The sequence below is a fragment of the Carassius carassius genome, chromosome 3, assembly GCF_963082965.1.
Source record: "Carassius carassius chromosome 3, fCarCar2.1, whole genome shotgun sequence".
Taxonomy (NCBI): domain Eukaryota; kingdom Metazoa; phylum Chordata; class Actinopteri; order Cypriniformes; family Cyprinidae; genus Carassius; species Carassius carassius.
The window spans coordinates 3,925,630-4,210,674 of record NC_081757.1 but is presented as its reverse complement, the minus strand read 5'-3'; the positions used below and the strand labels follow the sequence as shown (position 1 = coordinate 4,210,674).

At 37.8% G+C, this 285,045-nt stretch overlaps 20 protein-coding genes and 1 non-coding gene across 29 annotated transcripts; 12 read left to right on the top strand and 9 right to left on the bottom strand.

The window, feature by feature from the left end:
- Positions 1 to 28,774: 28,774 nt before the first annotated feature.
- LOC132113731 (cornifelin-like) lies at positions 28,775 to 36,773 on the top strand. The gene is made up of 3 exons (XM_059521684.1): positions 28,775 to 28,874; positions 29,437 to 29,582; positions 36,455 to 36,773. The coding sequence occupies exons 1-3, from the start codon at positions 28,775 to 28,777 to the stop codon at positions 36,581 to 36,583; spliced, it is 375 nt and encodes a 124-aa protein (XP_059377667.1). The 3' UTR covers positions 36,584 to 36,773.
- Positions 36,774 to 44,545: 7,772 nt separating this feature from the next.
- On the top strand, positions 44,546 to 56,026 carry LOC132116540 (active breakpoint cluster region-related protein-like). 2 transcript variants are annotated; one of them, XM_059525422.1, is made up of 22 exons: positions 44,546 to 44,697; positions 44,864 to 44,976; positions 45,222 to 45,326; positions 46,073 to 46,330; positions 47,081 to 47,188; positions 47,276 to 47,330; positions 47,422 to 47,474; positions 47,571 to 47,708; positions 49,081 to 49,196; positions 50,264 to 50,420; positions 50,588 to 50,713; positions 51,356 to 51,431; positions 51,540 to 51,635; positions 51,741 to 51,812; positions 52,102 to 52,199; positions 52,309 to 52,413; positions 52,681 to 52,847; positions 53,928 to 54,067; positions 54,176 to 54,310; positions 54,446 to 54,551; positions 54,722 to 54,842; positions 55,862 to 56,026. In XM_059525422.1, exons 1-22 carry the CDS (start codon positions 44,643 to 44,645, stop codon positions 55,949 to 55,951), a joined length of 2,490 nt encoding a protein of 829 aa, XP_059381405.1. In that variant the 5' UTR covers positions 44,546 to 44,642; the 3' UTR covers positions 55,952 to 56,026. The 2 variants fall into 2 exon arrangements, with proteins under 2 accessions (XP_059381405.1, XP_059381412.1); XM_059525429.1 differs by having other exon boundaries at positions 44,558 to 44,697; positions 44,833 to 44,976.
- Positions 56,027 to 61,028: 5,002 nt separating this feature from the next.
- Positions 61,029 to 76,313, bottom strand: ntn5 (netrin 5). The gene is made up of 7 exons (XM_059525414.1): positions 75,903 to 76,313; positions 67,712 to 69,042; positions 66,771 to 66,959; positions 65,734 to 65,883; positions 63,912 to 63,965; positions 62,374 to 62,454; positions 61,029 to 61,738 (listed from the first exon to the last, which is right to left on the bottom strand). The coding sequence occupies exons 2-7, from the start codon at positions 69,027 to 69,029 to the stop codon at positions 61,041 to 61,043; spliced, it is 2,490 nt and encodes an 829-aa protein (XP_059381397.1). The 5' UTR covers positions 69,030 to 69,042; positions 75,903 to 76,313; the 3' UTR covers positions 61,029 to 61,040.
- Positions 76,314 to 78,473: 2,160 nt separating this feature from the next.
- On the bottom strand, positions 78,474 to 78,567 carry trnai-uau (transfer RNA isoleucine (anticodon UAU)). The gene is made up of 2 exons: positions 78,530 to 78,567; positions 78,474 to 78,509 (listed from the first exon to the last, which is right to left on the bottom strand). It is a non-coding gene; the product is annotated as a tRNA-Ile (tRNA).
- A 1,302-nt stretch (positions 78,568 to 79,869) lies between these two features.
- Positions 79,870 to 81,710, bottom strand: cnpy4 (canopy FGF signaling regulator 4). Its single transcript, XM_059521670.1, has 6 exons — positions 81,538 to 81,710; positions 81,200 to 81,326; positions 80,965 to 81,061; positions 80,718 to 80,840; positions 80,373 to 80,490; positions 79,870 to 80,263 (listed from the first exon to the last, which is right to left on the bottom strand). The coding sequence occupies exons 1-6, from the start codon at positions 81,620 to 81,622 to the stop codon at positions 80,160 to 80,162; spliced, it is 654 nt and encodes a 217-aa protein (XP_059377653.1). The 5' UTR covers positions 81,623 to 81,710; the 3' UTR covers positions 79,870 to 80,159.
- A 1,639-nt stretch (positions 81,711 to 83,349) lies between these two features.
- Positions 83,350 to 95,963, top strand: LOC132116510 (calpain-5-like). 2 transcript variants are annotated; one of them, XM_059525399.1, is made up of 14 exons: positions 83,350 to 83,608; positions 84,085 to 84,510; positions 86,863 to 87,054; positions 88,169 to 88,300; positions 88,640 to 88,851; positions 88,948 to 89,140; positions 89,330 to 89,523; positions 92,351 to 92,428; positions 92,535 to 92,988; positions 93,145 to 93,267; positions 93,809 to 94,005; positions 94,202 to 94,320; positions 94,983 to 95,119; positions 95,266 to 95,963. In XM_059525399.1, the coding sequence occupies exons 3-14, from the start codon at positions 86,890 to 86,892 to the stop codon at positions 95,428 to 95,430; spliced, it is 2,169 nt and encodes a 722-aa protein (XP_059381382.1). In that variant the 5' UTR covers positions 83,350 to 83,608; positions 84,085 to 84,510; positions 86,863 to 86,889; the 3' UTR covers positions 95,431 to 95,963. The 2 variants fall into 2 exon arrangements, with proteins under 2 accessions (XP_059381382.1, XP_059381389.1); XM_059525406.1 differs by lacking the exon at positions 83,350 to 83,608 and having other exon boundaries at positions 83,623 to 84,510.
- A 1,348-nt stretch (positions 95,964 to 97,311) lies between these two features.
- On the top strand, positions 97,312 to 100,384 carry LOC132116497 (transmembrane protein 272-like). The gene is made up of 5 exons (XM_059525394.1): positions 97,312 to 97,361; positions 97,518 to 97,586; positions 97,685 to 97,735; positions 97,829 to 98,035; positions 100,050 to 100,384. Exons 2-5 carry the CDS (start codon positions 97,523 to 97,525, stop codon positions 100,241 to 100,243), a joined length of 516 nt encoding a protein of 171 aa, XP_059381377.1. The 5' UTR covers positions 97,312 to 97,361; positions 97,518 to 97,522; the 3' UTR covers positions 100,244 to 100,384.
- Positions 100,385 to 102,652: 2,268 nt separating this feature from the next.
- LOC132116494 (cytidine deaminase-like) lies at positions 102,653 to 104,087 on the top strand. The gene is made up of 5 exons (XM_059525380.1): positions 102,653 to 102,903; positions 103,212 to 103,322; positions 103,452 to 103,563; positions 103,659 to 103,716; positions 103,807 to 104,087. The coding sequence occupies exons 1-5, from the start codon at positions 102,897 to 102,899 to the stop codon at positions 103,918 to 103,920; spliced, it is 402 nt and encodes a 133-aa protein (XP_059381363.1). The 5' UTR covers positions 102,653 to 102,896; the 3' UTR covers positions 103,921 to 104,087.
- Positions 104,088 to 112,133: 8,046 nt separating this feature from the next.
- On the top strand, positions 112,134 to 116,007 carry LOC132116489 (4F2 cell-surface antigen heavy chain-like). The gene is made up of 8 exons (XM_059525366.1): positions 112,134 to 112,359; positions 112,439 to 112,626; positions 113,179 to 113,352; positions 113,913 to 114,001; positions 114,149 to 114,279; positions 114,417 to 114,729; positions 114,802 to 114,864; positions 115,411 to 116,007. The coding sequence occupies exons 1-8, from the start codon at positions 112,169 to 112,171 to the stop codon at positions 115,747 to 115,749; spliced, it is 1,488 nt and encodes a 495-aa protein (XP_059381349.1). The 5' UTR covers positions 112,134 to 112,168; the 3' UTR covers positions 115,750 to 116,007.
- Positions 116,008 to 121,077: 5,070 nt separating this feature from the next.
- On the top strand, positions 121,078 to 125,518 carry zgc:158423 (uncharacterized protein LOC790938 homolog). Of its 2 annotated transcripts, XM_059525352.1 has the most exons (9): positions 121,078 to 121,217; positions 121,528 to 121,720; positions 121,812 to 121,999; positions 122,325 to 122,498; positions 122,979 to 123,067; positions 123,278 to 123,408; positions 123,610 to 123,880; positions 124,856 to 124,918; positions 125,039 to 125,518. In XM_059525352.1, exons 2-9 carry the CDS (start codon positions 121,560 to 121,562, stop codon positions 125,384 to 125,386), a joined length of 1,425 nt encoding a protein of 474 aa, XP_059381335.1. In that variant the 5' UTR covers positions 121,078 to 121,217; positions 121,528 to 121,559; the 3' UTR covers positions 125,387 to 125,518. The 2 variants fall into 2 exon arrangements, with proteins under 2 accessions (XP_059381335.1, XP_059381325.1); XM_059525342.1 differs by lacking the exon at positions 121,078 to 121,217 and having other exon boundaries at positions 121,323 to 121,720.
- Positions 125,519 to 129,137: 3,619 nt separating this feature from the next.
- On the top strand, positions 129,138 to 143,220 carry si:dkey-19b23.10 (uncharacterized). Of its 3 annotated transcripts, none has more exons than XM_059521639.1 (12): positions 129,138 to 129,381; positions 135,214 to 136,049; positions 136,150 to 136,271; positions 136,409 to 136,561; positions 137,167 to 137,390; positions 138,510 to 138,661; positions 138,739 to 138,842; positions 138,964 to 139,024; positions 139,110 to 139,198; positions 139,276 to 139,410; positions 142,420 to 142,520; positions 142,646 to 143,220. In XM_059521639.1, exons 2-12 carry the CDS (start codon positions 135,272 to 135,274, stop codon positions 143,121 to 143,123), a joined length of 2,397 nt encoding a protein of 798 aa, XP_059377622.1. In that variant the 5' UTR covers positions 129,138 to 129,381; positions 135,214 to 135,271; the 3' UTR covers positions 143,124 to 143,220. The 3 variants fall into 3 exon arrangements, with proteins under 3 accessions (XP_059377622.1, XP_059377640.1, XP_059377631.1); XM_059521657.1 differs by lacking the exon at positions 129,138 to 129,381 and adding an exon at positions 134,101 to 134,462; XM_059521648.1 differs by lacking the exon at positions 129,138 to 129,381 and adding an exon at positions 134,470 to 134,895.
- A 64-nt stretch (positions 143,221 to 143,284) lies between these two features.
- Positions 143,285 to 150,526, bottom strand: LOC132128488 (uncharacterized). Its single transcript, XM_059540180.1, has 24 exons — positions 150,370 to 150,526; positions 150,204 to 150,286; positions 150,002 to 150,116; positions 149,191 to 149,293; positions 148,685 to 148,825; positions 148,541 to 148,612; positions 148,298 to 148,468; positions 148,090 to 148,186; positions 147,908 to 148,015; positions 147,354 to 147,556; positions 147,175 to 147,259; positions 146,890 to 147,092; positions 146,244 to 146,328; positions 145,951 to 146,159; positions 145,792 to 145,855; positions 145,488 to 145,696; positions 144,973 to 145,078; positions 144,684 to 144,889; positions 144,446 to 144,577; positions 144,155 to 144,310; positions 143,967 to 144,066; positions 143,753 to 143,860; positions 143,526 to 143,675; positions 143,285 to 143,352 (listed from the first exon to the last, which is right to left on the bottom strand). Exons 1-24 carry the CDS (start codon positions 150,390 to 150,392, stop codon positions 143,345 to 143,347), a joined length of 2,937 nt encoding a protein of 978 aa, XP_059396163.1. The 5' UTR covers positions 150,393 to 150,526; the 3' UTR covers positions 143,285 to 143,344.
- Positions 150,527 to 153,203: 2,677 nt separating this feature from the next.
- LOC132116465 (uncharacterized) lies at positions 153,204 to 156,685 on the top strand. Its single transcript, XM_059525318.1, has 8 exons — positions 153,204 to 153,502; positions 153,868 to 153,939; positions 154,056 to 154,127; positions 154,351 to 154,526; positions 154,611 to 154,668; positions 155,026 to 155,197; positions 155,793 to 155,990; positions 156,301 to 156,685. The coding sequence occupies exons 1-8, from the start codon at positions 153,452 to 153,454 to the stop codon at positions 156,405 to 156,407; spliced, it is 906 nt and encodes a 301-aa protein (XP_059381301.1). The 5' UTR covers positions 153,204 to 153,451; the 3' UTR covers positions 156,408 to 156,685.
- Positions 156,686 to 156,841: 156 nt separating this feature from the next.
- Positions 156,842 to 162,040, bottom strand: LOC132116470 (uncharacterized). Its single transcript, XM_059525331.1, has 3 exons — positions 161,728 to 162,040; positions 158,840 to 159,532; positions 156,842 to 158,597 (listed from the first exon to the last, which is right to left on the bottom strand). Exons 1-3 carry the CDS (start codon positions 161,768 to 161,770, stop codon positions 158,512 to 158,514), a joined length of 822 nt encoding a protein of 273 aa, XP_059381314.1. The 5' UTR covers positions 161,771 to 162,040; the 3' UTR covers positions 156,842 to 158,511.
- A 12,261-nt stretch (positions 162,041 to 174,301) lies between these two features.
- On the top strand, positions 174,302 to 178,354 carry LOC132116461 (thialysine N-epsilon-acetyltransferase-like). The gene is made up of 6 exons (XM_059525303.1): positions 174,302 to 174,510; positions 175,383 to 175,434; positions 176,850 to 176,933; positions 177,723 to 177,824; positions 177,896 to 177,936; positions 178,085 to 178,354. The coding sequence occupies exons 1-6, from the start codon at positions 174,448 to 174,450 to the stop codon at positions 178,256 to 178,258; spliced, it is 516 nt and encodes a 171-aa protein (XP_059381286.1). The 5' UTR covers positions 174,302 to 174,447; the 3' UTR covers positions 178,259 to 178,354.
- Positions 178,355 to 189,911: 11,557 nt separating this feature from the next.
- LOC132116451 (thialysine N-epsilon-acetyltransferase-like) lies at positions 189,912 to 200,301 on the top strand. Of its 2 annotated transcripts, none has more exons than XM_059525281.1 (6): positions 189,912 to 190,012; positions 192,792 to 192,843; positions 192,957 to 193,040; positions 199,703 to 199,804; positions 199,876 to 199,916; positions 200,065 to 200,301. In XM_059525281.1, exons 1-6 carry the CDS (start codon positions 189,950 to 189,952, stop codon positions 200,242 to 200,244), a joined length of 522 nt encoding a protein of 173 aa, XP_059381264.1. In that variant the 5' UTR covers positions 189,912 to 189,949; the 3' UTR covers positions 200,245 to 200,301. The 2 variants fall into 2 exon arrangements, with proteins under 2 accessions (XP_059381264.1, XP_059381272.1); XM_059525289.1 differs by lacking the exons at positions 199,703 to 199,804; positions 199,876 to 199,916; positions 200,065 to 200,301 and adding exons at positions 194,107 to 194,208; positions 194,300 to 194,340; positions 194,490 to 194,726.
- Positions 200,302 to 202,895: 2,594 nt separating this feature from the next.
- On the top strand, positions 202,896 to 212,405 carry LOC132116443 (tumor necrosis factor ligand superfamily member 12-like). The gene is made up of 6 exons (XM_059525270.1): positions 202,896 to 203,658; positions 208,170 to 208,251; positions 209,777 to 209,824; positions 209,928 to 209,951; positions 210,081 to 210,208; positions 211,051 to 212,405. The coding sequence occupies exons 1-6, from the start codon at positions 203,443 to 203,445 to the stop codon at positions 211,303 to 211,305; spliced, it is 753 nt and encodes a 250-aa protein (XP_059381253.1). The 5' UTR covers positions 202,896 to 203,442; the 3' UTR covers positions 211,306 to 212,405.
- A 3,628-nt stretch (positions 212,406 to 216,033) lies between these two features.
- On the bottom strand, positions 216,034 to 263,988 carry LOC132116437 (chromodomain-helicase-DNA-binding protein 3-like). 2 transcript variants are annotated; one of them, XM_059525256.1, is made up of 40 exons: positions 263,659 to 263,988; positions 261,477 to 261,607; positions 260,966 to 261,133; positions 260,095 to 260,219; positions 259,786 to 260,024; positions 258,858 to 258,985; positions 258,650 to 258,779; positions 257,745 to 257,920; positions 257,289 to 257,543; positions 254,154 to 254,357; positions 253,852 to 254,069; positions 253,650 to 253,781; positions 253,437 to 253,527; positions 251,531 to 251,722; positions 251,246 to 251,446; positions 250,887 to 251,024; positions 249,951 to 250,072; positions 249,593 to 249,766; positions 249,298 to 249,439; positions 248,979 to 249,110; positions 248,520 to 248,637; positions 247,403 to 247,527; positions 247,038 to 247,269; positions 246,734 to 246,903; positions 245,644 to 245,821; positions 244,260 to 244,346; positions 243,230 to 243,315; positions 242,692 to 242,825; positions 242,422 to 242,566; positions 241,408 to 241,573; positions 241,174 to 241,328; positions 239,735 to 239,969; positions 239,506 to 239,640; positions 239,153 to 239,281; positions 232,125 to 232,233; positions 231,719 to 231,851; positions 229,615 to 229,810; positions 227,127 to 227,290; positions 226,264 to 226,390; positions 216,034 to 217,660 (listed from the first exon to the last, which is right to left on the bottom strand). In XM_059525256.1, exons 1-40 carry the CDS (start codon positions 263,819 to 263,821, stop codon positions 217,557 to 217,559), a joined length of 6,189 nt encoding a protein of 2,062 aa, XP_059381239.1. In that variant the 5' UTR covers positions 263,822 to 263,988; the 3' UTR covers positions 216,034 to 217,556. The 2 variants fall into 2 exon arrangements, with proteins under 2 accessions (XP_059381239.1, XP_059381229.1); XM_059525246.1 differs by lacking the exon at positions 216,034 to 217,660 and adding an exon at positions 222,681 to 222,913.
- Positions 263,989 to 265,469: 1,481 nt separating this feature from the next.
- LOC132113694 (cytochrome b5 domain-containing protein 1) lies at positions 265,470 to 268,539 on the bottom strand. Of its 2 annotated transcripts, none has more exons than XM_059521620.1 (4): positions 268,314 to 268,539; positions 268,111 to 268,187; positions 266,556 to 266,774; positions 265,470 to 266,209 (listed from the first exon to the last, which is right to left on the bottom strand). In XM_059521620.1, exons 1-4 carry the CDS (start codon positions 268,432 to 268,434, stop codon positions 265,982 to 265,984), a joined length of 645 nt encoding a protein of 214 aa, XP_059377603.1. In that variant the 5' UTR covers positions 268,435 to 268,539; the 3' UTR covers positions 265,470 to 265,981. The 2 variants fall into 2 exon arrangements, with proteins under 2 accessions (XP_059377603.1, XP_059377611.1); XM_059521628.1 differs by having other exon boundaries at positions 266,631 to 266,774.
- A 329-nt stretch (positions 268,540 to 268,868) lies between these two features.
- On the bottom strand, positions 268,869 to 276,765 carry LOC132116425 (dnaJ homolog subfamily C member 3-like). The gene is made up of 13 exons (XM_059525238.1): positions 276,658 to 276,765; positions 276,275 to 276,424; positions 275,152 to 275,262; positions 274,440 to 274,564; positions 274,267 to 274,341; positions 274,001 to 274,144; positions 272,512 to 272,693; positions 272,141 to 272,260; positions 271,519 to 271,624; positions 271,205 to 271,325; positions 270,998 to 271,130; positions 270,697 to 270,845; positions 268,869 to 270,100 (listed from the first exon to the last, which is right to left on the bottom strand). The coding sequence occupies exons 2-13, from the start codon at positions 276,369 to 276,371 to the stop codon at positions 269,964 to 269,966; spliced, it is 1,500 nt and encodes a 499-aa protein (XP_059381221.1). The 5' UTR covers positions 276,372 to 276,424; positions 276,658 to 276,765; the 3' UTR covers positions 268,869 to 269,963.
- Positions 276,766 to 281,855: 5,090 nt separating this feature from the next.
- On the bottom strand, positions 281,856 to 284,195 carry LOC132113689 (claudin-15-like). Its single transcript, XM_059521606.1, has 5 exons — positions 283,887 to 284,195; positions 282,883 to 283,047; positions 282,644 to 282,725; positions 282,239 to 282,346; positions 281,856 to 282,071 (listed from the first exon to the last, which is right to left on the bottom strand). The coding sequence occupies exons 1-5, from the start codon at positions 284,125 to 284,127 to the stop codon at positions 281,981 to 281,983; spliced, it is 687 nt and encodes a 228-aa protein (XP_059377589.1). The 5' UTR covers positions 284,128 to 284,195; the 3' UTR covers positions 281,856 to 281,980.
- Positions 284,196 to 285,045: the final 850 nt, after the last annotated feature.

The following is a 285,045-nucleotide window of genomic DNA, read 5'->3' as shown; positions in this document are numbered from 1 at the left end:
CAAAGTCAAGAAATCTCGCAATTTTAGGGCGAAAGAGTTAGAACAAACATTTGTCTATGCGGTGTTAGGCTATACTAAACTCGCGGTCATTATAAAGTTTTGTATGTTTATTTTCATTTCAACATATTAATGAACGCTGTTACAGATTTTGTCTTAGTAACGCGCAATACAATAGTTTGTTAAAAGATAACGCTATGGGCTGTTTGAGTAACACCGTCGTCGACGATGCTTGAAGTTTTCACCGCTTACAGGCGCCACACTAACTTAAACCTGTAACTCTATCATAATTATTTAAAATAACTATAAACTTCATGCGTGACGCCTATGTAACTGACTAAAACTAATATGTATGCTAAACAAAACATTTGCGGTTGTGAAAAAATGAAGTGAATTAATAGATGTCAGAAACTGCTCGCCTCGTGTTTTCTTAAAGAACAACGGGTTATTTAGACGTGACAGAGCGCAGTTCCAGTCGTAGCGCAGTTTCCGGATCAGACCTTAAACACGATGAATGACTGAAACAGTCAAAATCATCCCGTCTCTCACTTAAATGAACGACTTATCAACAGTGGTTTATTGATTGAAATACCGTACAAAGACAACCAAACAATAATGTATACAGTAGTAGAAAAAAAAAAAGCTATTTACAGAGTTGCATTAAAACTTTCACAATAGTTTAGAATACTGGATTTCACTATTAGGTATTTGTTATTCTGATTCGCGTTTCCTGTATAAAAGAGTAAGTCTATAACCTTTTCAGGTGAATGTAGTGCAATCTTATGGATCTTAAACGTAATCACGTTACAACGAGGTGACATAGTCCCTCTAGCAAATCCGTCAAAAGTGGACAAAGCAGAAAAATCTCAGCACGCGGTAGATGATAATGCTTACGACCGAAGGGGCATAGGCCTACTCTTTAATGTCAAGCGGAAATGTTGAAACGAGTACGACGAGTAAAATGTGAACGTCGTCATCGGCTATATGAACAAGAGCTCTAGATGTAGGGGTGATATTTTTATGCTGTAAAATTCCTATGAACAGGCAGTGTATGTTTGACCGCGGTCAGAGAAAACTCTTCATCAGAAAACTGCAAAACAACGTGTCAACAGATCGGTCGACTATCTCTGGTAAAAATAAATAAATAAATAAAATTATTCATGTTTACGAGTCACACATTGACAATTTTTGTCTCATGTGCTCATTACAGCTAAAATCACTGAATTATGAAATGCAAAAGTGTGTATGGCATTTTTCTATAACCGTTACAAAAGTGAGAACATCGTAGTTCTCAAATGTGTTTGTATTACAACGGTAGCCCATCTAACAAATCTGTCAGAAGTGGAAAAGCAAAGATGTTTAGCACATACACACGTACACCAGAGATGTTGCTTTATTTGAATCAAAGAAGATGGCCGTAGGAACTGATAACAATCTTTAATGTCGTCGTGTTGTGTTTTGTCAAAATAATAAAAAAGTTTGGGCAAATGTTTAATAATTGTTCTTAAATGAATAGAATGCGCTCACCCCGCTCTCTTTCCCACGCGAGAGTTAGCATGAACTTACAGGAGTCTTAAAACAGAATGTGAATTGTGTCATCGGCTATCCGAACACGATGACTAAATCTAACGGAGTAATAAAAATATCATTTACAAATCAAAAAAAAAATAAATAAATTCTATATGCGTTGTAAACGTTAGTTTTCTTGCTATACTGTCTTTCTTAGTGATTTGGCCGCTCGAATACACGAAAGGTTATGGATAAAAAAATGTATCTCAACAAGAGTGTGGAAACTTAAACGAGTGTAACGTTTGATGTTGTAATAGTTTTAAGTGTAAAACAGCTAGACTTCATTTTTGCGTCGATGCTTCATGCGATCACACTTTTTGGACAGACACGAAGTTGCGCTAAAAGAAATACCTCGAAGAGAAAAACTGTAACTTAATTTCTTAATTTTCATTTATTCCTATTACGATGACGAAATGATGAAATTGCGAACGGTCGCCCAAAATCTTGATACGGTTAAATCTCGAGGTGTAAGAAAAATGTCATTTACAAAACATTGTGATTCTTAGATGTGAAACACCCTTGACATGATCTGCTGGCCTGCAAAAATAGTCATAAATGTTTTAGCACGGCTATTTACACCAATAGTATGAGAACTGTATATTGTGTCACTCGCATAGAAAATTAATTACCGTATTATCCGGGTCAAAAGGAAATGACGATAATAGTTGACACATCCTTAGCTCGTACATGTCTTTCATTTTGAAAATCACAGCTGCCGGTGCTTTAATTTTTTTAGTAAACCATTTAACATTACACGATGCCTACAAAATAATCAAAGCGTATGTTTTCTGTTCTAGGTAAGAACATTTACACCGAGTGTCATAGGCCGGGTAAATAATTTGAAAATAGTATTTCTGTCGAATGAGAAAAGTTCAGTCGTACATTTAAAAAATTTTCTGATGTAGAAATTATGTTTCTGCCAAACACATCCAAAGAGAAAGAGTTTTCTACTCGTGTGAGAAAAGCACTCGGGGGCATAAATTATATGAAGAAACAATGCTGGTCATCAGGTTATTTAAAAAAAAATAAGACGATAGACGGCGTGCCTTGCTTTAGTGACACACAATGTGTTTAAACACGTTTCAAATTGTAGGTGTAATTATTTTGCTGACTTTAAGCAAAATGTAAATTTGTTATTTTACAGTACGCATACAATCTACAGGATAGAAGGATGCGGATACAGTAAAATACAACTATAAACTTTAAGAAAAGTTAACTTTCATTACACTAGTGTAAAGCGATCTTACAGTAACTGAAAAGCACTACGTAAAAAGCCCGAAGGCCAAACAACTGATGGAAAACACTTTGGGGGGATACTGCCGGTTAAATATATCGTTTTAAATAAAGAATATAATATGGATAGTAAGGATACTTTTAATATAAAATAGAACTACAGCTGTACAGGCGGTCATTTTTCTATTTTAATTTTGCTTTTAAATGGAGGTATTTTGGAACGGTTAAACAGAGGCCCTGCAAATGTCTTTCCTGCTCTGTGTCTGAAAGTACCGTAGATATGTGAAAGGTTTACGACCGTAGCAACGCACATAAATTACATCTCTAGGATGCGTGGGTCCAGAAACCGATCTCTCCTGAACCATCTTTAATGGGTGAATACGATCGAGGGTCTTTCTCTGAAAGAATTCTTCTAAAAGATCAATCAACTTCATCTAAACTTCACAGTCTATGCTGCGACAAACAAATGTAGCATACATTTAAAGCAAAATCAATATTTTTAGCTTTATTTTTAAAACATACAGAAAGACTTTGGCATCATGTTTCATTGTCTGTGTGTGTGTGTGTGTGTGTGTCAGTGTGTCCGTGTGAGAGAGGGAGAGGGAGACAGAAAGATGGTATTAAAAACTTTGAAGATCGTGCAAAAAATAAGAACTTTAAAGAATCTAAAGTGATTAATGCATAACGCATCTAATATAATATAATTATATATATGATATGATATAAATAATTATTATATAATATTATATAAAAATCTAAATATTTTAGGTAATATATATCATCATTTTGTTGAATTAAGAAACATTTAAACAGATGTAATGAATTACATCAGATGTAGTGAGGGTACTGATTATTCAAACATTACATTAATGTTAACTTTGAAATAATGTACCCCTCTGGCTTAGATCATGCGGTCTGGAACTCCACCCTCGCCACGCGCGGGGTGTGTGAAGCACCCCCCTCAGGTCTCACATACAGGAGAATACCCCAACTTGGACCTGTGAGATTCTGTTTATGATTTAAACATTTTACTTTTATTTTTTTAAGTCGTATTATTTTATTTTGGGATATTTCATTCATGTTTGGACATCTCTCCCCGGTCTAAAAAAATGTAAGGGATATTTTTTTTATATGTATCATCAGAAATGTTTATTTTATATACTATGCTATCACATTTAAAATAAGTGATCTTTTTTTTTTAAGTTATACTTTTTTTTTGTTTAATGAATTGCTTTAGGATGATGATGTCATTATATAATTATTTATTTCCATATTCTTTAACCCCTGGAGTCTGAGTGGGTTTTGGGGTGACAGGAGGTATTTTGGCCTCCCCCAGACATTGGTGTTATAAGTATATGTTGAATACATGATTAAAAATGTATGATAAATGATTTGGTTTGGTTTAGTAACATGTCTGTTACTGCGATGTGTTTTATAAACATGATGAATACTTGTTTAAAACGTGTGTTCTGGTTTAGTAACACGTTGTCATATATAATTGTATTTATTTATTTTTTCATATTTTTTAAAATAGAGATAAGTCTCTTTTTAACTTGATATGTTCATGCGTATGTCCGCTTGTTTATTTGGTTTATCAGAATACATATATATAGTGGAATGGATATTATAGTGATATAACAGGGTACGTGTGGTTTATGATTAAATGTATAGGGTAGTCATAATTCAGATCGCTTAAAAACGAAATTTAATTAAAAAAATGCACCTGCATGCAGCATTTTAGTGTGTGGTGCTACTGTAGGTGTACGGTTAAAATAAATAATTAAACAGCTTTTTGAAAAAGATATGATATAAAGATGGATATAAAAGGTTTTAAATATAATATAGAAAATATTTTGCAACGATTAATGTGAAATGAATTTAACTGAATTGTGTCAACGACACATCCGGGTTCCTCAATAGACCATATTCTTCATTGTGTTCAATTATATATTTTTTCCCCGATCCTGGTAAAATGTATATTTTTAGTGATGACTAAAACGAATGTAAATGTTTTGTTTTATATTGTTTGCGAATGTATAATGTGTTTATATTCATTAAAAGAAGAAAATAAGACTTGGAGACGAATGAATGTATGAGAGGGAGAGAGAGAGGGGTACAAGAGATGCTAGCAGCGCACCAACCGTAATTCATAGGTGAACCGTCAGAAAACTGTCAAAACACGGTACTCCTGCGTGAGATACGTTAGTTTTAATTAGCAATGGCTTTGAAGATATTGTGATTTTGTAGTAAATTCGGACGAGTGTGCACTGTAGCGTGCAGACGTAGACAGTGGGACACAGAGGGTCAGGATCAAAGCTGATGTGAAAACAGCTTCTTCTGCCCCCTAAAAAAATGGATCTTGTTTTATTTGAAACAGTCGGTTTCGGTATATTTTTTAGAAACGTTTCATTTATAACCTTTTTAAAAGTACACAATGTTTTTCAACCTTAGTTAAATTGCTTTTAGATTATGTATATTATATAAAAGATAGAATATAAAGAACGGCATGTTTTTCAACTTTAGCATGATAATTATATTATATAAATTATATAAATATTATATAAATTATAGAATGTTTTATATATAAATGTGAAATAACTAAAATGTTTTCAACTTTAGCATGATAATTATTATATTATATAAATTATAGGCTGTTTTATATATAAATGTGAAATAACTGAAATGTTTTTCAACCTTAGCATAATTAATTATATCATATAAATTATATAATGTTTTATATATATATATGTGAAATAACAATGTCACATATATGAAATAACTAAAATGTTTTCAACTTTAGCATGATAATTATTATATTATATAAATTATAGAATGTTTTATATATAAATGTGAAATAACTTAAATGTTTTTCTTTTTCAACTTTAGCATGATAATTCTAATATATAAATTATAGAATGTTTTATATATAAATGTGAGATAACTGAATGTCACATATATGAAATAACTAAAATGTTTTTTAAACCTTTAATTAATTATATTATATAAATTATAGAATGTTATATATATAAATGTGAAATAACTGAATGTCTCATATATGAAATAACTAAAATGTGTTTTAAACCTTTAATTGTTTTAGTAATTTATATAATGTTTTATATATAAATTATATAATGTTTTATATATATATATATATATATATATATATATATATATATATATATATATATATATATAAATGTGAAATAACTAAAATGTTTTCAACTTTAGCATGATAATTATTATATTATATAAATTATATAAATATTATATAAATTATAGAATGTTTTATATATAAATGTGAAATAACTGAATGTCACATATATGAAATAACTAAAATGTTTCCAACTTTAGCATAATTATTATATTATATAAATTATATAATGTTTTATATATAAACGTAGAACACACCGATCCCATTTATACACTGCTCAGGAATGTGATGGGAGGGTGGAGAAGCCATAATAACTGGGATAAAGTTCAAACAAGTTAGCTGGCACAAACTTCAAACAAGCTAACTGACACAAACTTCAAACAGCTTCTGTCAAAACCACATGATCGATGCATCGGGAGGGTTTCCTAAAACCATGATTTAGAACTAACTAGGTCAATAGGGTAAAACTTTCTGTCAAAACCACTTGATCGATGCGTGGGGAGTGTTTCCTTTACCGTTTAAACTAGCCGTCAAAAACTATAATTTAGTACTAACTAGGTCAATAGGGTAAAACTTTCTGTCAAAACCGCATGATCGATGCGTGGGAAACGGTCATAGGTTAGCCCCTGAACTCATTTCGGAAGTTCAACCCATCCATCATAAGGTCACCGGAAGTTCAACCTGTCAAAAGGTCAAAGGTCAAAGTCATAAATCATCATGACATAAGCAGCATCATAATTACTACTTACATCAAAACTATTTTCTGTGATCATTTCATTTACAATAACTGCTTTGGGTGTGAGTGATCTAATATTTATGAGCCCAAACTTTAAAAATGGTTTTTGTTCATTTACTTTACATTTTTCTGGTTTAATTACGATAAGATTTTTTCTAGATCCTACATTATATTTTGACCTCACTATTCGGGGAACATCCCCCCAACATACACACATGATACGTAGGTAGTAGAGCGCGGTTAAGTTGGTTTTGTTTTCGATATTCGTGACACATTCAGCGGTAAACGCCAATAACTCCAAAACGAATTGCCCTAAAAAAATCTAAACAGTGTGACCGCCAAAAGGGCAAAGCTGATCATGTTTCACAGCCTTCTTTTTCTATATTTTCCCTCGATATAATAAGCACGGCCCCGTGCAAGCCGTCGCAATGTGCAGAAAGCCGGCAGAGAACGCTCTCAGCAGAGCCCTCAGTTAGGGACCGTGGGGAAAGTGCAAACTTTCTTCGTTTTTTGCTATAGCTCAGTAGGCGGTGTTTTTGTAATAGTTTTTTTAGTTAAAGGGCATATAGACATGATAACAGTGTCAATCAATAGTGGGGAACCGTGGACGTTTTTCACAACCTCTTTTTTGCCCCTACTGGTAGAAAAGGGAATTGCATGTCCAAATTTAACCTTCTTTTTGTAATAACTTTCTACAGCAGGGAGACAGAGATATGAAACTACTGTCAATCAATAGAGGGAGAGAGTGGAAATTTTTCACAACCTTTAATTTTACCCCAAGTGGCTGATTAGGGAACTGCATGTCCAAAATTAACCTTCTTTTTGTAATAACTTTCTACAGCAGTGAGACAGAGACATGAAACCAGTGTCAATCAATAGAGGGGGACAGTGGACATTTTTCACAACCTTTCTTTTTACCCCTACTGGTAGAAAATGGAATTGCATGTCCAAATTTAACCTTCTTTTTGTAATATCTTTCTACAGCAGGGAGACAGAGACATGAAACCACTGTCAATCAATACAGGGAGAGAGTGGACATTTTTCACAACCTTTCATTTTACCCCAAGTGGCTGATTAGGGAACTGCATGTCCAAAATTAACCTTCTTTTTGTAATAACTTTCTACAGCAGCGAGACAGAGACATGAAACCAGTGTCAATCAATAGTGAGGGACAGTGGACATTTTTCAGAACCTTTCCTTTTACCCCTACTGGTAGAATACGGAATTCCATGTCCAAAATTAACCTTATTTTTGTAATAACGTTCTACAGCAGGGACACAGAGACATGAAACCAGTTCAAATCAATAAAGGGAGAGAGTGGACATTTTTAACAACCTTTAATTTTACCCCTAGTGGCTGATTAGGGAATTGCATGTCCAAAATTAACTGCCTTTTTGTAATAACTTTCTTAAGCAGGGAGACAGAGACATGAAACCAGTGCGAATCAGTAGAGAGAGAGAGTGGAAATTTTTCACTTCATTTCATTTTACCCCAAGTGGCTGATTAGGGAATTGCATGTCCAAAATATCCTTTTTGTAATAACTTTCTACAGCAGGGAGACAGAGACATGAATCCAGAGTCAAATCAGTGGAGAGAGAGAGTGGACATTTTTCACAACCTTTTTACCCCTACTGGTAGAAAAGGGAATTGAGTGTCCAAAATTAACCTTATTTTTGTAATAACATTCTCCAGCAGGGACACAGAGACATGAAACCAGTTCAAATCAATAGAGGGAGAGAGTGGACCCTTTTCACAACCTTTCTTTTTACCCCTACTGGCAGAAAAGGGAATTGCATGTCCAAAATTAACCTTCTTTTTGTAATAACGTTCTACAGCAAGGACACAGAGACATGAAACCAGTTCAAATCAATAGAGGGAGAGAGAGGACATTTTTCACAACCTTTCTTTTTACCCCTACTGTTAGAAGAGGGAATTGCATGTCCAAAATTAACCTTCTTTTTGTAATAACTTTCTACAGCAGGGAGACAGAGACATGAAACCAGTGTCAATCAATAGAGGGGGACAGTGGACATTTTTCACACCCTTTCTTTTTACCCCTACTGGTAGAAAAGGGAATTGCATGTTCAAATTTAACCTTCTTTTTGTAATAACTTTCTACAGCAGTGAGACAGAGACATGAAATCTGTGTCAATCAATAAAGGGGGACAGTGGACATTTTTCACAAGCTTGCTTTTTGCCCCTACTGGTAGAAAAGGGAATTGCATGTCCAAAATTAACTTCCTTTTTGTAATAAATTTCTATAGCAGTGAGACAGAGACATGAAATAAGTGAAGTGACATTCAGCCAAGTATGGTGACCCATACTCAGAATTTGTGCTCTGCATTTAACCCATCCGAAATGCACACACACAGAGCAGTGAACACACACACACACACTGTGAGCACACACCCGGAGCAGTGGGCTGCCATTTATGCTGCGGCGCCCGGGGAGCAGTTGGGGGTTCAATGCCTTGCTCAAGGGCACCTAAGTCGTGGTATTGAAGGTGTAGAGAGAACTGTACATGCACTCCCCCCACCCACAATTCCTGCCGGCCTGGGACTCGAACTCACAACCTTTCGATTGGGAGTCCGACTCTTTAACCATTAGGCCACGACTTCCCAAAAACCAGTGTGAATCAATAGAGGGGGACAGTGGACATTTTTCACAACCTTTTTTTTACACCTACCGGTTGAAAAGGGAATTGCACGTCCAACTGTAACTTTCTTTTTGTAATAACTTTCTACAGCAGGGAGACAGAGACATGAAACCACTGTCAATCAATAAAAGGAGAGAGTGGACATTTTTCACAACCTTTCTTTTTACCCCTACTGGTAGAAAAGGGAATTGGATGTCCAAAATTAACCTTCTTTTTGTAATAACTTTCTACAGCAGGGAGACAGAGACATGAAACCTGTGTCAATCAATAGAGGGAGAGAGTGGACATTTTTCACAACCTTTTTTTTACCCTTACTGGTAGAAAATAGAATTGCATGTCCAAATTTAACTTTCTTTTTGTAATAACTTCCTACAGCAGGGAGACAGAGACATGAAACCACTGTCAATCAATAGAAGGAGAGAGTGGACATTTTTCACAACCTTTCTTTTTACACCTACTGGTAGAAAAGAGAATTGGATGTCCAAAATTTACCTTCTTTTTGTAATAACTTTCTACAACAGGGAGACAGAGACATGAAACCAGTGTCTATTAATATAGGGAGACAGTGGACATTTTTCACAACCTTTCATTTTACCCCAAGTGGCTGAATAGGGAACTGCATGTACAAAATTAACCTTCTTTTTGTAATAACTTTCTACAGCAGTGAGTCAGAGACATGAAACCAGTGTCAATCAATAGAGGGGGACAGTGGACATTTTTCACAACCTTTCTTTATACCCCTACTGGTAGAAAAGGGAATTACATGTCCAAATTTAACCTTCTTTTTGTAATAACTTTCTACAGCAGGGAGACAGATACATGAAACCAGTGTCAATCAATAGACGGGGACAGTGGACATTTTTCACAACCTTTCTTTTTACCCCTGCTGGTAGAAAAGGGAACTGCATGTCCAAAATTAACCTTCTTTTTGTAATAACTTTCTATAGCAGGGAGACAGAGACATGAAACCACTGTCAATCAATAAAAGGAGAGAGTGGACATTTTTCACAACCTTTCTTTTTACACCTACTGGTAGAAAAGGGAATTGCATGTACAAATTTAACCTTCTTTTTGTAATAACTTTCTACAGCAGTAAGACAGATACATGAAACCAGTGTCAATCAATAGACGGGGACAGTGGGCATTTTTCACAACCTTTCTTTTTACCCCTGCTGGTACAAAAGGGAACTGCATGTCCAAAATTAACCTTCTTTTTGTAATAACTTTCTACAGCAGGGAGACAGAGACATGAAACCACTGTCAATCAATAGAACGAGAGAGTGGACATTTTTCACAACCTTTCTTTTTACCCCTACTGGTAGAAAGGGGAATTGGATGTCCAAAATTAACTTTCTTTTTGTAATAACTTTCTACAGCAGGGAGACAGAGACATGAAACCAGTGTCAATCAATAGAGGGGGACTGTGGACATTTTTCACAACCTTTCTTTTTACTCCTACTGGTAAAAAAGGGAATCGCATGTCCAATTTAACCTTCTTTTTGTAATAACTTTCTACAGCAGTGAGACAGAGACATGAAACCTGTGTCAATCTATAAAGGGGACCAGTGGACATTTTTCACAACCTTGCTTTTTGCCCCTACTGGTAGAAAAGGGAATTGCATGTCCAAAATTAACTTCCTTTTTGTAATAAATTTCTATAGCAGTGAGACAGAGACATGAAACCAGTGTCAATCAATAGAACGAGAGAGTGGACATTTTTCACAACCTTTTTTTTACCCTTACTGGTAGAAAATAGAATTGCATGTCCAAATTTAACCTTCTTTTTGTAATAACTTTCTACAGCAGGGTGACAGAGACATGAAACCACTGTCAATCAATAGAAGGAGAGAGTGGACATTTTTCATAACCTTTCTTTTTACCCCTACTGGTAGAAAAGGGAATTGGATGTCCAAAATTAACCTTCTTTTTGTAATAACGTTCTACAGCAGGGAGACAGAGACATGAAACCAGTGTCTATCAATAGAGGGAGACAGTGGACATTTTTCAAAACCTTTCATTATTCCCCAAGTGGCTGATTAGGGAACTGCATGTCCAAAATTAACCTTCTTTTTGTAATAACTTTCTACAGCAGTGAGTCAGAGGCATGAAACCAGTGTCAATCAATAGAGGGGGACAGTGGACATTTTTCACAACCTTTCTTTTTACCCCTACTGGTAGAAAAGGGAACTGCATGTCCAAAATTAACCTTCTTTTTGTAATAACTTTCTACAGCAGGGAGACAGAGACATGAAACCACTGTCAATCAATAGAACGAGAGAGTGGACATTTTTCACAACCTTTCTTTTTACACCTACTGGTAGAAAAGGGAATTGGATGTCCAAAATTAACCTTCTTTTTGTAATAACTTTCTACAACAGGGAGACAGAGACATGAAACCAGTGTCTATCAATAGAGGGAGACAGTGGACATTTTTCACAACCTTTCATTTTACCCCAAGTGGCTGATTAGGGAACTGCATGTCCAAAATTAACCTTCTTTCTGTAATAACTTTCTACAGCAGGGAGACAGAGACATGGAACCAGTGCCAATCAATAGAGGGGGACAGTGGACATTTTTCACAACCTTTCTTTTTACCCCTACTGGTAGGAAAGAAAAATGACTTTTCTTCAACAGTTTTGTTTCAACATACCGGTTGATCAAAACATACTTTAACATTACGACAGAAATTTTTATTTAGTTTTATTCATTTACTTTTAGTAGTTTTTTTTTTTGCAACACAACATTATTTGTATTTATTTATTTATTATCTATAATAAATTTATTTTATTAATTAGATAATTTATTATTATTTATTATATATATATATATATATATATATATATATATATATATATATATATATATATATATATATATATATATACATTACTCTTTTTTCTATTTTATTAAAAGGTTTTTAGAAGTAAATCAATAACTATTAACATTTTACAATATTTAAAGTCTAACACATATAAAAGCTAAAAACTATTGAATAAAAACCAAAAAAGAACTTAATTGGAGAAAAACAGGTGTTTGGCAGTAACATTAAAGTTACACACAGATTTTAAGATTTTGAAATCATGTGCCTCAAACTTATGGGACATATCTAATCAAAATGTAGCTATGTAAGAGAGAGGGACACATTAATATTTCCTGTTCATAAATGTAGGGGTGTAGTTAAAATCAATCTCGGCCAATACAGCAAAACATTTGCAAATTTACAAATAAAATATAAAAGATAAACACACACACACACACACACACACACACACACACACACATATATATATATATATATATATATATATATATATAAATATATATATATATATATATATATATATATATATATATATATTCGAACATCACTATTTAAAAAAAAAATCCAAAATTTGTTTTTAAATTAAAAAATTATTTAACATTTAAAAATTATTTTATAACATGAAATTTAGAGGTTACGGTTCGGGGCAGCCACCAGCCATTGGAAAGTACCCAAAAAATTATAATTATGATACAGTTTTAAGTTTACTGATATTTTACATTTTATGGGGGGTTTAAATAAATAACACAAGGATCTTGGTAAATATCTAATGTTTGAATACTTAAATGCATTTTTCAATTGTTTTTTGGTTTTGGGACATTACTTGGCACCAATTCTGTGCTGCTCATATTCATATCAGACATTTAAGTTGACAGATGAAGGCTGTGATACTGTAGTTGTTCACTAGATGGATTCTAGAAGATACAATGACCAACAAAGACATAAATTATGTTAGTATGTACTGTAAGTATAGTATTATTACTGCACTACTAGATCATTAAAATAATTTAAATAATGTTTTTACAAAATTACTAAGTTTTGGTAGTATTTTAAAAATAGGTCTAATTTGTTAACACTATTTAATGCATTACTATACATTAACTGAATATGAACAATATATATTTTTGGAGCATTTATCAATCTTTTAATGTTTTAATGTTACTTGATTTATTTTTCTTCATGTTGATCCACGGTACATTAACTGATGTTAACAGATACACAACTGAAAGTTAATAATGTATTTTTAGTATGTAATTATAGAATTAATACTATAAAACATATTGTTCAAGTTAACATGCACAGTTAAGTACTGTTAACATATTAAAGGAACATTCCACTTTTTTGGAAATGGGCTCATTCTCAAACTCCCAGTTTATACCATTTTTGAATCCATTCAGCCGATCTCAGGTTTTTGAGACCAGCAGCATGGCATTCAGAAATGACCAAAGAGTATGGATATTTTTCCTATTTAAAACTTTCCTCTTTTGTAGTTATATTGTGTACTAAGACCGGTGGAAAATGTCAAGTTGTGATTTTCTAGGCCGATATGATTAAAAACTATACTCATTCCAGTGTAATAATCAGGGAACGGTGCAGCCATAACATGAGCGCAGCAGTCGCAGTGATATCACTGCAGTAAAACTCAACTTATTAACTCTGGGGGAGTTGGAGAATGAGCATATTTCCAAAAACGGGGAGTGTTCCTTTAAACCTTATTGTAAACCATTATTAAAGGTTTATATTTTGTTGTCTGTGTGCATGGTGTTTAACCATTTCATTGCTGTAACCCTGTAACCTGCTGTAAACCAGACTGCCAAACGGTTAATATTAATGCATGCACACCTCTTTCCCAATGACACTAGAGGATGGTGGTTGCACTAGTGACTTGGGCTCGTCATTGCAGCTTGAAACATTTTGTACTTTAATTTAGTAATGGCATTTTCCACCAGGGAGATGTAAAAGCAGTGTCAGTTAATAGAGGCGGACAGTGATCAACTTACACAACCTCACATTTAATCCTTACTGTTGCACAAGGTAGTTGCATTTACAAATTGTACCTTATTTACATCCTGACAATTACGAAATTTATGTAATGCAGAATGATCCTGTTAATACTGTAAACTAATTTAAAATGACAACAGCCAACAGTACAATAGCCTTTTTGACTGAACTGGTATTTATACACTGATCAAAAATTTATACTGATTTTAAAATTTACTGATTTTAACATTTATATGGAGCTGATCAAAACAAAAACAACAACAAAAAAACATTCAAGAGTAAACAATATATTTTAACACCTACACTTGTAAAGTACTTTTTACTTATAGAAAACACACAATCACTTTCTCGTCTTCCATTTTTGTACCTCTTTTTAATTCATTCCGAGACAGACAGAGTGGTACCATTTTTTACAGTTGCTGCACTGAATCTAGTGGAAATAAAAATTGTCACAAGTAAACTTAATTTTTAATTATATTGAACATATGTTACGTTCGGGAACCCAGGGAAACACAGGAGACGAGAGATCCAAACGCACTGTGAGTTTAATGGGTAATCCAAATTCAGAATCCAAAAAGCAGGGGTCAAAACCAAAAATCCATCCAAACAAACAAACAGGAATAGGAATAGGAACAGGAATAGAACTTGAAACTCGGAAGGCGAGGAAACTGGGTGACGGAAAGAAAGGACTCCATGAAAAACAAACAGAAACAGACCGGTTAATATAGGCAGGGTAATGACTATCAAGTGAAGACACCTGAGTGCAATTAACAGGAGTGCAATTACTGTGATGAAGGGACAAGGCTTTGTGGGAATTGTAGTGCCTGCGGTGAGGTGCCTATGGGGAAGTGAGACCACTAGCGGAGACTCAGGGAAACAGAGACCAGACAGCGTGACAACATATTAAGTTAAATATAAACTGTAATTCATTCTTTTATTACTCCATTATTAAGATATTAATTGTAATTTCAGCTTAAAATCATCAAATTGAAATATAGACAATTGAACAAACAGTAAAAATAATAAAACCTTTTGATCTGTATTGACCTAATACAAAATACTACTTAATATTTGATGTAAAGTCATTTCTGTATTAACTGCATACCAATTATCGGCATAATAATTATCTATTTAGTTGAAATAATTTAACATTTCAGCTCTACAGATTGTATAATACCTCATCTTCATGGGGAAGTTGTGGCCTAGTCCCAACTGCTCCCCGGGCGCTGCAGCATAAATGGCTGCCCACTGCTCCGGTGTGTGTTCATGGTGTGTGTGTGTGCACTTTGGATGGGTTAAATGCAGAGCACAAATTCTGAGTATGGGCTGAATGTCATGTCACTTCACTAATTACTAATTTCTCAATGAAGGAGCCATGCTTCCAACTGGACACTATTTTCCACACAGGGAGCAATGCTGTTTGGGGTTAAATACTGAAAATACAATATCACAAATCAAAGTTTTATTTTAACCATTTTGTCAGACAGACAGACAGACCGACCAGTGTATCGACAAACAGATAGACAGACAGACATACACTAACCTGAAGCATTATTAGGAACACCATACTAATACTGTGTTTGACCCCCTTTCGCCTTCAGAACTGCCTTAATTCTATGTTGCATTGATTCAATAAGGTGCTGAAAGCATTCTTTAGAAATGTTGGCCCATATTGATAGGATAGCATCTTAGAGATTTGTGGGATGCACATACAGGGCACGAAGCTCCCGTTCCACCACATCCCAAAGATGCTCTATTGGGTTAAGATCTGGTGACTTTGGGGCCATTTTAGTACAGTGAACTCATTGTCATGTTCAAGAAACCAATTTGAAATGATTCGAGCTTTGTGACATGGTGCATTATCCTGCTGGAAGTAACCAGCAGAGGATGGGTACATGGTGGTCATAAAGGGATGGACATGGTCAGAAACAATGCTCAGGTAGGTCGTGGCATTTAAACGATGCCCAATTGGCACTAAGGGGCCTAAAGTGTGCAAAGAAAACATCCCCCACACCATTACACCAACACCACCAGCCTGCACAGTGGTAACAAGGCATGATGGATCCATGTTCTCATTCTGTTTATGCCAAATTCTGACTCTACCATCTAAATACCATCATAAATATAAAATAGGTACATATAACAGTGTTCTTTATAAGTGGATAGCATGTTCTATCCACTGAATCAGAAAGATGTATTTTAATGTTGTCTCATAACATTTTTTTTCAGGTTCCTTTATTTGTAATTGAATAGACATAAAACCATACATTGTTGACAAGGATTGTGTTATATGTAGTGAAGTGAAGTAAAGCAACATGATGGTGAAGTATAATAATAACAAACACTTGGAATTTGTGGAGTTTATCCCATCCACATGCACCTGGCATATACTTTGTATATTTACACAAAACTCCTGTCATTGTGTCAACAGTGTATGGTTTATGTCTATCCTTTATGTTTTCGTAAACATAATGAACTCTTAACTCTACTTATCACAATTTGTTAGTTTGGACTTAGTCTGTCTTTCATACTTTGTCATTTGACCTATATTTTGTCTCACATTTTGATTACATAAGTTCACCTGTGGTGTTGCTAATTATTTCATTTGTTCTGTCTAGTTACGTTCTTGTCCTTTTAGTTTGACTTTGTCGGGTAATTTTTTTGACCTCATGACTGCTATCTGTGGATACCCTTTTCCTATGTCATGTGGAATAAATACCTTCTGAATCTTCTCCTATGTGCACCTTTTTCTACAACCTAGCTTCAGTGTGAAACTACAAAATATAAGGTTCTTTAAAAGTTTAAGATCTTAAGAACTACCATCACCATGTTTCAAGTGAAAACACTTTATTAGTAATATGTAGTAACCAAACCACAATAAAATAAAATAACTATTCAGTCGTGCAAATTAAATACATGAAATTAATTAAAATAATTAGTAACACTATATTTCAGGGTCTATTAACCAGTTGCTTATAAGTATGCATATTTATAGAATATTAGCCATTTATTAGTAGTAAGCACATATTAACAGAGGTGTAAAATACTTGAGTCATTTTACTTGATTACTGTACTTAAGGATTATTTTGGGGGATTTGTACTTTACTCAAATACATTTTAAACTGACTACTTGTACTTTTTCTTGTTTACATTTCTGTGGAAAAAAAACAGTGCTTTTTACTCCTTACAATTTTATTTAATCTTGAAAAGTACATTATATTTTTATTTTATCTTATGCACATTAAATATGGTAAACAGAAAGTCAAACGTGTGTGCCTGACGTGGGAACTAATAATCATTGTTTTCATGCATCAAACACACACATTTCTACATTAATTATTACTTTTGTCAGGTAAATGTCTGGATTCAAAAGTTCACCATCAAATCTGAGGGAGCATATTGAGGTAGCAAAGTTGCGTTTCCCCCACAAAAAAAGTTTATTCCTTATTTGTTCTGTTTTGATAGAGCCATTAGCTATGATAAACTGAATGCACAAAATAGTGCAAATAAAATCTGTGATGAGAATTTAAATACTATTAATATTTTTGTGGGATTTTTTTCTCATTAATCTAGTCACAAATAACAATTTATCAATATTTGCTAGGAAAAACTACTGTATAAATGCCCTAAATAAAAATTGTAAAGATTAATTGTTCTTTTAGACAGTGACGCTGAATAGACAACACAAATAAAGTGGACTTTAAACATTTTGTATGTATTAATTCTATGACTCTCCTCATTAATTGAACACATTCTTGTTTTCTGTTTGGAATATATTTCTAGCCTCTCTATCACATCTTGCTCTTCTGTCACAGTCTTGTGTCTTTCTGTCACTGTTTTCTGTGAGTGTTGTGTTTGTTTGGTGCCATGTGCTCTCTCCTGTCTTTTTTTGACCCCATCCATCTTGTTACCTCATTATTGTTTAGTTGCTCCACCTGTGTTTCTCAATTGCTCCCGGACTCATTACCTTCACTCTGCACAGCTGTTTCATCCACTCACACACTTACACACACACCTGGTGCCCATTGTCAATGAGTATATATTCTCCACTCTCACACCACTCTGTCAGGCAGTATTAATTGTGTAATGTAAATTGTGATTTGTAAGTGTTCCTGGATACTCGTGTTTTTGCATCTTGGCTGCGTCTGCTCTTGTCTTCATGATTTGTTTCTGTTTTGTTTTGCCTTGTTGGCCTTTTAGTTCTCATTTATTAAAAAGTAATTTCTTCCCTGCACTTGGACCCAGACCCTGTTCTTTCCACTGCTCCGTTTCTACCACGCCCTGACATCTTCAAAGGGATAGTTCACCCATAAATGAAAATTCTATCACCATTTACTGACCTCTGTCATCCCAGATATTTATGACTTTCTTTCTTCACATGAACACAAGCAAATAATTTTTATTTTTATTTTGAACATGCAATTCTCTAATCAGCCACTGAAAGGTTAAAATGAAAGGTTGTGAAAAATGTCCACTCTCTCCCTCTATTGATTGACACTGGTTTCATGTCTCTATCTTCCTGCTGTAGAAAGTTACTACAAAAATAATTCTTCAGGACATCTGAACTCCATTGTGAAGCCTCAGAATATAACGCACGAGTCATATGAAAAAATATCCATTCTCTCTCTATATAGATTGACAGTGGTTTCATGTCTCTGTGTCCCTGCTGTAGAAAGTTATTACAAAGAGAATGTTAATTTTGGACATACAATTCCCTTTTATACCAGTAGGGTTAAAAAGAAAGGTTGTGAAAAATGTCCACTGTCCCCCTCTATAGATTGACACTGGTTTCATGTCTCTGTCTCCCTGCTTAAGAAAGTTATTACAAAAAGAAGGTTAATTTTGGACATGCAATTCCCTTTCCTACCAGTAGGGGTAAAATGAAAGGTTGTGAAAAATGTCCACTCTCTCCCTCTATTGATTGACAGTGGTTTCATGTCTCTGTCTCCCTGCTGTAGAAAGTTATTACAAAAAGAAGGTTAAATTTGGACATGCAATTCCCTTATCTACCAGTAGGGGTCAAAAGAAAGGTTGTGAAAAATGTCTACTCTCTCCTTCTATAGATTGACACTGGTTTCATGTCTCTGTCTCCCTGGTTAAAAAAAGTTATTACAAAAAGAAGGTTAATTTTTGTACATGCAATTCCCTTTCCTACCAGTGGGGGTAAAAAGAAAGGTTATGAAAAATGTCCACTCTCTCCCTCTATTGATTGACAGTGGTTTCATGTCTCTGTCTCCCTGCTGTAGAAAGTTATTACAAAAAGAAGGTTAAATTTGGACATGCAATTCCCTTATCTACCAGTAGGGGTCAAAAGAAAGGTTGTGAAAAATGTCTACTCTCTCCTTCTATTGATTGACAGTGGTTTCATGTCTCTGTCTCCCTGCTGTAGAAGGTTATTACAAAAAAAAAGTTAAATTTGGACATGCAATTCCCTTTTCTACCAGTAGGGGTACAAAAAAGGTTGTGAAAAATGTCCACTGTCCCCCTCTATTGATTGACAGTGGTTTCATGTCTCTGTCTCCCTGCTGTAGAAAGTTATTACAAAAAGAAGGTTAATTTTGGACATGCAATTCCCTAATCAGCCACTTGGGGTAAAATGAAAGGATGTGAAAAATATCCACTCTCTCCTTCTATTGATTGACACTGGTTTAATGTGCCTATCTTCCTGTTGTAGAAAGTTATTACAAAAAGGGGGTTAATTTTGGACATGCAATTCCCTTTCCTAGCAGAAGGGGTAAAAAGAAAGGTTGTGAAAAATGTCCACTTTCCCCCTCTATAGATTGACACTGGTTTCATGTCTCTGTCTCCCTGCTGTAGAAAGTTATTACAAAAAGAAGGTTAATTTTGGACATCCAATTCCCTTTTCTACCAGTAGGGGTAAAAAGAAAGGTTGTGAAAAATGTCCACTGTCCCCGTCTATTGATTGACACTGGTTTCATGTATCTGTCTCACTGCTGTAGAAAGTTATTACAAAAAGAAGGTTAAATTGGACATGCGATTCCCTTTTTTACCAGTAGGAGTAAAAAGAAAGGTTGTGAAAAATGTCCACTGTCCCCCTCTATTGATTGACACTGGTTTCATGTCTCTGTCTACCTGCTGTAGAAAGTTATTACAAAAAGAAGGTTAATTTTGGACATCCAATTCCCTTTTCTACCAGTAGGGGTAAAAAGAAAGGTTGTGAAAAATGTCCACTGTCCCCCTCTATTGATTGACACTGGTTTCATGTCTCTGACTCACTGCTGTAGAAAGTTATTACAAAAAGAAGGTTAATTTTGGACATGCAGTTCCCTAATCAGCCACTTGGGGAAAAATGAAAGGTTGTGAAAAATATCCACTGTCTCCCTCTATTGATAGACACTGGTTTCATGTCTCTGTCTCCCTGCTGTAGAAAGTTATTACAAAAAGAAGGTTAATTTTGGACATCCAATTCCCTTTTCTACCAGTAGGGGTAAAAAGAAAGGTTGTGAAAAATGTCCACTCTCTCCTTCTATTGATTGTCAGTGGTTTCATGTCTCTGTCTCCCTGCTGTAGAAAGTTATTACAAAAAGAAAGTTTTTGAAAAATGTCCACTGGTCCCCTTTATTGATTGACACAGGTTTCATGTCTCTGTCTCACTGCTGTAGAAAGTTATTACAAAAAGAAGGTTAAATTGGACATCCAATTCCCTTTTCTACCAGTAGGGGTAAAAAGAAAGGTTGTGAAAAATGTCCACTGTCCCCGTCTATTGATTGACACTGGTTTCATGTATCGGTCTCACTGCTGTAGAAAGTTATTACAAAAAGAAGGTTAAATTTGGACATGTAATTCCCTTTTCTACCAGTAGGGGTAAAAAGAAAGGTTGTGAAAAATGTCCACTGTCCCCCTCTATTGATTGACACTGGTTTCATGTCTCTGACTCACTGCTGTAGAAAGTTATTACAAAAAGAATGTTAATTTTGGACATGCAGTTCCCTAATCAGCCACTTGGGGAAAAATGAAAGGTTGTGAAAAATATCCACTGTCTCCCTCTATTGATAGACACTGGTTTCATGTCTCTGTCTCCCTGCTGTAGAAAGTTATTACAAAAAGAAGGTTAATTTTGGACATCCAATTCCCTTTTCTACCAGTAGGGGTAAAAAGAAAGGTTGTGAAAAATGTCCACTCTCTCCTTCTATTGATTGTCAGTGGTTTCATGTCTCTGTCTCCCTGCTGTAGAAAGTTATTACAAAAAGAAAGTTAAATTTGGACATGCAATTCTATGTTCTACCAGTAAGGGTAAAAAAAAGGTTGTGAAAAATGTCCACTGCCCCCCTCTATTGATTCACACTGGTTTCATGTCTCTGTCTCACTGCTATAGAAAGTTATTACAAAAAGGAAGTTAATTTTGGACATGCAATTCCCTTTTCTACCAGTAGGGGCAAAAAGCAAGGTTGTGAAAAATGTCCACTGGTCCCCTTTATTGATTGACACAGGTTTCATGTCTCTGTCTCACTGCTGTAGAAAGTTATTACAAAAAGAATGTTAAATTGGACATGCAATTCCCTTTTCTACCAGTAGGGGTAAAAAGAAAGGTTGTGAAAAATGTCCACTGTCCCCCACTATTGATTGACACTGGTTTAATGTATCTGTCTCTTTGCTATAGAAAGTTATTACAAAAAGAAGGTTAATTTTGGACATGCAATTCCCTTATAAGCCACTTGGGGTAAAATGAAAGGATGTGAAAAATATCCACTCTCTCCTTCTATTGATTGACACTGGTTTCATGTGTCTGTCTTCCTGCTGTAGAAAGTTATTACAAAAAGAAGGTTAATTTTGGACATGCAATTCCTTTTCCTAGCAGTAGAGGTAAAAAGAAAGGTTGTGAAAAATGTCCACTCTCTCCCTCTATTGATTGAAACTGGTTTCATGTCTCTGTCTCACTGCTGCAGAAAGTTATTACAAAAAGAAGGTTAATTTTGGACATGCAATTCCCTAATCAGCCACTTGGGGTAAAATGAAAGGATGTGAAAAATATCCACTCTCTCCTTCTATTGATTGACACTGGTTTAATGTGCCTATCTTCCTGCTGTAGAAAGTTATTACAAAAAGGGGGTTAATTTTGGACATGCAATTCCCTTTCCTAGCAGTAGGGGTAAAAAGAAAGGTTGTGAAAAATGTCCACTGTCCCCCTCTATAGATTGACACTGGTTTCATGTCTCTGTCTCCCTGCTGTAGAAAGTTATTACAAAAAGGAGGTTAATTTTGGACATGCAATTTCCTTTCCCAGCAGTAGGGGTAAAAAGAAAGGTTGTGAAAAATGTCCACTGTCCCCCTCTATTGATTGACACTGGTTTCATGTCTCTGTCTCCCTGCTGTAGAAAGTTATTACAAAAAGGAGGTTAATTTTGGACATGCAATTCTTTTTTCTACCAGTAGGGGTAAAAAGAAAGGTTGTGAAAAATGTCCACTGTCCCCCACTATTGATTGACACTGGTTTCATTTATCTGTCTCTTTGCTGTAGAAAGTTATTACAAAACGAAAGTTAATTTTGGACATGCAATTCCCTTATCAGCCACTTGGGGTAAAATCAAAGGATGTGAAAAATATCCACTCTCTCCTTCTATTGATTGACACTGGTTTCATGTGTCCGTCTTCCTGCTGTAGAAAGTTATTACAAAAAGAAGTTTAATTTTGGACATGCAATTCCTTTTCCTAGCAGTAGGGGTAAAAAGAAAGGTTGTGAAAAATGTCCACTCTCTCCCTCTATTGATTGAACTGGTTTCATGTCTCTGTCTCACTGCTGCAGAAAATTATTACAAAAAGAAGGTTAATTTTGGACATGCAATTCCCCAATCAGACACTTGGGGTAAAATGAAAGGATGTGAAAAATATCCACTCTCTCCTTCTATTGATTGACACTGGTTTAATGTGTCTATCTTCCTGCTGTAGAAAGTTATTGTAAAAAGGGGGTTAATTTTGGACATGCAATTCCCTTTCCTAGCAGTAGGGATAAAAAGAAAGGTTGTGAAAAATGTCCACTGTCCCCCTCTATAGATTGACACTGGTTTCATGTCTCTGTCTCCCTGCTGTAGAAAGTTATTACAAAAAGGAGGATAATTTTGGACATGCAATTCCCTTATCAGCCACTTGGGGTAAAATGAAAGGTTAGGAAAACTGTCAACTCTCCCCCTCTACTGATTGACACTTGTTTCATGTCTCTGTCTCCCTGCTGTAGAAAGTTATTACAAAAAGGATATTTTTAACATGCAATTCCCTAATCAGCTACTAGGGGTAAAATGAAAGGTTGTGAAAATGTCCACTCTTTCCCTCTATTGATTGACACTGGTTTCATGTCTCTGTCTCCCTGCTGTAGAAAATTATTACAAAAAGAAGGTTAATTTAGGACATGCAATTCCCTTTTCTACCAGTAGGGGTAAAAATAAAGGTTGTGAAAAACGTCCACTGTCCCACTCTATTGATTGACACTGGTTTCAGGTCTCTGTCTCACTGCTGTAGAAAGTTATTACAAAAAGAAGCTTCATTTTGGACATGTAATTCCCTAATCAGCCACTTGGGGTAAAATGAAAGGATGTGAAAAATGTCCACTCTCTCCTTCTATTGATTCACACTGGTTTCATGTCTTTATCTTCCTGCTGTAGAAAGTTATTACAAAAAGAATGTTAATTTTGGACATGCAATTCCCTTTTCTACCAGTAGGAGTAAAAAGAAAGGTTGTGAAAAATGTCCACTGTCCCCTTTATTGATTGCCACGGGTCTCATGTCTCTATCTTCCTGCTGAAGAAAGTTACTACAAAAAGAAGGTTTTTCTACCAGTAGGGGTAAAAAGAAAGGTTTTGAAAAATGTCCACTCTCTCCCTCTATTGATTTGAACTGGTTTCATGTCTTTGTGTCACTGCTGTAGAAAGTAATTACAAAAAGAAGCATCATTTTGGACATGCAATTCCCTTTTCTACCAATAGGAGTAAAAAGAAAGGTTGTGCAAAATGTCCACCGTCCCCCACTATTGATTGACGCTGGTTTCATGTATCTGTCTCACTGCCGTAGAAAGTTATTACAAAAAAGGTTAATTTTGGACATGCAATTCACTAATCAGCCACTTGGGGTAAAATGAAAGGATGTGAAAAATTTCCACTCTCTCACTCTATTGAGTGATACTGGTTTCATCTCTATATCTTCCTGCCGAAGAAAGTTATTACAAAAAAGGTTAATTTTGGACATGCAATTCCCTAATCAGCCACTTGGGGTAAAATGAAAGTATGTGAAAAATATTCACTCTCTCCCTCTATTGATTGACACTGGTTTCATGTCTCTATCTTCCTGCTGTAGAAAGTTATTACAAAAAGAAGGTTAATTTTGGACATGCAATTCCCTTTTCCACCAGTAGTGGTAAAAAGAAAGGTTGTTAAAAATGTCCACTGTCCCCCACTATTGATTGACACTGGTTTCATGTCTAAATGCCCTTTAACTAAAAAGCTATTACAAAAACACCGCCTACTGAGCTATAGCAAAAAACGAAGAAAGTTTGCACTTTCCCCACGGTCCCTAACTGAAGGCTCTGCTGAGAGCGTTCTCTCCCGGCTTTCTGCACATTGCGACGGCTTGTACGGGGCCGTGTTTATTATATCGAGGGAAAATATAGTAAAAGAAGGATGTGAAACATGATCAACTTTGCCCTTTTGGCGGTCACACTGCTCAGATTTTTTTAGGGCAATTCGTTTTGGAGTTATTGGCGTTTACCGCTGAATGTGTCACGAATATCGAAAACAAAACCAACTTGACCCCGCTGGTAGTAGCCTACTGCAAAGTGGTTGTGGTTAAACTCTGAGCAAAGTGTTGAGAACCTAAAAAAAAACAAGGAAACCAAAAGTTATTTTGCTTTTGTGGACTTTCTTGTGAAAAAAGAATAAAAGCAACTAATCCCATTCACCTCAGTATCTTGATTATCAGAATATCATTGTCCCACTGATGAAATGGTTTATGAGCTTCAACAAGTAATTCAAGAATAAGGACCGCCTTCTCTTGGCTGACCAGAAATCAAATCAGGCAAAGAAAAAAGAAAAGAAAAGGGGGAAAAAGCGTTTCCCTTTGAGAAAGGTTTCATTTTCCACCGAAGACCGCCGCTGCATCACTTCTCACTTTTCAGTCCAGCCTGAAAGCAAGGTACATCATTTGTTTATTTACTAATTTCGAAATGTTTCATTATGGTTTAGCCTGTATTTGTCTTTAGAAAGAAGAAAAAATTATTTAACTAAATAGGATAATTGCAGAATAAGGATTTATTTCTTTAAATGATCGAGTGCTAAATGAGAAACGCTCACATAACAGTTTCGGTTGTTTAAATATCACAATTTACGTTCACAATAACCACACAATCCGAAATATAATCGCATTATACTTGTAATATAAGACTAGCCTGCATTTTCATGAAATTTTATGTTATCTCTTAATCTGTCCAACCAACTATTTTCCACTTCATTAATCTCATAATGTAAACAAGCACTGTAAAGTTAACGTTCACGATCCAAACTGTATAACGTTTTAAGGGAGTTTATAACACGCTCTGAATTTAGTACATTTCATCGGGATATTGAATGTGTGGAAGAAATGAGTTAAAAACTTTAGCAAAGATGTGTCTCTTACTAAGCTGGCAAGTTCTTTATTCTAATAAATAAAGCGTGAGTTTTATCATTATAAGCGTGATATTTTTCAACACCAGTCCACGGGATGCTTTTCAGAGAGCAAAAAATAAAAATAAATAAATAATATTAATTTAAAAAAGTTAACAATACTACTAATAATACATAATAGTAACAATGTTAACAATAAAAGTAATAATAACGGTACTAATAAATCTGAAAGAAAAAAATACATATAGGCATACCATAAAATACAAATGAAATAAAAAATAAAATAAAAAAAGATTTGACAATATATTCAGAATTATTTACATAATAAGCTCTAAAGCAAAGACAACATAATCAGACAAAATAGCAATAGTAATTTGATATGAAGAACTATTCATGTGAGCACTGTTTTTATCCATTGTTTAAGTCCTCTTTTAGAAGCATTGTTGGTGTCTGTTTTCAATTAGTGGGTAAAGCATTCCAGAGTTTTGGCTCCTTTTCCGAGAAAGCAGATTGGCCAAAAGAGGTCTTTTACTTTGAAACAAGACAGTCATCACTAGAGGTGAGACAAGAGAATGAGAGTTCTGACGCTTACTGACCAATTCAGAAAACAGTGGTGAAACATGATTCTTTAGACATTTATAAAACAATATGAGATCATTAAAATCAACAAAACTATTGAGGCTAAGAAGGTAATGCTTAAACAACATAAATCTTTATTTTTTTAATTCCATTGTCATTTGCATTCAATTTTATTATATTAAATGAAATTACAACATGTTAACTTAAACCATTGAAGTTAAGTTGGGCCTACATTAATCATTTATGTTGCATTGACTGAAACTGGGCAGTGGGATAGACCAGGAGAATACCTTTTGAAATTAAATGTATTTTTGGTAAAGGGAAAGACATATTAAAGTTTGTTTTTATTAATTTTTTACATTTAAAAGAATTTATGTTTATGTTGATTTTTGAAGTCACCATCATGGTGAAGTAGACACTATGGTTAGGCTGTAAGGCTACATGAGCTGAAATTGTGCTAATGTCATGAGAACATTTTTACTTGATCATTACTTACATGCTATACAGAAATTGTACGTAGCATGTGAAAAAGTGTTATGTTTACTGTTATGTTTCCATAATGATAAATATTAGTGATGGGTCGTTCTTGAACAATTTGTTCATTTGGAATGAATCTTTAATTTGACTCGGGAAGAACTAGTCATCTCGGGATTGATTCGTTCAGAATCAGAATTAGATAAAGCTTTATTGCCAAGTATGCTTGCGCATACAAGGAATTTGTTTTAGTGACATAAGCTTCCAGTGCACAGAGACAACAACACACAGACAAAAAAAAACAATAAAAAATTAGACAAATAAATAAGTGTATAAACAATTGTGTTATAAATGATAATGGAATAGGATTGAGTAAGATGCAGGGATGTACTATGATGGAGGGGTAACAAATAAATATAAGGATATTGTACGTTTTTATTGCGTAAGTGGGGAACTTTTAACCGTTTATGAGGTAGATTGCCTGGGGGTTCTGACCTGCTATTAGTATTAGTCACCTGTTTCAGTCAATGCATTCTGAGCCGGAAAGAGATTTGATTAGTTCATCTCATGAGTCTTTTGGGTTTTCGAGTCGTTCCTTCATCACGCAAGCGTAACCAATGCATTCTGAGCTGGAAAGAGAATTGATTAATTCTGTGTTTAATTATTTTATTAATGCCAAGGTACCAAAGATAAAAGTACAGAGAATGTTAATATTGCATACAAAGAAGTGGCATTACATGCAAAGCACCGTTTACAAACGTATGCAAACATAAAAATAAATAATACTTAACTAAAGCTTTAACAAAATAAATTAAAAAGATTAAAAAGTTTTACCAGCCTTAAGATTTTTTGGAATATGAAATAGTTTGGATATACTGTTGATGAACCTCTTTTTTAAAAACAATATATAAAGGGTTTTGATGATTGAATATGAAATTTCGCAAGAAGTCATAGTAGGTTAATTATTAAATATTCATAAATTTTGTCTTTTTGAATATTAAAGAAGCCAAACAGTACATCCTTAAAAAGCAGAGAGAAACCCTGTAGCACACTGCGACTGATAACATTAGAGAATTCAATCCAAAATAACTGTGTATGATGACAATCCCAAACGATATGTATATCAGTTTCATTAGAGTCACCACAAAAAGAACTATGTCTGATTTAAACCTTTTAAAAAAACTTTTTAGTTGGGTAAAATCTGTGTAACAATTTGAATGAGATTTCTCTCACCTTGTTAGTTATAATGTATTCCGAAGACAGAGTCCATACTTTTTTTCCAATCAATATGATCAACCACATCCCTCCAATAAGACACCACATGGAGTTGATACAAGCTCCTTTTGAAAAAGATAAAGATAAAGTGCTGGATGATCTAATGAGTCCCTTAAAAGCATAACAGCTCCATTAGCAAGAGTGTCCATGACAATGAAGGAAACTCTTTGTAACTTAACCTTCTGAGTTAAATAACTGGGAAACAACCAAAAAAAATTCTCAAACTTGTTATTAAAAAAATATTTTCTCTAATATAAAATGTCTTGATTGTTGCAAATAAAGTACCGGTGAGGGGTGCTTAAAAATTAATGACCATGCAAGTAATGCCTGTTTATGAAATTTAGATAAATTGTAAGGTATTCTAGTAATATTATAATTACAGATCAATAGGAAAGGGAGACCACCTAATTTGGAAAAGTAGTAATTGGGGATAAAATTCCAGAGTGAGTTGGAATTTAGACCAAAAATGGTCTAATCCAATTAATTTTGAAAGAGCTGTTCAAAGAAGAGAAATCAAGGAAATTAAACCCACCATAATCATATGTGTCCATTAATAAATACTCTTTATTACCTTTGTGACAACATTCAGTGTATATAAAATACACACCATAATGACAGAAATTCACATATTTATAAACTGTAAGAAGTAAAAAGATACAATTTCTTTCTTGCAGTCATGGCAGTGCATACACAAAGTACAATTGTGACAACCCAGCATGTCTCCTCTGGAACCTGGACTACAGGCGTCTGTGACTGCTGTTCTGATATGAACACTTGTAAGTAACCCACTGACCTATGACCTCACAGTCCTCTTTTCTATGTTCCAACTTGTTTGAATGAGAAATCCTACTGGATCCTAAACCTGTTTTGATGTTGTGAAATCAGAGCTCCAGAGAAACGCTGGAAATTACAGCAAAAGGACACAGCCTTCCTGTTAAAGTACAATATGAGATCATCTAGTTGATTTTATTGCAGCTTTTATTTCTCAACCACAGTTTTTATGGATTTATAATGGTTTAAACTATGGGACCATTGATTGCTTGAATCTGATTGGCTGACGAACGTTCTGAGGTGTGCAATTATTTTAAGGGAAACATCGTCAATTATTAATTACATAATGCTTAAAAGGCAAATGTAGAACATCATGACATCAAACATGTATCCTAGATAGATACACAGACAGACAGACGGATATCATTGGTAATACTTTAGTTAGTACTAAAATGCAGCACCTAAATTTTGATATCTGTTCAACCTCAATTTTGGACAAAGGTGTAGAAGGACTCCTCTTTAAATTTACTGCATGCTCAGAGCTAAAACATGCCTCATGTGTTTCAGGTTGCTGTGCCTTTTGGTGCTTCCCCTGTATGCAGTGTCAGACTGTGTCTCAGTTTGGCTGGTGTTTCTGTATGCCACTGCTGGACTGCTGTGGGGTGGTGTCTTGCTGTCTCCGCCAGAAGATGAGAGAGCAATATAACATTCATGTGAGTTCACACACACACACACACACACACACACACACACACACACACACACACACACACACACACACACACACACACACACACACACACACACACACACACACACAGACACACACACACATACACACACACACACACACACACACACACACACACACATGCAATTAGGAAAATGGTGATGTATTAGACTGATAATGAAAGACTAATAACTAGAAAACTAATAGCTAATGGGCTAAAGTGCACACAGAAAGGATTAAATTATAGGTTAACCGCTTATAGCTTCCTGTTTTTCTTGTCTTTGATGTTTCGACAATCACCATAGAAACAACAAATATTTCATTACTAGCAGTAGGTGCTCATAAAAAATGTAAGTGTAGAGCCCTGCCTTCATGGATCTGCAGCATTGCCACATTAAAGCCTGAGTACATACAATAAACCACTAAAGCATCTCATCTCTGTCAGAGGCACTATAAACCTTCAGTAATGACTGAAGTGTAGTATGACTTCAGACTTTAGGCATGTGTAGCCATTAGCCTCCATCTGAAGACAATTCATCAGAACTTTAACATATTTCACAATGCATGGCAACTTTGAATGTCGCTTCATATGAATGCTTTACATAATGAATCTGAATAACTTGAATAACTCTTAAATACGTTATAGGTTAAGGAAATTTTCAGTAATCAAAGACCCAGATAATCCCCTCACATTAGCCAATAACTGACACTTCTTCTTTTTTTCCTCTATATACTCCTTAAGTTAAAGCTAGATGTTGAATAGTTCATCTTTAGCAGGAACATTTAAAATTTTCATTCTCTCTGGGACAATGGACCAGAAATAATGAGACATCCTGTATTGCATTTTTGTCACTTGTATCTAAATAGGGTTGGGATGTAAATAAATACTATTGGTTCATTAAAAAAGGGACACTCCAATTGTTAAGCCTCACCCTAACATTATGATTTAATAGGAAATACAGGAAACTAAACTTTTTTCAGTACCCATTTGGTCTTGGCCACTTGACAGCACAGATAAATGACAGGAAGGAAGTTCATAATCTCTCCCAAGTAAGAAAAATGCCTCAGTGCACATAATGGAGTCTAAAGGCCAGTGGCCTTTAAAATAATCTTCAAAAAATGTTTACTCTAAAATAATCTTACATTTAGCATGAGAGCGTGTACTTGAGAGGCTAGAAATGGACAAGATGAAACACGATGCACAAACACCAGAAGCGTCATGTCATTTAGCTGAGGCTAAATTAAATGCTCCTTTCAGTATAATTAAGAATTATTACATTTGGGGATGGCACCAGGGTTGACCAATCAGATGTCAGAGGTCACCCCTCTGGCTCCGCCACTGCTGGAGGCCCGTACACAACAAGGGCAATAACTATTACTGTAACAAAGTATTATACTAAATGTGAAAATCTATAACCATAATGGCACAAAGTACTGATATAATTGGAATTACTTTCAAAAAATCTTTTTTAAGCTGGCAAAAAAAAAACATTTATAGCCAATCAGAACCTTTCGTGCTTTAAAGGGTTGATTACAGCAACCCGAGCATCATACTTATCATTCTAGAAACATGCTTGCAATTTGTTAAACATGCTAAAGAAATCATTTTAGAAATGAAATCATTTTAGCAATATGCTAGTAATATCTAGCGTGTCTAAATTTTCAAGCTTGCTTCAAACTTTAACGCTAGGCTTTCTTGAGCTAACCTCAAAGTTTGTTAACAAAATTTATTCAGTTATATTTTAAAGTTATAGTTAATGGTGTGAACAGGCCTTAAATCATATTTCCATCTCTATTCTCTATCTATATTTCAATTTCAATGCATACTAAGTGTATGCAATCTTCCATCATGTCCACAAACGAAAATTATGCAATATTAAATTAAACTGTCAGTGTATGTTAAATTATTAGATATTTCCAAATTATTTGGTTTTTAAACATAACGTGCTGTGTATTTTATTGGTGTAGAAGTGAGTATGTGTATTTTCTCACTTAATTAGAGGAATGTTTATAAAAAATAAAAATAATAAATAGGCACGCCACATGTTATGTGAAAACATCTCAGGTTACTTATGTATGAGTAGGGAACAAGACACTGCGTCCTCTAGGGGTTGCTATGGGGAAACATCTTGTCATGACCCGTGTCTGAAACCTACATTCAAAAAACACCAACAACATGTTGGCCGGCAACAGCTCATGACGTCACAACCTGTGCGACTAGAGTATAAATAGGCACAGAGAGAAGACGTCATCACTTCACTTCTTCATCTGAAGCTTTCATCAGAAGCATGGCAAGAAAATTAGAGGACACAGTGTCTTGTTCCCTACTCAGGGATCTATGGTTACATAAGTAACCTAAGAAGTGTCCCTTCAAGGGAACTTCAAACAGTATCCTCTAGGAGTCGCTATGAGGAACAGTATACCCACGCCACCATGCTGAGGGGGGTGCATGCCAGAAAATGATGGCGAGCACTATGTACCAACTTTAGCAAAGCTTTAACGGAGTTGCCCCTGGGACGTTAGATGGCTGTCCGTGACATTATCCCCTACAGCCAAACACCTAGGCTACATAACCCAGAAATTACCTAAGGCCAGACTCCTGGGCCTGGGGTAGAGCCAAGTCTTGGAATCAGGAATAGATTCCTCTAAGGGGATATGACCAAGAGCCTAGCATCATACTAAGTCTTGGCCTGTCACACAGGGGCTACTGCTTGCTCTGCATGAACTTGCTGTAGGAACTGTCTCAACAGATCCCTAGTAGCAACACCCTGTTAAAGTAAGTATCCAGAAGATACGTTGGTGGAGTGGTGCCCAAGGTGGAACCAGGGCTTTAACCAACTCAAGAAAGGGCATGAAGCTGCCATGTGTAGCTCTCACCATACATGATTTTAGAAAGACCGCAAAGTACTAGCATGCAAACTCACCACTGTGTAGATTTTAGAAAGTTTACAAAGAGCACAAGTGCACAGTTACCATAACATTGATTTTATGAGATACCGCTCTAAGGGGCTCTCATGGCACTCTGAGAGAGCAACCGATAGATGGAAATTGTGTATACCAAGAACAATATATTTGAGAAGTCATCAACTCAATCTATGGTATAATGCTGGAATGGCTAGCTGTAAAATACCTAGCTGAGGGTACAACACACCCAGCTCTCAGTAAAGGGGGGGGGGGTGGCTACTACAGCATGTTGAAATGCTGGAATGGCTAGTAGTAAGTTACCTAGCTGAGGGAGCATAACACCCAACTCTCAAATGAGAGGGTGTGGCTCCACCTACAGTATGATAGTTAGAAAACAGAAGGTAAACGTACTGCAAGCTTAGTCAAAAAACTCAGCACATTAGGGAGGCAGAGGAAGGACCTAGTTCACCTAATGCTGCTGGTTCCAGGTGCTCTGTGAAAACAGAGAATGTAAATCTTATGTGAAAAGAGAACACCAAATTTAGAAAATGAGTAGTGTGCTCATAGGCAACCATTTGATGAAGGGGACCTCTGCTAAACACTACCACGAGAACAGCTCATGGAGCAAGGAATCCAACTTCTCAGAAAGGGAGTGAATTCAAACGCTCGAAAGAAGCACCATGCTCACCATAACCCTCAATTGTGAGGGGAGTGATGCTTCAAAAGTGTGTTAACCTAGACACACTAGTTAAGTGGAGCCCAAGGTGAATACCAGGATATGAGTCCACTCAGAGAAAGGAAACAAGGCTAATAACATGTAACCCTTATCATACAGGATTTCAGGAAGTGCGCAGATTCAGAAGCCTGTGATCTGGCCACGTGATCCAGGAAGCATGAAGCCAAAACCAGGGCTATCATACCGACTGGATACAACATCAACAAGTGAGGTAATCACTGCAAGTCGAGCATCTGGTTTCTGAATCCAGCAGAGGGGAGTGCTCACCAAGGACCTACCCTACAAAATAACAGAAACACACAGGTCCTGGAAAACACTGCAAAGAAACCCACCATGGTTCCCGCGCAGAAGCACCATTCAAGAAGCGACCTGAAGAAGCCTCTTGTCTGGACCATCAGTAAGGTGGTTACTATGAAGTCATAGAACCAACCAAACATCATAGGTCCAGTACAGGAGACTAATGTAGAAAGTTCCTTCCTAACCTCAGTCAGGTGGAGAGATGGTGGTTACAGGGGAATTAGGAAGGGGAAGATAAGGCAGATGTTCACCCAGACAAATGAGTAGATACACATGTATCACTCTAAACCGGACGAAAATGCTGATGCCTCATCTGGATCACATCTCTTATGTCTCCTACCTCCCTTTGACCCTGCGATTCCTCCTAACCCTAACTGCAGGCAGGGGAGGAGTGTGAGCAATGACACTAGCCTTCTATTCCTGTTTCTGATCCTCAGAATGAGACAGGCTAGGACCCCTGGGTTATTTTACGGGCTCAGAACTGGACCTTCATGGAACAAAGAATTTGAAGGCTGCTGAGTGCGCATTCGCCTCCCTGAACTTCTCAGCCACCATCTTGACAGAGGTATCTAAAAGTTTGAAAGGCAACACCGGAGCATCAAGAAAAAGCCCTTCTCTTTGGCAAGAAGGAAGTCTTAAGAGAAGATGCCTCCCCCATTGAGAGATAGCAGGCCAGCGTCTCTTCAACAGGTGGCATCTTCTCATAACCATTCTCATGCATCCCTCGATGTTGGCATAACAAATATGCTGGAATCTGTGGATGCTGGACGAGAATGGATTTTTCTTTTCAAGACAGAGTGCAGCATAATATCCAAGAAGGAAAGGATATAAACCATCTGTCAAAAAAAATAAAATTGCAGACAGATCCACCCTATTAATTTCCTATATAAACAAAAGGAATTTACTGATAGGGATACATTTCCCATCAGGTCCTTTCCATGTTTTCATCATGACATGGCATGCATTCAGCTCCAACGGAAGCTAAACACGCTCCACCCAATCGCAAGATTATCTCAGAAATCAAGTGCGAATGAAACTTCTGCCGCGAATGCATCGCTATTCCCGCTAGAGGCAAACGCACTAATGCAAAAGCTATCTACAAACTCGGGTAAATGGTGATAAACTCACATCCCCCTCAGTAGTCCCGCGAATGCATTACAATGAGCATAGCAGAGTGCATCCAACTCCCTTGAGAGCTGAACGTGCTTGCTCTTCACCACACACACATACACAGCATGCGAGCCATGTGCAAAAGAGCAAACCCTCTGGCGAGAAACATGCACTCCTAAAGGCTGAATGCTTCCAACAAAACAGCAAACAATAGTCGCACTGGTAGTGATGTCATGAACTGTTGCTGGCCAGCATGTTGTTGGTGTTTTTTGAATGTATGCTTCAGACACGGGTCACGACAAGGCGTTACCCCATAGCGACCCCTAGAGGACACAGTTCGAAGTTCCCTTGAAAGGGAAACGGAGAGCGTAAAACAACATCCTTATTGCTTCACTATGTTATGGTAAATTCTATGGGTCTGGCTTCCGGTCTTATCCGCGTCCACTCTATCCAACTATTTTTAGCTGAACAAAACAGTTAGATTTGCTGCTTGATATTGAAATGTTTCTTATCATATTGTTTTGATGTTTTATCTTAATTAAGAGCACATTGACCGTTTTACCATTTACTGCACGTTGTTATTCTCCTCGTTACTTACCTATAGCGGCTAATGAACAAGAAGTCTCACCCATAGGCTTACTTTCATGTTGAAGAAAAAGGTGGATAGAAAACCTGTTCTGGCATGTTTATATATTTTTTTTGTATTGGTGCATTTGCTTACTACATGCTTTATCTCGGGTGTGAAAACAAGACACAACTTTTTTCCCCCTCCACTACCCACAGAACAACTTTTGAAATGCTTAGATGGTGTTTGTGACAAATGTCTTAAAATGTATTTCTTTTCCTAAAATTTAAACTTACACCATATTATTAGATTACCTTTTTACATTATGAATACATATAACTTAACTTAAGGCAACTAAATTATTTTTCTTTTTAGCTTTTTAGTCCAATTATTTCAAGACCACATGTACCATTTTTTATCAACATCAACAATAAATATCTGTGATTTCAACTAAAAGTTTAATATGAAATTGTGAGTTAAATAACACAATTTCTGACAACTGAAAAGAAACATTGGACTTAACATGGTTCTTTTTTTAGATCTTTAGAAAACAGGAAGGAGGAAGTCAAGTGATGTCATTAGTGTTATTTTTTTAATTCAAAATAACAGATTTTTGTTAAACAGTAACACCAGTGACAAAACTCCAGGGGACCACTGTTTTCATTATATATTTGATAATATTTATTTAGCATTTTGTTTTATTATGCCATTTATATCATATATTTGATGGTTATAAATACATTATTGTATTTTAAATGATACAAAAACCTGTATTTGACTGCAAAATAAAGCAATTTCTCTCTGTACATTGCTGTGGGGACAAGCAGTTTTGTGGTGCTTGGAATTCTTTATAATTAATTAAAAACAGATATTGTCACATTTATGGTGCAAGAAGGTTTAATTGTTCCAATAACACATTGTTTTATTTGAAAATATATAAATTTTTTAACCCTAATGTGTTTTTCAATTGTAATATTTCTGTAAATGCTAGAGACAGAAAAATAGAGGTTTCTGTAGAATGATCCCATATTCCTTTGTAAAAAGAAAATTATTTTAAAGTGCAAAGTCTTCACCCCCCTCTTGAACACGTCATGCAATTAGACAAGTGGTCAAAATCAAGAACAAGAACCTGTTTTGTCTGTTTTTAATTAAACTAATAAGTAATAATACTTATAAACGAATTATTATTATATATTTTACAAATATAATTTCAGTGGTATTATTGAAACTCTTTCTTCCTCAGGGTTCCTGCTGCGATGATGTCTGCACTGTCTGCTTCTGTTATCCTTGTACCTGGTGTCAGATGTCTCGTGAAATCAAGATTCGTGCTCGTTCTGGGACTGTGGTCACCCAACAAATTACCCGTAGTTAGAAATCGGTTTTGCTGTGAGTTATGGTAGTTCATGCAGGTGATGAAAACTGATGCCTTTTACCTAGTGGTGATTCGTAAATATCAAAGTGCTTTATATAGCATGCTCACTGTGTTTTTCGCAAAGTTTACCTGTTATTGTGCTGTTTACATAATGCACAAATATATGTAAATTTTCCTACTTTCACAAGTTTTTCCACAAAAAAATTATAATAAGATACCCGCCCATATGTTATGTGAAAAACAGATAGCGTAAAAAAAACATCCTTATTGCTTCACTATGCTATGGTAAAAATACATTATACAAAATTACATTTATTACATTTTGTATTAGTTGAAAATCATTCCTGTAATAAAATTATGAGTTAATAGAAAACCTGTTCTGGTATGTTAATATTTTTTGTATTGCTGGATTTGCTTACTACATGCTTTATCTCAGGTGTAAAAACAAGATCACAACTTCTTTCCCCCTCCACTTCCCACAGAACAACTTTTGAAATGCATAGATGGTGTTTTTGACAACATCCGTATATAAAAATGTTATCATATTCCTTTGTAAAAAGTGTTATTTTAATATAGAGGTGATGTTCACAAAATGCAAATAAAAGACTCCGAATTTTGAATAAGGTTTTTCACCGAGGCAAAATACTTTGCATATTTGTAAAACTTGTGGAATATAGTTACAAACATTAATCCTTGTTTGTACTGAGGATTACATGCGTTATGCTGCCTAGCAACAGTTCTCCGATTGTGCACATCTTGTTTGACTAACTAATGGAAATGTTGCTCTATAATTGCAAAATTCATAAAATGTTCATAAATATGTAATGAGGTCCAATAGTGATGCTTTGCCCCAGAGGCCTACAGTACTTTTACTAGTACTATGAAAATGTTTACATTCTCTTGGTGATGTTTGGTTTTGGATTATTCTCAAGTTTCAAGCTCAGTTTTTTTCTCTGTTTTCTGTTTATGAGGACTGCGGTTCTCCCAGTGTGTTTCACAAGGTCTTTGGTCAAGCTCTCGTTGATTTTGGCTGCAGACAAACCTTTGTTTTTAATGTCTTTAAAGTCCCTCTTTTTCTGAACTTTTCAGGACATTGTTAAGACTGAAAAGGACTTTAAAAAATGCACACACGAGTACATTTTCAAAATGCTCTGTAAAGAGTACCGCCACTCCCTATATGCACAGTTTGTGTTAGAGGGTGACACATGAGTGGATTTTCATACCTCTCCCAACCCACTCCCACATAAAAAATAAAAAATCCCGACCCATCCCAATCCCAGAAGAATGACTCCCATTCCCTCCCCACTCCCGTGTTGTGTTTTTTTGGGCTAGAATCTGACAGTTACAGTAAAAATACAGTACAGATTGCAGCATGCACTCCTTAGTTGAATAAAAATCCAAAATGTACAGGTAGTTTTTATTTTTCATTTTATTGAACTGAAAGCCAGCTTAAACAATGCACAGTGCACTCACATTAAATTTCACGTAAATCATCCATGCAAACACACACACACAAGTTTTCTGTTTGAATTGGTTCATTTGAAAGCAGCCATTTCACTCTTTATAGATATAGAGTTTTGAAGTTTCTCGCTCAAGTTCACAGAGACCTGGACGGCAGAAAGCACATCCTGTTTGCTTTAATTGTTTTACAGAACCGCAACATTTCGTTGTTATTCTGAGTGCACACAAATAAATGTAGAGTCTTTACAGATTCTAAAGATGTATTACTTTTATCTGTATGACCACTCCACACAGACACTTCAATAGCGCACATTTTCTAGGTTAGCATTAGATTGAGCTGCCATGTAAAGTTGCTACTATATACATCTTTCAGATGAAAAGACATAATTGATGTTGATGAATGATAGATGATGTGCTCAACACAACCGATTGTCATATGAGCAGAAATATGGGTATGCTTTATACACCCATATGTTTTAAAAGCAGGGTAGGTGAAAGATTTTTTTGTTATGCGGGTTGAAAGTCTCTTCACATCTTGACAGCAATCACCAAGTTTTGTGGTATAAATTATTATATGTATTTTTCATCTATGGAAGTCATAGGACCGTAACATGTGTGTCCAATCATATCCCTCGTCCGAGGAATTCCTGCCTGCCTGTCAACGTATGTATTTGCATACCTCCATGCACCCTGTGTGCACAGACATTAAACGTCATCAGCATTATTGTGGAGAATATTGAGAATACTAAATATTCACGCTATTGAGCGAGAATAGATGCCATTATTATTGTAATATTATTCGCTTCGTACAGTAATCATTTCTTATGAGACATGAGGTAATCTGAGAGGATTACATTCATGTTTCTAGTTAGCCTCTGGTCTGCCTGCGCACATTCCTGTGTTTTAGAGGAAGTGGCTTTGGAGACTGATTTGCAGGGAGGGTGGGGTCTTGCTTTCAAAGACCCGATTGGATTACTTGGAAAAGATCAAACACTACAACACTCAGATTGCATTTTGCACCCTGAACAAAACAAGTAAATCTAAACTCTAAAGATTTAAAATGGCTCAGTATATGCTAAATTCATTTAAAATACTAAAATGGCTTTTGCAGATGGACAGAGGCAAACTAGTAAGAACAATCACTTTCCTACATTTTAATCTTTTATGCAGTTTGAACAGTTAAACCACTTATACAGAAAATAGTTTCATTTCTTGTGAAACAGAAGTTATTCTTCTGCATTCTGAATTGCTGGACAGCGTCCTATCTGTTAGCTGACCTTGAGGCAGTGCGTGGGGGAAGTTCCTGTTACCCAACTGTAGTTTAATATCTTCTTTGACCTAGAATTTTTTTTATTTTTTTATCTGATTACTTTTCAAATTAGCACTGGCATAGCACCATCATTGTGCAATACATTTAACCTCTGAACACACACACACACACACACACATGAACAGTTGGTGTTCACAGGCTAATAATGGACTTTGTGGCTCTTCTTTTCTCTTTTTCGTTTTGGGTATGTGCCATCAAATCATCCATTATTCTCAGGAACTGAGCAATCATAGACGGTCACTCCCACGGCTTCTTACACAAGCTCTGCAACGACCGCCTGGGAGAGAGAAACAGGAGGATAAGCACGAAATGTGCTTGTTTTTCAAAAAACCAAGTAGGCTTTCAAGCATGGGAAAAAACAGATGAAACAAGAGAAACAAGCAGAGAAGTTTTCTAAATGTGCTCTCCTAAAACACATTTAGAAACTGAATCCACTATGTAGTACAGTAATTTTCCATAGTTTAAAATCAAATTACTTCCAGTGTTACTTTCACTTAAAGGGATAGTTTACACAAAATGAAACATCTGGCATCTACTCACCCTAGAATGTCGTTTCAAACCTGTATTACTTCCTCACCCTCATATCATTTCAAACCTGTATGACCATTTTTTTCTGCATAACATAAAATAGAAAAATAAACTTATTTTTACACATTTTTCTAAATATCCTCAAAATCACACAGACTGTTATTGACATGAAGGTGAGTAACTTTCAATTGTGCGTGAACACTCATTATACATAAAAGCATTCTAGCTTTATGTACACAATATGGTTACTTTGAAGCATGCCCACAGGACACTGCATGATTCAGATTGTTTGAAATAGATGATAGATTAACTGTTTATGTGCTCTGTTATTTGTAAGTGATTAGTTGAAACTCTTTGGTGCATTGTTCCAGGTATGTCAACAATTAGTATGTTAGCTGGCTGCCTTAGAGACTTGGCTGACACTGTTTGTGGTTAGGTATTCATGTCATAACATCTTGTAAAACATTAGCTTTCAGTTCTGCTTTTGCTTAATTTGTCAGCGTAGGTCTCACATAAACATCACAACAATGAAACAATGAAATCTTATGTAATTTACACATAGTACCTGTGACTTGCTTGAAACTTGAGATTAATCATGTACGGTCTGTGGCCACAACAAAATGAAGTGATCAGCTTTTAAAAAAAGAATATATATATATATATATATATATATATATATAGTATACATTGCATTCTGTTTTTAATCACAATTTGTACAGTGTCCCAACTTTTTTGGAATCGGGTTTGTATATGCAAGTCGAAGTTTTGCTTCAGACAGGATATTTTGAAGTATTTTAATGATTTATTCAGATAAAATGCTAAAGAATCGAATAGTTGAATGGTGCACTGATGGTGTTTAAAGCAGGTACAGTGTGCCGGATGTGCATGCTCATCGCAGGTTTCAGAGGCCCAGCAGCAAAGCATACGTGGCTGAGGCTACTGGTAATGTGGAAGGGGTGGGTTTGTGGACTAGTGAGAAGAGGTGTGTGCTATTGAGGTATATATGTGTGAGAGGTCACAGCATTTGTCTTGCTGTTTGGATAGACAAGGCAGAATAAAAGCATTCTTATGGGTCTCCGTAGGGTAAAAATACAAATATAAGCACCAAAAGTATATAAGATGTGTTTGTTTAGCTGATGAAGATGACAAATAAAACCCTCTTGATCAGTATATTGACCAGTATAAGGCATGTTTTGTGTACTTTCATGCTAGATGGTCATGTGTCCACAGAGTTGTACTAGTCTTTAAATAAATAAATAGCACTTTCATGCACAATATACATTTTAAAGTGCTCCACAGATCAAAACATAAAATAGAAAAATATTATAAATACACATATACATACAACGCTAGCACTTTTCATACATAAGAAGCATGTTCATATAAATTTTTTTTTAAAAAGAATAACAAAATGAGGAAATAATAATAATAATAATGACTTGATAATGGCTTTACATTTCCTCTATCAACTCTCATCATTTATTTCTCCATCATCATTCTCATCATAATGCCATCATTCAAATCTCTATATTTTTATTGCACATTATTGCTCTCCCTCTCCATTCCTTTAAAAAACTAAACATAGTCATCAGTCCCTTCCCTCACAATTCTCCATGCATTTTGCCTTGTCCTTCGTTCTTATGGCTATTAGATGTAACTTACTGAATATTATTGAATTTGGTGGTTTCAGTGGTACTTAGAAGGCTGCTCCCTTGTTAGTAATGGAAATGGGCAGCATCCTCCATTTGAAAAGGAAGCCGGAAAACCAGACAGTCACCGCAGTTATATGATGTTGGAAACTCTGTTTTGAATTTGATCCTATCTGACATCATGCCGGAGAGAAAATCAAATCTATATTCCACATACAAAGGCATTCAATTACTTTTGGTACAAGCTACAAACCACAGCTAGATTCAGGTGAACATGAAGCATCAGTGGGTACATTCCCCAATGCACTCTTTGAATTGCAAATAAATATAGAGGAAAAACTGCATCATAGTTTAGTGCATGTCTTTTCCGTGTGAGGTAAAAATAAACATGAAAATAATATGAACACTTGGCAAAAGGCATAAAAGTTAAATACTGGAGTCTTCTGGATCTTACACTGAAATGAATTAAAACAGGTACTTAAAGTCAGATCAGTTCTATTGCAAGACTGAAACAGCAAGGCCAGTGGTTTGAGGAAGTACAGTATCTTAAACATCAACATTCCTGGGTCTGATCCCAAAAAACAAACAACAAATAGTGATAATATGCTAACTATGTGCTGGAGTACTGCTGATAAAATCATGATCATTATCAAATCATGATCCTAACCTCCATATCCATACTGAAATCTCATTTGGCCATACAGGACACTATACTATAAGCCCAGAGATTAAAGTTTAGCTTAAATATATACTCTAATATTCTCAATTGAAATAGAGAAGGGCCCAGAAATAGTATTCGATACACCAAAAATCAGGACTTTTTTTTTAATGTGATGTTTTATTATATTCTGTATTATCACTGTATGCTCATGCTCATGTTCTCTGCAATATCATACCAGTATACTAATCTTATATTATTACTGCAGGCCTAGTAGCTATCTTAAAGCTGTAAACCATTAGAACTTCCTCTATAAACTGAATACCTGTGTGTACTAGAATAATGACTTGTAATAATTATTTTTTTAAACATATTTGAGATGTTGCTATATTTATTTATAAGTAAGTATTTTAATGTTAATGTGTGACAAACCAAACAATTTTTAAAAAACTTTATCAGAAGAAGTATTGTCGATCATATTGACCTTTCAGCCCTGAGTGGGATGTCAGCGCCCTCCACAGGACTTTACTGAGAAACACAGCTGAGGGGAAGCTGTTACAACAAACCCTTTCAGTGCTACAACATTCAACCAAGAATTTTCTTGTTACAGCTGGTCACAGAAGGTTTACGCTGTTAATTATGCAAACACGAACATTTCAATATATAGGGCCTTCTGGTTCCCGATTTACTGATTTCTTAAAGTGGCTTCAAATTGGCGTTTTGTGGGATGGTCCTTTCAGTATTTCTCGATCTGTAGGTGGCAGTATTAAACTGTGAGTGAACTGGACGTGTTATGGACGTGTAGCCTACATAATTAGTGAGACTAGTGAGATTGAAATGTAAACATTCCTCTTTGTCTTTTTATAATAATTGACATAATATATTTGGTTTACATAGTTGCTTTCGTTGTCAACATTGCTAATAATAAGAAATGTTTATTGAGCACCAACTCAGCATATTAAAATGTTTTCTGAAGGATCATGTGACACTGAAGACTGGAGATGTACATTATGCCACTTATTACACATCTAAAAATATTTATTTTTACCATATGTTGAAATTAATGCTGAAGTCTTCCATTGTAACACGCGGTGGCTAGGTGTTTTCAGTCACAAGATGGCGCCAGACAGTTAACCATAGCATAGTGACTCGTAATGCATATATTATCGGTCAAGATAAATCGTTGTACCCGGATGAGCGGTGTGTTATTCAATTTGGCGGTTGTTATCCGGGAATAACATACCGCTTGGTGGCGCGAATGACCAATCGAATCAAGTATTCCACAGAGCCATGTAATATAAGGTTGTTATCTCAGAATAAACCCTGACAGGGTTCACAGAGGGGTCTTCTATCAGCCTGAAGGGGTTTATTCTGACATAATAACTGGCTGGATATACATTATCCCGCTTATTACACGGCTACTTGTCAAATACGTAAATAATTAGACAAAAAATTTTAATCGTTTTTTTTTTTATATTAATTTGAGTTGAAATATTTTAACGCAAAGACTTCGTGAACACAGCAGTTGCAAGCAAGAGGCAAGTTCAAACTAGACAGACATGGTGTAGTCAAACCAATTATTACTCAACATTTCACCACATAAATAATTAAGGCAATAAAAGATTTAAGACAAAATTTGTTCTTATCTTTTAATCCATTACAGCATACAAAACAATCATAGTAAAATGGAAGCAGCAGCGTTTGTATGAAAGGAGAGAGTGATAGAGCAATACCAGGATGAAATAATTAATTAACTGTACACCGTTTTTGAATCGAATTTTAATATTTTATTAGCTAAACAAATGCAAAGCTTCCACCAAGAAGAACTGTTCCTATCAAGAGTACGGCGCTGACTGCTGTTACCCGGATGAGCCTATGTTATTATCTTTTACCGGTTGTTATCTAGGGATAACTCACAACGGAATATTGCGACTGATCAGAATCAAGTATTCCACAGAGCCACGTAATAATAATAATTATTATTATAATAATTATATATATATATATATATATATATAATCTTACCCCAAACCTGTACTGTAGTGTATATATAAACTAGCCCTTTGACTAATAAATATATTTACATTTATCATGTTTATATTATAATATATTTAAATTGTGATGAATATATAACAGTTTCATCATTTGCCCAGGGTGCTTGGATATTAGATGACCATTGTTCCCTTTTTTAAAGCAGGTGAGCAGACATTACCTCTTCCTGTCTTAACTGTCATTGTAAATTTGAGTACTTTTGCTTTTTCAATGAACATCTTACTTCCCCCGCCTATATCTTATTGCACTGAGAAGCAGGAAGAACATGAGCATGGTAACCACATACAAGAGTCAGTGTGAAAGCGAGAGGATTCACTTCACAGACACTTCACAGCTGTAGAGCTGCTCGCCGTGACTCTGGACATCTTTCTGCTGCTGCTGATGGAGCTCTACACAGAAGCAGTGGACTATCTTACGTCCTATGGTATCTCGCCCGGTGAGACCATTCAACCCACATTTTCTTAAAATATTCATCTGGTTTGTTAACTTCAACATAGTAATTCATTTAAAAACTATATTAGTCATTAGTTTTGAACTGCCATTGGTCATTTACTAATACTCTCTTATATAGCGCTATATATTGTGCTATGTTTTTCTGACAGTGACTGAAGATGAGATTATGGATTCTGAATTACTACAGGATGTGTTCACTGATGAGACAGAGTGGGTTTCTCACAGCCCTTTGCAAACTGAGCCATGTTTGCCATCCACTCTAGTAAGACTGCAGTGCACAGAATGTTTACATAAAATTAATTTTAATACAAATCTGATCTGAATGATCTATTAGTGAGTTCTTGCCTGTATGCTGTTATTACTACTGTCGCTGGAGTATATCAGCATTATAAGATTAATAATAAATAACATGTTATCTCCAAGTTAGTTGCTATTATTTGTGTGGTGTGAATCTTCAGCATGGTCTTCATTCAGTTATATTCAGACAATGTTGTAATGTTTTTCCAGACACTCGAGAGCCCAGATGACCTGCTTCAGAAGAGAACAGTGGTTCTGAAAGGGGTTCTGATCAGTGAGGAGATCTACCTGACAGAGCTCGAGACGCTTCTCATGGTAATATGACTTTCAAACAGGACTTTCTCAGTAGACATGTATTAATTTTATTTCCTGATTTGAGCACTTATCCAACACAGTATCAGTAGGTTCTTGCTTTTACAGACTTTCTAAATTGCGAGTTATAAAGTAAAAATCACTGTGGTTAAAAATCATATCAGTGAAAGATAAATGTTATGACTGAGCCTGCATAAAACGGCTTCCTTTATTAAAAGCGAAAAGCTTCACTATGATGCCATTTATGCCGTTGGTTGCAATTTAATACTTTGTTTGGAAACACCTGTTTTTCAGGTCCATACCTATTTAGGGTTTCTTCTCAATCTCAAAACTTCCTTCAGCACTTCTTTTTTTTATGGTTCTCTACCCGTTTCTGAGACACTTTATTTAAATCATACCTTCATCGCATCTGCCACTTCCTGTAGGTCAACTTCTGTTTCTCTTAGTCGAGTATTGCTTCCCTTTCTGGTCAGACCATTAGTGGTTATCATTAAACTAGAGAGTTCCCAAAAAGTCCAGAATGACATGCAACACAATGTTGAAGTACAGAATGCATTAAAAGTGTTATGTTTCTCAACCACTTCCTCACAGGAATTGTGTCCGGCATTTACCCATGAAGATGCTTTGTGTTCATTCTGTGATGTACTTATAAAGTGTTTTTCAGTTACATCAGCTATTTTTCATTTCAGTTCCCAATCTTACTTCCATTCTTTGTTCATTTTCTCTCTATAATGTCTCCTTCTCTGCAGCCTATGAAAGCTTTGAAGGCAGCAGCGGGAACCTCTCAACCTCTGTTGTCCACTGAGCAGGTTCAGACTGTGTTTTATCAAATCCCTGAGCTCAGAGATCTGCACAAGGACTTTTACACAAGCCTTCGGGCCAAACTGCAACCTGATGAAATGATGGACCCAGGGTCACAACAAGGTCTGGAGATGGAGGAGGCCCCAGTGATGCAGCTTTGCCACAGGGAGCATCATTTATGTGTGGGAGACCTGTTTCATAAGTTTGTAAGTTGTTTTATATGCAAACATGTGGCTGGTAATGCCATTAAGCTGATCATCAGCAGACACCAGTGATTAAATATTAAAGATTCAATATTTTTTATTTGTCACATACATGATTATATAGAAAATAAAAAAACAGCAGTGAAATGTGAGTCAGGTCCACTCCATGGACAGTGCAGTTATCAAAGAATACAACACAGAGGAAATATGCATAAATATAGGTATTAGAATACTAGAATACTAGAATAGAAAATAAACTGTGCATGAAAGAATACTGTAGTCTTAAATATTAAGATACAAAGGAAAGTACAAGAGGCGAATGTGCAAACAGGAAGTGACACTGTCAATATGAGGTAAAGAATGATGAATATCTTACTGATTAAGTGATTATTAGAGGCTAGTTTTGAGTTTAGGAGCCTGATGGCCTGGGGAAAGAATCCCCTCCTAAGTCTCTCAGTTTTTGCCATCAGGCTACAGAAGTGCTTACCAGATGGCAGCAAAGTGAAAAGACAGTTACCAGGGTGGTTTGTGTCCTCAATGCTTTTAATAGCACTGCTTTTGCAGCATTTGAGGTAGATGATAAAATATGGCTTATTCCTTCTTGACCCTAATATTTGGTGTAATATAAAGCAATTGACACAGTGTTGCATCAGTTCATTGAAATGTTCACATTCACAAAAAAATTAAATAATAATATAGCACATATATATTAAATTGTAGTATATTTTAGAATGGCTTGATGTCCTTTTGCAGGTCAACCAGTTAGGAGTGTACCGGGGCTTCATTGACAACTATGAGAATGCAGTGGACATCGTGCAGAAGTGTATGCAGTCAGACCAGCGTTTCAGGACGCTTGCAGAGGTCTTATATTCTTCCCGTTTTTGTTATCTTTATTATCTTTATTAGGTGGGAAACTACACAAAAACCTTTTTCTTGTTATCTTTAAAGAGTATGATGTCCTCCAAAGGGTCAGACAATGTAAAAAATAAGTACACCTTTGAAGGTAAACAACTCCTTTTTTGCTTCCATGTTTGGTTTTGAATTATTTTTTAAACACTGGGAACATTCAATAATTCATACATTGGACGCCACAGCTCTCCTGTATAAGCCGTTAGACAGAGTGATGAAAACCACACTTGTGTTGCACGTGAGATTCTGTTTAAGATCACATCTTACATTTATTTATAAATATTCATTCATTCATGCATGTGGATTTATTAACATTCTTCTCTGTCCTCCTCAGGATCTGTGTAAGCACACGCCATCCAATCACCCCGACAGCAGCACGTTACAGGAAGCACTTCGTCTCTCCAGCAGCTTCCTGTCTGGGGTCAATGAACGGTCGCAGTGCAAACGTTCTGTCAAACTCAGCAGAGGAGAGGTACTCCCCACCTCACGTGCCATGGTTCCTTCCTCATATGCAGATTTTTGTTAAACTTTAAAGGGGTCATTGGATGCTAAATTCACTTTTACATGATGTTTGAACATAAATGTGTGTTGGCAGTGAGTGTAAAGATCCACCCAGTGTTTTTTTTTATTTATCTACTAGAATCTTTACCTCTTTCTCAAATCGAGCCAATCTCAGATGCCTGTCTTTGTGATATCACACAGACAGGCCCCTCCCACGATAGTTTGATTGACACTAGTGTTTTAGCACAGACTGGACTGGTGTCTTACCTTAGACCCGCCCTGAGTGAGCTATTGTCAGTCGACCATTGTTTCACCGCTGGAGCGGATGTAGACATGAATGACTCCTAACTGATTGAGGTGTTCCGTTTGTTGCATGTAATAATGAACATAGCAGGCATCATTTACTCCCGACATCTGAGCCACTGAAAACGCAGTGGATTACATTTGTTTCTGAAAGGAATGCACCCACAATCTACTTAAATGTGTCTATCTTAGCTGGAATAATTTGTGATCCAGCTTCCCCCACAGAAAAAAAGAGGAACAGAAAGGTTTTTTTAATGAATCTTTTGCCTTTTCTAATAATGTGCTAATTAGCCAGATTCATGATGAATGCGGCTTAAAGGGATACTCCACCCCAAAATGAAAATTTTGTCATTAATCACTTAACCCCATATCATTCCAAACCCACAAAAGCTTCATTCATCTTCGGGAACACAATTTAAGATATTTAGGATGAAAACCGGGAGGCTTTTTCTGTCCTATAGACTGCCAAGTAAGTTACACTGACAAACTCCAGAAAAGTATGAAAGATGTTGTCAGAACATGTTCTTCGTGTACAAAAAGTTTTTTTGTCACTTCATAATGTGACGGTTGAACCACTGATTGCAGATGGACTATTCTGACGATGTCTTTCATACATTTCTGGACTTCGACAGTGTAACCTACTTGGCAGTCTATGGGACAGTTAAAAGTTTTCATCATAAATATCTTAAATTGTGTTACCGAAGACGATTTTTATGGGTTAGGAACGACATAGGGGTAAGTGATTAATGACAAAAATTTCATTTTGGTGTGGAGTATCCCTTTAAGTAAACAGTCTCTCAGAGGGAAGAGAGGGGCGGGGTCATCAGAGCACTTTAACATTTAAAGGAAAAAGCTACCAAACGGCCTACTCTGAAAAGAGGTTTGTTACACTACCATTGAGAAATTTTAACCAAAGTATGTTATAGACTTTTCATTAACATCCTAAATAATCATATCAACTTGTGGAAGATGGGCATCCAATGACCCCTTTAAAATGTAATGTTCATCATAATAATATATACATGTGTGCATGTCCACAGAGACGTCAGCTGATGCGAGATGGATTCGTGGTAGATGTGTATGAGAATGGGCATAACCTGAGACACCTCTTCCTGTACACAGACATGCTGCTATGTGCCAGACTGACAAGTGCTGGGTGAGTCTCCACCAATCACAGGTCTCTGTGTTACCTTCCCAGCGGAGGTCTGGACAACACTTTATTTGGGATAGTTATACATTTCCATCTGGGCAGCAGAAGGACTAAAAATCTAAATAAAACTAAAAGAAAGGTGCAAAATAATAATCGAAGATGAAAATATTGGACCTAAGCATTTGTGTCTGATAATTTTTCCACAAAGAAATTAATGCTAAATGTAGATGGAAACAAATTTTTTTGTCACAAACCTGGTTTATTTGAATGGATGGAGTCTGTGACAGTTTAAAATAATTATATTGGCTGCATTCTTGTTTTTTGCAGTGTTTTAGAGAAAGTATCTAGTATGCTGCTACTGTTGTTAAAATAACACTGTCATCTGTAGATCTTAAAGTGACACTTGGAGATGAGAAGCAACATACAAAGGGCAGAAAGGGCTGCAATAAAGCACATTTGGCTCTAGATAAAGTGATAAGAGGATATAGCGCTGAAAGATCATTAACATAAATTACCCTGAGCACTTGTGGTTTTGACAGCTTCGTTGTCTTGAAGCACTGGTCATTTTTAAACTGTAGAAATGTAAAATGGTTCTACCATTGTCGTCGTGTCTTGCGGTCCAGTTTGAGGTCTGCTATCTGAGGTCCCCTGTTATATAGTTTATATACTTTTCAGAAAGAAAAAGGTCACTGTCACTGAGGCAAAAATTGTATATAATAATACCCTTTCACTCTCAGAAATAAAGGTACAAAAGCTGTCACTGGGGCAGTACCTTTTCAAAAGGTACACTTTTATACCTATTGGGTTCTAATATGTACACTTTAAGTACTAATACGTACCTCAAAGGAGCCAAAATGTTCCAAAACACATACAAATATGTACCTTTTGAAAAGGTACCGCCCCAGTGACAGCTTTTGTACCTTTATTTCTGAGAGTGAAGGGGTACTGACACAGTTTTGTATCTTTTTTCAGAGAGTATGCACTATAATTAGTATTTTATTTATTAATTGAAAATATTAGCATGATATGGATGTGTATATGCTGTATAGGCTTATATGTGTTTTCATATAAAGGAGGCAGGCACAGTACAGGTTTTGCTGGTACTTGCCATTGGTTGGCCTGAAGCTGCACTGGGCAGCTGAACATCTGCCCTCATCAGAATACCAGGTGAAAATCAGTAAAACCAGAGCCAAAATGTACCAGCTCAAACAAGCACTCCAGCAACACACGGTAAGGCAATTTACATGTGACTGAGTGAGATTTTCACTCCTTAACCTAATATTCCTGACAGTTAGCTAATCCTAAAGAGGAATAATCTTCCAAAAAAAAAAAAAAAGAAAAGAACTCAGTAGTAAGTCCCCTTTCAGATAGCAACGTGTTTGTTTGTGTTTTTACAGAAAGGAGGCAAGGTGTCAGTTTCTCGTGCTATTGATCGCTTGAGGCGCAAACTTGAAGAGTGTGAGATCTGGCTCTTAACAAACACGCCATCTTTTACTTTAGACCTACATAGCACCAGTGGAAAGGTAAGACCACAAAAGTGTCGCATGTGAACACACGAGCACGTTCTTTCTATCCAACAAGCATTCATTTTTTCTATTCAGTTTATATATATAACACTTTTAAAGCATTTTTCACAATATATTGTTCCAAAGCAGTTCATACCGGTTAACACAATAAGCTTTAATACCCCGAATTAGTTGAAATTGATTTAAAGGTTACAGTGGCAAGTAAAAAAACTCCCTAAGTTGTTTAGTTATGTGAGGAAGAAGTCTTGAGAGGAACCAATGTCTTGTGAACAAAAGACCTACAGTAAGTACAACTACATAACAAGCCCTTTCACAACAAATGTGAATATACAGAATGCTAATTAAATTCAAATTCATGTCTGTTTCTGATTTGAAATTAGGTTGCAAACATGATGAAGTAGTCAATTAAATATTAATTCATTTAAAACTAAATAATATAAAATTGTGTAACTGTCATTTTTAACTAGAAAATATGAACATAGACAAAGCACTGTGTGAATGTTTAAAAAAAGTACAAATTGTTGAGGTTTAAAGGTATGGGCTTGATAGATAGATGTAAATAAGATGTTTGCAGTTCATGAAGCCCTTAAACTACACATTTCTCTGGTTATTGGTCAATAATGATTTTTCCTTCCACAGAGTCACACTATCCGACTGTTTTCTTTGAATGACCTGATTGAGTGGAAAGAAGCCATTGAGAAACAGAGTGGAAACTGTGAGTGCATCTTCATCCCGCTGTGTACTTTGTCCTGATGATTGATTGCATGATCATAACCCCATGCATTTGTGTGTGTGTGTGTGTGTGTGTGTGTGTGTTTCACAGGTATCGAGACGGTTCCTCCAGACCTGCTGTCTGTTACCAGTTCCTGTATCAAACTCAGAATGACTCAACAACCTCCCCTTCACCGCGTTCAGTCCAGTAAAGCTCCCTCTGTATCCTTCTTTCAGTAAATAGTGCTCTCACAATCATCTCAATCACACTTGTGCACAATGAACACTCTCTCTTCTATTGTGTCTTTCACAGATGAAAGTTCACATATGTGTGGGAGCTTATACGTGATGGTTCAGTCGGCGTGTGGTCTGCAAAACCCGTGCAGTAAGTGACAAAACACACGTGGTGTGTACAAGAATGAAAGTTTCCGAGACACACATCAAACCCACAAACTCATCACATACATTCTACCCTAAATATGAAGCACGTATTGCTTTCATCAAGCATCGCTGCCAAAATAACACCACAAAAATAAAAAAAATATATACAAAAGGTTTATTAAATAAACTTAATATACTATCTATTTTCAATTAAAATACTGTAGTATGTATGCATTGAACAATATCTTCCAATAAGCTTCTTGTTATAAGCTCTATTTCATTTGACCTTTCAGGTGCATATGTTTGTGTGGAGATAGATGGCTTTGAGTTTTATGACAGACGAAAACAAACCTGCCTTTCAGCCTTCTGTGTTGCACCACAATGGGATGAGGTGAGTGTGTAAAAGCCATTAGGAATTTTTAGAAATTAGATTATGCATTCTGTGATTTGCCTTATATTTAATATACTGAATCGCTTTGAATGTGTTGTTGTGCATATAGGAGCTTGTGTTTCAAGTGGAGGGAGCACGAAAGCTGTTACTGGTATTTGTGTCTCAGTATGACAACGGCACACAGGATGACATTGTGGGCAGGGCTGTGTTAAATGTGAGCTCATATACTTTTTGCTTCATGTTGTGTCCTTTTAAATGAGTTGTTTATCCAAACATAAACATTTTGTCATCATCTCTCCATCTTCATTTTAAACCGGTATTATTCGTGTGGAAATAAACCTGATTTTTAAAGTAACTGACTGGATTCTCATCAAACCAACTTTAGATTAAATTGCACAAATGTATACAGTTTTAGATCAGTCTGTACATTTAGTTATTAATGCCAAGCATTAAAAAAAGCCATATATGTTTGTGTTTACAGCTGGACACTGACAACATGTTTAAGAAGTGGAAGAAAGTCACTTGTTCTTTGGGCCAAGTTGATGTGACCTTGTCAATCAAGTACATGCCCCACCCTCTCGATCCTCCTAGCACCACCCCTCTAGTACAGGAACCAGTGTTCTGTGTGCCGATTGGACAGGTGGCAATGTGAGTTCACAATTGACTATTAAGATGTTGCAATAATATTTTGTTAAGACTATAATGATGTTGCAATATTATGAATGAATGAATGAATGAATGAATGACTGAATGAATGAATGATGCATTTATATAGCACTTTATTGTGTATTCTTCTACACCCAAAGTGCTTTACAATCATATGAGAGGGGTCTCTCCTCACCACCACCAGTGTGCAGCATCCACAGAACAAGAGCGCCAGTGCACTCACAACACACCAGTTACAGATGGAGAGAGGAGGAGAGAGAGTCATAGAGCCAGTAGAGAAGATGGGGATTGTTAGGAGGCCATGATTGACAAGGGCCAGTGGCTGCAATTTGGCTAGGACACCAGGGTTACACCCCTACTCATTACAATATGTGCCATAGGATTTTTAATGACCACAGAGAGTCAGGACCTCAGTTATTATTGGTTACCAATATGTTGATAATAATAAAAAAATATTAAATTTAGTTATTTAAATTGAGTCGTTTCATACAGTTGCTCCAAAAAGTAAGCATGCCACAATTAAAAATGTATGGTCGGTGCCATTAGCCTCATTGGCAGCATGCTCACATGTAGCGTTGCTGTGCTTTAGGCATCCCGAATTTGATTCCTGCTCATGGACCTTTCCCGATCCCACCCCCCTCTCTCATAAATGCATAAAAATTGCAAAAATAAATCTTTAAAAAAAAGTATGAATATCAAGTATTTATTTATTTTTTGAAAATCTTACTAACCCTAAGCTTTTTAACAGTATTGTGTGTGTGTGTGTGTGTGTGTGTGTGTGTGTGTGTGTCTGTGTATTAAATGTCCATAATATGATGAACTGAACTCCATGTGATTTATCTGCTAAGCACCTGTGTGAAGTGTCCAAATAATCTGTAAATTAGGAGAAAAAACTGTGTGTTACAGTTCTGATAAACTTTCCTTCGTCGTGACGTTGTAATGTGCTGGTGTGCACATTTGTGAATCTTGTTTTAAGATGTGTAGGAATAGAGGTGTTTTGCCATCAAGAAAGGAAGAGGAAAATGAAAAGGCTTAATTGTGTCTATGTTTTTGTGTTTACAGGCAAGAGAGTGTGCTGGTCCCACACATTGTCCGTTCCTGTGTGGAGGAGATTGAGAGGAGGGGTCTGAATGAAGAGGGGATCTACAGAATCTCAGGAGCCAGCACCGAGATACAAGCACTAAAGCATGCATTTAACACTAGTGAGTGTGTGTGTGTGTGTGTGTATGTGTGTGTGTGTGCGTGCGTGTGTGACAAACTATTGAAAGACTCTCACAGCACTTATCTCAAAAGTGTCTCTCTCTCTGTAGGTTACCGTGAGGCTGTGAGTAAACTGAGGAGTGTAGATGTGAATGCTGTATCAGGAACTCTGAAACTGTACTTTAGAGAACTTCCTTTACCTCTTATTCCCTCGGAGCGGTTCAAGGAGCTTGCAGATGCACTAGGTGAGGCCTTCACACACCTTCACACACAGCTGCACAGGTCTGTGCATACACATGCAACGTGAGAACAGTATACATGATGATGATAAAGCATTTAAAATGATAATACTTATCTCTTTCTCTATCCGGTTATGGCAGATATTGCTGATCCATATCTCAGGGCTGACAGCATGCTGACTCTGTTACAGGCTCTACCAGATGTAAACCGCAACACTCTCCTCTTCCTCTTACATCACCTGAGACGGTACACAACATCCTTTCAACTCGTGACTGTCAAAACACTGATTTAATTTTACCCCAGGCTGACCTGAATCACTTTGCCATTGATGGATGCAAATGAGAAAAATATGTTTCTGTTTTATTTTTTTTTCTCATTCTCATGCCTCTTCTTTCTTTTTTTTTTGTGTTTCTCAGCGTTGCTGAGCGGAAGGAAGAGAATAAAATGTCTCTGAGTAATTTGGCCACAGTGTTTGGCCCCAGCCTCTTGCGCCCTCCAGTGGCTCGTGTCGACATTTCTCAAGAAGTGGAGGTTCAGGTCAGTTGTTTCTTTTTATTTTTACAAAATAAATATTTGATGTGTCCAGTGTGGTACTGTTTTATTATAAATAGTCCAGTTATAACATTTCCTTGGAGCCTGGCCACTAAGGCAGAGTTTTCACTATTCTGGGGTTTGTTTTAGAAGAAGTGAAACAACAATTTTCTGCACTCAATGGATACTACTTCTCTAGAATGGTGTGGACTTATGAAATGTGTGTTTTTTTGTTTGTTTGTTTGTTTGTTTGTTTAATCCAATGTATGTTGGTGTTACAATTCCATTTGTTCTGGGGTAATGGACTAATTAGTCTTATCTTAAATCAACAAGAGAATAAAATAATACAATACTTTTATGTTCATATGACTTCATGTTTATCTTTATCTTTTTCACAAAAAATTTGTGATCATATATATGTTAATTTAACCTGACAGTATTTTTACTATTATTATTATTATAACTTAATAAAAATAAAGTAAGAAATATTATTATTGTAATATTCCACTGTAAAATAAAAATGTAATATTTAAGAAAAGTTATATATTAATTATTATTCATTATTGACTATTGAATATTCCACTGTAAAATAAAAATTTTATATTTAAGAAAAAGTTATATATTAATAATTATTAAATTATTGGCAATTTAGTAAATTTACAATGATCATATTTATGACTGTCTTCATTTCTTCATTTTCAGATGTTAAAGCATCGAGCTTTAATTTATAATCACTTCTCTTTACATTCACTCTGAAACACTCAGCGCATTTATTTTATTAAATCTACACTAGATCTACATTAAATCTATGCACTAAACTATATCCTGATTTCAGTTTAATAGATGTAGACCAGTTGTGAGCATCAAAGGTGAGCATTAACAAGTTGCCAGATTAATCAGCCAATCAAAGTGAAGAAAAGAATATGAAAGATGGGTATTATTGCACTGACAGGGTAATGAACCAGTCATAGCCTGAAGGAGAAACTGCGTCCTCTCAAATTATATTATGTTTTTATGTTTCTCAGGTTCAGGTGATTTTTCTCTATCTGCAGTGTCAGAACCTTCCAGAAGCTCTTCTCACAAAACATCTGGACATTGATGATCTAGAGACATGACTCCTTTTCTGTCTGTATATCCATGGTCATCTGTAAATTTGTAAACAAATAAAAAAATAAAATCTGTTTAACTCACTTTATTTTAAAGAGTGTTTAATACTTTCAGATTTTTAATTTCATAACACATGACTCAACCACGAGTTGATTATGTTTTAGAGCTTAAGTTTCAAGGTGCTGTCAATTTTTTCTGCAAAATTTTGCATGCAAAATCCAGTCAGTCCAATAGATTTTTTGCACTTAAAAATGTGGACACTTAAAAAGTACCACTAACTAGTTACTACTATGAGAGAGAACCTGTCACTCCAAGTATTTTCTTATATGTAAAAACTCATTGAAACAGAGTCTCTGGGTGGGCCGAGAGGGCAATAGGGGAGAAAGGTGAAGTGAGACACTTGTAATATCCTACCACAGATGGCCAACTCTCACACACACACACTGACACACACACACACACACTTGTGGGGGTCACCAATAACTCTGCCTCTCTCCCGCCCCCTCGCCCCACCTCCAAGCAAATCAATCCGCTGCGGTTCAGCTCCAACAAGACTGAGTTCACCATGACATGCACCAGCACTTCAAAGAGATCCATGCTTCCTAACTTCTCCCCCACCGTCGCTGGGTGTTGCTTTTCACCTCAGCTTATTCCCCACCTGGCTTGGGTGGGATTCACTCTCCTTCCCTCTGCCTGAGTTTGACTTTGATCCATAATCCAAACTTGGGAAAAGCGTTCCTGTTCCCAGCGTTCCAGGCAGGAAAAGTGCAGCAATGTCAGATGTGTGCCATAACGCCATCCAGACATGCCCTGTTTACAACACAGCATCAAATGGGCTCTGAAGGAGTCGGTGCTCCCGCGCCAAAATGGACACAGATAAAACAGGTTCCTTAAGTGCTAATGCAGAAGGGACGATCAGAAAAGATCTCGCCATTAGAATAAAATAACTGAATGATGGATTGAATGGGAAAAGCACAATGAAAGACAGATGTTATTAGTAACGGCTGTATCTCTGTATCGGGTCAAACTGAAACTGCGAACTGAAAGGGCATAGTTTGAAATGTACATCAGATGCTAACAGATTAAATATAGATCACTCTAGTAAGGGTTTTCAAACTTTTTGATCCCAAGCACCCCTAAATATGATCCCCTTGCAAGCGAACACCATCTTAAAATATAAGAGCTCTGTACTTTCACATAGATCAGCTCTATATATTTATGACTCGTTTATACTAAGTGATAAATAGTGAAGACAAGTTGTTTTCATCTTTATATTGTCAGCTTTATATTATATTTCTATATATATATAAAAAACTATTAGAACAAATTCTCTACTTTAATAAGCAGAGGGTAAAGAAAAGTTCTGGTAATGCAAGATAAAATATATTATATTTCTAATATAATAATTCAGTATAAAAATATTTATAGCACTTTTAACAATAAATATTGCTGTAAAACAGAGGTGCCCAAACTTTTTAATACAAAGGGCAATAATCAAATTAGATTGAGAGCTGTGAACAAATGTAAATGTTGCATTATATTCTACTATCCTACATTATATTAAAATGTTTTTTTTTACATTTAAAAAAAATCAACAAATATGTGATGTTTAAATATGTTTTCAAATTATTTTTCAAATTGACTATTCAAATTTTTACATTTCAGTAAGAGATATAAACACAAACACAAATTTAAGTTTAATTGCTTAAAAGTTGTACATGGGGTTTAACCGATGTGTTCCTGTTTGCTAATACAGAAAAAGCAAGGTCTGCCTCTGGGAAAGCCAGGTGTTTTCATTCTTTAACAATTTAACCCCTCATTTAGCTTAATCAAGCTTAATCAGGAAGGTTGAAGTTCATTTTAATTTCAGCAACTAGAAGAGCACCATGATGACATACAGTCCACTATAAACCTAAAGGTGATTTTATTGATTGAGGTCACACCTGCCATTGTATCATTGTTTGGATGTATATTTTACACATATATATTGAGGTTCATCAGTGTGGTACAGTGAACCATACTGTATATATGTAACACAGATGGCACCAGTTTTATTAGAGCTAACAGTGAGGAAGGAATCTTGTTGCCATGGACTCAATGTGTTCGTATGAAAGGCATGCATGCAAGGGATCAACTGGATTGACCTCCACTCTCGGGTTAACAGAAGCCGCGTGTGTATCTGGTTCCCCGCGCTCGTCTGTGTATGTGTGCGTGATCTCAACGGTGTTAGCAACATGTTCAGGAAGGCTTATTAAACACTGAGGTTCAATCAGCAGTATCATTACTCACAGACTGTGAGAAAGAACAGAAGAAAGAGAGCAGGTGAGCGTGAATGTGGTTGAGCTTGTTGAACTTTGCCTCTGTAACGTACTGTAGGCCTCATGTCTCGTAAAAATTCCTCTTGCCAGCCAGTAAACACAGAGGGTCCAGAACTCAGTGTTTATCCCACATGTATTCAGTCTGTCTGTAGTCAGGTTAGAAACCACTAGTGAATTTTACATGAAGGTAAAGGCTGGGAGGGTTAGACTTACAGTATTTACAAGGAGACAAGGTGCCAGATAACACAATTTTAATAACAATTGATATGTTGTTTTGATCCATTGAACTTTACTTCTATCCCTCACAGAATCCTTTTAATTCCTGTCAAAAAGAAGGGGGAAAAAGGCGTCACTCAAAATAAATTAATTAATCAAAAATGTATAATAATAATAATGCAAAAAATATATAATCGAAACTGATGAGGCACAAAAAACCTTATACAAAAAAAGGTAAGTAAATGATTTCTACAGTGGGATATAACCTTACACAGAAAAGATAAGTGTGTACACTGAAACCAAGTTAACCACCTATGGTGTTAACATTGTTTACATCTTGATCGACTTCCGAAACAGTGTTTTTTTACTTTTATGGTCTGCTTCACTTCCATTTTAAAAATTTGAATATTTTTTTCTTAAGAAAAGGAGGGATGAGAGGAAGTGCTATCGATTATTAAACTTATACTGAACCCAGAACTTCATGATTAAATGTAGGCTACAGGTGAGTTTGGAATATTTTTTATGTGACTAAAATGTCACACATTCCATGTATTTAGATGTATTTAGACATCTCACAACTGTGTGTCCACGGGGCTTCTGTTAGTGTTAGGAGTGTGTTATCTGATACACGTACTTGGCTGCTAGACAAAATAGAGGGCATGTGGACAGTAGGGCACGAGAGTTAGCGAGTAAGACTTCCTGAGATATTGTTCTCAAAACAAGGCAAGCGTGGGGCAGTTTGGCCCTTCAAGCTGTGGGAGATTTTTCGCACTAAATTAACTGTCGTCAGTCAGCCAGGCAGGAAGTCTGGGAACAGGTGTTTCCTGTGCAAACAAAGCAGGTGCATCATTGGCCGTCTCGCTTTACGGTCTCTCTCCATTTGTCTTTCCCCTTTCAGTCTCACGTGCGTGAACTTTCCTTCATTAGGACTTTTTTTTTCTGTCAATGAATCACATTTGTATGAATTTACTTCACCTTTTCGTACACTTTTTTTTATCACTGATCTATTTTTACATTTTATTCTTTGAAATGGAGACATTTATTAAATGCATTAACTGAATAAACCACTTTACCAGGCTTGTTAACTATTTATTATGAGGTAGAGCGTTAGGTTAAACAGAAGAAAAGAAGGTTTGTCACATTTTGATACGCAAATATTTATATCATTTACATATTATATGATAGCTTAAAATATTCACAAGCAATAAGACTTAAAAAGGCACCATATAAGATCTGTTGTATACAGTATGAATTCACTGTCAATGTAATTCATGATTCATATATATATATATATATAGCCACAAAAATGTACAAAAACAATAAAGACAAATTATTACTTACTGATTTCCTGTGGGCACAAATCTTTAGCAACACTTAACATGTCTGTCAGTGATGGAGACCAGAATGGATAAGACTTGTCAGCTGCTGATCTGAAAACAATGTGCCTTTTACAATCCAGCAATAAGAGTTTTACATGTCTGACTGTCAGACTAAATACTGTGGACTGGACAGGAGGCCATTTATGTTGAGTAAAATCTGATGATTTTGAGTCTTTTAATATTTGGATTTGACTCATCTCTTCCTGGAGGGAAGGTGAAGAAAAAACAAACAAACAAAAAAAAACTCAGAGCACGTGACATGAAAAATACCTGCATGTTTCAATAATAATAATAATAATACAAATGGCTCTGTAATCTGGTGATGAATATATAGCACAAAATACAGCAAAGTGTGTGAATATTCAGTGGATTGAGTGGCTCTTTATAGGAAACATCCTACATTAGAGACAACCAAAATATCCCTGGCCTTGACATTTCTTAAGCCAACTGTAGGCATTTCTTAAAGGAATTGTTCACAAAAATAAAAATTTGATAAAAATGTATTGACCCTCAGGCCATCCAAGATGTAGATGAGTTTGTTTCTTCATCAGAACAGTTTGGAATAATTTAGCATTACATCTCCTGCTCGCCAGTGGATCCTCTGCAGTGAATGGGTGCCGTCAGAATGAGAGTCCAAACAGCTGATAAAATCACCTCAATAATCCATAAGTTGATCATTTAACATATTGTGAAGTAAAATGATGCGTGTTAGTAAGAAATCCATTATTAAGGTGTTGTAGCCAAATCCAAGTCCATAATCCATAATAATGCTTCCCCCAGTGTACAGTTCTCTCCTATCAGACGAGATGACTCTTTCACTGTAAAAGGAATATGGCTTTATTTTAGCCAGAAGCAATGGTTATAAACATCTCAATGATGAATTTGTTTATTACAAACATGCAGGTTTACACTTCACAGGACATTAATTGATGGACTGGAGTTGTGTGGGTTATATATGGATTATTATGATGTTTTTATCAGCTGTTTGGACTCTCATTCTGATGGCACCCATTCACTGCAGAGGACCCATTGGTGAGCAAGTAATAGTAATGCTAAATTTCTCCAAAAATGTTCTAATACAGAAACAAACTCATCCACATCTTGCATTTTTTTTAGCAAATGTGTATTTCTTGGTAAACTACTCTATCAAATTCCTTTTTTATTGCTGATAAAATTGGATTTTGTTAGACAGGTGGCCCAGGTGTCCATGTTGGACATGCTGTTGGGTGGATCTGCTCATGCTCTTTGGCGTGACCCGTCTTTGAAGTACCTGAGAGAGGATCCTGGGTGTGCTGCAACACATGCTGTGTTTCCTGAGTGATGTTTTCAGCCTTATGGTCCTCCTCAAGGTGCATTTCTGTGTCTTTTCCATGTACGCCCTGAGTTCTGAGGTCTGATCCTCCAGATTGTGTGGTTAAATGATGCTGCTTATGCGCTGTGTGTGTATGTTTATGTGGTCTGTGTGGCTCAGACTGCAGTTTAAGATGTGGGGGGGTGTATTCTTCATACAAGTTTGGGTGAGAGTGTTTCTGCATAGTGATATTTCCCTGTAGGCACTTTCCCCGGGTGTCCTGCCCGCGGAAGCCTCGTAATTTGGGGCTCCAGTGCTCCCTCCACTGCAAAGCCATTGTGGTGCGGTCTGCGACTAATCGCCTCTCCTCGGGGACCCAACTCCGGCTGCTTTCCTCCGCTCCAATCAGGAGGAATGTCCGGCCCATCTGAAGCGCAGGGCAACCACAGCTCAGATCCCGATCTGGAACCCAGAGGGCCTGAATTCCTCGCTTTACGTGCGAAGAGCCCATACGAAAAACTGACTGCACCAATATGGAAAACTGCCACCAGGGACCGGAACGTTCCTTACTTTTGACCTGCACCTTCAGCACTGGGACAGAAGTATGACAGAAAACAGACAAGGATGTTAGACAATACGACTAAAGACGGAAATACATTACATGACTTTCGTCTCACTTTGTAAGTCAACCATAGCTGCCAAAAGTCAAAGCATGTCTGTGGATGTCAGTTGACAGATTTCACAGTAGTGTGTTACGGGCTCAGACTCTGACTTTTTTTAGCTGCGGACTATGACTCTATCCAGTCAGAGGATATCAAACATGTTTGATACGTTTGTCTGATTCAAAGGGGAGTCAGAAGGCCGAATCCTGTCTTGATGTAAGGAGGAGTTGGGGATGGAGGAGGGTAATTAGCTATTGAGCAACGCGAAAGCTGCTGATAATAGTGAAGAACTTTATTTATAGGTGCTGTGAAAGGAAAACGTGGATCAGCTGAGAGTCAGCTGACACGAGCGTGACTAAAGTGACCTGCTAAAACTAACCCTACAATTGATTTTCACTTCAGCAAAAAAAAAAGGTAATTGGGACTTTTTATGTCTACGTGTGATTTACATATCCCACAATTGCAACCTTGTTTCTCATAATTATGACTTTACTTCTTAATTTAACTTTTGCACAATTGCCTTTTTATTCCGGCATAAACAAAATTCCTTAGTTCAGGACCTACCATAGTCCTTGAGACAATATGTCTCTAAATTCATTTTGACTCTTGCTTGGGAAGGTGGACAGTAAGACAGACATTCCTCACCTGGAGTGTGAGAGAGAGAGAAACACTTACTGTAATTACACAAGTTAAAAAAACAAAAAACATTTCTATGTAAACAGTTTTTTCCATTACTAAAAGCAACAATGGGAAGCTTAATCACACACATTCTGTAATCTATTTTAAATGACACTTTGTATAAACTAGACCACCAGTATCAATCTCTCCAAGAAAGGAAAGTGAATGGTTGTTCTATATCTCTATTCAAGTATTTAATAGAGCACAGGGGTCCAGGAGTGTTTTTTCTATAAGTAAAAGGCAGTTCTTTAGTCTCCAGAGATCTAGAGTTGGCCTGTCTACCCAGTGCAGATCACAGTAATGTGTGTGAAAGCAATCAGCAGTAATGGACTGCACTGCACTTTTTTAGATATTAGCGAAGCAGCTGTGGCAGGTATATATTACTATAATCATGGCAGACTGCACAATATGCTGTTGCTGTCAATGGTACAACATGTTTTATTCAGAAAGAAAATATCTGCTCTGGGTTTTTTACTGTCTGCTGGTCACCAGGCCAGATTTCAAGATAGTATCCCCCTGGAAATCCTCCATTTAGTCAACCTGAGACTCATAGGTGAGTCTCTTAAGAAAGGGCTATACATTTTTCGGTCTTATCTCTGTTTGGTATCAAAACTTGGTTTTTGTAGGGAGTCAGAAGAGGCTACTATAAATTCAGATTTATTTATATTTAAAATAAAATAGGAAAGCCCTACATTTTTATAATTATATTTGTCTACCAGTCAAGTCACATTACTTTATTTATATTGCACTTTATACAATACAGATAGTTTCAAAGCAGCTTCACAGTAATAAACAGGAAAATAACAAAATCATTGCTGCAAACTTCATCACATTTAAGTTCTGCCGCAAACATCTAAACTATAATGATACATTATATATAGGTTAATAATATGTCAAATCTGGTGCATTACATATCCCACATTATAAATTATAGGAACATGAGTAATTACAATTGTGCAGTTTGTTAAAATACATACTTTTATCTTTCTACATTATATAAAGCAGAATACTTTTATGCGAAATTAATGTGATGAGTTACACGCCAAATGTGAAAGCACAGAGTTGATCCACTAGGGGGCAGTAAATCACATTTAATTGCTTAATTATGTAGAATATACGTCTTACTTTAATATAATTTCATTATTATTGTCTTGGTTTTTGTCATTGCTCATGTTTTGTGTATAAAGCTTTAGCAATGTTATATGTCAACAAAACATAACATTAACAAAAATAACTATTTTACATCGAAAAAAAGATGACAATTCACAAATGAACAGTGTATCTAAGCAGAAAGCTCAAAATAAAATTATTGTGTGTGTTTATGTGTGTGTGTGTGTGTGTGTGTGTGTGTGTGTGTGTGTGTGTGTGTGTGTGTGTGTGTGTGTGTGTGTGTGTGTGTGTGTAAGGAAGAACCAATTGCTTACCAATGCTGTACTGAGGCTGGAAAACTGGGGTGGGTGGTGCAACCTCCTGAATACCTGAACAAACAACAGACAGAGAGAAAGGGGGACGAGGGTCTCTTTAAATTACAGCAAGCAGTGACAAGTTTATTTGTGTGCCTTTCATTTTGTCCTTCCTCTTTTTCACACCTCCGCTGTGGGTGACTCGTTCTAATCCCTGCGGTGGCTCATTAGGGCATACTTGCCATTTGTGAGTGTGCGAGGGAGAAAGGGGATGTGTGTTGTGTTTAGTGCATGTGGAATGCTTGTGTTAAAAACAAGCGTACTTTTGTCACTGTGAGTGAGCCCAGACAATTTGGTGCATGTGTGTGGTCTTAAAGGTCAATAGGACGGCCTATCAGTACGCCCTCTGTCAAACACGCATACATACGGCCTATGATAGGTCTGCAACGCTGGGTCAACCATATATTACCCATGAGTTCTGTACTTCTGCCCATATCTCTGACACAACTGGGACACTGACACCTTATCCTCCTTCTCCAACCCCCCAAACTCGAAAGTCCCTCAGCAATAACTCATATCAAACGTCAAAGAGCTTCAAATTCATTTTAGTGCTTTTAGCCCCGGAGGCATTTAGTAGGAGCTGAAGGAAAATGTAGACCTGAAGGAATCCATTTGCTTTAAAGGATGTAGCATATAGATAGTGTTTAACATGGATAACCTGAGACTTCCTGGTCCCTGTTATCCAAAATATAAACCCCACAAATCTTCAAGTGCTAATAATAACTTTCCCTGTGATAAACGATGGCTGCGTTTCCTGCTCCATGAGAGGTGGCAAACGGTTAGCTGGTGCCGGTCATGTTTTTAGCTGCGGCTCGCCTTTGGTGGAGGGAAGACGGGAGCTCAAGCTATTAATATCCATGTTGAGACGATCCATGTAGAACAACAAACAAGCTCTTCTATCACTGAGCCGTAACCCGTGAAGAATTATGCGTCTGTCGTGCTGGGAGGGAAACGGGTCTGGTTGTGCTCCACGACAGGTGCTGTTCGCCACACCATGTCATCCTTCTCCCTGAGGCTTGCGCTGATATGTGAACTTTGAGAAATAAAAACGCAGCAATATTCATTGGATTATCACATAATGAAAATGAAGCACCCAGAAATCGGGGAAAGCTGATTGTAATGTTGATGAAAGCCAAGTGGCACCACCTGAGGAGTTTCAGGACTTTGTGTGGAAGCAGTTATTCACAGGAATGAGGGGAAGGCGTTAGAATTTCAGAGAGCGGCTTCTACTAAATCCTTCATAAACAAACAGTAGTTTGCCAAGGGACAATAATACTGCCATTTAATGGGGTCAAGGGCAGTTGAGGTGAAAAATAAAACAGGAAAATACACAACAGCAGGTCCCCAGAAATGACTACACATGATAATGCGAAAGACAGAGGCCTTATGTGCAGAATGTATTTTATCCATCAAATATTAAACACTTGTCAAACACATTAGGAATGTAGAATGCCTATGCAGAAACAAACTGTAGGTTAATTTGCATTTATGCATTTAGCAGATGCTTTTATCCTTACAGTGCATTCAGGCTAAAATTGTTAAAAAAAATTTTTTTACCTAACATGTGTTCCCTGGGAATCGAACCCACAACCTTGCACTGCTCTACCACTTGAGCCACAGGAACACAAATTAAAACTGCACATGTGATGACTAAAATTTGAAACTGATTAGGTGGTGAGATGAACATGTCTGTCCATCAAGAGAAGCATTGCTTCTTATGGCCAGCAACTTTAATTATTATACAGAATCCAATTAAATTTGTAATGCGAGGTGTGATACTTACGGATGCATGGCCGGAGGGGGGAATGCCCTTGCTTGTACCCAGGGGCACAACGGTTACACCTCTGTCCTGTGACTCCTTCTCTACACAAACACTGCCCTGTGGACTGGTTACACCAACGTCCCACTGCACCCATGGGATGGCACTGGCACGCTGAGGGAAACAAAACAGAAAATGAAAGGATGAAAGTGAAGAAAAAAGTTAGGAACAAGAGCAATGTAGAAAGTAGAAACAGGGAAAAAATAGAAGGAAGAGAGCAGAGAATTATCATGAGAATAAGGGTATTAGTGTGAGACTAGCAGGTTTAGACACATGAAGGGAAAGGACGAGTAATCCTACACAGAACAAGGCAGCTGTAGTTCATGCCTTCAGTTGTGATACAAGTCTCATTGACCCCTGAGCAAGATTTTCCCCATAAAACATATGTGTGATGGCTGGGAGACCACTGAGAGCAAAGATCTGCTTCTCTGCTTCTGCTCAACATTTCTACATCCAAACAAAACTCCAACCGTCCTACAAAGATTTATACACGCAAAAGTCAGGTCTGTTTTAACACGAACAAACTTTAAATCTTTCAGTTTCCAAATTTCTAAGATAATTCTATCATCTAATTCAAATATTTAGGTGTTAGCAGAGCTTTTGTGGTATTTTCAAGACATCATTCAGCTTTTGTATAGATTTTACAAACTAAATTACAAATAAACATTGATGTATGAAATGCATGCACAAGTACGCAGTGTAAACTGATGTTATATTGGGACATTGACTAAAATGCTCCGTGAGCATGCCATAGATATGAGAGCAGTCAAAGGGCAAGTGTCAGTGCACATTCCATTACTCATAGTGTAGCCATAACATAGACACAGACTATGCTGCCTTTCACACACCTCAGACCCCACAGATGGCAAAGCCAAAAAAAAAGTTGGTTGGAAAAATGTTTTTCTTTTCACTTGTTGAGCGGCAAGAATGATTCACTCATGTATCTACCAGCTTAAACATGATTTCCACATAAAACACACAGATAATCAATTGTTACTGACGCTGGCAGGCCTTGCGGTGGCTGAGCGGTTTGCTGTGGTCTCGCGTATATCCGTTCTGGCAGAACTGGCAGTGGCGTCCCGTTGTGTGGTGCCGGCACTTCAAACAAATGCCTCCACTGACTCGACCAGACTGCTGATACACGGCCATACTGAACCTACACTTAGTAGAGTGACCATTACATTCACATGCTGGGAAAGAGAGAAACAGACAGAGATGAGCGCAGATAGAGGATTATAAAATAGCAGTGAAAGAAGTGAAAAACATTTTAGTTTCAGTAGAGAAATTGAACTTCGTAATGAATTTTTCTGTTCTAGAAAAGATATTAAATAATGCTCAAATTCATTTGTGAAGCAACACTGCATAAGATTAAGATTACATTATCTGACGGTAGTATGTATAGTATGCGGGAGGAAAAAACAGTATGCTAAAAGAATAGTATATCCAAAATCCTATATACTACCCATACTCGTATAGAACATGCATTTTTAACAGTGAAGTAAGTTCAAAATTTAAATATAGCACCTCCTCAGACAGTACGCTATTTCTTATTATGTGGCACTACTGATTACCCAGCATGCTTTGCGGCTTTTGTCAATTGAGAGTGCATTTGATTGCTCAAATAAAATCATAAAACCAATTTAATAATCCAATACAAAATAAAAGGTGTTGGAGTCACAAAGATTTATTTTAAGTATTGCTTATTGTGTAATTTTAATTTTCAGGATTTCAGTGCTTTAAATTGGTACATGAAACAAAAACACTCATTAAGAGTAAGGTTTTTTACAGTGGATTGTAAATTATGTAATGAAGATGTTTTTTATGTTTATATGATATTTTGTGAAAAATATTTTTTTTCTGCAAGTAAGTAGCAGTCAATCCTATTTAAAAATAGACATTTGAGCATAGACAGACCACCAGACACACACAGGCTTAAACTCACGGACGCACGGGTGTGGTTGGCTTGGTGTGGCCCGTTGCCACGGCCGATCAAAGAAAAATTGCTCACACACGTCACAGTCCGGCCCGGATGTGTGATGCTCACACTGACACATGGCACGCCCCTGGTTGTCACGACGACAGCGAGAGGCGTGGCCATTGCACTTGCACCTGCCGCCGACCTGCAGGTCGGAAAGGGCGAGCGAGGGTTTCAGTGGGGTGTAAAGAGATGATGGAACGAGGTTGCGTGAGGCGTTTTTTCTCGATTTAGAATGGGACTTCACCCTCCCTGCATTGTTTCTTCTTCTCCTCAACTCTCGCCCTTTGGAGCCCTGCTGCGGGATATTTAGGGACCAATCACATGTGCCGTCCTGACATGGCTTGTAACTGTCTTTCTTTCGGCCCCTTCCCACTCTACCTCGAGATCCCATCTCCTTTCGAGTAACATTGAGGCCACTTTGGTGCACAGTGCTTTTGTTTCTAGTTCTTTGTGTTGAAGTCTGTTTTTCTTGACTGTTTTTCTCGCCAAACCTCAGAGCTTTGTCTCCCCTTTCCCTCCATCTAAATGTGCCTCCCACTTCATTTAGTTTGTCTTCTTGCTTTTTCATTTTATCCAGTGATTGATTAAACACTATCTTTATGTCTGTTGCAGTCACCCAATCTTGCAGCCCTGGACTGTAGTCAAAATCTGGGGAGGAAGGACGTCCATCTAAAGTCGAGAAGGCCAGCATGACATTCCCACGATGCTTCTGCAGTGGTCTGGGATCTGAACACAGCGGCTCTGTCTCCTGGTGCTTTGTCAGAGCGATGGACTGCGCAGGAAGACCGAATGTGCCCATGCAGTTGCTTGAATAAAACTGTAGGGGGCGCCAGCTCCGGCCAAAGTCCATTGACTTCAAGATGGAGATGGAGTATGATTCTACAGACTCCATCTGTTGACAGAACTGAAGACTAATGTAAGTGATTTCAAAGCGTCTGCCTAGGGGAACTGTTAAAGTCCAGTCCCCACCGCCTGAGCCTTCGGCAGCCGTCCAGCATGTCAGATTGTGAGGGTTATGAAGGTCTGTTAAAGTGCTGATGTTTGTCTTGGGTCCTTGCTGGAGGTCCTCCATCGTCACAGGAACTCCATAGGCCGTATTGATAAATTCAGATAGACAGTGGCGTGGACGTCCATCCAGGTGGTAGCAGGGGTCATGAGGAGAGGTCCAGCTGAGAGGAGATTGAGAAAGAAGAGGAGAAAGAAGGGAGAGAGGGAAGAGGGTGAAAAGGAAAAGAGGGAGGAAGGAGAGTGTCTGGAAAGGAGGGGAGTGATATCTGGACATGATGTCATCAAGCCTGTAACAGTAGGGAAAATGGTAAAATTTATAAGAGGTCATATGACAAAAAGTCAGGATACTGATGGATTTACAGGACGGTTGAGTGAAGCTCAAACAGGCGAGAGCATTGCGGTATGGTTTTTCTCAGAACACACCACCTGTGCCACAATTAAAAACATCCCAACTCACAACACTCATTCTAGCTTCTAAGTCGACCATTTAACACACATAATGTGGCCAATCAGAGGCCTATTTGTCAGTAGGAGGCCTTTCTTTATCTGGTCTGTGTCAAAGTGTCTGAGTTAATGCGGTATATTCATTTTTTGACATTTTCAACTCTGTAAAGAAGGAGCAGGGGCAATTGAGTGTAAACATGGAGAGACTTCAAGAGATGACATAGAGCATGTGAAGCAGCTGGTCCAATATTCTAAGCCCCTTCTCATTTATCATATTTATGGCTTTCCACTCTTTTAATCTAAACCTGTCCATTGCAGATGGGGAATTGTGAGGGGAGACGGAAAGAAGCAGTGTTGAATAAGGTGACTTGATTATTGAGAGGAAAAAGTGGGATGAAATGATTCATAATGTAAACACATGTCCCAAATAAACAATATATATATATTTATATATATATATATATATATATATAGAGAGAGAGAGAGAGAGAGAGAGAGAGAGAGTTTAAACTATATGTAGCTTTGTATAAGGGTCAAAATTAATTGTATCATAACATGTTTATAACTATAAATTGTCTGTAAGAATTTTAATTGCTGGTAGCTTTTGCAGATTATTTGGCCATGATTGCAGACAAGTCCAGCACATCACACAAAAACATTTTCAGTTTTTTACACTGCTTCCTTTTAAGGAAATGAGACCAGCACCTTTCAAATTTTTAGAACGTGAGAAACATAAATGTTGGTGTGGCTAAACTTTGGCTGGTAGTACATGAATGAAATCACAGTGATTTTGATTAAAAAGGGACAAAATTCTGTGGTGCTTTGACCCTTACATACATTGAAATATAGAACTGTCATAAAACTCAAAATATGAAATCAACATCATTACAAACAAAAATGTAGAAAACAAATATTTTTATTTGCAACAATAGTATATCGCTATTTTATACTGAAAAAAGTATAATATAAAATTAAAGTAAATATAATAAATATTATTTCTACAAAATAAAATAGGAAATACATATACCCTTAATCTTAAAAGTTGTAATATTTTCTGTCTAAAAACTAATATGCAAATTGAATTTATGAGGTTCATTTACAAAAGAGGTTCACATAAGCTAGATTAAGAATGCATTGATTATTACAAAGTATTAAATATATATATATATTTCTTTTGAAAACCAAGATTCCATAAATCATGCCCTTTATGCATTCCAAGGTTAATATGGGGCCCGACTGTTCCAGGAACTAGTGCAACATTTGGTTGTTCCCCAGTCTGTACCCTTGAGCCCTGATCCTAAGTTCCATAGAGAAAGATAGTCAGATTTTGAGAGAATGGAAGTAAAAACAAGAAGGACAGGGAAATGTGGGGAACTAAGATTACAAAATAAAATAGAGTGGCAGATTTATAGATCGAATGTGAGAAATACATGCTCATGTTGAGCCACTTCCTTTGGCAAGACAGTTTAAGCCTGTACCCGCCTGTCTGCAGGCCCCCAGAAATGAATCTCTGTCTTCCACTTCTAAGCCTGATAGTCTGTTTATTTATCTGATGATAATCTACACCAGAGAAAGTTGCAAAATCTCGCCTGGAGACAAGAGAAACAATACACTCACTCTTCCTTAGACAGAGTGATATAGAGCAGTATAGAGCCCTGACAACTTGTGGTTTTAAAAAAGGCAGGCAGATGGGTTGCATCTCAGAGCTAACACTCTTCGCTTCTAATGAAACACGCTGTAAAATCCTCAATGCCTCAAATGATTCGTTGCTGACTGTTGGAAGTGCATCCTAAACTAACAGATGAACACTTACGAACATTTGCTGTTCCCCCAGCTCTTCTCACCCTCTCTTTTCTCAGTGTATCGCCTGCCTTCAAAGTTCTGAGAATATTCCTAAGTGTTGATGATTGATGATGTCCTAACAAGCGTTTGACATTGACAGCAAAGTCAGCAGGGATGCATAAACGGCCCGTTAGGAGAGAGGAGCACTGAGAGATTCACTAGAGGAGTCACTGGCTCAATTATCTCATATAGACTGAAATATGAGGAACCCTGAGGGACATGAAGGTCAAAGAAAGCGCACTGAGAGGTAAACCCACCCACTGTCTTACACTGTCTTTGTGTTTCTATACGGTTTAATATTTATTTAAAACTTTTTTTTTCGAAAACATAGCCAGGTGTCTGCTTCTACAAAAGGAGGTGATGAGCGGCCAACGGCAGGACAGAGCAGGGCTGCTTCTCACTGTGGCACATTCCCAGGGTCCGGTGAGCGGCTCGCGATCATTCCACACATGTTGCGACGTGCCCCAGGGGAAAACTGAGAACACCGTGAAAAACCCTTCCACATTAATTGATCGCCTGATTAATTGAATCTCAGGTTTCGGACAGGGGGAGTGTATTTGAGGGCGATGCGTAAGACTGTAACTTGGGAAAGTGATGAGAGAGTGTAGATATTCACGGCTGTCGTTGAAGCAGAGAGGCACGGGTCTCAGGGAGGGTTTGATCCACTCTCAGCATGATTTGCGATTGTCCCTGGCTTCATTGCAGCGCTAGCTAATTTGAACATAGCTCATTACACATGCTTGATGGATTGAAGCTTATTAAACTCGTAAGCCCCTTTCTAAAAAACGACCCTTACAGAAATTAACCATGGTTGTATTATAGTACAAGTGTACGGTTTTGGCGCACTAATGACCAGTTGTATAACTACCGATTTACTATAAATACCATGGTTAAACTATGGTTAGTGTTGCAAGACCACGGATAAGTTGTGCTTACCATGGTTTATCTATGGCTGAGTTTACATGGTATTAACATGCAATCTGTTTCCGGATAAACGCAGCCTATGGTAACCATGTTTTTTGGTTAATTTTCGTAAGGGAAATTCAAGTTTAGTTGCTGGGCCTCTGCACGTAGAACCTTGGATACAGTTTCCACAATTTGTCTAGCTCTTTCCATAAATTCACACCCGTGGCATATGAAAGCTACTGTTCACCAGAAGTTAGCTTTGAAAACGATCGGGGGTTCTTCTTCATTAGTTTTCACAAATTAAAAAAAAGAAATGATCGGATCAGCGTTGTTTCTGCTCGAGTCAACACGATGAGTCTCGATAAACCATTATATGTTTAAAATGTTATCATATAGCTTTTTATTATTATTCTTAAGCTTGTTAACTTAATTACATATTACACCACATCTCGAATATTTTGTCAGTGTATGCTAGCCTGTATCTACTGTGTTCCAATCTAAATGGGAATTTGTTTAATCCATTTGTTTTAGGAACACATTGGTTGAATAAATGGTTGCGTTGAAGTATGTAATTTATGCGCAAAAAAACATCCAGTCAATCATCTAGCAGGCTACAACCCCGCACCTCCTTGTTGTACATTATTGCCTACGATTTTTTTTCCTTTTTGAGAAAAGGATAAAGTGAGAGTTTCACACGTCTATTTCAATTCTTTCGGGGGGGGGGGGGGTTCAGGCAGAGATCAAAGCAAGCTGCCCTAGATAGAGGGAAAAATAGGCAATACAAATCCATTTTATTTTATTTTATTTTTTACAAATATATACAACCATATGATTGTAAAAATGGAAGTGATTTAGAATGTGATCGAACGTTTCCTCGTTTCTCTCTGAAATATGATTTTGCACATATTTGGCACATAACTCAGGTCTATGGAGAGCTCGATACCTGTCAGTTTCCGCGTACACAGTGCTGCTCTTCACGTCCTAAATCTTAACCCTGGGGTATGTTGTCGGACAGATGAGAAAGATTTGGCCTGCTTAACACATTTGAACACTCTTCGTCGTGGACGACAGCCAGCAAAGGTTGTACTGAATCTTTGACAAGCGATCCCCGTGATAGGCCTGCACGTGGGATCCATGTTCTTGAAATGAACTGGTTTAAAATTGCGTGATTTATTGTGGTTATGTCCCTGTCCATCATAAATTAATAAATCACTAACTGTCTGTCCGTTGTCCTCGGATGAATAGAAACAAGAACTTTTTCTCTTACGCTTTCAAAAACCTGTCGATGTCCCACAAGCGTCGTATACGTGTCCTGTAGGACATGCTCGCTCTCTCTCTCTCTCTCTCTCTCTCTCTCTCTCTCTCACACACACACACACACACACACACACACACCTGTTTAACCATGTAGCAGCTGCCAATAACACCTCTCGTATCTTCCGGAAGCCTACTTTCAAATGGTCTTAAAATTAAAAGCGAATGGATATATTGGTCTTGAATTTACATTATAGCCTATTGTTGTCATGCACTGCAGAGACTAGTAATACATGTGTAAACTGCCATCCTACAGAAGAAGCATAATAGCTATTAGGCTAATAACCTTTTGACTGACACAAATTTGTCAAACACACCTTTGTAAACCTGATGCACAACATAGGTACAAAACACGAAACGGAATGAAAGAAAATGCAGTATTGGACATATTCCCCTTTGTTTAATATATTTGGCACAGTTCGTTCAGACAGTTGTGACATTGCAAACTAGACAAGGCTGTTTTTTTTTTAAGATAACTGACTTTGAATCATGCTCTATTCGCGTTTTGTGAAATCTTATTCAAGAAGCCAAGCCAGATGTAACCTTGTGTGCTTTGAAGTTTATACAAGAATATTCATAGTGCTCCCTGTCAGCTTTAACATATGCCTAATAGGTCCAAGCAAGAATACATGTTTGAATAGGAAAACACATGTACAGTAGACAGAGGGAGAGAAAGAAGGAAAAAAAGAGAGGCCGATCATTCTCTCTCTCTCTCTCTCTCTCTCTCTCTCTCTCTCTCTCTCTCTCTCTCTCTCTCTCTCTCTCTCTCTCTCTCTCTCTCTCTCTCTCTCTCCCACGCTATGTGCCCTGGCAGTGAAATCATGAAATTTCCCTGCAGGTTTCGTCTTAATGTTGAAAAACAGATGCACATGAAATCGCCGTCCGTGATTCCGTGCTCCAGTTATGCCAAGCACAACATTCCACGATGAACCTAGGGTGGAACAATTAGCAAGGGGGGGGGGGGGGTTTCATCCCATTCATCGATAATTAAACGTTTAAAATGAAGATTAACCATGTGTTTTAGAAGATAGGCTACAGCGAGAGAATGTATCATCCTGTCAAGTATGCTGGCAGCTTGGTGATAGCTGGTCTTTCCATTCAAGTACAGGTCAGAAGATAACTGATCATTGCAGGCCTGTCGAGATCCCCTCTCAATTCTATATTTCCGATGTAATCTGAGTTTATATTGTGCAATGAGATTTAAATCACATGGGATGTGAACTAAGGCGAACCCTATAATGATCATTTAATGAAAATTTCTGTTTTATGGAGCTATAATTACAACCATTCGTGTTTATCAGTTGACCCGACATATGTCACAGAATAACGAGGCACGAAGTGCGCCCGCAGAACGGGGAACGGAAATTGCGTTTTTCACTAAAATAATGGTTTCGCAGCTGGCCACCTACATGGCCTTAAGCTGTTATTTTTCGGGTCTTTGTGTACCCCGTTGTTGTATTGCATGGCCTAACTGATTGTGTCCATTTAATCCGATGGAAATTATTCAAAATTAATTATAGACTTTCTAATTTAGTTTGCATCATGGCATTTGATAATTATGCCCCTATTAAGACATAAAACACCATAACATATGAACTGGTGTATTATATAAAATGCCAGATTTGAAGCATCTTCAACAGCGCGCGCTGTTCTGGAAAATATGTAATCTGCCCTGCATCTTTATAATTCACTTATGGTTATAATGAAAATAACATTATTCTTAAAATGCGGTGGATTTGGACTATTATATTCCTTAACTTAAATAATTCTTCAGGATTTTTTGACAAGATTTGCGGTGTGTGCGTAGACGAATGATCTCATTATACTTAAATTACCCGTATAGCCTTCCGGCAGAACAATTTTGTACAATTCACAAATCACCCAGCCCATCCGCCATTGACAGGTACAGGTTCCTGATTATCACAATCAATCACGTATTTTTCTTAAGGCTATGTTTACATCAGTTTGTTTATTTATTATTATTTTTTAGTCATAGTCTTGTCTCTGATGCAAACCTGATAAGCACAATACAATAATAATAATATGCATTAATTTACAATTGCTTTATTAAATGTTTCTAGTTGCTTTATTAAATGTTAAAATGTGCATTTCAATTAAGTGGAAGTATTTTATCCCTTTGGCATTTATATTGTATTTACACTTACGAAGATACTTGCTACACGGATTATAGCGTTTGGGAAAAAAATATTCTTGGTAAGCGGCAGACAATTCTATTTTAAATAAATAACGGTTTGTATTTGACAGTAAAAACAAATGAAAACATAAAATACATTAATGATGTAAAATAAATGATCTGGTTGCAAAATATACTTTGATCTAAAACTAAAAACCCGACTCATGCTGCAATAAAAAGTGCTATGTTCATGCAAGTGCATGGCTATACAAAAAATATATAATAATCCTACAAAAAAATAGCTTACACTTTGACCAAATCACATCTCCATGTGATTTGTTCAAAGAACAACTAGTGCGCAGGCTACTTTAGCACCATCACCGGTTTAATCAACAGGTTATTCTAAATTTAAATCCCTTGTCAGCAAGTCCTGATCAAGCCTCTTCTGATCTAACGACAGAAGCGAGGACTGAAAAGGTGAAAAAGAGCAAAACCGAGTTTACCTACCATGTGCGCTTCAGTGCGGGTTGCCAGTGTAGCCGCGTCCTGGTTGATCAATAACAGCACGACAAGTGGACAGATATTCTCAGGCTAAGCAGCGCAAGTTCCCAAGTTCCTGCTGCATTCAGTGCGCCGCGGCAGGGTTACGTATCACCCTGACGTCAACTCCTTCACTGGCAATGGACGCACACACACACACACACTAAATGCCTGTACATGCATTAAGTAAATTAGGAATGCATGCGCCAAAAAAGACGGGCAAACTTTTTTTCGGGTTTCTGACTCTTCAGCTGAGAAAATATCTCCTAAGGCAATTTTGGTTACGCACCGTGATCTTGAACTTGTACCCTTGCATCAATTCAAAGTTCAGTGTGCAATTGAAACAACACTTTGGGCAACCCCAGGAACGAGGCGCTCCCTCTCTGGAGAGGATCTAAAGCTGACACATATGGAAATAGTGAGTAAGGGTGAGGCAAGGGGAGCGAGTGAAAAAAGAACAACTGAATTGAAACGAACACAAAAGAAACTCTCCCAGAGTAGTCCCATAAAACTGATTGATGACTTCCCTGGAGGACTGTTTCCCAGGTGTATGCTTGTGTATACCCATGCTATAGAGCATGCCACTTTAAGGTTTGATGTTTTTGGATGGCTGTCAAGAACAACAAACTTAATTGAGGGATGAACTGGTACAATTGAGCATTTTCTTGTTCAATTCATCACATATTCTTGGCACTCTTTCACCACACAGATCAGTTTGACTTGGGTGCTACAACACAGGAAAGTGTCTGCTGGATCTATTACACCATGTGATATTGAAAGCAGGCTGGAGAAAGTCCAGACATTGAATCAGACAAGGAGTGTGTTAGAGAGAAGTGAGCGGCAAGAGTGAATGTCACCAAATGGAGGTGAGAGCTACCGGTCAGACTGCAAATAATTTAGAAAATACACATATAAATTTTAAAGTGGCACTTCATTTGTCAGTATTATCAAGTTATGGATTCCATTCATTGTTTAAAAGGAAAAAACTGCTGGAGTATTAGCTTTTGATTGCAATTATATTTTGTAACCACTTAAATATTAAAACCAGCTTTAGTTATTTAAAACACAGTTTTTTTTTCTCCTGCAATTCTTTTGTTGTCTGAACGCATCTCATTTCTACTCATTTCATCCTTAATTAGGTTTCAAGTATTTGATAATGCAAACAGTGCAAAACTGTGTTTGATTTTGAAACAGCTGCTCGTGAGAGCAGGAGAAAGGAAGACAGAATCCTTGGCATAGTTTCTGTTTTGATTTCAAATGAAACACGTCATTATTAATTCCATGGATACACATTTCATAACTGTTTGGATCAATTATCACATAGAATAACATTCAACATTTGAGGGGTAATCATGCCAGACAATGACATAGTTTGATATAAGATAGCAGAAATTCAGGCTTAGGCAAGGACAAAGTTATCTTTATTTTTTATTTATTTTTATTTTTTTATTTAAGTAGAAGTTACCTCCGAAACCGGTCAGTTTTCATGTTATATAGTTATAAAAAGAGAACACAAGAATGGTAAATAATAAAAAATACAAAATAAAGAATTGTTCAGATGAATGTTTTCTCCAAATGTCATAACTCATATTTTTGCTGAAGTCAGATATGCTTTAATCCTGTTTAAAAAGTAACATTTTGAGGCCTTAATATCCAGTATCAAAATCCTGCAGCGTATCTTGGTCTAGATTTCCCACTTTATGGTTCTTCTCAGTTAAAATGCATAAGCAGACTATAGCGATGTCTGCAGATCTTACAAACACATGTTGCCCAGATTATAAGATTCTAAATACTGTGGTCTACAGAAATATTTTTTTTCAAAACTATACTGTAGGATTGAGTGATGCACTGGTTTGGTATTCAAAGCATGAATTAAAAACAAATGTTCACACTGACAATTCTGTGATGTAGATACTGATCAAGAAAAACAAGGGAAAGCATGATCTGTGCTACATACAGGTAGTGCACAAATGACACATACAAACAATAATTAATGACCAAGAATAAAAGCACTGCACTAGGAAGTCATACATGTGTGATTAATAAGGTTCAAAAGAATGTGTAGTACAGTTAATGACTGTGATTGGTCATAGAAGTCATTAGCAGCTGGCCCTGCATATTTTTTCATTTTAAATGTTTGTAAATTGGAATTTAAGAAGTTTTTAAACAAACACACATTAAGAAAAGAGAGAGTGAGAAATGAATGAAAAAGCGCAAGATGAAAGATTTAAATAAACAATCAGTTTGCGTATAGTTTCAGATGTAATAAAAACATGATTCTATAAAAAAAAAGAAGAAAAAAAAAAAAGAAATTCTAAACTCCCGTATAGTGAATTGTAACACTTCTCTATAAATGCAAATCAGACATATTATTCATTATTAGACTAGCTTAATGTGTATGACAAGAAATCAGCATAACTAACTGAAATAGTGCTGTCTTTTTGGTGTGCCTCCCACAAGTACAACAATGAACCCCCGCTAGTGACATATATAGAGAATGTCTTGTATGATTTACCTTGATGCGGAAAGGCTTAAAACTACTCCAGGTGAGGATCGAACTCACAACCTCGGCATTGCCCTGCTTTGTACTGCTGTATAAGTACCGCGCGCTAACCGATTGCGCCACTGGAGCTTAGGCTGCGCTACAGAACAACCACAATCTGTCCATCTTATAATATTCATAGGATGAGAGTCTCATGCTTCCTAAAACTTGAAAGGGGAAACGTAAGACGGGTCTCTCGGTTCCTCTGGTGATAATGTCACACATGTATCTTTCAGCTTAAGTTATCGGTTTATTATCCACGAGGACCGCTTGTCACCCTATCAGTGAACCAGTTTATGAATGGACACAGTTGGTTTTTAGTTTATGTTTTTAGGACTGTACTGCCCCCTAGGGGTGTCTCCAATGTTCTCTTTTGGGCGCGGTTGATGCATTTTTTCTTAAAACCCCTGGTTGGTAATTAGTATCCTCTACTTAAGTTTCTGTGTTACAGTGAGCTCTGTGAGCGTTATTATAAGTGTGTTATAGATACTGTTACTGATCTTTGACAAGCATGAATTCACTTGTCATTCACTTGTTATGACTCATGTTTTTAACCACTAGGTGACAGTTCATGCACATCATTAAGCTCCAGCCAGCTGGGATCAAAAGGAGATTATCTTTCATATAAAACCTTTTTAATAACTGTAATCTTTTTTTTTGTTGGAATGTCAAGGTTACAATTTACTAAAACATCCGAAAATACCCTTATGTACATTAAGCAAAAACAAAGACACAAAGGGCGTCCTGCAACTTAATTGCTTACACGTAATGCCACCATAATCACTTAATATCACTTCATTCGGGTGTGTGTTCACAGTGTGTGTGTGTGTGTGTGTGTTCACTGCTCTGTGTGTGTGTGCACTTTGGATGGGTTAAAAGCAGAGCACAAATTCTGAGTTTAAATTGCACCCGGAAAACTCCATATTTTGGACATGAGCAATTGCATACGCAGTGTGGAGAATTTCACGTCGAGCTCATGTTGACCAGAAGACAATATGCATGTTAAAATTGCTCCAGAGGCTCGAACTCACAACCTCGGCATCGCTTTGCATAGTACTGCCTTATAAGGTTCGTCAGCTGACCTTAAATAGTTAATTGGATAGGATCGGCTCTCTTCTCAGACTGGCGAATGATGAGCCAGACCTTAAGAGCTCCTACTGGCACTTTGGTCACCCACTCAGCCAAAAAGACGCCAGACATATGATTTATAGAAAGAATCCATTGTTCAAAAACATTACTGTACATGTTACATCAGGAGAAAATATATTTGAAGTACCTCACAATACAAAATCCTAAAAGCATCTGTTTGGTCTGTGCATGGTTGTGCTACAATTCCCTATCAAGTCGATCAGAAAAAAACTGTTAGTGTTTGTAATTGCTCTAACACATCCCTATAAGATAATACACAATAAAAGGCACATTTCAGTGTCATTCTTCATTATTGGTAACACTGAGAAATATCAGCATGGAAAAAGAGGTAAAACACCAAGGACCGTTCACGTTACATGATCTGGCAAAAGTAACAGATTAGGACAATTTTGAACACTTACAGTTAGTGTTCGTTGCTGTAAAGTCATGTTCGTGTAGATTTGTGGAAAAAACGTATTTTTCTTGGTTCCTGTAGTTTTGTGCAAAGATTTCCTACAGGTCTCATGCATTCATCAACCATTATAGCTCTGCTTTCACAGTTCTCCTGCGTCATGGGTCTGTCTTCCGTTCTCTCCCTCGCTCTCCTCTTTGGATCCCTTAACACCCATGTCACCTTTCCATACCTCATTCAGGCATTCTGAAAGAGATACAATAAGGCCTGAAAATAGTGGTTTATGTGTAAAGGAAGGATTATATTATGATTCAGACTATGCTCGTGAATGCCAAGTGACACAGTGTACTTCTACCTTGGTCCGAGTCTCTGAGGACATGGGCTGCACAGAAAAATCCGTCAAGTCTCTCATCTTGATGATGAAAGTACCAGCTCTCCACAATCTCCTCATACTCTTCCAACATGGTCTCACACTGTAATATAAATTATATAAATATATACATTTGACCATATTGTCCCAAAAGGTATATTTTTCATTTAGAAGACAGTATATTGATCCTCTTTTTAACATTCTACAAACCGACAGTCTAGTTCATAAACACTATAAACCGTTATCAGTAATCTCAAACAATAACTATATCTAATTTATGAATATGCAATTCCACAACTCTTTCTTTGTTTGTTAGTGCATGAGTATTACCTGTCTCTTCAAGTCTGCCACCTCCACTGATGGTTCATCCCACAGTTCAAACGGGATCCCCAGCTCCACCTTCACTCCCTTATCCACCAGGTTTTTCAGTGTGTTCATGGTTTGACTTGTGCCCTGAGAAACACAGCAGTCTAAAATCATTTATCATTTTGCAAAGAAAATCCACACGTTTAAATGATCTCTGTAAATAAGAATTGACTGAATTTCATTTGAAAGAGTGCTAAGGTGAGCTCAGTACCTTGGCATAGCGAAGACTCCCCGGTCTCTCAGCATGGACTTTATACTGCAGAATTCTTTCACAGATGTTGTCCATGGCCTCAGTAAGGCGAGTCTCTCTGGAAACAAATAAATCGTAATAGCAAGAAGTGGGAGAACATTAGTACATTTAGTTTTCTTCCTAACCTTGAGGGTTTTGTTTTTTAAGCTTTCTCATAGGGACAGAACTGACATAACAGTAAGTCATCACTACTTACGAAGTGTTGTATTTGATTTTGCGCCTGCGCTTGCCAGTTTCCAAAACTTCTCCGAGCTCTAGAACTTCCTTCGAGCGGCCAGTTTTTTCCAAGGCGTCCTGCAACTCCACCGTCAGTAATTTACAAACTATTAAAAGAAAGAAAAAAACTTCAGAACCCGACTGAAGTTTGGTTTTGACTGAATAACTTACACATGAAGTAGCCTACAGAGGAAAACTTTGTATATATATTTTAATTGCATTATATAATAGTTTGTAATAATTAAAAAACAAAAAAAGTATGCTTGCATTCAACACCTTAGGGGCAAACGAAAGAAGGACTAGGTAGGTGTTTCTTACCCTCGCATTTATTTGGTAATCGCTCCTCTTGGTTTGCCAGGACGGGGCTGAACATGCAAATAAAGAGAATGGCAAACATGTCCATAGTGACCTCTGTTTACAAACTTGGAATCAACAGGAGTTCGTTCACATTAAAGCCACATCGACATTTTTGAGAGTGGTTCAGACTAGTGGAACGGAGCATGCGCACTGACAAAGCTAAACAGAAAACGCGTTATCGATTTAGGCATAGCTAATCGATGGCACACATCATTGAGTTTCGTTCCAGGATCATCGCAAATATTAAAGAAGGCTACAATAAACGCTTACTGGTCAAAGTGGAAAAAAAGGTGCATTTATTAACAAATTCTTAGGATACGCGGAGACTATGAAACAAGCGCTTCAGGCTTCGTATTACAGACACATCCTTAGCTTCTTAAGCCTCATGTGGCAGGTTCAGTGATGTGAATGTGCACAATTCAACTGAGCAATATTAAATGATTCTACTGCTTACACACACACACACACACTACTGGTCAAAAGTTTGGGATCAATAAGACTTGTAATGTTTTTTTTTAAAGAAGACTCTTATGCTCATCAAGGCTGTATTTACATGATCAAAAATACAGAAAAAAACAGTAATCTTGCAAAATGTTATTACAATATAAAATAATGGTTTCCATTTAAATATCCTTTAAAATATAATTTATTTATTCTAATATGCTGATTTATTATTCAAATGATCAATGTTGGCAACAGTAGTGCTGCCAAACATTTTTGGGGAAACGGCAATACTTTTTTCGGGATTCTTTGATCGATGAAAAAGTTGAAAAGAACAGCATTTGTTCAATATATTGTCACGTTGTCTGGTCACTGTTTCCCTGAGTCTCCACTAGTGGTCTCACTTCCCCATAGGCACCTCACCATAGGCACTACAATTCCCACAAAGCCTTGTCCCTTCATCACAGTAATTGCACTCCTGTTAATTGCACTCAGGTGTCTTCACTTGATAGTCATTACCCTGCCTATATTAACCGGTCTTTTCTGTTTGTCTTGATTTTCTGTTTGTCCTTTCTTTCCGTCACCCAGTATCCTCGTCTTCCGAGTTCCTGTTCCCGTTCCTTTCCTGTTTGTTTATTTGTTGGATGGATTTATGGTTTTGACCCCTGCTTGTTGATTGCTCTTTGGATTACCCATTAAAACCCATACTGCGATTGGATCTCTCGTCTCCTGCGTTTCACTGGGTCTCCGATCGTAACATGTATATAAAAATGTCCTACCAATATAAATCTTTTCTATCACTTATTACACACACCCTTGCTGAATAAAAGTTTTAATTTCTTAAAAAAAAAAATAGAATGAATAAACATGATTTATGATTTCTAAAGAATCATGTGACACTGAAGACTGGGGTAATTATGCTAAAATTCAGCTTTGTATCACAGGAATAAATGAGATTTTAGTTAAAATAGAAAAACATTATTTTACACCATAATATTTAATTATAACCCACACCAATGCTCTAACTAAAGGCTATTGATAACTAAAGTATTAATCATTTTACCTTTTGGCTGTCGAGAAGACAGAAGTAGTATCTGTTTAATATATTGTCCCATCTGACTCTTTGTGTCCTTGAGTGAGTTGAACAAGTATAAAATTGAGTTGATGTGTATTTATAACAGAGACATGTAGATTGCATTAACTCAGCTGGCTGGCACTCAGTTTACAAGTCATCTGCAAAAACCATTTGAAAAAAAGATACGAAACAGTGTTTCTTGGCAATAGTTTATTTGCATTAATATGTCTGTAGTAAGAAGTTAGCTGTTGATATTGAAGTTAGTGTCTTCAGAGGGGTGTCTGGGTGCATTACCCGGCTCCGGGCCCTCTTGAGGATTCAAGTGTCAGCGCCATGCGTTATTGACAGCCGATATGGTATGATGAACCTTCTGGTGGGTGCCTAAGGGAGGGGGTTGAAAAGCGAAGGAGAGAGGATGAGAAGGATAACAAATCTGAACAGACAACTGAGATAAGTACTACGTGAGAACCTGGGAATACCCAGAGTGAGCAAGAAGGCCAGATCGTGAGTGAGACTGTGGATGATTATGCACGTGAATGCTGGGGGAGCTGCATGCCTAATTAAGGGATTTGGGAAGGAGGGAGCCCATGTGTTAATATAAGAGTGAGAGAACACAAGACAGCGATGAGGGAGACAGGTGGCAGTGGGAGAGCAGTTGAGCTCGCCACAGGGACAGAGATAGGGTATGACCAAATACACATTTTATATAGAAAAAGAGTGAGAAAGGAGAAACCTTTAAAGAAGAAATGTGCATGAAATTAGATGGATGGAACAAAAGCAAATAAGATACATGCACTTAATTGCCTTTGTTTTTTTTGCATTTATGGTAAACATTTTATGCACACAAGTAGACAAGTGGCAATTCCTGGCTGTGGTGTGTCTTAATAGTAACCTTTTGTTTCATTGCAAGCTGATAGCGTGTTTTGTTTGTGTATGTGTGCACACACTCGTCTCAGTATCAGTAATTGTTTGTTATGTCACTGTGTTTTCAGCTAGACTGGCTGGACGGATGGAGTTACAGTACATCCCCAAACAAATGATAGTCCTTCAAACAGATGTAAAATTCATAATATTACACGTTATGAGGATTAATTAAACTTTATTGAAAATTCCAATGAATGCCAGAGTATTTATCTATTTAGAAGACCCAAGGATACTTATACCTGGTCTACTGCACAAAACCTGGTTGTCACAGCGACGTCAAACAGAAAGAGAACACCTGCTACACTGATCCTGTTATATTAGACACATGGACACTACTGCTGTAAAATGACTGATGACTGAAGTCTTATATGCCTCATCTTGTGTAAAAACACTGCAAATAACAGCCTTCCCTGACAAAAACTGAATTACCGGATACATTGCCACGAGGAACATTTTAAACCAAGGCAAAGCAAAAAAACTAAAGTGAGCTACAGGTAAGATCTGCATCTATTTTTTTAGTGGGATTGAATTTAGTCTTCAATATTAATTTTCCATTGTTCATACAGTGGTTTGCTATGTTATACAGGCCTACTGGGATAATCAATGAGCATGGGTTGATTCTTTTCTTTCTGCCACATTAAAATGGTCATTTTCCTAATTTAATATTAATTTATATAAAATAATGTAAAGCGTTATTATTTTAAATTACTTTAATACTTATTATTCCATCCAATTATATTACCATGTAAAATTTAAGTTCCAAGTGCTCTCACCTTATCAAATCAGACTGCACTTCATGGAAATGTTAAAATATATTATGATTTTGCATGCTAATATGATCATGGAGGAAATATGCTTAAATGGTGTTGTGACTTTATACAGCTTCAGCATTGTTTAAATGGAGTAAATCTTGCACTACAACAGTATTCCCATCTTTAAGTGGTTCTCTTACAAATCCCACTGAAATTAGGTTCTTTGTGATATTTTAATATGTGAGAATTGAAACACAACATTCATTTTTTCATGTATTGTGAAATAAGGTGATTGCAATAAAAGATTCAGTCCTGTTGTAGAAGTTCTGGGGTTACACAGATGAAAAGCAATTGCTTTTACAATTGCCTTACAATTTGGCCTCCATATGTGAAACATTACAATAACTACCATTTCCTGACAACTCCACTGTCAAGCATAATTATTCTGGTTCTGAGGTGAAAATGTGTCCAAAGAATTTTCTGGTCTTTGAAATAAAAAGTTGCTTTTTAGTCATAATTCAAAGACGTGTGTAAGTCAAGCCTAGCCCACTCCTCAAAAAGAAAAGAAAAACACCTATGGTGATGCAGGATACTGTAGATGCTGCTGGGGAAAATCACCAGAGATCGGGTGTTTTGTTTAATAGAAGTGGTGCAAATTTTACCAGGAGAATTATGCCAAATGCAGACTCAAATTTACATCGAAATGGCTTGAGAACAAAAAGCTGAATGTTCAGCAGAGGACCAGTCAAAACCCTGATCTCAGTCCAACTGATGATCTGTGACAGATTTGGAAAATTGCAGTGCATCAGTGCTATCCGACTAACCAGAACAACCTGCGGTGCAAATCTGCATAGACGAATAAGCCAACATCAAACCTGACCAGTGTGTGCTGAAAGCAGGTACAAAATATCATATTTGTTGATATTAATTATTTTCTAACAAAACAATTGTTGCAACAGTAATAATAAGCAAAAGTGTCAATATTTTATATTAATAGTTTCAGATTGTCTAATTAAAATATCAAAGAGATATAAAACTGAATATTGTTCTACGGTTCTGTGTTGGTTTTGTTTTCTTTGCTAAACTCTGATTCATTCCCTCAGTGAGGTAAGTCAAGAGTGCAGTGCTAGTGTTGGCCTGTTCGGTATGTGCACACAACTTGGATCCAGACTACACACACACATACACAAGCACTAACGCAAACTTACAAACACTCATAGGTGGCTCATATACCAGCACACTTAGTTGGCCCCTGGCCTCCCCGTGCCCCTTGCCAGAACCCCAATAGCTAATATGTCCCCTAAATCATATCCCTTCCCACATACACACATTGTCTCTCATGCACACAGAAACACACAGTCTTGACTTTAATATGAGATATCCAATCAATCCTAAACCCAGTTCCCAAACCCATCTAAGCACAACTTTTCCTCTAAACATATTTTATTTTGATGTTTTTACATGCAAAGGGACTCCTGACACATTAACCTCTCCAGGGCATGTCTAACCCTTCTCCATTTCCAAGGGAAACTACACCGTCTGCAAATACACCGTTACCCAATCATCCCTGAAACTAAAGCTAAACTCGAGGTTACAGGACGACACTTAACATTGTGGTTTACAGATTCTACCGGCTGTTACTGTGGAACAAAGGCGTCACTCTAACAGAAATAGGATATAAAAAAACCTTTTTGTACTTAGGTATTTTTATTTTATTATATTTATTATATACTGGAATATTTACTGAACATGGTTTGATTTTAAATTAATCTCATGCAACTCAGATGTATATCATTGCCTATTCTGTGAATTGTATCATCTCCAATGTCAGTATCAGGCATCATTATTTTTATTTTATTATTCTTTGTTATTTTAATCTTTGTTGTGTGCATAAATAAATTACATTATGTTGTCAACTCAGGTTGCACTTTATAAAAATTATATTTTACTCTCTCAAATTTAATTGCATTAAATTTTACTCTTAATAGATCAATTTTCCCCAACTTCTCCCTTAGCATATTAATATTTCTATTCCTTTGTCCACAACTTTTCTTCTTTCATGTGTATTTTCCTTTTCTGTCATCTTCTCCCCAGCTTCTTTCCGCTTCTCCTCTTTGCAGTATGCCAGAGAAAGTGTGCAAGTTTCAAGGTCAGTGTTATCATAAGCTGAAGAGATCATGTCTGAGGCGAGGGGCTCTGTTCCAGGATCCATTCTTTCCTCCTTCAGCTGAGTCACTGTTCTACAAAAGGACGCCCCCTCCAGGACTGATGTGGAAGAGACCTAGGGTAAGAGAAACTGACAGTGAACTGACAGTCGCTTTCCATTTGAAATGTGTTTGTGTTCATACGTAGATCATTTTTTACATTTTTAGGAGTATATTAGATGGCCTTAACGATTTTGTTGGTGCTAAAAGTGTAACGCCACAATAATAGAACAATATATGTTAAAAGAAAGTATTTCCTTTGGGGAAGTCGTGGCCTGGTGGTTAGAGAATCGGACTCCCAATCGAAGGGTTGTGGGTTTGAGTCCCGGGCCGGCAGGAATTGTGGGTGGGGGGAGTGCATGTACAGTTCTCTCACCGCCCTCAATACCACGACTGAGGTGCCCTTGAGCAAGGCATCGAACCCCCAACTGCTCCCCGGGCGCCGCAGCATAAATGGCTGCCCACTGCTCCGGGTGTGTGTTCACAGTGTGTGTGTGTGTTCACTGCTCTGTGTGTGTGCACTTCGGATGGGTTAAATGCAGAGCACAAATTCTGAGTATGGGTCACCATACTTGGCCGAATGTCACTTCACTTCACTTCACTTCTTTCATTACAAGAGTACAGTAGAGTCTGATGTTACTGTACGTACGGTCTGGTGGCAGGCCAGTGGTGTCTGACCCTCTCAGTGAGTAGATCTGTCCTCATGACTCTTGTGATGCTAAATGTGGCTGCACAGTCAGCAGCATGAGAGATATGTTTAATTAAAGGCCTTAAAGGCGTCGGTAACCTGATTCTTAAAAAAAGTGCATGTGTTGTGTGTATGGCTTCAAATGAGGGAGATTACCAACATACCATGCTACATTTACATGTGATATGTGGACAAATCTAATAGACAGTTAAAGCAGCAATATTCTAAAATCTGAAGGAAAACAAATTTGTGCAAAATCTTTTTAGTCAGGAAAATTTAGTTAAAATGTTAATGAATTAACATCAGACAAGTTGTGTCATAACAACACTATGTTTTTTGTATGTGTTTGTTTGATTTGATTTTTTTTTTTAATTATTATTATTTACTTATCTACTTTTGCAAAAAAAAAAAATGTGATTTATTATTCTGAAATGTTTCTTTAATGAAATGGGTAGGTGTAACCATATACACATACAAATAATTTAAAGGTCCTCTGTCTTACACCTAGGAACTGTGTAAAGATCCTCGACTATTTGTGGATGGAATCAGCACAAGGGACCTGCACCAGGGCAGTCTGGGTAACTGCTGGATGGTGGCCGCCACATCATGTTTGGCAGCAGAATCATTGCTCTGGAAGAAGGTCAGAAGATATATATGTATGTGTGTGTGTGTGTGTGTGTGTGTGTGTGTGTTTAAGATTTTTGTAAAAGAAGTAAATACTTTTATTCAGCAAGGATGCATTAAATTGATCAAAAGTCAATTGAAAAAAATTATAATAGCTATTCACAAATAATATTTTCAATATATCTGTTTGTACTGTATTTTTGATCAAGTAATTGTAGAAGCATTAAAAAAAATCTTACCAAGCCCAAACATTTGAAGGGTAGTATATATGGGTTTCACTGACTGCATTTATCATTTATCAAGATCTCACTCCTGTTCTCTCTTTCTCCTTACTTTTTAATGGTCTCTTATTCAGGTGATCCCAGACCATGCTGAACAGGAGTGGCACCCAAAGCGACCGGATCTGTATGCTGGAATTTTTCACTTCCGTTTCTGGAGACTGGGCCAGTGGACAGATGTCGTGGTCGATGACCGCTTACCAGTCAGTGAGGATGGAACGCTGCTCTTCTGCCGTTCTGCAACTCCACGGGAATTCTGGAGCGCCTTGTTGGAGAAAGCCTATGCCAAGTGAGATGCTTGTCAAATAAGAGAGAATTGTTTCAATGAATTAAGTCTCTTTTATTAAAAAAAAAAATAATTGTTTCTCTCTTTTTGCATTTTTAGGATAAATGGGTGTTATGAGGCTTTAGAGGGAGGCAATACAGCTGAAGCCCTAGTTGATTTTACTGGTGGCGTCTCTGAACCATTGAATTTGAACCAGGAGGAACTAATCCAGCATGTTGACCAGAGAAAAATGCTGTTCCAGACACTAGCACACGCACATAGCCATAAAGCGCTCATCACCTGTTCCATTCGGGTCAGAAAACAGGAGTAATTTTATTATTTTTTTAAAGTCTAAAAATCCTGTAAATCAATTAACTACAGCAAATGCCACATAATAAGTGCTCTGTGTGTCCTAATAGGAATAATGATACATTCAAGTAACACAGCTCTGATTTTTACCTCTTGCTTTTGTACACAGTTTGTCTTTTTATTTGTGTTGCAGCCAGCTGAAGGAGAGCAGGTAGAATCAGTTCTGGACTGTGGACTGATAAAGGGTCATGCATACGGTGTGACTGCATTCAAAAAACTTCGAATGTCAGAGACTCTGAATGGCATGTGTAACGCAACTCGTTTGCACATGGTCCGGATGAGGAACCCTTGGGGCACAGCAGACTGGACAGGAGCGTGGAGTCTTGGGTGAGTTAATGGCTACCTATCTCTCTCAGAAGCACAAAATCAATGAATAACCATGGTTAGCAGAACCCACAATTAGACAATTTAATTGCATTCTTGGCATTTCCTACAGTTCTCTTTAAACAGTGCTGCAATCAATTGGTGCACGGTACTTATAAGGTACAAAGAAGATCAATACTAAGGTTGTGTGTTTGAACCTCACCTGGAACATGATTTTATGAAGACGTTCAAATGGGAAATATATCGATGAATATAGAAAAAGTATAGAAAAGGGCTAATATAGTTGGTCTTTCACGTTCGATTCTATACTAGGATAGAGAATTTTTCTGTGAATCAAGGGTTAACAAAAAAGCAGGTGCAATATTGGCTGGCCATCTTAAAATCAGGTGGATAAAATGTGCGTACACACAGATTTGAAAAAAATTTGATCAACTACTAATGTCAAAAACAAAAACATATTCAAAAAAACTATAATTCAGGTTTTCTTAACTCTGGTCCTTAAAGCCCACTTTCCTAAAGAGGTTAGCTCACCTGGATCATGATGTTAAATGGGTGGTCTACCGACTTTTTTCAAAGGCTTGATTGTGTTTATGGAGTGCACTGAGAAAGTAACAGCTACACGCAATATTGTAATCCTAAAATTCACGTCGTACTTGCAAACTCTGCATGCATTAAGTTTAATTCATGCTTGATTAGTAGATTGTTTCCGAAAGCGCCGACTTGTGATTGAAGTAGTCGATCACTCGACTACTCGACTAGTCTATGCAAGCCCTAGTACACACAGATTTGAACTTAGAGAGTACATATGCTTAAATTCATGCCAGCGCTCAAAAAGGCTTGGACGATAATGATGATGACGATAACTGGTGTTCTTTTATATGTGTATTAGGAGTCGTTTAGAAGGCAAAGAGCAAAAACCTTCAGTTGTGTAAAAGTTCACGATCATTTGCGATTCATAGATTTCTCAGCTGAAAGAGAGGCATACGTACGTTTTCTGTGCGTACGTTCAATCTATGAATCACATGTAGCTTATGAATATTTGAGAGATGATTGTAAGATCAAATTCAGGATGGTTTCTGCGCAACATTTTATAAATGAGGCCCAGTGTGTACTACTTATAAGGCGGTACAAAGCAGAGCAATGCACAGGTTGTGTGTTTGAGCCTCACCTGAAGCATGGTTTTATGATTCAAAAGTAATTCCAGTTGGAAAAGAATTTGAAGTGAAAAGCTAACGTGAAAGAATTTTGTTTGTCGATCTTCAATTGAGGCTGACATTCTGTAGCATAGGTGCCAAATCTCCCAAAAATGTGAGACTTGGAAACTGGAATTTGTGTATTCAAGCTTCATAGCCCATTTCTGTAATTGAACATTTGGAGTTGGCTTTCCCTATAGCTTTTGCATCAACAGCTTGAGTGGTGTTATCAGTTAATGTGTGGTGTTCATAAGGAAGTAAAAAGCAGATCAATGCTGAGGTTGTGAGTTCAAGCCTCACCTGGAGTGTGGTTATAGGAAGCAAGAAACAAGCTAAAAGATGTAAATGCCCTTTAGATTCTATACTTTAATAGAGACACTCCAATAAAAAAATGAATAATTCAAGGTCTTAATTTAAAAATCACCCTAATATAAGATGGCAATCTTTAAGTGATTTGGACACTTAATAAGCATATATGTTCCAGTGAGTCAGATTTGAAAGTTTGTGTTTTCAAACATCTTTTGGGACAGTGGCTCCAGTGGTGCAGTTGGTTAGTGTGTGGTAGTTATAAGGCATTACAATGCAGAATGATGCTGAGGTTGTGAGTTTGAGCCTCCCCAAAAAGCATGGTTTTACAATGGACAAAACATGCTAGAAAAAAATGAGATCAATGACTAATGTCAAAAATAAATCAGTTAAAAGATGCAAGGAACAAGATCTAAAACTAACATAGAAGATACGCAAACGGAACCATTGCCCTTAGATTCTATACTTTAATAGAGATATTTAAGTAAAAAGATATTTCATAGTCTAAAGTTAAAGATCTCATGAAGATTAGCTGGCAATCTTTATTTGAAGTGGACACGTTGTAGCATTTCTGCTAATGTTCCAGTGAGGGATATTTGGAAGTTGGGATTTATAAAGCACCTTGAGCCCAACACCTCCAGTGGTGCAATTGGTCAGTGCGCATTACTAATCTTTCAATAATATGAGGCATTGAAGTTGAAATTTCTGTATACATGCTTCATAGATTATTTCTGTAACTGAACATTTGGAGGTGGCTTTGGCAATAGTGTTTACATCATCACATCAACAGCTCCAGTGGCGCAATTGGTTAGTGCATGGTACATATAAGACAGTACAGATCAGAGCAATGCTGAGGTTGTGGGTTCGAGCCTCACCTTGAGAACAGTTTTAAATGGATGAGACATACTAGAAAAAAAATTATCAACTACTAATGTTAAAAACATAAACATCACTGTTCATCTCAGATTCTATAATTCAGGTTTTCTTAACTCTGGTCTTTGAGGCCCACATTCCTAAAGAGCTTAGCTTACCAGAATTTATGAATTTAAATGGGTTGTCTACCGGCTTGATTGTGTTTTTGGGGAGTACTGAAACGTGTTCATGCTTCATAAAAAAAATTGCGTTCTTTTTCACATATTTTACTTTTATTCTGCATCGCTTTTCCATTCTTCTAAAATCTGCTAATGTCTCCCCCACTTACATTACGGGTAGTTTCATGTGCTTCCAGTGTAAACTGGAAAACATTCTCTTCAAATGCAACAAAATAAAACAATAATAAAAAAATGTCATAGTTACCAGTCAATTCAAACCATAAACTGGTTCCCTTTCAGATCGCCTCAGTGGCAGCAGCTGAGCCGCAGAGAACGGGATAAGATGGGCCTTGTTGTCCGAGATGTTGGAGAGTTTTGGTAATGTAAAATGAATGTTAATTTTCAGTGACATGACAGTGTATAGACATAATTATTTTGAGAAACATGTTTTAACGCAGTATTGTAAATGTATAATTTTCCTTAGGATGGAGTTTGAGGACTTCTGCCGTTACTTCACAGACATGGTGGTTTGCAGGTTGGCGGAAAAATCCCTCCTCTGGCCACGGACCCACTGGAGGGAGGTGTGCTGCCAGGGCGCTTGGACCTATGCATCTGGGATCCAACCTCCTCCCACATCTTCTTGTCATCTGAACATCAAGAACCAGAGGCCTTCAACCGGACTCCAATGGTCTAAACAAAGGCCAGCTCAAAGACAAGACAAAAAGGAACAAAGACTGAGTGAAAGGCAGAAAGAGGGACAAATCCAAGGCCAAAAACAGAAAAAGAAAGAAATAAAACCAAAGCAAATTAAGGGGAGAAGGGAGCATGTGAAAGAACAGGTAGAAGGCATGGAAATGAGATGGGAGAGGCAACTTGACAGAAGAAGTCGATGTGGAGGGTGTATCAATCACAGAGACACATTTCTATACAACCCACAGGTAAATCTCTCTGGGAATTTCCAAACGAAAAATGACATTGAAGCATAAATGCTTAAGTTTAATCCTTTAAAAAATTCAGCCCGCTTATTTTCTCTCTTGTCCTTAATTTTACATAAAGATGTTTGTCCTTCATTTCTCTCTCTATCTCTTTCTTAGTTCCTTTTTGAACTGGTTGGAGATGGGGCAGAGGTCTTGATATGTTTGCAACAGGAGGACAGGAGGATGAAAAGGAGGGAGGGAAGTGGGGAGAACTTACCAATCGGCTTTGAGGTTCTAAGGGTAAGTGACTGACTAAATCTCATCTACATTTTTAAACATTTTTGCGGCTGTTTAATTTATGTTGGCTGTGGGGGTGGTTTATTTATTTATTTTTTAATTAGAAGTTCTGTACAATCGATGCAGTATCACACAAGCAACAGTGATGTTGCTCCAAAGATCAGGTGATATTTATGACTGTGAATATAAAATTGCTTTCATACAAGAGTTAAATAAAAAAAAAACTTAATATTGAGTAATTTGCATTACAATTCCATGATCCTGAGTCTGAATGAGTGTTTTGGAATTACTGCTTGAGTGAATAGTCACTTGTCGTCAATGTATCCTGCACAGACTGACAAACGGAGTGATGCAAACAGTGAAAAGTCAAAGTGCTGTGGACTGTATCAACACTCTTGGTTAACCCCATCAGATTTGATCAATGTACATAACTGTAATGTAATTTAAAATAAATCACATTAACTCATTAGATTCTAGTCTACATTTGTATTTAATTGGTCCTCATCAATGCTTCTTCTTTCTGTCCTCTTTATCCTTCCTTCAGGTGGAGGTGAATCGTGTTTGTCGTGTACAGTGTTTATGTGAGCAGGCTGCTAGCTCTGTGTATATGGACTCTCGTAGCGTTACTCTGCGAGTGACTCTTGGCCCGGGACGCTATGTTATCCTCCCCACTACTTTCCTGCCTGGAGCCACTGGTCGCTTCCTTCTGCGTTTTTTCTCCCACTCACATGTGTGCCTCAGGTAGGCACAGAAGATAAGGCTACTCTGCTCTGTTTTTAATTTAAATAAGGAACCAATTGAACAGTAAACAAAATTTTGATCTAGTTCTAGATACTTACAGTTGAATGCAGTCATTTTTAATGTTGAATGTTTAATAAGGTGACTGATTTAAAGGATTAGGAAGTGTTTTCTTCTTCACTTTATCTACTGTCTTCAGGGAGTTGAAGGAAGAGCTGCCTGCTCCTTCATTGTGGCAGTGTTGTTTTCCTGAGCCCAGCGTTGTAACGACAGTCCATCTGCTCAAAGCCTCTGGCCTTAGCCATCCCAAACAAACAGGTTAAAACTCACCACTAAATTTTATTGTAATACTTAAATGACAAGCAAGCGTGACTATATGATCTTATTAACCTTTACATTCAAATGGTGAAGAAAGCTGTTCAGATTTTCAAAGTTTTGGGTATAAAATTATAGGAGTAGCTCCATAAACTACAACAAAGCACATGTATATCAATTGTAAGTACAGTTGTGCCTTATATTCAAAGTTTCATTAAAGGGATAGTCACCCCAAAAAAGAAATGCTGTCATCATTTACTCATCCTAAAGTTGTTCCAAACCCATATGGGTGAGCACAAAAGCATATATTTTGAAGAAAGTTGGTAGCTAAACAGTTGACGGTAGGTAGCCATTGACTTTCATAGTATAGAAAAAAATACTATGGAATCCAATGGCTGCCATCAAATGTTTGCTCACTCACTTTCTTCAAAATACTTTTTTTTTAATGCTGAACAGAAAATAAATTTGGATCAACTTGAGTGCGAGTAAATGATGACATTCATTTTATGGTGAGCTATCCCTTTAAGTGACAGCTTTGGATCCGTCAGAAACTGGATCAGTCCTGCTTTGACTGTTAGCAGACCAGTATTTTATTTGTTTCAGCTGATTATGCCTTTAATTTACATCTTTCCTTCTGTGTGTATATATATATATATATATATCAGCTCCTGATGTATATGCTGTCATCCGTTGCGAGGAAGACTCTGTAAGGACAAACATTTTCAAAAACGATGGAAGTCCTGAATTTAACACCAAGGCCATCTTTTATAACAGGAACCCAATGTCCAAAATATCCATTGAGGTTAGAGACTACTGCAGTGTTTTTTTGTGAAGGCTGACGTTTGCCAATGTTTCTGTTTTATAAATGAATTAATGAAAAAAGTTGTGCTGATGTTTGCACTTTTGTTTGTATTTGTGTTACATTCATTTATGTTTTTATTTGTGCAGCTGTGGAAAAGAGGTTTGCTGTTGGACACGCTCCTGGGAGGAGCACGAATTCAGACAGGAGGACATGAACGCTGTCAAAACAGAGTGATTGACTTGCAGGGTGGCCAATCGCGAGGCTGTGTATTTATAGAGACTTCCTCCAGTCAGTGCCTGACAGACCTGTGACCTAGTCGAGGTAATGACTGAAGATATATTTTTCAGAGGACTGATAATCAGGAACAACTACATTTCTGCCATACTTCAGCATAGAAGGGAAAACTTCTGGAGCAACCTGGGGTTATGTGCTTTGCTCAAGGGCTTACAGTGATGGATGAAATTCAATGTATCTGCTGGACAGATAATGAAAAATATGAAAGTCTTGGATTATTTTACTAGACAAATGCTGATAATGTAGAAAAGTTATGCAACAACTGACATAATGGCTTATTCCAAATGCTGGACAAATAGAATTACCAAATATAACTGCAGTATGAATTAAATCTGCTATTCGTTTTGATGCTTTGACTCAGTGTTAATGGTCGATTCTGATATCTCAGTAAGTCTTAAAGGGCTCACATAGTCAACAGAATGCAAAAACTGCATTTCAGTACTGTGACCTTTAATAAATGCACAGTGAACGCTTCTTTTGGAAACAGGTCATGCGTTTCCCTGAGTAATATTGTTTGATTTGCGTAGGCATTATGGATCTAAAGCAAACATAGAATTATGTGAGATCTTCTCCAGTATCTAAAGCATCTCGCTGTAGTATTTATTGTGTAAACCAGGGATTTTTACACTTTAATTCTGCACTTAGTGAACACAACTGAATAATTACTCAAAAGTAACCATTTGGCTGTTTCTGTTTCAGTGATGGTTATTCCGCATTGCTCAAATTGCAATAGGTGTGTTGCAGGGAATCTGAAAGTGGCAATAGCTATGCGTTTCCCTTCCATTATTTAAACTGCTCTTACAGTATGTTACCTGCCATCACTGTATCACATGTGCTGGGTTGTGGAGTGTTTAGTGTATTTCTGGCCTTGCTGCATTGCTCTGTTAATACATTAGCATGGTACTTGCCAAGAAAACAGCAGATTTTCATTGCAATTTCTGTGACATTTTAGACATGACGTTCAATGGATATGGTTATGAATTCGATTTTTCGTATTTTAATTCTAGACACATGACCCTATTTTTTACTGTGTGTGGTATATTTTATAGTTTATCATAATTAATTTGAATATAGATTTTGTAGTATTTTTAATTTATTTAATATTTGTTTTTATATCTTTACTTATATTTGTGTATTAAAAAAAATTAACTAAAAAGCAACCTTGCCGATCAGCAGGAAAGCATTATTACTGTAAGCTTGATTTGTTTGATCTTCATGGATCTTAATAATCCATGAATCCATTTCCCCGGGCGCCGCAGCATAAATGTCTGCCCACTGCTCCGGGTGTGCTCACAGTGTGTGTGTGTGTTCACTGCTCTGTGTGTGTGCATTTCGGATGGGTTAAATGCAGAGCACAAATTCTGAGTATGGGTCACCATACTTGGCTGAATGTCACTTCACTTTCACTTTCACTTACATAACAGGGTTCTTGATGGTTTTGTGTGATAAACTCAAATAAACAGAAAAAAGTGACTCCATGTTTTTTTTTAAACATTATTTAAAATATCTTTTTAACAGTTTTGCAAGTACATTTTTAATAAAATAATTCTTGAAGTTGTTATTGCGAAATGCTAATTATGAACATGACTGTACTTGTCATATCTGCTAGTCAAAAATGTGCATGAAAAAAATAGTTTTATCAAGATTACAAAATGAAAAGCACTAATGAAAATAAGCACCTGTCAGAGATTTTTTCCACTGTCTTCCAACAGAAGTTCATGAATGTAAATAAAGGGGATTTGTTCTGAGGGACAATAACTCCAGCCTATTAAAATCATTGCAGCATTATACATGTTTGCGAAATTGTTTGAACACAGCAAGAACAGGTTTATCTTGAAATGCTACAGTCGTGAGGTCAGTGACGCAGCCTTCTAAAATAAGTGAGCGCACAACCCATCAATAATCATTTCAGGCTGTTTCTGATCCCGTGGTGTGTGAAGAACTACAGGTAAGTACGTTTGTGCAGATTGAGATATGGGAAGGCAATTTTACTCTGATATATCTGTAAGAGTATTATTTTTCACAGATTTACATAGAATCCAACGCAGTTACAAAATCAGTTTTTAATGAATCGGGTTTTTTTTATATTGTATGCTTTGCACAGGCACCATGGATCCAAAGCAAATGTTGAATTATGTGAAATCTCCTCCAAAAATGAGTATAACTTGCCTTGGTATGGGAGTTTTACGCCATAATCATTGTTACTTTTGTACTTAAAGAACATAAAGTGTATTGACTCAAGTGAATTTTTTTGACTGATTTGTATTTCAGTTATTTCAAAACTGCTGTTGCTGGCTCTTCCCATTGCTCAGATTTCAATAGGTGCGTCACAGTGAATGTACAGTATGTACTGTATTTATTCCTCTGCTTTTACATTCCATTATTTAAGTGCTCTTATGTTGCCTACCATCACAGGTGCAGTGTATCTGCAAGACTGTCCCCAGCAGCACTATATCCCAGTGTATGTGCTGGTTTGCGGAGTGTTTAGTTTACTTCTGGCCTTGCTGTCTTGTCTGCCCTGTGCCAGGGAGACGGAGGAGGGGGGTCAAACTGTGCTCAGCCGTACCTTCAATGTGTGGAATTCTCTAGTTTCTACCTTCATGTTCTGTTGGCTGATCTGTGGTAAGACACAATGGTGTATGTGGGTGGAAGAGGTCATTTAATGTGTTCATAGGTCTCTGACAGATTCGGTGCATTGTTTGGTTAATCCATTACAAAGTCACTTGCCAAACAAACAGAAGATTTTCATTTTGGAATGCTTAGAATTCTAAGTTGTGAATGGAAAACAATGCAACCTGTTTTTGTGTGTGTGGGTCTGTTTTTGGGTGTGAATATGAACTTTTATATAGTAATACAGCTTAGACAATGTCTGTTTAATATAAAACTAGAAAAACAACATTTCACAGATTTCATTTTGAATTTTAGAATTTGAATGGGGGGGGGGGGTGTCTTTTTATAGTTTCATTTGAAACATTTAGATATATGCCATTTACTTTATACTATTTATTTCATGAACATTATTTTTTGAACAGCAGACTTTTTTAACAATTAATAAAAATTAATGGAAAGTAAATACTAATTAAATGTGAATGCATGTTTTTAAAGTAATCAAGTCAAGACACTTTTATTACAGTTTTTTACAGACGCTAGGACACGTTTCTCAATACTTAGGTCACTTTTGCAAAACTCTTCACACAGTTCTCCTAACCAACTTTGCAAAGCAGTTCATTTCACATTCAAAATGCACTACAACTACCAAAACACTTTATTCAGGTCTCAAATCAACTCATTGTTCCAGAACACTAGCAAAGGTTGACAGTCTACAAACACACTTTGTTACCCACAAAACAATGACCTAAAAAACACTAACAACATGTAGCATTATACAATGTTTTCTTGTGTAAAACAAGGACACATTTCTGTTTATAATTCACTGCAATATATGTTACTGGAATGAATCAGACATGATGCAGAATTTGTCAATATGTTATGTCGTTTATTTATTTTTATTTTTTTGCACCGAGTAATTCCAAAATAGAAGAAATTGTATACACACCATCCACTGATACAGATACAATAGTAATGCTAATCTACTAATTGTCCAATTGTTATTATAGTATTTAATTTTAAGATTTAAAATATATTTAATTCAAATATCATTGTAGAAATGTAGCAAATTGCTGTCTTATTCAGTTTTGTATTATGTCATTGTTTTGAACATAAGTTTAACAGTTTTGAAAACAGTATGTAAGCATGTGCAAATTGACTTGTACGTACGAAGAGTTTTGGCCGTTGTTGTGTCTGAGTGAGAAAATAATTCATGAAATTTGAGAGATGTAGTCATTGAATGCATTTTGTGCCAAAGCAATGATAATCGATCCTCAGTTTAGCCCAAATAGACTTCTGTTGTGCTCACTATGTGAAGAGTTTTGCAAAAGTGACCTAAGTATTGAGAAATGTGTCCTAGCGTCTGTAAAAAACTGTAATTTAGCACTTTATACATTAGAGATATTTCAAAGCAGCTTCACAGTATTAAAGGCATAGTTCGTCCAAAAATGAAATTTCTATCATTTATGACTCACCCTCATGTCATTCTGAACTCCTTTGTTCATCTTCTGAACACAAATTAAGATATTTTTAATGAAATCCGAGAGACCCTGTATAGACAGCTACACAATTGAAACATTTAAGGCCAAAGATAGTAAGGACATTATTAAAGTTGTCTGTGACATTAGAGGTCCAACTGTAATTTTATAAAGCTATGACAAATACTTTTTGTGTGCAAAGAAAATTATCTTCCGTGTCAGTCTTTGACATGCGTTCATGAGAGTACAACGCATTCTTGTGGTGCTGCTGACACAGGAACCTGCGTTCAGTTGCCCTGCTGTCTATGCAGGGTCAGAAAACTCTTGAATTTCTTCAAAAATATCTTAATTTGTGTTCCCGAGATGAACGAAGGTTTTACGGGTATGGACCGACTTGAGGGTGAGTAATTAATGACAGACTTTTCATTTTTGGATGGACTGTCCCTTTAAACAGGGAAGCAACAGAATCGGTGATCCCAACTTCAAATGATAATCTGGAATAAATTATATTTCTGAAATGAATGTTTCATTTATTTATTTTTTAATTATAGGCAGTGTGTGGATTTATTCTATTTATCCTCCTAACTACAACCAAACCGTGGCTGGAGATCCCTACTGCAATAAGACCCTCTACCTGTTTGCATTCTGGACCACAACACTGGCATATATTCTGATAGGTCTGGTGGTGGTGCTTGGGTGCTGTGTTTGTATCTGTGCTTTCATTTTTGGAATAGGACAGCATTAGCAAAACCAACTTATCTTGATGACAGGGTTTTGATGGTTGGTGTGATATAATCACAAAACCAATATTAACCAATATTAAATTGTCTTTAAAACCTTTGGTAGCATTTTGAGCATTGAAAGTAAAGGGAACTGATATTATTGTCTTTTTTGTTTTTGGCCAACAATGAAAACAAAATCTTAATAATAAAATCAAATTAACCACCCACTCAATGTTTTTGTTATTCTGTTCAAATGAACACACATAAATTAATACATAAACAAGGCTTTTGTTATACTGGAGGTTATAATTGCTGCTATTGGAATTGGTAAATCAAGCGTTTTTACCTCATTATTCAGAAATAATTTGGATTTAATAACATATTCCTGTATAATATTGACCGAAACATTCACATACTTTGTACAGTGAGCAAACACACTCCTCTACTCAAACACAAAGACTGCTGAATTTTATTTGTTTCATTTTTTGTAAGTGGCCTACTCTCTGAGAGACTGCCCTGTCCAGCCCTACATCCCAGTCTACCTTATGGTATTTGGTGTATTTGTTTTGCTTGTTCTGAAAGTGAGCCTGGGCTTATGTGTTATACACTTGCAAAAGACACCTATGCACTGCTGCTGCTGTCTATGCTGATAATTCACCATGCACTGGCAAGATGAGGCTTTAATAAAAGTTGACTGTCTATACAATAGAAACACTTTTTTTTACTTGTTGTTACATTAAAGAAAACAGAGAAAAGGGGCTGTAGTTAAAATAGGTACACTTTAAAAAATAAATCCGTAAAAAAGCAGAAAAAGTACTGGAAGCTCAAATATCAATTTAAATAAAATATATACTGCCAGCGCAGTGTATGATGGTTAACTGAAAATGTTTATATAAAGGCAAAAAGGTGGTTGTTATTTTTCAGTTTGGGTTTGCAATAACAGTTTCTCAACATTTCACCAAAGGAAGTGTTTTAATGCTACTGGCTGAGTCTGATGACCACAGAAATGTAAAAAAAACCATACTGGTTGACTCAGAGCAGCTCTATCCGGTTTAACATGAATATAGACTGTTCAGTTCTTCATAACGAAAGCTGATTTTAGTTGTCATCCTCATGTTTTTAAGTCTATGAGGCAAATGAATAAGAGAGAATTCATGTTTTCATGGACTTTTTAAGAAATCGTTGAAGATGGAGACTACTGAGGTGGCTGCCAAAAAATCTTTCATTGGTGAGAATATTAAGAATTTGTTTTTTTCCCAATAAATAATCAACTTCGTTAAAAAAGATACAGATCCTTTTTTTTTCTTCCAGTGATGATTAACATGATTGCATGGATGATTTTATTAACAGCTACTGGATTAGGTAAAGAACCTTTTTTGTTTACCGTATAAAATATTGATGAGATGATTAGTGTAATCACAATCTGGAGCACTTTAAATGCTTTTAACTAATAATTGCATGTCAAGAATATGAGTAGCTTTATCACACCATTGGACGCCTGCTTTTCACTCTGTCATGTGGCTGTTCGGATAAATGTTTCTAGGAGTGATCCATTTCCATGAGTGCCCTGTCCAGCCAAACCTCCCCATCTATGTGACTGTGATTGGATTGACTGGTCTGATTTCACTGTTGGTCATGTACCTGAGGAACACTTTGGATGACTCTTTGCTGGTTCGCTTCTGCAGTGCTTTCAGCTTTACGCTCTACCTATTCATTGTGTGCTGGTTCGTTGCTGGTGAGAGAAAGAGATGTTAAATTACTGATAATTAAGGACAAAGTTATCGTCAGCCTATCGTCAACATATTTGTATTCATATTTATGCATTTATAAATAATATTGACACTAAAATCAATGGTGGTCTCATGCTATTCTTTCAGGTACCCACTGGATTTACTCCATATATCCTCCCAACTATGTTCCCACCAGTACTGGAGACCACTGTCACAAAACCCTGTATCTGTTTGCATTTTGGATTAACAATCTAGGCTTTCTTTGTGTGTTCATACTGTCTCTTTTTGCTTTGTATTTCACTTTGACTCGTAGGACTATGTTGTTCACCAGTAGAAACCTATATGTTAAAATTTAGCTGCAGACCTGTAGATAACTTCCAGTAATGCTTTGAAATTGTGCTGTATTGTTTATACTGGTGTGATCTTATTATATACGTTTGTCAAAAGAGCTTTCAGTGGTTGTTTCATCAATAAAATTCTTGATGTTTTTAAACTACTGAAAATAAAATTGCAATAAGATACCTTCCTTTATTCATTAGAATATAATTATTTATTAATCAGATATTTCTTGAGATCTGTTAACAGCACCTTATTTATTTATTTGTATTTGTTTTTAAACAATAGCTATATCTTTTTTCAGTATATATTTAATTGTGAAAAGTTGTATATATCAAAATACACTAATTTAAAAAAACGTGATAAATTATTCAAAAGGATTAGAAAAAAACAAACTTGTATTTTGAATAATTCATGAGGTTGGTGGATGTTTGCCCCGCCCACAACACTTGTTCGGTCGGTCAGTTGTCCCGTCACAGCACCCGTCCCAGAAATGTCATTATTCCTGGCGAGGCATCAACAACAACTGTTCACAAAACTGCGTTATGTTTTGAAAATACGCTGTCAGAAAGACTATATCTAGTCCATTTTATAAAGTCGGCTATTTGTTATGGCTGGTAGGTACACATTTAATCCAATAACGTTACGTGTAAACAAACAATTTTTTGCATTCAATGCACGTTAGCTAACGTAGTTGATAGCCTATGTTTGGCGTGTGCAGGTTACTTGAGCTTAGCGGCCTATTTTTGGGACTTTGCTATCTGAACCCCTCATGCTTAATGTTTAAACATAACCTCATCATACTTTTGTAGTATGACATGCATTTCTGTAATTACAAAAGCGTGCCAGTGTTATCATAGTTGTGTATTGACGCGCTTTTTATTTTATTTATTTTTTTGCTTTGTCCTCAACTTTTGTGGTTAAGTTGCGGAGCTAGTGGCAAAATGCTTGCAGGCACGAGAAATGGCTTACTGTCCGTACAGTGGGTTTCCAGTCGGTGCTGCAATTCTGACGACAGGGGGCGCCATTATCACTGGTAGGCGGATGCACCCGCTTGTTTCATTTTTGACTGAAGCAATGTGATTCCACAGCATTTAATCTGCCATGTAGTCAGCTCTTTATCATCTTATGCTGTTAGAGTGTTCTTAACCATTCTATCTTGTAGGCTGCAATGTTGAGAATGCCTCCTATGGCCTTACTGTGTGTGCGGAGAGAACTGCGATACAGAGAGCGGTCGCAAAAGGATACCGAAGATTTACAGCCATAGCCGTCACATGGTATAACATATATATATATATTCCTAACACAAGCTGGTTTACTGAACCGAAAACATATTCAGTATGTTAAAGAATCCTTTTGATTTCTCCAACAGTGATATCAAAGATAGTTTTGTGGGACCCTGCGGTGCTTGTCGACAGGTATTAATGGAGGTACGGCTTCACTCATATTTTAGTTATTACTTTTCCTTTGTCTCAGTTTTTTTTACATGCATTTATGTCACTTGCTCTTTTTTTTTTTAGTTTGGCACGGAATGGGATGTTTACCTCACTAAGCCAGATGGCACCTATAGGAAGACCAGTCTCAGAGACCTCTTGCCTTTAGCATTCACCCCGGCTCACCTGCAGAAGAACTGAATGCACTACCCGAAAATTTCCTTTCTTTTTTTTAAAATATAAATTTAGGATTGATACCACCATGAACTGTGATGTACATGAGGCCATTTCAGTCACAATATCATCTCTCTAAACCTTGCATTCTACAAAAGTATTTATTCAAATAAGAAGGGTCAGAAATGTTTGAACAGCTTTAGTTGAATATCAACTTTTTTAATGCATAAAAAATTCAATTAAATTAAATGTAAAACAATTAAAAAAAGAGAGATTTTTTTTAAGTCTAAACCTTTTGTCCCTTGTTTATTTAGAGAATATAGAGATAGAAAGAATGGTTTAATACTTTATACTTTTCACAAAATATATTTTTTTTAAATAACACTTATTTATTAAGCAAGGACACGTGAAATTGTTCAAAAGTTACAATAAAAACCTTTGTAATGTAATAAAAGATTTATATATCAAATAAATGCTGTTCTTTTAAACATTCTATTCATCATAGAATCCCCAAAAAAACTAACCATATTTTCAACTACTAGAATGATTTTTGAAGGATCTTGTGACACTGAAGACTGAAGTAATAATTGCTGTAAATTGAGCTTTACTACAGGAATAAATTACATTTTACAATTGTATTGTTTTTACTGTATTTTTGTTTAAATAAATCCAGACTTAGTGTGCATAAGAGGCTTATTTAGAAAAACGTCTTTGGATGGAACACGCCGGATGCCTTAAATCTGGGCTTGATGAAGACGGTTTCCCAGTAGAGAGAGTTATTGGTAATCCTAGTGACCCTGTTGCCCCGGGACTGTTTGAAATTCTCCTCACTGTGAGGCAGAGGGGGCCAACATACTGTTCTGTCACATGGGAAAAACACTCACACATTGTTCTCTTGGTGGGCTGAGAGGGAAAGTGAACATTAGTCGGTGGGAGAGAGCCGTGGCAAAAAACAACAAACAGGTCTTTGTCAGGAGTATTTTTTAGAGTATTTGCTTTCTGAACTAAAATGAAGCATTAAGGAAAGTGTTGACAACAAACACACATTTTCAGAAAAATTTTAATTGAGGACTAAAGAGGGAAGCAAATTGTTGGAAGTGTAGTGCTTGCTGCATAAAGAACCACAGCATTTACAGACATAAAGAAATTGTGACTGCACTTTATAGCACAGTGTAGGTCAAGCAAACAATAGGGAAAGTATACCAATCAAAGGACAAAACTGATGCATGAAATAAAACCTTTGTGTTTGCATGAACATTCAAATAAAACAAACCATCATGTGCTTGTATGTGGCTATAGCCTGTGGCTTTTTTTTTAAGAAGTAATTTTTTTACATATATATTTCCCTATGAAATACACTTATAGATTATCTGATTTTTTTAAAGATTGTGAAAAGAATAAAAAGGTTTGGTCACTTTAATAGAACTTTAAATTACTGTAACTGTCTCTTATCAACGGCAACCTTGATAAAATGATTTATTCTGTGCACAGGCGGCCTTACCTATGTTTCACCCGTTTCAATTGAAACGGGCCCCGCCCTCCAAGGGGGCCCCCAACAGAACAGGAAAATCCCATTCATTTTCTCCCTAGGATATTGATTTTCAGACATAATGTCTAAAGTGGTCTCCAACACGTCGCTCGCGAGAGTAGCTCGTGACCTGATTGGAGGTAGCTCGAGGGCCGTTCAATATCGCGTCTTTTGCACGCTCAAGTTCATTATTTCAAATAATTGAAGCGACGTGCTCATTTTTTTCCAGGCGCAACAAGTCAACATGAAGGATGGGGGTGCACCCAAACTACGGGTGTTTTTTCTAAATAAATCTTCTAGCAGAGCTACAGCAAAGCGTTTTTCGGTGGTGGAAATCCATTAGCTATTAAAACTTCTCTGTCGTTGTGGAGAGCGCATGGTGCATAGCAACGACAGACGCCACGGGAACCGAATTCTACTATTAATAATAAAAGATAAGCTAATAATGTGATTTGTAAATGTCAGTATTTTGTCTTTTTTTGAATCATTCTTTCTATAAAAATGATTTAAAGGCTGAAATATGCGAGGTTTATCTTTTTATAAAAACTTTTTTGTCAAAACTTTATTTGAACGTGTACATGTTAGATAACATGTTGCAAGACACTCCTTTCAAATTTGGCCATCATTTTTAATGTTACTATTTTAATGTTCATGTAAACAAAAAGTGCATATTGATGGTAAGTTTATTTGTTATTTGGTTTTCTACATAAAACTTGGTGAATTGATTTTATTGTGTAGTATTAGTACTTTTTGAACAGGATTATGTGATAACCATGCTCATTTTGGTCACTATAATCATGAAATTACATTTTCATACCATTTTATCTCTAGTTATGATGCACTATAAAATCAACAATAATTATGTGTTTTTACAGTATAATATTTTGATATATATAGCCTATGTCAATTAAGGGGGACATATATAGGCCTACAATAACTCTTTTAGGTCTAAAACAGTTAGCATAGTTGTTAATATGAGAGTTATGAGACATTATTTAAGTGATTTAATTATTGCATGAGTAGCTCTCGGCCACTTTCATTTTTAAAAAGTAGCTCTCAAATGATCTTCTAAAATGAGTGAGCCACAAATCCGTGAGTACATTTTACAAACCCGTGAGAACGGATTGCGAAAGCGTGGGCACGATTTATGAATTCGTGGGTACAGATTTCAGAAACTGCAGGCACTGTTTGTTGTAATATAGTAATTTGCCAATAGGTGTCACTGTTGTATTGCCATGTAGTTGTGTCACTACAGTTCTGTTATTCATACTTCTTCTTTGTTTTTCTTCTTTTTCGTTGGATATAATAAAGAGCACATGCAACTTCAATAGGTTATGGGCCCAGATCTTCGCTAAAGCAAAAAAAAAAAAAAAAGGTAGTTTTACACTATTTCTTTTTTGTGAAATAGACAGTGTTGTGGAACTCACAATGGAGGATAAACTGTTTATTGAAAAGCTGAGTGGGCCAGAGAACTGGGCAACGTGGAAATTTCAAATGGAACATTTGATGAAAGCTAAAGGACTATGGGGCATGGTGATGGAGACTGACAACGTGGCAGAAGGAGCAAATGCACAGGCAAGAGCAGAATTTGAAAAACGGAAAGAAAAAGCATTTTCTGTGTTGGTGCTGAATGTGAGTACGTCTCAGTTGTACCTGATAACAAGCTGTAAGACCCCTAAGGAAGCGTGGGACACGCTAAAAGGACATTTTGAGAGAGACACTCTTGCAAACAAGCTGTTTCTGAAGAAAAAATACTTCAGATGTGAAATGAAGGAAGGAGAAAACATAACTGAACACTTGAAACGAATGAAGGAGCTAACTGACCAGCTAGGGGCAATAGGTGCGGTGATTGAAGAGGAGGACCAGATTGTAACACTGCTGGGTAGCTTGCCAGCAAGCTATGCTACAATTGTTACTGCACTGGAAACTAAGTTGGACAGTTTAACACTGCAGTTTGTTCAGCAAGCATTAATAAATGAAGAACAAAAACGAGTGTCTGCTGATGGTAACTATGGCGGTGCTATGTCCAGTGGTGCTGCTTCTGGAGGCGCATCAGCAATGTCAACACTAGTTCGTAGTGATATGCAGGCTAACTCCAAGGCAGTGAGAGCTGACAGATCCGGCTCGTGGAGATGTTACAAGTGTGGGAAAGAAGGACATATCAAGCGTGACTGTCCAAGTAAGAAAAAACAGACTAAAACTCACAAAGCCAAAAATGTAACATGTGAACATGATGAAGACTCGTCTGAGAGTGCCTTCGTCGCCAGAGAGGCAAATCAGGATAAGATGACACAACAGGTAGAGTGGTTGATCGACTCTGGAGCTTCAAAGCACATGACGTGTCATGAAGAAATTCTTCAAGATTACCAGAAATTTCCAAAAACACAGTCTGTGAAACTTGGTGATGGCAGAGTGGTTGATGCTCTAGGATTTGGTAATGTTAAACTGAGAATGGCATTAAAAATCAGTGATGTAAAAAATGTCACAATGTTTGATGTGCTGTATGTTCCCAAGTTATCCGGGAATCTCTTCTCAGTGGGAGCTGCTGTAAAAAAAGGAAATACGGTGCAGTTCAAGAAGTCTCGCTGTTACATCCGTGATAAAAATGGAAATCTCAGAGGAATGGGAACACAAAGATCTGATGGAATGTATCAGCTGGATGTTGAGGGAAGGTCGCCCACCTGTCACTGTGCATCAAGTGCATTAGTAGCAACCAGCTTGTGGCATCAACGACTGGGTCACACCACTAAGTTGAAGGAACTTAAAAAACTGGTGAATGGAGTGGACTATCCTGCAGAGAAAGAAGTTCCATTCTGTGAAGCATGTGTGGAAGGCAAGCTGTCTAGAAAGCCACATAAGCCAGTGGGAGAAATCCGTTCCAAACGTAAACTACAGTTGGTTCATAGTGACGTCTGCGGCCCCATGCAGACTGAATCTATAGGTGGATCAAAGTACTTTGTGACTTTTATTGATGACTATTCTAGATGTTGCAAGGTGTACTTTATGAAACAGAAGAGTGAAGTTCTTTGCAAATTCAAGGAATTTGAGAAAATATTATCCAATGAGTGCGGACAGAAAATAGCAAGACTCAGAACGGATAATGGTGGGGAATACACATCCAAAGAATTTCAAGAATACTTGAAGGCTCAAGGTATCCACCATGAGACAACTGTACCTCACACACCTCAGCAAAATGGTGTTGCAGAAAGAAAAAATAGGACATTAATTGAAGCAGCGAGAACCATGCTCTCTCACGCTAAATTAACAAAGTCTTACTGGGCAGAGGCTGTAGCGACCGCAGCTTACATACAGAACAGACTCCCCACATCTGTTCTGAAACAAGTGACGCCCTACCAGAAATGGTGCGACAAACAGCCAAATGTGAGTCACATGAAAGTGTTTGGTTGCGTAGCTTATGCACATGTCCCAGACATTGAAAGAAGAAAACTGGACAAAAAGGCTGTGAAGCTTCGTTTCGTGGGATATGCCAACAATGCCAAGGGCTATCGCTTGTTTGACGAAGAAAAAAGAAGGATTCTAATTCGTCGGGATGTGATCTTCAACGAGTCAGACTTTGACTTGAAACAAGAAGTGGATATTTCTTGTTCGGAGAATGAAGTTATCATGAAAACTGACGAAAGAACCCCAGTCGATGCTACTGTCGATGAAACTGCTAGAGAAGGTGGCAGAATCAGAAAACCACCTAAGAGATATGGCTATGATGAGTTTGCCGACCTGGTGACTGTTGATCATTATGCTACTGTTTGTTGTGTTGCAGAACCAAGCACACTGAAAGAGGCAATGATGAGTCCAAATGCAAAGGAATGGCAGGAGGCTGCTGACTTGGAATATGAATCACTGCTGGAAAATAAGACATGGGTTTTAGTGAAACTACCAAAGGATCGGAAAGCCATAGGATCAAGATGGGTGTTTAAAGTCAAGCATCATAGTGACGGACGAGTGGAGAGATACAAGTGCAGACTTGTGGCTAAGGGTTACTCACAGAAGTATGGTGCTGACTACGATGAAACTTTTTCACCCGTGGTACGTTTTAGCTCAATACGTACGTTGCTGTTCTTTGCAATCCAGAATAACATGCATGTGCATCAGATGGATGTGGTAACCGCATTTCTAAATGGACACCTGGATGAGGAAATCTATATGGAGCAACCAGAGGGATACATCAGACCAGGAGAAGAAAGTTTGGTGTGCAAGCTGAAGAAGTCAATATATGGACTGAAGCAGTCCCCTCGCTGCTGGAGCAAAACTTTCACAGAGTTCATGAAGAACATTGGATTCAAACAGAGTACATCAGACCCATGTGTGTTCGTGAGATCTCGACAGGAGCTGGAGATATTAGCTGTGTATGTTGATGATCTAATTCTGATCACAGAGTCGATGGAAAGCATGGAAGAGCTGAAACTTGCTCTTAAGAAGCGCTACAAGATGAAGGACATGAGAGAACTGTCCTACATCTTGGGAATCTCTGTCATCCAAGACAAAGACAAAAACTGTGTGTTTCTTCATCAGAAGCATTACATTGAAGCCGTTCTTCAGAAGTATGGTATGCATGATGCAAACCCTGTTGCAACTCCAGCTGATGCAAATGTAAAGCTAAAAAGGGACGATGGTGTCAGCAAGCCTGTGAACCCAAGTACTTACCAGTCTATGGTTGGTAGTCTACTGTATGCTGCGATGGCCACACGGCCGGACATAGCACAAGCTGTGAGCGTTGTGTCAAAGTTCAATGCAAATCCAAATGTTTCACATCTGACTGCAGTGAAGAGAGTTTTACGGTACTTGAAGGGTACACTGAATCTCGCTCTCAAGTATGAGCGGTCAGAGTCTGGAACTTTGGTCGGTTTCTCAGATGCTGACTGGGCAGGAGACCAGGACGATCGTCGCTCTACAACCGGAAATGTGTTCTTACTGGGTGGAGGAGCGGTGAGTTGGCTCAGCAAGAAACAGTCAACTGTTGCTCTTTCAACAGCGGAGGCTGAGTATGTTGCACTTAGTCAAGCAGCTCAGGAATGTACCTGGCTTAGACGACTACTGAGTGATCTTGGAATGGATGCTACTCCTGTGGTCATCCTGGAGGACAACCAAGGAGCCATTGCAATCGCAAAGAATCCAGTTGATCATTCAAGAACCAAGCACATTGACATTCGCTACCATTACATTCGTGAATGTGTGCAGAATGGACAAATACAACTGCAATATTGTCCCACAGATGACATGAAGGCTGACATCTTGACCAAGCCATTGGTGAGGCAGAAGTTTGAGTATCTTAGGAGTGAGATTGGACTTTGTTTCATTTAATTCTGTTTAGTCTGATCTTAAAAGGGCTAGAATGTGTTTAGTGTTAAATATGTTACGGTGTAAACCAGTATAACACTGTTTACAAATCTGAGAGCGCGGGTTAGAAACTCGTGGGTACGGTTTATTAATCCGTGGGCACGATTTGTTAAACCGAGGGAACAGTTTGAGAATTCGTGAGTATGGTTTAGGGCGCACGGATTGCCAAAACCGTCGTCACGGATTTTTTAAAAATTATTTTTACTTACACAGGTGACTTCCCGGGCTCCGTAATACGGCAAGTTGAGGGGATGTTTGAGCTGTTTTTTTTTTTTTAAGTCAGCCCAGACAGCTGAAAATATAGCTACTGCGCAAATCAAATAAGCAGTGATGTTGCCCTGCGCGAAAGGGCGAGGCTTATTCCAACGTAAAACGCTGTATTGTATATAGTTTGTATAAAGCTGCCTTTTAATGAAGCTGAAAGTGCGAGTAATAAAATAATATGATGCAAACCAACAGGAATCCTTGCTTTTTCTGCTCTATTATGTTTACATTTTATGTGGGCAGGGCCCCATATTAGTTATTGAAACGGGCCCCCAGATGCTTAAGGCCGCCCCTGATTCTGTGTGCTAACGCTTTTGTTACAATTCAACACAATGTTTCCTGAAATGCGACTATTCAGTCGAGCACTTTATAATCTGTTGATCAATCAGCAACAATCTCAAGACTCGTGCCTGACTGTATCAGAAAGCAAATTTTTTCCACTTTACTCGTGTTTTTCATTAAGGAGAGCTCGTGCATGTTTGCGGAATGAATTCCAGCTCACTCAAGTGAACTCAGGCTCAATGATGCGCTCAGGATTTGGAGGGGGACCGTTTAAGGTGGAAACTCTTCAGCAACTCCGACTACATTACAGTCGTGATTATAATGTAACTTCTCGATCATTAAGTAAACCCAGTCTATTAAAACGAGCGTGATTTGATGACATTGCAGAAGTCAGTATCAGTAAAAAAAAGTAGTCTTATCGGTGTCAAAGTTCCTTTGGAGTTCCTCCTTTAGATGGGCGGATGCAAAAGTGGCGTCTGCACTATATAAACAGGACCGACCGTCAGAAACAGCCTCTGAGGAGTTAAACAGCGGGAATCCTGATTGAAACGGAACCTTCTTCTTTTTGCAGGTAGCCTTTGTCTCGTTCTTAGATTCATTGAAGATTTTTCTATAGTGTTTAGATTAAAAACACAATTCTGCGAATAGGCTATTTTTTTTAAAAAAAATGGAATTTCTTCTGCAAGCACATTTAAGACGCTTTTAAAATCAGTTATGGTTATCTCGTAGTACTACATTTAGCCTAAAATTAAAATATGGCCCATATGTAAATTTTTGTCCTTGCTTTTTTTTAATGATAATGAATAATTTTCTTTTTAACCGTCAGCACTGAAACTACCATCAAGCATGAATAAAGAATACGACATGAAGGACGTAGAACTGAACGAGATGGATCAGGAAAAACAGCCGATGACCGGAGAAACTCCGTCAGGCGCCGAGAAAAACGGCTGCGTAAAGGTTAAAGTGCCGGAGGACACCGAAGTCAAATTTACTGGCCTCTCCAAAGAGGAGTTAATGAAAGTCGCCGGTACAGCCGGGTACGATATCTGTCTATACGTCAGTCAGTCTGTCTGTCTGTCTGTCTGTTTGGCTAATATATATTTGTATATTTTGCAGGTGGGTTCGTACTCGTTGGGTCTTGCTGGTTTTGTTCTGGTTCGGCTGGGTTGGCATGTTAGCTGGAGCAATAGTCATCATAGTACAGGCCCCACGCTGTAAACCCATTCCTGAGATGAACTGGTGGAACGAAGGTCCCCTGTACCAGATATCTGACGTGAATGCCTTCTCTGAAAAGGGACTGAAAGGTGATTGCTTATATTTGTGGCAATCATTGAAACAAAAACGGGGAAACCTCTTGCCAGCATCTCTCAACTTTTACATACTTGATCAAATTTCTCAATATTTCAGCTCCTCACTATATGATAACATTAGGAAAACCCCTGGAAAAATATCAGATGGATGACATAGCCAAGCCATAACTGACTGGCTGTCTTGTGACTCGCTCATGTGAGGAAGCATGTGCTGATCTACGCAAGATTCTTCCCTCTCATCACTTTCTGCTCTTATCACAACTTCTGGCTGAGTTTGTAGTTAGGATATTGCACAAGTGTTTGCACTCTCACACAAAAACTGTACACAATCTACATTATAGATTAAGATTATCAAGTACAGTGACCTTAAACCCTGATATCTTCAGGTGTGCACGCACACTACTGTGTTTAAACAATCAAAGCAGATTAATAATTAACCAAGCGCTCTGAATGCTGTGGCAGGAGAAGAAAGAAGCAGTGATGATGATCTCTCATTCACTTGATTAACTCTTATCGTTAACCCTTTGTCTTTTATTTTGTTTGTAGGAGTGGAGGAGAAGCTGGACTATCTGAACCAGATGAAGGTGAAGGGGCTTGTTTTGGGTCCGATACACACTGTGCAAGCAGACCAGTCCAGCACACTGGAACTAATGTCCATTAACCCTGAATTTGGCTCTGAGAGCCAGCTGATTTCTTTGATGGACCGAGCACATAGAAAAGGTGACCCTGCTTGGTTGTTTTTAAGGCTTTCAAAAGAAAACATCAACCCTGTCAACATATCCAGTGACCTATTTTGAAATTACGAAATGAGTCACTGGATAGACCTTATCGTTACGCTACAGTTGCTCTGTTTTAGGGGAAGGCTGTCTGAAATTGCCTTTTTTCCTATAGTGAATACATGGCATTAACATTTTTTTTAATCTATTTCATTACATGTAATTTAAAGTATATCAAAAACCAACTAAAATATCCTATAAAATCGTCACCTCACAAACTATTTTATGGCACATATTGTATTCATTATATAATTTTAGCAATAATATATAGGACTGGCTTGGAACCGATTCAATGTGTTAGTTTAGCAGGAACATCCTTGTGGTTTCCAGTAAATAAAGCCATATGCCTTTAAATAAAGTTTTCATACAAGGCAAACATTAGGCTTTAGTTTTTTTTTTAAGGAAAGATAAACTGCAGAAAGATCATTTAACAGCCTTCTGGTTTGTTGACTCTACCCTCTGCCTTTCCCCCTCTTTCTACATGTTTTCCTCTCTCCCTCTCAGGAATCTCCATAGTGCTGGATCTAACACCCAATTATGAGGGAGTTTCAGCCTGGTTCAACAATGCTGCTTCTGTTGCAGAGCGACTCAAAGTAAGTGCTGATATATTGAAGGTCAGTTAATGAAAGAAAAGATGAAAAGATTCAGAGATGGGGCCAAAGTAAGAAATAACTTTTTTTATTAATCAGTGCTTAGCCATATAAACTGATTTATTTGTTCCATTCTATGTGTTTTTGTAGGAAGCTTGTGTATACTGGCTCAATAAGGGGGTGGACGGCATCTTCCTATCTCAACTGAAAGACATTGCAAACACAGAAGCCTGGCCGTCTGTTCAAGGCATATTCAACAAAACTGATGGGACCAAAAAAAGGTAGATAGTGGAATTTGTAGGGAGGACATTTGTTTAGTAGTCCGGAGACACATACATGGTTGCCAGATTGAGGTCCTGATCACAGCTAGTGAATGCAAATGTTTGATTCTCAATCTCTTTCTACTCGTGACTTTCAGAGCTCTGATGGGATCAGTCAAAGGTCTCTCCGCGGTTGATGTCTCTTATCTGCTGAACCACTCCAGTGTTGACCTGCTCCTGACTGGACTGCCTGATCCGGCTGAGTCCGGCGTAAGACAGGCCCAGGTGATACAGCTACTCTACGCTGATCACCTGCAGACGAGTCTGGGCTGGAGTCTGAGCGGACGGACTCTGGGTTCTCTGGCTTCCAGAACTCAAGCAGTGCCTGTAAGACTCTATCAGATGCTGCTGTTCACCCTCCCGGGCACACCTGTGTTCAGCGCTGGAGATGAGGTCGGACTGAAGGCTGGGGTAAGTACAGCAATTAAAAAGAAAATTAAGATGTCAATAAATTTGTAAGCTGACATAACATCACCTATTCAGGAGAAACTTGAAGCAATGTGGGACTTGGAAAGTCAAGCAGATGATGACAATGCAACAGCAAAGGTACATTTCATTCTGACATTTTCACATTGCTCTATCTATCTATCTATCTATCTATCTATCTATCTATCTATCTATCTATCTATCTATCTATCTATCTATCTATCTATCTATCTATCTATCTATCTATCTATCTATCTATCTATCTATCTATCACTCTAGAAATTGCACATTGATGTATGGTTTTTAGGATCAGACAATATCTGACCGAGATACAACTGTTTAAAAATCTGGAATCCAAGGGTGCAAAAAAAATCGAAATACTGAGCAAATCACCTTTGAATTTGTCCTTTTGAATTTTTGGCAATGCATATTGCTAATCAAAAATTAAGTTTTGATTTATTTATGGTAGGGAATTTTAAAAAATATCTTCATGGAACATGATCTTTACTTTAGAAAAATCAATAATTTTGACCCATACAATTTTTCTTTGGCTATTGATAAAAATATACCCTAGTGACTTAAGACTGGTTTTGTGGTCCAGGGTCACATTTTAAAAGCACATGCACTCTGTTTATATTTTTTGTTCTTTTGACTCCGACTGTACAGGGGGAACATACCACAGTGCGTGACTTCTTTAAAGCACTCAGTGATCTGAAAGGCAAAGAGCGATCTCTTCTGCATGGAGAATATATCAGTCTTCACAGTTCACCCACCTCATTAGCATTTCTCCGCCTCTGGGACCAAAGCGAACGCTTCCTGGTGGCCTTAAACTGGGGAGATGACAAAGTTACCATGACACTGACCAATAGCGACCTGCCGGCTGAGGCTCGAGTCCGTGCTTCCACAGATACAGAGAATCTAGCTGTGGATAGTAAGGTTTCAGTAGAGAAGTTAGAGCTTGGGCCCAAACAGGCTGTTCTGTTGTCTTATGCTTTTCCTGGCTAGACACATGGACACAGACAGTCCTTAATGTCTCTGATGAGTTTCAACACTGTGCACAGGTTTGGAAATACTTTGTCTTTTGAGTGGAAGAGTTTATAGTTTTAATTGTATTCTCTAATAAAGATACTTTTAGGAGCACTTACTTTAAAGCTATATGAAAGAGTTGTCACGGATGGTGTAGGACAGAAGTTGATTTCCATATAGAGACATGTAAATCTTATGCCCCTGTTATAATAATAAATAAAATTGCTACTGAAGGTATGTTTTGTGTGAAATTGTATCTGCTTTATGCACTGGTGGAGTTAATGCCTATAGTATATCAAAAGAAAATTGTTCCCTCTTGAATTAATTTATAGGTGCACCTCATGTTGTGGAAAAGTTCATTTATTTCATTAGTTCAATTCAAATTGTGAAACTCGTGTATTAAATAAATTCAATTCACACAGACTGAATTCTTTGGTTCTTTTAATTGTGATGATTTTGGCTCCCACTTAACAAAAACCCACCAATTCACTATCTCAACAAATTAGAATATGGTGACATGCCAATCAGTTAATCAACTCAAAACATCTGCAAAGGTTTCCTGAGCCTTCAAAATGGTCTCTCAGTTTGGTTCACTAGACTACACAATCATGGGGAAGACTGCTGATCTGACAGATGTCCAGAAGACAATCATTGACACCCTTCACAAGGAGCCACAAACATTCATTGCCAAAGAAGCTGGTTGTTCACAGAGCAGTGGCGGCTGGTGAAAATTATGTTAGGTGGGGCTGTCATATTCGGTTATTTTAAATAGCTTGGCCTTGGTAACCATGGGACACCAGGTCTTATAGCATTGTGGCTCCCAGGTTGTGGAATGCTTTTGCTCAAGACGTCTGTCAAGCATTCACCCTTTTCTCCTTCAAAACCTTTTTTTTTTGTCTGAATATTACTCTTTAGCTCAGAATCTTAAAATTTTACCTTATTATTAATGTTTATGTTACTTGCTTGAATCTTTAACCTAACTTTGTAACTGAACTCTGTATATTTATATCTGCCCTTGGTATGTCTATCTTTGATGTTGAGGTTTATTTAGTTCAATTCCTTAACCTAGGCCTATATTGTAAAGCGACTTTGTTGGAAAGGCTATATAAATAAAAAAAATCCTATTATAATTAATAACCACCCAGGATACCAGTGCTCTGTGAAAAGTAATTATTTAATGCCAATATTAAAAGGTTGAGGCATTTTTGCACAAAAACAAACATATTGCACAAACTTTCTATTTGCATTTGAAATTTAACTCAAACAAAATACTTAGTCATTAATTAGCTGATTAAATACAACTATTACCTGCAACAATTTTGAGTGATTTCAAAAAAATGTTCCACAAAATGTACAGTAAATAAACATAATAAACTTGATACTTTAGTAGTGGCTCGCGCCCATTGCTCGCGCCTCGCGGCCGCGCGCAGTTTGGGGCGCTAGGCGAAGCGCCCATAGCTGACTAGATTTTAGCTCGCTGATTGGCTACAGTTTATGTCAAACATTTATATCTAAAATCAGCAATTGGCTAAACTGCTCCAAAGACCCGCCTTTCTGGGGCGCTTTCTCCAGCGCCCCAGAGCTGATCACGTGTACAGATCTAGACGGGACGTGTAGAAAAACAAACATTTTGAATTTCTATAATATTTTTCAAATATACTAGCTGCATTTACTATCTCAAACACACAAATATTGATAATTTTATATATGATTTATTTATGTATTTACATGTATTTGACTGCAGTCTATGGTATATGCTCATGGGGGGGCGGCGCCCTAGCGCCCTCTATTGGCCAGCCGCCCCTGTCACAGAGTGCTGTATCCAAGCATGTTAACAGAAAGTTGAGTGGAAGGAAAAAGATGCACAACCAACTTAGAGAACTGCAGCCTTATGAGGATTGTCAAGAGAAATCGATTCAAGAATTTGAGTGAACTTCACAAGGAATGGACTGAGGCTGGGGTCAAGGCATACAGACGTGTCAAGGGATTTGGCTACAGTTGTCGTATTCCTCTTGTTAAGTCAATCCTTAACCACAGACAACATCAGAGGCGTCTTACCTGAGCTAAGGAGAAGAAGAACTGGACTGTTGCCCAGTGGTCAAAAGTCCTCTTTTTTTAGATGAGAGCAATGTTTTGTATTTCATTTGGAAACCAAGATCCTAAAGTCCGGAGGAAGGATGGAGAAACTCATAGCCCAAGTTGCTTGAAGTCCAGTGTTAAGTTTCCACAGTCTGTGGTAATTTGGGGTGCAATGTCATCTGCTGGTGTTGGTCCATTGTGTTTTTTGTAAACCAAAGTCACTGCAGCCGTTTACCAAGAAATTTTGGAGCACTTCATGCTTCCTTCTGCTGACCAGCATTTTGAAGATGCTGATTTCATTTTCCAGCAGGATTTGGCACCTACCCACACTGCCAAAAGCATTAAAAGTTGGTTAAATCAGAATCAGAAAGAGCTTTATTGCCAAGTATGTTTGCGCATACAAGGAATTTGTTTTAGTGACATAAGTTTCCAGTACACAGAGACAAAAACACACAGACAAAAATAATAATAATAATAATAATTTAGGCAAATACATAAGTGTATAAACAATTGTGCTATAAATGATAATGGAATAGGACTGAATAGATGCAGGGATGTACTAGGATGGAGGGGTAACAAATAAATATAAGGATATTGCACTTTTTTTGCATAAGCATAAGTGGGGAACATTTAACTGTTCATGAGGTAGATTGCCTGGGGGAAGAAACTTTTCTTGTGCCTGACTGTTCTGGTATTTGCGGCTCTGAGGCGCCGGCCAGATGGCAAAAGTTCAAAGATGGGGTGACTTGGATGTGAGAGATCCAGAGTTATTTTCTTAGCCCTTTTCCTCACTCTGGATGTATACAGATCTTGAAGGGTGGGCAGGGGAGCACCAATAATCCTTTTGGCAGTCCGAACAGTTCTCTGTAGTCTTCTGATATCTGATTTTGTAGCTGAACCAAACCAGACAGTAATTGAAGTACACAGGACTGACTCAATGACGGCTGAGTAGAACTGTTTCAGCAGATCCTGTGGCAGGTTAAACTTCCTCAGCTGGCGAAGGAAGTACAACCCTTGTTGGGCCTTTTTCACAATGGAGTCAATGTGATTGTCCCACTTCAGGTCCTGAGAGATGGTGGTTCCCAGGAATCTGAATGACTCCACTGCAGCCACAGTGCTGTTTATGATGGTGAGTGGGGAAAGTGCAGGGGGGTTTCTCCTAAAGTCCATGATCATCTCCACTGTTTTGAGCGTGTTCAGCTCCAGGTTGTTAAGACTGCACCAGACAGCCAGCTGCTCAACCTCTTGTCTGTAGACTCATCACCGTCCTGGATGAGGCCGATGACTGTAGATGATGGTATTAGTGTGCTTGACTGGCCAGCAAACTCACCAGACCTGAACCCCAGAGAGAATCTATGAGGTATTGTCAAGAGGAAAATGAGAAACAAGAGACCAAAAAATGCAGATGAGCTGAAGGCAACTGTCAAAGAAACCTGGGCTTCCAGACCACCTCAGCAGTGCCACAAACTGATCACCTCCATGCCACGCCGAAATGAGGCAGTTATTAAAGCAAAAGGAGCTGCTACCAAGTATTGAGTACGTGTACAGTAAATTAACATACTTTCCAGAAGGACAACAATTCACTGACATTTTTAATGAAGTCTTATGGTCTTATTGGTCTTATGAAGTATTCTAGTTTATTTCATTTACTAAAATAAATGAACTTTTCCACAACATTCTAATTTATTGAGATGCACATGTAAATATTTGTTGTTTAAGGACACAATTCCTGATCCTAAAGCAGGAAAAAAACGAGAAGCATTTTAACCTATAAAGTGTCAATCTATCTATTGGAAAGAAATTAGTATTATTATTTAGCAATTAAGTATTAAATAAAATCATGCATTAAATCAATCAAAACTGATAGTAAAAACTTACTGTATATTGTTACAAAAAAATCCAGATTCTATGAAAAAAAAAAATTCTTTTAAAAGTTGTATTCATTAAACAATCAAAATATATAGAAAGAGAGAGTGTGTTTCTCACAAAAGATGGTGGAAAGGTTCTAGGTGGTCAGCTAATTCACAAACTGCCACTAGAGGGCACTTTATGTCCTCAACATGCAAGCCCATAATTATATTTTGCACATTAATCAGCCAACTAAAAAAGGTTTATACGTTTTATAGTTTTTACAAATCGGCAACTTTTTGTAACAATGCAAAAATATTAATGACTATTTCATGCCTTTTTCACTATTATATTACATCGCGATTAATACAACACTCATAAAAATAAAGGTTTTATTTTCTTCGATGGTTCCATGAAGATCCCTCAAATTCCATGGAACCTTTGCAATACACAAAAGACAAAAGAAGTTTTACAGAAAAAGGACATTTATATTTTTAAATGCTCTTCACACCAAGAAAATGGTTATTTTTAAAACTGTTCACACAAAATTTCTCTGAGGAATTAAAATTGTTTCCAAAAACATGATTCAAGCACACACAGTTCTTACAGTACTTAACGGAAAACCTGCATTGAAATGAAGAGCAATTCTACATCTTCTCAAACAAGACAACCATGGCTCCTCAAAGCCTCCCAACTGTAACAATAAACACGCTTGGGGAAAAAATAGATAAAACCAGTTCCATCTGGTTGTGGTCTGTCATATTTTTTTCATGTCTTTGAAAGAGTTTGTGGAGAGCAATATCAGACAGGCTTAGAAAGGTCCACCCAGACCCCTGCAGAGCATCTGTGAACCCCAGGACCTCATGCAGAGCGCTGAGAAAACAAACCACTCTCTTCAGACTCTTCCTCTTCCCCTCGGCTGCTATTGTTCATCTTAAACTGAGGGAAGGAGACAGAATGGCATGCAGGGAAGATGTGTCTTTGAGATCGTTTCGAGAGCTTTACAGTTGTGTTGGTTACACCTTCCTGTAACAGAAAAAAACAAAAAAAACAGCTCTGTGTCTAGTTCTATCTTGGGTGTTGAGTGCATTGAAAGCAAGTGTTTGAGGGAATAGGTTTGCACCGTGACTTTTGTAGTTATTCTGCAGTCGTTTTTAATACAGAAGTGCTATTCAATGGTCATTTTTTATTGAACATGTCTTAATACTCTATACATACTCTGTATACTTTATACAAAACTATGTGCTGATATGTAAAAATATGACATTTTGCTTCTTTAGGGACTGATACTTTGACTTTCTACACGTGCTTAAAAAGGTACTTAATCAAACATGATTGATGATATATTTTGTTTGGTTGAAGAAATCTATGACTTTCTCTACTATACTCCTCCAGTGCTGTTTGTATGTTGGCTGTTGGGGGCGGGAATAGATGAAGTCCTTTTCATAAAAGTGAACTGACCACCATACTGTACTCTATTTTCTGTCCGACAGCACAGAGGACGCCTCAACTCTGGACAGGTATTTAACCGTGCATTCTTTAGATAATTTTGTTTTTGAATTATTGATTTATTCTTAATTAAAGTTTTATTCTATATATGTTGACATTTTTAAATCAAGCTACTGTATAACTTAGTTAATACTTTTACTATGACAGCAGCAGGTATTTTTGACCTTGGGTTTACGATCATTTTAGGTTGCGTCTTTGTATTCTTTTTTAAAACTTTATAACTTTTATGGCAATCTATACTATAATCTTTTTAACCATAAACCATATGTTTCCAGATTTAATGAATCATTTTTTTAACTAGTTTTTGCTGTTTTAATCCAGTATTTTAAAAAGCCTTCTGTACATAAAGAGAAATGAAGGACGTAGAACTGAATGAGGTGGATCAGGAAAAACAGCTAATGAACCGAGAGACTCAAAAAAATGGCTGCGTGAAGGTCACCGTCCCAGAAAACGCTAAAGTGAAGTATACTGGCCTCTCCAAGGATGAGTTAATGAAAATCACCAATACTGCTGGGTAGGCAACCTACACGAGGATTATGAAATTAAATTGAAACATTTGACAGTCTGTCTGTCTCATACTGTATAGATTTGCATATTTTCTGCAGGTGGGTTCAGACACGTAGGGCTTTGCTGGGTTTGTTTCTGCTCGGCTGGGTTGGCATGTTAGCTGGAGCAATAGTCATCATAGTACAGGCCCCACGCTGTAAACCCATTCCTGAGATGAAGTGGTGGAACGAAGGTCCCCTGTACCAGATATCTGACGTGAATGCCTTCTCTGAAAAGGGACTGAAAGGTAAGTGGATTTTTTTATTATTTGAATTACAATTATAAAGCCTTAGAGAAATGACCTCATGAAAGATTTTAGGTTTTTAGAGGTTTTCATTCTATTCCATTTGTAATTTTTTTTATAAGAAGCCTTGTTTTTCAGTATTTTACAGAACTGCAAACTGCACATACTGTATACAAACACGCATTAGCCAAAACATTTGTTAATCTTTTCAATTCTTACACACACACACACACTTTTTTTTGCTCAAGTTTTTATTTCATAATGTAAAACAGCTGAGGGTTCATGATGGTATCAGTGCAATCTCTTCTCTTTCTCTCATTCTCTGTAGGAGTGGAGGAAAAGCTGGACTATCTGAGCCTGATGAAGGTGAGGGGTCTTATTCTGGGTCCGATACACACTGTGGAAGGAAACCAGCTGGATACACTAGATCTGGTTTCTGTTAAATCTGCAGTAGGCACTGAGAATGATCTGAAATCTCTGCTGGACCAAGCACATAAAAAAGGTGACCTTTGACCCTGTATGGCCTTCTACCCAGCTAGGAGTTCACGATGCCATAGAAGAACCCTTTTTTGTCTAAAGGGTTCCACAAAGAACCTTTACCATCAGAAGAAACTTTCTCTTTCACAAAAGGTTTTTTTGTGGTGAAACAAGGTTTCTCAGATTATAAAAGTGTAAGATAGACATGGTTCTTTAAAGAACCTTTGACTGAATGGTTCTTCTATGGCATCGCTGGGAAGGAATTTAAGAGTGTACCTTATGAAATCTGACTGGCAATGAAGGCATCATTAGTTTATTTTAAAGCTTTGGCATAGTTTTTTTTTTTAGCAGATGACGTATTTTGTGGAAATGAAATGATATTACAATACAAATATTAAGCATGTGCAAACTTAATTATAAAACATCTTTTTTATTTCCCCAACCCTTCTTTTTCCCTGCTCTCGCTCTCTTTCTCTCTTGGTATTTGTTGTTTTCTCTTTTGCAGGTATTCCAATGGTGCTGAATTTAACACCCAGCTATGATAACGCTTCTGTCTGGTTCAACAATGTTACCGCTGTTGCTGAGAAAATAAATGTAAGTGCTGTTTTAAAAAAAGAGGAAATTATAAAGGGATGCCTATTTTTGAGAATAAGTGTGGATGAAAAGATAGTAGACATATATGAGAAAGAAAATATTAGCCAAACAAAATCTTATCTTGGAAAAATGTATAAAATATCTTATAAATTACAAATATTGATGTATACAAAAGGGTATACCGATTGATTTTTTTATTTAATTATTCAGGATGCATGCACACACTGGTTGAAAAAAGGATTTGGTGGTATTTTCTTGCCTGACCTGAGAAACATCATGACAACAACGTCCTGGCAATCTACACAAGCTCTATTCAACAAAACTGAGGAGACCAAACAAGTGTATGTATCTGTAATTGTGTGCTACGACCTAGTGAGTTCCTATACTGCTGAATTGTTTAATGATAAAGAGACACCTGCTGGCCAGACGGGGTAATGAGCACTGCTGCTTGCTCCCTCTAGTTAGGCCAAGAGTCTTTCTACTTTATCTGTTTGTTTTCTTGTGCTTTCAAGAGCCTATCTATTTCTCCTTGTGACTTGCAGAGCTCTGATGGGATCTTTCACCAATCTCTTCACGGATGATGTCTCTCTCATGCTGAACCGCTCAGGTGTTGACCTGCTTCTGACTGAACTGGATCCGGCTCAGACTAGGGTAGTAAAGAAACTCTACACCAGTCACCCGCAGACGAGTCTAGGCTGGACTCTGGCTTCCAGAACTCAAGCAGCGCCTGTAAGACTCTATCAGATGCTGCTGTTCACCCTCCCGGGCACACCTGTGTTCAGCGCTGGAGATGAGGTCGGACTGAAGGCTGGGGTGAGTACAGCATTAAATAAAATCTATCTATCTATCCATCCATCCATCCATCCATCTACCCAGCCAGCCATCCATCTATCCATCCATCCATCCATCCACCCATCTATCTATCTATCTATCTATCTATCTATCTATCTATCTATCTATCTATCTATCTATCTATCTATCTATCTATCTATCATGTGTATTGTCTGTTTGTCCATCTACATATCCTTAGTCCATATTTAAGGCCTATAAAAACTTTTAGCAAATGTTCAAATGTTGCAGTGAAATAAGAGTAGCTGGTCTTTTCTTTTATATTGTGACTTAAGAATTACAAGGTCAAAAAAGGAAAGATCCTCAGAATAATTGTTCAGAATTACAAAAACATTCATTTCGATAAATGGGGTGAATTCTCATTTAATGCCAACTTTTAAACTATTTTTAAACATTCTAGGCTTAAGTAATAGTAAATATTAAATTTTTTACTTTAATTATCCTTTCTTGTAAATCTGCATTTTTAATTCATGAACTGAATTATAATTTAAAATTAATTTTGATTCAGTTCCAAATGGCACACAACCCTGGTGAATAAGTGATATAAGGTTGCTTTCATTAGTATTTCTGCATTGTAGTTTAATGATAATGTGTATTTAAATTGAGCCTGTTTCAGGATCTTAGACCAGGACTTAAATACCTTCAGATGTCCCTGTCATTAAGCCAATGTGATTATTATTCAGGTAGCTAACTATAAAAAGTCGTCAAACTATCGCAGTAGATATAAACTTATTTCAGAAGACAGTTTATGCTAATATGCCATAGAGCCCCTTGCACTGTGCTATGAATTGCCATCAGACACATTTCCTAAACAACACATAAAATCAAGTTATAAGTGTTAGAAGGGAGTACTTCTGAGGTCTTAGTCTACTGTGTATATTTAGCCAAGTTACCAGCTTATTGCTAAAACACAGATGACTTAAGATTCCTCCTTTACAGGAAAAACCTCAAATAATGTGGGACTTGGAAAACCCAGCAGAAGAAAAGAATGCAACAGCAAAGGTGCATTTTGATTATTCACATGACTATTCATAACAAGTAGATATGATCTCATCACCGTACTAATTACGAATTTAAAACCAGCACACTGAATCTTGCTCTTTCCGTCTTCAACTCATTCAGACTCTGCAGGAGGAGCGTATCGCAGTTCGCAACTTCTTCAAAACACTGAGTGATCTGAGGGGAAAAGAGCGATCACTTCTGCATGGAGAATATGTCAGCCTTTACAGTTCAGCCAGTTCATTAGCATTTCTCCGCCTCTGGGATCAGAGCAGTCGTTTCCTTACTGCTATTAACTGGGGAGATGCCACTGTAATCATGAACCTCTCTTATAATGACCTGCCGGCTCAGGTTCAGGTCCGCCTCACCACAGATGCTGTGAATCTAGCCGTGGATAGCATGGTCTCCTTAGAGAAGTTACAGCTTGAGCCCAAACAGGCTGTTCTGTTCTCTTATCCTTATGCTGGTTAGACACACTTACGCTCGTCTCAGAGCTGTTTGACTTTCTCAGAGGGCTGATATAATAGGCCTAGTGTCTTTCTGCTTCCTTAAGCTTAAGTAGAAAAAGTCTAAATGCTTTTGAATTTTAAAGTGCCTTTTGATGAGTGACTTGTGTCAATCATTGTATTGAATTTGACTTCTCTTATCTACTAATAAAGTTGAATAAAAAGGTTTTCATGTCTACTTTCAGTGCACAGACGTGTTTGAACAAAACCACAAATAAATCAACATAACAACAAAGCTGATAAATGTTTCCTGCTGTATGTCTTTCCTTTTTTCTGTGTATTTTAAAATGACGTGTACGTTTTTGTGTGTACGAAACACCTTTTTTTTTTTTTCTTGTGATTTTATCCATACAACACAACTGTTGTGCACTTGTGTCTTGGCTTTATGCCATGTGTCGTTAATTCTCAAGGCAGGAAAAGGAAGACTCAAGTCAACAGGTGTGTGTATGTGTGTCATGTGCGATCTTGATGTGTACTATATAAAACTCTATTACTTCCTGCACACTTTAGCTTGTTAAAAACAAGTAACGTTTCAGCACCTAAATGCTGAACGGGTCAGTGTGACATGTCATAAATCTAGCTCTTTAGTTAAGAAATATGTAACATGACGGCTCGGTATAACAAAGTTTGATTTATACACAATTATATTATTATTGTACTTTCTCTCTCTCTCTCGCTCTCTCTCTCTCTCTCTCTCTCTCTCAGGATTAGATGGATTACTACGTATATGGCAAAGTTCCTCTTTCTAAAGTAAAAACATCACGCTTTGGTAATTTTGCATTTTACCTGATGTCCCATTTGTTTTTTTTTTTGTTTTTTGTTTTTTATGGCAGTCTAATGTTGATTAATGTAAGGTCATAGGTCAAATCTGAAATTTCAAGTGTATAATTCTCATTTACTTACCTTTAGTTTCTGTGGGTCCCATATCATATGTTTTTTCAGCAATAAGCTTATGATGGGCTTGAATCTCTGTGTTAACATGTATGAGACAGAAAGAGATTGATCTTGTAAGAAATTTTGATCAACTCTGATTGTGAACTTTCCCAGATATAAGCGGTGGTGAGGGCTGTTCGTTTGCATGTCCTCCCACAGACGGAAGAAAATGTTTCTTGTACAGAAAAGTAAAAAAATCCAGACAATCTTCAATGCTAGAGAAAATTACATTATTGTATTATGTTGTATAGTGATCAATCATCCAAATCTTTAAAATACAGTTAATGCATTTTCTAATTTCTGTTCATTATAAAAGAGTAATTCTTTAAGTATAGTATCGATATAAATGAATAATAACAATTAATATTCATAAAATCTAAATCATGTTTAGAGAAGTTTACAACATGCATGGTAAAGAACTAGAAATAGATCACAAAAATGTTTGGTGAGAACTAAAAGGTGTTAGGAAAAAACTAAAATCAGAAGGGGAAAAACATCCAGGTCAGATGTTCAGATAAAGACTGAACAAAACAACACAGTTTCTACATTTAACATATTAAACATTTAAACAGGATTAATGTGCTCTGACTGAATCGAGTAAGCTTGTGCTATCACACTTAATCTAAACCTCAATCAAAAGAAACTCATTTTGGTGACATGCAGTATTTGATGGAAATATTACAGCTGTGTTTAAGTAATTGTAGTGTGTGTAATATTATATATGAAAAAACTGCTTCAAACTGTTATTTTTTTTTTTTACTTCTCTATGACAATGTAAATATTTTATGCATTTTTCTATTATTTTACAAAATGAGTTGAACCAAAGTTTTGTTGTTAGAAATTATATAATCCTAGCATTAGAAAAAGGACTGAATTATAAACTTATGAACTGAAATACAGCAAATTGTGTTGTGCAATATCTGCACACATACTGTAAATAGTTGGGATACTTTGACTATGTTTCAGACAATGTTATAACATCAGCTGTTTGTGCATGTGTGTGTGTCTATGTGAATGTCAGCGGGGGTACAGTGATATTTCAAAATCGACGGAGACAGCGTCGTGTTTCTGGTAAAACACGACGTCGCACTCTTGAGATGACAGAGTGTGGTCACAAACCCATGTGTGTGTTACACGTATTTGTCAGATGTGTCTTTGTGCGTGTGTGTGTGTACCTGTGTGATTGTGTGTTTCTTTTCTGTGGGGATGGGGTTTCATTTTGACTCTGGGCAACTTTTGACGGCAGTGAATCTGGTTTTTTCAGACTTTGAAAGTGGAACCAAATCACCTTATTCAACTTCAGTTATGCATCTGAAATACCTTTAAAATCATGAAACATTTCTGGTAACTTTGAACCCCACTTGTCTTCTCGTGTGATCTGGGTTTTGTACAGGCTTAATTATCTGTTTTTCCCTTTCTACTTCTCCTCCCTCATCTCAATAAAAGACACGAGAAAGAAAGACACAACGCCCCCTCTCGCCCTGTTGATGTGAAACTCCTCACCGAACAATGCCCAGTCATGCCTGACTCTCGGTTTTACTGCTACAGCCTACTCACATTACTAAACTTCATTAAACCCTGTTATCTTGAACCCCCATCTTCATCGCAAACATTTCTTCATAAGCATCATCATCACCAAACTCTATATTATTCTCAGCACAAGTGTGACTTTCAATATCAAATATAACGTTGTATACTCTGCATGAAATAGTGATACTCCCTAAAATGAATGAGGGTGGCTGTACTGCAATTTCAACAATCATTTTCATACCTCATCATTAATAATGGCCTACGGAAATATGTCACCTACACGTAGCAATTGTTGCATCTTTAAAATAAAAACTTCATTACTTATTCTCACACGTGCTCCAAACTGTACAAGTTCTTATGTGGAACACAAAAGAAGATCATTTGAAGGAAGTGTCATGCAACAAAAGTTGTTTTTGAATCCCTTTAACTTTCAATGATTAAACATAAAAAGCCAAAACTTGCTTTGAAATATCTTTGTGTTCAGCAGAAGAAAGAATACGTTTTGGAACAACATGAAGGTGAATACATATTCATTTTTACCCCAAAATTAACATTTTGTCTTCATTTACTCACCCTCGTGTCCTTCTAAACCTGTATATGTTTCTTTCTTATGATGAACAAAAAATAATATATTATGAAGAATATGTCATTTATAAGACGTATGTTATAAGAAAGAAACTCACACAGGTTTGGAACGACATGAGTATAAATGATGACAATTTTCTTTTAGGGTTAATTATTGCTTTAAAGGCCATTTCTTCCCAATAATACTAGTTTTTTTGTAGTATGATGTATTTGGTTGATTAAGTGATGTTAAATAATATTTTGACTTCAATAAATCAGATATTTAGATTTGTTGTGAGTGCACTAAAAAAACTTCTCTTAGCATGTAATATCCACAATCAACGGCTATTTAAATGAAAACCATTTCTGCTATTCCAACACTGTGTATATATTTTATTATGCTTTATTATTATTATGATCAGCGTCTATCTTTACTCAACTAAGTATCTTCACGGACCCCTGTTTGAAGACCATGGAAATACAATCAAATTCAACATAGAACAAATAGGTGGTAGAATATTTGTTCCGGATTAAATAGCAGTAAATAGCAATCAAATACTAGATGGGTTTGAAGAAAGAGAGAGTGAAAAAGACCTGGGGCAAGGACAGGCGCTTTGTCAAACTGAGAGCTGCCTCTGAGGTCTGAGTTGAAGCAATACAGGTTTTTTTGCTCTCTCTCTCTCTACGGTGTATGATGTTTTTTCTCACTCGTTTCCAGGATCACAATGACAAGGCTTCAAAAGATCAGAGGAACCAAGAGAAGACTGCCGTACCGAAGTTACCATCACTAACGCCTCCACAGATCCTGCATGTCTTTCTCACTGTCTATCTTACCTTACCAGTGCATCCCTCCTTCATTCACTCGTGTATACAGACGTGCACGTAACACGCAGAGTTCAACTGTCCTGCAGGCCTTGACTTCAAAACTGAGAGGTAAGTGACGTCTTACTTTGTTTGTGGACAAGACAACAAAAAAAGGACAGTGAAGTGAGTTAGCGAGTGATAAAACTGTCTAATACATAGTGTTTCACAAGTATATACACATGTGTTTCAGTTCTGCAAACAAAGTTATATAAGACACAGGCATGGCTGCGATGACACTCATCTTGTTTGTTTTTACATCTTGAATGTAAAGCGATGCAGGCGCAGGTCGCTTATTTTTGAAACTCTTAAGACTGTGTATTGCATCAGACTCGTAGACTTGTGCAAAAACCGGTTCATCTAAGCAACATGGATCTACGTGTAGCATAAAAGAACTCATTGATGTTGAGGCCTAGTTTCGGAAAACGACTGGAGTACAGAGGACACATTAGAAACCGAGGTATCTTTTTGACTATAATGTACCTCTTTTTACATTTAATTAATGAACATCTTTTGTTTATGAGATGCATACTACAATAATACTTACATTTTCAATGCTAATTAATGTTCGCTCCATTAGTATCTTGAGACGTCTATGACATTCTTCAGATTGTGAACGACAAAGTCGAATATTGATCATTTTCGGATAATCTGTAGATGAAACGTGTCCCTGCGAGACATTCTCATGAGAAACAGAATTGGATTGCGTACAATCCTGCGAGAAAAAGCAGTTTGAATACTTGTTCTTGGTTCTGCGCTCCAACAACGAAAACTCTAAAATAAGAAAACAAAAGCTTCTATTTCTGGAAATCATAATCAAAAAAATATTTCTAAGGGGTAAGATTTTATTTAAATTTTTAAGCTTTGTGCATAATTTTTGTCTCACCTTTTAAGTGCAATTGTAGTTCCTTGAAGACCTGCGTCAATGATTATGATACTGAAATTCCTGAACAACTAAGTGTGTGCAAGGTTCTTCCCTTTAGCCAAAACAGCCGTCAGTAATGACCTATTTTTGTTGATGGTTGATCATGCAAATTATTAATAACCCAGGCTCCTAATAATGTATTGTCTGATTCTTCTGTATTTTCCGTACTTTTCATCTTTACACAAAAGGGTCTAATAAGCAAACTTTCTCTGATGTGTTTTGCTATTATTGCAAAAAGTATAAGGTCATGTAGAGAAAATTGATTCAGTATTGTTATTTATGAAATTAAACTCACCTGACGGATAACGTCCTACAACCGCCTGAAAATGATCTTGATTCCTGAAAATATATACAATACAAAATTAGCCTCAAAGTTAAGTGATTATATACTATTAGGGTGTAACATGAATCATTCTACTAACAGAACTGCAATAGTTTCTGCATTGTACCTTTAATATTTTTGGATATTTAAATGATGTCTATGCAAGAGTCCTGTGTTTATTCTGTGAGGATGTTGGCATCCACCAAGGACATATTTCCTGTATCCTGATCATTACAGCCAAATTTAGCTTTAATATGCATAAGTAATACTTAAACAGTACAGTGCTAGGTCTTCATTTATTCAGGTATGAGTTTTGGGCTTTTTATAAGGCGCAAAGTTGATTTTAAACCTCAGATCTCCATTATTATGAACTGGGTCAAATTGAATATGACGATGGTCACCAACAAATTAGCTTTTTATATTTCCTTTTACTTTCTTTCTTTTTATAATTATGGAATATGAAAAAGAAAACTTAGAATGGGCTTTATGTAAACTGACTTGATATTTTAAGTAAAACACATGAATCCTATCAGACAAAAGGAATTTGTTAGCTGGTTTAATATATAGTAATTCTAACACTGTTTATATAAAATATAGTATGGTATGTCTTCATGTAGAGATGTTCATATTCATGTTTAGATGCGAGGCTCTGGGAGTCCTTAGAAACAGTTCATTTAACAGTCGTTGCAGTTATTTGATTATAAATATGTTTTATTATTTGACTATGAAAGGCAAGATATTCGATCTAGGTAGCACCTGTTCAATATGAACAAAATCTTTAAAAAAAAAAGCAACAGCAGTAAGTTTGGATTTAATCAGATAAAACAGATAATTACATAAGATTATTTTTGCAAAAAAAAAAATATACATAGTATATACAAATACTTGATATGGCATCAAAATGTACGATTTTATTAAAGCTGTTATAAGGACAGATTGCTTCTGAAGCTTTTGCATTCATGTTTAGCCTTCTGCGATAAATATTTCCAACGTGTTAAAAAACGATAAGACTTTCAGTTAAGAATTAAATGTTAAATCCGCAAATTTTTTATGAAAAAAAAACAAATGAACAAACAGAAAACAATTTGACAATATCGGTGATAAATCTGATAAATAATCATTATATGAATGTGACTGCAGTGATTTAGTGAGACACATAGATGTTGTGCTCTGTCATTTTATATTTTATCATTCTCTCATTTGAAAACCTTTTGAACAAAACCACTCCATTATATATATTCATGTAATCATACAAAAGCACACATTCAAACAGTTGTTTATTTATTATCACTTTTGTGCAACTTCTAATGCTATATTTATCTAATTTGCATATATCATATTTTTATTTATCTTATTTTATATATTTTTTTACAGATCTAATACGGATGAAATTGAATCAAAGATCGTCTTATAGACATAATATAAATACGGCTCAATAGGATAATGCATAACAATGTAACACTGAATAACACTACCCATGATAAAAAATATATATATTTCCATTCAAATACAAAAATATAATAAATCTTAATTGCAGATTTTGCCTCTTTTAACAGACTTCAGGTCAGTTATCCAAAAACCAGCACGTGAAATACCTTTGTGTTTATCATTTGATTTGGGTTCATAAATTTTAGCATTACATTACAGCGATTATAAAATGCCGCCAGCAAAATTTAAACAATTCCAAACCTAAAAATATTATTTAAAAGTCATTATTTAAAATAATATTATATGCTTTCACGACTTCGAAAGGTCACCTTCACAGAGCTGGGAAGTCATGGACTGCCAGACATAAGTATAGAGTTTGAAACTTTACAATAAATAATTTATACAGTTTAAATGAAGAATCTCACATGCTACAAGACCCAATGATACAACAGAATCTACAACAGTAAATGTGCACAAAAGTGAAGTAGATTTTCAAATCTTCATGTATTTCCAGCTATTCTCTTCTTTTCTATGATATCAAATTATGGCCACGTGTAGTCAGTTGAAATTTAGACTACTGAAATTAAGTGGAGGCTTGCTAAACACATTATCCATTTCTGAATTCACTTTGTGTTTTAAAAATGAATTAATTCTCCTAAAATGCATCATGGCTCATTTCACTCTGCATCGGTCATTAGCCAGACTAATAATGGAGAAGCACCTAAATTCATAAGAAACTACAGGTTTGGGGGGACGTAAGTCGTACCTGTAAAAAGCACATTCATTTATTTTGCGCAACCTAAACTTCAGGGTTCATTTAACAAGAGTTTTAGGTTCAGCTTTCATTACTCTCTTACTTCTTCAAATTTTTAACGCATTCTTCTGTGATCTCTCTGCATGCACTTATGAACGTTGTCTCAAAGACAAGATAAACGGTTTGATAGAATGATAGACAGAGATGGGGGGGGAGAAAAGTCCAAACCGCTCTGCTGCTTTCCCCCTCCTCTGTTGTCTTTCACACATATGACAGAAAACTAGAAAACAGCCTCCACACTCCTCTTTCCATCAGTTATATCCTATGTTGTTTTTGTCCCTCCTTAACCCGCTCGCCCCGTTCTCCAGTATTACCTGATCACGAATAGCTTTTAGGTATGTAATATTGATTTAAGAATGAACATTTCATGCAACAAAGCTGGTATTTTAAGTCCTAAATCCCTCCCACTCTCTGTTCTTGAATATAAAAATGTGTACAAAGTAGACTTTTAACGACAAAAGCCAAAAAAGTAGGGCAGTGAGAGTGAAAAATCTACATTTATCTGGTCCACGAATCCATCTTCTCTCGCCATATTGTCTTACACCTTTTATTCTTTCACCCACATTATGCTAATGGTGAGGTTTGTGTAGGTGATTTCTGCAGGTACGTTCATACTGTACTCACCACTGAATTAACATCACCCTCATCAGCCAGACTGCCAAACCTTTAACCTATGTGGGGGCCGTCCTGATTCACGGTCTCTCAAAGGTTTAATGCCTCTGACCGAAATATGACGTACAGAGACAGAGTGGGTGGACCTGTAGTAGACCAGTCATTCAAAATAAAAATGTATGATTATGCTGAACTGCTGTCATTTAATAATTAACAGTTAAAATAATGCAAATAAGCTAGCATGAGAGCAGAAAGAAAAGAGAGGGAAACACTACGTGTGGGTGGAAAAAGGGGTGTATAGACAATGTATGCGGTATGGAAACGATTTTATATTGTGGGTATAGGAGGGATACACTTGCAGAAAAAGAGCGAGAGAGCGGAGGCGGGGTGTACGGAGGTTTCCCTTGTCCACTTCCTGTTCTGTTGTTGTTTCATGGTCAACTTCCCGTCACATGATTTAATTTGAGCAACCACAGATTACACTGGCGTAAACACAGTTTGTCTTTTCGCCCGCATAAACACATGCACAAAAAAAACACACACACTGTATATGCATGCACAAAATCTCAATAAAGCAATCAAGTTAATCAGTTAACACACCACATAACTAACAAAAACACAACTGTTCATACACATACAAATACAAAAAAAAAATACTTGTTCTTATGTTCTTATGACCGACAAACACACACACACACACACACTTGACAGGAAGCTTTGCCTCTCACTCGTCATATACACTTACATGTACACCCACGCCTTACCTGCCAGTTTGACAACTCTTATGTTCTTTACGCACAAGTCACTAACCACAACAGATGTGAATCTCAAGATAACATTCTGAGCCGCAAGCACACTAAGCCCCAAAAGGTCTCATAACCTGCCAACATCATTGAAAACAACATGCTTTCATCCTGCTGCTTTTGTTAATTGTAAAAAGTATTCTAAAGTAAGGTTAGGTTGGAATCAGCCCTTTCTGATCTGCCCTCTGTCTATTCACCATGAGTTAGACCCACACTCGACCAAGAGAAGACGGTGATCTATGGGAGACTGTGAGTATGTAATGTTGGAGAACGGATAAAAATAGACTGAGAAGGAAAAGAGGTTAAGGAGGAGAGCAAGACAGAAGAGGGAGAGAGATATAGAAAGACAGAGATAGAGGGAGATCCGTGACTGCTTCCTCAGGATGTGGTTTTTCGGTTCAGGGTTTTAAGGGAGGGGGTGACTATGACAACTGAAGACTTACCTTTTGATCGGCGGCACCTGTGAAAGAAATATGTGTGAGAACGAGTTTTCACATTTAAGTATGATAATGCGCACAAGCGAGGAAGAGCTAGAAAGAGCGCCTGCTTCCACCCGTGGTTGTATGTTAATTTTGTTAGCTGGAAAGAAGGGTCACACACGGCAAACAACTCGCAGGTCAACATGAACGGATAGCATACGTACAAAAAACAACAGGTTATGGATAAAGAAAGTGAAGCACTGGTGAGTACTAGACAAACGGAGCGAGAAAGAAGGATGAGAAAGAAAGTAAAAAGATAAACAAAAGCCGCAGAACAAAGGCTGTATCTTTCTTTCGATAGCTGTAGCTGACGTTTCTCAGTTGTTTCTTTGCTGAAACGTTTCCGCATTTCTGTATGAATGTTTGTCTTTAAAAGCAACTGTTACAGAGGAAGACAAAGGCAAACCATTCAGTGGTTGGGAAAATGTCTCATTGCATTTGTTTGTGTGGTTTGGCTCACAAACGATCATGAGGTTGAAAAGGTTTTGATGGCTTCTGATTGTCTTTGTGTGTCGTTTCAGTTTTCAGATGCGATGAGCGTCCTTTAACTCGACGGTGCAGCCATTTGCAACAAGCCACATGGCTGACCTTACATCTCCCGAGCCCGAGTCGCTCTCCTTCACTCCCATGTTCCGACACCAGACAGAAGGTCAAAGGTCAAGCCACAACATTTACCAGCAAGGTTCTATAAGTGGGCTCGGCCCGTTTGAGGTCCCTTGTGAAGCCACGGATGGCACAGGGAACGCTCTGAATGGAATAGATCAAACGGGGAACGCTTCTTACTGGGGGAATGCATCCCCTGTGTCCTCTATGGGACAGAACAGGAACAAGGCACAAGCTGGAGTTTATGAGACTGACTGGAGTTCTCACTGCCACCAGCAAGAAGCATTAGAGAGTTTTGAAACAACTGGGCGTCAGCAACAAAAACTGGATTCATTCTCCGAGGCATTTTGCAGTCGTAGCGCCACCCAAATGCCGGGTGGAGGAGAGCAGAGCGGCTTTAACAGCTCCACACCTCAGTCACATGCTCTCTCTTTCCCTTTGGTTCTTAGCCCACCACCAACGCCCCTTCCTGCTCCATCCTTTTCTCCGCCTAAACGACCGCAACACTTCTTGCCCGGCCAGATCTTGAGCCACTCACCGATCCAAACTCAGACGGATGGTTCGCTGCAGTTCTTTCCCTCTTTACCTTCGCCCTCCAGGTTCAATCACCCCATTTGGCTCCAGCTGCAAGCTGACGACAGCGACGGCCTGGACTTAACGCAGCACCTTGCACAAGATTCAAACTCCTCTCTGGTTTATTCAGAGCATGGAGGGCCTCATCTGAAACATATTAACTCCCTGCAGAAAGGCACAGGTAACATAACACTATGTTTTGTGTGTTGGTCTGTCTTGGCGTGCCGTTATTTTTAAACTTCAAGCGTGACTTTTAATAAAACAAGTGCTTTCTTGTTTAGACTGTTCTCTGCAAATGCCCCTCAACCCTGTACTGGCTCAACATCACCATCACCAGGCCTGCGTGCAACAAGAGCTGGGCCATGAGCCCGGGACATCCGAAGATCACACGACATGGTCTCAGGTTTGTCATCGGATTATTAGCCTGGTCAAGCATAATCGACTGATGCATTAATGGCTTTAACATCATAGCAGCCCATTTTAATGCTCTGTATTTTAAGCTGGTTAGGCTAGCATGCAACTTTTTTTTTTTTTTGACAGATGGGGCAATCATCTCATTCGTTTGGACCTTCTCTACACCAGTCTAGTCTCCATGTGCAGGGGTCAGGGTCAGGAGAAGGAACACGATTCGGTTACGGACTGAGTTTCGGTCCTGGGTCCTCAGACAAATCTCAGGTGTCCTTCAGCACACAGGCAAGAGACCATTAATTTACATTTTGTAATTTACAAGACATTTTAGACAAATTAATACTTATTTGATCAATATAATTAATCCTTGCTGAATAAATGATAGTCAAGATATTTATAATGCAAAAAAAAAAATATATATATATATATATATATATATATTTTATTATTTTTTTTTTTTTTTTACGTTCTATTCATCAAATAATCCTGCACAATATTATCATTGCTTCCATGAAAAGAAAAAGAAAAACATTACAACTGTATTAAACATTGATAATAATAGGAACTGTTTCCTTAGAACCAAATAAGAATAATTTCTGAAAAATTCGTTTTATTTAAAATATATTTTAAAAGAAAACTGTTATAAATAAAACTGTAATAATATTGTAAAATATTACTGTTTTTACAGTATTTTCTGATTAAATAAATGCAGTATTGGTGAACATAAGACACTTAATGACCAACCCCAAGCTTTTGAACGGTAGTAATATACAACATGTAAAATATATAATAAAACTTTAACTGTTACAGGTTAAAACCACAAGCCTTTATGCATGGGAGCATTATTTTAAGCAGAATCACTCACATGCAGCTTTATTTGCCTCATGTAGAATGTTCCCAGTTCCGTCTATACTGGAGTTCCTTACAACAGTGTGATCCAGATGAGTAGAGAGTTAATGGAGAACTGGGAAGAAACTGCACCTCACTATAAGCCACCTCCAATGCTGAACCCAACACGCAGTGGAACGGGACTCTTTTGCAACCTACTGTCTTCCCTAGCTGTGGAAAACAGAGCATTGTGGACAGACGAGAGGAAAGATGATGACTCACAAAGGTCAGCATTCAAGTGTTTGTTTTTCTTAGTTTTGGTCGCTCATTGGTGTCACACATGAAGCATTTGTACTATTTGAGCTAATACAACTTATTTTTATTTTGTTAAATTTTTATAAAAAGAGCATGTCTGAAAAGCTAAAAATAAATGCTACTTATTTGGAAACAATAATCTGTCAGAAGAAAAATAATGTACTATTTGTTGTCAATTCTTTTCTTTCTTTATTTGGGGAGCATCTGCTTGGTTGTGTTGAATTATTTTAACCCTGTCATTGTTCACATGGCAGTAAAAAAATAAAAAATAAAAAAAAATTATTTCAATTAAATGAATGTTCTATATTATAGCTTGATTTCATATTTCTAAACTATATTTATGGAATAGTTATGATCCATTTAATACCTGCGCACTTTTTAAGCGTAGACCTGAACATTTTATTTCCAACTTAAACTATCGTAAATCTTGAACTGGGGCCTGTTTCATAAAACAAGTTGACCAAATAAGCTAGGTTTATTTTAGTTAGTCTGACGTATTGTCAGTTGATTTGTTTCAAAATAAGTAAGACTAACTAAAATAAGCCTGGCTTATTTGGTCAACTTGTTTTATAACACAGACCCCTGGAGCACAGACTTAAGTTTGGTATCTTCTCTTCTTAAAGAAGACACATGGCAGATTATTGATGAAGTGAATTGTACAGATTGTACAGAATACAATTTTTAATATGAAATTTATATTTTCAAAATGTGTTTTACTCAAAAACTGCAAGAAAATCAAAGGCATGAATCTAAACAAGTTGTGTTCCAAATTTGAGGTTGATATCACAAATATACAAGGTCACAGTAAGATTTCTTTTTTTGGGTGCAATACCAAACATTTCTACTACAAAAATAAATTGGCTTCCCATTCATTTTCAATAACTGTGAACAATAAAAATGTGACCATTTAACCTTTTCAGATCATGCCCATGATTTTTTTTGTGTGCATGTTCCAAAATCTTTACCAAGTTTCGTACCATTCCAATAAATAAAAAACGATATTTGAAATTTCACCCAGAGGGTTAAGAAGCTAGTGTCAAGCTTTTCTGAAACAGATGATTTCATTAAACTTTGTCAATTTACACCCAAGGTGCATAAATATAGGCCCAGATTTCCAAGCTGAGCTGCCAGATCTGATAATAGGAAGAGAGCATGAGATGTGTCCAGAGGAACCAGTCAGAGAGGAGCTGCTATGGAAACCTTGGGCAGAGTTACAGGAAAATGACACCCTTTTACAGCACGGTAATTATAATTACATTTTTTAATTAACATTAAACCACTTGTTTTTCTTCATTAATGAGTGTGATCTCGAACCTCAGTGGAGAATCTTCTTGACCTGAGTGCCTCCAGTGTTCTACCAGGAGGTGGCGCCAATCTGGAGCTTGCTCTTCATAGCCTGTCTCACTGCCAGGGAAACATTCTAGTGAGGGCAATATTCATTATGAATTCATGCTTGTAAATTTATGATAGTTTGTGATTGCTTTCACAGTTACCTCTTCATAATGTCCTTGGTAATCATGACTCCTTATTTTCCCTGGTAACAGGCAGCGCTGGAGATGCTGTTGTTTAAAAACTCCCCTCCATCAGAAAACTATCACTATTCTGGTAAACATCTCATTTGTCGACAGTCAAAAACGTTTACAGTCAGCATCATATAAATAAGACTAATCCTGTTTCACTTTCCATTTAGGCATGGATATATGGAGTTTGAGTGAACAAAGGCTGTTCCATAAAGCATTTGCAATTTATGGAAAAGATTTCTCCTTTATACACAAAATGGTAATATATTGAATATTTGCAAGTCCAAACCACCAAATGTCAGAGGATCAGCGTATTTACAGTTCTCATACTTTCAGGTGAGAACAAAGCAGGTGTCACAGTGTATTGAATTCTATTACAACTCCAAGAGGCTTTCAGAGAAACAAAACAAGCAGAGGGAAAGAGAAAAGGAAAGTTTGGAGAAAGAGAGAATTGCAGCAGCCATCAATCAGGTAAGACTGACTTAGATTATTGCAGGTATCAGTCTATACAAGCATGAGATATGATCAGGTAAACCCATGAATGGATCTGTAATGGTTCTATAATATTAGCTGATTTTTTATTAATTTAATAGAAAAATTTGAATTATATTCAATTGCTGATTGCAATTAACTGACCTAGTTTGGCCTGCCTTACCTAATAGCACACAAAACAAGCACTGCACATTGAGCACAAATTTAGCTAAACTTTATATTTAATTGTATTTCATTTAAAAAAATAAATCTAATAGATTACACTTGGTTTGAAAAATGTCAGACATTATATAGACAAAGAAAAACAAACAGCCACCTTGTAGAACAAATAAACAAAAATACAGAAAAGAGAAGAAAAAAAACACTACAGAGTTTATTATATAACTAAAAGATTTAAAAAATTTTAAAGCCTTCTTGTTACATGAGTTAAAGACGTCCCAAAGTAATGCTGCAATTCAGCAAGCAAAACATAAAAAAGTGGTTTCTGACCTGAAAACTTACATTTATGTATATACAAATTTAGTACATGTTCAACTCCAAACAAAACATTTTTCCAAGTAAAGAATCCTTAGCAATGTTTTCAGTAACAAATAGGAAAGTCTTTCCACAATAATTTAGAGGCATGGCAAAGCCAAAATAAATGCACAATAGTCTCTGGGTGCTGTTTGCAAAAAGAACAATTTGTATGAATATCTTTTTTTGAATTTCTTTAAGAAGGTATTAACAGGATATACACAATGGATAATCTTATTAGTAATTAGGTATCTATTTGGAATCAGCCCAATTTTCCTCCAGGCAATATCACAAACAAAGGCATTCCAATGAACTCACACATTTGGAATTTGGAATATTATTAAATGTGCAAAGATCTAACATCCTGAGACCACCATTTTCATAAGTATTCAAAACAACAGATTTCTTGGTATAATGTATGCCATTTTTCCATAAGTAATTAAATAACATTTTGTCAATACTTTTGAGAATGTTGTCGTCAAGATGGAGAGACTGAGCAGCATATAATATTCCCTCTCCTTTGCCTAATGATATTCTTCCCCTCAGAGATGTCTCTCTGCAGCCATAAATTAAATGTGACCATGGACCACAAAACCAGTCTTAAATGTCAATTTTTCATCTAAAAATATCATCTGAAAGTTGAATAAATAAGCTTTCCATTGCTATATGGTTTATTAGGATCGGACAATATTTGGCCGAGATACAACTATTTGAATATCTGGAATCTGAGGGTGGGAAAAAAAAAAATATACTGAGAAAATCGCCTTTAAAGTTGTCCAAATGAATTCTTAGCAATGCATATTACCAATCAAAAATTAAGTTTTTATATATTTACGGTAGAAAATTTACAAAATATCTTCATGGAAAATGATCTTTACTTAATATCCTTATGATTTTTGGCATAAAAGAAAATTTGATCATTTTGACCCATACAGTGTTTTTTGTTGTGTTTTTTTTTTTTTGGCTATTGCTTAAGATATACCCCAGCGACTTAAGACTGCTTTTGTGGTCCAGGGTCACATATTTTCTTTGTGTTTTCTCAATAATTGGGGAAAAATTAAATACACATCATTTTGATTTTTACATATAGAGATACCTAAATAAGATATCTTCTCTTAAATTGGAATATTATTAATTGTATAGGGACCCAAGAGGTTCCTCTTAAAAAAAGAAAAAGAAAGAAATTTTTTCGAAGGCAACAGAAAATAAAAGCATGATCCAAGGTGTCAAAGGCCTTGTAGAAGTCTTAAAAAATACCTTTCCTCTCAATTGAAATCAGATTTAAGGATGTCTAAAATTAATCTGATGTTATTAGAAAAGTGACTATTTTTTTTATAAATCCAGATTGAGATTCATTAATTAAATAGCTCAACACATTCCGCAATATTTGGGCAAAACTTTTTTCTATAATCTTGTAATCAGTGTTAAGTAAACACATTTTTAATAAGAAGTGGATCCTTTTTGAGTTTTGGTATCAGAGTAATCACACCCTGTGTCAAGATAGGAGGAAGAGATGTTCTCAGAATACTCTGCACAAACTTCTGCAAGAAATGGAGCTGGAGGGTTCAGAGAAGGCCTTATAAAATTCTGCAGTAATACCGTCATTCCCCAAAGATTTGTTGATTTTAAGATGATTAATAGAATCAATTATTCCTTTAAGGGAAACAGGTTCATCACACCGATTTTTGTCATCTACATCTATGGTATTCAGGTTAACTATTGAGTCTAAAAATGAGGATTTGTGTCATCCTCCTCATACATAGAGGTATATAACAACTTATAGCAAAAATTAGAAATTGTCCATCAGCAATGAAGGAAGTCATGCAATTATAACTGGCATTAGACTTTTCTAACCTGAAGTAGTATGCAGAATTTTGTTTGGCTTGCTCCATCCATCTCCTCCTAGATCACAGCTTTACATTTGTAAATATCATCAAGCCGGTTTTGTAGTTAAGCAAGCAAAGCAGTTTCAACATTTGAGAGATTTTCAGTAGGCCTCTGAGTAACGGCAGCAATCTTAATTATTGCCTCTTCCTCAGCTTTCCTAAGCTTGGCTAGCGCACCTCCATAGTTTCTCATATCAAATAGCAAATTTTAGTAACTCCCAATTATTACTAAAAGAGCATTCCCTTACTGCTTTTTTCTAATAATGGTTAATGATATAGTTAAATTTAAGCTTAACGGTATTATGAGATAATATGTCTACCATGTTTCTGAGTTTTGCTTTGACCAGCAGGTGATGTCAGTCTGTGATATTTTGAGCTATTTTAGAAGATAAAATCATTTTGTGGAATAACCCATTACAAAGGTTTTGGCAGCACATTCCCCCGCTTACCAATTGTATAAAAATATAATGGCCTACAGATTGTGATTTGCTTATTTTCTGAAGGACAACAGTTTTTCTATACTTAAAATGAATTAGTTGTACCCCTTTTTAGCAATCGTTACAAAACATGGCATTTTACTCATCCACAGGTTCCTCCAGCCCCAAAGGTGTTGGTTAACCAAACCAGTATTGACCAACTGATTCATACCCCACCACTTCCCACAAACTTTCCCTGTAAACAGTGTGGCAAGTATGTATTGGCAAATTGTGTTATAGTATCAAGTTTAAAAGGCATGGTCTTTGTTTCTATAGCAAACAAATGCTTTTGACATCGACATCTCTCCTTCCCTTTGACCTTGCAAATTGCCATTTCAGGATGTTTTATAAAATCAAAAGTAGAAATGCTCACATGAAGATCCATCGGCAGCAGCAAGAGGACTGGAGGGGAAAACTACTGCTTCACCCAAACCAGCACCACAACCTTAACCTGGCCAGAGCACTGGCTCATCAAAACCAGCAAATCCTAACCCCTACCCACCATCAGAATCACATCCTGACCCAAAGCTTGATTCAGAACTTGGTCCATTCACAGAACCAGTTGGCTTTTCTTCAAGGAACAAAGACTCAGAGTACATGCCCAACCACTAGTACAAGTTGCATGGCTCCAATCCAGAATCCACAGATAGGACCCAAAGCACCTTCCTTAAAACTCCACACTGGACCTCAGCAGCCTTGGGGCTCCCTGCACAGTGTAGACACAGGAGGCCTGTTCTATAACAGAGGCTCCATGGTAAATGGGCTTCATTTGAGCATACAGGACAGTGTCAGTAAACCATGGGATGATACCCAATAACTGACTTGTACAGTTTAACTCTTGATGACATAAGAAATGAAGACATTACTGCTTTAGTGTTAAGACTCCTCAGATTCAAAAACCCTGTGTAATTTTTTTTTTTTTTTTTTAAAACACACACACACACACACAACACAAACACCGGGAGTACTTGAAAAATAATTTCATGCAGCACAAGACAAATGCTTAAGATGCAAGTTCGTTGAATCTAGAAGGCTCCATTAGGCACTTGTGTGAGGGGAGAGAAAAAAAAAAATTACTTAACTCAACTTGGTTGTACAAGTCTTTAACTTACATAGATGTCAACTTAATTTAAATTGCTCAACTTGTTCAGAGTAAAAAGTACTGTAAAAATATAAGTTGCCATGACTTCTTGTAAACAGATGAAAAATAAAATACCACCTAGTGAACGCTGGGCATATTTGTCTTGGGGCGCACTCAACTGGTCCACTCTTAAATATTCAGTTGGTTTCCTTGCAACAGATCCCTGAAAAGAGGGCTTCATAATGGCTTGTTTGGGCAGTTGCATGGGCTTAAGCATTTGGGGAGGAACTGAAAATAGAAGGCATGAAGATGAGCACTTGCACACCAAGTGGTTCTAAAATGGGTAATTAAGCAGGTTAACTTGCCCTTCACAGGGTTCTTGATTTGTCCAATTCCAGGGGTCTCTGCTCTAAACTTTTGGTCCACAAAAAAGCTTTCAGTGTCATGTACTGGGTAAATGCACCTCATGGTCACTCTGATTAACAAGTCAGAAGATCTTGTAAACCATTTTCAAACCAGCCAAGTCCGTTGCACGGCTTCAGCACTTTCCTTTCTAGGGGTACTCGGACCCTCAATAACATACCTGAATGCAGCATCTCGTGATGACTGGCCTGCTGTCCGTAGAATACAACTCATGAAATACGATCTCATTTTCATAGGTCACATACTGCTGATCAATCTGAGAAGCAAGAAGTTGAGTAAAAGAACTAGTCAGATTTCATGGGGAACAGGAAAAATATATAAAAAATAAACACCACACCCACTACCTGAAATCTAGTCCCACAAGTGTTGAGACCAAAAGAGAAGAGGACTCTGGTCTCATCAGTTTCTTGGGGTCTGCAGCTTTGGTCCAATAGTGTGGTTCTTGCAGGATCAGCAGAAGGTACCACTTTAGTGATGTCGGTCACTATAGTCATCACACCCTCAGAACACACTGCAAAAGATATTGAAAATGTTCACGTATTCGATCAGGCAACTCAAAGCCCACAGAAACCAGCTTTTATGTATAATACACATGCTTTATTACAATGTCACAGATTTGGGGTAAAGTCAATAACGGCCATTACATTACCCAAAAGCTCTGTGGTTTGGAAGAGGCAGCGTTTGGCTGAGGACTGCTCAATTTCCAGGGTTTTAGCATTTCTGAAGATAAGTTTGAAAGTGCCATAGAACTGCTGCAGAGTAATATCCTATAACATAGGGAAACTTCAGGTTAAATTTCAGCCATGGTCACAACTCCATTGAGAATTTTAAAGTGGCTTCTGCAACTGGGCCCTGCTTGTGGTAAAGTTTAACCTCATAGACGTATCCAATGGTAAACAGAGGCACAGCCAATATTAATGTGGTGCTGTCATTGGTCAGGATGTAGCCACGCGCCGATGCCAGCTGTGGGGTCAGGGTGTAAGACCCAATGGCAATGTCCCACAAGTAGTCATACTGCTGATGGTCCTTCTTGAAGCTTATGCCACTTTCAGTACACATGCCATCAAACACTGGAGGTACTGGGGAGACAAAGTTAAAAGACACCCCCCCCCCAATCAAGTGGATTTATCAATAGTATGTCCAGGAGGTTAATGGTTCTTACAGGCTTCAACAACTAAAGCAGACACGGAAGACAAGTGGTAATAGGCCTCCATCTGAGGCCTGATGTTCAAAGTCCATTTAATTTCCAGAGAGTACTCAAAAGCCAGCTGAAACGTACTGGAAGAGAGAGACAAAACTCAGAGATCAAAGACTAACATTTAACACATGGGTCTAATGTTAGGGACACGTGGTCTTACAAGCATGCATCAAGTCCATAGAGCTGAATTTTACAGCTATTCTACAAGTCACATTAAGCTATACAGAATTGGCAATCTTAGCCAGCTTTTTTATAAATTAACCTAAAAGCATTGGTCCAAACTACAGTATACTTCCTAAACCCATGTACACCACCCATGCATCTCAATTGCTTGAGTGGTAACAAAGCCCATGTTAAAAGACCACTGTACTTCAACCTGCTAACATGCATAAAGATAATGTCTCTCTGCAAAACTGCTACTTGTAAGTGCATTACAAATGGTCTTGACCTAGAAAATTGTAAACGAAAGCAAACCTCACCTGCTTTACAACAGATTGGTCATCAAATGGAACCCTAATGATGTACGCAAAGGTATCGTTGCCTTCTGAGACTCTGGAGATGGAGTACCCCATCTGTGCGGCAGTCAATACAGAGATCTCCTGCCCATTCAGCTCAACAGACACCAGTTCCACATCAGAAGGAATATTACCCAGGTAGACCTGGAAGACACTCTCTTCAAGGTTTGTTTCTGGATGAGTCAGTACAGTTAGGAGTAAATCATCACCCAAAGAGAATGTGATATGCCCAAACATTATATTAGTTCTAACACAGTTAACTGAAAAAGAGGGATTGGCGGAGAAGCCATCTGCTTGACCACATTAGGCTTGGTCAACACACCCTGATGGTTCTGAAGAGTTAACATGCAATTCATAAATCTCCTAGTCCACTTTAGGATGCTTTAAACAAAATTGCAGGATCATGCATGGAGAAAATGGATCATACCTTTCGTATTCCTCCCTCAGCAACAGAGGGGAACCTATTTGCTACAGTCTCTTTACCAACAGTTACAGAGTAGCCACGGTCTGTCGCAGCCCATTCACCCACAACCCCACCACTAACTCCCATGCCCATGTACTCTCCCCTCAACTCAGAGGGTCCAACAACCAGAGGAGTCCTTTCTGCAGGGCTCCTCCAGGTTCCTGAAGGTGATTCTAGAGGAGTTAGTACAGTTTAAGGAAGCCATCAACCATAGAGAAGCAGCGATATGCCAAAACATGATATTTATTCTAACTCACGGTTAACTGAAAGGGGAGGGCGAGGAACTGGTGGAGTAGCCATCTGCCGGACCACAATAGGCTTGGTCACCACACCCTGCTGGTTCTGAAGAGTTAACATGCAATTCATAATCTCCTAATCCATTTTAGGATGCTTTGCTGCTGAGGGAGGAATACGAAAGGTATGATCCTGGAATTTGTTCAGAGGGGATACTACTCACTAGTTGCTTTACCAACTGTCATAGAGTAGCCTCGGTCTGTCGCAGCTCGTTCATCCACAACCCCACCACTAACTCCCATGCACGCTTTCCTCAACTTAGAGGGTCCAACAGCCAGAGGAGTCCTTTCTGCAGGGGTCCTCCAATGAAGTCTGGAGCCATCAAGAGAGCCGTCATCTGGAAGAATCAGTGTAAACTGAAGGTTATTCTAGATGAGTGCGTACAGTTGAAGTAAGCCATCACCCAAAGAGAAGCAGCAATATGCCCAAACATGATTTAATTTTAACTCACGGTTAACTGAAAGGGGAGGACGAGGAACTGGTGGAGTAGCCATCTGCCGGACCACATTAGGCTTGGTCAACACACCCTGATGGTCCTAAAGTGTTGACAATTCATAGTATCCTAATCCACTTAATTTAGGATGTGTTAAACAAGTTCGGGGATCATACCTTTCTTATTCCTCCCTCAGCAGCAGAGGGGATACTACTCCCTACAGTTGCTTTACCAACTGTTACAGAGTAGCCACGGTCTGTCGCAGCCCATTCACCCACAACCCCACCACTAACTCCCATGCACTCTCCCCTCAACTCAGAGGTTCCAACAGCCAGTGGAGTCCTTTCTGCAGAGGTCCTCCAGGTTCCTGAAGGCGATTCTGGACAAGTACAGTTAAAGTAAACAGTCACCCAAAGATAAGCAACAGCAATATGCCCACTTTGATATTCCTTCAAACTCACGGTTAACTGAAAGGGGAGGACGAGAAACTGGTGAATTGGCCATCTGCCGGACCACATTAGGCTTGGTCACCACACCCTGCTGGTTCTGAAGAGTTAACATGCAATTCATAATCTCCTAGTCCACTTTAGGATGCTTTAAACAAAATTGCAGGATCATGCATGGAGAAAATGGATCATACCTTTCGTATTCCTCCCTCAGCAACAGAGGGGAACCCATTTGCTACGGTCTCTTTACCAACTGTTACAGAGTAGCCACGGTCTGTCACAGCCCATTCACCCACAACCCCACCACTAACGCCCATGCACTCTCCCCTCAACTCAAAGGGGCCAACAACCAGAGGAGTCCTTTCTGCAGGGCTCCTCCAGGTTCCTGAAGGTGATTCTAGAAGAGTTAGTACAGTTGAAGGAAGCCATCAACCATAGAGAAGCTGCGATATGCCCAAACATGATATTTATTCTAACTCACGGTTAACTGAAAGGGGAGGGCGAGGAACTGGTGGAGTAGCCATCTACCGGACCACATTAGGCTTGGTCAACACACCCTGATGGTTCTGAAGAGTTAACATGCAATTCATTATCTAATCAACTTTAAACAAATTACAGGCTCATGCATGGAGAAAACCATTCCTCCCTCAGCAACAGAAGGGAACCTATTTGCTACGCTCCCTTTACCAACTGTTACAGAGTAGCCTCGGTCGGTCATAGCCCATTCATTCGCAACCCCACCACTAACTCCCATGCCCATGTACTCCGCCCCTCAACTCAGAGGGTCCAACAGCCAGAGGAGTCCTTTCTGCAGGGGTCCTCCAGTGAAGTCTGGAATCATCAGAAGAGCCTTTAACTGAAAATATGTAAACATGGTTCCTGAAGGGGACTCTTGCAACTGAGTTGGTAACAGATGGGAAGAATTCCTACCCAGCGAACAGGTAGCAACCAGGTCCACCATGACCACCATCCAGTTCTGTCTGAAAAAGACTGTGGCTTGGATCACTTCAACTGCTGCACCATTGACCTGAAACAAGTTTGATGTAGCAATTGAGAAGGCAGTCCTAAATGTGTAAACATTTAACATCAGGCCACATGCCCCCATTCAGAGTCAGTTAGATGACATTAACCACCATACCATTTTAACAGAAGCATGGACTTGTCCAAAGGTTGTTCGAAATACAAGTCTGCCAGGTGTGACCATTATGATGTAGCCCAGAGTAGCAGCATCCTCAACCGACATTACCTCAGGCTGCTGGCCCTCTTTTTGTAGCATCACCTGCCAGGCCTCAACAGCTGAACTTTGGGCCTGTTAGGAAAAAAATATAAAGTTCTGAAGACCACAATTTACATGAACCCTTAACAAGAACTAGCTGCTTACCAAAGCTAAAGCTGCAGAGAAGTCTTTAATAGTGCCAGCTGCAGGACAAGGTAGATCAGTTCTCACAAACACCTGTTGGAGAAGAGGGAAAAACTTCAAACAAAAGCAGGGCAAACGCCATATGAAAAAGTTAATTCTTTGTACCTCCATGTAGTTCGCCTCACAAGTAACCACCCTCGGAGAGAAAGGAGGAACAGAGCAAGTCTTGGAGACATTGAAAAATGACTCTTTCCCGCTCTCATCAATAGTGAACACCCCAAACATGAAGGTGAAGACCTCATCATTCTGAGGAAACAATTTGGGGTCATGAAGATTTGTGAAAAAAAAAAAAAAAAAAAAACACATTTTAGAACACTTTGCATTCCGGTAACAAAACTGAAGAGTTCAGCTTATCACAATCCTTAAGCATTCATACATGCCGATCAGGTGCACAACTAACATCTCAATTCTGAACACGGTCATGATGCTTTGTGTAAAGGGACACATTTTGTAATTTAACAGTTAAAGTCCACTTCTATAAAACGGAAGTACTACATCTGTTAAACAAAGCAAATTTCAAAGCGGTTATAGAAATGCTTAAAATATGCATTCATTTGAACACGTAACAAGACCAAAATGGGTTTTTGAACTTTCCATTTTGGATTCTGTACCTGATTTCCTGTGTGACAGGAGAAGTATGATGCTCTGAGATCAACATGACCCAGCAAAGGCTGGACAGAGTAAGTGTAACCACACTGAGCCCCATAGCGCTCCTGCATCTAAGACCAAAGAGGAGAGAACCTAGTCATGGCCAGAAGTTTTGGGCGTGACAAATTTTCGGTTCTGTAAAGTTTGCTGCATAAGCAGTTGTGGGGTTCATTCACATTTATAGATTGAGTGATCAAAAGCACTTTAAGTTTCTAAGAGTCACAAAAAAAAGCTAACATGGACCATACAATTCAGCATGTGAAAGTGTGAATGACTACTAAACCTGTTAAAATCACCTTCATACCAAGTAGATTGTAAGCAGACCGATTGCTATAAAAAGGAGGGAAGTGCTTCCAATCACTGTATCTGTTAGTAATGTTACCTTCAAAGAAACATGCAGGTAATCATTGTCAAGAACCAAGGCAAGAATGGATCGTCACTAGTCAGAAGCTAATATCCAGCATGCCGGAGCTAATCGCAGAGGTTATGAACAAAGGTCAACACTATCAACTTGGTCAAATATCAACTTAGTTTGGAAATAAAAGCCTTAAACATATGCATTGTTTTTTTAGCATAACATGGGAAAATTCTACAGATACTCAAGCAGCAAACTTCACAAAACAATGTCACTGCTAAAACATTTGGCCATGACTGTAGGAAAAAAAAATTCTATCTATCTATCTATCTATCTATCTATCTATCTATCTAGAGAGAGAGAGAGAGAGAGAGAGAGAGAGAGAGAGAGAGAGAGAGAGAGAGAGAGAGAGAGAGAGAGAGAGAGAAAAACCACACAACGCACCAATGGCCTCAAAACGCGGCCCACTGCCAGAAGGTGGTATGTCTACCGACACAACCAGGGATTGGGCCTTGCATTCGACCACAGTGGGAGCTATGAGCAAAAAAAAAAAAAAAAAAAAAAGTGCAGTTTGAAAAAAATAGTACATACAACAAAATTCACCTTTCTGCAAACTCTTACCTTGTGGTAGTCTGGAGGACTGCTGCAGTGCATTTTTAGAGCCACGCAGTGCACAAGCTACTGCACACAGGAGAAAAAGCCCTCTAATGAGGAAAAAAACAAACCCAATTTACTAATGGATTCAAGTTACATACACACAAAAAAGAGTGTCTTTGAAAACAATTACCCTGAAACAAATCCAAAAGCCATAGTCACTGATTAACGAAGTCTCTGTAGTACGGTTGCCTCAACCACTACCAAACCTACATTAGCACTAAAACAATATCCTGAGCTATGCGGCTAAGAGTAACATTTTCTGACTGACGGCTATATTTATAATGTGTAATGTTGATTGACTTGTTAGCAGTTGGATGTTTTGATTGGTTACTTTAACAGCAGATACTCTTATTAGGACAAACCTATGTCATAACTCATTGGATGCAATCACTGTTTTTTTTCCAGACTTTCCTAGTTAGCTGGAGGCCACGCCCATTATCCAAAGCTGAAATAATGGCCAATTATTGAAAATTGAAAAAAAAAAAAAAAACGATTAGATTTATGACAACGACAACAACAACAATAATTATAATAATAATAAAAGGAATATGAGCATGTTGTGATTTCGGCCATTTAATATGCTGATAATTTTTGGCTTATATAAAATACACTGTAGAAACCATGAATAAAGTCAGCGTGAAACAAGTAAAGGAACAGCAATGTTAAGGTGTATTTTAAGTGTACTAGCCATTCTGTCTGGATCAAAGTGTTGCACTTTAAAAATAGCTTCATACATACATAAACTACTTTTTTCTAATCATTAATTTCTTTCAGTCTTCAAGTTATTCACTCATTTTAGCCATTAATTTTTATTTCTTAATTTAATATATAACCTCTTCAGCTGTACAACAAATCATTCATTCTGAATTAATTTAATAAATCTTACCAAAGGATTATTGAACCAATGTAATGGTGTATCTGTCCACAAGGTGGGAGCAAAGATACATAAAACTGTGCCAGGAAAACATTTGCGTTAACGTCAACTGCTGAAATTACAGAATTTGACCATCCTAAAAGAAATACAGAGAGAGTATCAAATAAATGATGTATCAGGCATTTACAGATGGAGACATGATACCAATAAATAAAGCTTAATAGATGCCTTGCCTGTACATGCTGTCATAATTACTTGCAGTATATTCACAGAAACACTATAACATTTTTATTTATTGCCATTGACTTGAGAGTAAAAAGACATAACGAAATATCACAATAACAAAACTGAACCATATAAAAATGAAACTGTAATTGAATTTGCATTACATCAAGGCCTGAGGATGTGTGACTGTCACATCATCATGACATGACATTCCCAGCGTGACAGACCAGCTCTGTGTGATCATTCAGTTATTTCTCTTTTTTTTTCCCCTCCCACAAAGGGGAATAACAGAAATCACTAAGACAAGTCTAACGTGATAAAACAATAAGGGGGTTTTAAGTGAGTTTCTATTCTTTATTTATGAAAATGATAAAAGAAAACTATGAGCTATATATATATATATATATCTATGACCAGTTCTATTCTATTCCAGTTCAAATGGACTACAACACTGTCTTTTCAAAAAAGGGGTGCTGCCATCAAGTCTTTTCCTCCCATTTGAGTCTTATTCTGCACTCACAACATGGCCTTCAGCACCCATTCACATATCAGCATCCAAAAGATGAGAGGTGAAAAGGAAACAGAATAAAGGGAGAGAGAGAAATCAAATAAAATGAATTGGGCTAATGAATGGGTTTATTTCAGGGGGACATTTAAAGGGTTTGTTTGAATGTAAAAGTACAATGAGTGAATGAAACAAGCTTTTCAGTGTAATTGAATGGTAAACACATTGTACGTTGATTCTCACATTGAATAATACATAATGCTAATGCTAATAGCACATAATGCTGTCAGCTTAACTTTCAGACAGGAAGTGAGGTCAGTTTAGGAATGTAAACCTTCCAATAACATACCACTTAAATGAACAGAGGTAACATTACGCAACTGAGTAATTTCATTTTTTTATATTTCATATTTGAAATAGTTTTTAATATTTAAATAATTTTAATAGTCACAAACTAGAAGTAGCATTTAGGAATGATGGTCCCCTTGTAAGAAAGAGGAAGAAACTATCACAAACTATAATCAGAAACAGTGATCTCATATTATACTTCTTTTTTATATTCTGAGAAGTGACTAAAAGTGAAACTGTGACAGCAGTGCGTTGGTAGAGCATTTGGTTTTACAGCAGAACAATTAATAAGATGACTGATTAAAACAGAAAGCACATAATGTGTTCTGGCCCAGAGTGTTTTTGCAGCCAGTAGACGATACACATTCCACTGAATCTCTTCTGGCTGTATTGTATGACTGCTATTGTGTTCACTTCCTGTTGTAGGCAACAGGGTGTCGTGACATCATTTTGCTTGATATATGCAGTGAGTCATTTCTCTTTCTACTGCTGATTTCTAGTCAACACAGAATTCACCAGCTACAGATTGTGTCCTTTTTGTGAACCTGAATTTTACCCCCACCATCTAAACCCCAGCCTATAACCCTTCTAAGACATGCAAACCACAGTTTCATTGGCATTAATACTGCACAATGTCTTCATTTAATCTGTTAACTTAGGTTAACAATAAGCGATGATCTGGCACTGTGGCTAAATGCAAATAATAACCTTGTTGCTTTATTACAGTTCCTTACAACATCGCTATTATATTTAGCTACATAGACACTGAATAATTCTTAACTGAATAACTACAAAATGGCAGTGCGTAATTTGGCTAAAAAATCATATGACTATAAATTCCAGATATTTTCTGTTGGGCACAGATATTTTTTGGTTGGTCATAAATTGATTCGATTTGATTCCTCAAATTGATCCTGTGATTTTATTTTAAATGTCACTCACCAAAAATACACCAAAGTATTATACATACACACAGGTGATGTGATATTTTTTCGTTTTTCTTTAAGAGCACCACACGCAGATGATCCCTTGTGCGCGACAGAAGCATCATCTGCACAATGATCAGCGCGAGATCAAATACCCAATGAGACCTAAAATCAGGAATACCTAAAACCGTGGAGGAAAAACAGTAGGATGAGAGACTATTGCATGAATGATTAATTTACCAAAAAAGTGATCAAATGCATTGCAGAGGGAAGACAAAGAAGTGCATGTGCAAATAGGCGTGACAGTGTGCTTGCATTGATTTGCTCAATGTAAATGCATCTCATTTACAGCAAAATCAGTGTTCGTGTAAACATGAGTTCTGGTGTAAGTATATGAAAATATATTTTCACTGCATGCTTATTTATGCGCTTATGTTTAGGTCTCTAGTTATTTTTGTAACAAATCGGTTGATTTTGTTTGACAGCCATGCTGCAGGGGTCGTATCACTATGATGTGTTCGGTGAAGACACTATCATATTAAATGCAAAGGGTTTTATTTTCTCAATCCATCGCACGCAATGACAGGATTGGCTGCCGTTGCCTATTAACGAAGCTACGAGCACTTAGTGGATGTGGGCTTCATCAAATCTTGTTCATTCACCATTAAAAGCCATTTGTTGTTATATAAGTGTGTATTTTGTACGTTATAAGAACAACTCATTATAGAAACTGTTTTGCCTCTGTGATAGATGCAGGAACATGAACAAAGCGCGAGACTAAAGCACTTCCTGTCGGAGCTCGCAATACTGGGTTCTTTACAGGTGGGCTTTTCCTAAAGCAATAGTATTTACAGTTTTATATTTAATTAAAACTGCACGACGTTTTGAGGTAATTAAAACGTGTTTAGTTTTTTGCTGTCGTTTATGTCTGTCTGTAGGGCTTCCGATATTTTCAGCCCTGGCTAAGAGGGAGAGAGGAACTTCTGCTGACTGTGGTCAATGATGACTTGGTGGGGGTCTTTATTGTTTCTCTGTCACTTTTTATTTTAGCTTTTTTATTTTTGCATTAAAAATGTGTTTGAGAAGATGTTTGGAGTCATAAAGTGAAGCTTCAAACATCTTTAAACAGAAAATTTTATTTTTTGGAAACTTTAAATATAGCTCATCTGAAGCTCAAGAGCTGCTGCATCAGTGACAGTTGTATCTTATGGAAACATGACTCTTTTCTCACAGAGATGGTGTTCTCCGGGGTTCCCTGTGTCTGTGGCCTCCACCTTTACCAGCTCAACTTGCAGTAGTAGTTACAGTCTGGACAGCGACTATGCAAGCTCGCCTTTAGCAGGAGAAGGACGACTTCCACAATACAAACCACAGACACCAGACGCCACACAGACACAAACTCCCAGCAGGTGGAAGAAAAATATCCTTGGACTGTAGCGATTATAAACCAAGTGCTGTATTGTCAATCAATTATTTGAATTACTCACTCACAGGAATGTTGATTCTCATCTTCTCCCAGCTTCACCCAGTGAGAGAGAGATCGCTGTTCCTGTGAGTATCATTGCCAATGTCAAATTCACATATTAGGAACATTACTAATCTTAAAATACACTGGCGATTCGTTTAGGTTTGAAAAAATAATCACTACCCTTCAAAAGTTTAGGGTCTATAAGCTTTATGTTTTTGAAAGAAATTTCTTATGCTCAACAAGGCTGCATTTATTTGATCAAAAATACAGTAAAAACAGTAATATTATGAAATATTATTACAATTTGTTATTGTAATATATTTTAACAGTAGTGTACATATCAATCAAAGAGATGAAATATTAAATACAATTAATATGCACAATTTCTGATTGTATTGAAGTGGTCAAGGCTCTGAAAATATATTTTTTTTACATTGCAGGAAATGAACTGCACCCTGTTCCTGTTAGCCGGCTATGTCAAGTATGGGCAACCTTATGTCTGGATTCGATCCAATCATGAGCGCCTAGTAAACGTCGGAGGAACTGATACCCTAGTCAAAGATACACCAATGAAGCTGAAGTCCATCACTGACTGGGCTTCAACATCTCAAGGTTTTAACATCCTTAAACATCTTTATTTCACCATCTTCAACTTTTATTGGCCATATTTTCACAATTGTATTATATACAATATTTCTTCATGTTCCTGGTTCAAAGTTTGGAAACTTAAAAAAAAATTTTTAACCAAGTTAAAGATTTTGTAGTATGACTATATTTTATTTAATGCCATGTCAACATCTTAGGCTATTTACATGGCAAAAACAATTCAAAAGAAACAAGTATAACAAGTTATATTACACAAGATTTTTACATAAACATATGATCAAACTTCTAAACCTTTTTCTGGCAAAATTATGTTAAATAACTCTTTAAGTGAGTCAACTTCATTAAGGACTTTTCTACATGCATTAAAAGCTGGACCATCCAATAAAATATGTTTGACAGAAAGGGGAATCTTGCGAAACATGATAAATAGTATGTATAAATACACATACAACTTACTTTAGTGGTTGTATATCCATATATTGTTGTGTTACCATAATGCATATCAACCCCCAAGTCCACCTGAAGGATACAAATCAAACATCTCTAATTCTCATTTTACAAGGGTCTTACGTAACACACAAACCTTTCATGTGCCCTGTAGGAGCTCATATATGGGATGTAGTGAATGAGTTGGTGGGACTGTGCACCATGCCGCCTCCCGACAATCCCTTCTCTTTGGACATGCACTACCTCCAAACCCTGTCCCTCCCAGAGCGCTTCCTGGTCACTGGGGCCCTCCTGAATTTCCTGGAGATGATTATGGTTCAGGGAAGCCGAAAGGAACCATTCTATGATCTGGGTGAGCACAGAGCTCGAGTTACTTTGAAAGATAGGAGTCCGGGAAATCTAGGATCCAAATATTTGGAACGTTCTTTTGTCATTGTGCTCCTACGATAAGGGGTGTGAGCAAGAAAAACAATACAAAAATCTAAACATAGCAAAGTCCTGAGCCTGCTTCGTACATCGTGTGTCTGTTGCATATATTAATTTTGCTGAACCACTTATTTTTCTGCATAGAGACAGAGCGGTTAGTGGTTTGTGTGAAACAGGCCTTTGGCTAGATTTGACCATCTTCCACTAATACACATTTCCTCTACCTTATTTCTTAGTTGTGGAAGAGTTGAATCCGCTGAGACGACTTCATTTCCAAAGCCTCTCTGAGGTCCAAAGGTTTCAAGGCAGCGACAGGACTCCAAGTCCTTTATTCACCAAATGAAACGGATACTTTAAAGAAATCCAAGGGTTCACCATTTTTACTATTTGGCCTAGAGCCCTTAGAATAAAAAAAAATCACAATCTGAACCATGAACTAACATGTTTTGTTATTTATTTATTTTTTGATATAAAATACCATTAATTTATGTACAAACAGAGGTTTGATAATGCCAGCTTTAGCCCCGTGACTGTAAGCTTCTAAATGTCAGCCATGGCATGTTTTTGTGAACCACGTATGTTTTTGAAAAGTTACTAAATCAGACGAGACTATTTTAATCCCTGCCATTAAAAGATTTGCACCCCATGACTTACACGGAAACTGCTCACTCTTTGAAGAAGACCTAATCTCTCCTGAATTTCAAGTAACTACTGGCTTCTTAAAAGTTTATGGTGTCTTTTGTGCGTTTAATAAATTACTAGAATACATAGCACAAATGTTTTACATATAAAAAGTTTAATATTCCATAAAATACATTTAATATTTAAGCGTCTACACAAAAGTAGGTTTAAAATAAGGTACAAGAACATTCATAGAACATTAAACACCTCATAAAGAAGACAGAACAGATCCAACAACAGATCTGAGGTCGTTGTAATGCAAGATACGGTTTAATACGACTTTAAATAAAATCCATAAGGATAAAAACAAAAAAGAAATCCTTTGATGTAACTGGCCTAACAGGAGGCAGAATTTCTAACACCATGAGGCACCGACTATGTATACTATTGTGATATATGATGCGATTTTAGTGAGCACATGTAACAGTTTTAGGGAAATAGCAACTTATGGTGCTGGACAATCTTTTGTACTAGGTAATGTGTGTTGTCCCAGTCGTGTGAAGCAGGGTGTCCTCCTTTTAAAATACTTGGTTTATGCATCCAGGCCACTTAAAAAATGCTTCCTTGCGATTTATAACTATATGTAACTGCAGTGCAAAGATGCTTCTTTTTCAAGGACATGACTCTCTATGCAAGCATACCTTTGAAACAGTCAGCATTCTGATGTCATAAGATGTTGCCTGGAGACAGTGACTTATTGGGCTTTTTTCTTCTCCAAGGAAAATGGGCTGATGTCGTAAAACAAGTTACATTTACATAAAAAATGGGTGGGGGTGCATGAGCTATTATGCCCTCAAAAACTTCTGGAATGCAGGTGCATGGAAACAAATTCTCATTTTAAGAGCACACAGCAATACCGCTGATCTTCATTATCTGTTTGAAATTATTAAAAGCTGAATTAAAATTGCAAACTGAGGTAGAACCAGGAAAAAATGGATATGGCTATGATAGACAACCAGAAACAAGAATCTCAGTACCAAAGCACCAAATTACAACCAGTCCTGATTGTCAAGCCAGTATACAATTATGCAGTACATGATGGTCACATTGATGGTGTTATAATAATTCAATCATTGGTAATAATGTATTTGGCAAGGCTTTGGCCATGTATTAAAAAAAACAAAAGCATGTGAAAGCATACAGTAGTTTAGAATAAAACTGATTGTCTTTAAAAAGCATTGCTTCCTTTGTGCATCTTGGATAGAAACACTTTTCCAAAGCTCTTACTTTTATGTCCTGGTTGTGTTGCTGTTTACCATCAAGCATCCACCCACTTCCCACACATATCCTCCTCACCGGACACCTCTAACACAAACAAAGCCTGTCTGACTGCTCATCAGTCACATTAACAAACTACCCAGACATGTAGTGTACACACAGGAGTTGACTGACTAGAAAAACTCAACTCTGTGATACATACATGATTTTAAAACTAGATATCGGTTCACCTCAGGTTAGCGGTTTTGGTTGGGTCTCATAGTCCCTAAGCAAACTGAGATGAAATTTAAACCAGCATGACTGAACCCATCATTTTCCTAAACCAAAAAAGTAATCTCTGGAAACCTATATTTTATCACTTTGGTAAATCCGTAAACTCAAATGCAGTGGTGGTTTAGAATACGGACTCTGAACTTGAGTTGCAAGCTCTATCAAAGCTCAAAAGTTCCACCAGTTGTAGGTGTGGTTGTCCTTTTCCTCACATTCCATGCTGGAAAATCCCAAGCATCACAAAATGAATGCGGTCAAGGTGGGTGTGACGGGGCCCATTAATTCCAATTGTCATTGTCAGAACCACTTCTGGAAATGGCACGGAGAGGACTGCGGGACACCGACCCCCTCTTCTTCCAACGGACTGGAACACAAAATCCAAAACAAGACAGTTATAGAACACTGATCAAATGCATTTTTTATGGTTGCTTTAATTTGGCAGATGCTTTTATCCAAAGTGACCTGCATTACATTCAAGGTACACATTTTATCAGTTCATGCATTCCTTGGGAATCGAACCCATGACCTTGGCATTGCTAGCATATTTTGTTTAAGCTACAAATGTACAGCACTCATCTGTCTCCACTTCATCCTGCTTTAACTCACCTTTTCCCAAACTAGCTGGCAATGTTGAGCCTTTGGGTGCAGGGGGCGTACTAGAAATCTCTGGCTCTTTAGTGATCCCTTCCCCTGGCAGTAACGTGGTGCATCCACCCTGCAAGTCATTTAGTGCTCTCTGAAACGACATCGCCAAGCAGGCAGTCATGTCCTTCGCCCTTTCTGCCCGACTGCACCAGAACACTCTGCATTGCAGCTGCTGACCGGGCTGTCTGCAGATGTACAGAAACACATTGGGTCTGGCTGTGTGCGAGGCGCAGTACGCAATATCCTGCAAGTAGGTCTTGGTGAGCTGCCTTCCGGTGCTCAGTTCTTTCACCTCGATGTATCGGTGCCGCACTACTAGGGCGTGATCTTTAGAGAGCTTCCCAGGGACTCCATCCAGGAGGCGATCGATGGCATCCTCCGCCTGCTCCAAGTCCAGGGAGAAGATTTTCTTTGTGCCGAGGTAGTGTACTTTGAAGAGGGGATCGCCGTGAGACAGGCTCTCCGTTCGGTCGCGACGGAATCGTCGACGCAAAGCCGCCGGAGAGTTCTTTAGCGTTTGCATCAGATGGAAGGAGGCCAGGGCCATCGTGGGAGAAGATCGAAGCGGAGACACTTTTTTGGAGCCACAGGGATAGTTCTCCTGCTTATCCAGTAAGCCTCCCAGTGTGGCACAACTAAGTATAGCCTTGAGCTCTGAAACAAAGAACGAAGAGAAATAAGTTTTCATGCTCATGAGGTGAAAATCTCGACACAACATGTTTTTTTATTTTTACCCCAAGGATTTATTTACACATGTGGTGATACTTTTATTAACCATGTTTTTCACCTCATATAAAGCAACACTACCTTATTGTTAAAACATAAAATGTCCCAGAGCATTATGTTCTTATGTGGCAATCCGTCTGCAACTGTCTTGTCAGCTCTTTATTGGAAAAATGGCTACAAATAAACCCAAACCCAAGATCTCAGGATTAGATCGGTTTCAGTAAAGCATTAGCACAGACTTATGCATCGCCTCCTCCTTGCATGCAGCACAGGAGCTGCAAATATTAAACAGGCCACATTTGCGTCTAGCAAGAGTGGAAGAACGTCTGTCGTCTGTGAGTCATCAGAGACACTCTGCTGGAAAGAAAAAGGACAATAACAGATCTGTGTGTGTGGGGGGACACTGAGAAGTAATTTTTCCCACTTCAAATTAGCAATGTTTATTTCACACAATTTTTAAGGTGCTTCTTGATAAGATTTCGTCCCAAAAAAGGGATGGACTGACAAACATTCTGTCAAAAATTAGAATGTAAATACTCAATACTTAAACTGATAAATAAATATCGGTTGATAGTCAGTATGGTACTAATATATCATGCATCCAGAATTTCAAACAACTGACCAAGAAACTGGTGATCCTCATCTATGGCAAATTAATTTCTTACCCTGCTTCTCACAACCCAGTTCAAGCATTTCCCTTATTTATATACTTAGTGTGTTGAAACATGCACTTCACTCATTTTAAACATGTATCAGAACCAACCCGTGCTAACTTGCCCTTCAGGGCCTCATTAGGTCAAGTCCAAATGCACAGAGGGGTGCCTTACAGAACTTATGAAACACTGGCAGTTAGTTTTTCTTTTGTCTCGTGAAACAAAAAACATCCCCAAAACAACTCACTTTAATTCCCACATTGTGCTGGCCATGTGGCTGATACCATTGTGCTGCATTTTATTTTTTCCGCTCTCTTTTTTTTTCTGGCCATTATTTCAGCATCCTCAGACGCTTCTGATGTTGATCACCACTCAGATCTCCAACTGTTTTTAGTCCCAATGCCTATTGTTGAGGAGAAACTTTCTACAGGAAACAGCTTTAGACGACATCCCGCCACCTTCACAATATTTCTCGTCCCAAAGACAATGGTGTGTAATAGCGTGTCATGTGAGAAATGCAAACATGAAATAACTTAGACTGATTTGATCTACTGGCAACAAGTAAACACACACACACACACACACACACACCTGTAAGGAAATGACCATTCCTTTAGAATACCTTTGTGAACATCTGAACCACAGTGTGCTTTGTGAACTATCATAGAAATGGCAGATTTTTTTTTTTAAATGGTTAGATAAACCTAAAATTTGTCCAATGTGTTTTATGTTGCCTTATTTGCTGTAGAAAGAGACACTTAGATATACTCATGGTAAGAACATTAGTCATATACAGTTGCGTAAATGCTAAGTAATCCTGATGGTTATCCCATAGTTGCAGACTAATAATACATTTTTTCATTATTATTATTATTATGTTGCAGTTAAAGCAAAAAACACGACTTTAACTTAAAGTCTATCTTTAACTTTACTCAGAAGTCCTTACATGGTCATCTACAACTCTTCAAGAGTTAATCATTACAAACCAGTGCAATTACTCCATAGCGGTTGACTGATACTGATTTTTTAGTAACTGATGCCAATATTGATACTGCTTACTTAAATCAGTCTAAAACAAGCTTAAACCAGCCTAAAATTGCCTGCTTTTCTTCTACCTTGGTTTTACTGGGGCTCTAGTGAGGTAAAACAGATAAATACAAATAGCACTCAATGACATTAACATGAAATAAACACTTATTTTACACCGTAGTTCTTCAAATGACTAATAAACCTGCCAGACATCCAGAACTAGTACACAGTCCATTAGGAAAGTAATATACACAACTATAAAATATTCCAGCAATAAAAAATAAAAGTAGGCTGAGAAACAGTAATGTTAACGTTCAGTTAGACAGGTTGAAAGACAGTCTTAAACTTGTACAGCTTAATAAATAAAGGCGACAGAACAAATGCATATATATCTTCCTTTCCAAATCCAAGATTTATCAGTGAAAGTGACTCCTTTCTCACCTTTCATGCAATCTTCACTTTTGGTCCGGCACAGGTAAATCATGCGTCCTCCACAAACAACTGAATGGAAAGTAGACGTCCAAACCGTCGTGGCTTTTGTCACCTAAAACTTTTCTCTTCTAAATCTGCAACGCCGCTTCACGATACACTGAACCGAACGCGCTGTTTCTCAATGTCGGGAGTGGATATGGTTCGAGTCTCGAGACAATCGCATGCTCTCCTCGACGTGCGCAAGCAGGCTCTGCTTACCTCACTGTACGCTCTGAACCCAATGCGTCAAGCGCGCGTCTGCAGCGCTGTATTTGAGCAGCGTGGGCACGTGAACAAAGTCCAGCCCTCAAGCAAGCGTCAGCAATGTACCCAAAATAAGATTCTCCAGGGACAAAGACATTGTATCTTTGGGCACAGTAAGCGGAGAGAGAAAGTAAATTTCGCTGATTGACAAGTGGATATTTAAATGCAAATGTATAGATAGCATCGAATGATGACGAGTTTGATGTAGGTACAGACTGATAAGGAAACAAAACACTTGTGATACACTACACTTGTAAACTATTATTCACCGTCATGTATTACTACAATCTCTAGAAGTAATCTTTAACAATTAAACAAAAATAAATGTTTAATTTATTTTACCAATAATTTTGTATTGTAGTGTCAGGGGCATCATTATTGAGGGGGGATGAGGGAAGGCGGAGGGTTTGTCATGTGACACACAGAAGCCACAATATCACTGTATAACTGATATAGGCTTATGTCCCTATTGAAAAAAAACCAATAAAACCATCACAGAATTGTTTATGTTTTCCACAACAAATAACATTACAAAACATACATTTTTAACCATTAAAACAATTAAATTGGTTATCTGTAGTGTATTTTGTGACATATTCCATTATATTCCTTTAGGATTTATTGGTTTTAAAAAGCCACCTATAGAAGGCAACCAATTACCAGTAGAGGCCAACAGTGTCAGTTACGTCTCAGTTACGTATGGTAACCCTCATTCCCTGGAGGAGGGAATGGAGATGTCACATCGGTGACCGATGAATTGGGATATTGCTTCGATAGACCAATCTACTTCGAATGTAAACTAAACGAGCCAATGCCTGTCTACGATATGGACTCCCTGGAGTGGTCTTAGCAAGCCGACACTAACCGGGGCCTCTCAGTGACACTACCTGTTTGAGGTGAGAACACAGGAGCGTACTGGTTCCACACGAAGGCTATAAAATCTAGCGAATGTGTTGGGGGTCGCCCAGCCTGCAGCTCTACAAATATCTGTCAGTGAGGCCTAGAGAGATGCAACACTTCTAGTAGAGTAAGCTTGCAACCTAAGTGGGCAGGGCACAACCTGTGCCTGATAGTGATGGCATCTACAATCTAGTGGGGCACACTCTGCTTAGAGATGGCCTTTTCCTTCTGCCGTCGCAACAGACAAGGTGCTGGTCTGAGATCCTAAACTTTGTGAGGGCTGAGTCTGCCTCCTTTGAAGGCAGAGCTTGCAGGTTACCCAGACTGAAGGGAGTAGTGGGAACCTTGGACACATAGCCAGGCCGGGATCTCAGGATTACCTGGGAGTCAGACGGTCCAATACTCTATGCACGGATCATAGCCTGAAAATGTGAGCAGGTCCCGTACCCTCTTGATGGGGGTCAGTGCAAGCTGGAAAAACGTTTTCAATTTAAAAAAAGGACACTTCAGCTCGACCGAGCTAAGGCACAAATGGGCCCTGCTGTAGTGATTTAAGCACTAGAGACAGGTCCCAAGAGGGTATGGAGGGGTGCTGGGAAAGATTTAACCTCCTGGCCCCTCTAAGGAATCTGATTACCATGTCATGCTTACCCATCGACTTCCCTTCTACGGGCTCATGGTATGCAGCAATACCTGGAGGAATGTAAGATCTGATGATGGTCCGCATAAGCTAGGGAGACCAGCCAGGCACCCAGATACCGTGCGATGCGGGACCAGAGTAACCACCACCTTACCCGCAGTGGGGCAGCAAGGTGGTATGCAGGGACCCAACTTGAGCAGTTTCTGAGCGGACCAGAGAGGGGTCTGAGTGTTCAGTGCAATGCAAGTGTGTTCCCTGGGAATTGAACCCATGACCTTTGAGAAGCACCCGGCTGCAGCCTGCAGATCGAGACGGGGCTGCACCTGGGGCGGGGTTGCACGTGCAGCCCCGCCCCACACCCACTCTGATTGGTTCAATCGTCTTTCATAGACTTACATAGGAAATGTGTGTGTAGTTGGTGTAGGACGGAGAATGCTGTTTAAAAAGCTAAAAACGCTGTACAGTTCTATAAAGCCTTCATAATGCACAAAAGAAGAAAAAAAAACATTAGCCTGTAACTCGCCCCTGAAATGATTGTTTTGTTAGATTAAGCTGATCTTTAGGCTAACATACGAATATAGTAAATTAATTGGGATGATTATCCACAGTAAGACGATCAGGTCTTCAGATAGAAGAATGAATTATGAATTAAATAATTTTAGAAAATTTGATTATTTCATATCATCAGAGTATGAGAAAGGAAAATGAAAGGGGTGTATCATTACTGTTTTAATTTATATAGCATGACAAGACAATTATTGTTACATATAATTATCCGCCATGCAGTTGATAAAAGACACTGCAATAGTATAATGTGTCTGCCAATTAAATTTTTATGAAACTTTTAATTTTCTTTCTTACATTGCAAAACATAGACTTTTTCTCCCCTTTATTTCAGGAAAATATGCTGCTCCTCGTTATTTGAAAGTGAAGAAATCGATAAACTTTTATTTCTATCGGCCAGTGATGATTCTGAAAGGACCTGTAAACCGTTGCTATAGTAACGAACACAATTTCATGATAATTGTGCTCTTATCTTAGTGCAGTCTCACAGCCACTGTCAAATATTGAGATAAACTTTATAAAGTATCATCTATTTATATTAAATTGGTATCTTCTCCGATATCCATTTTGTGACCATTGAGCCGATTCTTTTCAATCAGCTGGAATGATTCGGGACATTCTACGTTTAATGTGGCTTTATGCATTAAAACAGTGTTTTTAAAAGACCAAACTCAATAAACAAATTAATAATAAAGCATTTTATTCACTGACAGGCAGATGAGTCCAGAATAAGAATGCAATGTGTTTAATAATTAATACGTGTTAAGCGTTTTCCTCCCATAGAAAATCATTAGACTAAAAGGAAAACGCGTAACTTGGCGTAATGCATTAAAACGTGTTTTAAAAAGACCAAACTCAGTAAACATTTTTAATAACACATTTTATTTACAGACAAGCAGGTTATGGGTGGAAATGAAACACTTTGTGTTCGTATTCTGTGCTCATAACTGCTTGTCTGTGAATATAATGCTTTATTAATAATTTGTTTACTGAGTTTGGTCTTTTTAAAACACTGTTTTAATGCATAAAGCCACGTACTTTCACGTTAAGCGTGCTTTTAAAATGTCCCAATTATTCATTTGTGAATTAATCTGGTCAAGAAGAGTAAACTTGCAGCAGCTAACATCTCTTGATTCAATAAATCAGACATAGTGAGTCAAGTTAACAATAAAAAACTGCATTACAGTAAAGGCTTTGTAAAACTGTACAGCGTTTTAAGCTTTTTAAACAGCATTCTCCATCCTACACCAACTACACACACATTTCTTCTTCTTCTTCTTTTAGTTGTTTGGCCGTTCACTCCAAACACACACATTTCCTATCATGTTTGTCTTTGAAAGACGATCGAACCAATCAGAGTAGGTGTGGGGCGGGGCTGCACGTGTAACCACGCCCCAGGTGCAGCCCCGCCTTGATCTGCAGGCTGCAGCCGGGTGTACATACTTGTGACCTTTTGTACTGCTTACACAATGCTCTACCACTGAGCCACAGGAACTCTAGGATGAGTGAGGTCCAGTGTTGGGCCATCTACAACTCTCCGTGCCCTCCTGGGACCCAGAGATAGAGAAAACCGCTCTCTTGATTTGATCTGATAGGACAATATTTGGCCGTGATACAACTATTTGGAAATCTGTAATCTGAGAGTGCAAAAATCTAAATACTGAGAAAATCGCCTTTAAAGTTGTCCAAATTAAGTTCTTAGCAATGCATATTACTAATTAAGTTTTGATATATTTACGGTAGGAAATGTACAAAATATTTTCTTAGAACATGATCTTTACATAATATCCTAACGATTTTTGGCATAAAAGAAAAATTGATAATTTTGACCCATACGATGTTTTTTTGGCAATTGCTAAAATTATATCCCAGCGATTTAAGACTGGTTTTGTGGTCCAGGGTCACATATAGTTTACAGGACAAACTGTGCATTTCACCCTAAAATTGTTTGGTGTGAAATGATTCAAAATTTAGAAAGGGGAAAGTTAGTTGACAGGGGGCACAATGTTGTTTTTGACTCCCATATGGAGGTGAAGCATCACTTGGAGAATTGAATAAGGCATCTTATCTATTGCCATTTTGCCCGTGAAAAGTGATTTACCTCAGTAAGGGCTGCCTGAAGACAGCAACTGTTTCTTAGTGAACTATACAGTATGTCCCACATCATTCCTAGTTGCTGATGCCCCCTCAAACCACTACACACTAATTATGCTGCTCTTTCTCAATGCAATTATTGTTTTGTATGTTTTTTTTTTTTCAGTGCTGAACACGTTTAACTCTTTGGTGAACACAATTTCCACCAGTCTGGTTTTGTGTAATTTTGTCAACCAAATAGTGAATTTCAGTTCTTTGAAACTAGAGTCTCTAAAGGAAGAACATGGGATGTCTTATATTTTTTGCAGATTTTTTAAATTTTCCTGATTTAATTAGATTTCCTGGTTTTTCAGTAGAGGTAAAAGTGAACTGAGTTAATTCATACCATGTGTGTGGACTGAGGAAGGAACACAGAGCCCCTGTGTAATCAGCAAATTGGAGGTTTGGGAGACACACCCACCAAAGTAGCTCTGGTAGCACAGCAGTGCTATTATACAACTGCCAGTAATGCCACCAATACCCAACAAAACACACACACACACACATACACACACTAAAAGCATTTGATGTAAACCACTTCATGTTTTTACCAGTAGGATGGCAATGAGCAAGTAAGGCATCATGTGTTCAAAAATAATCAATCTAACACCAACTGCTGTATAAAAATACATTTCTGGATAAAACTTTGTCATATATGTGATCTTTTTGGTGATAACTCTGATTTTAATCTAGTGACCATTAAGGTTTGTTGTTTTTTTAGGGGTGGGGCTTCTATTTGTGGAGCCTGAGAACTTCAGGGAAACAAAGCATAAAAAGTGCTTTCTGCTTCCTTTCTTCGACTCAATATCTTGGTAATCAGAGTAACCACCCACTTCTCTCTGAAAGCCTCCATATCTTATCTCACAGGCCCAAACTAAAACTTTCCTACAAAAACAAAAAAAAATCAAAAAGCAGACAGTGCCAGCTCTAAATAGGAGATATTTTTAAAGGACCAAAATGTGACTAATGGAACTGCTTGGACTTTTTTTTTCATCTCTCTATTATGCAAGCAGTCAAGGAACATGTTAAGGACTAGTTAAGGAACATGTTTGATCCAAAATACCACATATTCTAAGGATGATCCTCTTGAAGAAACCTTAAAGGGATAGGTCTGTGCAAGAAACTGAACAGTATTTATATTGTTTTTTTTACCTCTGATTTTCACCGCAATGTCCGAACTGTCCTGAGTGCGTTCTCAACAGCCCGTTCTGCACAGATCAATTGTTTTGTGTCTTTACTCTTCTAGTGCCAAGTCATTATGCTTAATCATAATGCGGTCAATAACAAATTGGATTCAAACATATGAGTGAGAGATGTACAGTATGTCATTCACAGGTATATTGCACATTTTATACTTGTGGTATTCCATTTGGAGACGCTCCAAATTTATTAGTACTGGATTTTGTCTCCTGTAGCAGATTCAGAGATAGCTGCGTGTTGGAAAATGCATGTCTCTGACAAAGCACTACTGCTAAATTTGGTAACAGGTGTGTGAGCCATAAACAGCATTATTAGATTACTTGTGACAATTTATGCAGCAAATCCCACATAATGTGCTTGGAGTTCAAAACCTTACAGTAACCTGCAGGCTTCTATCTAATTGCCTATATAGGCCTACTGCTTAAGATGAGCTTCCGTTAACTGGGTTGAAGTATGATATAGTAATCATCTAATGTTTTAGAACAGATATGACTTCTTTTTAATCAAACAAAACAAATAGCACGCTAGATTTAGTTGACAAAACAACACTTAACACAAACACAAAAGTTAAATACATTTTAAGTCATGTTTTCCAAGATGAATGTTTTGTTATATGCTTCGATAACATAAACGGTAACCTACAACTAGATTACTCAAAAACATGATTGTAATAATGCTAAATTTTTATGTCAGCACCAATTAATATAACACTCTGGGTCATTTTTAGTCATTCTGTTAAAATGTGGTAATTCCATCAAAATAAACTACTTAAATTATAATTGTGAAACAATCAGGAAAATTATAGCCCTCCATTTTGTTCTTGTTTTTTTTTCATTAGAAGTTTTTAATTTACATTGCTAGCAATTTTCACACAATAACAGCACTCTAAAATCTACACACTATGTCAATGAGTCATGTTTGAGCCCATCGAGTTGTACATGACAGAATAAGGTTTTACCTATATGTACTAAATACAAACAGTAGATGTAGTTTAAGTGAGGAAAATTTAATTTCTGAATGGCTCACTCACTGACTGAAACAGTTAATGTCTAACAAAATATTAAATCTCAAACTGGAAAACCACCGCTTGACCATGCAGTTCAACTCACTGTTAAGGTCACATGACTAACTGCATCTGGACTCTGATGGGCAATATTTGTTCAGGCTATTTCCTCATTCAAATGACAAAAAGTTATTCTTCTCCTAATATGGGAAAGAGGGACGTTAGTCCTGTACACAGAATCAGAGATTTTTTTTTTTCCTCACTCATGAATTTCTTGCGTCTCACTTGCATCAGCTATATGAGCTCATTTCCTTTTTTTATCTGATCTATATATAAACAGAAAATATATTTAAAAAAGACAGCAAGCTGTCAGGTAAGTTACTAAATTGAGTTTAATTTGACAAAAAAATGTGATTCAGCTGTAATACTGTCCAGATAATAGTGATTGTACACAAATGTCCTTATACAAATCAGAGCAGACATTTAATAAAAATGTGCCTTTCAGTTTGCACTACAATCACAAAACTTTTAAGCTTTTTTTTTCAAGGATATCTACATTAAAACCTTTTTTCAGTTGTCTGAAGTTTCTTCATGTCAAATTTAAACAGTTGGAAGCACCCCAAAAAAGATACTACTGTATAGTAGCAGAAAAAGAATGTCACCACGTCATAGACTAAACAGGAAAGGAAGACGGTTTCCTTACCCTGCACAAGATCAAGAGGAGAATGCATATATAGTATGTAGTGGACGTTCAGCTGATGTTATTTTGGGTGTAGACTTGTTATTTTTGCACTGTTTACATTTACAATTACATTGTTTAACATTGACTGTTAAATACATGCTAAGATGCCTATTTAAAAAAAAATGTTTTACTAATGTTTGTATCAATAGAATTCTGAATAAAGGTTCTTGCATCCCATGTGCAGAGTGACTGTGCCTCTGTTCTTCCATCTGTTCTTTATGAGGTGTGTATAAAAGGGTCTTAGGATACTGGTTGTGACGTCAGGGCCTCTATTTTTCCATGAATGCATGAGTTTTCTAAGAGCTGTAGGTATTAAGAGTTAATGTCAGTTATATAATGGTTCTTGGCACTGTCCTGGTACCAATGAGCCTATACCGGGGCACCATGTAGCTTAAATAAAAACATTCTCTCCTTTCATGTTGCCACACCTTCACTAGTTCCCAAATAAGTTTATCAACTCACGAGAATGTGAGTTGACCAATCTGACAACAATTGTAGTCCTTAAAGCAAATAGCAATGGAAAATAAAATGCGAGCATCTACATTTGAATTATAATTGTCTGTAAAATTTGAAAAAGTGAAATACAGTGGCAAAGAATTAGCCTTCCAGGGTTGGCCTACAAATTGACGGCTCTGATAAAGGATTGGTGTAATGTCACACTTGACCCTTCGCAAAGGCCCGCACCCTTTTCATTACTGTTGCTATGTCCGAAAAGCCATGGTGCTCTCACACCACACATAAAACAAGTATAAAACAAAGTCTCAGCTTTAAATTTGTATTTTTTAAGAAATTCCGTCAATAAATGCAGTTTTGTGTCTCTTTAATGTGTCACTGTAAAGGCACAGAAAAAAAACACCAAATGAATCGATCATCACTTCCTCTTCACGAGTTATAGCTCGAAATAAACATTTAAACATCTAGTTCAACCGCATAAAGACAATAAGATACATAACTTTTTTCAATTTCAAGTCCACCGATGTTAATTTTTAAATTCATTGCGGTGCTCAGCGCAAGAGCTCAGTGCATTCCAAATGGGATATATCATCCTCCAAAGGGCACTTCAGAGTGAAAACAATCATGGCTGTCATATTGAAGGGTCGTTCCAAACCGAAGTGCTCAAAACTAGTCACTTCCTAGGGCCCTTCAGAATGAAGGTTTTCGAGGGGTACAACTGATGGACACTTCGTGCCCCATGATTCTTTGCACTGATTCTTTCCATGATGACGGCGCCTCCTTGTGGGCATGGTATGATGATGCAGAAGGGCACTTCAAGTCCCCTATTTAACCCTTCAAAGCTCTCACTCCAGAGGGCAGACTCTTTGACGGGATTAGGGCATAGGGATGACCTATACGAATGGAATGCAGGGACTCTTTCATGAGATTTGAATTCTCCGCTTTAATACAACCTCATGCATAATACAGTGCAGTGATTGGATCATAGGACTTAACTCATGAACAATGCTGAGAAAATCTCTGAAAATTGATGATGTAGACGTACGTGTACTTTCCAGCCACTCCAACCAATCACAACTCCAAATTAACACATATACGTAATTTTCGGGATGTTGGTTCAACTTTGTTTTTTGAACCGGAAGAACGAAATGGCTCCAAAAATGAAAAAAGAGTGCTATTATTGTTTTCACTGATGTGCAACCTGTACATATGTTAAAGGTGCCATATGTCATGTCTGGCAAAAAAATCAAGTCATACTCCACATTCCATACCAGATGGGGGCAGTATGCCTCAATAAAGTGAATTGGTCTACTCTAGAGTAACTAACGAGAAACGGCATAGTCTCTATGCTCCGCCCCTACCTTCACAACAACCCTAGAGCCATAGCCGAAGCCTATAAGAGGACGTTTTGCCTCCAGAGGAATGTTGGGTGATGTCAAGTGATTTTGAAACATGACATCTTCAAGCTACTCCCCTTCACCTTTACCAGTGAATATGTTCATATTCGTTTTGTTCATATTACATTGAGTTGTATATACACATTATTTGAATTAAATAAATTTGACAGACAGCATTCTGTCAACATCATTGGTCAACATCAGATAGCTGATGTTGACCAAGCTAGCGCCAACCAACGTAACCAGAGCTGCCAACTCTCAAGCATTCACCGTGAGACACACGCAGTTGACTCTTTTCACACGCTTTCACGCCACACATCAATTTTCTCACACACAGAAAAACCACGAAGCAAAGAGGACACGGAGACCAACAGACTAGACAGAGCAGGTTAGTTATGATATAAAAAAATATCAGATTCTGTCAATTTTATTACGCAATTCAAACAATACCGTTTTGGCACTTGTAAATGTTATATGGCAGATCCCTAGCGCACGTGAACCGATCATCTCTACTATAGTAACAAACGCAGCTATGGTTAGCCATCGCTAACATTAGCACGTTTATCGAAAACAGCCTTCGATACATTTCTATGTTATAACTTCCCGAAAAAAATCCGCAAACATATAAAACAAACTTCTAGCGAAATACTAACAGCATCTTACTTACCAATCCAAAAGAAATGTTGCAAGTTCGGAGTCGAACCTCATTTCTTTCAAGTCCATCAGTTGTCTCCAGCGATGGAAAGCAGTGCCGATGTTTACTCTGGTTCGGCTCCTTTTCTTATCGGATTTGATTTGTGATTCCGAGCGCGGTTGTTTCCCTGTAGCGGGTGGTGGTGGTAGGTGTCTCTTGCCAAGGGCTTCAGCCATCCTTCCATTTTTTGGATATTTTTACCTCAATTTTTACACATGGCACCTTTAACGTCTCAAAAATGTGTTTTTAGGATTTTATGACCTTATTAAGGTATTTTGTCTGAAGATGTTGTCTGAAGTTGCTATTGTATGGTCTTTCAAGATTTTCTCGCCCTCATTTCTTTATTTAGCCTACTGAAGGATATAGAACACAATTAGCTGTTTCTGTCTGAAACCCACCCACCCTCATCCTGTTGAATGGACAGAAACACACTTGCTTGCAGGCCTGTTTCACTGTTGCAGGCTGGACCTTTAATATAGACCTCTACGTCATCTGAAGATCATGCGTAGCTGATGGAAAACAGCAGCATTTTCCCCCTTGCTTGCGTTAGTCAGCCTCAGACAACGGTTCAGTCAGCTGCTCCCGTTACTTCAACACTGGACCTGTTTTGAGTGGCACAACGCCAGTTTCTGGGAGAGAAATCTGAATATAGCTGTTCAAATGAAAGAATCCCCACCCAGTCCATCTAACTAGTGAGCCCACAAAAATGAATATATTGAGAAACATACAAACTCTGAACAGCAGCTTTGTGGTGTGGAATGTGTGGCCTATTTATTGTAGGCCTTAAATTTAATGAGCTAATGTCATACTGACAAGGGAAGCTATAGAATGATATTATGAGTCCATTACATATGCGGTCTAAACACTGAATTTAGATCAAAAAGGACAGGCACTGTATGTGTAAAATGCAATTATTCTATATCTTCAAACACTTTTGGATTTATATATGTGACCCTGGACCATAAAACCAGTCTTAAGTGTCTTGGGAGCAAAACAAACTAAATACAAATCGAAAGTTGTCCAAATGAATTCTTACCAATGCATATTACTAATCAAAAATTTATTTGCTTTGATATATTTACGGGTAGGAATTTACAAAATATCTTCATGGAACATGATCTTTACTTAATATCCTAATGATTTTTGGCATAAAAGAAAAAATTATAATTTTGACTCATACAATTTTTTTTTGGCTATTGCTATAAATATACCCGGCAACTTGAGACTGGTTGTGTGCTCCAGGGTCACATACATCTAAACACGTTTCTGTTGTTAGATAAAAACATCTTGTTCAGCCATATTCTTTAACAGTAACCTGAGAATAAAAGGCCTTAAGAGTTTACTGTATAAATTTTACAGGAACAGTAGGCTACCAAATGGTTTAAAGGGTTAGTTTACCCAAAAATGAAAATCCTGGATTACCAACATTGTTTAATTCTCTCTCTGTCTCTCTCTGTCTCTCTCTCTCTCTCTCTCTCTCTCTCTCTCTCTCTCTCTCTCTCTCTCTCTCTCTCTCTCTCTCTCTCTCTCTCTCTCTCTCTCTCTCTCTCTCTCTCTCTCAGTGGTTACCAACACCTTTTTGGCTACCAGCATTCTTAAAATATATTTTGTGCTTAATAAAAAGAAACTCATACAAGTTCAGAACAACTTGAATAATAGTGAATAGTGAAGTGACATTCAGCCAAGTATGGTAACCCATACTCAGAATTTGTGCTCTGCATTTAACCCATCCGAAATGCACACACACAGAGCAGTGAACACACACTGTGAGCACACACCCAGAGCAGTGGGCAGCCATTTATGCTGCGGCGCCCAGGGAGCAGTTGGGGGGTCGATGCCTTGCTCAAGGGCACCTAAGTCATGTATTGAGGGTGGAGAGAGAACTGTACATGCACTCCCCCCACCCACAATTCCTGCCGGCCCAGGACTCGAACTCACAACCTTTCGATTGGGAGTCCGACTCTCTAACCATTAGGCCACAACTTCCCCAATAAATGATGGCAGAAGCTTAATTTTTGGGTGAACAACTTCTTAAAGTTAATGTAAACTTCTTAAATAATCAACTTCCGTCTGTTATCTTTATAAATATTGGCCAGCTGACTTAGTTTTGTAAGACTTGAACTCTATAAAAACGTGTTGTTTGTTCAAGGTTATTCAGCTTTTATATTATTAATAGTCAAATACAATACGTTTGAACAAATACAAATACAATATTTTTGAATGATTCAGGGGAGTAGCTACTGAATGCGTGAGGGAGAAATAGTTTAGAGACTTCATCAGCATGTTAATATTAAACAGTGACACCACAATGAACGTCATATTACTAGTAAAAATGAAAGTAACTGTAAAACCACCTTTAAATATAATCTACAATAATCCTTCAAACGATGACGTGCGTAGGCTATATCGAGATATGGATATGTATAACAATAAGCGCCTAATTTTAATCTGCTGTTTTAAAATTAAAGGTTCATTTACAAAGATGTCTTTACCACATAATTGCATAAATGGTCATTGGTGATGACGGAACTGTTTTATCACATCAGAACCTGCAGATGGCGCTGTTTTAGCAGTTTCTAAGAGCAGCGTGAGAGTCATAGCAACACAAACACATCGCTTCCGTGTTTACATTTAAGAACATTCCACGTTGACAAACACTCCGATTGTGTTGCTCAGCTTGTTATTATTGTTGAACACGGGATGGATTTCACGATCCGGGCCGCCACGCTCGAGGACTGTAAGGACATCTCGCGGATGATACTGGTGAGTGGACGTGCACGCGCCTGTCATGTGCGTGCGTCCATTTATGACGATTTTAGAATCTTATGAAAAATAGAATCACAGATCTGATGCGTCAAAGACAGCGTGCGTAATCTTTTCATTATCTTCCAAACACTGCTACTGTTAGAACGTGTAACGTACGTAATTGCATCAGTGTTTTTGATGGCAGAGTTACAGTAAGCCAAATTCATTTGACACACTGTAACCTGATACTTTCCTATCTTTGAGTCTAGAGAATGGCGTTTGGAATGCTGGGAAACGTGCAGTAGCCTTCACCTGTCAGCCGCGACTTTATTATTGTGCTTGCTTTGAATCGTGGATGCGCAATGACGTCATAATAATAAAGACGAAAGGGTGCGAAAATGCAGGCCATTGTCACGTCATGAATTAGATCTACCTAATTACTAAATCCTTGTTAGTTATTGGTGCGTGCGACAATGGAAAGAAATTACAAATTAAACACTTTTTGCTCATGTCAGAATAATGGAAACAAACATCCATTACAAAATATAATCGTATTCAAAATATACTTTAATGATTGATATATTAAATTGAGTTAAAAACTGTAATATTTTATATATTGTGCCTGCTTGAATGAAATCCTGTGCAGTAAACTCTTAAGCAATTTCTTTACAAAGATTTTATATGACTTCATATGTAAATGTTGGCTAGGAAAATGGTGCACGGTGCACTGTGAGTTCAAGATAAAATGACTGCCTTGATGTAGTGTGTATATTAGTCATTCCTTCATTTTTACCAATATTAATGTCATCGTGTATGCATCATGTGCCTGAAAAGTGAAGAAAATTGGCTTGTTACTGAAATTGTTTCTATTGTTAAATCCTTCATACTAGGAACTGGCTGAGTATGAGAAAGTTTCAGACCAGGTGAAGATTACACAAAGAGGTAGGTCTGATTGTCACATCTCTCCCGTACAAGCCCACATGGAAAGAACCTATATGTGGATATATGCGCATATATGAAACCTATATGCAGTGTATATGCACATATAGGCAAAATTGAGGTGCATATATGTGCATATATAGGAAATATAGGTCTCCGGTATTGCTTCTTCATATCCACTATACATACAAGATATGTCTTCTATATAGCTAATGGCAGGATCTGGTCATTTTGTAGTCATACATGATGCCTGGCTCATATTTTCTATTATCAAAGCAAAAACTAAGAATTAACGAAAAAAAATTATGCAAGAACTTATGTATGTGGGAACATGTGAAATTGGTATCACATGTAATTGGCATGTTATGGAATTTAACTATGGCAATATATTAACATGATACACAGAGCCGGACAGTAACGGAGTACATTTACTTGAGTACAGTACTTAAGTACAATTTTGAGGGATCTGTACTTTACTCGAGTATCATTTTTGGGGAGTACTCATGACTTTACTCAAGTACATTTGAGAGGCAAATACTGTACTCTTTACTCCGCTACATTTCTATCCATAACCGTAAGTACCCGTTACTTCAAATATTTCCACTATTATTTTTCCACTAATATTTTTCAAATATATCCACTATGGGACCCGGTCTCAAAACATCGGTTTCACTCTTCCAAAACGCCAGATCCGTGTGGTCGGAAATGCCTATCCGCTAAAAAATGTGTGCGCCGGAAAAAAAAAAAAAAAATCTCGGACACCCTATCAAACGTCATTGGATAGTACAGGGAGGAGGAGGAGGCGCGTCATGACAGACCTTCAAAGAATAATAAAGATACATTTTTTTTCTGTTCAGTTTTTTGTCTTATTTTTGTTCTTGTACTATTTGATTGTTCTTGTAAATACATAATGTACTTTTCTATATTTTGGACTTTTATTTATGTTACCTGGCAGGTTTTTTTGTCTTATTTTTGTTCTTGTACTATATTTTTTGTTTTGTACTATTTGATTGATCTTGAGTAAATAAATAATGTACATTTCTACATTTTGGACTTTTATTTATGTTGCCTAGCAGCTATGGATTTTAATTTTACTATTATAGGTGAACATATAGGTGCATATATACGTGCATATATGTACCTATATAGGTATATGTATGCACATATATATGTGTACATATATGTGTAAATATATGTGTGCATATATGTTCATATATATGTATATATATGTTCATATATATGTACATACAATATAGGGAAACGGCCAATTTATATATGTCACATATATTAAAAACCTATATTGAAACATATATGTTTATATAGGTTTTTTCCATGTGGGAACAATGATTTGCTTGGAATAATAAATTCTGGGCATTGCTTAGTAAGAATTTAAAACCAATCATGCTTCTCTACTGTAGATCTGGAGCAGGATGGATTCTCTAAAAACCCTTTTTTCCATGGAATTATTGCTGAAGTGCCAGAGCACCACAAGTCTAGAGAGGGTGAGAAAAAATAACCATGATTTATTATTTATCTTTCTTATTTATCTTCCTATTACAACATGAAATAAAATCAGCTTTTCTTCTGCTTTTCCCTGTAGTAGGATACAAATGTTTGGCTAATCTGGGGATGTGTGTCATGTCTAGCCTGAGTGCATAGTGGTTACATAAGCTTGTTTGCCCTTTTTTTCTCTTTGAATGTACTTCCTCACAGTTACATATACATTTTCTAAACCATTTTAAAGCAACATTCACTATATACCTGTATTGCATATATGTATTGTTGTGGTATTTATCCACGCATTAAAAGTTTACCCAAAAAAGGAAAATTTCACAGTTTAGCCATCCTGGAGGCCATCTAAGATGAAGATGAGTTTGTTTCTTCATCAGAACAGATTTGGAGAAATTTTACATCACTTGCTCACAAATGGATCCTCTGCAGTGAATGAGTGCCGTCAGAATGAGAGTCCAAACAGCTGATAAAAAAACATAACAATAATCCACCAATTAAATATTACGATGTGAAAAGCAAGGCTACATTTCTCCAAATCTGTTCTGATGAAGAAATAAACTCATCTCAATCTTGGATGGCCTGAGTATAAAATATTTTTTTAGTCGTAAACTACTCTTTTAATTTCCTGGCTAAATGTGCTAACTGTATGTTTTACAACTTGATATTGTTTGCCTGGAGTATGTTTGAGATTTTGTGTTAATATTAGTGTAAATCTTATTTTCCTTTTTTTTAGCCATCAAGCTGACAGAGATGATTCATGTAGGTGTATCTCTTCACAGGTCACACCAAGGTTGGTTACTCTCTGTACTTCTTCACATACAGTTCATGGAAAGGTCGGGCAGTGTACATGGAGGATCTGTATGTGATGCCAGAGTTCAGAGGTAAGGAAACACTGTGTGCTTTCATTTATTTGAATTGAAAGTAAATTGTTCTTTTCTGTGAGTATTTGCAGGTAAAGGCATTGGCAAGGCTCTGATGTCCAAAGTTTCCCAGGTGAGAGGGGTTTATTTATACTAGATTATAGCAACATATGGCACACGATCACAATACATAAGCAAGGAATCTGTTGCTAGCAAATTGAGAATTCAATTATTGTTGATTGTGTATGATTTGACATGTTTGTGATTATGATCACCCTCAGCTTGGCCTGGCTGCTGGTTGCACTCAGATGAATTTCACTGTATTGGACTGGAACAAGTCATCTCTTGACTTCTACCTAAAGCAGGGCTGCTGGGATGTGACCTCTGACCTCGGCTATCACTGCATGCGCTGTGAGGGTGATGCCCTTGAACACTTGGCCCAGGGGGACGTTTAAATTTTTGAAGCACATAGATTCACCCATCAACCCCTGAGCCACAAGTAACACGTTGTTTGATAAGCACAGGAAGACACAGAAAAACTGCCAGTTAAAATGGGGAAAATGAAATAACCATGCTCATGCTCATATCCTAAATACTGCAACTTTATGAGGTGATATAGAGGAGCATTATTGCAGAGAACAACAGACAGAAGATACTTCTTATTTATGTTGCCTCAAAAAAACATTGCTTCATTCTACACATTTAAAATAGTGAAGTCTGGCCTAACCAAAGATTCAGAAGTACACTGTTGTGTTATTAGGGATCACATCTATATTGGACATATTATGACATAATAATTTTTCTACTAGTGGAAAGAGTGGAAGGGATATTGTTACACTTCGTGCTGTTACAGTCGTTTAGAATTTAGAATCTTAGATGTTCTACTTAAATAGCCATTTTAGTATTTAGCCATATATAATGTGTCATTTTATTTGTACATCTGAATATTTATTTGTACGTTTGAACATCTAGTCGCTCTCGCTCACAAAACCACTTGATCTAAAATTATACACAAGTAGTGCTCTGAAACTGTATATGAAGAACTGACTGGTACACAAGATTCACAGCCACCTAGAACATGAAGATGTGTCTGTTTATGCTGAACATGCACAGATAGGAACCACATACTTTACTTGACTAACTTTTGGTAACTGTTACCAGTTATGACAGAGAATAATCTTGCTAAAAGTAGATTTATGCAATACAATTGCAGATTAGCGGTTAGTGGAACCATGCTTGGATTTGGCTTTTCTGAATTGTTTACTTTGCCTTGTAGATTATTTGTGTGCAGTTTTTAGTAACCAGATAACTTATGTTTATTGCCCAAGAAAATCTTGTGCTGTTACTGAATACATCATAAGCGTGAACAATATACAACCCGTAAGTACCTTAGTGTGTAAATTTAGTTAGTAATTAGTAACATTTTATGACCTGTTAGGATAGAACTGTTATTTTGTAGCACTTTAGAGAACATCTGTGTAGCCTCATTGAAAAGATGATGGCAGAAAAGTTACAAGCTGCTGTAACCAATGTACTGTGGAGTCTGTTCTGTCGGCCAATGATTAAAGTACCTTTGTCCATGGTTGTGCTACATGTGTTTTTACTTGACTAAAAGCTTTTTAAACATTGTGATTTAGATTAGTATTTAACAAAACTATGCACAGGTAATCATAGAATAAACACAGTAAATGCCATCAAAGCTCATTTCTGAATCAATGACCATAAGATTAATCGTAACTGGAAGCAGGATTCACATTTGGCCTGCAGATCACCACATTTCCAATCTGCTGATTCGCCAACATGTTGCACTTTCCACACTTTAGGCAACTAGACATAGACATCAAGTGGTCACCCAGAGAAACAATTATGTTACATTTGTGCGACTGAGTTCATTTTTTTTTTTTCATTTTCATTGTGTTTTTCTTCTTTTGTAATGGCATATTTTTGATAGTTTCTGAAAAAGTTATGTTCAGTTTTATAAAGTTTTGTTCATTATTATTATTCCAAATGTAATTCCATACAATTAACTATACCATATTTAGGACTTTGGCCTGCGCACTTCACTGAGGAAATCAAGTTGTATTAAAAACAACCGAGACAACAGTTGTGAAGTGCATATGTTATTTCACTTAAGCTTTTAAATGCTCAATCGACTGCCAACATTTCGTAAAAAAATAAATAAGCTGTTAATCAGACCCAGGCTCATTTACTGACTCATAATGATCAAACTCACTGTCAGGATTTTTGGAAGGGAAAAGGGAGAGCAAAATTAGACACATCTTCAAAAATATTGACATTTATGTTAGGAAATGATTAAGCAATGACTAGACTGTGCTGTTTGTCATTTTAGAAACTATAGAGGTGGAAAAAGACACATTACATTAGTATTCAAAGATAAAAGCAAACAATTTAAATGTCTTTTGAAGGTATAGGTTCATATTTGAATAATCCCTGCTAATACCACGTACATACAGTCTAGGTCTATGTGCCTTCTATATGGTTTTATGAGCTGATTCATGTGACACAAATAATATAAATGTGTATTGCTGGAGTTTTTTATTAATATAGTGCATGTGGTTGATTGCATAAATGCTTAGACTAGTGTTAGAAGTTAGTCATCTAAGTTTTTCAAGGTCATAAGTCTTAATAACTCGTCATTAAAGCAGTTACATAATTGGTCTAATTTGAATCGGAAAAGAGACTAATTGCCCCTTGGTTTTATGCAGCAATCGTCTTTCTTTCTTATAATAAATTTTCTCTTCGCAATCCAGGGCGGTGATAATTTAATCAGCACTCTTTACTCTTTAAATCCATGGGCAGACTTTGTAAAACCTTAGAGAACAACCAGTTTAACCAGCCTTCTAAAAAAGGCACGCGGACAAGCGCACTTGTTGATTTGAGGCAGGACAGAGAGAGCTAAATAGTATTTCGCTACAGAATAAGAATACTTGGCACCACACGAGGGGGGAAGGAAATCTGTTTTCCACTGCTGTGCAGGACTCACTTCCCTGCAGTGCACACTTGAGCACATGGACGCAGAAGTGCTTTGAAATGACACCATGATCTATTTGTCTAAGAGAACACGAGGAAGTAATGTCAAAGAATCAGGTCTCCGTAAGATGCGAGTAAAATCCAAACAACATGAGAAGGTGATTTGTGCAGCACAGCATTAGTGCAAGAATTTCTAAGGCACTGATAATGGATTGATCATACACACACACACACACAGTATGTAGCACTTGTGTCCTCCAATGTAAATATCCACTGGACCAGTTCTAGACTCGAAAGGAGTGAGGAGGAACATATAAAGTGTATACAGGAGACCAGAAGTTGAATATAAAAATAACACTTAAAGGGTTAGTTCACCCAGATAGCAAATTTATATAATTAACAACTTACCCTCATGTTGTTTCAAACCCGTAAGACCTCCGTTTATCTTTGGAACACAGTTTAAGATATTTTAGATTAAGTCAGAGAGCTCTCAGTCCCTCCATTGAAGATGTGTGTACGGTATACTGTCCATGTCCAGAAAGGTAAGAAAAACATCATCAAAGTAGTCCATGTGACATCAGAGGGTCAGTTAGAATTTTTTGAAGCATCGAAAATACATTTTGGTCCAAAAATAGCAAAAACGACGACTTTATTCAGCATTGTCTTCTCTTCCGTGTCTGTTGTGAGAGAGAGTTCAAAACAAAGCAGCTGGATATCCGGTTCGCGAACGAATCATTCAGTTCACCAAATCGAACTGAATCATTTTAAACGGTTCTGTCCGAAAGAACGACTGGTGATCCAAAAACCGATGCAACTGGTTCTTCACTCGTGAACGAGTCAATCTATTGTTCGTTATCTGGCTCGGCTCGGTGTTCATCTTCAGTTCTCTCTTCACAGCAGTTCAGTCAGTGTACTGTTTGAGTGCATGCATTACTCCGGGATATTGGTTTGTTTGAACTCAGAGGGAGTGTCAGCCACATTAAACAAGTAAACAGCTTAAGTCATTTGTGGATTAATGCGTATTAGAGATGCGAACTGTTTAAAACGATTCAGTTCGATTTGGTGAACTGAATGATTGGTTCGCGAACCGGATATCCAGCTGCTTTGTTTTGAACTCTCTCTCACAACAGACACGGAAGAGAAGACAATGCTGAATAAAGTCGTCGTTTTTGCTATTTTTGGACCAAAATGTATTTTCGATGCTTCAAAAAATTCTAACCGACCCTCTGATGTCACATGGACTACTTTGATGATGTTTTTCTTCCCTTTCTGGACATGGACAGTATACCGTACACACATCTTCAATGGAGGGACTGAGAGCTCTCTGACTAAATCTAAAATATCTTAAACTGTGTTCCAAAGATGAACGGAGGTCTTACGGGTTTGAAACAACATCAGGGTAAGTTATTAATTACATAAATTTGCTATCTGGGTGAACTATCCCTTTAACTGTAACAATAATAATAGCAAATACAATCACATTTCAATACAGATCAATAAAACATTTAAAAAATTTGTAAAATTTTGATATCATATAATACTGTTCATTTCATGCAATAAATGTAATAAAGTTCTGTTTGTGTGTAATGTAAAAAGAGAGAAAAAACAAAAAACGAAAAAATATTGTATCAAATATATTCCAGAGCAATCACTAATTCTCTGTCAATTGAACATATGCACGATTACTTCCTGGTTTTAGATAAGCCAGCTCAGTCATATCCAGTCAGTTGTACTGTGTTTTAAGGGGAGTGCCCTTTTCTAAGTTTCTCTACAAAATCCATTCAAAATTTGAAGAAAATTTTTGTTTAACAAGAGGACCAAACTTCCACATATAACATTTCAGGAATGACAAACACGGGTGTTAAATATTACGCAGGTAAATCTGCTAAATTGTTCTGGACTCTTTGCTACGATTGACAGTAATAACGGAAGACAAGCCGATGTCAAAATAGAGCGGTCCATTATGTGATTCAGATTAAATTCAGAGCAGCAAAACTACAACAGTAACAAGTTTGTATTGACTAAATATATTTAGCAGCTTTTACGGTTAAAGATAAAAATTTAAAAGTGTAGTTACTAAATTAAATCTAAAAATATTTCAAAATATTTAATGCATTATTTAATTGTTATACCATTAATATTTAACTTATTTCATTTGTAGTTAACTAGTTAAGTATTTCAATAATTCTCCCTTATACTCTGTTGGTGCTGGGGCATTTTTTTTATTATTATTAAATGACATGAGTATTTGATTCCTGCACTTGCTATACTTTATACTTCAGTACAATAAAAGTACACAAATTTGGAGTTAAAATCTTTAAAGTGAATTCTACTGCACAGCTATAGAGTTGAGAGGGCAAATATTATAAGTGTTTAGAATGTATTCAAGACTATGAAGGTAAGTAATCAATCATACCATTTTGATGTCAATTTGGGAGATAGCATCACTAATGTTAGCCTAAACCAGTGGTTCTCAAAGTGTGCTATCAGTCCCTCTAGTGGTACACAGAGGAATCACTAAGTTAATTATAAATTAATGTTAAAACTATATAATAAGCAGTGTTGGGAAGGTTACTTTGGAAATGTAATAGGTTACAGATTACAAGTTACCCTGTTTAAAATGTAATAGTAGTGTAACTTTTTCAATTACTTCATTAAAGTAATGTAACTAATTACTTTTGAGTACTTTTTGATTACTTTTCGAAATTTGTGAAAATTAAAGAATAATAAATAAAAGCATATACATCAACTTAAATACATTTATCTAATAAGCATGTGACGTATTCTGTGTAATAAACTCCTGAAACATTGGTTATTTTTTTTAAACTGCTGTCTCTTTGTATATGATGATAGTTTTCTCAAAATAAGTAAAATGCACATGAAGTGACACAGAGCAGTTCTAGAAATTATGTTTATGTGCTCGTGTACTCCTATATTGAGGCGGCAGAGGTTGAAAACACTGCGAGCTTCAGTAGGCCTATATACGTGTAGTAAATGAAACCATGTCTTTGCCATTAATTTACAGGAGGGGCGGACTGGTAAAAAAATTCAGACTGGAGAAAAAAACTCATACAAACAAATTCATGGACAAAACTATTTTTTATCTATTTTAAATCTTTAATTTGGGGATATGCAAAATAATTAAAAGTTCTCTCCTGAACTGCACCTTCACTTCCATTTTTCTCTTCAGTCTCTTTATTTTGCCCTGTTATCCATCTCTCTCATGACTTTAATACTCAAGATTGAACAAAACTATACTTTACAATACAATACTCTACAGTACAATATCTTTATAGAAAAATCCTAATACTGTACATGAGTCATGTTTTTCCCTTACAAAAGTTAAACATGCTTTTATTAGCCTATATAAAAGTAAAATAACCTTGTTTTTTTTTTTTTTTTTTTTGCAAATGGATTTGTATTTATTTTTAAATAAATACATTTGTAAAATAATTTTACATTTTTGGTTACCACAGTTAAACAATAGTAACCATTTTCTCTGGATTTATAGTTAAATATTAAAATGTTAATTTTCGTAAGGGTTGTGTTGTTGTCTGTCGTAGCTCACTAAACCTATGAAAAAATCGGATTTTTTTTTTCAGCTAAATTCCTACTGTAACATTACAACTGATAATAATGATGTCCTTTATATAGTATTTTGAGTGATGACTGATGAGCAACGTGCTGCTGCTTGATTAAATAAATAAAAAAACAAAGACAAAAAAAGCATCTTTACAGATGAAACTGACCTGAAACCCTGAACAGTAGTTCTGCTTCTCTGCTCCAGCAGTCCACTGTATTCTCTCTCTCTCTCTCTCTCTCTCTCTCTCTCTCTCTCTCTCTCTCTCTCTCTCGCATTGATTACTCTATGAGTCTGATCCAAACCGTTTGGCAGAGGCGCGGAGAGCGCGCGAGTCATGACTAACACTTCATGACTTATTAGAGATTTAATTATCAAATGGCGGATTCGCAAATGATCGCTTTAGTACATTCGGCAGGCAATTATACAATAATGATATTAAATAGTGGGACAAAATCGGCTGCCAGACCACCGGGAATTGTCCTGGTTCTCCCGGTGTCCAGTCCGCGCCTGATTTCCACAGACACGCAGAATGTGCAGGAGACATATATTGCATTTTTGGGGCTTAATATTCACAGACACTAGTCCATGTCATGTTTTGATTCAAGTGTACTGACATACTTTTGATTTAGTCATCCAAAATGTGGCATATTCCGTCCGCGTTAGGCATTCCGTTTTTATGACTGGATTCTACGAACCAGACTGTATTTCCGTATCCCGGAAATTATTAGGGCGGTATGTCTCAGAATAGTCAGTGCAATTTGGGAAAGAAATCAGTTAAATCTGTATGTGGATGTGTGTAAATATTCAAATGTAATCCCCTTTGTAATCGTTAAAAATTTCATAAGTAACTGTAATTTAATTACTCATTTTTTCGTAGTAACTGTAACTAATTACAGTTACAATAATTTTGTAATTAAATTACGTAACGCCGTTACATGTAACTAGTTACTCCCCAACACTGATAATAAGACTCTATAAAAACATAGACGTAGTGTCCGTGACGTCACCCGTAGACTCCTGAAGAGTGTTTTTGAAGCTCAAAGTGTGCAGAGCGGGCCGTCGCCATCCTGGCATCGCGTCACCGCGCGACTCTCCTGGACAAAAGCCACGCCCACCTATCGCGACAGCAGTGTCAGCAGTGGCAATCCACCTGTCACTCAAGAGGCCACACCCTTAATTATGCAGAACTTTAAGTCTTAATATAATTTAAACGGATGAGTTATAAAAAAAATTCACCCCCTCACAGTTGTCATGAAGGGCAAAATTAGCTATTTAGACCAAAATCATTTTTTGCACCAGGCTGTAAACGTTTTTTTAACATGGGGAGTCTATGGGACTGACTCCCTTTTGCAGCCAGCCTCAAGGGGCCAGTCGATGAATTACAGTTTTAGTCACTTCCCTGTTGGCTTCACGAGAGAGAACGGGAGGTTGCTGCTCGGTTAAAACACAATACATTTGAACTTAACTGTAAAAACAACTTTATTCAAATAAAGATTAAGTACAATACAGTTTTTATTTAAATTTTAGGTACAACACATTTTTATTTAATCATTATTTATGTTTTTTTTTTTACCTGTTTATAAGCACAGTGCAGTGTTACTGTTAATGTTCAAACTAGGGCTGCACAATGTGTCGTTTAAGCATCGATATCGTGATGTACGAATCCACGATAGTCACATCGCAGGATGTGCGATGTAGGCTGTCATAGTTGATCCATTATTAATTAACTGTACGGGCCAGCTGCTCCCCGGCCTTTGACGAATGTGATTCGCGGATTAATTGCACAGCTTAACCATCATAGAGTGAAAGTTTTGACAGGGCAGAGAGAGAGAGAGAGACAGAGCGCGCGAGAGAGAGAGAGCACGCGAGAGAGAGAGCACGCGAGAGAGAGAGAGAGCCCCGGCCGCACGCTCACCGTCTTCAAACAACACGAGCGCTGTCTTGTTCTCTCTCCCTCGCTCATATTAATCAATTGACACGATGGTGTCGATGTTTAAATCATTTAAAATGAGAATGGAAGTGTGCTCACCCCATTTTTGTTAGATTTCATATTAGATATTAGATTAGGTTTCATATCGCAATATACTGTATATCGCAGAAAAATAAAATATCGCAATGTCATTTTTTCCCAATATCGTGCAGCCCTAGTTCAAACTGTATATTTACAATGTTAAAGTGGCTGACAACAGTAAATATTCTTATTAGGAATATAATTGTCTGTTTTTTTGTTTTAGTTTTTATTGTGCAGAGCTGTAGTTGAATAGTTAGGCCTAATATGCTACTGAATTTTAATGCAGGTTATTGGTATAAAAAGTTTGAGAACCACTGGCCTTAACAGTTACTTTTTTAGCAACAACAGTGTTTAGTTGTCAGCATTTTAATGTAGTTACATGTCTAGGTAATCGCCTGGGATGTTATAAAGAGCGCTCCATGTATATGGTCAATTGGTTACCAGGCAACGTAACAAGTCCTCTCCTGACAAAGGCTGCCATCTTAGGGGCCGTCTACATATCGCGTATTTTGCGTTCATTTCAAGTTCGTTATTTCCAGGGGGGCAGGGTTTCATATTTTTTTGAAGCACCCCTGGGCGCCGCTACGTCATCTACGTCGCTACGCCATCTACGTCATCAACGTCATCAAGCTCAGTTTGGGTCTGCGCAGTACCATAGACAGTAAAAGAAATGGACACAGCGACCCCGTTGGATTCCACGGATAAAAATGTCAATTAGAAGCACGCATAGACAGTAAAAGATTGCCTGCGAGCTTCTCCTCCTGTCCATACGGTAATTTCTCTACTGTACGACAGAGAGTCCTTGGTTATGACGCAATCGTTAGCCTATTTTTTACAAAAACTGCTTCTACAGGGCCATAACGTAAGATACAAGGTAATGGAGCCTTTTATACATTTTCGTGTTTCTTTAGAAATAATTAATGGACAAATGGAGTCTTTAAACGCCTCAGATTTAAAGTTATTCGCTGTCAAAGTGACGCCAAAATGAATGGGAGTCAATGGAATGCTACTAGCAGGTGGGGGTCCGCTAGCCAATGACAGCGTCCAGGGGTGCTTCAAAAAAATATGAAACCCTGCCCCCCTGAGCAGTATGCAGTGCTTCTAATTGACTTCACTTGTCTCCGTTCAATCCAATGTAGGCGTGCAGTATGCGCGCTCATAATGGAAGCGACGCGGTCGCAACGCGCTTGTTTTTTTCCAGGCGTGTGCGCACCGCATCGAGTTAAAAACAGATCAACTTTTCAGAATGCCACAAGCGCACCGCAGGTCATGTGACAATAACCAACCAATCAGCTTCATCCTCGTAACAACTTTGAAAGCTCAGCCAAGATGAAGGAACAGCTGACCATAGCTATATATGGATTGCCATTTTGAAATAAATTTAGTAGCAGAACTATTGCAAGCGATTTTTAGTGCTGCAAATCCATTTATCCTTTGCTGAAATTTCCGTGTCTTCATGGAGAAAGCAGGTCATGGTTGCTTAGCAACAGCAGACGCCTCTGGTGCGCAACTGCCCGAGCGGGAGGAGAAAGCGGTGCGCCTAGCGTTTTCCACGCGTTTTTAGGCGCGATATGTGAACGGCCCCTTATTCTCTTGACATGCGCTCTTCTCCATGTACACATACACACACACATCACGGGAGAACTGTTGTCCCATGTCAAACTTTTTAACTGGAACATAAAACCTGACCTGGACAATAGAACATTACTCCATCAATATAGCACAATTCAAAACAGCTAAAAATGGTAGCAGAACAAGGCATTTTACTCACTACTCCAGTGTTTTATACAATTACATGTTATTATAAACAGCATAAATTAATATTTCATTAATATCAATTTAGTTTTTGCTATGTAATGGCAGACTCATCTACAAATCAAGCAGATACAGTAACGAGATACAACAACTCACCAACAGATATAGTTAATTCGCCCCAAATTGTTAGTTTAGGATGAAGCTCAGATAAGTATCGTTAAGTCTTCCTTTTTAGCTCTTTAAATAAACTTTTAACAAGTTAAACAACGTTAATACTCAGCTTCCTCTCCTCTTCGACCGTTCAAAGTAAGCGCGGCGCGCTACAGTTGCACGCGCAGTTGGGCACTACGTTCGGATTTCTTAAAGGGGAAGCGTCACAATAATACCATTAAAGATGTTTGTGTTTCTATGAATTCTTAGTCGCATGTAATTCATTTTAACTTATTCAGACATTATGAAATATCATATTTATTATATTTTCCTTACTGTATTATGAATTTCAGTTTTCATTTTTGTATATATTCATGTAGTCTGCAATTTTATGGTTTACAAGTACACACACACACACACACACACACACACAAAGTTTTACTCTAAAAATGTAAAGTTACTCCTAAAAGTAAGTAATTAACAGAATCAAATAAGATCCTACAGGACAAAGTGAATTTCCTTTTAAAAATCACAATGTCCAATATGATACAAATCAATAAAAGATACATGAAAATTTTAAATCCCATTAAATAAAACACAATGTCCAATAAGATTCTAACCATCAAATAAAATCCTAAAGGACACAGTTAAATCCCATTAAAATCAATCAGAATGTCCACTAGGATTCTAAGAATCAAATAAAATCCAATAGAACAAAGTTAAATTCCATTAAAATCAATCAGAATGCCCAATAGAATTCTAAGAATCCAGTAAGATCCAAAAGGATAAACCGAAATTCCAGTAGGATTTTTTTGAGGCTATCATGAAGAATGTAATGGTATAATTTCGAAGCACTTGATTATACAAACATACAGCTGCGGCACCGCTGGGGTCTGCGGGACGCGTTTTTATGACCCTTCCAGACTTTGCGCGCTGGGTGCTGTGAGTTATGGCCTATTTAGTTTCTAAAGTCGCTGCCAAGTGTGATGGTTCTGTTGCCAATTTTGCTCCATGTTTAGGTCAATTTACTGGAAAACTTAGACTACTTGACATTGCCTTTTAAGCATTGTGTCTCGTAAAAGCGTTTGTGTAATTATGATTAAATGATTTGCAACTTGTAAACTACCATTTAGAGTCTCAGCTTCCCCTCAGATAAGGAATGGTTAACCAGTGTTGGGAAGTAACATGTAACGGAATTACGTAAATTAATTACAAAATAAAAGTAATTCTAATCAGTTACAGTTATGAAAATGTTAAGGATTACAAAGGGGGTTACATCTGATTTTTTTCTCACACACTCCCAAATACAGATTTAAGTTGAGTTCTTTCATACATTTCAGTGACTGCTCTTAAAAATATGAAACGCCGATGTTTCATAATTGTATATATAGGGTTTATGTATAAACTTCATTTTTTTTCTGCGACTTTTTTTCGAAGGCATTGTTAGTTTCCAGTGTTTCCTGTGTACTGGTGATGACGGAACTGTGTTATCACATCAGAACCTGCAGATGGCGCTGTTTTAGCAGTTTCTAAGAGCAGCGTGAGAGTCAGAGCAATATAAATACTACATCCCTTCGGTGTTTTCATTTAAGAATATTCCACATTGACAAACACTCCGATTTTGTTGCTCAGCTTGTGATTATTGTTGAACACGGGATGGATTTCACGATCCGGGCCGCCACGCTCGAGGACTGCAAGGACATCTCGCGGATGATACTGGTGAGTGGACGTGCTGTATGAAGTACCTGAAAGTCATACTCAAGTAAAACTACAGATATCTTAACAGAAAATTACTTTAGTAGATGTTGAAGTCACCGTTTAGAATATTACTTGAGTAAAAGTTTTAAAGTATGTGATAGTAAATTTTCCCCATTAGAACACTTTTTTTTCTTGGTTGATCATAATATGCATAACTATATACTATTTATTAAAAACAGGCTTAAATAAAGAACAGGCTTTTGTGTTGATAAAGAATAATCAGTCCAATGTTGCATATATAACAAAGAAAGATAAGCAATTCTTCTTTTAAATGGCTTACACCAAGTAATACTGGATTTAGAGGGTGACAAAGCAGCAGACCCAAACGGGCAACTATGGCAAATATACCAGGGGATTATATTTAAGGCACTTGAAGTTCCTTAAAAGCATGTGACATCAAAATACATAGAAATTTCTCAAAAACAGTAGAAAATATTCAAATTTCAGACTCACTGAATGGTATTCAGATTCAGCAGTGGCACAGGAATAATTATTTCATAATGTCTCAGAAAGCAGTGATGGAGGAGCAGTCAGTAACTTCAAATGGACGTGTTTAAGGACCTTTTTATAACTTAAACAGTAGCAAAAGGATGAAAAAATTGCTATCAGGCTGTTATAATACTATAGAGATGAAACTAGGTATTATTCAAAGAGTGCAAGACAACTGGGCAAACAGGATATAGTCTTTATAATAGTTCATAAGTTTAACATAGGCATATCCAGGAGATTCTCAAAAGTCAACTCATTTATCCATAACAGCTCTCAAGGTCATTTCAGGAACCAGCGGGTGAAGACATAAACCAATGTTGAAAACAGTTCAAGTACAAATTGTTTTCAGGATTTTTTGATGAGTAGAAAGTAAAAAAGAACAGCATTTGTCTGAAAAATAATCTTTTGTTTTAAATGTATTTACTGTCACTTTTGATAAATTTACTGCATCCTTTCTGAATAAAATTATTAATTTCTTTCCACCCAGTAGTATTTATTATTTCCCCTAAAACAACTGGATAATTGACAATTGGTGATAATAATGTTTATCTAATATCTAATATCTAATAATGTTAACTAGAATCTAGTTTATTACATAATAAACTAATAAATTTAACTCGTTTATTAGATATTAAAACCATAAATTGGCTGGCTGACTGGCTGGCTAGCTATCAGTCTGTTTTAGTGTTGTGGGGATTTCAGTGCAGTTTACATAGTTACGTCCAGTAGGTGGCGGCAAGGGACTGTTATGAGTGAGTCTGTCCGTCAGCAGAAGTACCCGGCTGCAGCCTGCAGATCAAGGCGGGGCTGCACCTGGGGTGTGGTTGCACGTGTAGCCCCGCCCCATACCTACTCTGATTGGTTCATAGGAAAGTATGTTGTTTAAAAAGCTAAAAACGCTGTGCAGTTTTATAAAGCCTTCATTATAATCCACAGAAGATATTAGCCTGTTACTCGCCATGTCCCTGAAATGATTTTGTTAAATTAAGCTTATCTTTAGGCTAACAGACGAACAACCCACTACATTTAATACAATAATTTGGTTGATTATCCACAGTGGGAGGATCAGGTCTTCAGATAGAGCAATTAATTTTTTTAAAATTAGATTATTTCATCTCATCAGAGTATTAGAAAGGAAATGGAAATTGAGGTATTAGTATTATTTTAATATATATAGCATGACAAGACAATTATTGTTATAATTATCTGTTATGCAGTTGTGGGATTACAAATTTATAAAATGTTAAATCTAGGTTCCGATGTAATAGTATGTACATTGTGTTTTTACATTTTGAGGTTAAGATGATGACATTCTGAGATGATCAAGTCAAGCAACCCAGTTACTGATTGAATTAGCACCTTTAATGACCTTTTGTCTTTGTACTCTACCTTGCCATTTGGCTTTTTAAGACTGATTCAATTAGGACCTATGCATTTGAATGACCCTGTTATGCCAGTGAGATCAAGGCTGGGAAAATTCCTGATTCCACTTGCATGTTTTTATGTAAATTGTCTCCACCTCTATGTATCCATTCCCCTTGAAATGTATATAAACTCCAAAGTATCATTGCTTTGGTTAGACTTGGATGACTGCAGCGACGCACAACGAGTTCTCAATAAAGAGTAACTTCTGTATGAAAGATATCCCAACGTCTCCTGGTCTTCGCTTCTGAGTTTCCTACACAGTTGATAAATGACACCGTAATAGGCTAATGGTATAGGCGTAGCGTGACCACTAGACTACTATGCCTTTGTCATGTCATAAATTTGATGATGTACCTAATTACTAAAACCTTGTTAGTTATTGGTGCGTGCAACAATGGAAAGAAATTACAAATTAAACACTTTTTGCTCATGTCAGAATAATGAATATAAACATCCATGACAAAATCTAATTGAATTCAAAATATACTTTAATGAATGATACATTAAACTGAGATAACTGTTAAACTTGCTACTGTGCCTGCTTGAATTGCATCCATGCTTTCTTAAGCAATTTCTTTACAAATATTTTATATGACTTCATGTGTAAATGTTTTGCTAGGAAATGTTATCTCAAGCAAAAATGTGCTTCGTTCACATTGTGCACTGTGAGTTCATGATTAAATGACTGCCTTGATGTTGTGTAGATATAAGTCATTCTTTCATTTTTACCAACATTAATGTCATCGTGTATGCATCATGTGCCTGTAAAGTAAAGAAAATTGTCTTGTTACTGAAATTGTTTCTATTGTCAAATCCTTCATACTAGGAACTGGCTGAGTATGAGAAAGTTTCGGACCAGGTGAAGATTACACAAAGAGGTAGGTCTGATTGTCACATCTCTCCCGTACAAGTACAATGATTTGCTTGGAATAATTAATTATGGGCATTGCTTTAGTAAGAATTTAAAGCCAATCATGCTTCTCTAAATTAGATCTGGAGCAGGATGGATTCTCCAGAAACCCTTTTTTCCGTGGAATTATTGCTGAAGTGCCAGAGCACCATAAGTCTACAGAGGGTGAGAAAAAATAACCTTCATTTATTATTTATCTTGATTCTTATTACAACATGAAATAAAATCAGCTTTTCTTCTTCGTTGCCCTTGCAGTAGGATACAAATTTGTTGTCTTATCGGGGAATGTGTGTCGTCATGCATAGTGGTTACATAAGCTTGTTTGCCTTTTTTTTTCTCTGTGAATGTTCTTCCTCACAGTTACATATACATTTTCTACACCATTTTAAAGCAACATTGCCACAGCATATATGTATTGTGGCATTTATCCATGCATGACTAGTTTACCCATCCTAGAGGCCATCTGAGATGAAGATGAGTTTGTTTCTCCATCAGAACAGATTTGGAGAAATTTTACATCACTTGCTCACCAATGGATCCTCTGCAGTTAATGGGTGCCATCAGAATGAGAGTCCAAACAGCTGATAAAAAACATCACAATAATCCACTATTAATCCTCCAATCCATCAATTAAATATTACAATGTGTGATCTTGAAAGTGTTGCTCCTTTCCAAATGCAAGTCCATAATGTTCCCTCCAGTCAAAACGTCCATCCCCTGTCCTCTCACAGTAAAATCCACCGACATTTTAAGAACTGTTTTGGGCCGGTTTTGCTTGTAAACAGTGCTTGATCTGTGCATATTTCTCTCCTGATTAAGATTCAGAGATGACTTTTTCACAAGAGAAAGCAATATTATGGATGGAGGACATTAATTGATGGACTGGAGTCTTGTGGATTACTTCTGTATGGTTGTGATGTTTTTATCAGCTGTTTGGACTCGGCACCCATTCACTGCAGAGGATCCATTGAGCAAGTGATGCAAGGCTACATTTCTCCAAATCTGTTCTGATGAAGAAATAAACTCATCTCAATCTTGGATGGCCTGAGTATAAAATAGTTTTTTAGTGGTGAACTACTCTTTTAATTTCCTGGCTAAATGTGCTTACTTACAACTTGATATTGTTTGCCTGGAGTATGTTTGAGTTTTGTGTTTACCTTGGTGTTAACATTAGTGTAAATCTTTTTTTCAAGCTGACAGAGATGATTCATGTACGTGTATCTCTTCACAGGTCACACCAAGGTTGGTTACTCTCTGTACTTCTTCACATACAGTTCATGGAAAGGTCGGGCGGTGTGTATGTTGGATCTGTATGTGATGCCAGAGTTCAGAGGTAAGGAAACACTGTGTGCTTTCATTTATTTGAATTGAAAGTAAATTGTAAGCCCTTTGACTGATTAATGATTTTCTGTGAGTATTTCCAGGTAAAGGCATTGGCAAGGCTCTGATGTCCAAAGTTTCCCAGGTGAGAGGGGTTTATTTATTCTAGATTATAGCAACATATGGCACACGATCACAATACATTAACAAGTAAATCTGTTGCTAGCAAATTGAGAATTCAATTATTGTTGATTGTGTATGATTTGACATGTTTGTGATTATGATCACCCTCAGCTTGGTCTGGCTGCTGGTTGCACTCAGATGAATTTCACTGTATTGGACTGGAACAAGTCATCTCTTGACTTCTACCTAAAGCAGGGCTGCTGGGATGTGACCTCTGACCTCGGCTATCACTGCATGCGCTGTGAGGGTGATGCCCTTGAAGAACTGGCCCAGGAAGACCTTTAAATTTTTAAAGCACATAGATTCACCCATCAACCCCTGAGCCACAAGTAACAAGTTGTTTGATAAGCACAGTTAAAATGGGAAAAATGAAATAAGTAACCATGCTTATGCTAATATCCTACATACTGTAACTTTATGAGGCGATGTAGAGGAGCATTATTGCAGAGAACAACAGACAGAAGATACTGCTCATTTATGTTGCCTCAAAAAGTGCATTACACATTGATTTATTCTACACATTTAGATTTAAATATTTAATTTTATGTTTGAACATCTACTCGGTCTCGCTAACAAAACCACTTGATCTAAAATTATACACAAGTGGTGCTCTTAACCACTTACCTGTCAACCCCCCCACCCCCCCATTTTTCGGCATGGAGACACAGATGACTTATGAGTCTTTCTGACTAGATACATAATCAACATATGTTCACAAAGCTGACACTTCAAAATTTACAGTTCAAGAATCAGAATTTCTCAGACTGTTATGATAATTAAGACATATAAGCCCAAACATGAAAATAAAAATATTAAAAACATATTTTTTTAAAAGTATAAAAAAATTGTTGATGTAGGATATGATTTTAGAAACATAATGAAACTAAAGCCAGAAGTCTACTAATGCTTTATTTGAAAATTCATTAATATAATTTCTAAAACTGAACTTTATGAAACATTTTCTAAGGCCATGTCATGTGTGTTTTTAATGAAGGTTAATAAAATTGATTTATAACTGTTGTAAGCTCTCCTTTGTGCTGTCTCCTTATGTTTGCCTCTGCAAACTGCCTCACTCATGATTCTGTTGTTCTTACGAAATGAGCCTAACATTATTACATTACATTATTCTTTTTTTTTTCAGCCATTATTAGCCTTTTTCTGGTATTTCAAGGTCTACCAAGCCACATTGCTTCAATCCCAGTATACATTTACCCCACTATTATCAAAAGTCTTACTATAAAAATACAACAAAATATTTTTTTAATGACCTTACGTGAATAATTATGAAAAAATGCATTATGCTATGCATACACCTGCTATGTAGCTGCATTATAGCTAATGTTCACTATATATCACCATACTTGGCTGTATGTCATGTCATTTTCATTTTCACTTTCATATGAGGAACCAATTGGTACACAAGATTCACAACCACCTGTAACATGAAGATGTGTCTGTTTATGCTGTACATGTACAGACCACATACTTAATTTGACTAACTTTTGGTAACTGTTACCAGTCATAACAGAGAATAATCTCACTAAAAGTAGAATAATGCACTTCAATTGATAATTAGCTAAATCCTATTTGTTATTGGTTAGTGGAACCATGCTTGGATTTTGCTTTTCTGAATTGTTTACATTGCCTTGTAGATGCTTTTTGTTTACTTTGCCTTGTAGATTATTTGTGTGCAGTTTTTAGTAACCAGATATTTTATGTTTATTGCCAAAACGTCTTTGGCAAGAAAATCTGAATACATCATAAGCGTGAACAATATACAACCCGTAAGTACCTCAGTGTGTAAATTTAGTTAGTAATTAGTAACATTTTATGACCTGTTAGGATAGAACTGTTATTTTGTAGCACTTTAGAGAACATCTGTGTAGCCTCATTGAAAAGATGATGGCAGAAAAGTTACAAGCTGCTGTAACCAATGTACTGTGGAGTCTGTTCTGTCGGCCAATGATTAAAGTACCTTTGTCCATGGTTGTGCTACATGTGTTTTTACTTGACTAAAAGCTTTTTAAACATTGTGATTTAGATTAGTATTTAACAAAACTATGCACAGGTAATCATAGAATAAACACAGTAGATGCCATCAAAGCTCATTTCTGAATCAATGACCATAAGATTAATCGTAACTGGAAGCAGGATTCACATTTGGCCTGCAGATCACCACATTTCCAATCTGCTGATTCGCCAACATGTTGCACTTTCCACACTTTAGGCAACAGCGACATCAAGTGGTCACCTGGAGAAGCCATTAGGATTTATCACATTTAGGACTTTGGCCTGCGCACTTCACTGAGGAAATCAAGTTGTATTGAAAGCAACCGAGACAACAGTTGTGAAGTGCATGTGTTGTTTCATTTAAGCCTTTAAATGCTCAACCGATTGCCAACATTTCGTAAAAGATTAAATAAGCTGTGAATCAAACCCAGCCTCATTTACTGACTCATAATGATCAAACTCACTGCCAGGAAAACATCCAGTTGTTTGGGATTTTTGGAAGGGAAAAGGGAGAGCAAAATTAGACACATCTTCAAAATATTGACATTTATGTTAGGAAATGATTAAGCAATGACTAGACTGTGCTGTTTGTCATTTTAGAAATCAAAGAGGAAAAAAACTGGTCATAAGTTTTAATAAGTCTTCATTAAGTTGGTTACATAAAAACAGATTGGTCTAATTTGATTTAGAAAAGATAATAAATTTTCTCTTAGCATTTCGGTGTGGTGAATATTCGGTATTGTAAATATTGCTGTTCCATTCTGGACAGTTTATGCAATAAACGCAGTTATGTAATTTAACGAAGTAAAAATACTTTGTTACAGTACTTAAGTATTTTTGGGAGTATCTGTATTTTACTTCAGTGTTTATATTTCAGGTAACTTTTACTGTTACTCCACCACATTTCCTTATTAAAATGTAGGCTACACTTTTACTCCGATACATTTCCCTTTATGAAATTCGTTACTACAAAACAGTCCAAGTATACAGACTGCAGGAAAGCAGGTTTGATGAATCAGTGGTCTGGCGTTTGCGACTTAGACTCCTAAAAACACTTTTGCTCATGTAAGTGGTGGAAATTGTGATTCTTTTAAGAGATTAGTTCCTTTTCAGTTCGTTCCCAAAAATTATTCGCTAAGATTCGTTCACTGACCATTTCTTCATATTACACAAATACGCCTGCAGGTGGCGAAAAAGAGTCACATGATGTCTTATGTGTTATGTCTTAAGTCAACGAATGTACTTATTACAAAAACTGATTTGGCTTTATTAAAATGTATGCATAATCGCATTAAATAGTCTAAATGAGTTGTTCAGATGAACAAAGCACGAGGTTTAAACTTGGAGTTATGTTCTGTATGCTAAATATGAAAACGAGCGTATGTGCACAGTACCTAAAACTGCGCTTTGTATCTGCTTGAATTGTATCCATGCTTTCTTCTGTGCAGTAAACTCTTAAGCAATTTCTTTACAAATATTTTATATGACTTCATATGTAAATGTTTTGCTAGGAAATGTTATCTCGAGCAAAAATGTGCTTCATCCTCATGGTGCACTGTGAGTTCAAGATTAAATAACCTTGATTTATTATTTATTTTGGCTCCTATTCCAACATGAAATAAAATATGCTTTTTCTCTTTGAATGTACTTCCTCACAGTAACATATACATTTTCTACAGAATTTTAAAGCAACATTGCCACAGCATATATGTATTGTGGCATTTATCCATGCATGACTAGTTTACCCATCCTAGAGGCCATCTATGATGAAGATAAGTTTGTTTCTTCATCAGAACAGATTTTGAGAAATTTTACATTACATCACTTGCTCACCAATGGATCCTCTGCAGTTAATAGGTGCCGTCAGAATGAGAGTCCAAACAGCTGATAAAAAAACATCACAATAATCCACAAATAATCCATCAATTAAATATTACGATGTGAAAAACTGCATGTTTGTAGGAAACAAATCCTTCAAGACTTATCTTGAAAGTGTTGCTTCTGGCCAAATGCAAGTCCATAATGTTTCCTCCAGTCAAAACGTCCATCCCCTGTCCTCTCACAGTAAAATCCACCGACATTTTAAGAACTGTTTTGGGCCGGTTTTGCTTGTAAACAGTGCTTGATCTGTGCATATTTCTCTCCTGATTAAGATTCAGAGATGACTTTTTATTATTATGGATGGAGGACATTTATTGATGGAGTGGAGTCTTGTGGATTACTTGTTGTGATGTTTTTATCAGCTGTTTGGACTCGGCACCCATTCACTGCAGAGCATCCATTGAGCAAGTGATGCAAGGCTACATTTCTCCAAATCTGTTCTGATGAAGAAATAAACTCATCTCAATCTTGGATGGCCTGAGTATAAAAAAGTTTTTTTAGTGGTGGGCATAGATTAATTTTTTAAATCTAGATTAATCTCACTGTAATCTTGGAATTAATCTAGATTAAAATGGCTCATTTGAATTCTGCCGAAGGCATTCAGAATATGTGTGCTACCCAAATAAAATAATGACTAAAAGTAACGTTTTTTAGAACGGGTTTTTCAAGACAGGTAGTGCATTAGATCAGGGGCAACCGTTCATGCGGTTGTGGTCCGTCAGTGCGTTCCAGGAGCGTTGCGTCTGCAGCAGTGCAGCGATTGTTCACGTACCAAGTAGCGGACTGCAAACGCGTCCTGTGTGAAAGCACAATAAGTATGAGTCCGTGCTGCTTCAGCACCACATACGTAACGCACACGGACTGCATACACACTCCAGACGGATTAGGTGTGAAACAGGCATGCATCTTGTCGAGGTTTCCATTGGGAAGCTTCTTTAAAAAAATTAAAAAATTCCCTGAAGCAAACCCGGCAGCATCTTAGCTGCATCCATGTTAGCATGTCATGTTTAATGTGGTAATTTCACAGTAGGCATACACACAGGTTTAAAGACTCGTTCCCGCCCCCTACAGATTCAGCTAGGTATACATCCGCGCTAAAATATCAAGGTAAAAGTCATCATAGCTCGCCTAGTATAGACCCAGCTCTCAACCCAACTTTGAGAATAGATTAACGGCGATATTTTTTTTATCGCCCGATAAGAGTCTCCCGTTAACGCAATACGTTAACGCCGATAACGGCCCACCACTAATTTTTTTAGTGGTGAACTACTCTTTTAATTTCCTGGCTAAATGTGCTAACTGTGTTTTACAACTTGATATTGTTTGCCTGGAGTATGTTTGAGATTTTGTGTTAATATTAGTGTAAATCTTATTTTCCTTTTTTTTGCCATCAAGCTGACAGAGATGATTCATGTAGGTGTATCTCTTCACAGGTCACACCAAGGTTGGTTACTCTCTGTACTTCTTCACATACAGTTCATGGAAAGGTCGGGCAGTGTACATGGAGGATCTGTATGTGATGCCAGAGTTCAGAGGTAAGGAAACACTGTGTGCTTTCATTTATTTGAATTGAAAGTAAATTGTTCTTTTCTGTGAGTATTTGCAGGTAAAGGCATTGGCAAGGCTCTGATGTCCAAAGTTTCCCAGGTGAGAGGGGTTTATTTATACTAGATTATAGCAACATATGGCACACGATCACAATACATAAGCAAGGAATCTGTTGCTAGCAAATTGAGAATTCAATTATTGTTGATTGTGTATGATTTGACATGTTTGTGATTATGATCACCCTCAGCTTGGCCTGGCTGCTGGTTGCACTCAGATGAATTTCACTGTATTGGACTGGAACAAGTCATCTCTTGACTTCTACCTAAAGCAGGGCTGCTGGGATGTGACCTCTGACCTCGGCTATCACTGCATGCGCTGTGAGGGTGATGCCCTTGAACACTTGGCCCAGGGGACCTTTACATTTTGAAGCACATAGATTCACCCATCAACCCCTGAGCCACAAGTAACACGTTGTTTGATAAGCACAGGAAGACACAGAAAAACTGCCAGTTAAAATGGGGAAAATGAAATAACCATGCTCATGCTCATATCCTAAATACTGCAACTTTATGAGGTGATATAGAGGAGCATTATTGCAGAGAACAACAGACAGAAGATACTTCTTATTTATGTTGCCTCAAAAAGTGCATTACACATTGCTTCATTCTACACATTTAAAATAGTGTCTGGCCTAACCAAATATCCAGAAGTACACTGTTGTGTTATTAGGGATCACATCTATATTGGGTATTTTATGAAATAATAATTTTTCTACTAGTGGAAAGAGTGGAAGGGATATTGTTACACTTCGTGCTGTTACAGTCGTTTAGAATTTAGAATCTTAGATGTTCTACTTAAATAGCCATTTTAGTATTTAGCCATATATAATGTGTATATGTAATGTGTATATAATGTTTTATTTGTACATCTGAATATTTATTTGTACGTTTGAACATCTAGTCGCTCTCACAAAACCACTTGATCTAAAAGAATACACAAGTAGTGCTCTGAAACTGTATATGAAGAACTGACTGGTACACAAGATTCACAGCCACCTAGAACATGAAGATGTGTCTGTTTATGCTGAACATGCACAGTTAGGAGCCCCATATTTTTGGTAACTGTTACCAGTCATAACAGAATAATCTCAATAAAAGTAAAACAATGCACTACAACTGCAAATGAGCTAAATCCTATTTGTTATCGGTTAGTGGAACCATGCTTGGATTTTGCTTTTCTGAGTTGTTAACTTTGCCTTGTAGATTATTTGTGTGCAGTTTTTAGTAACCAGATATTTTATGTTTATTGCCTAAAGGTCTTTGGCGAGAAAATCTTGTGCTGTTACTGAATACATCATAAGCGTGAACAATATACAACCCGTAAGTACCTCAGTGTGTAAATTTAGTTAGTAATTAGTAACATTTTATGACCTGTTAGGATAGAACTGTTATTTTGTAGCACTTTAGAGAACATCTGTGTAGCCTCATTGAAAAGATGATGGCAGAAAAGTTACAAGCTGCTGTAACCAATGTACTGTGGAGTCTGTTCTGTCGGCCAATGATTAAAGTACCTTTGTCCATGGTTGTGCTACATGTGTTTTTACTTGACTAAAAGCTTTTTAAACATTGTGATTTAGATTAGTATTTAACAAAACTATGCACAGGTAATCATAGAATAAACACAGTAGATGCCATCAAAGCTCATTTCTGAATCAATGACCATAAGATTAATCGTAACTGGAAGCAGGATTCACATTTGGCCTGCAGATCACCACATTTCCAATCTGCTGATTCGCCAACATGTTGCACTTTCCACACTTTAGGCAACAGCGACATCAAGTGGTCACCTGGAGAAGCCATTAGGATTTATCACATTTAGGACTTTGGCCTGCGCACTTCACTGAGGAAATCAAGTTGTATTGAAAGCAACCGAGACAACAGTTGTGAAGTGCATGTGTTGTTTCATTTAAGCCTTTAAATGCTCAACCGATTGCCAACATTTCGTAAAAGATTAAATAAGCTGTGAATCAAACCCAGCCTCATTTACTGACTCATAATGATCAAACTCACTGCCAGGAAAACATCCAGTTGTTTGGGATTTTTGGAAGGGAAAAGGGAGAGCAAAATTAGACACATCTTCAAAATATTGACATTTATGTTAGGAAATGATTAAGCAATGACTAGACTGTGCTGTTTGTCATTTTAGAACCATATAGGAGGGAAAAAAGACATTTACATTAGTATTCAAAGATAAAAGCAAACAATTTACATGTCTTTTGAAGGTATAGGTTAATATTTGAATAATCCCTGATAATACCACTTACATAAACTGTAGGTCTATTTATGTGCCTTCTATATGGTTTTATGAGCTGATTCATGTGACACAAATAATATAAAGTCATGGCCTAATGGTTAGAGAGTCGGACTGGCAATCGAAAGGTTTTGAGTTTGAGTCTCGGGCCAGCAGGAATTGAAGGTGGGGGGAGTGCATGTACAGTGCTCTCTCCACCTTCAATACCATGACTGAGGTGCCCTTGAGCAAGGCACCGAACCCCCAACTGCTCCCCGGGCGCCGCAGCATAAATGGCTGCCCACTGCTCCGGGTGTGTGCTCACAGTGTGTGTGTGTGTGTGTTCACTGCTCTGTGTGTGTGCACTTCGGATGGGTTAAATGCAGAGCACGAATTCTGAGTATGGGTCACCATACTTGGCTGAATGTCACTTTAAATGTGTATTGCTGGAGTTTTTTTTATTAATATAGTGCATGTGGTTGATTGCATAAATGCTTAGAAGACTAGTGTTAGAAGTTAGTCATCTAAGTTTTTCAAGACTGGTCATAATTCTTAATAACTCGTCAGTCGGTTACATAAAAACGTAGATTGGTCTAATTTGAATCGGAAAAGAGACTAATTGCCATTGGTTTTATGCAGCTATCGTCTTTCTTTCTTATAATAAATTTTCTCTTCGAAATCCAGGGCGGTGATAATTTAATCAGCACTCTTTACTCTTTAAATCCATGGGCAGACTTTGTAAAACCTTAGAGAACAACCAGTTTAACCAGCCTTCTAAAAAAGGCACGCGGACAAGCGCACTTGTTGATTTGAGGCAGGACAGAGAGAGCTAAATAGTATTTCGCTACAGAATAAGAATACTTGGCACCACACGAGGGGGGAAGGAAATCTGTTTTCCACTGCTGTGCAGGACTCACTTCCCTGCAGTGCACACTTGAGCACATGGACGCAGAAGTGCTTTGAAATGACACCATGATCTATTTGTCTAAGAGAACACGAGGAAGTAATGTCAAAGAATCAGGTCTCTGTAAGATGCGAGTAAAATCCAAACCCTGTAGTGTTGCTGCGCTACTGTCAACTCTCTGCACAGGGATGAGAGGAATATTGCTGTTCCATTCTGGACAGTTTATGCAATAAACACAGACAGTTCTCCATATAGAAAAAGCATTGCCAGCGGCGACTGATTTGCTGGGTCAATCTCGCAACGATTGCAACCAGGTTTGCGTTGACCGCGCTGCAACAGCTGCATTTGCGCTCTGAGTTGGAGAAGCTCTCGCGCATGGGACCTACCAGAGAGGCTCAGAGATGTTCTCGTGGAATGTGGACAGAATGACTGATGTGGAAGCTCCAGAACGGTAAACGATCCGTGTGCGCAACGATGCAGCGAATTCTTCAGAGGAGACGGATCCGCACACTGCGCTTGGTTTGGTCGCTCATGGCCGTGCTCGCGCTGTCCCTGGCTGTGTGCAGTGCCATATTTACAGTGTGGACAATGCGACAAACGCGGGACCTGTCGAGGTCTTTCCAAACTCTGCAGGAGCGCTTAGAGCAGGTAAACGCGATGTCTTTTAAATGCACGTCAGATGCATGCATGCATTCCCGAGCACATTTGTCAAAACAGTTCTCACTAATCACGCAGTTATTTTGCAATTATGCTTTTTCATTCTTTTAATCATGAGGTAGATTATTGGTCATGAGCTTGAAAGTCCTTTGTAAGTCCTTTCTGGGGCGGTATAAGCTATCATGAAGAATGTAATGGTATAATTTCGAAGCACTTGATTATACAAACATACAGCTGCGGCACCGCTGGGGGTCTGCGGGACGCGTTTTTATGACCCTTCCAGACTTTGCGCGCTGGGTGCTGTGAATTATGGCCTATTTAGTTTCTAAAGTCGCTGCCAAGTGTGATGGTTCTGTTGCCAATTTTGCTCCATGTTTAGGTCAATTTACTGGAAATCTTAGACTACTTGGCACGAGGGCGTTTCGAAGCCAATTGACATTGCCTTTTAAGCATTGCGTCTTGTAAAAGGGTTTGTGTAATTATGGTTAAATGATTTGCAACTTGTAAACTACCATTTAGAGTCTCAGCTTCCCCTCAGATACAGATGGGTAACCAGTGTTGGGAAGTAGCTAGTTACATGTAACGGAATTAAGTAATTTAATTAGAAAATAAAAGTAATTGTAATAATGATTTTAAAGTAAGTCTATGGAAGAGCAAACGCAATTTGCAAATAATCATAAAAAATGTAAAGTGTGTTGGCCTTGTGTTAAAATCCTGACTTCAGGACCTTTTCTGATTTCGATCTCCCCCATCTCTCTCTCTCCCACTTTGCTTTGGGTTATGTCTGATCTGTCCTTTCGCAAAAATGCCACAAACAAAATAAATGAAATAAAATAAAAGGTGTGAGCCTTACTTCTGGAGGTGAAGTTGGATCATGAACAATGGGAACAATCTTAATTAAAGTGATGAAGGATTTCGAAAGTCTGACATTTATCACTGTTGAGAACATATTGTAAATTTAACCCTGACGGATTTACATGTTTTAAAATTATTAACTGTTCAAAACTTTAGAAATGTAGAAAAGTAATCAAAAAGTAATCAGTTACATTAATAAAGTGATTGAATAGTTACACTAATTATTACATTTTAAGTAGTGTAACTTCTAATCTGTAACTTATTACGGATTACATTTGTTTTAACAACATTTTTTATATTTTTATTTTATTTTATATTTTTTATTTTTAATAATAATACATTTTTTTCACTTTTTTATGTAAAAAAAAAAATAAATAAATAAATAAACAGTGAATGAATTAGCAGCAAATCAGTATTTTTAGTAGATTTAATAAATGTAATTCTGTCAGGACCATTATTTTCAAAATGATAAGATACTTAGCATAAGTTTGGTTTGGCGGTATGGTTCTGTTCTGGGCAAAAACTCCCTGCCCATCCGTGCAGCCTGTCATGAATGATCAGGGAGAGCTGCAATAATAAACCCCCTAGGGTACACAGAACAGAATATGGAAGATACCATTAAAGTACCTAATGATATTTAAGTGTAACACTTTATTCAAGATAAAGGAGTCTGATTAGCAAGGAATAACAGAAAGCCAAGTCCTGACTGTGGTGAAAGGAGGAGCTGGGGATGGAGGAGGGTATTTTGCCCCTGAGCAAGCTGAAAAGCTGCTGAATTATACTGAATAGAGGTTATATAGAAATGCCGCGATATGTGTCATATTCCTATAGGTAGATGTGATCAGCTGAGAATCAGCTGATGAAAGCTCGACTCATGTGATCTGCCAGAACTAACGCTAATGCTTAATCAATCACTCCACTGTTTACCTTCAATTTAAGCATGAGCAATGTACAAAAAGGTTTTTTTTTCTTTTTTTTTACGTTTTCAAGTCCACCTATAGGAGCTACATGCACAAATTCAACAGGTGCACATCAAGGGGCGAAAAATGTGCCAAATGTGTTTCAAACCATAAGAAAATAATTACATTTAAACTTAATCAAGCTAATGACAAATTCATGTTACACCATAAATTTACATAAATCCTAATTAAACTAATTAAACTAATCATTGATGTCAGTATGACATCAATTGGACATTTAAAACTTTATGTTGATTTGACGTAAACTGAAAGTCAAACATATTGGCCTAAATATATATTAAAACATATTCAGAGTGGGATAACGTCCTATTTTTACCCAATTAACCACCGGAAGAAATTGCCATCCAAGCTGAATAAAAAGAATTATGGTATACAGCATCTTGATCAAATCTTGACTAATCAAATTTGACATCAATTGGACATTGAGGTGCCCGCTGTAGTGATTCCAAAACAATTATGAAGCGATCTTACTAGTTACCTTGTTATTATCTCAACAAATTAGAATATGGTGACATGCCAATCAGCTAATCAACTCAAAACACCTGCAAAGGTTTCCAGAGCCTTCAAAATGGTCTCTCAGTTTGGTTCACTAAACTACACAATCATGGGGAAGACTGCTGATCTGACAGATGTCCAGAAGACAATCATTGACACCCTTCACAAGGAGGGTAAGCCACAAACATTCATTGCCAAAGAAGCTGTCTGTTCACAGTGTGCTGTATCCAAGCATGTTAACAGAAAGTTGAGTGTAAGGAAAAAGTGTGGAAGAAAAAGATGCACAACCAACGGAGAGAACTGCAGCCTTATGAGGATTGTTAAGCAAAACTGATTCAAGAGTTTGAGTGAACTTCACAATGAATGGACTAAAGCTGTGTTTTTTGAAAACCAAAGTCACTCCACATGTTTACCAAGAAATCTTGGAGCACTTCATGCTTCCTTCTGCCGACCAGCTTTTTGAAGATGCTGATTTCATTTTCCAGCAGGATTTGGCACCTGCCCACACTGCCAAAAGCATTAAAAGTTGGTTAAATGATGGTGTTGGTGTGCTTGACTGGCCAGTAAACTCACCAGACCTGAACCCCAGAGAGAATCTATGGGCTACTGTCAAGAGGAAAATGAGAAACAAGAGACCAAAAAATGCAGATGAGCTGAAGGCCACTGTCAAAGAAACCTGGGCTTCCAGACCACCTCAGCAGTGCCACAAACTGATCACCTTGATGTCATGAAGAATTGAGGCAGTTATTAAAGCAAAAGGAGCTGCTACCAAGTATTGAGTACATGTACAGTAAATAAACATACTTTCCAGAAGGACAACAATTCACTGAAAATGTTTTTGGTTTTATGAAGTATTCTAATTTGTTGAGAGTGAATTGGTGGGTTTTTGTTAAATTTGAGCCAAAATCATCGCAATTAAAAGAACCAAAGAGTTAAACTACTTCAGTCTGTGTGCACTGAATTGATTTAATACAAGTTTCACAATTTGAGTTGAATTACTGAAATAAATGAACTCTTTCCACTACATTCTAATTTATTGAGACGCACCTGTATATGTGTTATAATTTTTTTCCATACGAAAGCAATTAGTTCAAAAGATTTGTTCACATACCATGCATAACTAGTAGGACAAATTTAAACACACTGGCCGAAATTGGAAAAGGTAAAACAAAAACATTGGCACGAGTAGATTTAAAAGTACAGATTTTTTCTACCTTGTTTAAAGACAAAAAATTATTCTGTGATGCTTCGTTTGTGAATTGCTTAACAAGCGACATGTAATTAACGTTAGCTAGGATGCTAGCATCCTTGTTGCCAAATAATAGCTACAATATGGTTAGGTATGTTAAAAATCTAGGGAATGTTTTCTGTGGATTTTCAGAAACTGTTTTGTTTGAGAAAACCTTGGAAATATACAGTTATGGTTTGGCAACAGCATTTATGTGATATTCTGCAGTCAGTATCTGGCAAGGGTTCACCCATCTGGCAATATGTCACCCTTAAATGGCAAAAAAAGTGGTTACAACTGACTTATTTTTTTTTGTAGCACGGTACAGTTTTTGCACACACCATAACTGTATGTGGTGAGTGTAGATCCAAATGCACTTTGCATGGAGTAGACTGAGAGTCCAAATGGACAGGTACTCACTTCACTTATGGACAACCATGGTTTCTGTTGGCAGACATATGTTAAACTGCTGACAAAGCATACACATGCTTGTCACATTGTTTGTCAGTTTTTTCTTTTCTACTTAAAGTTTCCTTTTAACAGAGAAGCATTCCTGGTATGTATTACATTTAGAAAAACAAAAACGTACAAGGTGTTGTTACAGGTTTTCATTTAGGGGAAGTGGTTGACCTATTAAAATCTGAGTGTCAGTGTTAGCCAGTCTTCTGGTGGCTGTTTGTTTGTGTCTCGCTCAGGAACGCCTCCAGCTTGGGTTTGATTATTTCAAAAGCTATGACTACTGCATGGGTTACCCACAAAACGCCAGTTAATAGAAGCCAGCAGTGTTTCTCCCTAGTGGTCTGCTCATGCTTGACACACATATTTAGGTTCCATTCCTGGCCCAGTCACGCTGGTCTCCCATATCTGTCTGCAAAAGCTGTTGAGCGTGATAAAAAAATGTTCTTCTCTTTTCTTCTCTCGCTCATTATTTCTCTCTCTTACAGGTTAATATGCAGCGCAAGGCCATCTTCCAGCTCATCCTGGAAAAACGCGAACTGCTGGAGAGTCAGAGGTTCCGCAGAGATGGTACTGAAGGACATCATATGTCATAATGTCAGGCATGAAGCCAGTTATTGAAACCCATTCAAAGCACTTGACTAGTAAACACTGAACAAATGATTTATGATTTGTGTCAGCTTCAAATGCAGACGATCCATTATAGCAATCACACGTTACTCTTTAAAGGAAATTGAATAAAACCATAGAGATTACAAAAATGCAGGAGATGTATAAAAACACTATTAAACTCATAGCTGTAAAACTGACACACTAGAGCAGTTGTCAGAAAGCCTAAGTTCACCTGCAGTCTTTGCAGCTGCAGAAGGATGATCTTTAGTCATCGCACGCAATATTTACAGAGACCAAACTGTTTTGGACACCACGGCACCTTGGGTAAACCATTGGGCATATATTTCCAAAAGCTGCAACAGGAAACAGTAGGCAGCAGGCTGAATGACAGTAGAAATTACAGGTTTGAGCTGGATGGACACGCACCCTGCAAAAACCAACTGGCATAATGACCGCAAGGGCACAGTGGTTTTAGCAACCTTCTAAAACAAGTGACCCCTTGCACTGAAGCCTGAAATAGCTTTAATTAGCAATAGACTTACTTTAGTTCTCTTGCAATTACGCGATAAGGCATCTCAAAGTTGGTTGGTCTCTTAAGTACACAGTGGAAAAAGCGCTGCCAACAGGGTAAAAACAACAAAAGGTAAGGAACTACGGCCAAAAAGATCAACAAAATAAACATGAGACTTTCAGAAGTCTAATGAGCAGCCGCAAGTCTTCAGCTGACACCTGATGGCTGTCTGATTTCAGAGCCAAAATGCTTATCCACAATCATTCCTCAAAATATATTGTTTTCCTAGCCCAGAATAGTGCCCCTTAGGGACAGTCACGGTTTCAAGTTGAAACGGTCAGCCAGGAATAACAGTCGCTTTAACCATTTCTATGAAGTTTATTTTGAAGTCTGAGACTTAGGTAATCAGTCAATGCACATTTTGACGGACTAGCGGGAGTTCAGGCAGCTCCCCGGAGGCGAGATTCAAGAGCCTCTGGAGAGGGGGAAAGAAAAAAACACATTTCTTAAGGTGGTTTGTTTGAATTATTGCATTAAGTTGAACGGTAGCCATAGCTGTTAATCTATCTCATTTCATAGGAAAATTATTTTCTGCATGAGAAAGGTTAAGAAAGAGCCAAAAATTCATTTTCTTGCTGTGTCTTATTTTTTTCCCCTAAGTTTTGCCTCTTTGTTGACTGGAACCAGCTGGTGGGGTGAAAGTAGAAAATACAGTGCATGGTGCCTGTTACTGAAAACAAAGGCAGGAGAAGTGTAGAACAGAGCTGAAAGTGAATATTTTACCATCTGCTTTGACAATCAGGACTTCAGCTGGTGTATAAATTATTCTAGATTAATCCATGATGTTTGCATCTGCACAGCTGTTTAATGCTGGAAGTTGCAGGAGCTCCACATGGATGACTCTTATCTGCATCCCAGAGAGTTTTGTCTCTTTTTCCAAAACATGCCTTTCTTTTGTCTTTATCTTGCAAGTGGGAGGGAGGAAAGGAAATGGACGAAAAGTGGCCTCTCATTTTGAGAGTAAGTGGATAGTATTGCAAAAAATTAATAAAAAAAAATTTAACAATAAAAAACCTGACTGCTGTTTTTTCCCTCACACTAATGTATATCTAATTTTTAACAGTAACCAACAATTTCGTCCAAAAAGGTGAGTTACTTGGGAGTATATATATATATATATATATATATATATATATATATATATATATATATATGTGGAATATTCTCTAACTGTATGTGTCTTATGGAATATTCTCTAATAATGTATGTGTCCTAGTGGGGAGTGAAGGAGTCATTAAAGGATGGACTGAGGAGCAGCTGAATATGAGCAAGGCAGTGCAATATGATCCAGAGACTGGCACCTTTAAAGTAGAGCGCAGCGGTGTCTACTTCCTGTACTGTCAAGTGAGTTTTCCGCAAACTTTCCTGCCACTTCGCCAGCAAAGTGTGTGTGTGTATATATGTATTAATCTAAAGTTAAATTACTGTATTTAAACAGAATTTGACTTGAGGTAGCAAACCAGAAGGTAATTGCCATTTGAAATTGAATATATATAGTTATAATATATATAGATATATATTTCAAAAGCCTTCATGTTTGAAGATAGATAGATAGATAGATAGATAGATAGATAGATAGATAGATAGATAGATAGATAGATAGATAGATAGATAGATAGATAGATAGATAGATAGATAGATAGATAGATAGATACATAGAGCCAGACAGACAGACAGAGAGACAGATAGATAGATAGATAGATAGATAGATAGATAGATAGATAGATAGATAGATAGATAGATAGATAGATAGATAGATAGATAGATAGATAGATAGATAGATAGATAGATGATAGACAGACAGACAGACAGACAGACAGACAGACAGACAGACAGACAGACAGAAAGACAGACAGAAAGACAGAGAGACAGAGAGACAGATAGATAGATAGATAGATAGATAGATAGATAGATAGATAGATAGATAGATAGATAGATAGATAGATAGATAGATAGATAGATAGATAGATAGATAGATAGATAGATACTTTTTAAATCCAATTCCAATTCAACTTTGTGTGATTCCTGTTAAATCTAATCAAAAGGCTTCTGGTTTAGTCATAACTTATTTTTTGTTTACTTCTGAAAGCATTTTGCTACGTCCCCTGCTTTGAATTGGTCTCTCATAACAATTGACTTGTTCTCTTTCTCCTGCTGTTTGCCACATCTGCCTTTCCAACCCCCAGGTACACTTCAATGAGAACCAGAGTCAGTACGTGAAGCTCGAGGTGTCCGTTCATAAGGGCCCTTTGCTCCAGTGCATTGAGGGGTATGGAACCACACCAGCATCTGGCTCACACAGGTTTCACTTCCTAAAGCCTTGCCAGGTCTCCGGCCTCCTACGCCTTAACAAGGGCGCCGAGCTGAAGGCCGTCACCGGACGCTCCTTCAGTCTGCAGATGTCGGGCAAACACTACTTTGGCCTCTTCAAAGTCAACTAGAGGCACAGACAGTTTTCCAGACACCTCAGATGTATGGACAAAATAGTTTTATAGTTTTCCACAGATCACTGGCCCAAAATTACCTAACCTAAACCTGTCTCTTTGAACCTGGCGTTGCCTTAAAAGAGGAAATTTTGACTCAGCGAGGAACATTTCTATAACCAGCTGACTGTGGTCACGGATGACCCCTTTATGAACGCAAGTGCCCTTCCATGGAGATGTCATCGGGATGTTAATGACTGCACATCTCGCCTTGCTGGACCAATTTATGGAGAATCATTTGGTACTCTGTCGGTTTGGCTGCAAATGCCTTATTAAACGCAAGCCAGCACAGTTTCTACTATATAAATATAACATTTAATTACAGCATACCAGAGACATTGCTCCAGCAGCGTGGTTGGCTTATATACTGGCATAACCAGTTTGACCAGAAGGACCATGAATTTTCAACAGCGTTGCAGGCCACTACAAGCATGAGAGGTTTCACCACTGGTTACTTGGCTGGACCAAAACAGAGTTGCCATAGTTCCTGAACTGCCTTACTGGATGGGTTCAGCACAGAAAAATGAAAGTTTTGGTTGGTCGTTATGAAAACTCAGAGTGACTAAATATGCATCAGATAATACAAGAAAATTTACTTTTGTTTGTTGCATTGATTTGAAACAACAAGCCACACGTTTCTTTCCAAATACACTGTCACTGTGACATATGAAACATATATTAATATTTATCGATGAAAAGGCCGTGACTTCAAAGCAGATGATGTATCTTGTGTACTGTACTGTCACTGAAAGTGGACTATGTGTACATATGGCATGAAGGTTGATGGCATGGACGGCACAGACCTTTAAAAAAAGTCTGAGTATGCAGTATGCCTTTAGTTTTTATATAAGGTGCAATTTCATGATATATTTTTCTTTTTTAAAGGGTAAAGTTAGATTTTTACACCATCGTAATTTCACTTAATCTCACTAATTAGAAATGTATGAAACCACTGGTGACTCGAATCCGTCAATGTCTACCTGAACTACCGCTCCTGAAGCCTTTCGTAAATCTTGTCAATTCTATCAATTAAATCTAAAATGAAAATTACAACTGTGCACTATGTCCCAAATGGGTTTCCTAATAATGCAGCTGGCTTCCTCTTTGTATTTCCTGAACCTTCATGTGGACTCCTGCAAACCTTCTTATTTCCACTTGCTTCTGGACTCTCACTTCCTGTATCTCAATCTGCAGCAAATAGTTGAAAGCCTTTGAGGAAAAACATGTGCTTATTCCCCCCTGATCTCTAGCCCCATTTCTTTCCCCTTGTCTACTCAGTATTTTTTTTTCATCTGTTTAGATTCACTCCTTGCATAAAATCCACATTTAGTTTGCGGCACGGTTTCTGCTTTTTAAACATCCTGACTGGGTCGAGATGAGGTACTGTCAGATTAAGTAAATGTGTGAATTTAAGGTGATGGAGGCAGTTTCGGTTTGAAAATATGCACAGGTGTTTATTTTTCATGGCTAATTTTTTTTTTTTTTTAGATCATCAGAAAAATGTTTTTTTTTTTTTTTTACCTGTGAATTGGGTTGAAGATATGAGGTTCCTACATTTATTGGTATTGAGAAAGTATCAAGAAATGTAATCTCTGTAGGTTTTTCAAAGCCAAAAGCCCTGTAAAGCTGATAAAGAAGTGCAAAAATGCAATTCAACTGCCGTAAATTATGTTGTAATATGAAATGATTGTATATTCAAACTATCATCGGTTCCTTGTCCTGTGGGTCTGTGAGGGAATCGGTTGTGAATTCATTAATGGTCCGCAATGATTCACACTAACTGAATGATTCAGACCTCTAGCGAGTTCGAACAAAGATGTTGCACTTCTTTATAAATGGGAAAAACAGGCAATATGGCAGAATAGTCCAGTCCATCACGTCACTGCAGCTATCATTAGGAGCTCCGGTTTGCTGCAAAGACTATAGAAATACATTCCTTGAAAGGGTCTTTGGTTGCAGTCATAGTTCTGAGATTGCACGCTCAGACTATGCATGCGCATTGGCATCTCTATGGAATTACATTTGTTTCAATAATATTGAACGAAACTTTATAAAACTGAACGTAACTTTTTCAGAAACTATCAAAAATATGCCATTACAAATGAAGAAAAACACTATGAAAGTTAAAAAAATTAACTCAGTCGCACAAATTTAACATGCTCTTCAAATATGCTTCATTCTTTGTTAATGTTTTTCAAAGATTTGTTTTCGCTAATCATGGATTCTAAATTAATTGCCACAGATTTCGCTTATGTTTCGGAGTTTTTCGTTTGGTGTTTTGACACAAACCTCTCATGGGGGCGGGTTTAACAGTGATCTACTCTGATTGGATAGTGAGCTTTTGATGGACAGGTGCTCTCTGACCGGGAAGTACAGACGCCACCCAGTGGTGCGCATATTGGAAAGCTCTCGCGGTGATTAAATCTGGTCTCTACCGCAAAAAATTCTTTTTCACAGACAAAGTGAAAGACATTTATTTTAAGCTCATACACAGGTTCTACCCTGTAAAGAAGTGTATACGAAGATTTAAATATGACATTGATCTTACATGCTCTTTTTGTTCGAGTTCTGAAGAAACTGTACACTTATTTTGATCATGTCACTACACTCAGAAACTTTGGGATGATATTGGTGTGTTTGTCAAGTGTAAAATTTTGCCAGGCTTCTCAGTACATATGAAAAACATTATATTTGGGTATTATGACCCTGACCCCACAAACGAAAATAACAGTTTTGAACAAATTTCACATTCACAAATTCTCTGTCTTCTCTGTTTTCCTAAAAGAAATGGAAAACTATATGAATGTAATCTCAGTGTCTAATAAGAAAGCTATAAGGACCGTTAGAATTGCTCTGCCTTTGATCTCCTTGTTTAATTTTGTTTAGATTTTGGCCCTCTTTTTATTCTTTATGTTTTTTGTTTTTGTTTTTTTTTTGTGGTGGATATTATGTGATGTATGTTTATACCTTTGTATGTTTTTGTTCTCTGCATTAATAAAAAAAAAAAAAGCTCTTGCGGTGATTTGTATCAATACGTCGTGCTTTGTGTTACTAAATATATAAATAATATTTGGCCTTCGATCGTCTCAGTAAAGATGAGCTCTCAGGAGACACGGAGCGGCATCATCTTCCTCCTCCGCTTGTCCTTCAGGCAGCTTGAAGTAAGCTTGTGTTACTGAAGTAACCAATAACATCGATACAAGTTTTTCATGTTACAGTGTGCAACAGTTTGTTGCAGGTCATTATTGTCATTCAGTAACACAAGCTTAATTCAGGCTGCCTTGAAGGACAAGAGCTCATCTTTACAGACTGAGACGATTGAAGGTCAAATATTATTTACATATTTAGTAATGCAAATCACAATCACGAGAGCTTTCCAATATGCGCGCCACTCTCTGGCGCCAATGAGTGGCGCCTGTACTTCCCGGTCAAAGAGCACCTGTCCATCAAAAGCTCACTATCCAATCAGAGTAGATCACTGTTAAACCCGCCCCCACGAGAGGTTTGTGTCAAAACACCAAACGAAAAAATGCAAACCGTAAGTGAAATCTGTGGCAATGAATTCAGAATCCACGATTAGTGAAAACGAATCTTTGAAAAGCATGAACAAAGAATGAAGCATATTTGAAGAGCATGTTAAATTTGTGCGACTGAGTTTTTTTCTTCTTTTGTAATGGCATATTTTTGATAGTTTCTGAAAAAGTTACATTCATTATTATTGAAACAAATGTAATTCCATACATCTCTACAAAGTCTTTGGTAGATAAGACTCTTTTAACAATATGATTTCTGACGAAAACCAAAATGGACACTCAAAAAACATTCAATAATGAGTAGATTTTAAATAAGTGTTGCAAATGTATTTTGTTGTTGTTGAGTAACAGTCTGGAGCCCTGTAATAGACATTCCAATGAACCGATTAATTCTCCCAACCCTTTTTACTTCATAACAAGAACAGCAAAATAGAAATTGTTCATTTTGATTTTTATTTTATTACAAACAAAATGAAACAAAAGAGAGAAAGATGCATTATTAACATGTTCCATTCGGTGAGCGAATGTCGATCACAACAATGTCACTGACTGTCTTGAATCACAACGAACACAGTGACGCTTAGCAGGAAACAAACAAAACTACAACAACAAAAAAAAAAATTAAAAGACAGAATAAAAAATGGACAGAAAGTGCTTGATTTGACACAACTCTCCCAAATAATACCAAGCACTGAAACTAACGGTATTTCAGTTTCAACAAAGGATCTATACTGGGGACCAGGGCAAATAAATTAACATTTCAACTCTGATCTGTCTGAGTTGAGGCCTAGCTAGGAGTAGTACAACTGCAGTCATATACAAGAGTTCACATCTGTTGATGAACCCTTTACAGTTGTATTACCATTTAAGGCAATTACATTACAAGCCTTGTATTTGTAGGAGCCAAAGATCATAAAGAAACACTGCGGAAGGAATTTCATTTGCTGATTTGAATATATGCATTCATATGTTTTCAATTTCATGGTTACATGTGATCCACTGCATACAAGTTATTCTTTGCAAGGCCCAAATCTAGATATAAGCGATGTCCGTTAGATAGCAATGATATCAATCATTCTGAAGTCCTTTTGTGGAATATTATTACAAGAGGTCCGGTATAGAGAAATGTCATGGACCAAACATACAATGCATCAATGTTTGGACTATTTTTTTTTATTATTATTATTATTTTCATTTGGTAGAAGCTTCGCAATCGTAACATCAAGGACAACATCAAGAGCAACAACAATAATCTTAGTTGTAATAACAAGGATTTAAAACCGGAGGACACAATGAAACCGAGTTTAAATATGTAACCAATATCAAAGAGCTCGTAAAAACAAGTAGAAATGTGAAGAAAGGATAGGACTGAGATGCGAACGGTTTGTTTGAATGAAAGAAGGTGAGGGTGAAGTGAAGGGGGGATGACAGAGAAAGAGTGAAAGACGAGTCTGGAAAGTGTAGGACTGCCAAACGTGCTTCAGTAACAATCTTGAACACTATTATGGAGGTTTGAAGAAGCTTTTGAACCCTCTTCACCTCACTGTGACACAAGATTAAGTGTCAATACTTAAAAAGGCAGGGAACTCTACATATCAATGCTTGATGTCCCAATATAAGGCTAAATTAACTTCATAACAAACTTGTCTTTTTATCCCAAGACAATACTGCAGCCAATACTGTTTCAATCCAACATAATACATCCTTACTTCCTTACTGTCGTGGTAGGATATAAACTTTACCTCGTGTTTTTTTTCTGAAAGATGAAGCAAATAGACCAGGATACGGTTAATTTTTCCCTCTTTTTTATGTAAAAAAACATGTATATGCTCCCAAACCTAGCAAATCATCATAACGGGATCATCATCATCATTCACTTCAAAATTAAATATCTGCCATCGTTTACACTCCCAAACCTGTTTGACCATCTTTCTTCTATAAAACAGAAGATATTCAGAAAAATGTGTTTTCTTAGCATGCAATGACACTCAAATGTGTCCAGTGTTGCTTCGGACCCCATTGAGTTTCATTGTATGGACAAAAAAACAGTTCTTCAAAATACCTTTCATATAGGTTTGAAACCTAATGATGACTGGATTTTCAATCCCTTTAAAGCATTAAGATTAAAACATTGCTTTAAGATTGAAGCTTGTTGATGGTACATGGCGGCTCCGAAACGGTCACGCTACGATGAGGGTTTGCTTGAAAGATTGCACTATGCTTGAGTCGGCACAGCTCAATGCATGGACGTTTGTCTTGACTAAACCGTGGACTGTCAGGTGCATGCTTTTGGAAAACAAATCACTGCGGGTGATGTGAAGCTATTCCACATTCATGCAGCTTCATGTCTGTGTCGAGGGACGCTGGCGAGAGGATGAACGATTGATCTGAAATGCTAGGCTGATTTGGGACAGATATTTCTGAGAGGAAAGGAAATATGTGTACATACGGTATGTGAATGGGAGGAAATAACCAAAGGCGAGCCTAAGCTCTGCTGAATTCTGAGTAGCTGTAACTCGAGGTGTCGTGAAAGTGCTGCCGTGATACTGAGGGTAGTCTGTTCATTCGTCAACCGCAGGTGCATGTGTGTGTGTTGAGGAATATTTGTGTTTACGTTTGCATGCAGATGTCCTTCGACTGAGTCAGCGTGTGTGTGTGGGTCGGGAAGAGCTGAATTCAGTCGTCGATGCAGATCACCTCCCCGCTGCGCTGTTCCCTTCGTGCCATAAGAAGCTCTGCCTCCCTTTCTTTCTTTACAGACATGGGGGGTCCGTTCAGCACTGTAGGGAAACATAAAGTAAGGGAAGTTAATGATCTGTACGCTAATTATAATTAGCCGTTTTTTGTTTATATCAAAACAGTTGAAAGTTGAGTCTGACCTTCTAATCTTTATTGTATCACATTTTCCATTGACTTCTCCTTCCTCTTTTCCCTTTCTGTCTCATTAGGTTTCATTCGCTAACCGTGAATATGCACATATTTGTGCGGAAAACACCATGTGTGAATGTTTTCACACAGAAATCATGAATCATCCATAAGCTTGTTTTTTTTCCTTCTAATTTTAGGATGAAGTTGTTCCTCATTTTTAAATTTGGTAAAAAAAGTCATCATGATGATCAGTCATTGCAGGTCATTGCAGTGTATTCATGCCCATCATGCCCATTATGTCTATTATACCAAGCATACACTATTTAGGGGCAATATGTGTGTACATTATGTACTTGAAGACTAACATCATTTAGAAAGCAGTCATTTAGCATCAATCCAATGCGATATGATCAAGAGCAAATGGCAATTGCTCACTGATTACCATACAAGAATAAGAAACCTTCTGGATTTCAGTCATTTTTAAATGTTTAAGGATCAACTTTATATATCAATTTGAGATATTTTGAAATAAATATTTGGAATGCACGCACGTGTCATGGTTACTGTCGTGAATGTGTATAAAATTGTTGAATGAAGTTATTTTTGTTTTCAAAAAGTATTCTTGTAGCTATTTTAACGATGTCTTGAATGTGTAAGTTGTGTTGCTGTCTATTGGAGGGTCATGGGCGTTCTGTTCAACACTGTCAAGTTCAAAATGCAGCCAAGAAAGCTCTCGGATTTCATCAGAAATATCTTAAGTTGTGTTCCAAAAATGAACAAACATCTTATTGGTTCGGAACAACATGAGGGTGAGTAATTAATGACAGAATGTTTTTTGGGGTGAACAATCCCTTTAAATGTAAAAATAGGGTAAATGAACATGCACAATTAAATATCTAAATGAACCAATAAACATTAATAACTGCTAATAACTGATACAGTACCAATATATTGTGCATCCTTACCTAGCCACAGAAAAAAAAAAAAAAAAAAAAAAAAAAATATTATATATATATATATATATATATATATATATATATATACACACACACACACACACACACACACACACACACACAAAACCACATTGTGCTCCATTATGGACATCCTTTAATGGGTAAACTTGCATACAGTCAGAGTATACTATTTATACCATACACAGTAATAATAATAATAATGCAAAACCTTGTCTTCTATAAAGAAATGATTTTGAGGACAACAGTACTGAGTATTTTAGTTTACCACACACAAGCACATAGTGAGTGTATAGTGTTTGAAATTCTGTAGCTTAATTTGCTGTACTTGTAGATTTTTTTTTTTCACAGTATGACTCAGACAGACATGATAGATGCCATCATTTGAGTCACATATAAACTTCTGAGTCACGTCTAACTGTCCTGCCGGGAACATCCTACAGTACCTTGTGACTAAAACTGACTATAAATGGCCTACAATGTAAAGTTGCAGTTATATTTAGCCCAAAACTGCTCAGCAAAATCACATGGGCAAAGTCATTTCGACAGGAATCTGCACAATTGGGAGTTTTGCGTAAGATTTGCATATTAGCTCACATTCTAGATGGTCATGCAAAACAAAGTTGCTTGGTTTGAAAGTGACTTTTATTTGAGCAGTGCTACATGCATTGCTAAGCTATTGACAATGGACCATTTTTGTCCATGAAATTTTGTCAAATATTTGCTAATGTGACTTTTCTACTCTATTCTATTCTATAAATGCAGTTACAGCACTTTATACCTTTGGTTTGAAGAAATGCATCTTTATTTCAAGACATTTCTAAACGTCCAAATTTAATTTATTGGTTGCATAACATCCCGTACAGGTGATTGACAGCCACCTTGATTGTGCACTCGGGGTACCTGTTTTGTCTCAGGCCTAAACATGCAGGCAACTGAGGAATAGTTGCAAGATCTACAAAGGAACAATCCCTTTGGCATGTGTTTCTCAAAATTACACAACCAAAGTTTTTCCAAGGAAAATAATGCTAAAGTCGTTTGTTGTGCTACAGGTTTTGGCTGAGATGAATGTTCTGGAGTGTGCAAAAAAAGAAATGTGTGCACTGGAACAGGGTAATCGTAACGGTTGAGTTCAATTATCTGATTAAGACTGGCACCGTTTCGTAAACAAGCAATAAGAGAAGAAGAATGCATGGCCTTCAGATGGGAACGCGTCTGGAGAGAGCTTGGAATGCATTGGGGCTCCTTTACAAGGGGGAAATGCTGAGCTAGAAACCCGTCGGGTGACTTTCATATCTCTGAACGTTGTACTGCATACAACACGAGCCAAGGAAAATAATTCACTACTCAGATTCAGATCTCAGAGTGACTTGACTCTCTGCTTCTACAATCAACAATCTGGCTTTCTCACTCAGACCGTCTCTCGTCCAGACTGTCTCACCGTCTTTCAGGCTTCTTCTTTTTCCCAAAGCGTCTCTCTCAGATTACCACTTTTACTCAGACTTTCTCTCTATTTCAAAATGAATGTCAGACTGCCTTTCTGTCCCTCTTGGACTGATTCACTCTCAGACTGATTCTTTCTTTTAGATTTGTCTCTCTTCCCAGACTGGCTGTCTCTCGTACTTAGAGCTGAAATGTTTACTTGATAAAATCAATAATAATGAATATTGATAATAATCCAAACAAATTAAAAAACAACTGTCATTATCTATTAATTTGGCCTTGTGTTACCTAAAAGACTTCACTTAATTAAAATAAAAAATTAAAACACTTCAAATAATTCAATAATTCATTTTGATGAAATTTGTTGGATGTTAAATTTAGATTTGAAATATCACATTAATTGTTTAATTGAAATATATGCAACACCAGTAGAAAAAATATTTTAACAGAGCAGTAACTGTAATGACATAGAAATATAAGAAGTCCTTTACAGGAAAACTTATATTAACATGTTACTACAGTACCATTCAAAAGGTATTTTTTTAAAGAAAGGAATACTTTTGTTACTCTGCAAAAAAAGCTTTTCTCTTCAACTTTGTTCAATCAAAGAATCCTGAAAAAATGTGTCATTTTTTTCTCGGTAAACCAGAAAAACATGCAGAGATGGCAGCTGGCCTCAGTGACCTAGTCTATTCAAACAACCAGCGCACTCACACAATTAATCACTCACACACCAGCAGCCCTGAATCTTCACTCGTACAGAATCAACCCCAACCGAACACAAACGTAAGCATGATTAGCTTCAGTTCATTGGTACTGCATGCACACACACACACACTCAGCCATTACAATAAAACACAGCATGTGGTGGAAAATACAGAGCTACTTAAGTGGCTCTCAAATGTGCGTGAGTATGCACACGTGGGTGTGCTTGTGAATTTTTGTAGAATGCAGGGAGTTCTCATACAACAGTCCTGCTGGGGATTGAATCTGGCTCTAGCGCAGCACAGGAATTTGGTCAGACAGGTTGAATTTTGTGCATGCTCAGCATGAAGGTCTTCTGATCCAGGATCAGTGCCTTTTTCAAAAAGTTAGCTCTGGAAAATCATACAACTGATCTCAGTTCAGGTGCAGATGTATATCTGTCTGCATCACCCCAGTGGACAGGTTTCTTTGATGAAAAGTCAGTCTTCATATGTATTTACAGTACAGACCAAAAGTTTGGACACCTTCTCATTCAAAGAGTTTTCTTTATTTTCATGACAATGAAAATTGTAGATTCACACTGAAGGCATCAAAACTATTAATTAACACATGTGGAATTATATATGGAATTATATACATAACAAAAAAGTGTGAAACAACTGAAAATATGTCATATTCTAGGTTCTTCAAAGTAGCCACCTTTTGCTTTGATTACTGCTTTGCACACTCTTGGCATTCTCTTGATGAGCTTCAAGAGGTAGTCACCTGAAATGGTCTTCCAACAGTCTTGAAGGAGTTCCCCGAGAGATGCTTAGCACTTGTTGGCCCTTTTGCCTTCAGTCTGTGGTCCAGCTCACCCCTAAACCATCTCGATTGGGTTCAGGTCCGGTGACTGTGGAGGCCAGGTCATCTGGCGCAGCACCCCATCACTCTCCTTCTTGGTCAAATAGCCCTTGATGCCTTCAGTGTGACTCTACAATTTTCATAGTCATGAAAATAAAGAAAACTCTTTGAATGAGAAGGTGTGTCCAAAGTCTGTACTGTATATATATATATATATATATATATATATATATATATATATATATATGGAGCGATTTCATGCCAACTGAACATTTCACAGTCTTGGTTTAGGAACGCAGAGAGTCCGTGGCTGGAGAGTTTTTCAAAAGGTCCGCAGTTTCCAGGAAAAAAGATAGTTCCACTCCACTGTGCCTCGGTTCCAAAACAGTTTTGATTGGGTCAGAAAACAAACTTGTGGTATTTTGGAATAACTGCCGTCTTTGGAATCCTTCACTTCTGACACTGTGTGTGCATGTGTGTGTGAGAGAGAACGACAGAAGGAGAGTGGAGAAATGATGAAAGAAAGAGAGATATTGTATAAAGGGATGCAGAGAAATAGTGATTTGTGGTGGAATTAGGGAGGGAAGTTTTCGGGCACTTAAACGAGCACTCTCGCTCATTCAGCCAAATGAATAATTAATCTGCTGGGACTTCTCTCGGACCGACAGATGAAAGAAAGTGAACGGAGGGGGCAAGGGGAGAGAGAGTAAGAGAGAGATAGAGAGAAAAAAAAAAGTGTTGGAAAGGGCAGAAGTGGAAGAAGAGGTCAGTGTTTTCATCGTCCTTTTCCCTACTTCATTTCTCACTTTTGTTAATCTGTTATAAACCATTTGATTTGAAGAGTATCTTTTCTCAAATAGTCCAGCAGCCTGCTACAATATTCTTTCGGCTATTCTCACACAATTTATTTATTGTTTTTTTTCCCTAGCCTTTCTGTCCCTCACATTCTGCAGTCACTTCATCCCTCCCGTCCTCCATCCATGGCTCTTTCAGGTCATGGTTTTTTGGGACGTCCGTTGCGCGGCAGGTTCTCCACCGTGTTGCTGAGTCTGTACTTGACGATGATGCTGTGCACGGTGGATTTGGGCATTCGAAGCTCCTGCCCAATTGACCCTTCCGATTTGCCGTCCTTCCACAGGTCCACCACCCTCTGGCGCTGCAGCACGTCATGCTCCTTGGTCTTCAGGCAGGACGGAGCTTCTGTGGAGGCAGAAAGGGGGCAGACTGTAGACACTGGGGGGGTAGGGAGCGGTCAATCAGTGGCATAGCATCAGTCCTCAATATTGAGAAAATAGAGAAAAACCCATAATTGTAGGCAGGAGGCTGGAAGGAGGCCTTCTCTCGAACAAAGAAAAAGCATAAAATCTTCCAGTTTGTGTCTTCCACTCTTACAAATACTCCAGAGAGCCAGACTAAGGACATCCACTGGCTGTGAGAGCAGTGAAGCACCAAACTTTCACAAGGTAAAAAAACAAAAACAGGGCATTTTTTTGCCAAAGAAATCTGTGTTGACATAATGTGTCTAAAGTCTTTTGCTCTATGAAGTTCATGACATGTAAAACACTAAGAGTTTAAGTGGCAATGACTTCAAAAAGAAAACAAGACATGCTCGCCAAGGTCTTTATTTCTGACAACTTTAAGAATGATTGAGCGAGATGTTACGGGGTCCGCTAGGATTTTTACATAGGCAAAGCGGAGCTCACTCCATTTTGTCTCTCTCCTCTCCTCTCTCCTCTCTCCTCCTTCTCACTTCTTCCTCTGTCTTTTAGAGAGATTTCAGACCGGGTCCAAAAATGTCCTATTATGGAGTATGTTAAACAGACCAACACAGTGTGTCCCTCATTTTTCTATTTTCTTTTCTATCTCTTTCTCTCGTTTTTTTGTTTAGTCTGGCATGCTGTTTTCATCTCGCTCCCTGGCTCGGTTTAAACTGGGGTCACTGCAGTTGTCTTAATCAGGGACCAGAGGGTTCAAACGGGCCCCAAGCGGGGCATATTTTTAGCCAGGCGAGGGTTCAGTGTGTACAGCCTCAACAGACCCAATCAGCCTCTGCACCCACCAGGATCTGAAGTCTGGGGCTATTTCGGTGACAGACAGAGACTGAAAGAGAGACAGACAAAGAGCGAGCGAGTATCTAGCTCTGCCTCCAGGGGGTTTAAAAAACCGGCGTAAAGGCACAGGCTCATTTGTGTTTCTTCATGGTTTTTTTTCTCTCTCTTAAAAATATCTGAGTAGAAAAGCAAAAAAATGTTCCCTCGGCTGAGCGATTCCTGGCACGGCTAAGGTTCTGGATAACTGTAATGACATTTTCAGAAAAAGCACCATTGCAAGAAAATATGCCTCCCTTAGACGCTGTGGTAGAAAGATTGGTATCAGGACACTCAAACCACTCTGCATGGGTAAAAACAGGCAGGACGATGGACGGAGATTGGCCTCTGATAGAATAAACAGAAAATGGCAAACAAAAACAACTACATTTGTTCTTCTCAGTGCTTCCTGCACACATATGCTGTTACAGAGCTAATATTGAAACAATAAACTCACTGGCAGGGCTAATCTGTTCTCTTGGACCAAAGACGGAGAAAGGGAAATCATTTTGCCAAAATTCCACGGGGGCCCTCTCAAATTAAAATGTAATTAAGTGCACTAACCAGAATCATATTTTTGCAGAAATATGAATATATCAAGTGTGACTTGTGTCAATGTAGTTTTTTTCACTTGGGACAGAACATGTGCTTGCATTTCTGAACAGTGACATACTGAGCAAGGATTAAATCTGTAACCTTGTTTTACAATTTAAGTATTAAATACTAAACTACTGAATACTGAAATCTGTGGAACACAAATCATTTGAAAGTTTGATAACTGATTAAACCTTTTTCAAGATTCAGTGCTTTATGGAGAAACTACATACCAAATGTCAAATCCAGCCTCTCATGCACTGACCTCACAAATTATTGTGAAATAGAGCATTCGTGCGCCCACATAAACACAAATAGACTGAGAGAGAAAGAGCAAGAAAAAAAAAAACAGGGAGAAAAACAGAGAGAAGTTGAATCGTGTGGATTTTGCCACGTTAATCATAAAATGGTAAAGTTACAGCCTAAAGCGCTGTCCATTTCTCAGCTTCTCAAACTGTTCAAAACATATCTGTTCATTAAAATGAAGCTGAAATAAAGTGAAATATCAATATTGGATGAAAAAACGTTTAACTGAAAAGTTATAAATATTAGAAATGCTGCCTTGGCAATTAACTGAAATAGGATGAATCACTAGGATTAGTAACTGGAAATAATTTAAACCTGAAATAATAATAAAGGAAACCTAAATAGTAAAATTTAAAAACACTTACAAAATGACAAATACATAACATAACTAAGAATGAAAACATAAAAATAAAAACCATTTCAAAATATCTATAATATTCTATAAACAATACTTAACTGGTGTAGTCTGATTCACAAATGACTCTTTTGAACGGATTCTTTTAATGAATCAATTAAAAAGACTCGGACCAATTTGAAGGACCAATTCAATCTGTGAAATAATTGCTATATAAACATTTAATTTTCTTACTGACCGGATGTTTGTAGGACAATGTGCATTGTGTCGGTAAAGACAGAGAGTGTTTAATTTAATTTTAAAAAAAGTTTGAAAACTCATTATTGTTTTGTTGTGTATGTAGCTACAACTCGGTTGCAAAATCATTCATTCATTTTCACTCATTCACTGGTGTTTTATATGTGTATGGTGCATATATTTACAAATCTGCTTACATTTTACTAATGTTACCAAGAATTCTTCAGCCCTTAAAGGCAAAGTACATTCTACCCCACCTGTGTCACCAAAAGGAACAGCAAAAATAATAACTGTTTGCAAACAGGTTTTCAGAACACTCCCCTCTCTGTCACTGGCTCCGCCCCTAACTCATGCATTGGATCTCAAACTTGTAGAGCAATGTTTTGATAGCACCACAGAGCCACAGTGTGTTTATATTTTTAGGCAGAATCACCCTATGAATGGCCTACTTATAGCTGTCTCTGCATGTTAAGCTGCGACAGGAGAATTTAACATCCAAAAAAATTGACTTCAACGTTTCACCATTTAGCAGATGCTCTAATCCAGAGCTGCTTACAAGAAGCACTTTGTTTTCACATTTTGAAACTGCCATAATCAACAGATGGCAAGCAAATCAGCCTTTCAAATTTAAACCAACCAAACAAACATCAGTACCTCCAGCTGGTCAGAACAGATTTCAATTCAACGTGTCATTTTAGAACTTCATGTTTAGAATTCCAACATGTTCCTTTCTATTTCATATATCATTGTACAGCACGACACAATTTTTTTTTTTAAATCACAAATATTCTAATCAACGGTTTTACAACCTTGACGTGCTTTTGCGTTTAATATGAGCAGTTAACAAACACTGATCTGCTTTTTCGTCAGTGTTAATGTAAAGCCTTTAAAATGGTTCAGGGTAACCAGAGTATGAGATCAATGGAGGCTGTTTTGGGGTGCCTTTCTGGGGACGGAGCAGCAAAACTGACCTGATATGAAAGCACCAGGGGACATCTGGCTGTAGTTGGCCCCAGCTAGAGTGAGAGCCACTGAAGGTGCAGGTGTGAAGGGAGGGCCGTAGTTCTGTGGGGTGGCGTACGGTCCTGGAGGAATAGGCTAGATAAAGAGAGAAAAAGAGAGTGTGTTATTAACCTTAGAATGCAAAGGGATTTCATTTTAAGCAGCTAAAAAAAAAATACAAACTTAACTCAGAGTTTCTTTGCACATTTTATTAATACCAAATGTGAGCATATTTACTCTTTTATATAAATTTTTTTATTATTTTCTATGTCAGTCATAAATAAATTTCAATCGCATGGAATATGTTTAGATTTTAAATATACTGATGCAATTATATTAATAGTTAAATATTTACAAGCATGAGCATTTACCAATTGTGAAGAGTGTATGTACACTATTGTCGGTCAGTAAAAATGTTTATGTTTTTTTTTCCACACGTTTCATATACTCAACAAGGCCACATTTATTTGATTAAAAAATACAGTAAAAATGGCAAATATTATTACGATTTCAAATGACCATTTTCATACTTAGTAAATTTTAAAATGAAATTTATTCCTGTGATGATAAAGCTGAATTCACCCCAGTCTTCAGTGTCACGTGATCCTTCAGAAATCATTCTAATATGCTGATCAGCTGCTCAGGAAACTTGTGATTTTTGTGGAAACCATGCAATGTTTTTTAGGATTCTTTGCTGACTAACATTTTTTTGTTTAATTTAATACATCCTTACTGAAGAAAAGAATGCCCCCAGCCTTTTGAGCAGTAGTGTATTTTGTAATAATTTAATATCTGTATGAATATGTACATTCATATGTATTTGTGTATTTACCGGTGGTGTGTGTGTCTCGTTGCCTTTGTTGGCCAGTCTGCTGAGGATGCTTCTCTCTGACATCTGCAGGCGGGCTGTGATCGGTGGGACTCTAGAGATTGTGGCTGGGAGCCGCATTACATCTGCCTTCATGTCACTCAGAAGCTCCTCCAGTTGGTTAAGAACTACAAAAATGTCCATCATTACAACATACAGCATGCTAACAGGAGCATATAGGATGTGGTTGTAAAGTTAAAGTTAAGTTTTATTGAATAGAAATAAATCTGAAATAAAATGAAATATACACTGAACAAAATTATAAATGCAACACTTTTGTTTTTGCCCCCATTTTTCATTAGCTGAACTCAAAGATCTAAGACTTTTTCTATGTACACAAATATTTCTCTCAAATATTGTTCACAAATCTGTCCAAATCTGTGTTAGTGAGCACTTCTCCTTTGCTGAGATAATCTATTCACCTCACAGGTGTGGCATATCAATATGCTGATTAGACAGCATGATTATTGCACAGGTGTGCCTTAGTCTGGCCACAATGAAAGGCCAGAATAAAATGTGCAGTTTTATCACACAGCACAATGTCACAGATGTCGCAAGTTTTGAAGGAGCATGCAATTGGTATGCTGACTGCAGGAATGTCCACCAGAGCTGTTGCCCGTGAATTGAATGTTCATTTCTCTACTATAAGCTGTCTCCAAAGGTGTTTCAGAGAATTTGGCAGCACATCCAACCGGCATCGCAACCACCGACCATGTGTAACCACACCGGCCCAGGTCCTCAACATCCAGCATCTTCACCTCCAAGATCGTCTGAGACCAGCCGCCCGGACAGCTGCTGCAAAAATCGGTTTGCATAACCAAAGAATTTCTGCACAAACTGTCAGAAACCGTCTCAGGGAAGCTCATCTACATGCTCATCGGGGTCTCAACCTGACTGCAGTTCGTTGTTGTAACCGACTTGAGTGGGCAAATGCTCACATTCGATGGCGTCTGGCACTTTGGAGAGGTGTTCTCTTCACGGATGAATCCCGGGTTTCACTGTACAGGGCAGATGGCAGACAGCTTGTATGAGCAGTTTGCTGACGTCAACGTTGTGGATCGAGTGGCCCATGGTGGGCGGGGGGGTTATGGAATGGGCAGGCGTATGTTACTAATAATGCACACATGTGCATTTTATTGATGGCATTTTGAATGCACAGAGATACCGTGACGAGATCCTGAGGCCTATTGTTGTGCCATTTATCCACGACCATCACCTCATGTTGCAGCATGATAATGCACGGCCCCATGTTGCAAGGACCGGTACACAATTCCTGGAAGCTGAAAACATTCCAGTTCTTGCATGGCCAGCATACTCACCAGACATATCACCCATTGAGCATTTTTGGGATGCTCTGACTATACAACAGCATGTTCCAGTTCCTGCCAATATCCAGCAGCTTCACACAGCTATTGAAGAGGAGTGGACAACCTGATCAACTCTATGTGAAGGAGATGTGTTGCACTGCATGAGGCAAATGGTGGTCACACCAGATATTGACTGGTTTTCGGACCCCCCAATACAGTAAAACTGCACATTTTATTCTGGCCTTTCATTGTGGCCAGACTAAGGCACACCTGTGCAATAATCATGCTGTCTAATCAGCATCTTGATATGCCACACCTGTGAGGTGGATGGATTATCTCGGCAAAGGAGATGTGCTCACTAACACAGATTTAGACAGATTTGTGAAATTTATTTGCAAGAAATAGGCCTTTTGTGTACATAGATTAAGTCTTAGACTTTTTAGTTCAGCTCAGGAAAAATTGGCGCAAAAACAAAAGTGTTGCATTTATAATTTTGTTCAGTGTATATATTAGATGAAAAACTGGAAATTTGAAATAAAATAAGCTGAAGTGCTAATGTTACTTAAATTAAAAACTAGGCGAGTAAATAAATAAAATAAAATATTTAAAACAATAAAAATATAACTGAAAATATAAAAAAGTTAAAGCTTTACATAAAATGACAAAATATTAAATGTAAAAAATGTATCAATACTAAATATTAAAAGTGTATAAATAATACTAAATTAGTACTTGTTTTGAAGCAAATCAAAGACCTTTTTATCACTTTCAGCTTTGAAAGCCAATTGACAGTTCAGAAGGCTAACTAAACGTGACAGTGAACTCTGATTGTCACATGTGAAATTTATTGGCAGTTCTCTCAGAAATTTCAGACAATAATAAGAGTGACAAGCCAAGTGAACTGGTATCCAATAAATGGTTTATCGGCAAAGATTAAACAACACGCTTGAGAAAACTCCAGGATATTTAAAGTGCCTTGAGTTCTCGAACTGTTCTCATATCATAGCTGGCAGGAGCACTGGTCCCACTGGATCAGTCCAGAAGCCTTTTATCACACCCTCAAGACGCCAGTTACACACAAACATCCCTCTCATTTTTCATTTAAAGATATTTTTGAGACAAACACACACACAAACTTTCCTCACCCTTATGCAAGACAGCATTGGCAGGTTTGTTTCCTGCGAGCGATTCCTTGCTTAGATGTTGATGGGCCTCTGCTAGACATTCAACTTCAGCAAAGCGAGCGTTCAGGGCCATGGCTGGGTGAGTCGGGTCCTGGGTCATGTTGAGGTACGCAGCCCGACGCAGCTGCTCCTCTATCACTAGGGCCTGCTCTAGCAACTGAGAGAGAAAGAGAGAGAGAGATCTTGTGTGTAAAACTCAATTAGTCAGCTAGTTGTTCATGAAACCCACTAAGTACTTGATCTGGCACAGCAGCTAAAAATGACCATCTAAATTTGAATGGCTAAAACAATGGTGCTTCAAAAGACATTCAATTCAAAAAGCTACCTACCAGCCTGCTAAATAAAGCACTATGGGCCCTCCCTATCTTACACCCGGCACAATGCGGCACAAGTGTTTTTGCTAGTTTCAGCCCGACACAGTTCACATACTCTCGTCATTGTTTAAATAGCAAATGCATTTTGTGTTCAGGTCCATTGTTAACACGTTGCTATTTTGAGGAACTGAAAATAGATTGCGCCATAGACCAACTCAAACCTGGTCTAAAGTCTTTCTTTGTTGTTTAAAGAGTGCATTAGTAATATGCATCTATAGGAGGGTGCACAATGCACATACACTTTGCTTATTACACACACATGGCTGTGCAGCAGCACACAAACATCTTTAAAAATGAAAAATTACATTCCGCCATGTAAATAGCGAACCCACCATGGCGCGAGCGCAACTGGCTTTTAAAGGGGATGTGAGATAACACTGATTGGTTTATTGCACGTTACGCCCAAAAAACACCCATTTCTCATTAAGAGAATAGGGACAAACCATTTAGACCATGCGCCTGGGCGTGCTGACCATTTTCCAGTCGTTAAACTAGCAAAAGTGGATTAGCACATGCGCTTAGATCATTAAAATAGGACCCTGTATATTCTAACTAAACGATTATTATCCTTATGATATTGTATATGTATTTTATATTACTATTTTATTCCATTATAAATTGGTGAGATAAATGTAACGTAATAAATTTAATTTATTCCTGTGTTGCAGCCATTACTCCAGTCTGCATTTTCACATGATCCTTCAGAAATCACCTCTTATTATCAACAATGAAAACAGTTGATGCTTATATTTTTTGTGGAAACTGTTATTTTTTGTCATTCAAAAGAACAGCATTTTTTTTTTTAAAGAAATCTTTTGTAACATCATCTTACTGACCCCAAACTTTTGAACGGTAGTCAATTTTTCATTACATCATCTAAGCACAAGAGTCATCTAAAATTCATTCTTTAAAAGAGTGAAGAAAAGACAATGGAAAAAAAGATCATGGGTGAGAGGCTGAGAGAACAAAGAAAACCGATTAAGAGACGCCAAAAACTGAGAAAACAGAGTTGGACTGAGCGAGAGTGAAACTGGGAGAAAGATAGACTGCAAAATAATAAGTAATTAAGAAATTTCTTGAACATAATTGTCAGAAAAGTTATGTCTGGAACGATAAACCCTTCCAGTGATTTATGAGCATGAGAAAGCACCAGCTTCCAATGAAAAAAAAGTTCCACTGGAATAACGGTGGTTCTCAGGTTGCTCAACACATTCGGAATTATGTAAGAAAAGAAGAGAAAGACTGAGAAAGAGAGCAAGGGAGGCTGAGAAAAGAAAAACGAGGATGTAGAGAAAAGGATGTGAAACATGTCATGAAATGAAAAACAGGAAAAACAATGAGACAAGGCTGTTTCACAAGAACGCGTGTCAACATGTTCAGGTTTGGGTTTGTGAATGTGACGTGTCGAGATGTAGAGATAAGATCTCTAAAATCACACAAACAGCAGAACAAAAGGTACAGTAAGAAGCATGCCAAAACAAGACACGCAAGTATATAATTATGATACAAATGACAGAACAAAAGAAGCAGCTTTCAAACAATGGCCGGCAATACAAACCGTGTAACATAACTAACTTACAAAAGCCACAGTGAAAACCAAATAAAACTCCACCACCGATATCACAACAAACAAAAAGAAAAGGAACTTAACTAAACAAAAGATTTATTTAGATTCTTTATTTACAACATACCTTAAACCGCCTGGCCAGGAACTTGTTTTTCATCTCTAAGAAGTTTCCCTTGTTGACTTGAGTTTTGAAAGGTTCGTTAACGATGGCGAACTGCGGGTCGTTCTGAATGTCCTGCCACCGCGCATAGCCGTGGCTTCAACAGGTCAAGGATCAAAGTTCAAACCCGTCAACTTACACGTGATATGCATTCAAATCTAAAGATCTTTATCTTTTAAATAAAAGAATAACAATTTTGCTGTCTGTAGTTTCGCTAAAGAAAACTGATGTATTTGTAGGAACTCCGCTTTTCCTTGTTCTTCTTGGCTTTGGGCTCTAAACAAACTGTTCATTTAGCAAACGCAGTATGAATATACATGAATGGAACTGGATTATTTCTACGGTGACAGCAGCCTATCTACAAGGATACCACACGATGCCTGCCAGCAGCCAGAAGTCGTGTCGCCGGTGCCAGATCACGTTGATCTTGCCTGAAGAAATGGCCGCCCGCTCCTCGTTCTGCCAAAGAGTGTGGAGCTCTGTAGATAAAAGAAACACACAGGCTACATATCACTTACAATCCGTTTATACCTGCAGACAAAGAACTAAACAAAAGGTAACAATCTTCCGACAACAAAGCTAGCAAGTATGTAAATGGAGTTATCGAGCTATAAACTACTCCAGAGTGTGCTTAGTGTTAGCTTGAAATGTTTTCTCAGCGCCGGTGAAATATTTATGAACGATATGCATAAACCCCTTGTTGTTGAGCTGTTCTCTTTTAAAAGTGTAAATTAAACTATATACAGTGATTGGCTTCTGGGAACTGAAACTATTTATAGCGGCTGGGGCTTGGAAAGAAAAATCTAAGAAATAATAGACCAGACAAATGAGCACCAGACTGCTAACAGAGGGCTGGTAAATATTAAGGGGTTAAAATATTCAATCAGGGTTGCACAGATAATACAATTATGGCTGATATCGATATCCTTAAGTGTTAAGGCTAATACTAATAAATTAATTAGAATATAACATTTTTGATGCTGCTTTGACTATATTAATAATAAAAATGTTTAAGTTTTAAATGTTAAAAAATGAATTTTATAAACTAGAAATTATAATGTCCAGCATTTGATACACATTACATTTAAGAAAGCCAATTTAATTATTATTATTTGTGTTTTTAAGTGAATATTAGATGATGGCAAATGTAAAAATGAGAAATGAGCATGCACAATTAAATATACAATATTGACGTTAAAATCTTTTAATATCTGCTCGATAACCAATGCAACATGCATCATGGATTAAAATATTTACAAGTGAGTTTTTTGATTTAGTTAACCAACTGTGGCATATCTGAGCAGTTAACAGTATGAAATGGAAGAAAAAGCAAACACTTTTTTCAAGTGACATTGATGGCATTTGTCAGGTGATGATTCATAGTAGATGAAAAATTATTTAGCGCTGGTCATTACAATCATCTTCAAATAATTTCCCAGAATTTGTGATGAGAAAATGGCACTCCTACTCTTGAACTCTCCCTTTATATTCCCAATACTCCCATTACAGTATCCACCCTTACCACATACCAATTATTCATAGTATTAGTCTCGCAGAGAAATATTGATGTATGCACTTATTCAGTATCTGCACACAAAACATAAACACAAAAGTGTGCGTTTCCATACTGATTGCCCATGAGTATAAGCAGAATGCATGTAATCATAGGTTTTCGTATTTCAGCATTTTAGGAAATAATCAATGGTGAATGATGGAAACTAATCTAAGGGAAGCCTTTATAAACCACTGACAGATGAAATCACTACTTGCCGTTCCTGGTAAAACCGCTGAACAGAAGCTAAACTGCTCTTCAGAATGTGACCACACTGTCATGTTACCTCGACAACACACTGTTCCATTGTGTTTTATCATAACGGTACATGCTTCATTTAACATGAGCGAGCACCTTTATGTAATGTTGCCACAATTACCTGCCACAATTACTGTGCTTGTCAATACTTGGTAAACAATGAACTAGTGTGATGTTACAAGGATAAACATGGATAAAGGTCAAGATGTGGCAATGAGTAGGATGGCCAGCCACTTTTAAGCGACACAATTGTTACTTAATAATTTATTATTGACACTGCAATCTTAAAGCTGCAGGGTGTCATTTCTGAGCTATTAGCACCAAACAAAATCGAAAAATAATGTTTCTAAACATGGTTCAGTTAGCCCCTACTGGCAGATGCCATTATTACACATTCCTCGATTGACTGCATTTCAAAATGAGTTGTGTTTGTGATGTGTATTTTGCCCAAAGCTCATGAAAGTGCTAAGGAAAGGCATTGCCATCTGAGGGCTCAAAGTTCAAGCACATTCAACTTTCCTGCCTTGCTTTACATGTACTGTGATTTCTCTGGATGCCCTGAATCTTTTCAAAATATTATGTATGGTACTTGGCAAAAGACCTAAATTCTTTGCAATTTTGCATTGCGAAATGTGATTTTTGATTTGTTTGACACTTCTCTCATGAAATTTGGCACAAAGTGATGAGCCATGATCCAGCTTTGCTTGCAAAGACTGAGATGCTCCTTTAATACCCAAACATGATACCTTGAACTATTACCAGACTGGTAATACCAGTTCACCTTGTTTCTTTGAACTGTTTCAAAACAGTTTAACGTGGATATTCTATAACCTTTTGACTTTTATTTAGTCTCTGTCCCAACTTTTTTGGAATGTGTTGCAGCCATCAAAAACTAAATGTATATATATATATATATTAGGGGTGTAACGGTACGCAAAAATCATGGTTCAGTACGTACCTTGGTTTTAAAGTCACGGTTCGGTTCATTTTCGGTACAGTAAGGGAAAGAAATGCAAACATTAAACTGCAGGTTGTTTATTACTATACACTTTTTTAAAATGCTTTTTAATAAAATATATATAAAATAAAAAAAGAATAAGAAATAAAATACTGCTGCAAAGTTCTCCACTAAATAAAATACTCTCAATCTCAAACCAATATCATATAATAAAATATAATGAAAAATATAAATAAATAACTATGATTACAGTGCAGCATTACCAATCCCAGCTTGTAGGCCTGTTTCACCAGAACCGTGCCTGACGCGGGGCAGATGCTCTGCTGCTGCTGTAGGTGACATAGAGGGAGGCCGCCGACAGACCAGGCTCTTGTCATCAGGACAACAATATAAACTTTTTTTTTTACACACCTACGCCTACTGATAAAGGACACCGTCAACATTATTGACGGCAAAATATACTATGTTTGACAGGACACCTGAGACGTGCTTCTCACGCAGGCAGTCTGCAAGATCTAACCTGTTAACATGGGAGCCGAATTCAAAACGGACACGCCACGCAGCTGAGACGCTTGCGCCACGCATCCAGTGTGTCGTCGGCCTTAGAATCAGCTGCAGGGCGGGTTCTCTTTCAAGCATACGTTTCGGTGTCTCACTATGGGATACGCCCCTTCCGCATATTCCTCAGAAGCCCAATTCCATTACGCCAGACATGACGTTGCAGTCAATCGAGCAGACATGACGCTGCGTCAGGGAGTGGCTCCCTCCTCTCGGTATAAAAGGAGCGATGCAACGTCATTATGACATTCAAAAACCTCTTCTCGCATCACACCAGAAGCCTTCCCAACTCTGATAGCTATCAACTAGTCTCCACGCTGGTTGCTGGCTAATCATTCTGGTACTCTGCGTATAGACGATCTGTTGGCCACCACGCCGCTTTCGCCTACCCCTCAATCGGCATTCCAGCTCATTGTCAGGGTCATTCAGTACCGCGACTATGGCTGTAGCAATGCAGACTACCGTAGCTAGCGAGGGAGATCCGTGGCTTTGCTCATGCTGGAACAAGATCTCATGCAAGGACACACACCAGGTCTGCTCTGCATGTCTTGGGCTGAAACATGCTCAAATGGCGGTCGATAGTCCTGGTTCCTGTGAGCACTGCGCGCATTTCACAATGAAGAGCCTCCGTCGCAGGTTAGCACGCCAAGCTAGCTTGTCTGGCCATGATCCCCTCATGTCAGCTAGTCTCGCTCCGGTTCCTGCCCCTAAGGTACCTATTCCTGTTGAGCTGCCCACCACGGCAACTTTATCGTGGGGTGAACAACTGGATGTATGCGCCCCTCTGGCCGGTGTCCTCATCAAACACGAGGAAGAGGAGGGCGCATATGAATTTGAGGAAGAGGGGCAATCGGATTTCCTTCTCTCTGAAGAGGAGGAGGATTTCGAGGATTCCCCTTTTCTCCCCCCTGCGCAACCGGCACAACCCCTCGTTACGGCGGGATCCACGGAGGGGGCGGGCGGGGCACCATCCTCTCCGCTTCTTAGTGTGGACCTGCAGGACGTGTGCAAATGCGCTGCGTAGAAACTCAACATTCCGTGCCCGACTGTAGTAGCTGAGACTGCAAAGTCGCGCTATGAGGGGAAAAGGCTGCCGAGAGCTAAATGGGCAGTGACACAACTTCCAATCTTTCCAGAGCTTCTGGAAGAGGTTTCTGTCACCTGGAAGGACAACCCGTTTACTAGTAAAATGCCCGTGCAAGGGGGATCTTCGCTCGACGTGGATGGTATGGAGAAGGAAGGCCTTCTTCGCATGCCCCCCATGGAGCCTTTAGTCGTAGCACCTGCATCCAAAGCATACGGCGGCTGCGAATCCAACATTGCCATCAAAAGCGGACCACTTCCGGATGCGCTTACAAAGCAGTCGCTTTCTCAGTCCGGGCCATGAAAGCCATCTCTCGGCTCTCGGCATACCAGGCAGAGCTACAAGAGGAGGTGTCTGACACGCCAAGTCAGACACAGTGGGAAGAAAACTGTGTTGTCACAGATCTCTCGATCTGTCTTCAGAGATGTGCCGTTCAGGCAGTGGGCAAGGCCATGGCCACAATGGTCCTTCAGGAGAGAGGACGCTGGCTTAATTTGTCAAATCTCTCTGACAGAGAAAAGGAAGCCATCTTAGGTGCACCGGTCGTCGCAGAAGGCATTTTTGGTTTAAGAACTGACACGGATGCAGAAGAGATGCGAGGAGAAGAAAAGGGATGACGAGGCATTGCAGCTCTGCATGTCCCCGCCACCTCCTCGGCAGACTTTTGCGCAGGCTACAGCTCACCCACCCCCCAGCTTTCGCATTCCAAGGCGACAGAAATTGCGTGGGAATGCAACGGCAGTTCAGAGTGGCATACCAGAGCAGAAACCCGCCTGGCCCAGGAAAAATTATCTGCCCACGGCTGCTCAGACGGACCAGCCGGCCTCTCGCCCTACCCAGGTGGTGAGGAGGAAGAAGAAGGCCGTTTGAGGGGGTCTTCCTGAGGGAAGGGGGCTCACAGCCCCCCCGTTCACTAGTCCCCGACCCTCAGTTGTTCAGCGTTCAGCAGAGAACGAGTTCAGATGTTTACAGATGTTCTGTGGGGAAACCAGAGCCGAGCTGGTCCAAGGGATGCAGAGCAGTGAAGAGAACGAGAGACGTTCACCCACTAGTCACAAGCACTTTACATGCTCAGAGTTCAATAAAGTTTTCACTGTTTCCCCCACAAATGTTGCAAAACATAATGCCCCAAAAAAATGTTGCAAAACACTTTATCAGAACACAACGTAACACCACCTCGTGGAGTCATCGCTCCGCTGAAGGTGGTGAACCACTTAAACTCTGTCCAAGCGCTAAGTGTCCACGCATGCGCAGTTCAGACCACAAACCCGTTTTCAACTCGGCCACACAATGGCGCCGGAACGCTGCAAATAAATTATTGGCGAAAGTGCACACAGTCCCATTGGGTGCTGAGAACAGTACAGTACGGTTACAGACTGCAGTTTGCCAGTTCTCAGTTCAAGGAAATATTTTATTCCCAGTCGCGGGGAGCATTTATACATGTTCTTCAGGACGAAATTACCTCCCTGTTGAACAAAAAGGCAATACGAGTGGTTCCACCCGACGAAAGTCACAGTGGGTTTTACTCGAGATATTTCCTAGTCCCAAAAAAAGGGAATCGAGCTCTGTTACTAAACAGCGTTTATCCCACTGGATAGTGGAGACAATTTCTGTTGCATATTCCAGTAAAGGTTTTACGCCTCCGTCTGGTTTACGTGCTCATTCAACAAGAGGAATGTCGACGACATGGGCCCTCTTCAAAGGAGTTACGTTACAAGATATTTGTGATGCGGCGAGTTGGTCCTCACCGCACACATTTGCGAGGTTCTATAAACTGGATGTTACAGCTCAAACGTTTGTACATGCCGTTTTGAGCATTGGATCTTAAGTGTTAATCAGCCCAGTAATAGTTCTTTGGTTGGCAGGAGACTTCGAGACAGGCTATCTGGCAATACGGGAGTTAGGATATCCCATAGTGAGACACCGAAACGTATGCTTGAAAGAGAACAATAGGTTACTTGCGTAACCCCGGTTCTCTGATAGCATTAAGTGAGGTGTCTCACCAGATCACCCTCCTTGCTGTGTGAAGCGAGGAAGAGGTGTGCTTGTTTTGAATGTTGTAATGATGTTGCGTCGCTCCTTTTATACCGCAATGTCCTGACGCAATGTCATGTCTGCCAGCCAATTGGGGCTGGCGTAATGGAATTGGGCTTCTGAGGAATACGCGGAAGGGGCGTATCCCATAGTGAGATACCTCACTTAATGCTATCAGAGAACCGTGGTTACGCAAGTAACCTATTGATTTGCGCTGAACGCGGAGACTTCCGCCGCTTAATATGTTCGTTTGGAAACACGAAAATTTACTTATGTTCCGCATACAAAATATTGAATTCCGTCATTCGGTACACACGTGCACCATACCGAAAGCCCTGTACCGAAACGGTCCGGTACGAATACACGTACCGTTACACCCCTAATATATATATATATATATATTTGGGATGCAATGATATCAAAATTTCACAATACAATATCTCATTATGAAATCCAGTGTACAATATTTATTCCAATATTTAAAACGTTAACCATTTAAACTAGCAATTCATTCTCCACTTTTTGTCTTTTATTTTGACAGAAATTGCAGTAGAGCTTTTATTTTGAAGGTAAAATTCCAGCTTCAGTAAAAACAGGCTTACAAAAATGACTCTCACTAAAAATCTAGTGACATACTGTAATCGTCTGCCGTGAAAATAAAGCATAACTGATGGCCATTGGGTTCTCAAATGTGCGCTAAACGCACAGCACATGCAATAAACAAGTTCACTTCATTCAATATGAACTGAGCCATTCTGAGATTTTGAAGACCTTTTATGTTAGAATACTTTTAAATATATTTGAAAAACTTCCTATTTCCCACTTATGAAGTCGTGAGCAGCCCTAGATTAAACAAATACTGAACAGATAAATGGGAATGCTTACAGACACCTTCAACATGTCAGCACAGACAAAATGGCACACATCAGCTTTATAAATTTCTTTTGTGTTTACCTGTGAATCCTCCATCTGCGATGTTGAACATAAACCGGGGATGCTCTGTGGGTTTGCCGTTACCTTTGGGCGTCTCCTCCCTCTGCCCTCTGACCTCTTTCACAGCATACTTTTCACCCTTCACCTCTTCTGTGACACGACAGAAAAAAGAAAAACAAGTCATGTTTAGTTTAGTTATTTATTTATTCCCTTCATTAAAACACAAAAATGAAGGCTTAAATTCAGTGCCACTTTTTTGTGAATGTATGTGTTAGATTGCATACACAACTTTGTTCCAACAGTTTTTCATTCTTCACTATGCAACTATATATAATATACAAAAAGCGAAGAAGAAGTAGCATTGTAATGTTCACCTTTTTTGACATCTGAGGGTTGATCTAATTTCTCTTTCTTTTCTGTTGTTTCTGTGGGAGGAGACGCCAGTTCCCTTTTCTCTTTTTCTTCTCCAGCCTTTTCTGTTTTCTCTCCCTTGTCCCCTTTCAAAACCTCTGTAATGACAGACAACAATTAACCCCAAATCACAATAAAAAGACTGACTGGCACTACAGCCAATCAGGTTCCACCATTTGCTGCCGCAGTTACCTCTGCTCTCATCTTTAACAGATGGAGAATCTGATGTTTTCTTTGGGAAGGCCTCTTTTTCAGTGCTCTCCTCCTCTTGTATTTCTGTCTCACTCTTTTCTTTTGGAGAAGACTGAGAGATGGCAGGGCTTTCTTTTGTTTTTGAGTTTTCAGAAGCTTTTGTTGGACTTTCGGATGTCTGAGCTTTTTCACTGTTTACAGGCTCTATTTCACCCTCCTTTACTGCGGTGGAAGTCTGGAAGAAGAGAAATAAACATTCTTTATTTGAGCATCGTATAGATGAAGTTACTGTTTACAAGCAAATGTTTGCAGAGACATCTCTAGCTTCCTCAGGCACTCCAGAATGGCCATTTAAGTTGTATCCAGCCAAAATCATTTTGTATCAAGCAACAAATAAATCAAATAAAAAAGTCATTATTTTATAACAGATGTTCATTATATTACATTATAGCAGATGTTTAGCAAAGGGCAGTTGCTAATGAAGGGCTTGGGACTGTTTGCTTCCTGCAATTTCAGGCATCCTGGAAGAGAGCTGGTTTGCATTACATGACTGACAAAAAAAAAGAAGAGAAAAAATATCCAAAAAGTGCTTTGTATGGGGTTTGTAAAGGTTTGGGCCTTTAGATTTCCATCAGGATATGTGATTGAATGAAAGAATCCTGTCTATTTTCATCATTATACAGTACACATGTACAATGAAATTATAAATATGGCTTATGACAACTCATTGTTCCATGCAATAAATTGAAGGGATATTTCAGAAAATGTCAATTCTGTCATAATGTACTCATCCTCATGTCATTCCAAATTTGTATGAGTTTCTTTCTTCTGTGGAACACAAAAGATACTTTGAAGAATGTTGTCAACCAAAGCGTTTTGGTAACATTAACATCCACAAGAGATTACAAATACATATTTCACCAACCCCAAACCTCTGAACAGTAGTCTATGCCAGACTCTAATTGTATTATAACTTAATGATAAATTACATTCTATAATGTTTTACAGATCTTCAGAACCATCACTAAAAGCAGCTTGTCAGAAGAACCTGGAAGCATGATTACTATGTGCTTTCAGAAATGTTATCTCCATGAAATACACAAGCAGACACACATGCTGCTCCACAGTTTCTGAAACAACAGATTTAAACAGAGAGGTTCACATAGTGCAATTTAATAAAATAATCCCTGACACACCCTGACACACACACATTTGTTTATCATGCTGGATATGTTTTTCTATTGTTCTTATTTGTTGTTATATTAGGCATAATGGCCTTTTATAACCCCTAAACCTAACCACTGCACAAACCTTTCATTTATTTTCATTAAGACATCATTTATTATGCTTATTAAGCAGTTTTCCTTGTTGGATGTTCTCCACAATGCGGGTGATTTCAGGTTTTGCATTTGGTCCTCACAACACACGCACTCACTTACCTCTCCAGGCTCTGTGCTTTCCACACTCTCCCCCTCCTTTCCTTCTTTCGCTTTTTCCTTCTCTCTCTCTCTTTCTGGCTCTGTCATGGATTCACACTCGTCTTTCTCCGCCTCTTTCGGGCGCTTTTCTATCTTGTCGGGTGGAGAGGGAGTGGCTGTGGGAACAGGTTATGGCAGGTAAGGTCTCTGTGTGTGAGAGATTCTCTCATATGAGGGTTTTGGGTGGATTTGTACCTGGTTTGGAGGTGCACGGTGTGTTGTTGCAGCTCATTTCAGGTGTGGGAGTGTCTGTCTTAATGGCAGGCGAAGAAGCTCTTGATGATTTCTTGGAGTCCACAGTAATCTCTGGCTTCAGTTCAGGCATGCTCCATTTCCCATTAATGTGCTCAAACTCTTGCACCTGCACACAATGTAAAACACACCTGCCTCTTCAATACAGTAACTCAAGTGCTGAAGACTAAAAATAATGTAGGGTTTTCAACACACATTTTACAGTTTAACTATTTTAACATGTTTACGTTGTGAATATGGATATTTTTCTTACAAAAAAGGCCTTTGTTAAACCCCCTGAGCTGTGTGAGACATCTTTTTTTTAAACGGATGGGCGCTTTTTATTTAACTTCTTTTGGATTGATGCATGCAACAAGTCATATACACCCAGGATGACTCGAAGGTTAGTAATTTATGGGCTACTTTTCATTTTTGGATGAAACAACCCTTTAAATCTGGACAAGACACTTAAAAATGGCATGAGACATGATGCAATGGCCCGTGATTTCTGTCTGAATGTGAATGGCTGTAGCAGTGGTGCTTAAAGCCACAAAGATTTTTTCAGCTGTATAAAAGATAATGCATAGCACTGTAAAGCATCATTAAAAGATTAATATTAAGAACAGATACTACCAGTCAAAAAAATGGGTCAGTCAATTTTATTTGACAGAAGTCTCTTATGCTCACCGTGGCAGTATTTATTTAATCAAAAATACAGTAAAAATATTATTGCAATTTAAAACAACCATTTTCTATTTTAAAATGTAATTTATTCCTGATTGTTTTTCCAGCAGCCATTAGACTAAACTCAAGTAATGTTGAAAACAGTTGTGCTGCTTTACATTTTTGTGGAAACCATCACACTTTCTTTTTTTTTGTATTTTTTGATGAATAGAAGCGAACAGCATTTATTTGAAACAAATTTTTTGTAAACTTTTAGTTCATCCAAAAGCAGAAATCTGGCAGACCCGCACTGACCTTCTTCTTTACCAGAGACATGACCCCTATCCGCGTGAGAACCGGCTGCCTGCAGAGCCCCTCACGCGGGACACCATCAGCGAACGTCTCCGAACCGTCAGCCACCGGTTCACAGAGATGCCTCATGAAGAGCGACACGTACGCCCTGCCAGAGGAAAAAAGTAAATGGAAAAGACAAAAGTTTCCTTAGCAGTGCCCAAGTCTGAAGTTTACACACTTCTGTATCAAGTTACATTTTCCAAACACATTTACTGGTAAAGAAAGTCATACTTGAACTCTTTTTCACTCTTGCCACGGAGGTCCCGCACGAGCCACTGTGAGGAAAAGGCGTCCTGAGCTGGCATCCCCCATCTCATGATGGCATTCAGGAAGGCTTTTCTCTGGCGTGTATTGAAGCCCAATACCTGACCAACACACACAGACACACGATTGGGCAGAAGATGACAGATTGCATTTTTATGCAAATTGTTTAAATCTAATCAGGTTTTATACGAAAAACAGACATGCTTTTATTGACATTATGAAACGTTACTGGGCAGTTCTCAAAACTGGAAGAATGCAGCCCTGTTATCTCCAGCTCTATGTCAGTCAATTTAATTATAAGAGGCATGCATCCAGAGACGCTGTATATACTGGACGCACGCAGGCGACCTCCAGATAAGCAAACACTTGGAAAATACACTATAAATCACATTAAACTGTGACCAATAGGCTTGTGTTGATTTGACACTAAGCATGCATCTTCTAATGGCCATTTACGATAGTTATGCCAAAACAAATGGACAAGTAAAGAATAGCCGCACGATACCTCAATGTTGCCGCCCACTCTGGCCAACAGGGGTGGCAGTGGTTTATCCTTCTCGTTTCGAAGCTGCCTGCGTGACTGTCTGCGACCTGGACGAGGGGAGAGGAGGAGAGGAAAGTCAGCCAAGAGATCAGTTCAACATGTCCATCTCACTGAGCCAGCATCAGGAAACAGGGTTACAGCACAGGAAGGATACATTATCCTGAACAGCTGCAATACATAAACTGTGCATGTGCCTTCGAAGAATAGCAAAACCTGACAAAACCACAAGACGTTCCAACGAGGTGCCAAAAGGAGCAAATAAATGTCTTAATTAATGTCTAAAAGGGGCCAAAAGATGTTGGGCTTAGTAGTTATATTTGTACATTTCTGAGTGAAGCTGTGAGTACAGTAACAACATCTCTCCTCAATAAACTGCATGATTTAAGTTGCAATGTCCATAGCACAAATGGTTTTTAATATAATTTTTATATTTTAATACTTAAAAGTATATTGAAAATAACATATATTATATGCAGAAATTGTTTTAATAGTTTAATACTTTGGTTAGGGAGTATATTATTATTATTCATTCATAATACATGAACTTATATCAATTTATGCAGCTTAAAAAGTTAAAACTGTATCATGTTTATGTAGAAATAACAATAACCTAAATTAATTAACACTGTAAACATAATATTGTTTATTTTTAGTTCAGTTGAACATTATTCCAACCTAATTATAAATAACATTGCAAAGGGGTGGAAAATATCCGGAAACTTTCCAAAAACAATCCCTGGAATATTCCCAAAAATCCTGGAAAGCTTCCAAAATGTCTGAAATGTTTCTGAAATTTACTGGACATTTTTCACCTTTTTTGCAAAACCCAATTATAAATAACTTGGAATATGTTTGGTTGATTTATAATATTAATAATATAATATTTAATTATTGGTTATAACACTGCCTTACGTTTATTTTATTTATATTAAGAACAATATGTGACAATTTATTAAAAGAGTGTCTGTATCATAGACTGTATGCTCCTCACCCTCGGGTCTCTCATCAAAGTCCTCATCTTCCTCCTCTGAGCCCACGGAGTATTCTGATTGGTTATCTGAAATGTCAGCATGCCACTCTGTAAAATCAGATAGAAAAGAGCACGGTCAGTAATTAACCACAGTACAAAATATGTTTAGCAGTAGTCAAACAATTTCCATTCACCAGAACCTTCAAATAAAGCCAAACCAAAATCTTATATATCAGTTTGGCAATCCTCTCCAACAGTGGAAAAAGACAGATGTGATCGTTTCAAATTTGGCTCTTCTGTGGCAAAATGTTCTGTCTCTCCACTCATCTAACTCTGCACAAGCGTCCTGTTCAAATTCAGCTGTCAGAGAGAATGATTTAGTTCTACAGGAAAACACAGGGCTGTTTAAACCAAAATAAAAAACCCACAAATGTCAATTATTGAAGCACAGGCTGCCGTTAAACATTTAAAAAGGCCAGCAGATTGTTTTCTGTGCATATGTAATAAATTCTGCAGAGAAGATGCTGCAACATTTTGACCCTGCAGTTCAGGCATGCATGGATACACAAAGAAAAGTAAGTGTACCAACAGTTTATCTCAGTTATCACTGTAATTACGCAGAAAATCAGAAAACCAAAAACTCTATTTTGTTCCTTTCTGGAGAAAACCTCCTTTTTCGTTTCTGTTATTTGTCTTTTTCCTTACCATTTTGTTTTTCTCTTTTTTTTTGACACATAAATGAAAAGCTGCCACACTTGGGCATCCCCTGGGTGTTGTGGATGTTCCCATTTTTGAGTCAACTGCATGTGGCTGCTCTAACCTGACCAAAACAGCAGTCTATCTGGGATATAATCTATCTGTCCCACTCAATCAAAAGTAACGTAGTAAACCACACGCCAAGAATGAAGCTGCTACAAGATGTAATTTTGAAGATTTATATGAGATAATACGCTGCATTTATATGAGAAGCACAGACATGGTTTATTCTAATAAAAAGCAAGAAAAACTGGATAATTAAAATTCAGTGGGCTCCAGAAGTCTGAGAGCACACTGAAAATCTGGGATTCAAAATTCAATTTGACAAACTTAAAACAAAGAAACATTTTGACATGAGATAGAGAAATATTTCAGATGACTGACTCTTTTTTAGCCACTAATCAAATGATGGGGATTGTTACATAGATCATTCTTTGTCCAGACAGTCAGATGTTCTTACGTTTAATGCATAAGTTGATCTTTGGATTGTTCTCAAATCATTCTAGAGAACATGATCAAAAAAAAGAAAAAAAGAAAGTTCATGTAGTTCAAGTGCTGTCGTTACTGAAATAAACTGCAACATTGCACAGAAAGTACTCAAATTCATTTGTTTAACCTTTCACTTAAATTGTTATGTGGGAGAAGCTACCTTGGTCCTCCTGAGCCGCGTCATTGTAGTTGACCTGTTTACGGACTCTCTTTCCTTTGCCCAGATTTCGGGCCAGATCTTCCTGCTGCTGTTCATAGTGATGCCTCAAGAGTTTCTCCCAGTAATCAGGATCCACATTCTCTTCCTGCTTAATGATCTCTCTCTCGATCTCCTCAATCTGGACACAACAACAAATGAGATCTCCTTAATATCGCATTTGTTTTTCAAAGACACCAGTAATATTCTATGGAGACCAAGTCTCTTGCTTTTAAGATGTTTCTCCTGAAAAAAGACCCTAGTAATCTTCAGTATCCTAGTATAGAGTTTCCGAAAAGATCCAACATTTTTAATTACATTCATGCAAGACTAAATTATCTGAGACATGCTATACACGTTACTTTCATAACTCTATACTAATTACTGTATGCCAAAAATCTCTATCTCTAAGTCTATTTTTTTTGCACTACTGTTCAAAGGTTTGTGGTCAGTATGATTTTTTTTAATGTCTCTTATGCTCCCCAAAGCTAAATATATTTTATCCAAAATACAGTAAAACCGAAAGTATTGTGAAATATTATTGTGTTTATGTATTTTCAGATATACTGTAATTTATTCCTGTTATGGCAAAGCTGTTTTCTGCAGCATCTTTAGTCTCACGTGATCCTTTAGGCAAATTTTTCTTCCTTATTATCAATATAAGTGCTGCTGAATAATTTTGTCTAAAATTGAAAAGAGCAGCATTTATTTGAACTACGAATATTTTGCAACGTTATAAATGTACCTACTGTCACTTGATTTTAAAGCATTATTTTAGGAGAAACATCTCAGAAAAAGTTATACAAAAAATGTATTATATCTGAGGGCTCCAGTAAGTCTTGAAATTAAAAACAATATTTATTATTATTATAATTATAAAAAATCCTCTGGCAGGGAAAGTTAGAGACATACGTGGCACATACTTCAGACAGTTGTTAAATCAAAACATGCTTTATGGCTATTGTTGAAGTATTGTTGAGGTGATTAAATGTCGGTCATCTTTCAAATTCCTCAAAAGCCCCACTCTTATATACTCCACAAAAGCTCCTCCCACCTTGTCATCTTCTCTGACGGTGTACTGGGCCACCTTGAAGGAGCTCAGATACTCGTTCATGTTCTGCATGTCAGTGTCGTCTGTGGCGTCCTGGCTGCGGTCTAGCAAACGCTCGATGGCGGTACTGTCATAGTGAATTACACTGCTGTCATCCTCCTTATTTTCCCCCGCTGAAAACGAGAAACAAGCTGGTGAACCTTCAGTATAACAACATGTTGCAGAGAGTTACGGAGCAAGTTTTTTCACAACATTTCAACAACAAACAATTGAGTTCATTAATCTCAAATGAACTTCTCAATCCCACCCTCGATCTCATCCTTGAAAAGCTCCTCTGTGCCAAACTTGAGGATGTCGTCCAGCTCTTGTTTAGACATGGATCCAGCTTTTGAGCCCAGACCGGGCCGCACCACCAGGTGTGTGAGCATCATCTTTCTCTTGGCCACCTGAGTGATTCGTTCCTCCACTGAGGCCCGAGTCACAAACCGATATATCATCACTTTATTGGCCTGACCAATACGGTGAGCTCGGCTGAAGGCCTAAGATGAGACAAGAGATACGATTCGAAATATGTTTCTGTTTCAGTACTCAAACTGTCCTCTAGGTGGCACGTGACAAAGAAAACACCAGAACAAACCTGTCAGGTGAGACACTCCTCTGTTTTATATTTACCTGAATGTCATTGTGAGGATTCCAGTCAGAGTCGAAGATGATGACTGTGTCCGCAGTGGCCAAGTTGATTCCCAGACCGCCCGCTCGAGTAGAGAGAAGAAAACAAAACTGACACGCACCAGGAGCTGTGTGACCGACAGACAGAGAAATTTGAAAATATTATGTGGTAAGAATTTGCTAAGCCGTTAATATGGTTTATCATGAACTGTAAATACCATTATGTAAATATATCTATGTGGCTATCAGTGAGCAAGATGATACTATATACATACGACAGTGATGAATAAGAATGCAGGATGTGTCCCAAACAAGTCAAAATGAGAAAAAACTTCCTTAATTCCTTAAAGTTATATGAAATTGCTAAATGTGCGATTTGCTCATAAACTTTGGCCAACCAAAAAGTCATCAAGTCATTATAATAAATAACACAATCAATCAAACACAAACTCTCTCACCGGAGCACAATGCAAAAGATATAATTATAGCACCGCTGTTGTTCAAATGTTTATAAATACTTCAAAACGTTGTAATATTCAAATTCAACAATGACTCCAGACTTCATAAATGCTTTAAACAGTGATATGATGTCCCAACCGTGTCTGTCTTCAAGTAATTTTGCCCTTGTAAACTGCAAGCTTTGCTTACACGCCAATAAAATAAATCAACTGCCGTTTCGAGATAAGACGTTCGGCATTTGGCATAAACTTTCCTCCACATCTGAAAACAACTTACTCAACGGCTCCAAGAATGGATTGAGTCTTACAAACAATGAGATTCACATTTATCATCAACATTTGGACTGGGAAGAGAGAGCGAAGATGGCTTTGTGATGACATCTGAATAGCTATTAAAACCAAATCTCTAGCTGAGCATATCACCTTTCTTCATATCAGACCATCTAAGTACCACCTTATGTTTTAATATACATTTATTTACATTTATGCATTTAGCAGACGCTTTTATCCAAAGCGATTTGCTTTGCATTCAGGCTATACAATTTTTTTTATGACCTGAAAGCACCACAGGATCACAACTCGCCAAAACACACTACAGTAATATTACCTACTTAGATCATTTAAGTATATAAAAACATGTTTATCTGTTGCACTGCTCTTACCGTTGAATCTGTCGATGGCTTCCTGTCGGAGAGCTCCAGTGATGCCTCCATCAATTCGCTCATATTTATAACCCTCATAATCCAGGAAATCCTCCAGCAAATCCAGCATCTTGGTCATCTGAGGAGGAACCAGTGTAAGTTTAAATAAGATATAGTAAGAGGTGACGAAATCCAAATGCATGCAAAGTACCACGTCTGATCAAATCAGACCATCCAAGAAACACCTAGCTTGCCACGAGCTCCAAATGAGATTGTAATGATTAGAAACACAAAGCTATTCAATTTCACAACAAAGTTAAATTCAAACCACATATATTTTGCAATATTTTCACATTTCCAGAGATGTGCTCCAGACCACCTGGGGGCACTAATCAACCACAATTTGGGATCCTGTGTGCATTACAGCTTATTATGTGTAAAACACAAGCTAAGTGAAAGTATTCTCTTGTGTGTTTGTACCTGAGAGAACACTAGCACTCGGTGGCCTTGCTCTTTCAGTTTTCTGAGCATTTTCTGCAGCAGCATGAGTTTCCCAGAAGCCTTAGTGAGACCTGCACCTTCATACGCTCCACTTGGTGTTTTGGGAGCTTCCTGTAACACAAGACAATCTATGACACCCATGTGCACGATAAAAAAACCTAAACACTAAACAATACTATTAGCTAAACATTTTGAAAGCATCAAGCAAATCCAATTTTCTGACAGCAGGTGGCAGGATTTCACACTACTTTTTTGTTGTTGTTGTTGTTGCTGTCAGAAATACAGTGTGTGCTCTTACAGCAGAAGCGACGGGGAAGAGGTAGGGGTGGTTGCAGCACTTTTTGAGGTCCATCATAATGTTGAGCAGAGACACCTGGTTTCCTCCTCCCTTAGAATTCAGCGCCTCGAAATTACGCGTCAGAATGAACTTGTAGTATTTTCTGTTTAATACACAATGTGCACGTTAAAACATATGAAAAAGGCTAGCACGCATAGTAAGAAATGTATTTAAACAAATGAAATATTTGTATATTCCTACTACTGCTGATTATCTTGAGATAACACATACACGTCAAGACACTTTGAGGACTCACTTCTGCATGGGGCTGAGCTCCACTCGGACGATCAGCTCAGTTTTGGCCGGCATGTTCTTAAACACGTCAGCTTTGAGTCTCCGGAGCATGTGTGGGCCGAGCAGGTCGTGCAGTTTCTTAATCTGGTCCTCTTTAGAGATGTCTGCAAACTCCTCTAGAAAACCCTCTAGATTACTGAAGGACAGAGATAAAGCGATGTAGTCCAATTATTTTGAGGCTGATGTGCAGTGGCCTCAGAACGTATCTGAAGAGCCACACAAAAAATGTATATCATTGCATTATATAACATACTTCTTGGGACACTTTTACAGACTGTTTAAGCATATAAGTAAATGTGCTTTTATGCGTATGGTCATACTTGAAGCGGTTGGGCGTCAGGAAGTTCAGAAGATGGAAAAGTTCTTCCAGGTTGTTCTGGAGAGGAGTTCCTGTTAGAAGCAGCTTATGGTCTATCTTGTAGTCATTGAGTCTCCTGAAGAACTAACACACCACAACAACCATCTTCAGTTAATAAAACACACACACACACACACACACACACATACAAAATCTGAATTTCACTTAACTGGAAATATACAAGGTGCTTTCTATAGATTCATTATGAAACCATGATGTGCCAGTCTAACTAAACTATTTTATATTTTTTGCAAAACGTGTTCAATAATGAGTAAAATTAGTTGTTATTTAATTTCTGAATGTGTAGATTATTCTTAATATAGATCATCCTACCACTTTAAAGGTTTGGGTTCGCTACAGATTTTTTAAAAGTAATTAATATTGGTTTTAAGCAAGGACTCTTATATCTCAGTTATTACTAAATATTTTAGAACTTAGAAAAGTTACTTGTGCAACAAATGATCTTATTAAAATGACTTGTAAAAGATCATGTGACACTGAAGGCTGGAGTAATACCTGTTGAAAATTCAGCTTTTTCATCAAAAAGTTCATCATGCAAACAATTATTAATTTATTGCGTTTGATCAAATACATGCAAGTAAATGTGTAAAACCATAAGATATTTATTTTTCTTTTTTTTTTTTATAACCCCAAATTGTTTCTTAGATAGTGACTCATCGAATGAAAACATGTAATGGCTTTTTTATAATGGTTTATAAAAGTTTATATCTGTTGTCCTCAATCTACCCTGTTGCAAAGAACCCAAGAAGTTATTTCCTGTGCTGTATAGGATTAGGATGAATCACCCAAACACACACACACACACACACACATACTCTCTCTCAAACCAAACAAAACTTGGACACAAGCACAGGAAAACCTAACTAAGTTGGCGTACCTTGGACTGGTTGTTTTTGAGTCGGTGGGCTTCATCCACTACAAGACAGGCCCAGTCAACAGACTTGAGGACGTTCTGGTCTATGGTCACAAGCTCATAGGACGTCAACAACACGTGGAACTTAATGGGCGCTTCTCTCTAGTGGGATGATGGGTAGAAAATGAAAATAATGGTTAGAGTAAAATCACTTCTTCCTATAGCACCAGAATGACATCCTTTGCCTCTTCTCTTATACTATGGCTTCTCTCTTTCTGTCACATTTCTCTTCATTTTCCTTCTCACATTGTCCATCTTTGCATTTCACCTCCCAATCAGCAGTCATTACTTCCCCTTCCACGCTCATCTCCTCTCCTTCTCACCCGTAATTTGAAGGCTTTCTTTCCTCCCTTCACCGGCACGTCGTCAAAGGTGAATTCGTTCTCACGGATGATGGCTCGGCTGTCCTTGTCCCCGGTGTAAGTGACAACGTAGAAGTCAGGAGCCCACATCTCAAACTCCCTCTCCCAGTTAATGATTGTGGACAACGGTGCGCTCACCAGGAACGGCCCTTTAGTGTGTCCCTGGAGAGAGACATGGAAGAGACATGAGGTTTAGAAGTTTACATGTCATTTAAAATACACTTTTGTAACCTGAGCGTCACAGACCTCTTTTAATAATGAGTAGAGGAAAACAATAGTCTGGATGGTCTTGCCCAAGCCCATTTCATCAGCCAGGATGGTGTCTGTTCCCTGTGCCCAGGAGAACCGCAGCCAGTTCAGGCCCTCCAACTGATAGAGATGCAGCGTCCCTCCTGTCTCTGTCACAAAGTCCGGCTGCTCCTCGTACTTGATGGTAGGCTGAAAGCAGAGAGTTAGGTAGAGAACTTTTTAGAAGCAAGAAGGGTGGTCCTACATGCCCTAAAAGCTTGAATGAACTGAGGACTTTGTGTTAGAAAGCAAATGTAAAAAATAAAATAACATCAGAGCTATTTAAAATAGATGGCAAGGAGGCAGAAAAAGGTGGGAGGACCCAATTTTGTGGGCTATTGACAGGTAGATAGTATGAGAAAATAAAAGTGAATCAACAGCATAAAAGAGTGGCTCTCAAACTGTGATATGACACACAAACAATAGTTTTAAAAGCGGATCAGTCCTGCTCCTGAACGGCCAACGTCCAGTTTAGCTCCAAATCTGATAAAACACAACTGAACAAGCCAATCAAAATGAAAACGCCCTGGCAGGTGTGTTAGATGATAGCCCTCCAGGCAGCGCCGGCGCAAGCTCAAATTCTGCTCTAGGCCGAGCACGATCATGCCACCCCCACCTCACATTCATAATTAGGGATCCTTAAGATGCATGTAAACATTTTTTTTTTATCTATGAAATTACACTAAAATAAAAACGTGCAAGCGTGTTCTCAGAGTTAGTTTTTTTTTCATTCTGCAAAAAGGTGAAAAGGGTACACAATGCAACAGCTGCATATAATTTCTGTTTTATAGGCTAATAAATAGTGTACAGAATAAAACTTAACATGTGCACACAACTTTTTAGCTCACAAAACTGGAGATTTCGATTTTTTTCTTGACTGATACACACATTTACACACATTTCAGAAGCGTGCGCGTCGGGCTTTCGCAGCGAAGGGCAAACGCTTTGATTGCGTCCTCGAGTTTAACTTGTACTTCGGAGATCATTTTTATCAGTTTAAGCTTTGAGAAACTGCGTTCTCCAGAGCTCACAGTGAAGGGGAGAGTGAGAGGCACTCTCAATGCTACAAAAACATTTAGAAAAATTGATTCCATCCATTTTTCACAGATTAATTCACAATTAACACTGAAAAGAAAACAGCAGACAACTGAACCTATCAACAAATGGCGAGTTATTGTTATGTCTGTCCTTTAATTATCTAAGAAACTAGATGCTAGTTTTCACGAGGACAGGTTTGAGCTTCACTGAATGGCAAAATTTACATATTAATGTACTATATTATGACAGTGAAATTCTTTCTGAATATGATCATTTTGTTGTGTTTCTTTTTAGATGCTACTTTTTTGCCAGAGACTTTTTTGATCCACAGGCCTCCCATACAATATATAAGATATTTCTGATGTAATTTTGAAAAAAAAAATGCTTGTTTTAGAAGTTTTTCATTAACAGAAAATAAGAGTAGTGATATATTAAAATGTAATTTAATTTTACATTAATAACCTATTAATTAATATTAAATATATATTAATCATAAAAATATTATATTATAATATTCTTAAATATAATCATATTATAATAATATTAAAAATATGAATCATAATTAAATGAAATACTTCATTATATCCTCATACACTGGCTGAGAAGCACTGATCTAGCAGCCGCATGATTCATCTTAACTACAGGATATTACCCATTTTATAAAAATAAAAACTATTATACATTACATTTAAATATATGACCCGCTGACACCCTTCTGATTAAGCTGTACTTGTTTGACTTAATCACACATTTAAGTAAAAATGTTACTTTGCTTTAAAAATATTATTCCTGAACCACTGGAGTAAAAGAAAAGGCTGACACCAACATCATTAACAGGCGTGCATGGAGCTTCATCATCCTCCTCTCTCCTCCTCATCCTCCTTGGCTTCTCTGGGTCCTCCTTCATCACTTCTTCCCTATGAGAAAAAAAAAAAACGCTGCTTATTTCATCATCCGAAATGCATTGCTAGAAAACAAAGATTCTGTGAGGATTCAAACCCTTGTGACAGTTTTCTGAAACATAGATGCATGACTGCACCTGTGTCTCCAGTACAGCGTTTTGTGCGCGCTGAACTCAGGGATGTCCAGCTCATCTCTCTCCCAGGTGCACTGGTCATACGTCAGATCTCTCCATTTGACCAGGTAGTGGTAGTTGCCCTTCTTATCCACACTGTGCACACACATAAAAACAGTTATAATATTCTGACAGTATGTAGTATGTTAACACAAAAAACACTCACCTGTGATTGATTATCCTGTGCACCATCATCCACTCAGGCTTGATGCCATATCGGTAGTACTTCTCCTCCAGAATGGCGTATTGAGGGTCTTTGGCCCTCCGCTTCTCACTCTTCCCAGAATCCTCTTCTCCCCCGGAGCCGTAGTCCAGGCTGGGCGGCTCGTCCATGTCCGTTTTCCTCTGATAGTTCCGGAACATCACAGAGTGGAAGATCTCGAGCTGAGGAAGGACAGATATGGATAAGGGAAATGTCTGTATGTCGTTTAACAGTGATGTCTGGCTCACACTGTCTTACAGCCGCACCTGTAGCTCTGTGATCCAGGTGCAGTGCCAGTAGGACTGTCCCACGAGCTTCACAAAGAACTCTCTCTCTGGACGACCCTTCATAGGGGGAAGGGGCGGTGCATCAGGGGGTGCGTCTGGGGGCGGAGGGACAGGAACAGGGGGCGGGGGATCACCCCATCGCCAGTGCAGAATTTTTTGCACTCGCCCTTTGATTGGTGGACACTGAAAAACAAACAACAGAAGCTGCAGATCATATGAAATATTTCCACTAAACTGATCACTGATGAATCTGTAAAGCATTCATTACAAATTAAAATTCGCAAGTCTATTTTCCTTAAATAGTTCACCCAAAAATCTAAATTATGTCATTAATAACTCACCCTCATGTCGTTCCAAACCTGTAAGAACTCCGTTCATCTTTGGAACACAGTTTAAGATATTTTAGATTTAGTCTGAGAGCTCTCAGTCCCTCCATTGAAACTGTGTGTACGGTATACTGTCCGTGTCCAGAAAGGGAAGAAAAACATCATCAAAGTAGTCCATGTGACATCAGAGGGTCAGTTAGAATTTTTTGAAGCATCGAAAATACATTTTTGTCCAAAAATAGCAAAAACTACGACTTTATTCAGCATTGTCTTCTCTTCCGGGTCTGTTGTGAGAGAGTTCAAAACAAAGCAGTTTGTGATATACGGTTCGTGAACGAGTCTGTGACGAGTGGGGGCGGGGCCGAGGGACATGGGAGCGAGGCCGGTGGAGTGATTGGAGATGAACTACACCTGTTCGACCCGCCGGTCTCGAGGCCCACGGAGGAGATGGAAGGATATAAAACTGGAGCGACGACATTGAAGGACGAGAGAGGACCAGGCCTGGGCTTTTAGTTGTGTTTTGGTTTTATTTTGTGCGCATCAGTCGTCCGTGAGGGGCTGGTGTGCTGTTTTGTGTGTATTTTGAATTATTAAATGTTGTTTGATTGTCCGCCGGTTCCCGCCTTCTTCTTGCCGACGATTACAAAGGGTTTAATTCATTACAGAATCATTCGATGTAACCGGATCTTTTTGAACCAGTTCACCAAATCGAACTGAATCGTTTGAAACGGTTCTCGTCTCCAATACGCATTAATCCACAAATGACTTAAGCTGTTAACTTTTTTAATGTGGCTGACACTCCCTCTGAGTTTAAACAAACCAATATCCCGGAGTAATGCATGCACTCAAACAGTACACTGACTGAACTGCTGTGAAGAGAGAACTGAAGATGAACACCGAGCCGAGCCAGATAATGAACAAAAGACTGACTCGTTCACGAGTCAAGAACCGGTTGCATCGGTTTTTGGATCACCAGTGGATCACCATTCTTTCGGACAGTTCGATTCAATAAACTGGTTGAAGAAAACGGTTTACCGGTTCTTTTGCGCTCGACGTAATGGCGTCATTGGCGATGATTGCCCTTGATTCAAGCCTTCGGTTTACCCGCGCTCATAACACTAGCACAGAATCAATCACCAAAAGAATCAGTTCAGTTCAGACGCTCTGTGTGTCAGTCTGTTTCACGCTGAATCACACATGCGCAGTATCATCAGCTCCTCGGTTCTCGAATCGGGCGCGTCTGACAGAGACGGTTCTTGACTCGAGAACGAGTCAGTCTTTTGTTCATTATCTGGCTCGGCTCGGTGTTCATCTTCAGTTCTCTCTTCACAGCAGTTCAGTCAGTGTACTGTTTGAGTAAATGAATTACTCCGGGATATTGGTTTGTTTTAACTCAGAGGGAGTGTCAGACACATTAAAAAAGTTAACAGCTTAGGTCATTTGTGGATTAATGCGTATTGGAGACGCGAACCGTTTAAAACGATTCAGTTCGATTTGGTGAACTGGTTCAAAAAGATCCGGTTACATCGAATGATTCGTTCGCGAACCGGATATCACTAACTGCTTTGTTTTGAACTGTCTCACAACAGACACAGAAGAGAAGACAATGCTGAATAAAGTCGTAGTTTTTGCTATTTTTGGACCAGAATGTATTTTCGATGCTTCAAAAAAATCTAACTGACCCCTCTGATGTCACATGTGTAACCATTCTCTCCCGGGTCCTCTCCGCCGCTCGTCGGGGCTCGAACCTGGGTCTCCAGCATGGGAGGCGGACGCACTAACAAGGAGGCTAAATAGCTACAGCCACTAGCGTCTGTCGCCAGTGCGTCTCTTTGGATCGGGGAGTGAGGTTTACCTGCACAGCACTACTTGCTGGCCTCCGTTACATAGGGACTACTTTGATTATGTTTTTCTGACCTTTCTGGACATGGACAGTATACCGTACACACATCTTCAATGGAGGGACTGAGAGCTCTCGGACTAAATCTAAAATATCTTAAACTGTGTTCAGAAGATAAACGGAAGTCTTACGGGTTTGAAACAACATGAGGTTATTAATGACATAATTTAGATTTTTGGGTGAACTATCCCTTTTAGTAACCTAATAAATTACTTAATCTCTCAAGCCAAAACTAATTTTGCATCAAATTCAAATCAGCACAAGTAAACTAACTTACCTCAACTGAGCTATATTTTATTTTGTGTATTAAAATGACATAAAATGCTATATATATATATACACACACACACATATATATAAAGGTATATACACAGATGTAATTCATTCCTATCATTTATGCATACATTTATACCCACAATAAAATTATATTTTCACACATTTTTGCATATTTTAACAAAATTCCACCTCGACTGAAAATAAAATTACAAACATTCTGTTCACAACAAGTGATATTTACCTTGCATTGCTTTCTTTTCTTCACACATCACATGTCTCATATTTCATCTCAAGCATGCTCTTCACTGACAGTGTTGTCTCCATGGTAAGCAAGTACACTAACTTTTGGAAAAACTTTATTAGGCCCAAAATTGTTTGTTGTGGTGACTCCACAACTATGGGTCAGTAAGTCATTTATTTCACAATAAATATTGATACGGTTTATGTTTCTATTAGCATAGTTTTAAAATGTAGTTTAAAGTGTTTGGGTCTGAGATATGGGAAAAACAATAAACCGCGTAAAATATCAGTGCATAGTTGCATAGTTTTTAAGAGACTTCCAATACAACAAAAATAAATAAACATAAAGCCCTGTGACATAGCATTACTCACAGTGCAGCGTGGACAGAGCCACTCTCCGTTGGGGATCTCGGGCAGTGGGGGGTTCAGGCAGTGAATGTGATAGGAGGACGGACAGGAGTCACAACACAACAGCTCTCCTCCATCTTTACACACGCGACAGAACTCCATGTGATCATCTTCTTCCTCTCCTCCCAGCCCTGCCTCCACATCCCGGACATCGTCACACTCTTCTTCAAAGTCCTCAAAGTCGTCTTCCTTTGCTTCCCACTGGATCCCTTCTTTCTCCTGGAAAAACAAAAACATGCACTAAAATGCATACAATGAAGAGCCTATGAAGAAAAATGTATCTCATATTATACAAAAGACAACAATTTTTGATGTTTTTGATGACCTTCCCATATAAAATGTGGAAAAAGTATCAGATGGTGTCTGGTTTCAGTTTATAATCAGTCTGTAGTTCTGTAGGTTTGGGTGAATGTGACTCACGCAGTGAGGACAGCTCCACTTGCCCTCAGGGGCTTTCTCAAGCTCAGGCTCAAGGCACACCAGGTGGTACGCTCGAGGACAGGTGTCGCACAGAATGATCTCCCCTCCCTGCTGACACACCTCGCAGTAGTCCTGATGGTCAGTCTCATAGCCATCGCCATCCTCATCACCCAGCACTGAGAAAGAAACAGAGAGTGAGAGGCACAAAATCTATTTCAACTCTTTGAAGCATAATTGCATTAAAAAACGGTTTTAAACTATTAAAGGCACCAACATACTTCAAACGAAATCTAGGAACGAAATAATAAGTAATAAAAGTAAAGTTTTTATGTTTCAATACTTTAAAGCTGCTTGTTTTAAAGCAATCTACTGAATGAAGTGCTATATAAATAAACACAGTTTGACTTGACTAGAGCGCCGAATTACAGAGCTGGTGCAAACATATGCACATTGCTATGATCATATGCTTTCTTAACTACTCTTTTTTCACCCCTGTCATTTTTGTTGTGTGTTTATTTTGCTTTTGAGAGGAACGTGTGCAGCACATATTTACATATAATTTGTATAAACATCGCTGTCAGCAACGTGGGCGTAATCGATATACAGCTACAAAGGTATTCAAACAACTTCCTACACCTAAGCAAAGAAAAAAAGAACTTCGCTGTGAGTATATATATATGTACACTTAAAGGTGTACATCCTTCTTTTGTACTTACCTTAATTTTACAGTGATGAACCAAGAAACTTCAAATTGCAATCAACAATTTTGGAAAAGATTGGGTAAGATTACATTACATTCTTGTTTTCATGTCAAAAGGAGTTTTTTATTCAGTTCATACATCAGATGGTTAAGACATCATTTTTAAAGACAGATCCAATAGAACAAGGAAAGGTAAACATCTTACCCTTTTTCTTCTTTTTTGCCGGGCGACCCCTTTTGTTCTTCTTGACCCGTCCCGAGCTGTCAGAGCGTACTGAAGAACTGTGAACGCTGGAGTTCTCCTGCTCAGAATCGTCCTCATCCACCTCCTCGCTCTGAATTACAACCACACACAAGATCAAACACAACCACTGCACCCAACATGTGCAGACGTATTACACACAAACTCTCACCGAACTGCTCTTCTTCCTCTTGTTACCAAGAGCTCCCAGTTTAATACGCAGAGGAGCCATTTTCTTGGGCTTTGGCTTCTTCTTATCTGAGACGCGAGGACTCTTACTGCGTTTCTTATAGCCAGGACCTGACGAAAACCAATAGATAGGCAATATTGACATGAAACCAAATTTTGTCCAGATGCATTAAAAATAAAACACAAAAAACTAAAATCAGTAGTTTAAAAGTGCTTTTAGGTGAATTTAGGTATTATGAATATACATTTAGAGAATTCTATGAAATTAGATTTAAAAAATTTAAATATTAACTTTAAATGAGTGCAAATGCAAACTTAATGTAAAAAATATGGGATATGAGCATGAAAGGCTATACTCTGCAGGTCTCTCTCTCTGATTTTTTCTTATTTTAACTTTCCCTGACAAAATATTCACTTGCAAGCTAAAACAAAATAAATAATATAGTTATCGTTTTTTTTGTTTTTGTTTCTGAACCATATCATTTTGTGCTGTAATATATAAGCTTATTGCACTCAAATTTTAGATAGATTTTTCAATAATTTTTTTTTTTTAAGAAGAAGAAAACAATAATTCTAAACGTGGGTTTATCAGATTTCATTAAGTTCCGATTTTCAACTGCATGCAAATGCGTGAATATTTAAACGAGGAAGTGCCTCATGTAAACATAACATTTCAATAAACCTGTAATACAAAACAATTGTTTTAATGCACTGTGAGTAACAAACTGGGGAAAATATTATCAGTTTTTATTTTTTCCTTTATCACCTGTAGTGTATTAAAAAAAAAATCAACAGCAAATCACCATCAGCAGCCCTCAGCCCCACAAAAACACACATTTTGGATTAAACAAAGTGAATTAACAAGTCCTGTGCTGAAACCCACGCAGCTGCCCATGCTCTGGACCTCTCACCTTTGCCCTCTTTGGTCTTGGCCTTGCGAAGTGGTGGTGGCTGAGGTGGAGGTTCAGGGGAGGCTGTTGCTGCAGAGACCTGCTCAGCAACGGCTGCTGCAGCGGCGGCTGCGGCGGCAGCGACGGCAGCTGCCGAGCCTTTAAATGGATTATTGGAGCTGAACTCCCTCCATTTGGCCCCCAGAATGGTCATCATCTTGGACATGGGGATTTTAGGGTTCTTCTTAGCAATCATGGGTCTGGAGAGGATCATATGTTTACAGAATTGTTGCTGCAAAGGAACTACAATGTATGAATCCAGGTCAGTACCTCATGAACTGGCTGAAGGCTTTGTAGTTGGTTAGTGTGCGGTAATCTTCTTCTGTGAAGGTGTGATCGACATCCTCCAGTCCCCACTCCCTGGCCAGCTGGGCTGACGTTTTCATCTCTACTGGCTGGAAGAAAGACTTCATCATATGGCTGTCACAGTGTGGATGAGTAATAAATATCTGGAAACATCTGAGCCCTAGACTCCACTACATGTTAACTGGATCAGTAATTATGTGTGTTGTACATTGTCGTGGACATGCAACAGCAAGAAGTGCCATGTCACAGTTTATACTTGTCATAATTTCTGGATGCAAGTGCAAGAACAACCTCTGATGATGTGTTTGCATATGTGTTCGGGAATGTGAGAGGTTTTGTCTGCAAACACATTATATTGAGGATAATTTCTTGCATATACAGTACTAACACCAGCTCAGCTGCGATTCATCTTTTGGTAAACTGTAAATACTAACAGCTATTTTTAAACGTATTCAAGGGATATAAAAGCAATTTCTATCTATTTATTGTAAATAGACACTCCGTGAAATTACCTAGTACCCATTAACTCCTATTTAAGATTGGCATTATCATTTTTATGTAATTATTTAAAATACTGATTTGCATGGGATAACTTGCTTGATTTCAGTACGGACCAAAAACTAAACACCTTCTTACATTAATACCAACAACAGCAAAACAGTTTTACCACTCCAATTTAAATAAACTAATTCAGCTTTACACTTTATATATGTTTGATTTGGATACAGAGGAGAATAAGGAGAAGTACACAACCTGTATCAGCAAAGCGGATGGGAAATAGCTTGCAACTCTGCAGGCAGAGCAAGAAAAGGCATAGAAAGTGCTAAAGAATAACCTTTGTGGTCTCTTCGTGTGTGCTGTCTTCATCCTCTTTCTTCTTTTTCTTGGTTTTCTTCTCTTTTTTGTCCTTGTGTTTCTTCTTCTTTTTCTTCTCTCCTCCATAATTGCTGGCAGCACTGTCAGAGTTCACGGCATAGTCCGAGTCTCTTTCTACATCACTGTCCTGCAAGAGACAGAGAAATAAAACAGAAGCTTCAGAGCAAATAATTAGAACGGTCACTATAGTCCATTCTTTAAAAAAACAAAAAACCTATAAAAATTATTTCATTTAAATGAGTGCAATCATAGTATATGATTGCAGAAATGATATCATAGTAATAATCATAAAAATTATCTCCATTCAATGGACTTTATTCTGAAAATATTGACATACAAGATTTATTGCTATTATATTTGTAGCTTGATTAATAATCATTTGACAGCTTGCAAATTACTATTTAATAAAGGTTTAATTAAAAAACAGTGCACTTCAACATTAAGAGAGAGAAAATTCAGCAACAACATACTATTTTTTTGCGCTTGCGTGCTTTGGCCATCTTCCCCTCCTTGTCCTTGTCTTTCTTTTTCGTCTCTTTCTTTTTTTGGGGGCCTCGTTTCTTTTTCCCCAGGTTGTCCCTGTCCGATGTCTCACCATCATCTAAGTGAGAGAGATGCGGGGAAATGAGGGAACATGGGAGGACTGACGAAATTAAAGTGACCATAATTCTATGCAAACCCTCTGAGGTATCCATCAAATAATTTCCCACTTCAATTATTGAACAACATGAGAGGTGCAGTGTGGAGACCAATACCGTCACACAGGAAATATAAGTCATTCCACTTCTGACTTGAACTAAGCTGTAGGACTTAATGAATTAGTCTCACAAACATGACCTAATTACGACTCTCCGAAAGCTATTTACGGAGTGAATTTGAAGACCATGATAAATATTGTATGCAGTGCTCCATAAGATGAGAATTTAGTGTCACTGTGTGAGCTGAAGAAATTACTTTAAGTAAAAATATTTGAGGAATAATGAAATGATGCAACTTCTTTCACAAAATGTTCAAAATGTATATTTTTCTTTAAAACACCCAGCCAGCTCACCTAAAAATGTGCTAAAAATGTTTCACATTACATAGTCCAAATAAGGTACCTGTATAATGACAAGTCTGACATGCTTCCATAAAAGGCGCTTTGACAAAGACATTATCTTTCAGAAAGGCAAAGTGGAGTTAAACAGCTCGAGTCATGTGACTGTTTACAGCAGTCATGTAAAATCGTTCAGATGAAACCAAATCAGTCTGTTCTTTCATTTAAAGCAAACAGCTCTGTGCAGAACACGTGAAAAGCTCCTTTTTTTCCTATTTAAATTCAAAAGTACATTTATAATTACATTTATAATTTAAAATATAATTAAATCAACCTGACTGCATTAGTTGACACCAAATAAGTCATATAAAAAGATAGAAATACTTCCTCACTGTAACAAGTAGTGTACCTTCTCACTTTTTACTCTGTATCATTCACCCTGATACAGTTTGTTTGTATAATGCAGATATCAGCATTCCATGTTTGACATCGCAGATTAGAACTATTACCGCTGCGCTGCGATAAACGTTCGATGTGATTGTGTGTTTGTTGCAGGGGCGCGCAAGCAGAGCACTTTCCCCGCGCGCGCTGCAGCCAGGGGCGGCAGTAGCACGCACTCGGGGCTCGGTGATTGAGAGGCCACGAGCCGAGCTGAGGCTCCCCTCTTCATGAACTCCTGTACCTGGGGAGCAGACCACCAGATGAACCGCAGCTGAAGGTCGTGGGGTCGAGACGGGACGCGCGTGCCAACTGATTCACAGTGCGCGAGACAGCGGTTTTACGCACCCAACGGGGCCCAAAATATAAGACCACAAACAACAGCACAGCTACAGAGTGTGATATAAAAGTTAAAAGTTAAAATAACAATTTGTTTTTTAAAAAGTAAAATCTTACAAAACAATGCAATTGCATAAGGACTAACTAATGTGACAGACCAGCATGCTTTGAGGCTTTTCATTCTGTGTGGCCGGCGCTATTGTGATCGACTAAATAGTGGAAACTTTTGACTCATCACTATCGGTTGATGTTATGCCATAGATATATACATAATAATTTAACGCTTTATTGACATGTTCCCACACTCAAAAAAGCCTGAGGGATCATAACAGCGTACAAACTGGCGTTTTGCAAAGTGAAAGCCTCGCTCTGCCCTGTCCTGAACCTGGCGGTAGTGGGTCGGGTCAAGTTTATTTACATTGTCACAATCAAAGCTGTAACATTAGTCCTGACGCGCACGCCTCTTTAGATACATGCATTGTCATGTTATTCTTTAACTGCTCAAGTGCCAAATAACTGTAGCCCTCGGGGCAACCACAAAACGACAAAGTGGCGGCTTAATGATCCTTTGTCGGATCACAGCTGGAGATGAGAAAGCACCATCATATGACAGACCTGATGAATGACACTGACGGGACAGAGAGAGGGGGGACCGATCAACTTTAGCCAAACTCAATGCAACTCTGCCAAAATGCACGAGGGGTAAATAAAGCAAACGCCAATTCAGAGGAGCCAGAGTGAAGTGTGCATTAGCGCAGATCGCTGTGGCAGTTTTCGGAGCACTCGCGTTTGTTTGGTTGTGTTGTCGCGCGCTCCGCGGACTGCACGGTAAACGGTACCTGGCGCGGCTGTCGCTGCAGTTTCTCGAGGAGCCGCCGGCGAGTTTATGTCGCTTGCGTTCTCGTCCAGGTCTCCGTCGTCTTCTTCTTCATCAAAATCTCCTCCCTCGGAATTAACCGCCGTGCCCTCATCATCCTCACAAGAACGGAGAAGAGAGGACATTATACTCCCGTCGGTGACCCCGTTCCGCGAGATCTAAAAGTGTATTCCTTCCGAATTATGATATTTATTTAATATTCAAATCGACACACAAAAGTGGGGGGCGTTTTGGAATATTTTACACTACAAGGCAGAGAAACAAAGATGGCCGCCCTTATATTTATTTTTTAACAACCCCCCCCCCCCCCCCCCAATAAGGAAAATCCCCTTACATAAAAATGGCTGACTATATTATTTCAGAACGCCCCCCCCCCCCTGCTTTTTTCTCCCTCTCTCTCTCTCTCTCTCTCTCTCTCACTCTCTCTCTCAATTTCTCTCTCTCCAGCCTCCCCTCCCTCCTTAAAAATAATCACTTTGTGTCGTGAGGGGAGCGTATAGCGGATTGCAACTTGTGTTTCAACTCGCTTTATTGTGTGAGCTTTCGTTCTCTCTCTGCTTCAGACTTGCCTGGTTACTGTCTGGGTGTTTTTTTTTTTCGAAAGTGCACATAGTAACGCCCTCGCGCACTTTACGCATAGACAGTAAGACTTTACGCGGCGTAGCATTAAACAAACACGGCCAGCTTTATATTCTTTTAAGGCCCTCACCTTTGTGAAAACAAATCTAAAATAATAATAATAATTTAAAAAATTGTAAAAATAATGATGATTAAAAAAAAGTGGATCGAAAGGGCTGATGTGAGGTTTGCTGGGGGGAGCGCTGCCGCAGCCATGCCCACACTTGCATCATGTTGCATTGCTTAAAAATTAACTATTTAAGCTCAGGACAGAACAAAGGAAGTTTTCAGAGCCACTCAAAATAGAATAAATTATTAGGAAAATTATATGGAATGGATCATTTATATTTTTAGCTGCTGAATTACAATAATATTTTGCAAGTGCACATATTGGAGTGTGACATCCTGAGCCGTGGTACTGATGATGCAAAAAGCTTTATACATTTCTTTCTGCTTTAAATGCAGTTTTTCATATTTAGTCTAATATAGTTTTTTTATTGTTTGGCTGGTATAAATCCAAATCAGCGGTTCTTAACCTTTGTGACTCTGAGGCCTCCAATTGTCAAAAACAATATTTGAAGTCACTTGAAGATATTTGTTGTACTTTTGCTGCTCATTTCAAACTTTTTCATATATATATATATATATATATATATATATATATATATATATATATAAGAAGGTGGAATATACTTAAATATTTATATAAACAATCTAAATGATATTTATAATAGCAAAAATATTTAAATAAAATAATTAATGTAATAAAATTCCAAAATTACAGATGCATTAAATGAATGTTTATCAGGATTTACGTTACTATTAATTAATATACTGGATTTTTGTAGTAATTTGTGATTTGTAAATTTATTATAAATTATAAATTTTACTATAATTTTTGAGCTTGACAACTACAAAAATGTATATATATATATATATATATGTTATAGATATTTCCATGACTTTTCCAGGTCTTAAAAAAAATCCCACTTAAAATTCCATATAGATCCAGGTTTCTCAAGATCACAGAAACAGGAATGAATTAAAACAAGAAATATGACATCAGCTTTTTGGTGCACATCTGGTCTTACTTTGAATAATTTTGAGCAATCTCAAGACCCCTGGATGAGAACCGCTGTTGTTCTATAGGTTCTTTACCGTGCACACAGAACAAAAAGATGCCCAAAAATTCATTAGACCAAGTACACGGTGCACAAGCAAATGAAACTGCTTACCAAAAAGATGCACGTTTGCAGACGTTAATGGCATAGTCTCATAAAGCAGTGATTAAATTGAAATGTTAGCTGCATGAAATCATTTCTGTCTACATGCATACATATGCTACTTGGGGTCGAGAGAGCCCGCTGTGGCCTACAATACAGTAGCTGCTGCATTTCCTGTGAGCAATTACCATGGCAACTACCCGACTTTATGGTTCAGAGGTTTATTATGTAGGCTGGCATTCATCTTTTTTATTCTGTTGCTCAGCATTTGATTGGACGAAGCCCCTCAGAGAGCTGCAATAAGACACAGACAGGAATCGATAAAAAAACACTGAACACATGAATAGTTGATGTGGCGTTCATTCTTCTCGCTCGAATTGGCTCGCAGTGGATGTGATATTCTAATAAATTATATGCCATTGTTCGTATAAGTAGCATGCGATTTTAGAGTTCAGTGAGGTCATCGTTGAAATACAGACATATGGATGGAGAGAAGAGGTCACAGTCCGGGCTTCCGCAGTAAAGCTCGTCCTCTGCAGGGATGCCGTTTTCACTCAGGGTCTTGCTCATGTCCAAATTTACGCCATTGTGCTTCCAGGTGTAGCTTGCTGCATGGGAATTGTAGCGCAGGTATCGCTGGAGAATCTCATCCAGAGTCTCCTCAGAGCAAACCTGCTTAGAAAATAACAGCTTAGAACTATTTGGCTGCTCAGAAAATACATGTTCACTTTATGAATGCACATACACATAAAGATGCAAAGAACGGGAGGGAGGACAAAATCAAAAGATGAAGAGGAGCTACAAAGCGATGAAGCAGAGCAGCCCTGCCCTCTTCAGTATGCAGCAGTGCAGTGCAAGCGTGACAAGGAATGTACTCTCTGCATGCATTTTATCTCAGGAATGCTTAAATAATTAATACGCACTTTTTTTAGGCACAATCCTGAAATCATTTTGCAGAGGAGCCAGCATCTGCATTTTCTGCTCTCTACAAATCTCTGCCAGGTTAATATTGGCCTACCTCCAGCCTCTGCTCTTGGGAGGTTAGAGTGTTGATAATGCGGATCCAGCGTGTTTTGGCAGACAGCAACCCAACCTCGTAGCGGTTATCCTTCCACCACGGCTTCCCGAAGTCATTGGGCCAGTCAGTGCGAGGGCAAGGAGGGGATATGTGTAAAAAGCGCCCCCTAGGGGTGTAGTATTTAATGCAGCCAGTCAATGGGTCAACATGGGTAAGAATCTAAAAAGTTAAAACACAACACTGAATCAACAAAAAAAAAAAAAAACATTAGCTCCATAATCAAGTAAAAAATTTTATCATTTAGAAGATTGTGCCTTTAAAAATTTTATTTTCTTCCATTATTGTGAAACATATCTGAGTGAAACACCCTCTTCGAATGAGAAAATAGTGTAGAGCTAGACTATTTTGTTTTTGGGAACTGACTGGAATGCTGTCATGTTCTAACTGGTGCATTACTGCATTATTAACATCTCGTGTGAGTGACAGGTTGCTGATCCACACCTTATCAGAGAAGAGATCACTGCAACGATAGGGGAAATTAATGTTTTTGTTTTTTTATGAAAGATTACAGGGGGACATTAAATAAAAAGAAAATGTGCATGAGACATTTATAATAAATACTGCAATGTTCCATAAAAAAGTATTGTCAATTCATGCCAACACTGTAAAAAATAATACGTAAAATATACGGTAAAAAAACTGGCAGCTGTGGTTGGCAGAATTATACTGTAAAAAATATGGTAACACCGTTTTAGGTTTAACGGTTTTATACCAAATACGGATACACAATTTCAGGTTTAACGGTTTTGCCTTAAATGTACAGTTTAATACTTTAATTGATATGATATTAATATACCAAATTATTGAAGTACTGAAATCTGTTTTGTACCTTTGTAAGACACTGGTAACCACCAAAAGCAGGTGGTGATGAGAAATTAAGTGATGAAACAAAGCCCATCACAAGCAGCTTGTGAATAATAAGATACATAGAAAGTGCACGGTTTCATTCACACAAGCACTAACCACCCTCACGGTGAGACTTTTTAAACTGAAATATGCAATAAACAATAATTTAACAACATTATATGTAACATACAACTCTAATAAACATAACCGATAAGAAAAAAATAAGAAACAATTATTTCAAAGAACGTCAGTATACGGTTTTTCAAATTACCATTGATCATTTAAACAGGTTTGCTTTGTACTGTAGCATCTTTACAGTTTTTTACCGTTAAAATCACAGTCATTTTTTATAGTGCAGAAAGCAATGCAGTAGCCTAGTTTGGTTTAAGTTATGTTCTCAGGGTGGGAAATTCATACTTATTTGAAATGAAGGAATGTTTTCAAAAACACACAGATTTTACTCCAAGTTCTTATCTTTGAAATAATCATCAAACCATACTGGGAAAAAATACTAAAATCAAATACCATATTTAAAAAAAATATTTGGAAAACCTACTTAATTACTAGTTATTTGTGTGTGCCCTATGGGAGTCCTTGGTTTTGAAAAATAACATGAAAATATTTGACAAATGTAATTACAGTGGCTTACATCCTTTGTCTTTGGGTCAAACCAGTGACTGATGTCCTTCCCTGCACACTCTGTGATAGGTTTCAATAACACATCACCTATAAGAAACAGAGTTTGTTACAATGCTCTTAATAATCAGTTAATACGTGCCAAATTTAAATTTGGGGACACAATCGTTTATTACTTTTCATTTTGAACGATATGGCTGACTTAACCTTACTTGCCTTTATATTCCTCCAGGAGCGGTGTCAGATCGTACACTTTGCCCAGGTAAGACACCCAAATATCGTTGAGAGTGTTGTGAACGGACACCTCGTTCGGCGTGAAATACTTTGGGCGCCGCATTTTAACAAACTTCCTGTTTTGAAGAAATAAAACCGTTTACTCGATTTAGGAGTACAGTACGTTATTCAGTCACCGTACAAGACTAACGTTACTGTTGTTATCTTGGCCACGGAGGCGCGCACATGCTCACTTGTTGTTGTGGTAACCGAAGCACAAGAGACGGGAGCGCGCAACATAAGGAAAAAATTGGCGCTAGTTTTTTATTTTCAGTTTGGTAAAACTTCATAATGAGGCAATTATAAATTATTATAAAGTGTTACCATTATTTTCTATGCTTTGCTAAAAAGTACTATTGGGTAATTGTGATTTTTTTTTTATTACATCATATTTTCACCCTTCAGCTAAAAATAAAAAATAAATTTAAAGTAACTGTGATGCTTGCCTTTACCTTCAAGTCCACACATTAATCCTAGGAAAAAAAGACACTTGACAAATGAGTTTTCAATACTCTTTCTTAAATACAGTATATCTTGGAGATTTTCATGGATTTGCTTAGCTTAAAACAAATGAAAAACAAGGATAAAACATTAGGAAGACCTATGTCTTTAACATCAGTGAGGTCAAAGGAGACATTGCATTGGCCCCCCAGAAAACTGCAAACCTTTTAAATGACTTTTGCCACATTTCATAAATCTTATTCATTTCATAAATGTATTTTCCAATATCTGTCGATTTCTTAAGTTGGTTGAACTTAGATTTGAAAGTGCAGGACTAACAATAGTTTCAAAGCTTTGTTGTGGGACACTGACCTGTTGATATATAAGGGGGAAAAAAAACTTCAACCAAATAAAGACTGGTTTATAGCCTGCCATCTGATTTATCATCTGCAACAGCTGTCAAATGATCATAAACATTCTGTCATGTAAACTTTTAGCAAAGATTTCTGTAAAAAATATATATATATTGTGCAAACCGGTATCAGATCGAAATTGTCAGGCTATAAAGCATGATCATTACTGGTAGTTTTAAGCAGGAGGTACTTCCTTTGCCAAAAACTGTGCAATACTGTTTTATCTATTTCAAGACTGATAGCATGTCAGAGATGAATCTTTAAGAACGCAAATATGACATACTGGTGGCAGAAGTACATGATGGCACAGTCGAAAAGAAACCACAACCCTAAAATCTGGAGTGCTATTCAAAAAAAACAAACGTAAGCAGCAGAAAAAGAAAAAAAAAGACAGTATGAGAAAGATAAAGTGATGTTAAAAGATGGCACATGTCAAAGAAAGATCAAAAAGTTTGAGCCAAAATGACTGATCTGGTGTTAGGACTCCAAGTTCAACTAGACTGCATTTTTCCGTACTGAAGGACCGGAAACCAAACACCAAACTAGTGGTGCTTGCCCGATCAAGTAATTTGCTCCTGGAGAAGTCCAAAACAGCCTTTGGATTCAAGTCTCAACTACAAAAAAAAACTCCCTGTTTGATAAGTTTCCTCCTGAAGTTCAGTTTGGATAAAGCAGGTTCTCCAGCCAGGTTTCTTAGTCCAAATCATTGTCCGTTTATACTGCATCAGCCTCTCCGTTATCAGTTGTAGTGGAATTTGAAGTGAAAGTTTCCACCCTCAAAGGGGTTAAAGCCAAAGGGCCCTTCTCTGCCTCCTCCACCCTGCTGATTCTCAGGGTCCAGGGGGTCCTCGCCGGAATCAAACTTCTGACGCATTTCTGAACAGAAAACACCACCAAAGAGAGCATCGAATTGAAGACACTTAATGATTAGATTTCCAATGTTTTTGAAAGAAGCCTCTTATCCTCACCAAAGCTGGATATACAGTATTTGACCAAAAATACAATGCAATTTATTAGTTTATTGTAATACGTTTTAGAAAGTAATTTATGCCTGTGAAAGCAAAGCTAAATTTGCAACATCATTACTCCAGTCTTCAGTGTCTCACGATCCTTCAGAAGACATTCTAATATACTGATTTCTTGCTCATTTAATAATAACGTTATCAGTTTTGAAGGCTTAATATTTTTGTTGAAATCAGGATTCTATGATGAATAAAAAAACAGAACAACATTTATTTAAAACAGAAATCCCTTGTATTACACATTACTGTAGGTTTTACTAAATAAACACTTTAGACTTTTTTTTTTTTTAATTTACAAACTTTTGATCAGTAGTGTTGCACATCCAGCGATAAAACAAGCTTAAACAAAAATGTTACAAAAACTTTTGACTGCCTATAGACCGCTAAGGACTGAAAAGCATTTGTATTCATGCTTAATTTAGTTTTTTCTGTCATCTGACATTTTCCTACCTGTATCTGTGAGCACTTCCTTTGCTGATGCGATATCAATAAACTTTTTCTCTGCCTCTTTCTTGTCTGCTTCAGACTGGAAGTTATCCGGATGCCACTGCTGAGCCAGCTTTCTATACGCTTTTATGACTTCCTGTTTGTTGGCACTCCTAAAAAACAAGTGAAAAGACACAAGCATTTCAGTCAAACAATCTACTTTCATTGTTTCTACTGCAAGAGCCCCAGAAACAACCTTCTGCTTTATTATAGTCACAAAACAGTACAGAAACAGTTAAGGACGTAACACTGCCTGCAACATTACCTGCTGACTCCCAGGATCTTGTAATAGTCTCTCTTGCGAGACTGCTTGAGGAGCTTCTGTGCTCGGTCAAGACCTTCACGAATCTCCTGGCTGTCCTCATCAAACTCCCGTGCCTCCTGATAGTCTTCCACAGCTGAAACGGAGGAAGAAACACAAGTTTATGCAAACAAAATGAAAAGGTTATGAAGTCAGTGAGAGTTGAACTACCTTTATCATATTCCTGCAGTAAGATGTATGCCTCCGCTCGGTCCCGGAGGATGTGGATATTCTGAGGTTCTCTCTGGTGGGCTTCTGAACAAATGTCTACGGCCTCCTCGGCACTCTTCATCTGGAGGAGCCAAAAGAGGGAGCGAGAGAAAAACAGACCCAGACTCTCAATGCTCTTATTCTTATTAACCTCTAACGATGTGAAAGTGAACATACCATATGAATGGCGATTACTACGACAGCTGGATTTGAAGGGTTTTCATCCCTCATTAAAAAGCTGTGAAATAACTAAATGACATGATAAAGGAACATACTTTGACTAAGCAGAAGCAGGTCCTCTCCTTTGCTTTATTAGTGTAGAATGCCACGTTGGGCTCTGTTCGCATCACAGTTTCATACTTCTCGATGGCCTCCTGATACCTGTCATAAAAATACAACCAGTAGCACTGAAAAACCTGAAATAATTAAAAAGTATGGAGATATAAAACCATTCAAAACCACATCCGAAATATTTTTAAAACAGATTATTATTTTTTATTCAGCAAGTATGCATTAAATTAATCAAATGTGACAGTGAAGACATTTTTTTCCCCCGAAAAAATGCAGTTCTTACTAAGCTTTCTATTCATCAAATGATGTGACGGTTTCCGAAAAAAATACAAATAAGCAGCACAACTGCTTTCAACACTGTTAATAATAATAAATGTTTCTTGAGCAGCACATTAGAATGATTTCTGAAGGATCATGTGACACTGAAGACTGCAAGTAATGATGCTGGAAATTCAGCTTTACCATCACAAAAAGAAATAAAAAATACTGTTTTGACTTATATATTGATAAAGACTTTCAAGAGATTCCCAAACCTTTCAACGGTAGTGTATAGAATGTGAGTCAAAATAAGCAATAAGATAAATAATACAAAAATAAGAACAGCACCTCTGTTCTGAGATCAGCTCTTCTGCAGAGTCCAGCTGCTTGCTGAGCTTCTTGACCTGTTTGTAGTGAGCGAAACACTCCTTATCATCCTGATCCAGCTTCAGACACTCACGGACCTGACTGAAAACAGAAACAAAGAGAGAAACACACAGTGAACTGGAGCGAAAAAGAGAAGCAACTCTACTTTTTAACATTACATGAGATTGGTGTATTACTATTACAACTACTGTACATGCACACAGTCAGTGTGTGGGACTGACAACTGTATTTACTCAACTGTACGACTCTAGAATTGTCCTTGAAGCAGCTTACATGAGAAGCTCGGCTCTGTATGATTTAATAAACCAAGGAGCATATGCTGAATGACATACTTAAGCGAGTCGTGATGATCGCCTAAACTGTAATGGAGTTGGCTGAGTTTGAGGAAGGCTGCTCGGTTGTCCGCACGGAGACGTGTTGCTGGTGTCAGGTCCATAATGGCCTTCCGTGGATCCCCGAGTCGGATGTAGCACTCGGCTCTTAGTTCTCGAGACTCTGGATCCCAAGGAGAGAGCTGGAAAACAAAAAAAAGATGACTACAGGACAAAGCTAGATGACAAAGCATTCACACGGAGTTTTAGAATCACGGAGGCATGCTAAGCTTAAACTGAAACATTTGATTTGTTATTTGTTATTGTATTCTATTTGTAGGGCCACTCATTTCAAACTTTTATATTATAACTTTATAACATTAAAATAGTTTTATTCATAAAGAATGCTTTAATTTTATCAAAAGTTATGGTAAAGTCATGTATAAAGAAACATTTCTATTTTTTTAATTAATGCAGTGCTTCTGAACTTTCTATTTATCAAAGAATCCTTTTTTTATTATTATTATTAAATGTTTCCAAAGTTAAGCATCTGCTTCCAATATTGACAGAGAGAAATTTCTCAAATTCTGAAGGATCATGTGACACTGAAGACTGGAGACATCGATGCTGAAAATTCAGCTTTGCCATCATAGAAATAAATTCAATTATGAAATATATAAATATATAAATATAAATAGAAAATGGTTTTAAATTATCATGCTAATTCACATATTACTGTATTTTTTATTTTTTTTTGGCCAAATAAATGCAGCTTTGGTGAACCTGGTGAAGAGACTTCTTACATAAACAATTTTTTTTTTATGTGCTGTCAAATGATTAACTGCATCCAAAAAGTTTTTGTTTACATAATATGTGTGTGTATACGGAGTATATTTTTTATGTTTATATACATACAAACACATGCATTTATACATTTAAGATTTTTTTAGTTTTTTTTTTATATTAAACATTTGTATATAATATAAAAAATAAGAATAAAAAACCATAAATGTATATGCATGTAAATATTTTCAAAATATATTCAGTATGTGTGTGTGTTTATATATACACATAATCAATATACACAGTACATATATTAAGTAAACAAAAACTTTTATTATGGATGTGATTTATCATTTAACTGCACTAATTTTTACCAACCCCAAACATTTCAACAACAGTGTAAATTTCAGTTTCTAACACAAACAAAGCTACTGTGTGTGTGTAGAATAGCACACAAGCTCTAGAGAAGACTTTTATGCTAAGTTTTGGGTCCTTTTTAAGCTTGACAGTATACATTACATAACACTTCTGTTTTAATGAAAAAAGACTCTAGAATCTGAAAAGAATCGTGTTTTGCATTTCACTGAGGAAGGAAAAAAGCCAAATGGTTTTGGAAAAACAAATTTTTTGGGTGAACAATCCCTTTAATATTACTATTAACACTTGTATCAATATATAAACACCACCTGTTGCTGCATGTGCATTTTTGATCTCCAGACTAACTCACCTCTATGACTTTCTCCAGCACTTGGACAGTAGTGATGTAGTCTGCTCGGTGATGGGCCTCATGTGCCTCTTCCTGGAGTAACTCCAGCTCTTCAGCCTTGCTGAGCTGATCATGTGCTTCCTCATGATCCGGGGAACGCTTCAGCTGCAAAGGAGAAACGTAAACAGAGCAGGAGGCAGGAAACAGAACAAAATGGAGCAAAATGTGACCTGGTTTGAGAATGAAGTTGGCAGGTTTTAAAGGTATAAGGGAATTGTTTCACTCACTACTGCTTGGAAGTCTTCTCTAGCCTCTTGAGTACTTCCCTGTTTCAGTAGAATATTACCCCTCTGCAGTCTGGCCTGAAAACACACACACACACACACACATCATAAACATATATATACGCTACTGCCACCTAGAATGGAGTTTGATATCACAACCACAAAAATGCACTCACCGCAAGAAAGTCTGGCTTGAGCTGTATGGCCTGGGACAGGTCAGGCAGAGCTGACTTGGACTTCCCCATAGCCAGGAACACAGCGGCCCGTTTGTAGTATGTCAGGTAGTTCTTAGAGTCCCCCTCTGTTTAACATATTCGCATCGGTTAATAAACTGCATCTTTACTTTATTTACAATCACCTACGTACACTGAATGTGATCGCATTTTAATACTAACTAGCATCAACTAAAACAACAAAATTAAACTGGTGTTTAACAGTTGTCTGGTCTGTAAATTTTGTATAGGTTTTTTAAGTCTTTTTTAAGCTTTGAACAAAAATACAGTAAAATTTGATATATATATATATAAACATTTATTGTATGCCAAAGCTGAATTTTCAGTATAATTTCTCCAGTCTTCAATGTCAACTGTGACATGATCCTTCAGAATTAATTCTAATATGGTCATTTTAGTGCTTAAGAAATTATTCTTATCATCAATGTGTCAAACAGTTACGCTGTTAAATATTTTTGAGAATCTGAGAATTAAAAAAAAACGTTTATGTTCAAAAGAACAGCATTTGCTTCGCCTGTAACATTATAAATGTCTCTAAACATCATCTTTCATAAGTAAAAGTATTCATTTTTGTTTAAAAATTCGTACTGACTGCAGTCTTTTGAATGGTACAGTAGGCTCCATCGGTCACTGTGTGTGTGCATACATGTCTTACCCACAGCTGAATGATAGTGAGACAGGGCCTCGGCCAGCTGTCCGGCTGCCAGCAGTTTACGACCCATTTCCAGATGATGCTCAATCTCAACAGGTGTTGCTCCTAACACACCTGAAACAAAGAGACAGGTGACTTACACATGACACCTGCTGAACTTCATAATGAGACAGCTTTGAAAACCCCCAATCTGCCTGATGGGAATGAGTTTACATTCCTTAAACTTACATACCCAAAACAATGTTTTTACATAACTTACATACCCAAAACAACAAGTGTTTCGATCACGTCATAATAACAAACTCCTTAAAGGGAATTCAACACGGCTTTCCACTGCATTTATGTTTCGGTTAACAATGATAGCACAAAAAGTGAAACCATGCAAACAGCACTCCACCCTCTAGTTATGGAAAACGAAACAAAAGTAAAACTAAAAGGACTAAAATCTCTACTTAACTCTAGAACGGCTTCTGTTTCAATATTAACCAATAAAGAGCTTTAAAAGCTTTACATTTAGGATATATTAATAACTCCAAGGTATACGGTAGAAGGCCATTATATATGTTTTGTTATCACAATAATCCATGTATTAATTAAAAAACGAACTATCACTTCTAGGTCTCATGAAGTGCATCAAATAAATTATGATTTGTGTCCAAAAACAATTATTAAATGACACGGTAGTGCTATGTTGCTCTTCTGTTAGACCAAAAACAGATTCTAAAGAGAGAGAAATTGAGTTGTCAACCTAGACAGTTTCAGATGACATCAAAATACTGTTTAGATACTTATCTTACTAAGTTTTAAAAGTCAATATGATTTTATCAGAAACTTCTTCCTTGACACTTCCTGTTGAGCACCTGTGGAGGTACCCCGCTATACTGCTTATAGTGCCAGATGATGGAATTATGTTATTCTAAAATATAGATTTTATTATTACCATATTCCTGTAACATGATTTTAAGTGATACTTGAAAGAACACCATAGTATTATCATGGTTCTTCTCCAAAACATGGTAATACTACGGTTCTTCCCAGACAACTGAAGAAAACAAAACGGAAAAAATGATTTCCTTTTTAATAAATAGGTGAGCTGTGAGGTGTGCAGTGTAAAGTGATCTCTCACCGTCCAGCTGTAGGTCCAGGAGCACACAGAGCAGAGACAAGGAGGATAGGACACTGCTCAAACCTCTCCGCCGTCCCGAATCCATCATGACATTCATTTATCACACCCCCGATATACAACCGTGTGTCTTTCCACTGGGATTTACAACGCCTAATAGGACAGAACAGGTCTTTACACTCAGATCATCCTAACAGCGACATATATCCGGCACACTTGGCAAGAACGCGATGTTTCTGTTGTCCGGATTATAAATACGTCCGAGTGGAATAAAGCAATGCGAAACTCTAGTTCCGCGTGTCTCCCTGCGTGTATTGTAATTTATAGCCAGGTGTTTCTTAGCCCAGTGTGACAGTGACCGTGCACAACAGCTGACGGCCACCTACTTTTTGGTGAAGCTCCTGGGTGTACAATTCAAATCGCCCTACATTTCAGCGCGGTGACTGGCTGCTCACATCCGTGTTTGCCGACAAACGTGGTCCCGTCCCATTGGCCGAATTATTTCAGCGCACTGGACGGACACGCCCACGTCCTGCAATGGACTGACAGCTGATATGACCCGTCATCATCACTTGTGAGGAAAAGTCTGTTCTCGTCTGGCCTTCAGTAAAGGAAGCCGTTGTTGCCATGACAAATATTCTATTCTATTCTATTCTATTCTATTCTATTCTATTCTATTCTATCCCTTATGTTCTTACAGCATTAAACCACAACTGAAAAAAGAATAGGACAGTATCAAATATACACTGCACTTAAGTTCTAATATTATATTTTGCAAAATACAAATAAATTAAATCCCTGTAGGAACAGTGAGGTTTTCAAATATTTACTGTGTTAAAAATGGTTGTTATATATGATTCCATGGTTTTTTTAATGCATTTGGATTATGTTATACTCTGTTCTGTTATGAATATATGCTGTTTTATAGCATTATGGAATAGAATGCAGCTTAAAAGAAAAGAACAGAAATGGTAACGATGGTTTTGTTATAAGTTATCATTATTACTGAAAATAAATAAATAAATAAAACAATGTGCCTACTTCAAACTAAAATGCTTGAATAAAAGATCATTTAATAGAATAGACCCTATCAAGTATTTACTGTGGTTTCTATTGCTAAAACTAATTGCTCTTTTCAATAAGCCAAACTTTTGCAAGACTTTCCTTAACAAATGTTCCATGCATTTTGCATTGCAGCCCCGCACCTTCGTGACAGAGGAGTCCAAGGTTGCGTTTTCTCTTACCCTACTCTCTGGCAGGGCCGCCTTATGGGGGACAGCGGTATGGGAGAATCAACATCTGTGTTGCGCCTTGTTCCACGCCCTCTCCGAAGAGATGAAACGGGTGTTCGATCGAGCCGCGACCGGCAGGGAGGCCGCTCACCAGCTCTCGGACCTCAAACACGGAAAATCATTGGTGGCGGACTATTCCATTCAGTTCCGCACCCTGGCGGCCGCGTGCCAGTGGAACGAGGCGGTGCAGTGGGATCGATTCCTGCATGGGCTGGCCGACCATGTTCAGAATGAGATCTACCTCCCGAGCTGCCCCCAACGTTCAACGGCCTAATCGACCTGGCACTCCGGGTGGACGCTTGGATTAACCGCCTGGGTAGACAAGTCATTCCTACACGCCATTACGTCTCTCCAGAAAGGGCCGCTCGTGTCGAGAGAACATGGTCGGTCCCGTCGACGATCACAAACCCATGCAGGTGGGTAGAGCTCTGCTTTCCCGGAGGGAGAGAGAGCGGCGGAGGTCCCAAGGACTATGCTTATATTGCGGTGGCTCGAAGCATTCCATCCATTCCTGCCCGGTAAAAAGAGCCAGCCCAGTAGTAAGTCTGAGGCTACTATCGGGTGGGATCTCCGCCGGGAAGTCCTCAACCACATCATCGACTCTCCTTCCGGTGAAACTGCGGTGGGAGAACCACACTCACGACTGTCACGCCCTTCTGGACTCTGGGGCAGAAGGTAATTTCATTGACTCTCTCCTTGCATGTCACTTGAACCTTCCAGTTCTTCCTGTGTCTCATCCCATCCATGTCACCGCACTCAATGGCCAGGAACTGCCACACGTCCCCCACTACACTGAACCCATAACTCTGCTCACCTCAGGCAACCACAGTGAAACCATATCCTTTTACCTCATTGACTCCCCTGTAGCTCCCATTGTTTTAGGTCACCCCTGGTTAATCAAACATAATCCACGAGTGGATTGGGGTTCCAACACAGTCACCTTGTGGAGTGAAAGTTGTCATGAGTCTTGTCTGGTTTCTGCTTGTCCAGTTGTGCCTGTTTCTGTCTTTCAGAAAGAGACCATGGTGTTATCAAACGTGCCCACAGAGTACTTGGACCTGAAGCAGGTGTTCAGTAAGTCCCGTGCTGCTTCTCTTCCTCCGCATCGTCCCTACGACTGTGCTATAAATTTAGTGCCAGGTAAGTCTCCGCCTAAAGGCAAGCTTTACTCTCTTTCTATTCCTTTGCATCGAGGTTCATCTGCCCTTCCTTTTTGTGGCTAAGAAGGATGGCTCTCTGCGACCATGTATTGACTACCGAGAGCTGAACAACATCACGATAAAGAACACCTATCCGTTACCGTTGATGTCTTCAGCTTTCGAGAGGTTACAGGGAGCATCCGTATTCACAAAATTGGATTTACATAACTCTTATCATTTGGTCCGCATCAGGAAGCGGGATGAATGGAAAACCGCCTTTAACACCCCTAGAGGGCACTTTGAATATTTGGTGATGCCGTTCGGGCTCTCCAACTCGCCAAGGGTTTTCCAAGCACTCGTTAATGGCGTGTTGAGAGACATGGTAGATCAGTTTATATATGTTTACCTGGATGACATACTGATTTTTTCTTCATTTCTCCAGGAACATGTTCAACACGTCAGACGAGTGCCCCAGAGGTTACTCGAGAATGGGCTTTTTTGTCAAGGCGGACAAATGCGTATTCCATGCACAGTCTGTCCCCTTCCTAGAGTATATCGTATCGCCCGAGGGAATACGTATGAATCCTGACAAGGTTAAGGCTGTGATAGATTGGACCGATCACAAGAATTTAGAGTATATTAGAACTGCCAAAAGACTTAATTTTAGGCAGGCTTGGTGGGCACTTTTTTTTTTGGTCGTTTTGATTTTACTCTGTCATACCGCCCGGGTTCCAAAAATGTCAAACCCGATTCTTTGTCACGTCTTTTTGATCCCTCCGCCCGTCCGGTGACTCCAGAGTGTATTTTACCTGAGAAAATAGTCGTCTCAGCACTCGCATGGAAGGTCAAATCGAAGGTCAAGACGGCCTTAGAAGGGGTAACGCCTCCACCCGGTTGCCCACCGAATCGTTTATTTGTGCCAGAAGAGTTACGGTCTGAATTATTCAGGGGGGTCACTGCTCTAACGTTGCTTGTCATCCAGGGATAAGCCTAACCAAGGAGTTAGTTAAACAACGATTCTGGTGGCCACTTATGGCTCGTGACGTCCACGATTTTGTTTTGGCTTGCTCAGTTTGTGCCAGTGGTAAGTCGTCTAACCGGCCTCCTGATGGGCTTCTTCAACCGCTGTCTGTCCCTTCGAGACCCTGGTCACATATCGCTCTAGATTTTGTTACCGCCCTCCCACCCTCTAATGGCATGACGGTCGTTTTGACCGTACTGGACCGGTTCTCGAAGGCGGCACATTTCATTCCCTTGCCCAAATTACCTACAGCCAAGGAGACAGCGGTCACTGTACTAGAGCACTTCTTTCGGTTACATGGCCTCCCGGTAGACGTGGTTTCTGACAGGGGATCCCAATTCATATCCAAATTTTGGAAAGAGTTTTGTAAATTGCTAGGAGCGACGGTTAGTCTGTCTTCGGGTTATCATCCCCAGAGTAACGGGCAGTCTGAGCGAGCCAACCAAGATTTAGAGAGAACATTGCGATGTTTGGTCTCCAAGAATCCTTCTTCCTGGAGCCAACAACTCTCTATGGTGGAGTACGCTCACAATTCGTTACCAGTATCAACCACAGGCCTTTCTCCATTTCAGTGCAGCGTAGGTTACCAGCCACCAGCTTTTCCTAGTCTGGAATCTGAAGTTGCGGTCCCCTCCGCTCACGCATATGTCCAGAGGTGCCACCGCACCTGGACCAGAGCCCGCAAGACTCTGCTCCAGATGAGGGAGTGCACTAAGGCCAAGGCCGATTTCCACCGGTCAAAGCCTCCCGTTTACGTCATGGGTCAAAAAGTGTGGTTTTCTACTAACAATATTCCTCTCCGTTCCATTTCTAACAAATTAGCCCCCAAATTCATTGGCCCGTTTACTGTCACCAAGATCATTAGTCCGGTGACAGTCCGCCTCAAAATCCCTCCAGCGTACAGGAGAATACATCCCGCCTTCCATGTGTCCAAAATTACTTGGTGGACTGGGAAGATTACGTTCCGGAGGAAAGGAGTTGGCCCTGAACTCCAGGAGGCGTTCCTAGAGGGGGGGGGGGGGGGGGGGGGGTACTGTCACGGTTGGTAAACCGTGATCTCTGGGTTTTGCACTTTGTGGGTGAAGTCTGTGTGTTACGCGTCAGCACTGATTAGTTTGTGGGCGTCTCCGTTAATTGTCATCAGCAACTGCTGTCACTCATTACTCATCCCTATATATTGGCTTGTCTAACGTCTTGTGTTCGTGAGAGCGTTGTTTCATGTTTGTAACCTATGCCTTGCTTTCTTGTGTGTTTCTGCGTTGGATGTCCGTGTCTCCCCGGAACCCCGTCCACTCTACGCAACCCATCACCAAGCAACACCACTTACCTTCGGCTCGCTTCCCCGCAGTTCCTGTGTCACCCTCTCCTGCTGCCAACTCCCCTCCGCCTTCTGGATTCGTCAAACCCTCACCACCATCTTGGACTGTGTATTCCTCCCAGCGTTATTTGTGTCTCAGTTTTGTATTGTCTTCATTAAATCTCATTGATCTCGCACTTGCTTCCTGCCACTCCTTTACCCAGTCGTTATATTTTATTAGTGAGAAGAAGAATAGAAGAATCAAATTAAATGTGATATACTGTATTGTTGTTGTATAAACTTTGAAACTGTTGTGAACTGTTGAACAATAAAACATTCTCAAATATATGACATTTTTAAATGGCACGTTCTTATTTAATTTTAAATTATTACTTAACTTACCTCTAACATTTGAAATAAATGAATCTGGGACCCTCTATAAACAATGTAAGAAGCTTTGAACAGAATAGAATAGAATAGACCCTTTCAAGTATTTACCATGGTAACCATGGCTTCCATGCTATTATTACTAATTTGCAAAAACAGAATAAAATACTATGGGATTTTATTTAATAGTGTAAATGGTAAAGTTTTGTAAGAATACAATAAAATATGAAATGTTGTATTATTGTAATAGTGTGTTGGTTCAAACAATAAAATATCTCCAATATATAATGCCTTTTTTAATATATTTTTTAATGTTTGTTTATTGTTTGTATAAAACATCATATAAAACAGGGTCATTTGTACAAATAAATGGAGACAAGATAATTAACATGTTGTAAATCTTTTTTTTTCCAAATCTTGATTTACGTAACGGCAACAAAATTGTACTTTATGTACTTTATACATATTTACATAATTGCACTGATAAAACATAACCGGACAGAATATTAACAGTCAACTAATAATGTAATGTAATATGTTGTTTGGACTTGAAATTGACCAGAATTGCTTCATTCAGACATAGGCATTTCTTCCATAAGTGCTCTGCGTCTCTCTCCTGGATGCGGATGCTGAGTAAACCGTTTCACGTGTGGGCTGGTAGTAACTGCAAGAGAAGATGCAGAATGTAAGAAACATGCCCCAAAACACATGCACAAATGCATAAAATAACAAGAAAGGGCTAAATGTTTTATATGAAAGAACGAGAAGTGAGATAGTATGTGAAAGAGAAGCGTGTGAGTGAGTTTAAGAGATTGTGTCAAAGAAACTCACGCCTTCTCCTCTCTGCCCAGTTTGCAGGAGAACATGAGACAAGCTCCACCACAGATGGCAAGAACACCAGAGGCCCAGCCGATGTATAAAGCCTCTCCAATCTCATACCTATAACACACCACAAAAACAACATGTGCATAGGTTTCACTCAAACCAAATTTAGTCAAACTTTACACAAACAAAGGATCATAAATAATGCACATTAGTACCTTAATGGTAAATATTTGTATCTTTTATGACAGCTTTAGTACTCTTTTCTGAGAGTGTCCAAATACATTTAGGCCTATAGTACAGTTTAATTTAGTTTACTCTGATACTTCAGACTGTGTGTGAGCACCACCGATAGGTGTGAGTTGAAACGGCAGGTGGCAGCCTTTCCCTTTACATTTCCAATAGAGCTCTTACTTTTGGCCTGGGTAAAGCGGGTTGAAGAACTCTTGAGTGATGTTGGCCGCGTACCAGGACACTGATATCATCGTGCACAAACCTTTGGATGGGATTAAAAACAAAGTTTAACCGATGCAATAGCAATAAAGCTTTCGGAATGTGCATCTGATAAGAACTCTTTTAAACATAACTTGAAAAGCAAATCCACCAACAGGAGATCTCAGTCAAGGTTGAGTTTAATTAGTAATGTGTCTTACCCTGCAGCACGAAAAATGCGCCTCCGGTTCCTGCGATTCTGCCTTTCAGTGTGTAGTTGTCCCCGGCGGCCTTCGAGCACTGCATGCCGATGAGGGTGGCCACCACGCCGATGGTGCCCGCCATCACTGCCGCGATCATAAGCGCGCGCGACGCCTGGATATAACCTGGGGAAACAGAAAGAGCTGCTATTATATTACAATATTAACAAACCTACTCAAAGATCTGAATACAGTATTGATATAAAATATACAGGATTATATATAAATCAATAAAAAACCTCTAACACTAGCTTGCTCTATACTTTTTTATATTCTATCTCTTTTCTTTGTATTTATTATATTATTTAAAAGCCCTTGCTACGTTTACTGCGTCTAAGCTAACGGAGACTTGTTATAGCACTTGTGTATCATTGCGCTTTTGTTGTTTTTAATTGCTTCCATTGTCCTCATTTCGCTTTGAATAAAAGTGTTAAATGCAAATGTAATTGTAAATAAACAGCACAAAGTCAAATAGATATATAATATAATGATTTAGTAAATAAAAGAGAAACACATAAATAGTAAATAGCAGTAAACAAATAAATGAACAAATTTAAAATATTGAAAGGATAAATAAAAGAAAGAAGGAAGGAAGGAAAGTCAAATGAATTTAAAAGTAGTGTATAAAATAATTACTGGATGGAAAATGATGAATGAACAGACATCGCAACATTGTAGCTAAATAAATAAATGCATTTATAAGACAAATAGCTTAAATCAGACTGACAGAGAAAATAAATAAATAGTTAATAGCGGTAAACAAATAAAATATCAAAAGAAAGAAAAATTATTTAAATTATCCCAAAACACATGGAATGAGTTGTGAGGGGATAAATAGTAATGGTAACCACATTTCAACCTAAATGAAATTAATTTATAGTGGCGGCTGATATCACATGGCTACAAGGGTGATATGATAATGAAATTATTAGTAGGCTAAGTAAAGTGTGGTGATTGTGTCCTACCAGACAGGGCCAGCAGAGAGGGGAACTCGCGACAGTTGTGCACCCCCGTCGAGTCCGTGGCGCAGGACATCCACAGATTCTCGTAGAGGGTCGAGGTGGTGATCACTGTCCCGTCCAGTGTGGATACTTTCCAGTAACGGTTCGGGATTGTGACGCCAACCATTATCCAACTCACAAAACCGAGAATTAAAGCAACGACTTCGATAACCGGATCCATGGCTGCCTTATAGCTACAAGTCATCCACAATCGACTTTAGTATTTCTTGAGTTTTCCCTGCTTTATGTAGCCTACGCTAGTTTTTTTCTTTTTAAATGTGTTCTGCGTTGGCTGAAAAGTTATGAGAAATATCCAGGTTTTATTAATTTATCGAGCTGCTTCGTGAGCTAAGCCAGTTTTCCCACGGAGATCGACATATAAAAGCGATGGGTCACTTATAGGCTCTGTTTGCCCTCCCTTCTCGTGTGCATGCTTTTACACCTCGAAACTCAACAGGTGGTTATCGTTAAAGTCCAATGGTCGTTCCCTGACCTTCACTGGCAGTGCATCCTTATGTTTCATGGACTCACACACATTGCACACTGTAAAGTGTGATTAGCTGACTGCACCCAAACAGAGGGAGAATATCCGGTGCCACAGAAAATGCAAAAAAAAAAAAAAAAAAAAATCCTCTCCAAATTAAAAATATTTGTTGTCTATATCTGAAATAACTATCCATGTTCAAAACTTTGGGGTTGGTAAGTGTTTATTCCTGTGATAGCGAAGCTGATTTTTCAGCAGCCATTACTCCACTCTCCTGAAATCTGGTGCTCAAGAAACATTTAATATTATCATTGTTGAAAACATTTTTAGTGCATTTTATACTGCTTATAATAGTTTTGTGGAAGCCTCATACATTTCAAGATTTGTGATGAATATAAAGTTCAGAAAAATTTATTTGCAGCATTTTTTTTTTTGCAACAATTAGATGTCTTTACAGCCCTTGCCATGTGATCAATTGAATGCACCCTTACCAAATAAAATTATTATTAAATAAAATAAAAGTAAGATTTATTTAAAGTAAAAAAAAAATACTGACCTCACAGAACAAAACAATTGGTACAAATAAGACTATCAAAAGAGGGAAAAGGGGAACTATGGGTGCAGTGATTAAATGAACAA

What these genes read in the sequence shown, in the direction of transcription:
- LOC132116443 (XM_059525270.1), top strand. Translation starts at nt 203,443, where the DNA reads ATGTGGAAGCTCCAGAACGGTAAACGATCCGTGTGCGCAACGATGCAG. An exon ending in TGCAGGAGCGCTTAGAGCAG is followed by an intron (nt 203,659 to 208,169) that starts GTAAACGCGATG and finishes TCTCTCTTACAG; the next exon opens with GTTAATATGCAGCGCAAGGC. An exon ending in TCAGAGGTTCCGCAGAGATG is followed by an intron (nt 208,252 to 209,776) that starts GTACTGAAGGAC and finishes TTATCTTGCAAG; the next exon opens with TGGGAGGGAGGAAAGGAAAT.
- LOC132113694 (XM_059521620.1), bottom strand. Translation starts at nt 268,434, where the DNA reads ATGCGGCGCCCAAAGTATTTCACGCCGAACGAGGTGTCCGTTCACAAC. An exon ending in GCTCCTGGAGGAATATAAAG is followed by an intron (nt 268,188 to 268,313) that starts GCAAGTAAGGTT and finishes TGTTTCTTATAG; the next exon opens with GTGATGTGTTATTGAAACCT. An exon ending in CCCAAGAGCAGAGGCTGGAG is followed by an intron (nt 266,210 to 266,555) that starts GTAGGCCAATAT and finishes TTTTCTAAGCAG; the next exon opens with GTTTGCTCTGAGGAGACTCT.
- cnpy4 (XM_059521670.1), bottom strand. Translation starts at nt 81,622, where the DNA reads ATGGACATGTTTGCCATTCTCTTTATTTGCATGTTCAGCCCCGTCCTG. An exon ending in ATTACCAAATAAATGCGAGG is followed by an intron (nt 81,327 to 81,537) that starts GTAAGAAACACC and finishes TTCTTTTAATAG; the next exon opens with TTTGTAAATTACTGACGGTG. An exon ending in GGAGTCTTCGCTATGCCAAG is followed by an intron (nt 80,841 to 80,964) that starts GTACTGAGCTCA and finishes TGTGTTTCTCAG; the next exon opens with GGCACAAGTCAAACCATGAA.
- LOC132116510 (XM_059525399.1), top strand. Translation starts at nt 86,890, where the DNA reads ATGCCAGAGAAAGTGTGCAAGTTTCAAGGTCAGTGTTATCATAAGCTG. An exon ending in ACAGGAGCGTGGAGTCTTGG is followed by an intron (nt 89,524 to 92,350) that starts GTGAGTTAATGG and finishes GTTCCCTTTCAG; the next exon opens with ATCGCCTCAGTGGCAGCAGC. An exon ending in TGTCCAAAATATCCATTGAG is followed by an intron (nt 95,120 to 95,265) that starts GTTAGAGACTAC and finishes TTATTTGTGCAG; the next exon opens with CTGTGGAAAAGAGGTTTGCT.
- LOC132116497 (XM_059525394.1), top strand. Translation starts at nt 97,523, where the DNA reads ATGGATCCAAAGCAAATGTTGAATTATGTGAAATCTCCTCCAAAAATG. An exon ending in CATTGCTCAGATTTCAATAG is followed by an intron (nt 97,736 to 97,828) that starts GTGCGTCACAGT and finishes CTACCATCACAG; the next exon opens with GTGCAGTGTATCTGCAAGAC. An exon ending in GTTCTGTTGGCTGATCTGTG is followed by an intron (nt 98,036 to 100,049) that starts GTAAGACACAAT and finishes TTTTAATTATAG; the next exon opens with GCAGTGTGTGGATTTATTCT.
- LOC132116470 (XM_059525331.1), bottom strand. Translation starts at nt 161,770, where the DNA reads ATGATTTACCTGTGCCGGACCAAAAGTGAAGATTGCATGAAAG. An exon ending in AAGTGAAGATTGCATGAAAG is followed by an intron (nt 159,533 to 161,727) that starts GTGAGAAAGGAG and finishes TCTTTGTTTCAG; the next exon opens with AGCTCAAGGCTATACTTAGT. An exon ending in GCCAGCTAGTTTGGGAAAAG is followed by an intron (nt 158,598 to 158,839) that starts GTGAGTTAAAGC and finishes TTTGTGTTCCAG; the next exon opens with TCCGTTGGAAGAAGAGGGGG.
- LOC132113731 (XM_059521684.1), top strand. Translation starts at nt 28,775, where the DNA reads ATGGCAGTGCATACACAAAGTACAATTGTGACAACCCAGCATGTCTCC. An exon ending in CTGTTCTGATATGAACACTT is followed by an intron (nt 28,875 to 29,436) that starts GTAAGTAACCCA and finishes CATGTGTTTCAG; the next exon opens with GTTGCTGTGCCTTTTGGTGC. An exon ending in GAGAGCAATATAACATTCAT is followed by an intron (nt 29,583 to 36,454) that starts GTGAGTTCACAC and finishes TTTCTTCCTCAG; the next exon opens with GGTTCCTGCTGCGATGATGT.
- LOC132116494 (XM_059525380.1), top strand. An exon ending in ACAGCCATAGCCGTCACATG is followed by an intron (nt 103,564 to 103,658) that starts GTATAACATATA and finishes TTTCTCCAACAG; the next exon opens with TGATATCAAAGATAGTTTTG. An exon ending in GTCGACAGGTATTAATGGAG is followed by an intron (nt 103,717 to 103,806) that starts GTACGGCTTCAC and finishes TTTTTTTTTTAG; the next exon opens with TTTGGCACGGAATGGGATGT.
- zgc:158423 (XM_059525352.1), top strand. Translation starts at nt 121,560, where the DNA reads ATGAAGGACGTAGAACTGAATGAGGTGGATCAGGAAAAACAGCTAATG. An exon ending in CTCTGAAAAGGGACTGAAAG is followed by an intron (nt 122,000 to 122,324) that starts GTAAGTGGATTT and finishes CATTCTCTGTAG; the next exon opens with GAGTGGAGGAAAAGCTGGAC. An exon ending in AGGTCGGACTGAAGGCTGGG is followed by an intron (nt 123,881 to 124,855) that starts GTGAGTACAGCA and finishes CCTCCTTTACAG; the next exon opens with GAAAAACCTCAAATAATGTG.
- LOC132116425 (XM_059525238.1), bottom strand. Translation starts at nt 276,371, where the DNA reads ATGAATGTCATGATGGATTCGGGACGGCGGAGAGGTTTGAGCAGTGTC. An exon ending in CCTGGACCTACAGCTGGACG is followed by an intron (nt 275,263 to 276,274) that starts GTGAGAGATCAC and finishes TCTTTGTTTCAG; the next exon opens with GTGTGTTAGGAGCAACACCT. An exon ending in ACTGCAGGAATATGATAAAG is followed by an intron (nt 271,131 to 271,204) that starts GTAGTTCAACTC and finishes CCTCCGTTTCAG; the next exon opens with CTGTGGAAGACTATCAGGAG.
- LOC132116540 (XM_059525422.1), top strand. Translation starts at nt 44,643, where the DNA reads ATGGAGCTCTACACAGAAGCAGTGGACTATCTTACGTCCTATGGTATC. An exon ending in CATGTTTGCCATCCACTCTA is followed by an intron (nt 44,977 to 45,221) that starts GTAAGACTGCAG and finishes ATGTTTTTCCAG; the next exon opens with ACACTCGAGAGCCCAGATGA. An exon ending in GAGACCTGTTTCATAAGTTT is followed by an intron (nt 46,331 to 47,080) that starts GTAAGTTGTTTT and finishes GTCCTTTTGCAG; the next exon opens with GTCAACCAGTTAGGAGTGTA.
- LOC132116461 (XM_059525303.1), top strand. Translation starts at nt 174,448, where the DNA reads ATGGATTTCACGATCCGGGCCGCCACGCTCGAGGACTGTAAGGACATC. An exon ending in ACATCTCGCGGATGATACTG is followed by an intron (nt 174,511 to 175,382) that starts GTGAGTGGACGT and finishes CCTTCATACTAG; the next exon opens with GAACTGGCTGAGTATGAGAA. An exon ending in GGTGAAGATTACACAAAGAG is followed by an intron (nt 175,435 to 176,849) that starts GTAGGTCTGATT and finishes TCTCTACTGTAG; the next exon opens with ATCTGGAGCAGGATGGATTC.
- LOC132116465 (XM_059525318.1), top strand. Translation starts at nt 153,452, where the DNA reads ATGCATCTCATTTACAGCAAAATCAGTGTTCGTGTAAACATGAGTTCT. An exon ending in CTGTGGTCAATGATGACTTG is followed by an intron (nt 154,128 to 154,350) that starts GTGGGGGTCTTT and finishes CTTTTCTCACAG; the next exon opens with AGATGGTGTTCTCCGGGGTT. An exon ending in CTGGGCTTCAACATCTCAAG is followed by an intron (nt 155,198 to 155,792) that starts GTTTTAACATCC and finishes TGTGCCCTGTAG; the next exon opens with GAGCTCATATATGGGATGTA.
- LOC132116437 (XM_059525246.1), bottom strand. Translation starts at nt 263,821, where the DNA reads ATGTCCTCTCTTCTCCGTTCTTGTGAGGATGATGAGGGCACGGCGGTT. An exon ending in GGCTCTGTCCACGCTGCACT is followed by an intron (nt 254,358 to 257,288) that starts GTGAGTAATGCT and finishes TTTGTTTTTCAG; the next exon opens with TGTCCACCAATCAAAGGGCG. An exon ending in GAGTGGGCGGCAACATTGAG is followed by an intron (nt 242,826 to 243,229) that starts GTATCGTGCGGC and finishes TGTGTTGGTCAG; the next exon opens with GTATTGGGCTTCAATACACG.
- si:dkey-19b23.10 (XM_059521639.1), top strand. Translation starts at nt 135,272, where the DNA reads ATGGCTGACCTTACATCTCCCGAGCCCGAGTCGCTCTCCTTCACTCCC. An exon ending in AGGTGTCCTTCAGCACACAG is followed by an intron (nt 136,562 to 137,166) that starts GCAAGAGACCAT and finishes TGCCTCATGTAG; the next exon opens with AATGTTCCCAGTTCCGTCTA. An exon ending in TGACACCCTTTTACAGCACG is followed by an intron (nt 138,662 to 138,738) that starts GTAATTATAATT and finishes CTCGAACCTCAG; the next exon opens with TGGAGAATCTTCTTGACCTG.
- ntn5 (XM_059525414.1), bottom strand. Translation starts at nt 69,029, where the DNA reads ATGTCCAGATATCACTCCCCTCCTTTCCAGACACTCTCCTTCCTCCCT. An exon ending in CCAGCCTCAGTACAGCATTG is followed by an intron (nt 62,455 to 63,911) that starts GTAAGCAATTGG and finishes CTCACACTCCAG; the next exon opens with GTGAGGAATGTCTGTCTTAC. An exon ending in ATATTGTCTCAAGGACTATG is followed by an intron (nt 61,739 to 62,373) that starts GTAGGTCCTGAA and finishes CTTCTGTCCCAG; the next exon opens with TGCTGAAGGTGCAGGTCAAA.
- LOC132116451 (XM_059525281.1), top strand. Translation starts at nt 189,950, where the DNA reads ATGGATTTCACGATCCGGGCCGCCACGCTCGAGGACTGCAAGGACATC. An exon ending in ACATCTCGCGGATGATACTG is followed by an intron (nt 190,013 to 192,791) that starts GTGAGTGGACGT and finishes CCTTCATACTAG; the next exon opens with GAACTGGCTGAGTATGAGAA. An exon ending in TGTGATGCCAGAGTTCAGAG is followed by an intron (nt 199,805 to 199,875) that starts GTAAGGAAACAC and finishes GAGTATTTGCAG; the next exon opens with GTAAAGGCATTGGCAAGGCT.
- LOC132128488 (XM_059540180.1), bottom strand. Translation starts at nt 150,392, where the DNA reads ATGGCTTTTGGATTTGTTTCAGG. An exon ending in GCTTTTGGATTTGTTTCAGG is followed by an intron (nt 150,287 to 150,369) that starts GTAATTGTTTTC and finishes TTTCCTCATTAG; the next exon opens with AGGGCTTTTTCTCCTGTGTG. An exon ending in TCCTCCCCTTTCAGTTAACC is followed by an intron (nt 147,093 to 147,174) that starts GTGAGTTTGAAG and finishes GTACTTGTCCAG; the next exon opens with AATCGCCTTCAGGAACCTGG.
- LOC132113689 (XM_059521606.1), bottom strand. Translation starts at nt 284,127, where the DNA reads ATGACTTGTAGCTATAAGGCAGCCATGGATCCGGTTATCGAAGTCGTT. An exon ending in CCGCTTTACCCAGGCCAAAA is followed by an intron (nt 282,347 to 282,643) that starts GTAAGAGCTCTA and finishes GGTGTGTTATAG; the next exon opens with GTATGAGATTGGAGAGGCTT. An exon ending in CTGGGCAGAGAGGAGAAGGC is followed by an intron (nt 282,072 to 282,238) that starts GTGAGTTTCTTT and finishes CTTCTCTTGCAG; the next exon opens with TTACTACCAGCCCACACGTG.
- LOC132116489 (XM_059525366.1), top strand. Translation starts at nt 112,169, where the DNA reads ATGAATAAAGAATACGACATGAAGGACGTAGAACTGAACGAGATGGAT. An exon ending in AAAGTCGCCGGTACAGCCGG is followed by an intron (nt 112,360 to 112,438) that starts GTACGATATCTG and finishes TATATTTTGCAG; the next exon opens with GTGGGTTCGTACTCGTTGGG. An exon ending in ACTGATGGGACCAAAAAAAG is followed by an intron (nt 114,280 to 114,416) that starts GTAGATAGTGGA and finishes CGTGACTTTCAG; the next exon opens with AGCTCTGATGGGATCAGTCA.